This window comes from Echeneis naucrates, chromosome 5 (assembly GCF_900963305.1).
Source record: "Echeneis naucrates chromosome 5, fEcheNa1.1, whole genome shotgun sequence".
NCBI classification, from domain to species: domain Eukaryota; kingdom Metazoa; phylum Chordata; class Actinopteri; order Carangiformes; family Echeneidae; genus Echeneis; species Echeneis naucrates.
In genome coordinates, this window is record NC_042515.1 from 15,163,471 (window position 1) to 15,451,828 (window position 288,358).

The 288,358-nt window shown below is 41.0% G+C and overlaps 16 protein-coding genes and 1 pseudogene across 25 annotated transcripts; 8 read left to right on the forward strand and 9 right to left on the reverse strand.

Annotated features, from left to right (window-relative positions):
• Positions 1-1,100: 1,100 nt before the first annotated feature.
• Positions 1,101-2,543, reverse strand: LOC115044186 (ammonium transporter Rh type B pseudogene; annotated as a pseudogene).
• A 1,234-nt stretch (positions 2,544-3,777) lies between these two features.
• On the forward strand, positions 3,778-12,604 carry arfgap1 (ADP-ribosylation factor GTPase activating protein 1). Of its 2 annotated transcripts, XM_029501836.1 has the most exons (13): positions 3,778-3,957; positions 5,697-5,767; positions 6,293-6,402; positions 6,898-7,069; positions 7,392-7,492; positions 7,595-7,681; positions 7,773-7,887; positions 7,971-8,027; positions 8,154-8,186; positions 9,299-9,355; positions 10,809-10,868; positions 11,370-11,425; positions 11,547-12,604. In XM_029501836.1, exons 2-13 carry the CDS (start codon positions 5,708-5,710, stop codon positions 11,884-11,886), a joined length of 1,248 nt encoding a protein of 415 aa, XP_029357696.1. In that variant the 5' UTR covers positions 3,778-3,957; positions 5,697-5,707; the 3' UTR covers positions 11,887-12,604. The 2 variants fall into 2 exon arrangements, with proteins under 2 accessions (XP_029357696.1, XP_029357697.1); XM_029501837.1 differs by lacking the exon at positions 9,299-9,355.
• Positions 12,605-15,804: 3,200 nt separating this feature from the next.
• elmo2 (engulfment and cell motility 2) lies at positions 15,805-36,008 on the forward strand. Its single transcript, XM_029501813.1, has 23 exons — positions 15,805-15,857; positions 19,442-19,510; positions 19,811-19,907; positions 20,314-20,354; positions 21,163-21,235; positions 21,334-21,384; positions 21,759-21,928; positions 22,170-22,269; positions 22,654-22,805; positions 23,696-23,774; positions 25,571-25,606; positions 25,993-26,043; positions 26,778-26,900; positions 27,102-27,221; positions 27,864-27,968; positions 28,056-28,164; positions 28,341-28,477; positions 30,745-30,908; positions 31,182-31,294; positions 31,392-31,499; positions 31,628-31,710; positions 31,842-31,919; positions 32,567-36,008. Exons 3-23 carry the CDS (start codon positions 19,830-19,832, stop codon positions 32,765-32,767), a joined length of 2,172 nt encoding a protein of 723 aa, XP_029357673.1. The 5' UTR covers positions 15,805-15,857; positions 19,442-19,510; positions 19,811-19,829; the 3' UTR covers positions 32,768-36,008.
• Positions 36,009-37,270: 1,262 nt separating this feature from the next.
• LOC115043391 (leucine-rich repeat neuronal protein 2-like) lies at positions 37,271-39,766 on the reverse strand. The gene has a single exon (XM_029501808.1). The coding sequence runs from the start codon at positions 39,650-39,652 to the stop codon at positions 37,271-37,273; it is 2,382 nt and encodes a 793-aa protein (XP_029357668.1). The 5' UTR covers positions 39,653-39,766.
• An 8,345-nt stretch (positions 39,767-48,111) lies between these two features.
• Positions 48,112-52,329, forward strand: LOC115043404 (acidic mammalian chitinase-like). Its single transcript, XM_029501835.1, has 13 exons — positions 48,112-48,221; positions 48,331-48,391; positions 49,523-49,554; positions 49,675-49,704; positions 49,787-49,988; positions 50,095-50,151; positions 50,229-50,394; positions 50,918-51,042; positions 51,133-51,256; positions 51,340-51,522; positions 51,602-51,721; positions 51,808-51,946; positions 52,041-52,329. Exons 2-13 carry the CDS (start codon positions 48,387-48,389, stop codon positions 52,277-52,279), a joined length of 1,422 nt encoding a protein of 473 aa, XP_029357695.1. The 5' UTR covers positions 48,112-48,221; positions 48,331-48,386; the 3' UTR covers positions 52,280-52,329.
• Positions 52,330-55,267: 2,938 nt separating this feature from the next.
• On the reverse strand, positions 55,268-60,359 carry slc6a14 (solute carrier family 6 member 14). The gene is made up of 16 exons (XM_029501815.1): positions 60,283-60,359; positions 60,104-60,194; positions 59,668-59,812; positions 59,425-59,556; positions 58,655-58,807; positions 58,354-58,438; positions 58,118-58,250; positions 57,600-57,740; positions 57,372-57,507; positions 57,117-57,209; positions 56,908-57,033; positions 56,691-56,809; positions 56,471-56,570; positions 56,275-56,384; positions 55,905-56,072; positions 55,268-55,778 (listed from the first exon to the last, which is right to left on the reverse strand). Exons 1-16 carry the CDS (start codon positions 60,336-60,338, stop codon positions 55,623-55,625), a joined length of 1,944 nt encoding a protein of 647 aa, XP_029357675.1. The 5' UTR covers positions 60,339-60,359; the 3' UTR covers positions 55,268-55,622.
• A 3,049-nt stretch (positions 60,360-63,408) lies between these two features.
• On the reverse strand, positions 63,409-66,437 carry fmoda (fibromodulin a). Its single transcript, XM_029502698.1, has 5 exons — positions 66,075-66,437; positions 64,270-64,392; positions 64,020-64,160; positions 63,672-63,939; positions 63,409-63,560 (listed from the first exon to the last, which is right to left on the reverse strand). Exons 1-5 carry the CDS (start codon positions 66,435-66,437, stop codon positions 63,409-63,411), a joined length of 1,047 nt encoding a protein of 348 aa, XP_029358558.1.
• A 6,200-nt stretch (positions 66,438-72,637) lies between these two features.
• Positions 72,638-77,213, forward strand: LOC115043871 (lumican). Its single transcript, XM_029502631.1, has 5 exons — positions 72,638-73,028; positions 74,293-74,616; positions 74,799-75,123; positions 75,461-75,778; positions 76,961-77,213. Exons 2-5 carry the CDS (start codon positions 74,299-74,301, stop codon positions 77,110-77,112), a joined length of 1,113 nt encoding a protein of 370 aa, XP_029358491.1. The 5' UTR covers positions 72,638-73,028; positions 74,293-74,298; the 3' UTR covers positions 77,113-77,213.
• An 11,019-nt stretch (positions 77,214-88,232) lies between these two features.
• On the forward strand, positions 88,233-95,432 carry prelp (proline/arginine-rich end leucine-rich repeat protein). Its single transcript, XM_029502221.1, has 7 exons — positions 88,233-88,327; positions 92,340-92,814; positions 92,895-93,080; positions 93,227-93,384; positions 93,508-93,704; positions 94,499-94,574; positions 94,703-95,432. Exons 2-7 carry the CDS (start codon positions 92,344-92,346, stop codon positions 94,791-94,793), a joined length of 1,179 nt encoding a protein of 392 aa, XP_029358081.1. The 5' UTR covers positions 88,233-88,327; positions 92,340-92,343; the 3' UTR covers positions 94,794-95,432.
• A 2,304-nt stretch (positions 95,433-97,736) lies between these two features.
• Positions 97,737-99,155, forward strand: il19l (interleukin 19 like). The gene is made up of 5 exons (XM_029502994.1): positions 97,737-97,892; positions 98,063-98,125; positions 98,256-98,408; positions 98,490-98,552; positions 98,846-99,155. Exons 1-5 carry the CDS (start codon positions 97,737-97,739, stop codon positions 98,936-98,938), a joined length of 528 nt encoding a protein of 175 aa, XP_029358854.1. The 3' UTR covers positions 98,939-99,155.
• A 9,442-nt stretch (positions 99,156-108,597) lies between these two features.
• il10 (interleukin 10) lies at positions 108,598-110,708 on the forward strand. The gene is made up of 5 exons (XM_029502187.1): positions 108,598-108,759; positions 108,862-108,921; positions 109,601-109,765; positions 110,323-110,385; positions 110,484-110,708. The coding sequence occupies exons 1-5, from the start codon at positions 108,598-108,600 to the stop codon at positions 110,580-110,582; spliced, it is 549 nt and encodes a 182-aa protein (XP_029358047.1). The 3' UTR covers positions 110,583-110,708.
• A 3,315-nt stretch (positions 110,709-114,023) lies between these two features.
• On the reverse strand, positions 114,024-135,250 carry mapkapk2a (MAPK activated protein kinase 2a). Of its 2 annotated transcripts, none has more exons than XM_029502947.1 (10): positions 134,466-134,840; positions 123,066-123,205; positions 118,730-118,794; positions 118,420-118,499; positions 118,167-118,293; positions 117,974-118,049; positions 117,762-117,886; positions 116,303-116,388; positions 116,131-116,211; positions 114,024-115,988 (listed from the first exon to the last, which is right to left on the reverse strand). In XM_029502947.1, the coding sequence occupies exons 1-10, from the start codon at positions 134,667-134,669 to the stop codon at positions 115,839-115,841; spliced, it is 1,134 nt and encodes a 377-aa protein (XP_029358807.1). In that variant the 5' UTR covers positions 134,670-134,840; the 3' UTR covers positions 114,024-115,838. The 2 variants fall into 2 exon arrangements, with proteins under 2 accessions (XP_029358807.1, XP_029358805.1); XM_029502945.1 differs by having other exon boundaries at positions 114,026-115,988; positions 116,131-116,208; positions 134,466-135,250.
• Positions 135,251-149,528: 14,278 nt separating this feature from the next.
• On the reverse strand, positions 149,529-159,355 carry dyrk3 (dual specificity tyrosine phosphorylation regulated kinase 3). Its single transcript, XM_029501507.1, has 6 exons — positions 158,468-159,355; positions 156,378-156,487; positions 153,266-153,471; positions 152,880-153,186; positions 152,355-152,771; positions 149,529-152,261 (listed from the first exon to the last, which is right to left on the reverse strand). Exons 1-6 carry the CDS (start codon positions 158,508-158,510, stop codon positions 151,530-151,532), a joined length of 1,815 nt encoding a protein of 604 aa, XP_029357367.1. The 5' UTR covers positions 158,511-159,355; the 3' UTR covers positions 149,529-151,529.
• Positions 159,356-161,790: 2,435 nt separating this feature from the next.
• On the reverse strand, positions 161,791-186,139 carry rassf5 (Ras association domain family member 5). Of its 3 annotated transcripts, XM_029501508.1 has the most exons (6): positions 185,315-186,139; positions 173,545-173,669; positions 165,259-165,372; positions 164,392-164,725; positions 164,201-164,316; positions 161,791-164,078 (listed from the first exon to the last, which is right to left on the reverse strand). In XM_029501508.1, exons 1-6 carry the CDS (start codon positions 186,033-186,035, stop codon positions 163,935-163,937), a joined length of 1,554 nt encoding a protein of 517 aa, XP_029357368.1. In that variant the 5' UTR covers positions 186,036-186,139; the 3' UTR covers positions 161,791-163,934. The 3 variants fall into 3 exon arrangements, with proteins under 3 accessions (XP_029357368.1, XP_029357370.1, XP_029357369.1); XM_029501510.1 differs by lacking the exons at positions 173,545-173,669; positions 185,315-186,139 and adding an exon at positions 170,234-171,324 and having other exon boundaries at positions 165,259-165,369; XM_029501509.1 differs by lacking the exons at positions 173,545-173,669; positions 185,315-186,139 and adding an exon at positions 170,234-171,322.
• A 669-nt stretch (positions 186,140-186,808) lies between these two features.
• On the reverse strand, positions 186,809-197,441 carry ikbke (inhibitor of nuclear factor kappa B kinase subunit epsilon). Its single transcript, XM_029502839.1, has 20 exons — positions 196,564-197,441; positions 196,194-196,331; positions 195,616-195,745; positions 195,349-195,530; positions 193,852-194,012; positions 192,884-192,994; positions 192,592-192,771; positions 191,725-191,921; positions 191,524-191,582; positions 191,298-191,389; positions 191,077-191,178; positions 190,718-190,772; positions 189,969-190,081; positions 189,807-189,883; positions 189,682-189,721; positions 189,480-189,581; positions 188,536-188,632; positions 188,246-188,337; positions 188,090-188,161; positions 186,809-187,977 (listed from the first exon to the last, which is right to left on the reverse strand). Exons 1-20 carry the CDS (start codon positions 196,660-196,662, stop codon positions 187,914-187,916), a joined length of 2,163 nt encoding a protein of 720 aa, XP_029358699.1. The 5' UTR covers positions 196,663-197,441; the 3' UTR covers positions 186,809-187,913.
• Positions 197,442-198,227: 786 nt separating this feature from the next.
• On the reverse strand, positions 198,228-248,890 carry srgap2 (SLIT-ROBO Rho GTPase activating protein 2). 6 transcript variants are annotated; one of them, XM_029501268.1, is made up of 24 exons: positions 248,374-248,890; positions 220,744-220,936; positions 216,748-216,910; positions 213,130-213,192; positions 211,082-211,297; positions 210,587-210,715; positions 209,284-209,505; positions 209,098-209,199; positions 208,797-208,994; positions 208,565-208,649; positions 208,000-208,027; positions 207,722-207,752; positions 206,891-206,951; positions 206,640-206,717; positions 206,383-206,517; positions 206,172-206,277; positions 204,302-204,526; positions 203,396-203,475; positions 202,851-203,031; positions 202,016-202,153; positions 201,568-201,775; positions 201,377-201,469; positions 201,007-201,272; positions 198,228-200,928 (listed from the first exon to the last, which is right to left on the reverse strand). In XM_029501268.1, the coding sequence occupies exons 1-24, from the start codon at positions 248,438-248,440 to the stop codon at positions 200,727-200,729; spliced, it is 3,270 nt and encodes a 1,089-aa protein (XP_029357128.1). In that variant the 5' UTR covers positions 248,441-248,890; the 3' UTR covers positions 198,228-200,726. The 6 variants fall into 6 exon arrangements, with proteins under 6 accessions (XP_029357128.1, XP_029357126.1, XP_029357123.1 ...); XM_029501266.1 differs by having other exon boundaries at positions 198,228-201,272; positions 201,359-201,469; XM_029501263.1 differs by having other exon boundaries at positions 198,228-201,272; positions 201,359-201,469; positions 202,851-203,049.
• Positions 248,891-249,806: 916 nt separating this feature from the next.
• Positions 249,807-253,922, forward strand: LOC115043522 (protein FAM72A). The gene is made up of 4 exons (XM_029502071.1): positions 249,807-250,345; positions 250,577-250,654; positions 251,181-251,305; positions 251,397-253,922. Exons 1-4 carry the CDS (start codon positions 250,194-250,196, stop codon positions 251,489-251,491), a joined length of 450 nt encoding a protein of 149 aa, XP_029357931.1. The 5' UTR covers positions 249,807-250,193; the 3' UTR covers positions 251,492-253,922.
• The last annotated feature ends 34,436 nt before the right edge of the window (positions 253,923-288,358 follow it).

Below are 288,358 nucleotides of genomic sequence, written 5' to 3' on the forward strand. Positions count from 1 at the left end.
CAGGAATGTTACTCACAAGCTCATCACTCAAACAGAGTACTGCATGCGCAAGGGACAGCTACAGCAACACCACTTGAACACAAGAGCTTTTTCTCTAAAATCTAACAAGTATATCATAGAAATGTGGTGGAGTCAAAAGTACAATATATACCTTCAAATGTAATGGAGTAAAAGTACAAAAAACTACAGATCCTTAAAACTGTATTAAGTACAGTACTTGTGTTATAAACTTTTTCTCTTAAGGTTTATAAAGAAAAGAAATGAAGTATCCATGGGGAGATTAGATTAGAAGCCCTTTATCCTTTCATCTTTATAACAAATAACATGCACTGTAAAAACGAATTATTATTCTGGCTAGCTGAACCAATGCCCATTATCAGTTATTTGTTGTTTAGGGTTTTAACGATGGAATTTTGTTTTGTGGTGTTTTTAATTCACCAGGTGAATGCAGTTTATAGCCAGATCGGAACACGACCTTTGGTGTAATGTAATAAAATTGCCTATATTCTGATATAGATGGTTGTTATCCTTTACAATGTCTTGGAGGTTATCTGTGCACAATTAAACTAGTCCAACTGCAGTGATACTGAGATAAGACATGTCAATGCCACAAGATATGAAATTGAAAAGATACGACTGACTATGTGTAAACATGGTTTTGTAACAATGATCAGGTCACTGTATTCACTGTATTTGGTTTTTATGCTTTTCTTTGCTTCAGTTTAAGGGAAAAAAATTAATGAAACTGATGAATTTATTACATTTCCTTATGAGTGCATAGTTGGAATATATTTCATAGAAAATGTACCAACATAACAGAGGTGATAAATAATAATAACAATTATTATTATTAATTTATATTGATTGAAAATAATAATAAAGAAATATATAGCCGTATTTCACAATTTTATGTCACATTTTCATTTTGCATGCAAAATTCACATTACAACACAAAATGTATGAGAATGATTCTATTCAATATAACATTTTGCAATGCTCTAATGACAATAACATTGACAATGATTTACATAAATGTAAATTGTGTGTGGCCCTGCAAAGGACCCTGTCCAGGGTGTACCCTGCCTTCATCTGGAACTATGTCAAACGTTGCTGTCCATAGACTTGATTTGTCCCTTTTCGTCATTGCATGTGGTTTTGAGGACTTCTGCACCGACAAAGTCTGAGGGCATGTCAAAGAAAAGCTCATCATCAAAACAGTCACGGTCAGCTGGGGATGCCATGGAGGGTAACTTCATGATGAAACCAGTAACCAGCCCACCAATTGCAGATGCAGCAATGGTAGAGAAGACTGCTGCAACTTGATAGAGAGCTTGTTCTTGTGCAGTACGGCCTAAACCTGGCTTCAACCCAGGAATCATTCTTTGCAGCTCCAGCAGCTTTGGATCTCCCTCAGGTGGAGCACGATGGGAGAATATCTGGTACATGCTGGGCCCATAGGTTTCCTCAGTGGCTAAAAGTATAGCGCAGATTCCTGCCGTGGAAGATATCAGGCCAGTGAGTCCATGGAGATTGTGAATACCACACTGGTCTTGGATCCTCATGTGGTGTGCTAGAAAGGGAGTCAGGTATTTGTACCCAAAGAAACAGGCAGTACAGCCCATAATACCCAGGGCATATGCAGCTGCAGGAGAAATCATCATGTCCACAGATGCCCCAACTGTCACACCACCTGCCAGAGTTACATTTTGGATGTCTGCCATTGTGAGTTTACCTCTCTTGTTAAACATGGCAGAGAGTGCAAATGCAGTCATGGTGGATGCACTTAGGCCTATAAAAGTGTGAAGTATTGCTCTGTGTTGATCATCACCCTTGAAGGTCAGAGCAGAGTTAAATGAAGGCCAGAACACCCAGAGGAACAAGGTCCCTATTACTGACAGGATGTCAGAATGGTAGCTGGTTATCTCTTTTGCATGTCCATCATTCAGGCTTGGACGGTACAGAACAAATGTCACTCCTAGACCAAAGTAACAGGCAAACAGGTGAATAAGGATAGTGCCCCCTGCATCGTTAATTCTAATGTATTTCAATACAGCCCACTCAGTCACAGCAAAGACAGGGATCTCTAGCAAAACCATAACCAGGAGCTGAACAGGGCTGGTCTTCCCAAGCACAGCTCCAAAAGAGATGAGCACCACAGCACACGCAAACTCTGCGTTCAGCAGGTTGATCACACTCAGGTGAATTTTACCATCATAGTAAAACTGGAAGAAGCCTTGCACCAAGATTGCCCACTGGATTGCAAACGTGGCTGTAAGAAAATTGAAGACCATTCCACTGAAGCCGTAGAATCGAAAGAAGGCCAGCAGGCAACCAAAACCTACGAAGATCATCACCTGCACATCGGAAAAGTAGGGATAGTCACGATACAGGGAGTTCTCCATTGGGTTGGTCTGGTTGTTTTGCAGCTTAGCGTTGGCATTGTCATCGTAGGTGACAAAGACAGCATAAAGAGCCAGAATAACAATCTCCAGCAACACCACAAAGACTGGCAGGCGCACTTTCAAAGTCGTAGAATTACTCATGTTGATGCACAACTCACAGTCCAGCGAGTGGCTCCCCCAGCTGCACAAACACCCCTTTTATGCCTCTATTTTATCTGATAAGAAAAGCTGATGGCACTGGTTAAAGAGCCTAACCCCAGGACATCATTATTTAACACTGCAACACCTTGAGTGCAGAGTGTACTTGGATTCCTCAGATGCTTTGGAATTCCTTTTTTTTTTTTTTTTTTTTTTTGCTAACGTGGCATATTTTAACCCTAACCCTAACCCACCAAAATCTTATTTTCAATTCCAAAAAAGGGTGCTTGAAATACTAAAATAGTTATTTGTTGATATTAAAATAAAGATATAGATTTTTTGACTGTTTGATTCTTTTCTGAAAATCTGTTTTCATGTCCCTTTTATAGAATAAAATGCCAAATGTGTCGAATGTCATATTTAATAAATCACAGCTGAAAGCAATGTTATGAAACTTAAACATTAATAATGAATGGAGATAATGATGAGAGACTGTCCAAGTTGTTGTACACATGTATGTAACCATGATAAGAGGTAGTTTGGCCTGTTTACCGAAGGACCAGGAGAAAAAAGTCAAAGGAGTCAGTTGTAGAAAAGACATTGGTGGGATCCTGGAGTTCCCATAACTGGTCCTGCAAAAGTACACTGTTCTTATGCGCATTATAATAGTCTGACAGGAAGGAGAAAAGTGTTGCTGTTGTGTTTTGTTTTGTTTTTTACTACTTTGACATCATCTTGGGGGAAAATAGGGCATGAAGAAATGAAAAATTAGAACGTATGAGTGTATATAAAATATATGAGTGTTAACGGTGTGTTGCAATGGTATTTTGTGCACCACAAGACAATTTCAAGATTTTGCTTTTCTTGGGCATATCACAACGGGAACATGCTTGAACAATAAAACTAACAATGGTAAGAGTTTGGGTCTTCCTGTTTCACACACAGGCCGCCATGTCTCACTTGGAACTACTCTGTAACATAACCGGGGCTTTGAATGAGCTGTAGGTGAATTGGCCGTTGGATGTGCAAAGTTCAGCCTCGAATAGAAAATAAATATGGCACTGGGGGGAAATAACTACATTTAAATGTGGATATTGAGGTAAAATGTAGCCCATCCATGTTGACACTCCGTGCCAGCAGAGGCAACAGCGACGGGGAGACGGAGATTCAAACGAAGAGCCGGCAGAGGAAGAGCCGGCAAGACTCCCATGGTGCTCTGCACTGCCAACGTAGGCAAACAGGAACATGGCTCCCGGTGTTTAACATCAGCAGTCTGCTTTAAAAAGACACTCCACTGTGATTTATTGAGGTTGTCTGTGTGTCCACGGCCGGGTAAGAAGACGCCGTCGTAGAGTTCGTCGCCGGACCCGACAGACCGTCAGAAGGAAGCCTCTTCTTGTCCGTAAATCACCGACAGGTAACCGACCGGCTAGCCGGGGAGCTAGCGTTAGCATTGATGGCTAACCTGTCGAGTCGCTTCAGTCTCCAACATCTTGTTGATGAGTCGGCTGTGAAATCAGCTTTTAATCAGCACCCGAGGCGACAGATCACACAGCCGTCCTGCTGTTTCAGACGGTGTGTGTGTGTGTTAGCCTGATGGTAGATAGATACGAGCTCAGGAGCTTTGACACGACTGTAACTCTGTGGCATTTGGATGGTTTCGTTTATTTAAAAGAGGCTGTTTTCACAGCGGGAGCCCTCTTTCTTCCTCCTGGGGGTTTATGTTTTACCAAGTCTAACACGATGACTGCCGTCAACATGACGCTGCCCCGGTAGCCCCTTGGAGGAGAGCTGCTGCTGCTGCTTATCATTTAGTTAGTCGGTGGACTCTGGTTGTTGTTTATCGCCTGCTGGTACACTTGGACATTATATTTACTGAGTGTGAGCATCACTGAGGTAAATATATTGTATCTTTAGGGGTCCACACATGACTGACGACGTGGCAGGTGTCAGTAGGAAATCCCTCCGCGACTCCATTTTCCTTGTTTAAATCCAGGGCTGTGTGTCTGCAGGAGTATTGTTATTTTTGACAGAGTCCGTCCCGTGTTGCTTTCGAAACCTCACGGTTGAATTTGAAGGGCCAGAGATTTCAGCTTTTTAAAATGGCAGCAGCCAGACAGTATACGGCCTGTCAAAGGACTTGATCTGGCCCTGACTGCTTCTGAAACACCGTGAACCTAAAGTCTCTCCCCTGTTAGGTCATCTTATCAAAGGGCAGCTACGAATGACACAGGATTTAAGATAACTGCAGGTTTTTCTCAGTTGCATTTCTCTATGTGTGAAAGTTCAAGGTGTTTGCCTGTATTTACCTATCTACGTAACGTATCTTGCGTGAAGATGATTTTGGCCACATAAAATCAGAGATTTAGAACTTTGCCCTCAGAGAACAAGAAATTTGGCTCTACTTATAGACTATCAATTGGTTTTTCCCCATTAAAAACCATCGAATCACCAGTGCTTGGTCAAGATCAAGAAAGATCCTCAGTCAATGTTCATAAGGTCTTTCTGTTTGAATGACGTTGTCCAAATGAAGATTCATTGTGTAACATAGATAACCCAGAATATTTGGCAGTTCTGGAGACATCTGGACAATAATGTAAGTATATATAAACTATTGCTGGACTAGTTGGTTCATGTGGTTTCTAGAAAACAATGTCACCTCATCACTCACTCACTCATCATTGTTGACTGTCACAAGAAGCATGTCATTATTGAAGCCATTATTAAAATTTGACACAGAAAGGACTTTATTGCAGCTTTTCTGGACATATGCTGCTGCAGTATTCTACTTTCATCAATTTTCCAGGCAAGACACCATTCATCAAAGCCACTGTCCATGGAACAGGTCCATGTTTGTTTTAGATGAACCACCATTAAAGTACTTTTTCCTGTGAGCTGTTCATCTTTTGAGATTGTTTTCTCAATGTACAAATAAAAAAAGAAACATCTGCTACTGAAAAGGTGTAACTTTTTTGAAGCAATGTCTTTTCTCCTTAGAAGACAGGCTTGTTGGAATATGTGGTTTCAGCTGTTGTTGTTCTGATCCAATTCAATGGTGGGCTATTCACTCTAGAAACAACTTTGTAACATAAAAATGGGTCATGTTGAACAGCTTTATATGAAAGAAATGATAATTTATGGTTAAATTTCTTTCAGTGTGGTTCAAGATGGCAAGTCCAAGGACTAGAAGAGTTCTGAAGGAAGTGAGAACACAGGATGAGAATAATGTAAGTCCTCTTTGCAACTTTTCCTAGTCCAAATATTGTCAACTTAGGAGTCTTATCTCTGTGGCAGAAATCAGGTTTGCAAGGAGCCACATACACATTTCTCTGCTTTCATCAATTTACAAATTAAATGTGGGAGTAATTTTAGTTGGAACGAATGCAGATATGTTTTTGACCTGCATCTTTGGTAACAGCAGTTGGTAGATATACTGTAATGTCTTTTAACATATAAATAAAGGTACCAAAAAAATTCCTTTATTTTGAAGTACATTTATGGAGTATAGACAATACATACAATATTGTTTTTCTTATTCCTATACTTTTTTATCTTTTAATTGGTCATGATAAAAAAAAATCTCATCAATCTCAATCAGTATTTTTGTTTACATGCAGTGTTTAAATGTGAAGTCTTAATGATGACTTATAATATTGTTGAATCAAATTGTTATTTTCAAAAGAATATAGAGTCAGGTCACTGTTATTTATTTCCATAATTGTACACAGAAACTTGAATTCTTATCTTTTCAGTTGTGCTTTGAATGTGGTGCTTTCAACCCCCAGTGGGTTAGTGTGACCTATGGCATCTGGATTTGTCTTGAGTGTTCTGGCAAGCACAGAGGCCTGGGGGTCCATCTCAGGTAAGAACTTTCTAACACATTTTGCTAGAATTTTTCGCCGGTAATAATATGAAGTTTGTATCATCAATCAAATCTTGTGTGATGACACATGATGTTTCCAGCTTTATACAGATCAATTCACTAGGATACTAAATAAATATATGTGTGTGTGTGTGTGTATATGTGTGTATATATATATATATATATATATATATATACACACACACACACACACATATATATATATATATATATATATATATATATATATATATATATATATGGGCTTCCTGAGGTTTTAGATAAACTTACCTAGAGCCATCTCTGAGAATGGACATCAGAATGGACATCAGAATTAACCTTAAATTAACCTTAAATAACAGGGTGAATTGAAAGAGTTGCATTTTTTTGTCCCATTAGTGCAATGACCATTAGCAGTTCAGAGAAATCGAGATACTGGTCACTTATTCCCACTAAACTATTAACAGCCTGATAACGTTTATCTCTTCTATCCAGTTTTGTGCGCTCTGTCACCATGGACAAGTGGAAAGATATTGAGCTTGAGAAGATGAAAGCAGGAGGAAATGGAAAATTCCGTTTGTTTCTTGAACTTCAAGATGATTATGATCCCAGCTGGACTCTACAGGAGAAATACAACAGCAAAGCCGCTGCACTCTTCAGGGATAAGGTCAGCAGTGCAGAACCAAAGGCATCTATACTAAACTCTTGACTGACTTTATTAATATCTTAGATTTCAGATTTAGAATTAAATCATAATTCGTTCTGGTTTTCAAAAAACTAAATTTATGGACCCCTGTACATTGTGGTAGATGCATCAGAGAGAACAGTGACTTAGGGATTTTTTTGTGTCCAAGAATTCATGCTGCTGTTGTCATTCGAACTGAAAAGGGAACTTGAAGCATTGGTCCAATGTTTGTTGAGTTTTCTGTCTGACTTTTCTCATATACACACTGTGCATAATTCACATCCTCTGACACTGTATATGACAGGTTGCCACTTTAGCAGAAGGTAAGGAATGGTCCATTGAGACATCCTCTGCCAAAAACTGGACATCTCCTCAACCCAAGGCGAGCCTTTCATCCTCTCATCGGTAAATGAGAAGTTCTAAACAAAATAGAACTGTTTGTAATTTCAGAAACAGACCAGTGATTAATGTATTAATTATTAATGAATTAAAATTTCTATCATTTAGCTCAGGGGGATCTGGGCAAAACTCAGCAAAATCGAGTGACAAAGCTTTTGAGGACTGGTTGAGTGACGATGTTAATTCTTATCAGAGGTGAGAGAGTCACCCTCTTGAAATGTTTAATTAAATGATTATTATTAATCTGTAAACTATTTTTTTCTAATGATTGTTGATGCTTCTTCAGTGGAGGGGGTTACAGTGGCAATCAGGAGAATCGGTATGTTGGCTTTGGGAACACAGTGACCCCAGAGAAAAAAGAAGACGACTTCCTGAACAACGCCATGTCTTCTATTTATTCAGTAGGTCATGGTACATGTGATTTGGCTGAGCGCTGATTTTGTTTTTCTCACTAACATTTTTTTTTTCGTTGTGTTATCGGCAGGGTTGGAGCAGTTTCACTGTTGGAGCTAGCAAGTTTGCTTCTATTGCTAAAGATAATGTGAGTGTATTTACCTAGTAGGTGCATGTACAGTATCCTGTTTTTTATGGAATTGAAGCCAGAATTAACCACATAAGTTGCCACTATGAATAAATGACACTTATTATTATACCCCCCCTCAAACAGACAACTAAATTGGCAAACCAAGCAACCTTAAAGGTAAGATTAATTTAGTCATGGTTAACCCATTATTTGTCTGTAATTATTTATTAAGGTTTTTGTTTGTTTAACTTAGGTTTTCCTCTGTCTTACATCTCTGTGTATTGCACTAAGAAGCACCTCTGACTTAAAGGTGTTAGTCACAAACTGTACACTATTCTTGGTAAACCTCTTAACAAACAGCTCTAACAACTGTGATTACTTTAATATCTCTTTTGCCCTCTCGGGATCTGTGGATGTAGTTAAGGGGCTATAAGGCACCCCCAGAACCGGTAAAAGCAGATTATAGGTGCATGGAGCTTTTCCTGCATCTTGTTATGTTTTTAATTTCATATCGTCCATGTTTTTCTGTAGTACTGTCCGCTTTTCATTATTTCATCTATAAAACAAACATTTTGAATGTCCTCTTCATGCACTTCAGTTTGTGTATACTAACATAAGGCATTGCGTCATTTTAATTTACTTTACCTATACTTTGAGTTTATGGATAACCTTTGAAAAACAGCTGGTAACATTATTATGTGATAATATATTATGGGATGGGAATCTTTTAAATTCCCAACCCTAATATAGAAATGTTGCTCACTCATACCCATTGAAAATGAATTATACATCCATGCATGACAATTTTTGTGTTGACTTCAAATGGTGCTTTAGAGGTGGAATGGTAATGTAAACCAAATTTTCTACACTATTTGGCCCTTCATTTGAAATCAGTATTGAAATCAGTAACGGTTCTATTTAGTAGGGTTTTTTTGTTTTTTTTCCTGTAAATAGGAAAAGCAAAAAGCCTGGCTAAAGCAACACATTACTTTGCATAATTTAGGAGACAGAAAGGAGCAAAAATGTATTCTTGTGGTATATGGAATGATGTACATTCTGTAAACTAAGAAAAACATATGTAGGCAGCACAGTGCAGCCGAAATGATGTTCACATTGGTTATGTAGACGTTTTGAACCATTGCACCCTCTAGAGCTTGTTCAGTGTCATGGTGGATGGGAATGATGGGTAACAAATGAAACTGTGGAACAAGCATCTCAGTGTGTTGCACTACTGTGAATGATAAACTGTGTTTCATTCAAGTGACATCTCCCCTCTGACTCCCAACCAGGCCACAGAGTTAGGACAGACATTAAATGAGAATGTAATCAAACCTACCCAAGAAAAGGTAACATTGATGTTTGAAGTTGTTGATTTGGTGGGGTGCAGTTCTTTAGAAACAAACAGCTTCAGATGTGAATGTGCTATTTTCTACACTGCTTGTCTTTTCTAAATCATCTGCTTTATGCCAGTTTACACCAAAAGACAAAAGCTATGCTTTCACAGATACAAAATAAGAAAAAAAACAACCTTTATAACAATCTTTATCTTCTCAGCAGTTAGGAAATTACCAAAGTTAAAAATTTGTGATCTGTCTATATTGTACCAGGGGTGAGTCAGTGGGCTTTCAGCACTGTCACTGAAAATTTTAAAAGATTTTTTTTTTTTTTTCAAGGCATTCAGTTTCCACTGGATTCTGTTTTCTGAAAAAAGATTTTTTACTGTTCTTATCTAAATGTTATTAACATGCTCTTGTTGTCTAAAATAGCAATTAAAGCATCTTTGCATGTTACACAACATCAGCAGCTCTTAAGCAGATCATGGTACGTTGACATCAAATTGGGGGGGAAAAAAAAGCTACCAATTGAGGTTTCAAATTGGTTGTCTCACTCTGCCCCAAAACAGGAACTCTATATTTAATGCAAAGTTCTTATGCAACTTATTTTCATGGGAAAATCTGAGATGGTAACAGAATTTAAAAAGTTCTTAACTGACCACAAAAGTAAGCCATGCTCCTTTGGTCTGCGGCAAAAGATAATATGCCACAGTCTTGGTAAAGACAAGATGACACAACCTGGGGCTCTTCAGCTGACAAATAATTTACTGGCTATGCAGATTAAGTGTGCTTGAGCTGTTGCATTAAAAACAAAGCTTTGTTTTCTGGCAAAAAAATTATGAACTAAATAAAATCATTGTCCTTAAAATCATGGTGAATGGTTTCTATTTAAAAACTTCTCTACAGTAGCACTAATGCTTTCTGTCAAATGAGTAGCTCCAGGATGTGTTGGGATTGATATTGGGATCGGCTTAGGCCTTTCTGGCTGGAAGAATACATGCTGATGTTTTTAAACAAAGGGTTAGGGTGCATGATGATAGATTTTACTTTTTATTACAAATTACCAGAAGATTTTTTTTCTTTCCTACCCTTTAAGTGTGGTGACTGAGAGAGGTGATATTAAAGAAGTATTGGGGGGGAAAAAAGCTTTTGTCTTTTAATGTACTGCTGGCATTGGTGATTGAAGATATTTATAGAATATACTGTGGTAGCAGCTTCTTACTTTCTTGCAAAATGGTAGTCGCTGCTTTACTTTGGTGTTTTAATCTATTCAGATGAGCAACTTTTGAAAAAAAAAAAAAACCCAAACGTTATGCTCTTCTCCTGTTGATCACAAGTTCCCCTAATCAAATGGATGCACAAATTTTTCTCACAATCAAAATTATACTTTTGTTCAATACATGCTATGATTAACAAAAACTATTTGGATTTTATTCGTTTTTGATTATAATTTGCATCAATGCAGGTCAAAGATGGCAAATTGCTAGATGAAATGACAGTCAGCATCACTGGGCTAGCAAGCAAGGTAGGATGGGCAGATCTCTGCCACGATGCACTGGAGCAAAACCAGTCTCCTTAACACCAACAGTATGTCTGATCCTCCCATACTAAACCATGGACCTCTCAATTAAGATGTAGAAAACTCCAAACATTGTAACCGGCGAAGGAGACTGGCTTTGCTACAATGATGAATGTACATGGAAACATGCTAACTTATTGTAATCTCTTATTTTTCTTGCTCCCATTGTTTATTTTGGTGGTGAGTACCATTTGGAAATAAGCATTTGTGAGGAATTGTATTAGTACTGGCTACTGTTAATGAAATTGAAACAGCAGAGTTACAGCCTTTTAATTTATTTTGTGCTCAATTTAGATTTTTTTTTATACTAAAGGTGACACTGTTTTTGGTTTATTATAATAATTTTTATTTTGCCACCTTATATGTAAAGTAAAATACGATTAATAATAAACAAACAAACACGGTTATTAGCCAAAATTTAATCTAAAACTCCTCTCTTATCCTTAGGTTCAGGGAGCTGGTGCAAAATTGACTAATCTCTTCTCGGGAAAACCAGAAGATGGGTATGAAAACGTTATTTTTCAAATTCAATAACTCACACGTACAAATAGTTTGTAACATGTTGTTCAATTTGATGAAACATGAACCCTTAAGGTGCTTCATTGTGTTTTCACTTATGTTCAGGTCCGAGGGAGAAAGCTATCAGAACATGGATGCCACTGAGGGATATCAAGGCAGTTCGAGTCAGCCTGTCGCAAAGGACTTCTGGGAAACCTTTGGCAGCAATAGTTCCTTAAAGGCCAAGAAATCTCCCAGCAGTGACAGCTGGACCGTTGCGGATAATTCCACAAAGAAGAGCTCTGACAGTTGGGACAATTGGGGCTCTGAAGCAGCATCCAACAACAAACACAGTACAGAAGAGAGCTGGGAGGCCTGGGACAACAACTGGGAGAATGCAGATGGTAAGACGAAGAAAAGTCCAACAAAACCTGCTGAGGAAACCTGGGATAATGCAGACTGGTAGTGACCTCATAACCCTCAATCTCTCCCTTTTTCTGGCCTGTTCCTTTTGTCTGTCCGTACCTCTTTCTCTGTTCATTTCACCGGCACTTTCTGGGAAAGAGCTTTGTCCACGTAGTTTCTGTCAATCCAAATTCAAAAATATATTTATTATAAACCCAAAAAGCAATGAATGAAGCCTGAGGTCAGTGACAATAACAAATGAATTGAATAATCTTAAAAATACAATTATATTGACTTGCATTCTTGTATATTATTGTAAATTACCTTCATCACTGAGAATTACAATGAATCGGTGTAAATAAAGGAACCGCCTGGTCTCACATATGATAATCTTAATGGTGAAATGGCATTCTTCGTGTATAATCGTGGTAATGATTCTGGTTTTCAATTCCTGACATAACAATTGATGAAAGATTTGACATTGTAAATACCAGCCCTTGTAAATACTGTATGATTGATACACTAATTACATTCTTTTGTCAGTTATCGAATTGACCTACTTTGCCCCTTGACCTTTTGCACGTTTTGTTCTGGCGTTTGGATCAAATATATACATTTTCAAACAACATTAAATACGATGAAGAATTTTTTTTTTTTTTATATATTTGTTACAAATATTGTAACAAACCATTAATCCCAAAAGTTGTCAATTTTAAATATGTCATGTCTTACTACTTAATGGGCCTTTATATTGTCATTGTCTTCTTTTTTTTTTTTTTTTTTCCCCTCTTTTTTTTTATAATTATTATTATTATTTTTTTTTTTTTTTTTTTATATATAAATGTGCAAATCATGAAGGGTTTTTGGTAATTATCTTACCATGACCAGAAAATTTAACAACAGGAGGTTTGGATATCTCTTTTTTGATTTATATTTAAACCTTGTAAGCTCACTTTTTACATCTTCACTCTGTCATTAACAGTAACTCAAGTCTTGCTTGAGCGACTCAAGAGTTTGGACAGGGTGTAATGCCTGTCCAAAATCATTCGCTGTAACGTCTTCAGTGACAAATAAAAGTAATCTTAAAGCCCATCACCATCATCATATTACATTCTTTTCTTTTCTTTTTTTGGGGGGGGCTATTCATCCCTATAAGTAACCTTAATGCAACAATATTTTGGAATGAGTCGTCTAATTTCTTTTGTACTTCATAACAGATTTGCTGAATTATGTTTCAAGTTTTGTTTTCATTATAGCTGACTGCTACAGTTTCAGGAGTTCAAACTGTCACCACAGGCTATATTCAATTGTTCTTCCGCAAATGCTCAACATCGGCAGTCATTTTATTAATTTGATTTTGATTGGGTATTTTAAATAATTGCTACCTAAAGGTTATTTGTAGTTTATGGTAGATAATGTCACATAAAAGTCACTCGTGGGAATATATGCTGTAAGTACTGCATGCAAGTTGTGTTTTAATAACTGGACACAAATGGGAACGGTAGATTGTTATCTGCATGTTTTGTAACTACTGATCCTGTGAGCCTGTAACTTGTGACCACAGCTAAACAGACAGGTCATTGTAAATTTCATCGAATATGAAGCAACTCTGTGTGATGTGTTCTCCACATCTATTTCAGGTGTCATTGCACCATGATCATTATGTATTGTGAGGATTTGGTGTCACAGATATCTTCATGCTTGAATTATGGAGTAATATTAACAAACCTAAATGTTCATAGTTCTCAAAGCACTTGTTATGAATTAATTCAATCAACCTGATGCATCACTGACTCAGACAAAATGGCAGCTGTACTTACACTATTCATTGTAGATGGAAATGAATCACCATTGTTTTAACAAGAAGGAATGTAATAAGTGTGAAATTGAATATCAAGCCAATTTGTCTGGCAGTCTTAAAATTTAAATGAGCTGCTGAGGTTTGAAACAAATCAATATTGCACCATTTATCTTCTTTTTGTGGCCTCTAACTCATAACAGTTTTGAAAAAACATCCTGCATTTAATGACTTTAAAGTTTAATTTATATCTGCACATACCTATCTACAGATGTTTGGTTTTCATAAATGATGCATATTGCCAAAACTAAATTCATGTTACATTCAGCTAAGCAAATTTCAACAGGGTTCTGACTGATTTGTCAACATTTGTTTGGCTTGGTGTTTTTGTGGTGATTGGCCAGTTATCCATTGCTAACAGATTAGTGTGTGGACAGTCACTGCTGGATTGATGTTTATTATAACTTTTTGCTGTACTTATAAAGGAGGCCCTCATTGGGCCTCAGCATTGAATTTTAAAAATAGCATTTTCCTATTTCAGGATTTGACAACTGAAGGATAGGTTCTGGGAACATTGTTCCATGCTCATTTCCTACCTCTAAGAAGTCTTCAGTTTACTGGACATCATAGTTTCATGCATCATTGCATCATAGTTTTGATATAGACCTTACTATAGCAGACTCGTGTCATGGTTAAAAAGTGTATCTAAGTGTGTAACTGCAAACCAGCAAAGACTGGTCTACACTTTTCTTTTTTTACCATGAAGGGAGAGGAGGAGTAATATCATTCCTGGAGCCTTTGTGTTGCTTCACTGCGTTCATGTGTTCATATCTGGTTATGTCTTAAAAGCCTTAAAAAGTTTTGTCTGCTCTGTTGATACAGATGTCAGTTTGCGTGTGTCTCGGATACAGTGAGGTGTATATGTCAGTAAATGACCATCTGTGAGAACTTCAAATTCTCCATTGTTAGCCTGAACTTTACCTTTTATTACAAAAGCTCTATGTCTCTTGGTTTGTATTTATTTTTTTTTTATTTCATGATGGTATGGCATAAAACTTTTTGCAGGGAAATAACTGGAAGACAATGCTGTAGCTGAACTAAACAGCCACTTGTTCTAAATGTGGAGGTCTAAATTATTTAAGTTTTGGTGGATATCCTTTTATTATTACTGGTACACATCAATCTCAGTAAAATTACTAAATGTGCTAAATGAAATGGATCCAATAGATCTCGATATAGCGTGAGCATTGTTGTAACATAATTGAATTTCTCAGCAACAGTGTAGCTCAGTGTCTGTGCCTGTCCAACATGTGAAATTGAGTGTCTACATTTGTTGATAAAACTGTTATGCCAGAAATGCTTTTTTTTGTTTGTTTTTGTTTTTTTATATCATGCATGAGATGTAACGTGGAGCTGATTTTGATTATAAAAGGTGTTTCCTCAGTGAATTGAAGTGCAGTTGTTTGCTTGCCCCCTTCAAGTTTCACCAGCAGCCATCCCTTGAGGTGATCCAGTGTTACATGCTCAGTTGAAGCTGTGGATAATTTTCCTGTACACATGGTTTCTGTGTTAAATAAAAATGTATTGTGCTGTGAATGCATTTGCTGTTTTATTCTTAGTTTGAAGCTGAATCTGCTGTTATTGTAGGTGGCAATGGAACATGTGAAGCAGAGGTCAAAGCCTGTCAGGAAATAAAACTTAAAGATAAACTTTAAAAACATTTTTTTTACAACATTAATTTGTGTGTTAGGTTACTTTTTATATATACAGCCAAAAAACACTGCCCAGAATATTTAACAAATATGGATATGAAAGTACGGAGCAAAATGAACCATACCCAGATATAACACATAGATGTCCCAGGTTTAAGAACAGGCATCTTTAACTTGGAGCGGGCTTGAACACAAACATGAACTACTCAGGATGAATATTAGATGTGATGTCTGAAATATCTTCACCTCTATGTGTGTATGGGGTGTGTATTAAGGAGATCATTGACGGAACGTGTAGACCGCTAAATGCAAAGTGAAATACTTGCAGGAAGCGTGCAGAGGACGAAGATGACATCAGCCTGTGTCTGGACGGATGGCGGAGCTGAAGAGTCTGCCTCACCTGCAGATGGTGACATTTCCACGGTGTCCCGCCCACAAGGCGTGGAAATGTGTCTCCTCTCCGAAAGTGCTGGCCTGGAGAGAGGAGGATACTGAGAGCATCATCGATGACCGGCTCACCGGGTGAGTAACACCGAGCACCGACATTAGCGGCTAGTTAGCCTTCAGTGAAAACCTTCAGTCCGGAGCCCAGCCGGACAGGGTCAGGACTGAGGACATGAGGGGGACAGCCGCCCAGAGACAGGCTGCTTCGTGAAGGCAATGGAGGAGCAGACAGGGACTGGCTGTTTGACTGAACAACATTAGCCGCCTTGTGAGGAAGAACGCTGCTGCCCGCCGTAACAGTGAGTGAGTGTGATGTTTTGGGTCGCTTCGGCCCGGGGGACAGACAGGAGACAGACAGGGGACAGACAGGGAGACAGGCCGATGGTTGGCGGACAGACATTATCAGGAGTTGTGGTGGATTTCATTATAAGATCCCAGGGCGACAAATAGCCGTCAGCCCGATGCGGTGATCAGCTTCAGCCCAGCCTGATCGATCAGCCGTAATCAACCCCTTCACCTTCGGATAAGTTCGCTTTAAAGCTTGTTTTCCATAAAGAGGGCATCGACGGTGTTAATGTGAAATGGTAGCTAACATTACCGGATCATGGCTGCAAAACCGACACATGCGGGGATGAGTGTTGAAAACTGTGCAATATGCACATAAATAAATACAAAATAAAAAACGTACATGTATGTAATTGAAAACCTCCAGTGTGACGAAGGTAAAGGATCAGAGCCAAAGTAGCTTTTTTCTCCTGCACCATCGGAGCAGCCATCTCCCTGTGTGCCCGGTCTGACCGGAGGAGGCGCCGCTCCGCTTCTCTAACTAGCGACGAGCTGCCGTCCAAAAGTTGGTCGGCCCGCCGCCGTTCATGTGCGGAGCTTTTATTTCAACCGGCCCGGGCTCAGGCCCCTCAAACCGCATTATAGGAGAGGTAAAATGGCGTCAGAGACATCCGGGTGGCCGGAGGCCGGTAGGGGGGCGGCAGCAGCAGAAGTTGGAGGTCTTTGTGGAGAGGAGGCTTCAGCTCAGAGATCCTTAGCAGCTGTTGCTAAGCTACCAGCTCTGAGCTCGAGAGGCTGCTGCGCGAGGGACGGAAAGTGGCGGGGGCCATCAGCTGCCGTCTCTGTCTGCACGCAAGATCAGCTACACACCGACAAAAAGGACTGCAACACAATGCTGCACACAGCTACAGAGATGCCCTGTTATCATCACACTGAAGATACAGCGAAACTTATTTTAGCAGCCGTCTGCACGTATAAAATAAGGTCTACAATATCGATGTAACAGAAGGAGTGTACATATGAACTATAATAAATAGGCATATAAATATGCAGGCCAATAATAATAAATAGGATTAAGATGTTGTGACAGCTGCCATTGATACCAGTGATTACAGGTTAGTCGAGTTCAGTCAGTACAGCAGTTATTTTTATGCCCTGTCAGTTGTAAGTTGAGAAAAAGTATGCTCACTGAATAGAAATTGAAGGGCTACTTTATTGATATTATCAGTATTACAAGTGTTACCTGTCATTTTATTCCCAAAAAGTGGTATGGCACTACAGTGTGCATGGTGTTCTGGCTTCTGGCTAGCTGGGATATGGAAATCTGTGAATTCACTGTATATTGAACATTTTCTATACTGAGCTAGTACATATATATTTTGAAGGAAAGTGTTGCCTGTTAGTTCTGGTCTCTTGTTTTTATGTTTACTGTACAGCTTAGCTATATTTTCAAAGTACCCATGCTCTCAGCATCCTCCTAACATTTTGCATAAAGTGAGTTCTCCATGTCTTTTTAAGTTATGAAGCAGGCCTGAGTGCAATATTTTGAAAGTCTACAGGGAAATAACCTCAGCCTGTATTGAGAAACTGAAGATTCAGCTTTCAGGACTTTTGTAACCTTTTAAAGCCTTTTATAGCTCTCAAACATTGACCAGTGGACCAGTAATTGACCACATCAGAACCCATCTCTTTTTTCCCATTTTGTTGCTGCCTTATGCTTAAACCAAAAAATCTCATCAATCCGCACAAAATACTCTTTGATCATTTTGGGGGCCTAATAAATAGGATGTACACCTTTCACCATGCCCAGTGAATGAATGCATCTGATTTCAGTACCTGAGCTAAATATCAAGTGTCACAAATATCTAGAGGTGGGTGAATATTGTCAGTATGTCAGTTTTATAAATCAGCAAACAGTTGTAAAACATTTTTCACTGGAATATAATAAAATAATAAGACATTTTAAATTACTTCACTATATATGCATTTGTGGAAAATCTTAAATGTTTAAAATGGTAAATGGCAGTGCAAAAAATATTGCAGTATACTGTGTAGTTCACCAGACTGCATGATGAGAGGGAGTCGAAATAGAAGATGTGCAGCCTTTCCATCAGATGGCTGCCGTCTGAATTTAACTAGCAGGTTTCATTTTGATGCTGTCATCTGAAGAATACAGTTTAATTTACTGTAGTTGTAGTGTCTGTCCTTCTCTACCTTATGTTAATCTCTGCATCTTAAATTTTTATTGAAACTTTGAGATGTTTTCATGGTGAGGATCTGGATTCTGCAATACGATTATGCACTGACAACTAATCTCATTTTCTCTAAAGCACATAATTATAAACTGAGTAAGTCGCCAGAAAGACAGAAGCTGCCTTTGTTTCCTCTTTTATAGTTTGGTAATGATTAAAATTTGTTTTGCTCTGATGAGCAGCTGTGAGCTATATAACGTGCTATGCATTTTGAAAGCACCCTAAGTGTGAAGAGCCATATGGAAAAGAGATGTCTTCTTTACCAATATCATCCAATCACAAACACAGTCTGTCAAACTGCTTTTTTTACAGATCCATCATGTCAGAGCAGAGAGAGATCTGTCTGTTGCCACAGATTGGTCTCCACCGTGTTAGCTTGAAATATATTAGCTTCAGTGTGTGTTTCTGCAAATATAAGTCAATCGTTATTAAATTAAATTGTAATACAAATTTCCCAAATTTTGTAACAATTTCTGCAGTTTCACGCTATATATATATATATGTTTGTATTTAAGTGGCATGAGACTATAATAACCACAACTCTTTTTTTTTTTTTTTTTTTTTTTTATTATTATTAAAGACAGTGATTATAAATAGCAGGCATTATATCAAGGTGCTTTTACAGATTTTTAATTAAACTGAACTTTTAATTATCTCCATAATAAGAGTTTATTTTTTTGTATTAACTGTTTAATTGTTTGCCTTTTTACTCCTCCACTAGAGTTAAATTGCTTTAAGTTGTACATATGCTGCCTACACTATTTGGAGAAGCTTAGTTAAACTTCCATGTGAAATGTCAGAAAAGTTTGTAAATATGGATGTAACACAAACAGAGTGCAAAGATATTTGGTTTTGTTTTCCTAATGAATTGGAATCAAAATTGTCCAGGGCATCACAACAGGAAGGACCCAGAGTCCAGTAGGCCGAGGGCTTGACATAAGATATGGATGTGTTGGCGTGCGTGTCTGTGGGCAGTTTTGTAAAACAGTCATGCTTATTGATCCCTTCACTGACAGATTCAGTTCAGAGGAGAGAAATGTGGGGGCAGAGCAAAGTAAGCGTTTGGACTGAGGAAAGTTAGGATATGCACTGACATGACCAGTGTGTGGGTTTGTGTGTTCACAGGGGAGCTGACTTAGTGGTTTTTACAGCAGAGCTGTGAGAGAGACTGACCCTTCAACCATTCTCTATTAGGTAATGTGTAACTTCTACTTCATGTAATTCTGAAGTTAATGTTTAGATAACTCAAAACTCAGTATTTTGAGATACTGTAGGAGTCTAGAGCAAGTAAAGGACTGAATTCTAAAAACAATTTCATACTTACAAGGTGACTAATCAAACAAGTTTCCTTTTTGATTATTCATCATTTTATTTCCTGAGCCACATTTACATGTACATTAGTGGCTATTTAAGGTAGAAATGAATTTGGCTGGTGTTGAAGTGCTGATTAAGATATGTGTGAGGTGAGAAAAAATGTCATGCCATTTCTTCAAGGTTCTCCAATAACACAGCCATGCCACCCCCAGCTGACATCGTGAAGGTGGCTATTGAATGGCCGGGTGCTAATGCTCAGCTCATAGAGATGGACCAGGTCTGTATTATTAAAACATGGGACATTAGCTGTATTTTATTACTCCTAGCTGTGCGTGGCTTTAGAGAGTAATTTATTTTTTAAAGGTTGTAACGTGAATGCCAAAATTATGCATTCTTTTCATTTGCTTTGCATGCAAGACATGAGTTCAGACATTAGATATGATGTAGTTATACAGAATATAGGAGCGTATCTGCTGTGGTTGCCATGCCAAGTAACTCAAGATGAGTAATAGATTTCATTAATGTAATTTTGCTTTTCTTTTTTTTTTTTTTTTTAAGAATAGGTTAAGTATCAGCCTTTAGCAATTACAGGAGAATGTGGGAGTGCTTGTACATATGATTTAAGCTTAAATTGAATTTAATACCGTTATTTTGTATCTCTGAATTTTTTTTTCCTTTTGCAGAAAAGACCTTTGTCCTCAATAATACGAGAAGTATGTGATGGGTAAGTATTAGTCCTCCAGATTTTAATGATTTTTTTTTTATCATAACTTTCTGCTCAGTTAAGAAATTAGTTGATATTACCAGGAATGTGTGTAATAGATTTAATTAATGTAATCTTTTTTTTATTTTTTTATTTTTTAAGAATCGGTTAAGTATCAGCCTTTAGCAATTACAGGAGAATGTGGTTTTCTTTGGTTTGGAGAGAAGTTTGGTTTTCCCTGAGTTTTTAGGGTTATTCGTGTTTTAGATAGACAGAGGGTTGTGCTGATTTCTGTCCTTTGCATTACACTATGTGTGAAGCAATGAAATATGTGAATGTCTGTGATATAAGACTAAACAAAAATGAGAATTGCAACGGCTTAACTTGAGATGCACAGTTGCTGCATTTTTGAAGACACCAGTTTTATTACAGCATTTACACACACGAGCAGAGACAAGATGTGATTGTTGATCCTTCACAGTTTTTTCTTTTGTCATCATCTCTGGGTTTCACTGTGGTCTTTGCTTATTTTCCCTCTTGTATTTTACCAATGAATATTGCAAATTTCTATCTCACATATTCACCTCCTGTTTGTGCTGTATCTACCCACTGCGTCACGTCTCCATTATCCCATTTGGAATTGAAAATTCTTTACACTTTTCTGTTAACACCCACTGAGCAATCTCCTCCACAGTCTCTCAGTTTGCAGCTCATGGAAATCCAACTGCTGGAAGGAGAGAGTTGACTTTGTGCTACATTTTGTGTATGCATACTAGCATATACTGCAATATAACATTCCTGCATCGTGCTCCACTGCCCTTATCCTTAGGTGGTCTTTGTCAGGCTCAGAGCAGTTTGCACTACGTTATGCTGATGGCCCTCAGCTTTATATCACTGAGCAGGTGAGCTTTACTGTTTTCTCGCTGAAGTTTTGTTGAAGACTTTTATGATGTTGACCACTGTTGAACTTGTACTAATACTGAACTTAACTTTCTTTTAGAGTCGTGGTGAAATCAAAAATGGGACCATCCTTCGATTAGCCATTTCGCCTGTGAGTGATGCTTGTTTCTATCCCTGTTCAGTTCTACTCTGTAAAACACAGAAGTTGAAAGACACTGAATAACTGCAGTGTATGATTGCTCTCGCTCATTAGGACATATAAGCAAAGGATCTTTACCTCATGCTGTGAGAGCACTTCTTTAAAAATGTCAGAATGTTTCAAAAAGTAAAAATGTTGAAATAATTTTATTTCTTTCATGGCTGGAGGCACCAACCTCAAACACGCTTGTAACATTTCTTCCCCGAATCCTGTCTCTGTTATAATTATCAATGAAAGTAAACAAACCTTTCAATCTGAGGCACAACTTTAAAATCAAAATTTTGTGATACATTTATCACAAGGGTCATATTCTTTCTGGCTGACAGGGTCGTGCTGCTCGTCAGCTCCTGGAGAGGATCCAGTCTCATGGCATTGACGCTCGTCTTGAGGCCCTGAAAGAGCTTGCCAAGCTGTCCGCAGACCCAACCTTTGCAACAGAGTTCATCAATATGGAAGGCATTGGTACACTTGCACGTCTTGTGGAGAGTGGCACCCAGTGAGCACAATTTTTTTTCATGACAGTGATGACCTGATACAATCCAAATATTCACTTGAATGGGAAAGTGGGAAATTGGTGAATTTTGCTTGTAAAAGATTTTCGTTCAAAGCCTATGACCAAAATTTCTATTCGTTTAGAAACACTGAAGTCTATGCTACTGAACAGTGAGTTTACCTCTTGATATATTGTTTTTATATTCTTGGAACAGGTCAGACTGACTGCTCTTTATTTCATTCAGCTTCGGGGAAATGCTGGCCTTCACTCTCACTGCCTTCCTGGAGCTAATGGATCATGGCATTGTGTCCTGGGACCTTATCTCACTCTCCTTCATCAAACAGGTGCCCCATCAACAAAAGAACTGTTCATCTGACAAATTATAGTTTCATAGAAACCTACAGGACACATTTCCTCAGTTTAAAATACCAAGGTCTTCCTTTTTATTCATTTTTATTCACACATTCCTTTTGTCCTACATGCCGGTGCAGCAGCTTCAAGTATGTCTCCCACCCAGACTATAGCCAAGGTTAAAGGGGTGTATGCCAGTTTATACCCTGGGAATGTTCTGAATATATTTACAGAAACCTTTAATGTTTCTGTTAGACAAAGGACAAAGATTTAGTATTCTAACTGTTAACGGTTAACACAACCACTGACTGACTTCAGGCTGAGATATTGAAGATTCAAAGACATGTACACATTCTGTCTTGTGTGTCTCTTCTCAGATTGCAGGCTACGTAAACCAGCCAATGGTAGATGTGTCCATCCTGCAGCGTTCTCTAGCCATCCTGGAGAGCATGGTCCTTAACAGCCACAGCCTCTACCATAGAGTGGCCCAGGAAATCACCGTGGGACAGCTCATCGGGCACCTGCAAGTGTGAGCACACACTCATGCACAGGGGCTTTCTGCACTCTGATATGGGGGGCACAGGAGAGATAATAGGAGTGTGGGGTAGCTTAAGAAATGGAATATCGTGATATTTGATGTTATCTGAAATTTGATGCTAAACATGTGGCGCTAGTTGGAGAGTGTGTTCAGGATGTGTAAGTACTCTGTCAAAATTCTTTTCTTGTTGTCACCAGATCCCCTATCCCACGAAAAGACCAGAACCAACAATGTGTTAGTCACTTTGTCAACACTTTTCCTCATCTGTCTTGTGTTTTTTAATCCATTCGTTTTACTAAAAAGAAAAAAGAAAAGAAAAAAATATGCTTCAGGCAAACAGACCGAATTCTACATTTCCCCTACATTATTCCCCTATTTCTATGTCATTTCTGAACAGTTAGGTTTTGTAGTTTTAATAGATGTCACCCAAACTAAATAGAACACTTTTTGGAGACTACTTCAAGTAGTGATTATTTTCTGCTCTTATTCTCAGTATTTATAGCAGCAGCACAGTCTGTGTGGGTTTGACTCAAAACAAATAAGGCCCACTTTAATCAAAGTGATGGACCATGTCACTCTAACAGTGAATCTCACTCAGCCTTCATTAGTTGTTAGTTATTAATTCCTTGTTGGTTTTGGTCTTTTATCGGGGTAAAGAAAATGACATTCTCCTGGTGATATTTCTAAAAGACTTAATAGAAAATTTTTGGTGCCCAGGAAAGACTTTTAAAAATCCTGCTGTGATCTCGGGATTTAGTTGTGGCAATAATAAGATAAATTAAAAAGTAGCCCAGCTGTTGGCTTGTAGTTTAAGCCGTGTATGGAGAGTTACAGAGCAAGATGCTTCTAACTGGTTGGTATGATGCTGGATAATTCTTCAGGTCAAACCAGGAGATCCAGACTTATGCCATAGCCCTTATCAACGCTCTTTTCCTGAAGGCACCAGAGGACAGACGACAGGTCAGTGATCAGGAATAACAGCACAGTATGCTGGATTAGAGAAAAGGACTGACTACACATAATAGATAGACCAAAGGAATACTAATCATGTTCCATTGTCATATTAGCTGCTAATTTTTGCAGCAGTAGGTTAATCAATGCTAATCTCATAAATAGACGTCTGTCTGCCGGCTGACATGTTGTGGCTTCTGTCTGACAGTCATTGCTGTAATGACACACTCTCCCAAAATAGCATTCACATTCCTTTGAAGATGGCACATTTGGTATGCTGCAGTTATTTCAGAACAACATTGTGAGGTACACCTGCCATCTTGCTTTAAATGACAAAGAGTTTCGAAGCGATCACAGCAAAATACAATAACACGGACATATTTATTAATGTCTTATTTTTATCTAAACTCAATAATTTGACATTATATTACTCAGTAAAACACTATACTGTGCAGTATGTGTAATATAAATCAAAGAAATCAAATTGGCTGGCCGTGTGACAGAAAGAAAAGAAATAAGCATGATTTATCTGATTTATACAAAATTTTTGATATTATGTTGATGCTGTTCAGTGTTTTAATCATTAGTATCTTAGTTTTCTCTCAGCTTGATTTTGAGAGATGCATAGGAGAACAAATAGATGCATCTGGAATCAAAAATATCCTTGGCATACACATATGCAAAATCTAAAGGTGTGAGTGCTTTTTTGGAATGTCTGTCAATATGTTACTGATCACTTCTGTCTCATATTCCTCCGCACTGCTCGCCCTGCAATGCTAGCCTTCATTCTAGTTAACATTATGCACTCACAGACTGCAGTGCTTCACACTGTATCATGCACATTATTTCAGTTTTACCTTTTATCCTGCAGATAAACAATAGGGTGTGTAACAAAATATGATAGACAACAAACAAAACGTCGTTTAATGGGTAAAGTAGTAATGTCAGGAATATTGGCTTATAAAGTGTGTTTTCACATGCAAAACAATACCATCAAGAGAATAAAATGTAAAAAAGGTTGAGGTGATATTCTGAATCACTGTGAAAAGCTGTATTCAGTAATTGCAGATTGCAATAAAGAAATAATTGAGACAAAAATGTTATATATAAGTTTAGTAAAAATATTTCCGGTCACAATAATTCTACATTATGTCACAGAGACCATTGTCCTTGAAGATGTATTCATCGTCAGCTGCTGTTATTGAACACTGGAGGGCAAACTGAGTCAGCTATAGTCATGGACTGTAGATAATGTTTTTTTGAGATAAGCACAGCAGAGAAACAAACGGCACACAGTGTGTCAGGCTGGCACGGTTGAATAAACCGTGCATTGATTAGCAGCTCACCAAATACATGAGTATTATATTTCAAATTAAGATTTATGGATGTTTCCCTTGTCCCTCAGGTAGATTCTTACTCCATGTTTTTTTCTTATTATTGGACAAAAAAATCCTCTTCAGATCAGGTTTACAGGTTAATCTTTCCTAAAGCAGCTACCAGCACACCATGGTGATTGCAATTATTTAAAGATCATCCTTTCCCCTGTTTTTTGATACAATTTTGCAGGCAATAGGTTTCTGAAATCCTTCCAAAAGTGGGTGGATAGACCAATAAATGTTCGACCAGGTGTCTAAGGCATGAGATCATTTAAACAGCTATTCACTGTGACTACTTATTTGACATTATGCTGTTTCATGTTGCATGCTGTTCTGGTGATGTATCCTTGTATCTCATGGTCCGTGTGTGCACTCTTTGTTTCCATTACTGTTACACCCATGTCCCTCCTCCCTTCCCTCAACCCGTAGGAGGCGTATACTAACCCACTGGAGCAGCACCTGACTGTGAGTACACATTTCTCAGCATCTCATACATTCCTGTCTACCGCCCTCCTCCTCCTTCACTCTGCAGCTCTTTCTGTGTCATGAAAAGCCATTGCATAGTCCGTGCACACTGAGATAGAACCATAGCTTGCTGCAGCAGCAGACAGACTGGGATGAGATATCAAAGTTAGTCTGTGTTTTCATGTTTGACAGAACATACGAAGGGTAAATGGCTTCAAATGTTGATGGATATGTAGCTGCAGTGTGTTGCTGCATTTCTGTAGTTCAAAATTCAAAAATTTTCTGTAGCTGTCTCTGAATTATGTTATTATTGTAACATTATTGTACAGTTTTGTTCTTTAATAAACCATCCTCCCTGTTGGATTACTGTATCTCTTCCACTCCAGGAAATGGCAAGCACTTTAGCCCAGAAACACCTGCGATCCATCATCCTCAATGTGAGTATCCAGTCTGAAATGCAAAAGACAAAATCTTTCCTGGTTAATTTGGCCATACATCAGAGTAAATGCTGTGATGTGCTGCTAGTTGGCTATTAAGTTTCATCTCTGAAACCTTTGAAAAATACAGGTGCGAACACAGAATTGGAGCAGCTGGGGATTGCGCTTGAAACTGGTTGTTGTAAAACTTTTAAAAATACAAAATATTTCTCTCCAACCATATTTGAGAATGTCTTTTTTTTTTTTTTTGAAGTTTCATCACTGAAACAAGCAGTTCAAAAAATGAAAAGACGTAGTCATGCAGAGAGCTGTGACACAGAAAGTGTGATATGGCGTGAAGTCCATGACATGGAGCAGAATCTGCTTGGAAAATAACTTTTTGGCTCCAGCTCGAAGTGAATGACTGAACTGGCTCCAAATTGCAGTGAGGAAAATGGTGGAGCTGCTCAAACAAAGCATGCTCTGATAAACTGTTTCATGAAATGTGGTTACCTAGTGGATGCTCTAGTGTCTTTGTTATAACTGGTTTTAAGCACAAATTATTTTAAAATTTTTTTGTATTGTTATTTCATAAAATATTAGACCTTTCTGTCTTGAAACTTCAGCTGTTTTTTGTTTTGTTTTTCTTTTGAAGTTGATGAAAGCTAAAGCTTTATTAGAATTTGCCTTTTATGTTTCAGAGGCAGATTTGTTTTGTGCTGTGTCCTTTAATAAACTATTCTCTGTGTATATAGCACGTTATAAGAGGAAATCGGCCAATCAAAGCGGAAATGGCACACCAGCTATATGTGCTGCAGGTGTTGACCTTTAACCTATTGGAAGAACGAATGATGACCAAAATGGATCCCAATGATCAGGTTAAGAGCTCAAAAGTTATTTCTATTTCTTAATGGTGCATACACTCGTTACAATGCAGATTTTTTTTCCACCTAAAAACTAAGAACTACTGACAAAGTTAAACTTTGTCTGATTTGCTGATTTTTCCATATTTATGTGTGGTATTCTAAAAGTTTTACTCTTCGTGGTGATAACTTATTATCATGTGGTGTTATACTCAGGCCCAGAGGGATGTAATTTTTGAGCTGCGTAGGATCGCCTTCGATGGAGATAATGACCCCACTGGCACAGAGAAGAGAAAGGCAATGTACACCAAGGATTACAAGATGCTGGGTTTCACTGTGAGTCCATATTTTTGGTTCCTGTAGCTGAATAGGAGGGGTACTTCTGAAAATATAAATCAAAACAGTTCTAAATACGGCTGTTACGATCATGACAGCCCTTGTTAGAATTTTACTTTAAAATGAATTGCTATAAAAATTAGTACAATCAAGGATTTTATTTTCTTCATATTTCATTTTATGCCACCATTATCGTATAAGCCTAATGTTAAATAATACACCTACACCTACAACTAAATCCAAGATGCTAATGTCAGTAGATGTTCATTGAGTTGCGGTCGTCGTATATTAGAAATGAAGTGCATCGAGATAAACAGTTTGTGACGCCAATTCTCCACTCATGGGCCATTAAACCATAGGAGAAGAAGTGGGTGCAATGAGAAAATGTCATTGACAGAGCACCTGCCAAACCTCAAATGCTGGAAAATGACATGGAAACACTGATGGAATTTTCTGTTACTTTCATCCACCAGTTTTTTACAGATGAATGGAAATGATTTTAATGATAATGCAAAATGATTGCGGTCAGCTCAAATGATCGAGATCAAACAATTATGGACTAATTGTGACCAGTCTAGTAGTAACAGTAATATTGAGTAGAAACAGCTTAAAATCAAATGAACCACCCTGTTTCAATTGCAGAACCATGTGAACCCAGCCATGGATTTCACCCAGACTCCTCCAGGGATGCTTGCTCTTGACAACATGCTGTACCTGGCCAAAGTTCACCAGGACACGTATATTAGGGTTAGTTCTGCCTTTGGATGGGACTTTTGCTAAGCTCATAAAAGTGTAGAAACTAAACCCCACAGCATGTCTCCTTTCTTGTGATAGATTGTCTTGGAGAACAGCAGCCGCGAGGACAAGCATGAATGTCCCTTCGGTCGGTGTGCCATAGAACTCACTCGAATGTTGTGCGAGATACTCCAGGTTGGAGAGTTGCGTAAGTACATCTGTAATTAATTAAGTCGTGTAGCTGTTTTACTTTCATTAATCAGTTATGTCATAATGTGTGAAACACCTCTACGAGTGTGCTAAATTCTTTTGAAATAAACATATACAGGGGGCCAAACAGTATGGTGAGTACATTTTACCATTGAAATCTTTTCTTCTGTTTAGCCAATGAGGGATGCAATGATTACCACCCCATGTTCTTTACTCATGACCGGGCGTGGGAGGAATTCTTCTGTGTTTGCATCCAGCTCCTTAATAAAACATGGAAGGAGATGAGAGCCACAGCAGAGGACTTCAACAAGGTCTGGAATCCAAGCAGTTTTTAGCACATGCATATTCTTATACATGCTTGTATTTATGGACACATATATATGCCAATTTGCCTCCTAATGCAGACCCTACAGGTATCCATACCTTTGTTTTTTGCACACTTTGTTTATATTGCTTATTTAGTTTTATAAGTGGGCAGCACGGCGGCATAATGGTTAGCACTGTTGCCCCACAAAAAGAAAAGGTTGGGGGTTTGGTTCGTGGCCTGGGTCCTTTTTGTGCGGAGTTTGGATGTTCTCCCCGTGTCTGTGTGGGTTTTTTCCCGGTCCCTGGTCGAAGACATCATGTTTGGGTTAATTGGCGACTAAATTGTCCGTAGGTGTGAGTGTGAGTGGTTGTTGGTCTCTGTCTGTCTCTGTGTGTTGGCCCTGTGATGGACTGGTCACCTGTCCAGGGTGACCCCGGCCTCACCCAGAGTGAGCTGGGATTGGCTCCAGCACCCCTATTTCAAGTGAATAAAATTATATAGCCCATCAGTCTATCATCAATAACCCATGTGTTTTTTGAAAACTTGCACAAAGTAAAAACTCCAAGGAACACTCTACACTCCTTCAGGATAAAACAATGGTGAGGCTTGGATCATTAAGTCCCAGTCCAGCACATATAAGCAATATAGATAGTGGATGGCATAGATGGATGGCATAGATCAGGGAAAGAGAAAGGCAAAATCAGGCTTAGAGTGTTCCCAGAAGGACCACAGCCTCAGTAAATGTGAAGTAATTCCTGGATTTGACTGTGAAGTCAAATTGGGCACTGAGTAACTTGATAAGATCTCAGGGAGATAACCCAGAATGCAGTAGTCATTGGTTTCAGCTGGGAGGACGACCCCCTCAGTAGCATGCCATCAATCAGGCCTGGATGGCACTGCAGCTAATGTAGATGAAATCTAGGAGTTTGTCTTGTTAAAGGAGTCTGAGTATGAGGAAAAAGTATCTCTGGTCTTATGAAACCCTTTTGGTAAATCTTGAAACACCATATCCGATCAAACACCAGCCACTGCTCATAGATCAAATGAAAAATGGAGGGGACAGCATCTTGTATCAAAAAAAAGAAAAAAGACGCTAGAGAATTTTTTTTATATGTCTAAGACTCGCTGCTGGACTTTTACAAAGTACTGAAATAAGTGTCTTAAGTATATGTTAAGTCTAGACATACTTGCAATTTTATAATTTTTTTTCTTATCCATTTAATCCGCAACACAATTTACAAGAATCCAGAATCAAGAGTCTTTATTTGTCACATGTGAAATGTTATACCCTCAGTGAAATGTAATAGATTTGCAAAACATAAAGGGGCCTGGAATGTTTCTGAGACTACTTATATTTTGCAACAAATGATACAATAACCTTTTCAAAGACCTGAATTTACAGAATAAAAACTTCTATTCTGTGCTCTTGGTGGCACGGCATTGAACTATTTAAAGAGAGGGGCCAATGAAACAGGCAAAGTACACTGTAATTGTTTAGGCCAAGCCCCTTGAAGAAATCTGTAAAAGGGATATGTTAGATGTTAAGAAATCTAATTAAGAATCTTATTCAGAGCAATTAAGCAAGCAACAAAAAGCCAAATATGCCAACGCTTCTGCCTACGCTTCCTTGAAATCTTTAATGCAACTGGGAATTCACATAACTAATTCAAAAAGAGAACTGGAAAACTTAGCTGTAAGTATAGTCTCCTAATAGCACTAACTCTACTAGCGATGCATTTCATGAGTTATATGATGCTGGTCAGGAGATTTATGTGTGAAAAGCAAACACGAGACGCTTTCAGAAGCTTGTTTACAGTGGGTGACCCTAATTAACACCATCTGTCCAGATGAGGCTTGCTCAGTGGGAACTTATGCACAAATCTCTAACAACTGCTGCTGCTGTTCCCCTGCTGTGTGCGACTGAGTGCCCACTGAAGCAGACAGCTGAAAGGTCTGTAGTTTATTGAATAATTCTCTTTCAACTGAAGATAATTTGACCATGAACACGTTAATCAGATCACCACTTATCTCAACACTTTCTGAAATTGATAAGGATCAATTGTTGAAGAGCAGACAGACCATTTAGTGCACATTTTAAATTATTAATGCCTTTAGATGGGGAAAGATGTCTGCCCAGCAATGTGAGTTCCTAGAGGGAATGAAATGGCTCTGTGAATTACAAATCTAGCAGTGCTAGTTGAAAGACCAAAGCACTTAGAAATAAAAACATTACAATTAACCATTTTTCTCGCCTTGCTTGTGTGTGACCAGGTAATGCAGGTGGTTCGTGAGCAGATCAACAGAGCTCTGGCAATGAAGCCATCATCTTTAGACCAGCTAAAGAATAAACTGCGAGGTCTCAACTATTCAGAGATCCTGCGTCTACGGCAGTCAGAGAGAATGAGCCAGGATGACTTCCAGTCACCACCGATCATGTAAGCCTTGTTGTCTGGACCTACCTGTGTCTGTCATTTTCAGATTTTCACATGCTGTATGAGGACAGCTTTGACAGAATGAGCATTACCTCCCTTAGCCACAAAATATCAAAATTTGAGCCTTTTACTCTTCCCTTTGTAACTGACTATGTTGCTGTCTCAAATCTCCTGCCAGTGAAGTCAGTGCAATAGTAAAAAGCATAGAATTGTGGAGATTTCTGGGTTGTGTGTTGGTGTGTTGTTGTGCTGCTCACAATGTTTTTCATGTTGCAGTGAGCTACGAGAGAGAATTCAGCCTGAGATCCTGGAGCTTATCAAGCAACAGCGACTAAACCGGCTGTGTGAGGGCAGCTGTTTTCGTAAGCTGGGGAACCGCCGAAGGCAAGGTACTCCCACTCAATGCAGTCACTTCGTTTTTATTGCCCAAAGACAGCCACTGCTGTTGATTATTACAATGCATTGTGTCCCCTGTCTCTGTTGTAGAAAAGTTTTGGTTCTGCAGACTCTCACTGAATCACAAAGTGCTGCACTATGGGGACCTTGATGAGTCTCCTCAGGGTGAAGTGCCTTTTGAACTCCTCAGTGACAAAAGTAAGCGACTTTGAAACCTTTTATTTCTCCAAGTCTCTTCATCTTCAGAAAAAAAAGAGAAAAATTAGAACACACAGTACACAGTTCAGGAATAATGAATAAATCTTTTTTTTTTTTCTTTCTCCCAGTCCCTGTGTCAGATATCAAGTCTGTGGTAACCGGTAAGGACTGTCCTCATATGAAAGAAAAAAGTGCCCTGAAACAAAACAAGGTAGTATTATTTGTTATCTTGCTGGTATATTTTTTTTTCTAGTCATTCTAGTCATTCCGCTATTCCTTTCTTAGTTGCAGCCTCTAGTTGTGGGAATGGTGTGTTGTTTGACCTCTGTTTGATTCTCTCAGGAGGTGCTGGAACTAGCTTTCTCTGTCCTCTATGATCCAGATGAGACACTCAATTTTGTTGCACCCAACAAGTATGAGGTGAGCTCAGCAAGTCCGACATAAGGCTGCATGAATTGGTAATTTTTACAGGCAACAGGACAGATATTTGTAGATGTTGCTCCTTGTGATGAAGCTTTTGAGATTTGTCAGTAAGATGTCTCCTTCCAAAGATTAAGTTCTAAAAAATCCTGCTGCACACTACTTGTTCAGCACTAGATAAAAACATTTAGAACTGAGTTGAATATAGTAGTACATTTAGCAACTAAAAAGCCAGATATCTACTAAAAATTGGGATAAAAGAGAGTGAATACTGACCATAAATGGCACTTAAAATGATAATGTTCCTCCCTGTCTGCTGTATACATGAACATACGACTGTTCCTTAACTTATGAAATTCATAATATGTCTGTATTGTGTTGCGTGCTTGTTCTGCTACTCTGCAAAAGCCACACTATTCTTAATTCTTTCCATGAATAGCTTGTATTTATTATTTAAGAAAAAAGCTGCTCTCTCAGAACCCTTCAAATTAAATAAAAAATTTCACATTCTGATCACATTCAGATCTCAAACACACTCAACACGTTAGCACGTTACAGTTGCTTTGAGAGGCGCTACACTTAGTATGACTAACCATTTTGGGTGATTGTCTCAACCTTCACTGGTGTGTATGTTGTTTTTGGAACAGTACTGTATCTGGACTGATGGGCTGTGTGCGCTGCTGGGCAGAGAGATGGGCAGCGACCTAACGCGCAGTGACCTAGATACTCTCATCAGCATGGAGATGAAGCTCCGCCTCCTTGACCTTGAGAACATCACAATCCCAGAAGCCCCGCCCCCTGTGCCAAAGGAGCCTAGCTCATATAACTTCACCTACAACTACAGCTGAGATGTGTGTGTGTGTGTGTGTGTGTGTGTGTGTGTGTGTGTGTTTGCGCGCGCATGTGTGCACTCCAGTGTATGTGTGTGCATTTGCATTGCATGTGTGTATTTGTTAAGGAGGAATATATTTGTTCTTTTGATGAACTTAGCTGCATATGTGCACCAGAAAAGGCTACTTTGAGTATTTTTTCCTTCTTTCAGCTATCAGAACTCTGGAGACTCTCCATCACTGTGGTGGTGATGCTGTACAGTTCCTCAAACAGAAGAAAAGTGGTTATAGCTTCACAGGGAGGTCAGAGGTCAGTACAGAGCAGTTCTCCTGAAGCTGGTAGAAATGCAGTGATTGAGTCTCATTTATTAATGCAGTCAGCCTGCAAAGTAAAAAAAACTACTGTGGCTGATGATTATTATAGATAAAAAGCTGTACAGATCTGCAAAGTAGATGTCATTTGAAAGTGATACAGTCAAATTCCAGCTTAATTGATCAATTGAGTTGTGTGTGGTCTCCATGGTAACAAAAGATGACGTAGCTATCATTTCACTCAGTGCTGCGTTCACTTCGATTCTGTCTGTCCCTTGACATGAAGGACATGCACTGAAGTGTCATACAGGGAAGTGGGATCAGTGCTTAGAGTACTGAATCGAGATTCTGGTCACTCCAGGTGAAGGGAAGGCTGAACGTGATGTTTCTGCTTAAATAATAGTCTCCTGAATTGTCCCTTTATCCTGTCCCTCATGACACACTCATTAGGGCTAAATTATGGGATGATGTTGATTATTAAATGCATTTTTTTTTTTTTTTAGTGCAGCCCTGAAATTTTGGTGATGAACTAAAAATAAAGAACAAGAAATGAAAGACAGATAAGATGCAAAAATAACTTCCCACATTTTGTTTTTTACCACCATCATGTCTATCATACTGTGACAGAAAGGTGTTGGGCTGCAACTAATGATTATTTTCATGATTTGATTAATCTATAGACAAATGTATCTCTCAATTATCTGATTAATATTTTTGAGTCTTCTTTAAATAAAAATCTAAATGTAGATTATTAATCATTTTAGACCCTGAAATGATGACAAATTCCTGTAAAAAGTACCTAGAGCTCTATTTGACATATTTAAATTAGTTTGTTTCAAAACCCAAAGATATTCAGCACACTTTCATGAGAAAAAAAAAAAAACAAACAAAGCAAATCATCCTAAATTCATTTTTTAGAAGCTTGAACCAGTTTAGATCATACTTAAACAATGGGCTGATTTAAGACTTTCCAGTAAATATGCTAGCTCATTTCTGTCCCATATACTGTATATGATGCCTTCTGTTTGGCCACATTCATGCTGCTTCACATCGTTTGACTCGGTTATTTCCTCAGACTGATGCATCTTTTCACAGCCTGTTAAACAGTGCGAGTAAAAATAATCCTCTTGAATACAAACTGTTCACATGTGTGATATGTGCAAATTCTTGAAGATGCTCATGTGTACCATGTATGCCTGTCAGTGTCTAACGGTGTCTGTGTGAAGATTTAGAAATTTTGTGTGTGTGTGGGGGGGTTGTTTGTTCAGAAATGAAAGGAATTAAGTTAATATTCTACGATGGAAGTTATCATATCGAGGACTTGACAGATTGTCACCTTTTTTTTTTTTTTACAGTCACTGCTTTGCCTTATCAGTTATACACTCACTATATATTTTAGGTTTAATTAGCATTTATAATGAGTAAATGATGGTTGACAGTACATTATTACACAATATCAAATTTAAGGTAAGGACTTTGTTAACTATGTGTTCTCCTATGAAGCCACTGTGTCTCTAATGTATTGGCTTATAACAATTGGTGTTATAATGTACTGTTTTACATGCACTGCTATACATGTAAAGCAGGAAAAGTATTTATATATAAGTTTAAAACTACTGAAAATATAACATTATACAGGGTTATAGCTATAATATACATTATTACATTCATAGCAAACATTCATTTAAAGTTTGCTTCTATCTACTATGATTTTTTTGAATTGTAAGCCTTTTATAAATTGTTCATATACTGGCTATAAATGCTAAATTGAGTATGGTTTCAAATATGTATGGAAAGATTATAATGATCAGCTACGGTGTTATTTTTCATTGATACAGTGCTTTGTTTGAAACAAATACTTTCACATTCCACGACTATTTGATGTCCCTGGTGTGTGATGAATCAGCCATTTGGGGGCTTGACTTAAGACTTCTTATCACACTGTGTACAGGCAGTACGGCTTAACTCAAAGGGACAGAACAACAGCTCTGTTGGCCTCTGGAGCCAGAAGCACAGCCCTCAGATGGATTGGGTTAGGGATTTAATACTGCTCATGTATCATATGAGCATACAACATTGTGCGTTTTGTACACAAAGGTAGACAGTAAGATACTATTGCTTGATGTCATTTTATTTTATATCCCCCTAAGTGTTGTTAGTTCCAAATCATTTGTGTGTTTTATTCACGTCACTTACTATACTGTCACCCTGTCTTGAACTAAGCAGTACTTTCATTTAAATCAGAATAGAATTATATTTTTGTAAATGATTGTACAATCTGATCAGCTGTGAAGAGTATTTGTATCAAACTAATACAACACTTGGCATCACTCTATACACGTTACTTTGTAAGGATATTTCACATTGGAAAAAGCATCTCCATATTTTTTTGAACCATGAATCAAATTTCGCTCAAACCATGACACCCTCTCCAGCACTTATTGATGATGTCAGTGTTCATGTAAGGGTAAAAATTGTCGCTACTGTTAATGCTCTTTGTAAAAAGGAATATATTTGAGATTTTTTTTTCTTCTTCTTCTTTTTTTTTTTTTTTTCAAATATTGTCTTTCTGTTGGATTTTTAACATTGGAGCTTTTCCAAAGCAAACTTTATATTCCAGTAAGCCACTGAATTCTTGGTCTGCTCTCAATAAATCACAACTGCAGCTAAAATATATCTAAAACCACAAAACACAGCAGTGAGGAAAGGGTTGTTGCATTGGAGTTACTAACAGTATGACTTGAAGTTTTCGTATCTTGTACTCTTTTACATGACTTGCTAAACTATTTATTTACACTTGCTAGTGATAGTAAAGAATAACATGTTGTTACTTGGCAAACAACAACATAAAATATGGTATACATATAGATCATTGTATGTATATACACTTGTGTTGCCTTATTGAAGGAGATGTAATATGTTTTGTGTGAATAAATTCAAATTCTGACTACTGTCGGCTTTATATTTTACTACTTTTGCATTAGGGATTCAATTTCAAATGTATTTAACCACATTTTGCACATTTCTACACAAAACAAGGATGACATATTTAACTCCCCATCTCTTTTTCTTATGGGAAGGGATAGCCACACTTCTAGTACAAAGAGGAGGGATGATTACAGTGATGACTACATCACAATAAAGATCTCGCAGTTGGCATGTAAGTATGGCATTATAAGCAACGCCATCTGTCATGCAGTCATGCTTCTGCTCAGTTTCAGGTCTTATCCAGCAGGGGACACAATATCTTGTGTTTGCTAGAATAGGTGTCAGATATCCTGAGGTATTCCTCCTATTGCGGATCAGAATCAGCTGAATACAGAAAAGGATGGACTTCTATGATCTGATGGATGAACATGAGTGTCTCATCATCAATAATTCAATGTTTACAATTAATTCAATCCGCTGGCTAAGCCAACTGTAACTTTGCTGTGTAGAAGGAAAAGAGAAATGAATGGTAACATTGTGTAAATCAAAAAGGGGTTTATTTTACAATAGCTCAAAATAGAATTTAACACAATCACTTCTGACCCACTTTTATGCTGAAAGAGGACGTTGGACATTAGGTTGGAAATCTGGATGAGTATACTGTCTATGAACTGTAAGATGGACAACCCATTCTGAAGTACTGAAAGCTAAGCCAAAGGGTTGTTTACATCACTTTGATTTACAGAGCCCATACAAGCAGGAGCTTCATTCAGAGTCAGTCACTTGGCTGAGTGTCATCTGCACGGAGAGCGTATGGTTCAGTCTGTGGAACATGTCGACAGGACACATCAGAAACACCCTGGAGGTCTGAGCTGCCACCTCCTGTAAACACCTGTGCTTGGATTGTTTGCTTCAGTTTTGGCCCAGTGGACACCAGCAGCTCAGACTGTTTCTGCTGCGTTTGCTCTGTGCAGCAAGTGTGTGATTGTCCAGTTTCATTTCCCCAGTTCCACTTTAGGCATTCTTTACTATACATCCTGACACAGAAACATTATATATTTCATACTGTATATAAAATAAATACAAATCTCAATCTACACTATTCGTCTTGTCTATGACTTTTTCTTTAGCTGGAATTTGTGTAAGGTGGAAATGTGACGTCCTGTCTCTGTATGTACAGTACAGGCCAAAAGTTTGGACACGCTTTCATATTCATCTGAATGAGAAGGGGTGTCCAACCGTTTGGCTGGTGCTGTATGTTTATCTGCAGATCAAATTACCTCAGCAGTTCTCATTTAACGGCATTTTCTTGTTCTGCTTTGGTTGATGTTTGTTGCTCCCTTCTATCTTTTGCTTGATGATCAGAGCCTTTGGACTTGTGATTTCCTGGAGGAGGTTACTGGGGAGCTTTCCGGGTCCCTTACTGAGCTGATTGTCCCAGCCCTGCCCCGCAAGCAGCAGCAGTATGAATGCGAGGAGCAGAAGTGCGACTGCTGTGGAGGTCAGCTCAGGGCTTAGCTTCAGGCTGGGCTCAGCCGCTGGGACATCTTTTGTCCTGAACGAAACACACTGAGGCTTTGTGCTCTCTCTTGGTCTCCTGGTGGCGTGCTTGGCCTCTCTGCCGATCCCTAAATGTAGACACACACGATAAAATGTCTCTGCCTGCAGGTGGGTCAGGTTGAAACTCTGCGTGCCAGCCAGGATCCGTGTGGTGTATGTGGGAGTGTTTGAATATATGGCCTGCCAAGACAGGCGAGTTGAAGGGAGGTTGCGGCCGCTGTGCCAGGAGAGGATAACATAGTGTTGTCCAACCTCCCTCACCTCCAACCGTGCATCTACATTGAATAATGGAAATCCTTTCAGATTAGTTGGCATGCCCCATTTTCTTTTCTTCCCTCTGCTGTGAACACCCACAGTAACACTGCGTGTATCTGCTCCAAGTGCATTCTCAGCAACACAGGTGTACAATCCTGCTTCACTGGGCGTGACCTTGTTAATCTCCAGCGTTCCCTCAGGCAGCAGCTGGTAGTGTCTGGAGGGGACACAGGGAGTCTCATCTTTGGCCTTGCTGGGAAAGACACTGGGAGCCGATGTGTGGTTTTTCAGAGGTCTTTCAGAGGTTGCCAGGCTGTGGCAGGGAGTGGGAGCCGGGGAACTTTTGTTTGCATGGCTGGGTGCAGGACCAAGTCTCAGCCCAGAGGGGGTCACCCAGTACAGTTCTGGCGGTGGATCTGCAAGACCTCTACAGTGCAAAACCAGTTTGCCTCCTTCTCTTATCCCCACATAGGAGGGGAGTGAGCTTGTGGGGATTACAGGAAGGCAGGAGGTCGACATCTCCCTGGAGGACACCTCCCTCACCCTGCGAGCTCTCAGCTCAGGTGGTTCGGAGCACAGGGTGGCCTGGGGTTGGATGAAGCGCACCAAGCGGGCAGTGTGTAAATCGGTCAGCTTGTCTTTCTCAGTGTGAGGGTGAGAAGCCTCCTTGGCAGCCCAGTGAAACAGGCAGTCACATCGTAATGGATTGGAGTGTAAGCTGATCTCCTGGAGACTGGGCAGGGACAGCGTGATGTCTTGGTGCAGAGTGCTCAGGGAATTGGAGTTAAGCATTAGACTTTCCAACCTGGTCAGCTGAAGGAAAGCTTGGGGATGAATGTAGGACAGACGCGGATTGTTTGTGATTTCCAGCTTGGTGAGCTCCGGAAGATTCTCCAGGGCGGCTTTCTCAATAGAAACCAGCTCCTCCATGTTGTTCAGGCCGAGCTCCTTCAGGTGGATCATGTCCCGGAAATCTCCTGTCTCAATCAGTTTGATGCGGTTCTTGTTGAGATCGAGAAACTTCAGTCCTGGCACTCTTCTCAGGGCGAGCGTGGGGACCTTGGTCAGCAGGTTGTCATAGAAAGAGAGGCTCTCAAGGCCATCCAAGCCTTCCAGTGCTTTTTCAGCCAATCCCCTCAGACCCATACCCCCAAGGACGAGGCTTTGGAGGGACCTCAGGGCCACGAAGCCTTGCTCAGGAAGAGCCTCAACTGGGTTTCCTCCAAGCATGAGAACCTCCAAGTGAGGCAAACTCCTGAACCACTGTGGGTCAACAGTGGTGAGCCTATTGTTGTTGATATGAAGGCGGAGTAGGGAGTCTAGACCGGTGAAGGCTCCAGGTGCTATCGAATGTAGGATGTTGTGGCTGAGGAAGAGTTCCTGCAAAGCTGGCAGTGAAGAGAAAGAAGCTTCAGGGAGGTGGCTCAGATGATTTTCCTCCAGGTGCAGAGACAGCAGGGAGGGCAGGGAGGAGCTCTGAGGTATTGACTGCACACGGCTGAAGCGATTCTGGGAAAGGTCAAGGTCGGTGAGGTTGGGGAGTCTGTGAAGCACCCCGGTGTCGAGCTCAGACAGGAGGTTACTCTGCAGGCGCAGGGTGTGTGTGTCCAGGGGTATGGGCAAGGGGAGCTTGGTCAACAGCAGGTCATTGCAGTCCACAGTGGGAGCCTCGTGATAGACTGAATCTGGGGAGAACCACGGCTTGATCTGGCACATGCAGCGCACCGGGCAGGAGACACGCCATGGCAGCGAGTGAGGTAGTGAGCCCACCACTGCACTCGGCACACACACGCCAACGAATACACACAGGAGACACTGAGACTGCAGAAGCACTAAAGTCGGCCTCATAATCCTCAAAGGTCACAGGAGCTAATTCAGACAAGGTGGAGGAAGAGTTTGTTATGAGGAACTGAGATGAGTCATTAGAGTTACAAATAGATGTGGAATTGTGTTATTAACAGTTTTAAGGTGTTTTCAAACGCGTAGGCCAGATGGTGCAGTGTCAATATTCATTAAGTGACAACCATGAAGAAGTAAAAAGTGTATCTTCCCCTTGTAGCAAAGCTGGATTCCAACATATCAAGATTATTTTTAAGTGTGTCTTTAAGTCTGGTTGTGGTGACAGAGCAGGGGATGCGCAATAACTCAGTAATGGCCTTTGTTGTCACATCATCGCTCTCACATCGTGGCCACAGGTGGAGGACTCACAGCTCACAGCATGGCAGCTCACTGCTGTGTCAGACAAAGAAAGAGGAAAAAAGAAGACACTGTACATGTTAAATGCAGTCTATTACAACCAAATCTGACATTTAAATACGAACATTGTAAAAAACATTATCCCTCATCAATTCCCAAAACCAAGCATCTGTGAATGTACAATACATTTGTCTTCTGGATGTGATGTTTTATGGATAGGATAAATTATGCAAACTCATAAAAGCATGAATGCTCTGACGGTGTTGGAGAATAAGAAGGGAAAGGACTGGGCATGAAAAAAACGTATGCAGGGAAGACTCTCCTCTCCAAAGGTGATCTGAATGGCAAACAAAGACGGAGACAGAGATATGTGAGGAAGAAATAGAGAGAAAAACAACGCTCTGTTCTCTAGTGTCATCTACAGGAGGCCAGGTAAAAATGCAGGAAAAATGTAATATAGCAGCATGTGAATATTTCATGTCAGCACTTCACTCTCAGTACCTGTTCCAACATGGTACAGTAGTGGAAATGTTATTTACTATGTAAAAGTTAAAAATAACCAAAGGTGCTTTTTTTCAGTGGTTCGTATCAACCACTTTTATTTTAATGATTAAAATCAATCATTTGGGACCATACATACATTTTTCTTGTTGCTGACCAGCTATACTTGCTCCTGAAGAAAAGAGGTCCAACAGCAAGGTTTTAAATCTAATTTTGATTTTAAGATATTATTCCTAACTTTTTGCCAAACCTATTGGTACCGTCACAGGCCACAATGTCATCATCAGCCTAATGTACTTCTACATTAGGAAAGACTTTGCAAATGTAACTGCTGCAGGAACGATTGCAAACAGACAGACACACACAGACACACCACATTTACAGTACCAGTATTTATATTACAGTATATAGCACACTCTAATATCCAGAGAGTACTGCTCAGTACCAAGTACCAAGATGATTAAACTGGCTGTTGACATTAAGCAGCAATGGTACCAAAAAGAAACAAACAAACAAACAAAAAAACATTCAACGTATGTGCTGTATTCACTGTATTCAAGCGCAAACCTTTCATGACAACAGTCAAACTCTATAAAAATAGATACGTTTTTGATTGTGCTTCCACAAAACTTGCTACTTGGGGGCGGTGAAGCAGGTCTGACTGTTGAAAGTGTTCAAAATCAGAAACATAGAAGTGAGTCACTGAGAGGGTTCAAACAAGCAGCATCTGGCTTAATCATCACTCAGAAAACACCGTGTATCATTTGAAAGCAATGATACTTTTGTGCACTTTGGTTTTTCTTTTTGTGGTTTGTCTACCAAGAAGAGAATGTTTGCTGAAGGTTTACAAATGAGCAGGCCAAACACTTTTTCTTTCATGTTGATGAGATCTTCTTTCTGCAAATCATAATCTAAGAACTAAGTCTTGACAAATGTAGTGATCTTATGAATGTATTTCTTAGGCAACAAATTCTACGCTTACATCAGACTACTACTATACATGAGTTGTATATAATCTATGGGCTGGATTTATATCACTTAGACACCAGTTAACTTAAAAGGTTTAAAGATATGTTGTCCCGTCTTAAAGATATTATGGCACTATGAAAAATTAGGAGTTGAATTATGAATTATTATTTTCCTCTTTAATGAGATACAAGTCACAGTCTGTGTTGCCTGTCCCTTTGTGTTTGTGTTATTTTTTTACAACTAAAAATGTCAGTAACTTTAATAATATTCCCCAGTTATTAGTAGTGGTATCAAATATGTGAGAAAACACGCACACACATACACACACGTCAAGAAGCCATGCAAGGCTTACTGCATAGTTGCCATGGAAACAAACGTCCTATTCCCGCTCTGTCTCAGTGTTTTGAGATTTAGTTTGTAATTTGTCTGATCTCTGTATCAGTTGATTAAACAACAGTGACTGGACAGAGGAAACTACATTTTTCAGGCTTTATGTGAAGAAAAAATGTAGCCTTTCTAAGTATTTGTGTAGTTTGTCCACTCTGCAGGTATCTCAGACACTTGTTGTGTATTTTCCAATCAGAAAAAGGAGAATGAGAGAAAGACGGCTCAAACACCATGTAGTGTGATTGTATAAGGAACAAAAAGTGAGCAGTTTTGTTCTTGAATAAGTGCAACAGTAAAAAGACAGGAGCGTTGCTCACCTCCGGGGGCTCTTCTTACTCTCCTATCAGCCATTTGCTTTCATCTCCACTCTCTCATCTTTTCATATGCAACCTGCTCAATAATGGATTCATTATTTAGTTTTGATGCCCCCTAGTTTTTGTCATTTGCCCTGAAAAGCAGAACTGTGTGCTGATGTGTACAACAGATTCTTGTCGCCTTGCAATTTGGATAATTCAGAAAGGAGTGTGAAAGAAATTTACATGACTCAGAGGCTACTTCCATCTCCTCCCATCTCCCTCTAATCTATTTGCTGCACATAAATAGGAAATATTTTATTCACAACGACCATTGTTTCTTTCCTCCTACTCATCTGAATCCAATTTCTTTGAAAGTTTAGTTTCTAACTGCACTGTGGCTCATATGTTATCCACAGCAGTACCCAAACCAGTGAAGGATGAGTAATAGTTAAAAAAAGACAAAGCTGCATTGACCTCGCACAATCTGGTGGCCCTCCAGTGAACAGCTGAGGAAGAAGAAGGAATTTTCTTTAAACTTCATATGTAGTGCCAATAAAAAATGTGCAGATGACAGAATACATGTAAGTCAATCACAACCGAGTGTTGACAGAAAAGTCGAGTCACACACTGAAAAGATTGTGTGTCCTCTCCCAATAGCGAATTGTCTAATAGATACAGCAGATTATAGCATTGAAGAAAAAACAGGGGACAAGTTAATAACCCAATAAATCCATCTACAGCACTTCAATCAGAACTTTTAATAATCAAATCATTTCTATAAATAAATGAAGCGGCTAATTTGAGGTTCTCTGGAGTCAGGATTCGATCACTGTACAGTACGTGCCACTAAACGTCATGTACTGTATTGTTTAACACATCTGGGTTAGTTGCTGTCTCCAAATCCGTTCCAGCATGTGAACCAGCTCAAACAGAAAACTTGCTCAACCCTGATTGAATGCTCATATTTGTTTCTGAAGACCAAAAAGACATTTGCCATATCTCACAGGTTTTCATATTCAGATACCAAACTTAGTTTCCTTGTACTTTTATATTCATTCTCATTCCAAAGCAGGTAGCAGAACTGTAACTCAAACGTATACGTATTTCTGTCACACACATTTTTCTTGTTTCTTGTTTTTTGAAGTTTTGAAGGTTATTACCACATCCACATAGAATTATGTATTTCCCTCCCACACACTCACCTGCGCAACCAGTACCTGTGCATATTTCCTACTACCTACACACACCCTGGGCTGTAACTCATGAAGCAAAAAAAAAGAAAGAAAGACAAAAATTCTGATTAGTTTGATTTGGTGACCTGTGTTTGACTTTGTCGACAACTCACAATATGCAGCTATTTACATTCAGTCGTGTGTGGCACCTTGATAAAAAGACATAACAGACAGCTAACAGATTCAAAAGCCGGGCCATAAATGAAAAAGTTACATAAACTGCATGAACACAAACCTTTTCTTTCTAACTTTCCATTTTCTTTCTGACAGAAAATCTGACTTAAACTCGAGCAAAACCTTTTTTTTTATTCCTATGAAAGACTTTTTATTTAATTAGTATCCATGATAATATTGGATGTTTTATTGTGGGACTGTCACATACCTGCCTCTGCGGAAGTTAAAGCCACACGTGTGTGACAGACAGAGAGAGTCAGAGACAGCAACATGCATTTCTCAATGACAAGAGGAAGAAAACGTGAAAAGAGTAGAAGAACATGCTTTCATGAGATGTTCATCGGCATGAGCTTTGTGTTTGGCTGTGTTGCTACAACATGGAGAAACATTGCAACAGGGTGGAATACAGAGAGAGGGAGACAGAGGGAGGATTTGGAGAGCAGAAGAGATGTATGACAGCGATTGAGGTGCTGGATGCGGATCCCCAGGAACACAAAACAACCCCCCCCCCATAAAAAAAAAAAAAAAAACAGAGACGCATTGCCCTGCAGCTGAATCTCTTCCAGCACGCACACAAGCACACGTACATAACAAACTTAGGATTTATTTCCCAACAAAGAACCCCAAATGTTTCTACAATCCTCACACATGCTTGCTACCATCACCTTTAAATATGCATCCATGCATATATGAGTGAATGCGTGTCTGTGTGCATGCCACAGTGTTCAGCTTCAAAAATTCTGTCAACATATTTCATGTTTTTCTTACCGAAAACAAAAGCTCCAACTACATCTCTATCTGTCATAGCTTGCCTTCTTCTTTTGCTGTCAGTCTTTCCTTGCAAATGCCTCACGTGCCGAGATGCTTATTTCATCTTCTTCCTCACAGCCACGCGTTCATGGATCTCTTAGGTTTCCTGAAATATCACTTCCCTTGCTCTCCCTGTCCTGGAGCTGTGGAGAAAACTGGCAGACTGAATCTCTCGCTCTCTCTCGCTCTCTCTCTTTCCCTCCAGCTACAGAGGAGATGAGGTGTGTTCTGCAGCAGAGCTTCTGTCCCTCTCATCTCTCCTCCTCTCGCTCCACAGCCTGTCTCACTCTCTCGCGCTTTCTCTTTGCCTGTGTCGTAATCCAAAGGAAAACCACTTGCATTAGTTACAGTGGGTTATTTTTGCTGGATGAGAAGTTTTCTTTAGCTCCTGGTGGCAATTTTCAGTTTTCTGCCACCGTCTGCATATTGAAGTCCAGCTCTTATAGTCAGGTTGTATTTAACACGTTACAAAGCAGAGGAGACAGATCATAGTACTTCAGTATTTTAGATTCTCTGGTAAGGCGTAAACGCATTGCTGAGTTTCTAAAATGCAAAACGAACGAAACCTGTCAAATGTCAGCACTAAATTATTACTACATCATTAACTGCACAGCATGATTCCAGATATAAATTAAACATTTTTATATGTAAATACTTGCACTGTATGAGCTAACTTCAATCTTCAACATGCTTCTAATAGACCTTATTTATATGGTGTTTAAAACAGTAAGTAATAAGAAAAGAGGTGTTTACTGAGTACTATGGAGGGAAAATATTATTTTATGGAAATTTTTTAGATACTCTCATTTCTCTCTCACCAATGGTTTCACTGTATCTCTTGGTTCTGCATTTCTCATATTCAGTTTCAAAGCCAAAGCAGCTCTCCAATAGCTCCTGCATAATTTCTGTTTAGTGTCACATTGACAGGTGTCGGCAACTGGTGGTAATTTATGTAAGAAAGAAAAGTCATTAATCCCAGTATGTGTGCAAACAATGAAATGCTCTCAGACTTACTGCAGCAAGTGTATATTTTCAATAACCCCAGCATAGCTCTGTAAGGAACAACTCATGCCATTATTTTGGCTATGCCTTGAAAAATGGAGAAGGCGACACAGTTTGACTGGAATGGAGGTATAACGCTCTTAAGAGCTCCAGTCTGCAGCAATACAGCAGTAACATGATAAATAGCATGCTTGCAGTATTGTAAGTGATCCCATGTGGCTTTTTACTTGGAAAAACGCACTCCACACTTCATTCAAATGGTATAAACCAGGTGGGGACTGAAGTGGAGGATTGTGCAAGCAGCACCTGTGGTTACAGGAATGAAAAACATTTAAGTTTTCAGGATAAATGTGACCTGAAAAATTCTGTGAAAAGATAACTTTTCTTGCACAGCAGTTCTTCAGTTGAAAGGCCACAGGTTTGCCACTTGTCATGAATCTGGCATGTTCCAGCACAGAATTAAGGGTTTAATCAATATTTCTTATACTTCTAAACAATTCTAAAAGTATTTAAAAAATTATTTGAGGTATGAAAATGTTGTTCTTGGAGACAAACCCGTGGAGCTTTATAGATTGCCTTCCCAAGAACAACAACAGGTTCACCTGTTACTATTTTAGCCTATTTTAGCCTTATTTTAGCCCCAAAGGCATGGCAGTTTAATCATAGCTGCGAATGTGTTCAAAGTGCCGCAATGAAATACAAAATTCAACGAGAGTTTAATTTGATGTGTGCGTGATTAAACATTTAGACACAACATGATATCTGGGTCATTTTTTACTGGACCATTTAGAGAGATTGTTAGATTGTGCGATAATAAAGAGGGAAGTCAAATATACTATGTGGAAATAGAGCCTCTGGTCAGTGATGAAGAAGACATGAGTGCTGAACTGCAGCAGAGACCTTTGAGCAGCTTCTAGTATGAAAACCAGCAGTATGAGATATGTAGGGAACAGAGGCTCTTTGTGTTTGTGAACAGGTGTGTTTCAGCTCAGAGCAGTGTGAGGATCAGCTGAGACTGAACTACTGAAAAGTTGCTTTTCAGTAATTGTCTAATATCAAGAACTCTACTCATCTTTGTCCTTTTTGTCATCGTTGGAGTTCACAGTTTACAGAAAGCGGTGGTAGGGAAGATGTGTGTGCTGAGTGGGTGTGCGATAACTGAAATTCAGCCAGAATGGTTGTGAGAGGAAGCAAATGAGGAAAGAGAGGCACTGCAGAATATACTGTGAGACGAAAGGGAAGGAAAGAAGAGGGGGAGAGGGAGAAGTCAGCACTTATTTGTATGAAATGTTTTTTGCAGGACATATATAATGTATAATATGCGTTTGTGTGTGTGCATACATGTGGACTGGCTCTCTAATGGCTTTCCCTTCATTTGCTCAATTCATTCAGTAGCCAACACACAAAAGCACGCACACCCACATGCCCTGCTGACTGAAAGGCAGCAAGGATAAGTGGTAGCTAACTGAAAGGAGGGGAGCGAGATGAGGTCGCCATAGCAACACCGGGGGGTTGTTGCTTTTATTGGAGAAAGAAAATCAGCTCAGCTTATCCTCCTATCTCTCGCTCCTCACTCTTTTATGTCCCTCTCTCGCTCTCTCTTTCTGCCTCACCTTCCTTTCTCTCTTCATTCAACTCATCCTTCATGCGCTGACGTCAGCTGCCTGGGACATTTTCAGAAAATGTGAAAAATTCAAGTCATGTCCTCTGTTAAGTTCCTTGTCAGCGTGGTCCAATGTGGTTGAAGACTCAGTATGATGTTGTTTTAATGGTTTGAATCATGCTTCAGTTCGTGCACAGTGCAAAGTTCATCATCCGTGCAGCAGCTATAGACCTGACCTTGTTCTTACACCAATTGTATTTGAACTTCCTACATTCTGTCATATTATGATTAATTTGGGTCTTTCTTTCCAGTATGAACAGATCAAAGCATGCCATCACTACATCGAGTTGAGGACTGGGACTCACTTATCACACACATACAAACCAAAATACGTATGACGGCACACTATGACACATAACAGATTGGGCTGGAAACTGTCAATGTGCAGCGCAACATCCCTTCTCTGTTACAGCATTTGAATTCTGTTCACAGGTGGACTGTTCCCCAGCTGGACAACACGGACTCAAGGACACATTACAGTTAAATGTGTGTGCACATGGAAGTATGGCAGAGAGAAAATGATTGAGAATTTGCTGCCATGGTGACGAGCTCAGCAGTATCTAATGGCAACGGGTTGTTGAGAAGCCAGCATTTTGTAGGAGGGGTGTTGGTGAGGGAGTAGATAGAGGGGAAGGAACACACACTTGTGTGTTCATGTTTTCTATGTGAATGTGTGCACTGCATGTACAATCGTATTTATTGGATTCAAACGGAACAACACAAATTACGCATGTTGAGTTTGTTGCTACCTGCACTCCAGAATCATAATGATCTACGTGCGGCACTGTAGGAAGTCACTGCAAACTGTGCACTTTCCAGCTCCACTGGGGGGAAACACCTGAAAATGGAAACCACTGTGTTAGAAATACAGAGTTTCAGCAGTTTATACAGACGGGTTAGTTTCGGTGGCTCATCATGCCTCTCCACCAGAACGGACAACATAAAGACACAAGAATAAAAGGTGTGTACCCACAAATTCCCTCTGTCACATTTCAATTAACTCGTGTTTCTGTGTGTGTGTGTGCAGTATGCAGCGGCGTGCACTGCGTGGGCGATGGCAACAGGTCTGTCTATCTGCTGCTGCTGCTGCATGGTGGAGGAGGCAGAGACAGTTTGGTTTAAGGTTCACTTAGTTCTGAGAAATTTATCTCTCCAGCAGTAAACAACAAGATGATGTGTCTTGAAGGGTAAGACCTGTTTTTTGATCCCAGCATCCTTCAAGATTTTTGTCCTCCATGAAAAGAATATAACAAGAGTGAAGAGTGAATGAACTTATTCAAACTGATTCTTCAACAGCTTACACAACATGGAGCAGTTCTCTCTGCAGCCTATTACCGCCCCCTACTGCTCAGATGTGGTAATGCTTCTAACACTCGGCTTGTGTTCTCATAAAAACATCTATATTATTATACAATATATTCAATAAAGATGTCCCCAATTACTGCGTTCAAATATGTTCAGAGTAACATTGCAACAGCACTGAAACTAAATAAAGTGATGAAAATGCACAGTTTAAATTTCAGTACGCGCTTGAATTGGCTCGAGGCTGAAACTCTCATTCAAGCAGAAATGATACATAACCGTCAACCATTGAGTTTTAATTAAAAGAAGTGAAGTCACTTTGTCAGTTCACCAATTTGGTGTTGACATCATGTATATATATACATATACATATATATCTATCATAAGCATCCATTTAACAACTCCCCATACTTTTCATTTGGCACTATGGTAGTGCTTCATCTAACACAACCAAAACAGGGATATTCATTGACATCAGCTGGACTTTGTGCTTATTGCTGATTAGCATATATTTCAGTATAATGGAGCATAACTGATGTCTTTGAGTGTCCAACATTATCAGAAAGTGTCTGTTGTTGAAAAGTTTGAATAATGGTACAGTCACTGTGGTCAGATTACGTTTTTAATCCCCATTATATAACAATTAAAAATGGCTGATCCAATTCAAAGGATAGAAAAGGACATTGAGCGACTTCTCGTGTTACAAACAATCTGTAATCACCGATTTTAACCACGTTTAAGGACGATAAGGCACATAGCCAAGACCTTTAGGACAACTGATTAAACACCGTCAAACATCATGTGTAAACGGAAAATTATGTTAAGGCATTTATTTGCATCATAAGAAGCATTGATGTGAAACTATTCTGAGGCATTAACTAATTATTTTAGGTTATGGTCATAAATGTGAAAAGTGGAAGAACTGATTCAAGTTTACAAGTTGACATATACAGACACAATTATTCTGCCGGCAATAATAACCTTGAAAATATCTAATTTTGTTAGAACGTATCCTTATCAAAAGGCACATGAAGGTTATCGGTCTTAACTGATTTGAACAAACAAGTTTGACTTTTCACTTCTGCTGAATGTTCACAGTTAATCAAGCAGGGTTAACAGATATTACAGATATGGAGAGAAGCTAAACAGTATAAAAGAGCCCACCGGTCCTCTGTTTGTTTCACAGCGATAAAATGGGAAAGCTACTCATCTGCGTCGGTAAGATGAACTTGTTACTCAAAGAAAGTTTGCTCTTTTACTTTTAAACGTTATTTTGTCTTGGGCATGGTGGAGGATGATCCTCTGTGCTGTCTCTAAATCAGTTTCTTCTCTCTACAGGTCTGGCTCTCCTGCTGCATGTGCAGCTAGGTAACTATGTCTACTCAGTGATGCTATGAAATGTGTTTATGTTGCTAACACAGTCTAAGACGTATTGTTCCATGTGCTGCAGGATCATCCTACATCCTGTCCTGTTACTTCACCAACTGGGGACAGTACCGTCCAGGAGCAGGCAAGTACTTTCCCACCGACATTGACCCGTGTCTCTGTGACCACCTGGTCTATGCCTTCGCTGGAATGGACAACAACATGATCAAGACCTACGAGTGGAACGATGAGAAACTCTATGGACAGTTCCAGGCCCTGAAGAACCAGTGAGCTCACAAAAACAGCCAATCCAGCACACACGTGAACACACATTACAGCACAGTACATGTAGAGATGAAGAGATTTTACAGTGCATGTTGTCGGTGCTTTTAGGAACAGCAACCTGAGGACTCTGCTTGCCATTGGTGGGTGGAACTTTGGCACTCAGAAGTAAGTAGTGCTGAAATGAGGGGATACTCACCCCATGAGGACAGGAAGGACCTCTCTGACTGTCTTTGTGCCTCCAGGTTCACAGCCATGGTTTCCTCCGCTGCCAATCGTCAGACCTTTATCAGCAGTGTGATCACATTCCTGCGCCAGTATGAGTTTGATGGTCTGGATATCGACTGGGAGTACCCTGGCGCTCGTGGTTCCCCTCCTCAGGATAAGCAGCTCTTCACTGTCCTGGTCCAGGTCGGTCATATTGGTGTTGAGTTTGTGACTGTGATGAATCTGTGTTGTAAGACCGAAGTAGGAACACAAGAATAAAACCTCCAGTCCAGTTTTACCAGTTGAGGTGTGTTGTTCTCAACGGTGCCTGGAAATTTAGGAGAAAAAAGTTAAAAGTGCAGCATCCCATTAATATTAGATCCTACCATTATGGTCGCATTATGAACAATACAATTTCTCTAAAGTCTCTTTCCCAACAAATCTGAGATCCCTGCCTACATTAATGCAGATCTTTATCCGTCAAAAGGGGTGTCTGTTGACTGGAGCATGACTATACCCAACGGCTCTGCCTTCAGTGTCTTTGTAGATGTGTTCAGTTGTGATGCGCCCCACCAGAATTACCAGCAGCCATTGTAGCACAACATGTAAACCTTTTATCTTTTTGTGAAACTTTTTCAGATGAGCGCTTCTCAGTAAAATCAACCAACAAGTAAAAAAAGCAGCCATACAGCAACTGTAACATTTTTCTATCCTCGTCCATCTCTAGGAACTCATGAGTGCCTTTGAGGCCGAGGCCAAGAAGACCAGCCGTCCTCGTCTGATGCTGACTGCAGCTGTCGCTGCTGGAAAGGGAACAATTGACTCAGGATATCAGATTGCCCAGATTGGCGCGTAAGTACATGTGTAAAAATGACACACACTCACGATGGTTGCACAGTACAGGGCTCTCAGTGAACGTGAATCCTCTTGTTGCTTTTCCAGTGTCCTGGACTACTTCCACGTCATGACCTATGACTTCCATGGCTCTTGGGAGCGCAACGTTGGAGAGAACAGCCCACTGTACCAAGGCCCTGCTGACCAGGGATCCATGATCTACTTCAATGTGGTGAGTAAAGGGGTCCTTATGTTTTAGTTTTACATGTTGCTCTCTCTGTAAAGGAAAAAAGAAGACATTCATCTCATCTATAGGACTATGCAATGAAATACTGGAAAAGCAACGGTGCCCCAGCTGAGAAGCTGCTGGTTGGTTTCCCCACCTATGGCCACACCTTCCTCCTGGCTTCCTCCAACACAGCTGTTGGAGCTCCTGCCAGTGGACCTGGACCTGCTGGCCCTTACACTCGTCAAGCTGGCTTCTGGGCCTACTATGAGGTAGGTGCTACTTTTTAGGAAACAGCGTATGCACAAGTATGATGCAATTCCTTCACAGAAATTTTCTCCCTGCCTTCAGATCTGCACTTTCCTGAAGGATGGAGCCACCCAGGCCTGGGATGCTGCCCAGGATGTGCCATATGCCTACAAACAGGGAACTTGGCTTGGATATGACAATGTGAAGAGCTTCAAAATTAAGGTAAGATGTTTGATATCATCAGCACATCACATCCCCGACACCTGGCTGTAGGTGACGCTTGGTTTTGCCTCTCACCCCCTCTGCAGATCGAATGGTTGAAGAAGAATGTTTTTGGCGGAGCGATGGTGTGGAGCCTGGATCTGGATGATTTCACTGGCACTTTCTGCGGAGAGGGAAAATACCCTCTGATCAACACCATCAAGAATGGACTTGCAACTGGATCTTGTTAGCATGAGCTACTTATTCTTTGGCAATACATGTAATCCTAGCGTTTCTATTTCCTTACAACCTTCAATAAAATTACAATTTCCCTTCTCAGCTTGTACTGCTCGTCCTGAGCCCCTTCCTCCAGTCAAACCAGTTCAGCCCCAGCCTGGTGGCGGCGGCGGCAGCAGCAGCACAGGATCTGGCTTCTGTGCTGGAAAGGCTAACGGAGTCTACCCAGACCCAACCAACAAAAGCAACTTCTATGAATGCAACCAGGGTCAAACCTATGTCCAACACTGTGCTGTCGGCCTGGTGTTTGATGACAGTTGCAAGTGCTGCAACTGGGCTTAAATGATCCACATCAGAACGTTATAGAGGTTGTTGTTAATGATGTAACATAAAATAAAACCATCCAGACGAGGCCCATGCAAGAACAGTTCTGTAACAGGTCTTTGATCTTATCTGAATAAAGAAACGACTTTGTGCCTCTGACAGTTTTGTGTGCTTCTTACTTTTCTATTCATAAATTAATAAGGAAAAAAGTTAACATTATCATTGATGTAAATATCAAACATGCAACAATAAATGGTTATGTATCTGCTCACTTCCCTTATGAATTGCTTAATAAATATAGCTACAAAGTATTGAAGCGTAAGAGCGACCAAAAACAAAAGGAGTTGTGAAAAATTAGCCTTTAAAAGTTAATGAATTGCTACTCTGTATTTCATTGACTCATATTTAACCTAAATAAAAATAGAAATCTTCATATGCTTGGATGGCCAAGCAACCAACAAAAAACAGACGTAACAGACAGACGGAGGACTTGTATAGTACCCAAACTAAGAAAGTAAGACGTATGAAGTATGAATGTATGAAGCATTTGATCTGCTGTAGGACACGTATAAGCTTTTGGGCTTTTTCTCCCTACAGCAGCCTGAATATCACAATCATTTCAACTCAATAAATCTTTTCTCACAAATGCCATTATTTTGATTCCTCTATTATAAAATGGTGCGGGTAGCTATGTTTCAAGAAATATACTTAACCTGGCAAAAATGTCCCCTTTGTGAACTGGAAGTTGAAAGTAAAATGTGACCATATACAGTATTAGAGGTTGCAGTTGTTTAACAGTGTAAAATTGAGGCTGTAATAACAACAATGGTGCAAGGGCTGATGAAGAACCAACAAACTTTCCACCAGAGTCAGAGGTGCACTGCTCAGGGAATGGAGAGCTGCTCCCTTTTTTCAATCGCTTTACATTATAGTCTAAGTTCTGCATTTTGAGTTTTTGTTCCACTGCCATATTTGCTATTACACCAAAGCTAAAGCAGAAAATACTACCCAACAAATCCAACTTACTTTCACAGAGTAAAGACCACAATGAGAAAACGAGGTCAGACAGTATAGAGCAACAAATCAGTTTGGTTCTGATGTTTTCATGAGAATATTAGGAGACTCCTCTAATTACTAATAAGTCAATTTAAGCTAAATTTAAGCTCTCTGACGAAAACTGTTTACAAAGCAAACAAATAAGTAGCTATGCCATCTACCTCCAGGAGGACAGACAGACCAATGGCAGATAAGTAGTGCATGTACAGTCAGTAGGCAGTGATTATGCTGGTCCTTAACCCACTGAAGCTTTGGGATTTGCTGACACTGACTGTGGCGACCAGGTGTATACTGCAATGTGCTTTACTTCCCAACATGACAGACACACAGCTCGTTTTTGTAGAGATTAGATGATGAAAGGTCTACAAACACAAAATAGGCTCAGCAATGGGGAACTATATTGAAATGTATGTTGATACTTGTGGCACATTAGATTGACATAAGTGCAATCAGCAGTCTATAGCATGTAGTGTGGTTAACTGAACGAATAAAGAACCCGCCTGTACTGAATTCTCCTGCACAGCAACAGGAGTTCACACTTTTCCTGATGACCTGCTGCTTCTGAGCAGTCTGGCCGCTCAGCAGCAGACAAACTACTGGACCTGTTTCATTCAGATGTCTGCAGAGCCCCACAGCTGAGGAGGAACATCTACCTTTGCAGACGCTGCAGTGGGACAAGTGTGAGCATATTTTTGCTTGTTAATGTGTGGGTGTGTGATTCTTACTCCCAGAACCGTCCACTCAGTCTCTGCACTGAAACTGGGACCTTGTCAGAAGAAGGACAATTGGGGTTTCCATGAGTCACTACAACGCCACCGACATCACAAAACGCTAGGAAAAAAGAGAGATGTGGCTTGTTTACAGCGTCAGTCTGTTTAGATATAGATATGGATATATGCAAGCATTAAATCCAAAGAAACAGTAGTTACATTTCACGAGTCGATGCTTGAGACTGATAAAAGACAATGAACTGCATCTCTTAAATGGTGCTGAGCACAGAGAGCAGATTTTATCAAGACTTTCTCACAAGAACTAGAAATAAGAGAAATAAAAACAGCACCTGAGGGTGTGTTTCTGTCGGACCATGACAGAGGAAACTGGAAGGTGTAATACAGGCTGTAGGCAAAGATGACCTTACAATAAATTTGAAACAAATATGTTCACCAGGGCCATGAAAACACCAACACCTGAGGAAGAAAACAGATTTAGCATTACTAAATGTTTTTTAAGTTAATAATTGAAACGGTCCTTTTGTCACCTTCTCATATCTGTTCTGACCCTGAAAAAGCTCTACATAGTTAAAAAAACGTGTTCTTCAAACTCTAATTTAACAACCAATATGAATGATTTTGATCAATTTCTATAAATCTTAATTATATTAGTTAAATTTTTCGCCATCATTATTCCATACAAGGAAATATTAGAATAGAAGAATGACAGATCCTAAGTGCCTTTCTAAGTAAAATGAATTATTATCAATAAAACAGACATCTGTTACTTACATTATCATCTGTAGTCTCTTTGCTTTCTCTGGATTCCAACTCAGTCTTGACTCCTCTGCTTGACAACTAAACACACACCAAACATTATCTCCAGGAACATGTTCAAGTGACTCAAGACATTTGTGACATTTCACATAATAGGTTCAAACAATTTACTGCTGAAGAGCTTGCATTTGAAAATAAAGTTCAACTGGCCTGTCCTGGCCTTTGAATTATACCTTTTAGCCAATCTCTCAAACATTTTAATAGTTTGTCTTTACAGATACAGCATTAGTTTTGTTTTTTATATATATGCAAATTGTTTTGGTATATTTTCAAACTCAAATAATGATACAGTCTTAAAGTATCCAATTAAGAACTTCACAGGTGTTAGTAGTCTGGTATTCAGTGTTTTTGTCTCCTTAATGCACACCGAGTTTCTCATTATTATGAATAATTTCGACACAAATTAGAGAAGCAGTCATTTATTGTGGAATATCAGAGGACCAGAGAATTTACAAGCAAGCAGAAATCAAGGTAATGAAAAGAAAGTGAATGTAGGCACATGAACAGTATTAATGTGAAGAGTGTTTGACAGGGCAGGTGGATACAGTAATATGCCCATGGTGCCCTGGACGTGCTGGAGCTGTTAGATCACATGAGTGATTGGATATTTGCAATCTGTGATGCATTTCACAAAGTTTCTGCCTCCCAGAGGTCAAAAATCACTTACAGCAGCTTTAACTTTCAGTACAAGGTATTCACACAGTGGCTCTGCACCACTAAAGGGAATAAAGTTAGAGGTAATATAATAAATTTATGCATCAGAGCCATGAGCTAGTGATTACATTTACATTTGCTTCTGGTCTGCTCATTGGGTTTGTCATGTGGCAGCAGCGTTCTTCTGAGTAGCGCTCTCCCCGATGGACATCCAGGTAGGGATGCCATTCTTCGGATGCAGAGCACAACAACTTCAGGCGCTGTGAAAATTAAGCGGTCATAATTATGTATAAAAATGTTGGTATGGACCTCTCTAGGGAAACAATCCAAAGATGAGCATTGTTGCAATGAGTTTTACAGATATCATGACACACGCACACACACACCTTCAACAGGTTTCCCTTTGCTCTCATCACCTTACACACAGCAACAACAGGGATCCAGAGCAGGATGAATGCAACCATGCACCAGCCCAGAACCAAGCCCCAGAGTGGGAACTGGACCGAGCCATAGCTGGGTGGTTCAAACGTCATCAGAGACCAAATCAGGATCACCTAGACGACAGAATCAGCCAGTGTCGTTCATCAAACTCAGCGAACACTAATATGATGCAGTCTGATATCCACCCATGATTCTTTGTTTCCCTAAGTGTCTTCCTGATTAAAGTCCCATGATGCTGCTCATCTCCACATGCTACGGATACAAAAAGAAAGTCATATAAACAGAGTGAATCTTTTTCTGCAAGGTGGTACTCACCACTATGATGCAAGGGCTTATAAAGAACCAGCATATTCTCCACCATAGCCAAAAGATGAATCTCTTATTTCCAAGCATCATCTCAATGTCTTTGATGAAACGATTTCCTCCTGTAAATCATTTGAAAATGACAGGAGATAAAAACTGGCAGTCTTCGTCACATTTGCATACACATATTTGCAATTTTTGTATTTACCATATATGTAACAGAAACCAATGATCTCCAAGAGGACCAAAACGAGAAGCACCCAACTGGCAACAAACTGGTCGATTAGAGTTACCCAGTATATTCCTGCCTATTTCAAATACACACACAAACAAACACGCGGACGTATAAACACAGAAACAGACAGATCAGGTCAATAAATCCATGTCAGACAGGATTGTCTAATAAAGTTACACTGAGGCAAAGTCACCTGTGTAACGCATGGTAGGCCGAGCAGATAGAGAATGGCACATATTATTATAGACAGTAAGGCACGTTTGGATTGGAAGATGTTTGGGAAGGCGTCTACCAGGCAGGTGGTGATCACCTCTAATCAAAAAAAGAGTTGAGGACACAACAATAAACTTAGACAACAATATTCTGAATGATGTGTATATAAAACAGGAAATGACAGTGCAACATCTCACCTATTCCTGCAAACTGAGAGTCCAGACCAACAGTAAGAAGCATGAAGAAGAACAAGAAGGCCCACAGAGGGGAAATGGGAAGCTTAGATAAAGCATCTGGATATGCAATGAATGCCAGACCAAATCCTGCACAGTGACAAAGAAGCAAACCGTTAATGGCGAGTCTTTCCCATCTTTACTAATTGGTGCCAACACTGGGGCTGTCTGACCTTCTTTTACAACCTGTCCAACAGGCATTTGGTAGATATGAGCCATGTGGCCCAGAATTGAAAATATGGCAAAGCCTGCAAACACACTGGTGCCTAGAAAAATATAAAAACAAGGAAACAAGGAAAAATGGGTCAGTGATTTTTAGGATAACATATTTAAAGGAGAACAGAAGAAGACAACTCTTTTTGTGATGTGAAATGGGCTATGTATTAGAGACATTAATGTTAAAATGTTTAAAAAGGCTCGGCTCCCACCTGCATTAGTAAGTGTTACTATAATTGAGTCCTTGAACACGTTGTTGTGGAAGGTGTTATAGGAAGAAAGAGTCATGACTCCCCCCCAGCCAATAGAGAGTGAGTAGAAGGTCTGAGTCGCTGCATCTTTCCAGACCTAAAAAAAATAACGCACACTGTGATGTTTAGAGTAAAAAAATCAGAACAACAGAACATGTTGCATTTGAACAGACAGTTCTGGGTTCCTACCTGTGCCTCAGTCAATTTAGTCAGATTAGACTGGGAACCAATATAGAACTCAATCCCATCTCTTGCTCCCTCTAGTGTAACACCTTTGATCAGCAGGATTACAATCACCACGTAGGGAAATGTGGCTGTGAAATACACAACCTGAAGAGAAAAAAACAAAACTGGTGTTTACATTGGGAAGAATTTTTTCAATTCTTTGTTTCCGGTATAAATTTTAAAGCTTTGCTGCCTATTCAATATTCATATTACATTTCAGTACAAAGCTTGTTTTACCTAGATATGATGAGAAGAGAGCACATTGCCTGTAGCTCTGTGTGTGGAGTCAGAGGGGAGAAATGTTTGTGTTGCAGGTGTACAAATCAGGAATGAGTTGAGTCCCAGATTTTGCATGTACACATATTCAAGTACGAATCCAATTGCTTCATTGAAATTAGAAATGTTGATGGTCTGTTCTTTTTTCTTAGTTCTGTTTCTTTGAAAGTGAATAAGAACAAGAGAGGATGTGGATGATGACGTACTTTTCCTGATGACTTGATGCCTCTGATCAGCGCTGCAGCAACAAGTGTGGAGCTCAGCAGCAGACAGAGGGCCAAATGCCAAACTACCGGTCCTGTTTCATCCAGACCGCTGGATCTCTGCAGAGCCACATGACTGTGGAGGGGGAGACATCTCTCTTTACAGACACTGTGTGCGGTAGGACAAGCATGTGTAGATTAGTATGTTTTTTTTTTACAGGTGTGTGTCTGATCCTTACTCCCAGTAGAATTCACTCGGACTCTGCACTGAAACAGAGGCTACGTCTGATGAAGTGTGGCTGATGTTTAAGGTCCAGTTGGCCACTAAAACAACACGGAGAGAGGACCAGTGAATGAGCTGTTTAAAGTTTCAGTCTGTGTTGTACAGATTTGATCAGAAGTGGCTTTAAACTTTGAACTGCTCTTCTCCAGAGTGATGTACAGTAAGAGCGTTAGAGTGACAAAAGAGTAGCAGTGATGAGCAGGTGCTGCTTTTCACACTTCATTATTTCATGTCATCATGAGAATAACAAATGGCACCTGTAGGTGTTTTGTTGCAGTTACTACTGAGACATTTGGACCACGGCAGAGGAACCTGGAAGGAGGCGAACATGTAGTACAGACTGTAGGAAATGATGACGTTATAGTAAATCGATACTATAAGGGTCACCATAACCATGGCAACTCCAACACCTGCAGAGGCAGAGAGATGTTGTAAATAAATGTGGCTGGAAAGCAATCATGTCAATATTTAAAATATTGTTTTATTTTGGGTTATTCTAAGTTTTATCGTCATTAGTTTGGTATAAACTAAATTATTAAATCAGCTCCTTCTTTGTATCCCATATTCATTCATTCAAGAAGGTGCTAACAAACGGTTAAAATGTTAAAAGTGAATGAGAGCAACATGACCAGGTATCTTTGTCTTAGCCATCTTATCAACTCAGCGTGTTCAGCTAAATTCCTGAGTACAAATATGTATTGTTTTCCCCTTTACATCAGAAACTCTGCACAGTTTGCCTGACCATTTTTAAATCTCACTCCCTACGGTGCAGTAGCTCCATCTTATTGTTAGGATGTCCTTTTATTTTTGTGTAATCTTTACACTAACTTTGAACATCTCAACAGTAATCCCTGCAGCCCGGTCTATTTTTAGACACAGGAAGGAGTCTTGAATCCGAACATTCGAGAGCTCCCCTGCAGTCATGAAAGATCTGCCTTTTAGTTTGACCATTAACCAACTCGCTCATTAATGTTGTCTTCCACTTCCCCTTCAGACGTATCCAACTGCTCCTTCACAGTATTCCTACCTTGTAGTAAAGGCACTGCTCTCCATATGTTAATTGGGCCTTGGCTGCAGAATTGGCCGATGGCACTTTCCAGGAAGAAAAGTGGGATTCCAGTAACCACCAACATCACAAAATAAGGGATGAGAAAGGCACCTGTGCAAAAGGATGGCAATGAATAAAAGCGAAATAAGAAAAATTATTTGGATGTTAAAGTTATAAACTCTTATTCCAAGCAAATGAAAAATACACAAAATGCCAACGTACCCCCTCCATTCTTGTAGGCTAAATATGGGAATCTCCAGATATTTCCCAGGCCAACAGCATAGCCAATGGTAGAAAGGATGTATTCACTCTTGCTGGCCCAGTTCCCACGTCCAGTGTTTTCATCCTGATCATCCACGTCAAGATCCTGCTCATAGGAAAGTTTAAAAATGTATAAAAGTATAAAACACATTTTAGAAAAATATTTTTCATAAGGAAGCAATACATATATTAAATATTCAAAATAAACCAGTTTAAAGGAATATATTAAGTATGATTAATAATAATAATGATTGTTTCCCCTCCGATGTCACATTAAGTTTGGATTATTGTGGACTGGATGTTATTTCGGTTTTGTTCTTTCTTGGTCTTATTCAGTGGAAATACGAGGCCATAAATTATTAAATTAAAGTCTGATCAAACAGATTTTCAATCCTACCTGGTTGACAAGTGCAGGATTTCTGAAAATTAAATCCTTGAAGTTGTTCCATCCGTATTTCCTCATGTCTTTTTGTCTGTCTGCTAAAGGTCTGAAATAAAAATTCACATTCCTCCGGTAAGTTTGTTTTAAAGCACCACCTCTATCAGACAAGGGAGAGAGATTTTCTGACCAATCACCTGCCCAGAGACCTCCCCGACAAGTCCCACAACATGCTTCTTGGTGTACTATTCATATGTTATTAACTGGCTTCTTGATTTCATTCACATGTGGAGGAAGATTCCTCCTTGCTAATATTAGTGCTTTGACGTGATGAACTTCGCTTGTAAATGCTGCTTTGTTGTATGATTGCAGGATTTGGACTGTAGTATATCCTGTGGTTCTCATTTGTTCTGTACAGTTTCACGTTGCTAAAATAAGGACACGCTGTGTTTGATTCCTCCCCACAGCTTTCTACAAGAATGTGAACAACTTCACATCATCTGTTCTGATAAATGGACAAAACAGTGGAGCGGTTGTATCTATTAACACAACAGTGTGACTGCTGTGTGGTGTGTATGACTCAGGTGAGTGACTCTGTGCCGGTAACCACATATTATCAACCTCACACCACTGCTGTGGGTGATGGAGCATAGATCTCATTTTGGTCAATGACGTCTTCTCATAATGACTGTACTGCTGCTTGTGTACGTCTGTGTTCGGTGATAATAGTCTAGTCATGTGCCCACAACATCATGACCAGTGACACAATGAGATAAATAAATAAAAAAAAAAAACGTCCTGCTCTCCTCATGAAACAACAGATTACTACATTACAGATAAACAGGTAAAACATACTTCCCAATGCAACTTAAATTAATTTAATTCTTACAAATTATTTGCAGTATGAATATACTGTCCCCTCATGTTTCTTAATGTGGCATAAGGGTCTTCCTTTCTCCATCTTCCTCTCTGTGTAGATACATTTTCTCTATTTTGGGAAGAAAGGGTCATTATTATTAGCATGCAACCCTTTTTTCATATAAAACTTTTTTCCCTGCAAGTTTAACAGATCAAGGTTCAAACTTATCAAACTTAGTAGGATTGTTGTTGGCTAATTTATTTGTGCTTCGATATGGCTTTCTCCTTTCTTCCTTGTACAGTATTTTGATTTATGCTACCAAAATCCCATTTGCACACCTAGAGTTATGCATACAGTGCGAACAGCAGTTTGATAATTGAGTGTTGCCCTGGTGGGTTAGTGGTTAAGTTGCTGACTGTGAATCAGAGCATTCCTAGTTTGAATCTACCTTTTGTCACACATCTCTCCCTCTTTCCTTGTTTTCTGTCATTGCTTTCCTTTAAAAAATAAAACCTGTTTTTCATGGTCAAAATCACACATCAGACAAACAACTCCTCCCCTTTTGATTACTGATCTTGTAAGTTTTTATTTGTGAGGGAGAAGTAGTAGTATCATTTATTATTTATAATTCTGATTACCTTTGCATTAAACAGTGAGCTTTATTTCTGCCCAGTGTCTGTGTGGCTCCACCCTTGCTTGATGCTCTTTTAGCCTCAGAACCATTTTGGTCTATGACGTGCAGCCACAGTCAAGCCATTATAAACTGATAATATAAATTACCTGATGCTAGCTACTGGTGTGGCCACAGATTACAAAGCATGGTGACAGAGAAAAACACTAAATATGGTTATCATGAGTCTCGATGAGCTGACACATAGAGGGTTCAGCCCTGATGCAACGGCTCGTCATCACTCACATGGTCAGATTTGGACAAAAACACATTCATGAATCTATTTTAGAGTGAGATCTCAGAAGACAGTGCTGTTTTGTCCAGAATTTAAAATCAGGCAGATGTAATATTTGCATTCCCCATGTGAGGACAAGGAATGTAATTTTCCTCACTTCCAGTCTTCCTTTTGTTTTTCAGTCAGGTGACAATAACCCTTGCATTGTAAGACAAGAGTTCACAATTTAGCTTTTATTTCAATTGGTTGTGTTTATTTCAATTGTTTCTATTTACTAGTCTGTACAGTGTGAGTAACCAAGGTGTAAAAGATAAGGATGCAGGGAAATGCTCATTTAAGAGACAACTGCCCAAACACAGTCCTGGTCAGGGATTAGCCAAGTGAGGAAAAGTCTAACACTAAGTGTGCAACATTACAGATTTCAGTATCTAGCAGCAAGAAAAGCCTTTGTTGTTCCTCACAGATATAATGTAATGATTGTGGAAATCAGTCTCAAAGCTGGGGGATGAGTAAGGAATATTTCATAACACTGTTATTTGTTTCAGTTTTCTGATTGAAGGATTTGATTTCAAGTGCTAATATGTCTCCAAATGCCTTTCTGTCCTCCAAACCTTAATCACTGTGTTGGATGAACTTCAGTTAGTTGAAGGGTTTTATTTTTTTGTGCTTTCCTGTTTCCAGGTTCCTTCTTGTGGACCTTGGGTAAGACCCAAGCTGAGAGCACCACTTCATCCAATGCGTCCTATAAATCATTTCAGTTTCTACCCGTCCATACACATGCACTTTAATGCCCTGAGTAACGTGGAACCGTACAGTTGCTGTATTATCTACAGAGCGTAGGAAATATAGAATTTAATATTTAAAAACTTTCTACATGGATGAACCATTTATGAAAACAAGTATATGTTATATGGGTTAGGGTTATGCATGTTTCTATTAATCGGACACAATGCCCTAAGTCTGCCACAATTGCAGACTAGACGATCATTAATCAAAGAAAAAAGAAGAATTAAAAGTCGCAACTTTTATTTGCTCTGTTATAGGCTTGGAAACATAAACATGGTAATAATACCAAGCAATGTATACAGTAACTCAAGAATCATAACAGCCAAACCAAGTCTGCTGTATGCCTGATTCTCTACAGTCCCAGTTTTATGTCTCTATGGAAATTAGTTCATTTTGCAGAAAGAGTATCCTCGAAGAGAACAAAAGAAACTCAACATTTGGAATGATGCATGTAACTTTAAAAAGCCATATTCATACAGCAGACATTAAACTACAGTGTTATAGTATCCTATATTTTTGGAATATCAACGGACAAAACATTTATAAAAACACGATACAAAAACAAAATAAAAAAGGAAAAAGAGAAAGAATGTCAGCTATAGTTTCAAAATAAAATATCAATGATCCTCACAGAAACCTGTAAAGAGGATCAGGGTTAGATGATTTTCACAGCACAAAAACTTTGTGCTTTGGTTTTGGTACTTAAAATAATGTGTCACAGATCATGGTGCATGTGCAGTGTGCAGAGAGCCAAAAACCTGTCAGAAACACAGTTAAACCTTGATGGTGGAAGCCTGTCTGAGGCACAGGGATGACTCTGAGGGGATGTCCTGACGACTGATCTCGTTTCCATCCAGTCGCAGTGTCTGCAGTTTGGAAAAATTTGTCACATCCACAATGCTGCAGAAGCTGCCCAAAGTGAACTCTACAGCAGCAGGAGAGAATAAAATGAGAGGAGAGGTACTTACATTAGAAAGACAAATGAATGGATAAATAACATCATGAGTGTGAGTGTGTGTGTGTGTGTGCATTTTACCTTTGATCTGGTTGGCTTGCAAATAGAGATGGTGCAGAGTGGTGCTGACTGGAGGGATTCGCTCCAGTTTGTTGAAGCTCAGGTCCAGCTCTACCAGTCCAGTCACATTAAAGGTGTTGGGGGGGATTCCCTTGTCAGTCAGCTGGTTGTGGGCCATCCTGACATACTGCAGCTGTGTGAAACGGCCCAGGAAGCCCTCTGGGAGAGAGTCGATGGAGTTGAACTCTATGTAAAGTTGGTGCAGACCTTCGGGGAGAGCCTCTGGGACCTGGGCATCAATGAAAATGCTGTGGGAGGGTTGAACGTGGCCGGACCATTTGAGGGGACACATACAGGGACATGCATTACCTTTGTCAGCTTGTTGCCACTGAGGTCCAGCAGTGTGAGAGATTTCAGAGCCTTCAGTGATGTGCTCATGTCTGTGACAGCATTGTCATGGAGATACAGGATGGTGAGGTTATCCATTCCCTCTAGGTCTGCAGGTGTTACCTAGGCAACAGTGCAATAATTTTAAGTTATAATGTCTGTGATGTACGGACAATCCTAAATGAGAACAGGGAGGGGCTCTGCATTAATATTGAAGTATGCAGCGAAATACCTTTTCAATCTTGTTATGACTGATTCTCAGGTCCCGCAGGGAGCGAGGGAGGTTGGGCGGAACGCTGGTCAAATTGTTGTGTTGAAGATATAAACGTTCAAGTCCCTCCAACTTCAGAAATGCCTAATAAGAATATAAAGAAAGAAGAACTGTTTATCATGTGCAAAGGTATTGAGAGACAAAGTAAATAAGCTTGTGCTGTAGTTTACAGCACAAGCTGTTACTGCTGTTTGTTCTATTAAATAATGAAACACACCATCATCTAATTTATTTTTAGGTTATTTTCATTTAACCTTTGTTTAACCAGGCCAAATAGATTAAGAACATTTTCTCATTTGCAACTGCAGCCTGACAAAATGCAAAGCCTCTTGAGGGAAAGGGAGAAAAAGGGTGTAAAAAAGCAAAAGAAAATTGAAATATAAACAAATAAACTTCACAAGACAAGTTAGCAAACAATTACAATGGCAAAGCTAAAATAGACACACAACGGTGAGCACAAACCAAGGAGCCGAGAAGCTGAGAAAAAGTGAGCTAGCAGCCTGAGAAAGAGCTGCATTAATCTTTAAACGTCCATGACGGTGGTTTTAAAGGCCGATGTGGAGATGAAAGAGTCCAGCTTTTTTGAAGGTCATTCCAGTCCTTAGCCACACCGACTTGAAATGAGTCTATCTGAGACGAATCTAACAAAATCCCGCTGGCAGACCAAGTGTTGTAAGCAGGAGATGAGAAGTGTAAGAGCTGACATAGGGTGGGGACAGACCAAGGAGAGTTTTGTATATTAAAATGCACCGGTGAATTTTGTGGCGTGTGTGCCATAATGGCCAATTTAGAGATGCATATAGAGTTCAGTGGTGTGTTCTGTATGGGGCATAGCAGTGCAGTAAAGGACGTCAAGCCTTTGTAGTGGGCCCTTGCAGGTCAATCTATAAATTACATCCCCATAGTCAAAGATAAAGAAGGTAGAATGGTCATTCGAGCAGAGGTGATATATATATATTTCCTCTATATTCCTATAGAGGAAACCGCTCTTAGCTTTAACCTTTGATTGCAACTTGTCAATATGGTCAGTGAAGGACAGAGAGGTATCCAGCCAGATTCAATCTAAAATCTTGCCATGTCAGGCACTGTCAGGGCCGGCCCTGAGTTTAACCAGGTATAAAACCAGATTACACACTAGTTAAAATGATATGCAGAACCAAACAGTTGGGCAGCGTGCTGTCATAGTGGTCAGTGCTGTTGCCCTACAATAAGAAGGTGAGGGGTTCGGTTCCCAGTCTGGGGCCTTTCTGTGGGGAGTTTGTTCTTCCTGTGTCTGTGTGGGCTTCCTCCCACCGTCCAAAGACATGATGTTTGGGTTAACTGGTGACTCTAAACTGTCTGTAGGTCTGAGTGAGAGTGTGAGTGGTTGTTGGTCTCTGTCTGTGGCTGTGTGTTGGCCCTGTGATGGACTGGTGGCCCTGCCCTCCCCCAGCGTGAGGTGGGATTGGTTTAAGATGAAGCGATTTGATTGGCCACAAGGAAAGACGCTTTCCACCCATCTACGGAGACAAACTGAACGATAGAACGTTATTCTACCATGTGAAAAGAAAGGCTCAGCATTGTGAAACCAAAGTACATAACGTTGCTTTTGGCTTTTGATTTTTCCTCAGAGGACAATAGAAGAGGTGTGCAGGCTGTAGCAGAGGAAAAAAATGCAGTCAAAATTAACACATAGTTCATTCGCACATTCAATAAAACTTCTTTCACAATTACAAAACTTGTAAGCCACCTGCAGGCCATCTGACTCACACCAGATGCGGGTTTACCTTCTTGCCAATGGCTTCAGATGTCAGCTGGTTGTTGTGCAAAATGAGCCACACCAGATTGGTCGCATTGACCATGGCTGAGTCGGGCACGGCTGTGATGGCGTTGTTTTGGAGGTACAGGTACTTCACTCGGGAGGGGAAGGTTGGCATGGTTGTTAGGCCACGCCCATCACAGTACATTGCAGAAGGGAAGGTGGGGGGACAGTCACATACATCTGGACACTCTCCTCCTGTGGTGTCTGCCTGCAGAGCGGCAAAAATGTTTCCTTGGCTCTGCCGGCTATACAGCCAAGCAAAGGGGTCCCGTCCATGTGAGAGACATAGTGGAAGCAGGGCAGACAGCAGGACAATCACCAGACGCATGGTCACAGGCACACAAATCTCCAGGGTAATCTAACAGATAAAGTCAGAGAGACTGTCTGAGAAAAAGGTCATTTGTAAATATCAATTAAAATTACCAACCTAATTTTGCTGATGGGGCTATATTGACAGACTGACAAGTAAACTGATGGTCAAAAAAAAGGGGAGGGGGGGTTGTGCTGATCCTAACCCTAACCCTAACCCAAGTTTTTCTCTCGTATAGCAGAGATTAGATTTCTAAGATAGATAATTAAATGTTTTCTTAAAACCGCCATCAAGCTAGAAAGAACTTGTAAGAGCGTTCTTCCCAAGGTGCAACAATTCTTAATGATTTTTTTTTTTCCTCGCAGGAAGAGAAAATCAATCAAACCTTCATCATGTTAAGGGTAAACAATCGGCCAGAGGTGCAGTGCATTCACCGACCTTGTTTTGAAAATGTAACTGCCTGCAGAGAGGCACATTCTTTAGGGTCTTTATCCACTGGGGATCCAGAGAGGAAGCATTGAAAAAAGGAAAAACCTTGCCATGAATTCGTAAATGGTTCTCCCTCCTGCACCAGAATTGTGGGAAGATATCAAAAATAATTCTCAGCAGCAAGAGAGTCACCCCTCACCCAATATATGACATACCATCATCATCATCATGTTTATCTCCCGCATGGTTTCATACAAAGATACCACAGAGACAGACACATGTTCGCACACAGACACACACCTACCTGATCAGAGACTGACCCTCCTTGTCCCCTGTCCCAAACAGAGTGTTCTCAGGAGTAGAAGGGACTTTGACAAATGTTGGTTAAAAAAAAAATCCTCCCCACCCTTTCCATTTGCCATCCCCTTCTCCACCCCTTTCCCTTGATTTATTCCTAGTTTCATCCACCCCCTAATCCACCCTCCTGCACCCCATTTCCATCATGCAGACCCAGACGACCCCCACACGCCCACTCTGGAGCTTCTTTTTCCACCAATATCGGTGATATGAGATGTAATTGGTATGATCAGAACATTGATTCCCTCTGAGCTCAAACCAGCGCTCTCAATTTGGACCTTCACCAAATTATTCATCAGTTGGAAAAAGGTGAAAATTGCTGTCACAGCACCTGAGACAAAATCAAAGAGAAACACCAATCTTGGGTATGAATGTGTTTAGTTACGGTTTCTTTTAGCTGATGCGGATGTGGCGAAAATGTTTTGAAAGGAAATCAAATGTTTATCTTTCAAACATTAGCATCTATTGCCTTTAATGCAATAGATGCTAACAGATAACAATATCTGCTTTTCATATTCTCATCAGCCACCTTAGCAAAAACACACAGTGTTAAAGGGGTGGACCCAAATTTCCCCACTTCTTTCCAACACCCATCTTGTAAAGGGTTAAATGAAAACATGTGTGACAGTCCTCTCATGTTGTCTGCCTGGGCTTAATGTGGGCCTCTTCCTGCCTCTGCATCTTCTCTCTGACACCAGCCCCATCTGAATCAGAGTTTCTACCAACTTTTGTTTCACTCACATATTCAAACACAAGGAAAAGTGTGTGAAAACCAGCAAAATGGGCCCCGCTTCCTTTGCCACTTTATGCTGACCGCCACCCTGCTGACTTCAGTATTTCCTCCAGAGATCTGCACAATCTGTGTTTTGCATTTCCCTCATAAGCCATTTTCTTCTCTGCCAGTTGACTTTGACTTATTTGCTATTTCACCAAAAGTTTGATCCAAAAATTATTATGATTATTTTTTACATAGCAAAACAAGAGCCTTTCAATACTGTAAAAAGTGCTGCTTTTGTAAATACATCGATAGTGAATGGCACTGGCTATTTGGGGTACAGCGTTGACCCTGCGGCTTTGATTGACTCCAGCTCCCCCACAACATTGATAGATTAGTGACAAAGTTATTGATGAATATGTCATCTTTGCTTTTGTATTTTAACAGCAGGCAGAAATTTTATGTCCAAATGATGAAAAATGTATGTGTAATATGTTAAATGTCATGAAAAGCTTTGCTAACTTTGCCCTAACTGCTAATAACGTGTAGTGCATCCAGAGAAAGTATTTAGACCCCTTCAATTTTTCTCATGACACTTAAATGATAAAGACAAACAAAATAGATAGAATACTTTCTGCATGAACCATATGGCTTACTGATCTGTCAAATGCATATGCATGGACTGATTTCTCAACACAGCTTGCACACACATCCAAATAACTGATTAAGTGTGAACTGAACCGAGGTGACCTCTGACCCTTGACTTGTCAATGGCAAACAACCTAATGCACCTCATGAGGTTAATACCTCTGGAAAACCACCATCAAAGGGCTGTTTTAAGACAACGATAAACTCTGTATGCATGTGTGTGATAAGTAACGAAGCATAAAAAACACAGAAATTTGAAAGAGCAAAAGTGCAGCAGTTACTGTCAAGTAGGAAAAAAATATTCTCTGACCGGGACATCAAAGCAAGAGGCCCAGGAGGAGTCTGGGTAGCCCCGAACAAATCCAACCCCCAACAATCTCCTGTCTGGGTCAAGAGCAGCACTGAGCAAAGATCACAAGATCAGACGGTCAAGGCCCTTCCACTCAAGCTCTCAACTCTTCATAGGAATGTCAGAGGAATTTTCATTCTGGGCTTCCTTCTTTTTGTCACTCCTCCGCAGAAAAACACAACAAGCCACCAGAAAAATACCATCAACAGCAGAAAGTATCAGGGGCTCTTCAGGCTTTCAAAGACATGCATGTATGAAAAGCAGACAGCAAGCAGAAACCAGTGTATCATTTCAACTGAACCCAACTGTGCAACTACGCCCATACATCTGATTGCCATACATACATTGCATAATTCAGATCAGCTGGTGATGATAGATCTGCAATCACTAAAGTGCCGTGTTGAAGCTGTAGTTATCTTCCTGTTAGGGCTTCAATCATCAATCAAAAGCTCAATATTACAGTATATCTGTGAAGATACAGAACTACACATACAGTACATGCACACAACCTACAACGTAGGTATCACATGAGGCATCCAAACAAAAACATGCTTTAAGCTTACAAATAAATTAAATTACTGATTAAATAACACTTTCTCACTTAAAAAACACACACATTCGTGTAGAAAGTATGCTCTGTCCCAGGACAAAGTGGATCCTCAAGGTAACTTGAACCATGGCACCCCAGGGCAAAGGGGCAACCTAAACTATGCAATAGAAAGCAGATGTCCACACGCACACACACACGCACACACACATGCACAATTTTGAATCACACACAGATGTTTTTGATTACACCACAATAAAGCTTCTCATCTTTTACTCCCATTGATAACAGCAGCAGCCTCTCATGTTTGTATGTTCATTTTGATTTTGGTTGTGTTGAACATCCTGTGCTGCATTGGAAAAGGAGATGCATGCTGTGCTGATGATCTAATGCTGTGAGATGCACACAGCTGCAACTGCAACTGCATCTCCAGACCTTTACTGTGCTGGAGATGTCTACTGCATGAAACACACTCAGCCTTAAAGCCTTACTTTAGTCACAACACTTCAAGTTTCAGTGTTAAAGGGAAAAGTTGATTTTGAAAATAAAAATATATTAAAACAATTCAGTATATGTACAGTAGTAAAGCTAGTAACAAGGAGAGCTTACAATGACATTTCTTCATTCAGTCTGTGCAATTTTTACACTTTACATTAAAACACTCCTTTTCTCTGACTCAACCCATTAATAAAGTGCTTCTTTCCCCACAAAATCCTCAGAAGCTTATCTCTGATGTTGATTCACCAGTGACACAGAGCCCTCTGCTGTCTGTAACAGAAAATGTTGCAGACCAATGTAGAGAGCAGAAGGTGAGTGAAATGATGTCAAGACCAAGAGCAGGGTATGGAAAAGGAAGCAGATATTTAAGTTACTTTATTTTAATTTCAAAAAGGAAAGTTACAATCATGGCAAACCTTATATATGTCTAAGACACTGAAAGACAAAATTCAGGCAAATGGATCAGTCAAAAACTGACACTTACTGTAGTCGTGATTGTGGCTGCTCACCAACACATGCACAGAGAGGGAGAGACAGACAGAAAGACAGAAATAGGAGGGGAGCAAATATCTTAACTGAGAACAAAATTAAAACGAAAAAAATAAAAATAAAAATAAAATAGTAATAATAATAAAAATGCTTAAAAGCCTGAAAGTGAAAACATTGAACATTTGCAAATAAAGGACACCTGATATGACTGAAAACTTTCAAGTGGCAGTTAAATGACTAGTGAGGTGATAATGTTTTGTCCCTTTTTGTTGACAGTTTCAACTGTGGAACTTATCAGCAACAAATCTAGGACAAATGTCATAAAGTATGTGAAGTGATGCAATACAGACAAAGCCTTTCCACTGTGACACACTTGACATGAAGGTACCAACACCAACGGGCCCTGGCAAGGGCAAAAATAATTCACGTTCATTTTCTTCTAGGAAGATGTTGAGATGCAGAGCCAAACAGAGAGCAGGAGGAAACAAGTAACTGTGGTGCATCTGAAGAGTTCTCAGACAGGCAGCTGTACCTGCCAACTTCCAAACAGGAAACCACCTGAGGGCAACTTCTGCCCTCGGGTGGTTTCCTGTATGTCAGAGAACATGAATGTAATTTCTCTTGCGTAATTTCTAGAAGATGACTAATGAACAAACATATTGGCACCAAACATAATTATAGGTTACATAAACCCATTCATTTTTGAATTGGTTATAAATCTTTGTACTGACATCATACCAATGTAATGCTGCGCTAACATGTGTAGATGGGTCATGTTCTGGTTTCAGCGACAGCGATTAAATAATCAGGGGTAATAATCACACCTCCTCCCTGCAGCAAGTTTACAAAATAATAATGAAAGGGAAGATTCAAGGGTTGCATAAATACTGAGAAAGAATCCAACTAAGTGAATGAACATTTACGAGTACAGCATTCAACATTCAACGTTTCAGTGTAAAGTGCTCTTTTGGACTGAAGCCATCACTGAGTGGAAGGTGGCTTTTTCCTGTTTGCCCTCCTGTTTGTGAGGGAACTAGAGCACAGGGTGTGTAGGGTGCTGAGGAACTGCCAAACTGCAGCTGTTGACGCACCGGCTCAGCTCATGTTTCCGAAAACCCTGACTCAACCAGTTAGAAATAAACTGCCACAGCACAACGCTGTTGAACAAGAAGTTTAACAGCCAAGGAAAAGTGTGAATTGGGTTAGCAGAGATCAAAAAAGGTGCTATTACCTTTCCTTTCTAAAGCAAATCTGTTGGGATGATAATGTTAGTGATAACAAGAAGGACAACTGTGAAATTTTGTACAGATATCCGTGGTCACCTCCAGAATTTACTTCCAGTGCCATCATGAGGTATGTAGGTTAGATTTTAGTGATGGAACATTCATGGTGCCAAAGAAGGGTCAAAATGACAGGTGAGTCAAGTGTCACTGGTAGGTTAAATCTATGACAGTGACTGTGGTGATACGTTGACTTTGTCCTTAAGCACCACAACAAGGCTTGAGGTCATGGATGAAATACATCTATTATTGAAAGCATTCACACAAAATGAGGTAGATACATTTTCCACAGGTTTGCGTGCCACTGATATTTGTTGTTGTTGTTTGCATTAAAGTTTTTTATTCCTTGTGTGGCACATGAGCTGAAAGGGCATTACAAACCATATTCTGGAAACCTTTAAAAAACAACTTTGGTCTTGCACGCTTGATTGCTTTGATTTTCATTTAATGTGCATATTCCTCCAAAACAGCTGAAAACTACAGGAGGCCATCATGGTTTTCATAGGGGGCGCTCTTTTCCTGCTTCCAGAAGAAATACTGTCCCCTCTTTTCCCTCTTGGCTTCCACCTTGCCTCTCTTCTCCGAGCACTCCCCTCTGTCTGGCAGGAGAGGGATCTGGAATCATTTTCCTCTTCTCAGATGCTTGCAAGGAGTTCACACGCACGCATGCACGCACGCAAACACATTAAGACACACACAGAAAGAGACAGACACACACACTGAATGGTCTCTTTGGCTCCCCAGGTACTTTGTAGCTTGACTGTCTACAGGCAGGACACATACTGTGGACTCAATCCCAGACACACAGACACACATACAGACAGACAGACAGACACACACACAATTGTATACTTGAATGCTGATCAAAATTTTCTCACATCTGAAACACAGCTGAAACCATCTGAATCCAAACTCATCCGTTCGACATCTCTCCTCTACTTTCCCTTGTCCAGGAGTCATTGTAGATAGTTTTTGGTATATTCAGTGCATCTCCATGGTGCAAAACATATTTCCTCCAAATGTTGTGGCTCCAACATGTTACAGAAAGCTGAGAGCAGGGAAAAGGAAGAAGGGAGTGAGGGAAGCTTATGGAGGAGGTGTGGGCAGCGTTTGACGAAGGGGATGCATCCGACTGTGGATAAACATCGCTGCTAGCTTGACAACATACGCACACATAGACACACTCTCACTTTCACACTCACACACACATGCACACACAGACACATCAACACTGCACGCACCCACCGAGTGTTTCATTGGAAATTTAAGACAACCTGTCGGAACTCCTGATCTATAGGTAAGTGTCTGTCTGCCGTTTGTTTTTTTGTCTGCTTCCATTTCCTCTCACTGCAAGGCAAGCAAAACTGGAAACATTAATTACTGTGTGTGACTAGTTGACTATTGTTGGTTTGAGTCATGACTGCGTAATACAAGTAATCTTTTGGCAATCTGTTGAGCATGTGCTGTGAAGTAAGACTGGACATGTAGGTGAGAAAGGCAAAATGCAGCATCATAGACATGCTGATTAAGTCTGATTTCCTGATGATTCAAACCTTTCCTACTCACTGCTAAGACTCACAGTGTATGTCCTTTTGTGGGCATTACCATAACCATCTACAGAAAAAAATTTATTTCTCCTTCTCATAGTCAGTGGTTTCATTGCAGAGACATAAATGCAAATGCAACCACCTGAACTTCTGCTGCAATTCAAACAGTGGCACAAAATTTCCATTCATTTAATCATTTATGAGGTCATGGTAAAAAGAAATTGACTGGCATTAAAATGGTTACCTTGTTTTACCTCACAAAGGAACTATTTTTATCTTGCAATGTAAAAGAATTCCTGGAAAAGAATTAGCGTATGAAGTATAAAGGTGTTATTTTTGTTTTTAAAAGGATATAGCAGCTATTTACTGTAGTGATGCAGTTGCATTAAGATGAGCTATGTGAGACATGAGACTTATGGAAATACTATTGGGCTTGAAAGTGTTTGGTAATAAACCAAAGTACTGGGCAAATTAAAACTCTGACCTGGTTGGTGGTGGTGCTTATGAAAAAATGTAAGGGTCCACCGAAACCATTAAAATATAGCACTAGGTAGATGTGAATATCGGTACTAAAGTTTACGGCAAAGCAATAATCATTTCCAGAAATTTTACTGGATGAGTGAAAAACAATAAACCCCATTTTATTTATAGTTCATATTTAGTGCACTTTAATTTTAAAGCAATCTCAAAGTGCTAACTGGCCACCCGTTAGAGACACCAGCATTGTAATCACTAGACCCCTGACCCTTTATTGTTAAATGTCAAGGTCAAAGCTTATTCTCTCTTTTAGAGTCTTTTAGAGCAAGTTTCAAAAACCCATAATACAGCTTCTGCCTACGCTTTTAATTAAAATGTGTCATACCCATGCCTGAGCCAAGACACACACATGATATAGATAGACATTTTATTGGACTTGACATTATAAAAGCCTGCGCAGTTGTACATTAGTAAAACGAATTCAACATGTAAAATCTGTTCTAATTTCAATCTTTTAACTTCATGTCTAATTTTCAGAATCGCATGGCTGTTTCCATGGTTCTCCTGCACTGTGCCATCTTGGGGCTGCTATGCATTTTTCCCTCTGCATCACCCACTGTTGTTGCTTACATGGAGTATGGTGGCATTCCTCTGTGGATTAACCGCCTGCTGGGCGAGCCCAGCGTCCTGAGCCTGCAAAACCGTATAGACCCTGCCTGGTTCCGAGCCAACAACCCACAGCCATGCCCCCAACAGTGTGACTGCCCCATCCAGTGGACCACAGCACTTTACTGTGACCGCAGAGGTCTGGCTGACATCCCTGACAGCTTGCCTGACAAAACCCAATACCTGTTTCTTCAGGTGAGAAAACCACACACAAAAGTACTGAGCGAGTTTTATGCTAACAATGGTCTTCCACTTACCCATGTGGGTTTTTCATTTCCCATTCACAGTGGCTGACCTCTACTGCCCTACACTGTACAACTTTTATTTGAAGTCTAAAGAGACAAAATGCTTTAGATTATATTTTCTGTTATTCCCAGCACAACAATATCTCGTCCCTGTCCTCCTCTAACTTGGCCAATATTACTGGGCTGCGTTGGCTCATCCTGGACCACAACCAACTAGAAAGCGACAAACTGGACCAGACCGCCCTGCAAAACCAAAGCCAGCTGTGTTACTTTTTTGCTAACTACAACCACCTGAGTTCAGTGCCCCGTCCGCTCCCAGCAGGCCTCAGGCAGCTGCGATTGGCCTACAACCAAATCAGTAGCATCAGTCCCAAAGCTTTCCAGAACCTGCAGAACCTAACGGTGCTGCTGCTGCAGGGTAATAAACTGAAAACAATCACAGGGGGACACTTCAAAGGTACAACCCTCTCTTTTTACTGGCTTTGTTCAGTGTATATGGCATGCTTAGTGAGAAAGGGCAGTGCGTCGATGAGCAGCTGTCCTGTACCTGTTCACATTAAGCCAAAAGGAAAAAGTAGTATTCAATATCTGAGTAAATAAATAACGCAATATTAAATCTAGATACTTCTGAAATGTTCAGCAAATGAAAACAGTTAGAATTAATTCAGCCAATTTTTCCCAAGTTGATGTTGGCGCTTGTTACTGAGCATTTATTCCCACTCTCAAACACTTTTGTGCCAGTCATTTTTGAATTTGTTTCTTTATAATTGTATCCCCTCCTTTTGTCTTTGCAGGTCTTTTCAGTCTGAATTTGTTGGACCTCAGTGGGAATCTGTTCTCATCCGTCCCAAGGCATTTACCTCCGTCCATCCAGCAGCTCTATCTGTCCAATAACTCCTTCACTGTGATGGATAAGGACAGTTTTGTGGGGCTTTTTAACCTGAAGTACCTCCGTCTAAGTCACTGTGGTTTGCAGAGCAGAAGTGTGCAGCCACAGCTCTTTAACGTCTCCAGCTTAGTGGAGCTAGACCTTTCTTATAACAAATTCACTACAATTCCCACAGTCCCCAGCACCCTGCAGTACCTTTATCTGGAGGCCAATGAGATACAAGGTGAGGTGCAGGTGCAGTCGCCTTTCACCTTGCAAGTGTTTCTGACTTTATATGTTGAAACGTATTCCCATACATGTACCCAGATTGATAGAGTTTTCAAGCAGTGTTGATAAGTTATTCAGGTAAACATCTCTGAAGGTGATGCAGAGAGGAGAAATGAGAAAAATCTGACAATAACTGTGAAGAAACTGTAAAGAATCATAGAGAAGCCTCCTCAGTGCATGAGGATCAGCTAGCAGCTAGCAGCTGAGATGAGTCAGGGAGGGAAGTGGAGCGAGAACGAAGGGATGGGAGGGACTCAGAGGAAGACGTGGGAGTAAAAAGGGAAGGAAAAGAGGGTGGAGGAAAGAAGAGAGGAGGGACTGAAAGGAAAGTGGGCTGGCAAAGAAGTAAGGAGAGTGGTATGAAAACATCTGTGATGGATTCAGTGGTAAGAGTACCAAATGAGCCAGAAGCACATGCTGTTCCCCTTTTCATTCCCCCTCTCTCCTCTCTGTCTGCTCCCCATCTCTCTAGCATTTTTTTTTTTTTTTTTGACAGGATTTATTTCATGATGAAGTAGTCTTGTAGCCAGGAGCCACATTTTGTTTCACATGACTGTCCAGGAGAGATGACATGGAGCCTCTGGCTTACAGGCCTGGCAAAATCAAAATCAGCTCTCGTTTGTCAGTGCATGATGCAGCAGACTGCAGGGCTGTGCACCAAAAAGACAGACAGACGGCCAAACACTTCCACAATAACACACACCTCATCGTCTAGCTAGCAGCCTTACAGCTACCACAGTTCCTGTGTGCCAAAGCCCGCAGTCTGTGCAGAGACTCTCCACTACTGGAAATGAAGTGAGAAAACAGACGAAGGTGTTATGGCTTCTTCTGCCCTCATTTTCACCACAGCACCTGCAGAGATCTAACGTAAAACGCAGGCCCAGTGAGAGAACCAGAGGCACATCTGCAGACTGCAGAGATAGGACAAGCAACTGAGGGCCTTCATCATGAAGAATTAGGCATGGTGAACACATTGTACAAGATGTGCGATCAAAGTTCTCTGGACCGCTTTACAATCCGCATTGTTTTGACAACCCGTCAGTGAGCAGATGGTTGTAATTTGGATGAATAATGTGTAACTAATATAATCTGGTATGTATATGCTTTCAACAGCCTGCCTTTTGTCTGTTCACCACAGAGTTCAATATGACCAGTTTTTGCAGAGAAGTGGGACCTCTGTCCTATTCCAGGATGAAGATCTTACGCTTGGACGGAAACAAGCTTTCCTACCAACACCTGCCATCTGATTGGGTCTTCTGCCTCCGAGTGCTTGAAAGAATTTACATTTGACTCCACCTAAAATGAGCATTACTGTATATGACTGTCAAAAAAAAAAAAAACATGACTGTTTTGTGAACTTGAAAAAGTCAGCCATAGAACCAGAAACCAAAGACCTTGGAAAGACGCCTTAGCTTGAATTTCTATGATAAACAAGTGTTAATTTACTGAAACGCCAAAAGCTCTGATCAAAACATTTCCCACACCGCAAGAGCATACTCATCGCACCCCAACTTTTCCAAATGCAGCTTGAACAGAGTTGGACATCTGTGTATTATTAGTGAATAGGAACATTGACAAACCCTCTCATTTCTGAATGGTCAGAATGATCTGTTGTGGTTTAAGTGAGCTGTCTTAGGCAAAGGGAAATATATATAAATGGCAACATTCAGTTGCTTTCCCTTGTTAGAATCTGACTCAGTTTGCTGGACAATGTTTAACAGTTGAATAAGTCCACGACTGGAGCCAGTGGTGGAATATGAAAATGCACTGACACATTGAAAGTCTTTAAGTCTCACTCTAAAAAAAATGTTTTCATAGCAAAACTAGGTTTTAAATTGACCTCAGTTTATCAAGCTGTTTCCCAAGTTTCTAAATCTAATATTTTATACTTTATAATAAAGGAATGTTCACAGAGCATGCAAAATATGAATGTAAAGGTGGCACAATGTATCAGTGATCTAATGATGTCCAGTACTGAAGGTTTAAAATGCTTCAATAAGAACTATTCAAACAAAGAGACTAAATCACATAAAGTCCACTTTATATCCTTTTCTTTTTAAGGCAAGAATTTACAATATAAATGAAAAATGCCCTTTGATAAGATTTTAATTTTTTCTTTAACTGATTCTATAACGGAATGAAGTGTGATCCTTTATAACATGAAAAATAACCACCCAGTCACAGCTTTTACATTTCCTCTAGTCTACAAAATGGACAGAGCAAATAAATGGTGTGTTTAAGAGAAAGAGACTGGCTATGTTGTGTTATGTTATGTCTGTTTTTGATACTGTGACATTTAGCTTTTAATGGTGCCATCATGGATTGTACCCTGGTTTACTTTATGTATGCGTTTCTGGACACTTTTTTTAAAGTCTGTTGTGTCATTATGGGGTGTGCCAAAAATATCGATTCATATAAGAATCGCGATTCTCATTTACTACAATTCAGAATTGATTTAAAATGTCCCAAAATCTATTTTTAAAAATGAAACAAATCCACAGGCGGTCTGCCTCCATTTTGTATGCAGGGTGTCCTGATGTCACCACGCAGCTGTTTCGGGAACATACAAGGTTTGCAAAATGAGGAACCCATGTTTCACTACACATTTTTTTTTTCTCCTTATAAAGAGACACTTGTATTTTTGTTACTTAAGCAATATCAGAGTCATTGTGCTCCTGTTTGTTCAAGTGAAGAGGACTAATGTTTATTGATCCCAACACAACACAATTTTCAATCATTACATGCAGAAGCATAACATATGTTACTCTAAAAAACAATGTAGGAATCTTTGCAGTTAACATTGCGAAAAATAATATATATATATATATAATAAATGTGAGAATAGTAGAAGTCTGACTCACTTTGTAAAATGACTGTGATGTTTATGGTTAATTTAATATGGTTGCTCTTGTTACACTGGCAAATTAAAAAAAAAAAAAAATAGGCTCCTTCGTTGTTATAAATGGCACCAAAATAAACAAAACTAACTAATTGAAAATGTGATAACTGACCTTTACAGTTTTTTTTTTTTTACATTTTATCTATATATAAAGGAGGAAAAAAAGAAAGAGCCTGTGTTGTGTCCCCTGTGGGGGCCTAACCCACGGATTGGCGAGTAATCTGGGGTTACCAAAAACATTAAAGATTAAATGTAAGTGAGTGTTTGAAAAAAATTTACTTTTCCTGTGGAAAATTAATCTTGAATGCACAATACTTTAGTCCAAATATAACTACTTACCATTAATTACACCAAGCCTACTGCTTCTAGGCTTGTATGTTTGTGTGTGTATGTGTGTGTGTGTATTTGAGTTTGCGCCACCATTACTAAATCCACAGCCATATTTTCCAGGTGAGAGCATGTCTTATAAATGCTATGAGTGTGTTTGATGGTCTGATCAGAGTCTTGCTATGTCTGGACACACTTTTACCAGAGCAAGGAGTCTATCCCACAGAGTTCCTTTGAGGGACGAGCATCAACAATAAAAGTCTGTGTAAGCTTCTCAGTGACAACCAGACAGGGGTGTACAGCTTAAGTTATGACGGCTGGAGAGAGGCTGAGCAAAAAGTGTCATCTGCTAAGAGACTTTAAACGAGACACTTACAGCCCCACTGCTACATTTGGACATTTGGAGAAATAAGCTTATCAACTTTTTTACTGACTTGTGTTCGCATTTACAGCTGAATAGTGTAGCAAACTCCTAGTTTGGCTCTGTCATCACCAGTCATCCAACCCTCTATTTGTTTTAGTATGAATTAAACAAAATGTTATAGAATGTCACTCAATAAGGTTACACTGGATTTTCTAATATTTGTACAGAGCCAAGCAAACTATTTCCGTGCAGTCATTATGCCAAGCTATTCCCAACTGGAAGCTGGCTTCAGCTACATAATTGTTGAAGAATGTGTTTATGAATTTCCCAGTTTGGGAACAATAAAGTAAATCATTCAGTCTATCTATCAATCTGACTATATTTACCAGATAGAAAAGTGACACGTTTCTCAAAATGTCAAGCTATTTTTAAAATTGTGTCTTATTTGACTATGGCTTTTACAGAGGTAAATGCCACAGGCGATTTCATGATGTTAATGGTGTCGTCTCATCTGAATGCCTGCCTTTATGAATGTGGTATTACCTCTTGTTCGGACGTCAAACTAATTTTTTCTTCTTGATTTCACTGTAGTCAGTGTTAGTGCTGTAAATCACTCATTATACAGTAAAGCCAGACCTTAGCTGCATTCCTCAGTTTCAGAGCCATGAGGCACAATGATCAAATATCAAGCACAGTTTTATTGGGAGAAAAAATTGTGGTACTTTAAAGAAAAACATTTTGAAATATGATATGTAGTTTGTATTAGTGAAGATTATTGTTTCTCAAATGCGTGGGAGGATGCAGAATTTGAGGCATTGCCAGCTGGCTTGTGTTTACACTGCAGGATGAGGCACTGCAGAGCCAGATGACATATGAACACCTGAAAGGCTGCCTGGCATGTCACAATGGAATGAGCCACTGACTGAAAATACTTGACATTTAGTCCTTAATAGTGGACCGTTTATCCCTAATCATTATTTCCATCACAACGTCCAGACTCACTGACTCTGAGGAGGATAAAAAATGAAAAATTAAGATGTAAAATATAACTAGTTGTCACGGTTTCATTTCAAGGAAAACACCTCCAAGAACTACTGTTTATAACAGATCAGCTCTACTTCTCTGGTCTGAAACCTCAAATCATGAGTTTTTTTTTTTTTTTTTTGTATGAACAGAAGAAAACTTTTATTCATCTTAGTTTTAAAGCTATTCATACTTCGGGGATTATACTTGCACTCATAAAAAAACAAAACAACACAAAGAAAAACTCTGGTGGACTCATTAAAGCTCTGGTCATTCCTCTCCTCTGAACGAAGCTTTGCCTTGGAAACCACTAGCCAAAACAATATGCAGTGAAGCTCCCTGTGGTGTCATAATACGTAGAAACATAGAGCAGCAGAGCTCAGGTCTCATCACATATCACGACCCTCTTCCTGTAGAAATATACTTTGGGTACAAACTCTTTTGAGTGGACTATATCCACTGCTGCCATTTGTCTGTATTCCCACTATCAAAAGTTCTTATCCAAGAAGCAGGAGCAAAACAATGTTGTTGTAAACTTGTTATATAATGGAAGCATGTGTGGCCTACGTGTGAAACTGGTGATTCATAGAAATTGCTGTGGCACTGCTGTAAACAACAATATTCACTGTAAAGCCATGAAAGCTGATAAATGTATCTAGATGGTATAAAAGGATATGGTTATATTCATGACATGATTGCATCACATTTGTGCTTCAACTCTCTATGCTGACATTCTGCTCTGTCACTCCAAAGTCCCGATGTTATAGCTGCTGAATCATCTGTAACTCTGTTCAATCACCTAACCCCAACCCTCAGCACCACACAACCCTTAATATATTGTCTGTCCCAGTGCAGTGCCTCTGTCTGTTTCATAAACTGCTGCTCTGCCTCTCTGTTTCTGAAGTCAGCTCACGCAGAGAGAGCTGTGTGTCTACTACTGTCTACTTGTCACCTGATTCTCCAGTTCCTCTCAGACCTATAGTGTCTCAGTTCTTTGGAGCTGGGGTATGTTTGTGCAGAAGGAGTGATGGAGGTCAGAGTTGGTCTGAGTTTTTATGGCTTTGATCTCTGAAGCAGTCTGTGACCAGGGAGAGTGGGTGGGATCGGTGGCCATGCTGCTGGTCCTCATCTGCCGGTATACACAGAGTCCAGGTCTGGATGTGAATTTCCCACAATCCTCTGGGCTGTCTCACCACCCGGGCCAAGTCCTTCCTGTCTTATACTGTGCAGCTGGCATGCCATGAAGTCACACAGAGACAGAGGGTGCTTTCAGTGGTGCACTCACCAGGAGCTGAGAGGGGAGTCTGGCTTGGGTGAGCTTCCTAACAAACAACACCCTTTGCTGTGACTTCTTCACCAAGTGGAAAGTGTTGTGGACTCCCAAGAAATTGATGTTGTACAACTAGTCCCTTTGAATGAATTGTGACACAAATTCTGTCCTTTGGGTAGCCCTGTACTCCACACTGATCTTCTTAGGACCAGGTTTCCATCCAAACACCAGTGAACCAGGTAATGGAGCTCCTCGCTGTAGTGACTCTCATCATTGTCCTATATGAGACCGTGGTGTTGTCATTTAGTGAATTGCAAGTTCAAATAGCAGTTAAAGTTAAAGACACAATTATCTGACAACACCAATTATTTACTACACCTTCAGCAACTATGGAGAAAATAAACTGCAGTAACAAGACTCAAAGGCCATTATATCCTCCGTTTAACTATATGTTGGACTCTACCAACTCCAGAAGGAAATATTTTTAACTAACTAACTGAAAGTGTCCTGCTCATACCTGTAGGAAGGCCAGTAAGTAACTGGTGCTGTCAGATATTTGTGTCATCTGGGACTGTGATAAAGATGACAGGTGTTAAAAAACACACACACACACACACACACACACAAAGAAAACAACTAATGAGTTGTACCAGCAGAGGGATGTTGTATTTGTTATATTTTGTATTTAACTGCCTTATTACCTTTTCTTTCTTTGACATTTATTTAGCAGCTTTCTGGCAAAATTAGCAGCCTCATCTGCCAGTTTATCCTCAAGGTAGGCTGTTGGAATTATAAAGGAAGTAAGACTTGGAAGTATTGAGGGCTTTTGTTGCTGTATCATGTATGACCAGAGGTCCAGCTGGCAAAGTTAGCAATAAAAAGAGCTTCTATTTTCTTTGAGGAGTGAAATGCAAGATGTGTCAGAGCTCTGACGGTTCCACAAAATATAAAATCGAAAATTCATGTCTAACAAATAAGCATCAAGCAAAAATAGCTAAAATGCTGGTGGACCACTTGGGGAATTCATACGTTAGAGCGTTAGACCTCCCAGCTGTGCAAAGAGACTGTTGCTGGGTGGAGAAATCATCTCTAAATCCATAGCAGACTTGTATGGTACTTCTGGTTTTGGCTAAATGACCGTGGAAGCTGTTAGTTTCATTTACAGGCCTGTTTACAAGCAAGAATGGGACCTCCAGTCTTCTCATTAGACACACAGACACACAGATGCTGATTCTGCTGTCTTGTGTTTCCCCCCAGGTCTCAACACAGTTTCTCCTCTTTTATGGAGTCATGAACACTGACAGTGTGGTAAGTGTGGTTGAAACTATTTATCGCCAGAAAGAGGACACCCAAGCAGCGACTCAATTTAAACACAACTTCAGAAATAGGAATCGGCACAAGGGTTGAAAAGTGGAGGATGACTCGTAATCATCCTCCTCGAGACCAACAGACTGGACTCATCAATTTTTTTATTTATTTTTTTATTTTTTAACATTAGACATGACATGGAACATAAGCATAAGAGACATATAACGATTTAGTCTATAAACACCATAAGTCTGAGGAATCGTCATAATAGTGAAAGGACCATTTAGGATATAATTTGTCGAAGTTTTCCCACAGTCTCTGCATCGCCAGATGATTTTCACAGAACCATGTTTCTGCAGCTGACAATGCAATACAACTCTGGGCTGAATGGGCAGTTGTGGTCTTTTTTGTTCTTGATATCACGGGTTTGCTAACCTAACATGTGCAGAGGTAGGGGAGGCACAGGAATGTAGCTGGCTGCATGTGTCTGACTGGTTAAGGGTGAAAGAAGAAGAGTTCAGGGCCCAGCCTGCATGTTGTATGTGTGAGCAATGTGCATTGCGTGTGAAAAGAGAGCCTGACAACTTATGGGAGTCTGTATTACACATTCCATATTTCATTGAGTACCAGTTCAGTGACTCATATGTGAAACACATGCAGCTGACCCAACATAATATAGACGAGCGCATACACATTCACATCACTGTAACTTATACCATGAAGCATATGGGCAGCTCCCTTTTGATCAAAAAGAACCCATCTGTGTCAACATCAACATCTCTTCTTCCTATGCAAGATATTAGGTGCACCCATGCATCTCCAAAAGCGGAAGGAGAGTTTGAGTCGAGGTGAAGACCGTTATGCAATATTGATTTTTGCCCTGTAATCACAAATGTCTTTGACTGATTAAGCATACTTATACCACTGGTCAACTCAATTGTAGATAACTGAAAAGTCAAAATAGCCTGTAGTGTTGCCACTTCATCAAAATTTTTCCCTTCATTTCTGCACTTTTTTTCCCCCCAAAAAGAACTACAAATAAACATAGAGATTATGGGTTCTTGTTATTGGCAGGCACCTTGCTGCTCTACAAAAAATTCTTCCAAATTCACAGAGCCCCGACTCCATGATTGCAAATATATTGTCATGACATACTCGCTTATTGCTAAAAAAGGCTAAGGAATAACTAAACATAAAACTCACAGAACAACTGACAGGAGGAGAGTGGGAGCAAGGGAGCAGGAGAAAGAGGGAGAGAGAGACTATCAAGAACTCCTAAGCTAAGAAACTAGTAGATCTGCATAGAAATGTAATCTACAGAGACATCAGCAACTAGATGTTGGCTGCTGTGTGAAAGACAAAATTAAAAAGCAATTCTTTTGAGCCTGAGACTTTATTTGAGAGTGTCCATGTAACAACATAAGCATAAAGCAATAAAGTTTTATGGTAGTTTTTTTTCCCCAGATGACATGTTTAGAAAATTAGGATTTTAGCATTTCAGAGCAGCAGCTAAGAGATGTCTAAGAATAGACTGTTAGCTACCATGTTGTCTTACTGCACCATATCTCAGTCACTATTTCAATGTTGTTGGGGTCTTAACTGGCAGAACACAAATATGCTGCAATGATGTTGGTTGTTCAGAGCACTTCCACAACAATTTTAACCAGTTCATCATGACCACATGTCCTACAGCCATACACTTGGACCTGGAGTTAACCAAGTCTTTTTTTTTAATCCAATGTGTTGAATGTCTGCTAAGCCTGTCCCTGAACAGTGACTGTCCCTCACCACATACACAACAGTGTCTCACAGCTTTGTGGAGTTTTCACAACATGTTGAGGGATTGGGTCTGAGGCTGTGGTCAGATACTATATGTAATACTCAATAACTAATATGAGCTTCAAAGCTACAAACTTTTTTATCATTATTATTCTTTGCTACCTAATGGTTAAAAACACTGACCTATGTGAGAAGCTAGCATCATTATGCTTTCTGGCATGTTAGTGCGAACAATATATAGACAGATATCTTCCATCAATCATTCTCCATCATCTAAGTGCAGTGTGCTGTGAATTGAGCCTGGTTACACACCTTTCACATCTACACAAAATAACAAAGGTCGAGCATTTCACCTGTGAAGAAAAAAGGAATAATGACTAAAATGCATGTGTCATGAAGTCATGGCACCGATTGTAACTGAAGCTCCTGAGACTGTGCACAAAGAGTGCATGAAGCCTGTCTAAACAGTTTAGTTTAATGGTTGAGCTTTGATTTGGAAATGTCCACTGTCCAGGTGGTTTCCTTCTACTGGGACGCTTAACAATGAGCTGTCTTGAGAAAGCACTATTTAGTTAATAGCACATGTTGTATACTTTTACACATGATCTCATGCTTCTCGGCCTCAGCTGCCATAGGTATTGTGTAGGAGCTGCAATTTGTGTGGCTGTCAGACGGCACTTTTTAGGCAGTTTGCCTTAATGGAGGTGAGTGTTGTGTTCCAGCTATGTCGACATTAGCAAGCAGCAATGATGGGTTTGGAGACAATGTGGCCTGGTGAAAATTTTTTTTGCCAGTGTTATGACAGAATTGTTTTCTGTGTGGCTCCATAGATAAATAAAAGGCCTTCCAATTACCCATCAGGATAGCATGCAGCATCGTGTTTTTAGGCAGATTCTTGGTGAAGGAGCTAACAACAAAACACGAAAAGCGAGCATGTCTGCATACTTTATTTTTGGCTGATAAGATAAGCATTTTTTTGGCCTTAGCCAAAAAATACTTATCTTAAAAGCAATGTAGGGAAAAATACCCTACATTGCTTTTAAGTGGAAAAAAGTTATCCTGTCATGATTGATACAATAGGGATATGCTTATTTATAATTATGATGATGATGATTATTATTTTCCTGAGAAATATTTGGATGTGCATGAAGAGTGTCGCAGTGACTGGCAACTTTAAATACTCGGCTTTTATTATTGTTAACTATTTTCAACTTTGGTGTCTAAAGCTATGGATTTCTCAGTTGACTTTGGAAAAGAAAAAGTGGGCGTGGCCTGCAGACCCCTGGGGCAGTATAGACAGTGCGAACAAGCTATAATGCTATAAAACTGATTACAAAGAAGTCTGTAAATGTTGTAGAGTACCAATTTACATCTTGCTGTGTTTCCTCTGGGAACATTTCTGTGTGAAACTCTGTGTCTCCTTAAAACCAAACAGCTCAATCACCCAGATCACTCTGAGGATGACAGAACATGCTGTTCTTGGAAAGTTTTCAGCTTATTATACACAGAAAGTCATTTTGGGCTTTGGCCTGAGCCAGCCTCGCTCTGTGCATATGCCTGGAAAGCTTACAGCTGTAAAAATCTGCAAAATGTAATAGTAATGAAGAGGACTGCTACTTAAACATTTCCTGCACAGGTTGTCTGCCACCATAAATCCCTCTCTCCTTGAATCAACAGGTTGAATTCAGCCCTGAAAAACAAGAGCACTGACATCCGACCATCTCTCTCCAGAGTCTCCCTCCAGAGTCAGGCCAAGCAGTTACATTCCACGAGACATGTGACTCAGTGCTCACATGCAAAACTAAACCACTGCTTTAATCTCAAAGGTTAGTGACTGTCTCAGCTCAATACACAAAGAGAACATGATACAGTACTAATTCCTAAAATGACTGACATGACTGACCAGGTGACCACTTCTTAGTCCTCATAATACCATAAATGTTATCACAAATTATTTCAAAGAACTGGATTCACTTTCTTCAACTAATGTGGCATAGAAACACAATGTACTTTCTGACTGGTCTTCTTTGTTCAGACTTTCCAATTTTCTCTGTTAGCCATCTCTGTAGAGGCAGATCTACAGCCACAGTATGAGTCTGTCGCATTTAGCATCAGTTTAGTGCCAACAAGAAGCCGACCATTTGTGGCAGACCACCTCATTCAGAGAATCATCTTTGCTTTTTTAAAGGTTTTGAATATGCTGCTCTAAATAAATTCCAGATGACATAACAATATGGACATGTAGTCATGAAACACACTGTTAATGAGCAGCTCTTTCCAATGATGTCATCCCTGCAAAGTATAAAAACTCTCACAGAGAAATTAGGCTGCCACAGTGGATCAGAGGAGCTGATTCATTCTTGCAAGCTTCTCTTAAACACTAGCAGAGGAGCTGAAAGAGACAGCAACCAACCCAAAAAACTGACGCATTTATTAACGTTCACATTCAAACTTTTGCCATGTTTGTTGAAGTATCCTGAGTTGGGACCTGCCTGGTCCAGATGTTCGGTCCAGCTGAGCTTAGTATGGTATTGACTGAACAGGGAATAATTGTGAAAAGAGAAAGAACATGAAGCAAAGTGAAAGGAGGAGCCACACATACGTACATGTGTGTTTCAGACCTTTGCCCACATGTGTTTGCCTCATTATAGTTTGGCTGCAGCTCATTCTGGAGGAATGCAAGGCTGCAAACACATGTCCAGCTTCTATCCCCCAGTGCCATATAAGTGCACACAAACACATGTATATAGAGGTTCCACACTTCAGTATCAGTATGCCACAGAGCCCCACTTCCTGTTATGACCCCCAGCACACACATGCGCACACGGACCCACACCCACACACACACACACACACACAATGTCTCAGCTGGACCTCAGTAATCAGACCGTTTCAGTTTACTGATGCTGGACACTTAACTGACAGAGAAAAGATGCCATGGAGTCAGCAGAGAGATGCTGGTAATGAAAAACATATGGCTGGATCTCAGTACACTCATCTAAACAATAGCAGAGTGGGTGGGAGACAGAGAGTAGATGCAATTGCAGCTGGGCTTTCCCTAACAGAGGTCCAGTGTCTACAAGATCTCTCAAAGACTTCTGACACAGAAACACATCTGCCCATACATAAATATGCAAACAAACCCATGCACCTTTGTTTTTTTGTCTTTTTGACACAAATACCCCCATGCTCTGCTGTAACAGAACAAAACAATAACAATCTGTGTCACAGTTAGGACACATGAAAGAGTCTGTGGTCTTCCAGAAGGAACTAAGATTAAATCTCTGGCCCCAGGCCGAGCAGAGGGGGAGAAAGAACCACTGTGACCTTCAGAGGGAAAGAAGCCAGGGAACAAACCCAACAGGCAGGCTTGTCCACCCAAGGAGAGAGAGAGGAAGAGAAAGAGGGAGGGGAGAGTTAGGGATGGGGAGAAACAGACCGAGAGAGGGAGGGGTAGGACAAGAGTGAGAGAGGCAAAGAGGCGAAAAGGCACAAAACTTGTGATTTGACAAAAGAGGGCAGGTACCAGAGGCAGGTAAGAAATTTTGTTGTTTCCAGTGGGGCCGTTTTTCATGAGGGACGACGAATAATATACAAATCAACAGGAATGTGTTGCTATGTGAAACAGAGAGAGCCAAAAAGAGCAGTGTTAGTGTGTGTTTTTGGACCAAGGGGGGATCCTGGCACTGGCATAGCTGGACCATGCTGGTGTGTTTCTATAGAAACACTGTGCCATACAAAGTGGTACTCTCCTCCATTGAGTTGCTGCACACTTCCACTCTGTTTTTCTCCATTCCTGCACACTCACCTTAATTCCAGCCTGTTCAACTGGGGAGTGAGCAGAGCTACTGCTGCTGCTGCTGCTGCAGAAACGTTGAAATAGCTTCAGTTGTGATTATAAAAGCATGCCTGCGGCTCACTTTGGTTGGTGCAGAAGGATCCTAATTTTTCACAGTTTATCAGAAGAAGCCTCTGGATTCCTGCATTTTCTTTTCTTTTTCTTTTTTTTTGTTTTGGTTAAAGGAATTTTAACAATTTGGCAGTGAAGCAGCAATATAAAACATTTCATCTTTACAAATTCAGATGGACAATCTTCTCTGGGTAGCGCCCGCCCCCCCCCCCCCCAAAAAGAAAAATGAAAAAATTAATATGTACTAAAAAACATCTCAGGCATGCATTTCCCCCCCAAAAGTCCAGGCTTTGCTGCCTATATTATTATGTTTAAGTGGCTTGCACAGTAAAAATTCCCAGAAAACACTGGTCAATCTAGGCTGAGCTGGCTGATCAGGACAAAGACAAAGTGACGACAGTGTCCAGGCAGGGTGGAGTATATGCAAATAATTATTACATTTCTATTCGTTAAGTCTTTTTGTCAGTGCAAATTCCAACTTTTTCACTGCATATCCAGATGGACCTAAATCTGCTTTGTATTTTTTTTCCCCCTCATAGTTGCCACACCCACATGAGGAAACATTTTGGCACTAATTCATGCAAAGTATCAGCTGTTGATAATAATTTTAAAAAGAGGGAACATTTTTCTATAACTGGCACATTTCCAATGCAGAACTGAACCTGCATGTGTATCAACTCTTTTTTTTTTTTTTTTTGCATAAAATGCACTTCCTTAATATATGGAAATGAGTCATCATGTGTCAAAAAAATTGTGGGTTTTTATATTACATATTTAGGTTGACTCTCACACACTTTGAATGATATTTAGAGATATTTTGCAGCTGTGTTAATCAGCCACAGATGTTTTTAGATATCTTAAGTTCGTCTGTTGATCTTTGCTCTTCATGACTCTTACTAGTGTTTCTTCTAAGCAGTGTTAAAAACAAATAACAACAACCAAACAAAAAGCCAGAAAATGTGATGAACTTCAAAGAGCTCATCAAGGATATTGTTGCATCAAAGATTTTTTCTTTGTCTTCTCCTCAAGAATAAGAATTATGATGCATTCTAGGGCTGCACTTAAAGCAAAAAACAAACAAACAAACGAAAAAAACCTAATCCTAATTGTTATTATGTGAAATTGTTATCAGTGAAATGGTCATTTTTACATTTTATTTTCACTGACTATATATATATACACACACACACACAGACACTTGGATCTTGTACCAAGCAAACATGTTCCCTTATACCAGGAGAGTGAAATTTGGAGGCCAAAGCATCTCTGTAACACCACACTACTTTACAGCTTTTAGATATTGCAATTAGGACTATTACAGATCTAATAATATTTCAATTGATTGTGCAGCCAAAATACAGTCTGAATATTATATCATATATATTACATAAAATAATGTCTGCTATCCTAAATAAATAAGAGATTTGCCATTGTTTGTCAAATTTTAGAACTAGAAATCAGCATACTGGACAAACTCCAACAGCAAATGAAGATTTAGTACTATGACTGAAGGCAACATAGGGTAGTTAATGTATTTTTGTTGGTTCAGTTTATTATGTCAAAGATTATAAATGCCTGGCATGTGGAGATTTGCTGCAATAATCTCTGAAACTGCAATAAATGCAATTCTCACGCTGATATGTATCAGATTTACTTATAAGGTCACAAATAATAAACCCAATGAATTAAGCATCTGACTTTGAGTCTTTAGTTATTTGCCAGACTGCTTGTCATGACAACATCAGCTGTAGGGGGGAGAGGCACTGGCTGTGGTGGTGAACAAGGACCTGGGAGGCTCTGAATGGCTCAGAGGGAAAGGGAAGGGCAGTGCCAGGGAACACTGTCAGAGAAAAGTTCAGATATGTTTTTCCAGGCGGGACATATTCTGGCTCGAAGCCTCATTCCTGCCCTGTGATTCATGTGTGATGTTTATCAAATTGGCCGGATGCTTTCCTAACTGCAGAAAAGTGATTGGAAAGTAATAGTACATTAGTAGCAAAGTGTTATTTTGACAGCTGTGTGGGGACTGTTTACTGCAGGCTTATTCTGATGGGGTACAATGCACAGTACAAAGAAACAAATGCACACAGTCAGACATCTGTAATCTAAAACTAGAATTAAGACACACAGCCAGTATAGCCATTATTCCAATTTGAAAAAGTGAATTTGGTAAATTAACTAAATGGTAAATCCTTTGTGATCATAAGTCAAACATCTCAGAATCAGTGTGTGTGTGTGAGTGAGAGAGAGAGAGAGAGAGAGAGAGAGAGAGAGAGAAACTATCACTCTGCCAGAGAACATGAAGGTCATTTCATTTTACACAAATGAGCTAAACTGATATAAATTGTAAACACCTGTGGCACAGATTTTAAGCCTTAAATCAACTCCCATTTGCTCTCCTGATGAAAAATTTGGGTGTTTGTTGTATGTGATCATTTTGTGTTCCACCAGGATGGTAATGCCACAAAACCTGAAATCTAAACAACTCTGAGAGAAAAACTCACACTCAAAACATATTGCTAGTGAAAACAGTAAATGCCAAAATTGTTGCAACATGTAGCATACGTCAGACAGATCCTCCAGAGTGACCATGGGATTTGGTCTGGTTTCCTTTGGGCCTTTCTTGGGTCAAAGGGCTTTAATCTCCGAGTCTTAAAAGTTTCTCCTCTTGCTCCCACTCTGGAAAAGTGCAAATAATAGAGCCTTTATCCCCAAACTTTTCCTGTCCTCTTCCTCATAAGTACTAATTTCCTGTATAAATCTCTTCCCCACCTACACTGGACCTAGAGAAAATTAAACAGATCACTCTATCTTAGATTTTTTTGTAAGTCTAGGGCTTCCAGATCATAGAATTTTCCATTCTTGCTTATTCTTGGTACTCTTATTCAAGCGCAGCCACTAATATTGTACCAATAACAGACAGGGCCTACTCACTTGTACAAATATTAATAGTTCTCACTCCAACAGGCCACTAAATCATAAATAGAAATATTTCAGCTATTCTTGTGTAATAGCAGCAGCAGACAGTAAAATTTACTGTAAAAAAGTGTTGTTAAACTTCAGGGAGCAGAGTGTAGTAGGTTTTGGTTCACAATGTTACTGTACAATCAGTGTTTTCATGGTTGAGGTCAAACAGAAACCTGCTTGATGTTTATCTTGACACTAACATTTTAGCCATTTAGGCCCTATCACAGCACAGTTTGAGCAAAAACCAGCAGGGCTTGTGAATATTTTTGCTGCAAGTGTAACACATATTACCAATCCCCTGTCGGTTTATGAGCATTCAAAATATAAACAGTTGCATGCAGAAGTTTTCAGTGTATTAAGAAACAACTGTCTTGGTCTGCACAGAGCCTCTAAACGGATACTGATCAAGGTAGCTGGGTTGGTATCCTCTTGAGAGTCATCACTGACCCAGAGCTCACACACAGAGAAAAACACAGAAAAAGGACCAATGCATTCCAGCTGTTGAAACTTTCTCCAAGGGTGGAATTAGCTGACCATATTGGCTAGCCTCCAGCACCCTGTGACCCGGAAACGGATAAACGGATAAATGAGCAGAACCAAAATCACAGTTGTATGCCTTTCTCTATTTACTTAAGTTACACAAAAATTACTTATTTGCACTCCTTTGTAGGACAATGAAGGCCGGCGTGGGACTCTTCTCTGCATTGGCTCTGTTCCTCCTGATGGGGGCAGTGTTCACCCAGAGAGTTCGGCCAAAGAAGCCCACCAGGCGCCCAGCCACTACCAGGAAGCCTGCTGTCCCCAAGCCTGCTGTCCCCAGGCCTGCTGTCCCCAGGCCTGCTGTCCCCAAGCCTGCTGTACCCGCAGAGCCCCAGGAGCCCACAGACTTTCCCCCTGTCATCCTGGGTCCACCATCCATGTATCCTGACTGTCCCCGAGAGTGCTTATGCTCCCCAAGCTATCCAAACTCTCTGAACTGTGAAAACCGGAACATCCGTGCGATCCCTGTCGTCCCATCCAGAACTCACTACCTGTATCTGCAGAACAATTACATCTCAGAGGTGACGGCAGAGCCGTTCGTCAATGCCACTGAGGTCCGTTGGATCAATTTGGCAAACAATCGCATTCACAGAATAGATAAACAGGTAAGAGAGTTTCCTCCGTTTAGTATTCATGATTTTAAAATAACTTGAGTAGAGCTAAAACTTCTGTGTCTCCCATGCAGGTATTCGAAAAAATCCCATCACTGCTCTACCTATATGTGCACCGTAACCAGCTAAAAGAAGTCCCTTCAGGTCTCCCAGCAAGCCTAGAACAGCTCCGTCTCAGTAAGAATCGCATTTCTAAGATCCCTGCTGGTGCCTTCAATAAGATGGGGAATCTGACTCTGCTCGACCTGTACCATAACCAGGTATACCTCTCTCTTTAACTGTACCTTTATGTATATCTTACCACACTGTGTTGTTGTGGTATGAACAGTGGCAGGGTGCTATATTTTTCTCTGAAGCATATACAATTATCTGATCTGATTTTACTGTGTGTACTCTTTCTCTTCAGCTGAGTGACAGTGGCTTGGGAAAGAACTCATTCAAGGACCTGAAGAGCCTCATGCAGCTCAACCTGGCTCACAACACCCTAAAGAAGATGCCTGATGGTGTACCTGGTAGTCTCATTCAACTTTTCCTGGACAGAAACCGTATAGATGACATCCCAAAGCAAGTATACCACTAAAAAATGGTCACATTGCCAATGAGTGCAATCCTACACAGCATGTTTTGGCAGACACTAGTTAAATGTTGAGCCTTACATTTGTTTTGTTTTTTTCATCCCATGTTCAGAGACTACTTTAAAGACTTTGCTCATCTTGCATTTGTGAGACTGAACTATAACCAGCTGAGTGATAAAGGAGTTCCCAAAGCTGTCTTCAACATTTCCTCCCTTTTGGACCTGCAACTAGCCCACAACCAGCTTGCTTCCATTCCTCTCTTCAACGGTCACCTGGAGCACCTGCATCTTAATCACAACAGCATTGAGAGTAAGTCCAGCACCAGCTTCAGTATATGTGATAAAATTAGTCAAGACAGATCAACAACACTAATCTTTACAGGACATTAAGTGTGCTTAAAGCTGCACTGGTCAATAATCACATAAAATGGTACAAGGTGGTCACAATGAAAAACCTGACTCCTGTCCTCAGCTCTATGGAGCATTTTAGCATATTTAAGCTCATTTTTTCTGTTTTCTGGCCCACAACAGTTTGGATTCATAGTCATAGCTCCTATCAACTGTGTTTCCAAATGTAGTGGGAGGATGTTTTCGATAAAAAGGTTGTGACACAGTATGGTAAGTGCTTAGTAACAATATTACGTGATAGCATTTCTAATTTACTGACTGGGACCAAGTTAAATATGAAAGCGCAAATTTACTGGTAAGAAAGTCTCTGAGCTGTCTCTGTGTCAGTGTAGGCAGCTGCTCAACATAGCAAATGTTTACTTTTATGGCCTTCAATTGGGCAGAAAAATCAACTAATCTGGCTTTAACATTGGGTTTTTAAAAGCACCAGATGATGGCGTTTCACTTAATTTTAACCTCTACCTAATTCAGTGTTAATCTTAATAAAAGGTGTAATAGACAAAACAAAGCCTTCAGTAGAGATGTCAACTAGAGTTACCATAAAGGGCCTTCAAGCTCTTTTCAAACCTTATCTCCTGATATAAGTATCTGTTTCCTGTAACAGCATACTTAAATTAGATATTGTTTGGCATCACTTACTGTGTATTCAAGTTCTGCAGAAAACTCCACATTCATGGCTGTGTGTTTTCCCTCCAGGCATCAACGGCACCCTGATCTGTCCTTACAGCTTGCAGGCTGATCTGAGTGATTACACCCTGGCACCCAGACTAAGGTAGGTAGCATTATGTCACTAATCCTTTGATCAAGTAGTAGTAGAAAACAAGCGGTAGTAATACAAGGAACTGATGGGTTTTTAAAAATTGTGTCATAGAAATGATTGTAATGAATGTATTGCCTCAGATACCTGCGTTTGGATGGAAATCACCTGAGCCCCCCCATCCCTCTGGATGTCATCATGTGCTTCAGACACCTTCACTCAATTGTTATTTAGGAGAAACATGACTCGAGAATTGGGAGCATGCACACACACACGCACATATACACACAAACAAACACAGACAGAGTTACTGTGCACAGGATGAATTGAAGGCAAAATATGCTCAATGAAGTATCAGGTATATCCACCCATACATACTGCAGTGATGGAAAGAGGGATTCCAGATGAATGGGAAAAAAAATAATATTTTGACAGATGGATTGTTGCCAGATTCAGAACTGGTGTGTCCTTTGAATCTTGGAGAGGATATGCTAACATTTAGGAATAGTTTTTTTGTATGTTGTTTGTTAGTATATTTGCAGTTTTTTGTTTATAAAATAAAACTGTATAAATCCTGAAAATACAGGTTCATTGACAGAGGCCACAGATACAGAGGGTAGTTATGTTATTTACAGATGTGATCAGAGTAGAGCTGCCACCAATTAGAACAAACACACTTGCAGTTCATTTCAGAAGAACCCATTTAAAACATAACTACCATGTAGTTGAAGCTGTCCCAAATCTGCCTGTGATTTTCAAGGTACTGTAAAAATGCCCTTCTATTCTCTCCATCCTTCGTCTTCTGTATATTATTCTTCTGTATAAAGACGTTCTGTACAAATTATGGAAAATAAAACTTCTTCTTTGATCATTTCAGAATCTTTATTGTCATTGTGACACTGCAACATTGCACAACAAAATTACCAAGGACCAGGAATGAGTGGAGGAATGCAGGGCAGAGGCTAGAAAACATTCTGCGAACCCATAGAAGTTGGCTTCAGAGGATTTGCAGGAGATTCTTTCTGCAAGGTCCCCACTCAGTTGGGCGTCACAGGAGCAGCCAAGAATAGGGCAAATCAATCTGCCAGTTAGGCTGCAGAAAAGCCACTAGGTGGCTTTGGTTAAAGAGGGCTGGGTCGCCTAGGAGAGGGTGTATATTGTGTAACTTGGAGCACCTTATAACCCCAGGTCACAAAACTGATAATGCATCCCAGTTGAACACTCAGGAACTTTGATTTTTCATGGAGTTTTTGTGCACTAAGGCACAGTGTTTGTGAGGGCCAACATACAGGCAGCTCATGACCGCATACATTAGTATTATACTGGTTCATTATATATTAAGGAAAACCAACACTTTTACAGCTACAGAAAATTTACATGAAAATATTATTACGTATGAGTTAACAGACCAGCACGAAAACACACAATCCACTATTATTATTTTACTGAAATATAGCAGTTCTATTTAAGGACTGGTACAGAAAGACAGTTATGGCATGTGCTAAAGGGTAAAAAAGAATGGCAAATGTGAGAAATTGAAAAATAAACAACTAGGCCCTTTATGATAGCCAATTTACATCCGAACTTTATGGTGCCCAACCATCAAGGAAGTCCTCTGGGGTAACTTAATAGCTCTGAGAAGCTGATTAACATGTTGCACTAACACAACTCAGTCTCAGAAAAATATAATTCATACTAAAGCAATAAAATTTTAGAAAGATGTTAACCACAGACACATTAGATAAGTAGCTGCTGCTGACGCCTTCTTGAGTTAACAATTGCTGTCTGCTATTTTTGACAGCAGACACTCAAAATTACAGAGGCTCTGATTGGACAGCAGTCGTGGATTTGGACACTACCATGGCCCCTAGGAGGAAATTCTGCACTTCCCTTAAGTTATTTTTCTAGAGACGCTATGGATTGATTACACTTCAATATAATAACACAGGATATTCCAGTTTCCATTTGACTTCCCTGCTCATGATTCATCCAACTACAAGTAAATTTTCAGCAGTCATCAAAAGTTTACCTGGCCAGACATGTGGGTGAGCTGGTCTGGTAGGTGTTTCCGATCAGGACTTGTCTGACGGGAGTAGGATCTCTGACAAAAAGAGCACTCTCCACTAGGAGCAGGAGGAGGTTTTACTTGCTTTTTATATCTAAACATTAATGGGCAAACATGGCAACTGATAAATCTGACATAATTGGTGATGATGGAAAACATACCAATTTTAAACCTAGAACAATAGATCAACACATTTTAAAAACTCAGAAGAAAAATGGTGGAGTCAGCATTTTGTAATAACAAAGAGCAGAACACATTTACATCATCATCATAAATTATGATATGCTAATGAATGACTCAGCAAATAATTACACATCACTGACACTGAATACATATTTTCGATGACCACACTTCACTTCAAAGAGGAGGAAATCTTTGACAATTTCTTTTCCCTTTCCCTTCAATTTGGTATTCAGACATCACCTGGAAGTTCCTTTAGTGACAATGCACTTCCTTCTCCTGGAAACCAATTTTTTCAGGAGGTTGTGTGTAAATGCGCAGGTGCATGCATGAATATGTTTCTGTGCAATACCTGGTAAAATCCCCCTGACTCCAGTATAAAAGGACACAGCATTGACACAGAGAGACACAACTTTCTCAGGACTCATCCACTGAGTAACACACATACACACAGGTGAGTACACAGGTGAGCTACTGGTTGTGCTGATGGGTGATAGAAATTGAGCTTTGCACTTGTCACTTGCTTACCCTTGCTTACCCCACTTGCTTATTGTTCTACAATAATGTTGCTCTATATTTTCAAATAAATTCAAAATGTATTGCATTTGATCAATACTGAATTGGTACATGAATTTATTTATTGTATCATTATTATTATTTATTGTATCATTATATTATTATTATTGTATATATTGTATATATTGTATTGTGTAAGTATTTATTGATCAACTAATAATTTTTGGTATGTATCTAGCATTATGGTTCTTGGACAGCTGATCAAAGATAAAATAAACAAACCACTCATATCTAATAGTTAATAAATAAACCAATACTTAACAACATATAATAAATTTCTCTAATTATTTACATTAAAGAGGTGTCAATAATTCTTTTTTTTTTTTTGCCAGTTTTGCCACCAGATCACCATCGTGATGAAGATACTGCTCTGTTGCTCTCTCTGCCTGCTCTTCCTGCTCAGCTGTCTGAGTGAACCTGCTGACAGCCGAAGTCTGCATCTGGGCAGCTGTTCTGTCAGTGTTCACACACATGAACTGCGCAAATATTACTCCACCATACGATCAGATGTGGTGAGTTTAAGTCACACACACTCAACTCAAAATAAAATCTTCCAGCTAAGCACAAATACTAAAAAACAACCCAGAAACTTTGACCTACTTAAGAAGAAATTTGAGACAACAATTCTGAAAAGCTATTTACTGTTTTGTTTGTTTGTTTGTTTGTTATTTGTATATCACAGTTAGCAGGAGACAATGACATTGGACTCAAACTTCTGGAAAAATCATTGATAAAGGATGTTCAGGTGAGTCCTTGTGTTCTTTATGGTAGTTACTACACTGCCAAATGCTCTATATTCAGTCATGTTTGTAAGACATGGATTACTCAGAGCTACAAGAGTATGCTTTAATCCGAACTTTGCAATTCTTTCTCAGGAGGGGCAGACGTGCTGTTTTCTGCGCCTTGTGCTGCGTTTCTATGTGGAGAGAGTGTTTGGCAATTACGCCTCCTCAGAACCGCAGCAGCAACGCGGCTCCAGTGCTCTGGCAAATGCTTTTGTCAGCATCAGAAGAGATATACATAAATGCGTAAGTTCGCTGTTCAATAATAAAGTGGCAATTTAACGTGAGTAACAGCTTTTATTCATAACTGTGTCCTGCTCTTTGCAGCACTGCCACTGTGAAGAGGAAACCCAGAGGAAAATTGACTCCATCCATGCTGATTTTATCAAGGTATGTAGTGTATGAAGTAACTCCTAGTATTGTTCCTGGTAATTCCTGGTACTATACTTTGGGTTTCCCACCAGTCAGTCACAACCGATACAGCCTCATGGATGAGGTCAAGAATTTTCAAGACTCTAGAACTAAGTACTACTGATTATTCCTGGTTGTTAGAAATCAGTCTTATAGCTTCCATTAACTAAACTGCTAAATCTGATAAGATGGGACCAACAACAGATTGGTTCTATAACTCAGACTTTATTAATAAACCAGTTTTTTCCTTTTTTCTCTCTGTCTGTGAGCAGCTTGAAGTTGGCCAGGCAGCACAGAAGGCCATGGGAGAGTTAGACACTGTGCTGGAATGGCTAGAGGGACTCAACCAGAAAATACAATCATGATCACAAAGACTCTCAACAACACCAAAGTTATTGTCGAAGATCTCTCCTGGTATTACTTGTAAATGGAAAGAAGATTACAACTTTGACTTCACATTTGTGACAGTTAGTATTTCTATAGCTTTTTACTTGAATGATTTAATGTTTTTTATCTGCAAACATGCGGATAACGCAATATTTATGATTAACACTATATAAGCTCAATTTTAAGTATTTATTTTTTTTATTGAAACATGTTAAAGTGACCTATGTTTGCTTCTGTTTTAAAATTATTATACAGACTAAACAAATGGATGAGATTTGACTTTTTTTTTTACTGTTAATGTTTTGCTGTAAGAAAAAATAAAAGAAAAACAGTAACTTGACTGTTTTCTCTCACCACGAACAAGTGATGCATTTTCTCCACTACCATCTAGTGGTGATTAATGAAAATACAGACAGCTGTGAAGCAACTTTCACACCAGGACCAAGAGCACTCACACTATTATAATTTGTATGACTCTCAGACTAGTTGCTCCATGATCTACAAAATCACGTGAACAACACAAAGAGAAACCCCCATTTAATTCTTAATCCTTAGTGATACATCAAATATGCTTAGTGCTTGACATGATTTATCATCAGGACAAAAGTACAGGGTCCTGGTTTAGCACTGCAAATTCCTGGGTGGTGATAAATGTGTCCCTTTTATTTTGATGTGCTACTGTACATTGTGTTGTTTGAAGTCTTTTTTAACTGACAAATGCCACAGATAGAGAAGAGCAAATCAACTCTATGCTACAGTTGCCCTACACTGTAAACTACTGAATCAGTACAACGCACACAGAAGTGAAACAAAGGCTATTTCTGTAAGCCACTCTCTTTTTTACTATGCTGATATCTCTCTCTTCTCCGTCCTTTCTTTTATTGCTGCTACTGTCTATGCTATAGTAACGTGTTACAAAGAAACTGCAGATGAGGATAGAAGTGAAAGAACTTTACAAAAATGAATACACCTTTCAAAGGAGTAATTCGTTGCCACACAGGACACAGTGACGTGGGTTGTTATTGCACTCAGCAAGGACACATGTTTACAAAGAATGTGTTCAACAGTGAGCGTAGCCTAGTCTCTCAAAACACTCCAATTTCCTTAAATATATACATGGATGTTGGATAATAAAAGGCCCAAAAAGGTGGTAAAACCATACTTTGTAATAAGTAAGAGTGTTTCCCTAACTCCACCACAGACTCGCAAATTGTTGCACACATTTACTCATTATCCTCTCAACGCTATGACAGTCTCCAACCCACATCCCAAATACAGGCCAGCCCCACCAATTTCAAAAATGCATAAAATATTGACATTGCCTTAAAAGTATCTAGACAATCATATTTCACCAAATTAAGTTAATATCTAACTCCAATTTTAACAGGCCCAGATCAAACATGCAGAGGCCTTTGGACACAACATTTCAGAAGCTCCCCTTCCTCCCTGCTCACACTTGTACCTTATTATAGGTTACATTACTGAGACACCAGTAGCATGTCTGTAACACACACTTTACAGTTAGTTTGAATGGACACTTTCCAGAGCCAGAAGAAAACACTATCAACGTACTGGTCAACAACGTGAAGCCGAGAGAGACAGATGTTTCTAATATCCTGTCTCATACAGGATTTCCACCATATCCTACCATCAGAGCCTCAATGACAAAACCAGCTTCTATCAACTTCTCTCTGTACAACTACAACACCTTTGAGATGTATGCAGTCAATAACAAAAAGAGGAGGCCCACCTGTGTGATGGCGTCTGTCAGGCCTTTCAGCAGGTGAACTCATTGCGGTCCTGGTCTCTGTTGTCAAGTGTTGTCGTGTTGTCGCTTCGTTCGGTCGGTTTTTTGTTTTGTTTTGTTTGTTTGATTGATTTTTCATGCTGGCGATGGTTGAAAAGGGGCAGAGCTACGTTGTTAGCCCGCTCGGCAGAGATAGCCTGACTGTCCTCACTCTCTGCTAAAACTACCGTCACAGGCCGAGCATCCGCAGAGAAATCAGACGGTGTGTTTGTCTGGATTTCACTTTCTCTGGTGTTCTTTATCTGCTGTCTTTCCTCCTCCACCGACTCAGCATTTGTTCTCCGTGATTACTTGTAGCCCATCCGTCCCGTTCCCATGGTCACCACCTGACCTCTGACCGCCTTCGTCATCCTCATGAAACAGGCGCAGTGAGGCGGAAGTGAAACGTGTATTAACGTATGTTGTGTTTTAGATAGATACTTTATGGAAATTCATTAACAGCAGCTTGACAAGGGGAAAGAATGGTGTAATTAAGAGGCATGCAAGGTGCTAAACTATAGAATAAAGAGATATAAAAGTGCAGTCAATATAAAAGTAAATACAGTAAATAGAAAATAAAATAAAAACTGACACTAACATGAACATACTAAATTCATTTATATGATTATATTTTTTAAAAGGCTGAGATATAGCCACTTATTGTTGTTTTAGTGATCCATCCATCCATCTTTTACCACCACGGCTGCTGGAGCCAATCCCAACTCACTCTGGGCGAGAGCAGGGTACACCCTGCAAGGTCACCAGTCCATAACAGTAATCATCTTTTTTTTATAGAGTGCTTCCAACAATACGTAAAGGCACTCAACAGAATCTAAGTAAATTAAAAACAATATGGTTATACAGAATAGATAAAAATCGCATTCAATAAAAGCAATGCAGAGAAGAAGCAAAACAAATCACAATGTTGTCACTGGTTTGGGGCCTCCTACAGGTTGGTGTAAACTCTGCAGGGAGTGAGGAGGTTGTATCCTGGGTAATGTGTATTTGCTGTTGCAATAGAAATCCCAAACATGAGTTTCCTGACTAAGCAGTTTTGATTGTTCGGATTTGCCAACTATCTGAGTCACACAGCTGGAATATCAGCAGACAGAGTGGAAGTGGCCAAAGCCACGAGACTTAAAAAATATCTGAACAGCATGGTAAGAGTATGCTTCACTGTTTCATGTCCAGTTATACTCCTTCCCCCCAACCTTACTGCCAATTTTGACTATTAATGCATCGAATAACACGGTGATTAACTGCTTTTTATGTTATTTTAAAAATATTTTTGCTACCTATCCTGCATTAGTTCAAATAGAAACACCAGTGATATATATGAACTGCAACAAAGATTTACAGTACATTTAAACACATCTTCAGGTTAGTGCATTTATTCGGTAAAAGTTTTTTTAAACATACAACAATTTTCAACGAACACTTCTTATACATGAATTAAATGCTTTTACTTTGCATTTTAATAAAGCAAAATTTATTCCATTTTAACTACTATTTATACAGTTCAATTTATTTATTTTAACTGAGGTTTTAAGCAACCTAATTTGGCCACCATTTGTCTTACAATTTAAAGAAATCTTAACACATCTTAACAGTTTAAATCTAAATCAACATTTTAGACAATTGTAATGCTAAATTTAAAATGAACTCCTCCAGGGCCAGGAAAGCTTGCGGCGGATAAAGTCTCCATGCATCCTTGGGGGCGTGGGGGGTGCCCTTAAACAGCTGGTCGGTCTTGGTTTGTGTCGGCTGTTGTGCCCCTGTTGCTGTGCTGTGCTTGGGGGGCCTGGTCCCCCACGGTTGGGTGGTGGATGGGGGGTATTGGGAGGCATGGGGCCCTCCTGTCCTACTCCGACACACGCTTGCTTTGGCTTAGTGGTGCTCCCCGTTACCCACCTGGAAAACTGGGGGCTGCGGTGTGCCACATGGCTGCAGTGGCTCTCTGAGTTTGGTGCCTCACGTGCTCCCGCACACAGGGTGGCGGGCCTGGGGAGCCGGGGCCCCTGACCCGACTCTGGGCCCTAGTGATAGTCTCGCTCATATTTAGGGAATGCCCATATTCATGTGTGGTGTCACTTGCCAGCTCTGTTGGGTCATATCATGAAGAATTGATGAATCCTGCCTAAAATGGGCTGAGCTGCTCTTTCATTCCATCACTATGTACCCTATCTTTGACTCGGCTCCTCTGTTGGGACACCTTCACCTATCTGGACTCCCATCTCTTCAGAGAGCTACACAGAAACCCTCTGGACTCTCATAATCCTGAGTGAGGTGACAGGAAAAGCACAGCATCCGTCACTCCACCAGTTCCTACCAGCACCACCTTGTCTGTCCTTTGTCCCCCCCTGTATTCACTGAGGTGTAGCACTGCCCTCCCTGCCACACAAAGGTCATTCCACTCAATCAAAATCCACAAACTAGCTTCCAGGGAGGGCTGGTGATGGTCATACACACACACACACACTGAAATAATAAAATATTTAGCTGCACGACTATAACTGCATCAGTCTCATATAATGTTGACACTCTGTGGTGCTAAACTATGAGGACGAATGTAGACAATAATTATAATTATCATTATAGTTACATACAGTATGTGTGTGTGTGTGTGCGTGTGTGTGTGGCCACGTGCGTGGGTGGGTGTGGCTGTTACAGTAATTATGTAATGTAATGATGCCATATGAAAATTCCATTCATGCTTTGTCTCTGATCAAAATGATCAATATTACCAGCTGGTCTCGTAGGAGGGCAAACCCATGTGTAAAGATTGTGTAAAAAAATTTTCCCCAACATGCAGCTTCAGACTCCACCCACAACTTTATTGCCATTTTTGACTATAAATGCATACATTCATGATCCCATATGCACTTGTCTCCTCGGATATCTTGAGAAGTCATACCGAGTGTATTTCTCCAGAGGCTCCACTCTTCTTTTTTGTCTCAAGCCAGAAGACTTCAGCATCTTGACCTCCAGTATGAGTCCTCGGTCTCTCCTGTCCATCCTGGTGCTCTTGTCTCTCCTCAGCACTGTGGTCGATACTTCCATGTGCAGCAATCTGTGCTGTTGTTTCACAGAAGGCTTCCCCGTCAGACACAAGAAGCTCAGACTTGACTGCTCACAGATCAGATTAGGTGAGTAATGTTTATATGTAGCACTTACAGGTGACGCCTGCAGTATTTATTAAAGTGCATTTAATTTTATTTGCATGGTACCAAATCACTCACATCTCAACATGCTTTCAAGAGAAATCCAAAAGTCCCAATATCAACGAAGAATGTCAGTTATTGCACAGTGTTGACACAAAACTTCCCCTTAACAGGACGAAACTTTGGTTTTAAGCCTTTACCAAAGAAGCTGGGGAGGTGCTGGAAGAGAGACAGGAGATGAAGTTGGGAGAGACAGAGAAGACTTATGAACAACTGGTGCAATCCCTGAAGCTGCCATCCCTATTTAATTTGGTGATATTGATTTGTGAAAGCTATTAAAACTGACAAAAACAAATACAAGAGCTGGAAGAAAAACATTAAGTCCCAATGGACTAAAATATGAATTTACATGGAGACAAATTGTAATCATAACTGCTTCTGTCGCAATGAAATTTAATGAAAATGAAAAAAAAAAAAGTAATGCATGCATTATAAGGATATGAATTGCTAAATTCCATATGCGAACACCAACATGTTTTTCAAAAATGACTGCTAAATTTGAATTCTCTTTCTGTGCACCCAAACTGTGTCTTTCAGGAACAGAAGTGATTAATTCACTCTTGTCATTTCATACCAACCCTTAGTATCTGAAAAACCACCCTCCTGATTTTGACCTCATCAAGTGTCAAAATATTCCCTGCACATTTGGACATGAGTCAAATCTCTGACTGCAGAAGGAAGAAGCGGTCAGTGATGAATCACAGAGCTGATCATACTATTATCTATGCATCAGCCAGTTCAAAATCAGCCTGGCTGAAACTACTCCACAAGTGAGAAAATCTGGATAATTTTGTTTTCATTGTGATGCTGCACACAATTAAAATAATAGGTAGTAAGTGTTTGTGTTCACAATAACCTCTGAAATTTGGTTCGCATGACATCTTCTGACATGTTCTTTTTAAAATTATTTTCTGGGAGATTTTTCACCTTTACTTATACAGCCACAGTCTACCAACAAAGCACAAAATTAACACATGAATATAAATCAATGAAACTGGGATTCGTCTGTGAAACTGTATTGAAAAGCTGTGTTCGTTTTTTACTTTCACTAATGCAGCATTCAGATTTTTGAACACCATGGAAAAATAATTGTCACAGTGAGCTGTGCTTACATAGATGCGGTTAACACCATCACAGGCGCCTTTGCGACCGGCCAAATGCATACATGTGCTTACGCACTTGCACCGAAACACATAAAAACATGGAATAATTAAGTGTGATTAGAGCATCATACCTAAGTGACTCATTTACTAATGGTTTTGAAAAGACATGGCCAGATGAACTGTCAAAGATCAAAGTGAAAATTGTGTAACTTCAAAGTTTCACCTCTGCCCAGAGATATTTGGTCAGCAAAAGAACGGGGCTACTTTAGTTTTAGTTACGGTGTTACATTCCTGTAATGCCGCTGGCTCAGCCCTTCTCTGAAACATATGAAACCGTACAAGTTTCAGAGGAAGTCTTTGTTATTTTTTAGTGTGTATTTAAGGTCACATTTGCATGTCATGCTTTAAATTTGCCCCGTTTCCATCATAGTTGCACTGACACATACATAGTTGTTAAGCTCCACATGATGAAGTGGCCATTATGTCAATAACCTAAAATGTAATGGCCATGATGGCTGATGTCATGTTTAAGGGGTCATTGCCGGTCCTTCACAGGAATCAGACATGAAACTCCAACAATGTTGCCTTTCCTGTACTGCATAATCTTAAAAACGGACATCCGCCTGAATATGAGATTTCATACGTGTCACAGCAACCACTAATATATTAGTGAGTGATGAATGAGTGGTTGGACGGGACTGTTTCATTGTTTCGTAACCAGTACAACTCATAGATATTTTTCTTTCTTTCCTCTTCACTCTGAAACATTAGCACATGCACTCCGTTACCAATATGTATGTTTACATTACAATAACCATTCAAACATAAACAATAACAGAAACAGGACTGTGAAAAACTGAATGCTGTACCTCCAAAAACATACAGTCACATGCTGTCAAGCAGACGACTGGTGTGAAAGTGAAATACGAATGTGGTGAATCTGTTTGTAAGGACAGATCTGTTTCTTCTAAGGGAGGCTGTTGCAGCTCGCTACACTATGAAGACACAAAGCATGCATGCAAAAACAAAGAAAATGTGAGATGTGGTTTGGAGGAAATGTAAAGAAGTAACTGCAGTTTTTGTACAGTGTATCTGATTTTCATAGCATTTGGTATCCACTTTATTTTTAAAGTTTGTAAATGAATTCAGTGTAATCTGGTGTTAAATTTTGGGACAGGCCCCAACGGGGAGCTGACTCAACTGGATATGATATCAGCATTCAGGTTTAACGAACAGGGCAGTATCTATTGCTGACAGCACATCCTGAGCATGGCTGAGTATACTTCATCAAAACTGTCCCATCACCTTAACGCCTGATCATCTCCGGATTCGGATGATGGAAAGTGAAACATGTAAGATGAGATCTGAGTTAGTGAACAGGACATAGGAGGGGACACTGTTTCCTGGCAGAACTAATGATCATACAAATAGTAACCCATGCAGAAGGAAGACTGACAATCTAACACTTCTCTGATGATCCAAATTCTACATTTTATAAAGTTTTGGTGCTATTCACTGAAATTCAGCTTATCCTATTCCTAGCTCCTTTTTTCTTTTTGAGGGAGACAAATAGATCTTATGAAATTGAGCTGGACACATTGCAACACTTCTAGCAAAAGATGGCTAAATATTAATATTGTCAAGTTGTTTTATGAATTATCGGTCTACATTGATAGCGTGGGATTGTGGTTTTAAGACTCAGTTTTAAGACACACAGTTTTGCTGGTCACTCCTTGGACACTAAGATGATAAGTTGTGGACAAGAAAGGAAGACTAACATCCAAAAATGAGATTCAAAATCTCTCGCACACACAGAAATACTGCCACAGGAGCATTAAAAAAATAAACTATGTTAGCAAAATCAGGAAATCCAAACGCTAAATGTGCAGAACAGGCATACACATTCACACATTCTTTCTGTCTTACACACCACTGCACACATGCACACAGACTGAGTACCCAAGTAAGAGGGGTTTCCCATGAAATGGTTACTGCTGACTCATCTGAATTTCTCATACAAACTTACTTATATATGTACATTTTTATCACGATTGTAACATTTTCAGCAATCTATAGAAAAAGGTCTACTTTACTCAGACCCAGTGCTCTACAAACTAGGATTGTATTTGTCTTCTGTAATTTGCATGTACAATAACCTCATTTTCTGCACATTCTTGCAGTTCTTTTAATCCAGTTTTTACGTGGATTTCGCAATTGATAGAATTCTCTGAACTAATTCAGCAACTTTTTGTTAATCTGATGTGATCTGACATTGTATTTTCCTTTAGTTCTTTGTGTTCCTTATATGCTGTGATGTCTTTTGACCAATGCAGTAAAATTATGTAAAAATAATTCTTTTTAAAAAAATAATTACATAATACAATAACTACTTTGAGACTTTGTGGTAGGATATTTGTTCCAAATCTAGTTAGCCTACAAACAACTTACATGTTCAGCTTGTCTTTGAATCACATTGACCTAATAACATGAAAAAAGCCAAAAAAGGCATAAAGCGCAATACAGTACACAAAACTGCAGGCTTTTGGATCATAACTAACACAAGCTAATGACAACTGTGATGCACCTTTAAAATCTACAGATTTTAAAGAAAAAAGTAATGTTTTGTAAAATACTAATGTTTTCCCTTCTGTATCTTTTTTTTTTTCTTTTCGATGATCATTATGATTGTTCCATTATTTTTAGAAATACCAGTGTTGAGCAACACGTTCAATAAGCTGAACAGATCATGGAATCTCTAAAGAATGCTATCAAAACTGATTGCGCTCACTAATTGCAAAGTCAGCTATTATTTTGCAGCACAAGTTTGACATAATGAGAGAATCCACGGCGTCATCAACTCAAACCACAACTTCAATATCGTGTTTGAGAGGCACCATATCCTCTGTTATTTCCTCTGTTAGCGTATGGAATGATATAATAATGTGATTAAGCTTTTGTTGTTTTGTTTTGTTTTTTTTCAAAAAATATTTTTTGTTGCCATACTGTACTTGTATTAGTTTAACTGATGGAGACAATAGTACTGTACTGCTCTACTACTACTAATAATAATAATGGTAAAAGTTGTTGTTCTTCTTCTTATTATTATTATTATTGGTATTATTATCACACATATATATATATATATATATGTGTGTGTGTGTGTGTGTGCGTGTGTGTGAGTGTGCGTGGGTGGGTGTGGCTGTTACAGTAATTACATAATGTAATGATGCCATATGAAAATTCCATTCATGCTTTGTCTCTGATCAAAATGATCAATATTACCAGCTGGTCTCGTAGGAGGGCAAACCCATGTGTAAAGATTGTGTAAAAAAATTTTCCCCAACATGCAGCTTCAGACTCCACCCACAACTTTATTGCCATTTTTGACTATAAATGCATACATTCATGATCCCATATGCACTTGTCTCCTCGGATATCTTGAGAAGTCATACCGAGTGTATTTCTCCAGAGGCTCCACTCTTCTTTTTTGTCTCAAGCCAGAAGACTTCAGCATCTTGACCTCCAGTATGAGTCCTCGGTCTCTCCTGTCCATCCTGGTGCTCTTGTCTCTCCTCAGCACCGTCTTCTGCACTCCAATGTGCAACAACCAGTGCTGCCGCTTCGTGGAGGGCTTCCCTGTCAGACTCAAGAAGCTCAGACAGGACTATTCACAGATCAGAGACTTCTATGTGAGTACAAGCGCAGCATTTACTCGGCAAGTGTGATGTCTGTGATGCTGCAGCTCTGCAGCTGCTCTCAGTCACTGAGCTCCGGCTTCTTTCTGCTTGTAGGAAGCAAACAACGACTTGGATACGTCGCTGCTGGACCAGAGCGTGGAGGACTCTTTCAAAGTAAGTTGTTTGCCTGTTTCGTAGTAACCCTCCAAAAAGTTCATTCCTTCTGGTGCGCCTCAAATTTACCGTATTTTTCGCACTATAAGGCGCACTTAAAATCCTCACTTAAAAAAATAGTCAGTGCGCCTTATGTGTGAATTCTTGTTGTTACTGACCTCGAACCAGTTTTATGTGGCAGACTGCGCTCAAAAATCTGTCAAAACCCTAACCCTTGATGGACTGTCGGAGCATTCCCAGCTGACACAGGGAGTTGGACAACCTTTAGATAACTAATTATTTAGTGCTGGGAACCGACCGCCATCCAACATTTAATCAGTGTTACCTCACTATAATTAGACGTCAAGCCAATGTTAGCTTTTTAACGTGAACCCAATTTTCAAATCCACATCATAATCCAATTATAATCAAATGTCTCTAGACAACGTTGTTCCAGCGTCACACTAACTTCAGGTTAGTGACGTGCGGTCGCTGGCAGCGATGAACCAATCAGAGAACAGTAACCCCGCTACGTGCTGTGCTTCCCTTTATATGTTTTATCACGCGCCTTGTGTATGAAAATAGACCCGTTCGGTGATATTGCGCCTTATCGTCCACAAAATGAGGTAATCAGAAAATAGTCCAAATCCGAAGTTGTCTGTGGGAAAGAGTTAACCGGCTGATCTCCTCCCCCCACCAGAGCCCGTTCGCCTGCCACGCCATGAACAGCATCCTGGACTTCTACCTGAGCACCGTGCTGCCCACGGCCATGGCCGGGGTGACGGAGGAGACCCGGGACCTGAAGCCTCCCATGGAGTCCATCCAGCAGATATTCGACCAGCTCAAGAGTGACGTCACTAGATGCGTGAGTACCGACACACACGTGCTAAGTCCCGCTGCGGGATCAGACCGCACCGTCAGTCCTCCAGCAAAATAGATTTGATGTAGGTTAGTGGGGTTCAGTGAGGATCTTCCAGTTTAAGGCGTGACATCCGAGCACCGATAAAGTACCGTCCTGCTCCAGGACAAACCTCCGCCGATCCACGTCCTCCTGTAGTTCTCTGAAGCAACTCATCTGTTGTAGAACTGCAGAGCCTGATCCGGCATCAGCTCACCGCGATCCATTCAGCCATCAAATCTGGCTGCTTAACTCGTAGCCGTAGTTTGCTCTGACTGCTGAAGAAGAAAGCTTCAAAAGAACATTTCACAACACTGACGTTGCTCACAAAACCAAGCTGGTGACTGTCTTCAAGCTGTCTTTCAGGACATGTGACACACAATTGAAACCCCTTTTCTGATTCAGACTGCTTTAGAAAGTGTAAAAACACTCTGACTGCCGTAATGGATTATTTAGTATGGCTGGCCTGATCTTTCTGAGACAGGGGACGCTTCAATGACAGTCTCCCTTTCTTCTTTTCACAGAGGAACTATTTTTCATGCAAGAAACAGTTTGACATCAGAAACATAAACACCACATACATTCAGGTGAGTGAAGAGGTTTATCTTTAATATGTTTAGAAAAAAATGAATGTTCAGTGGCCATGTATGCATTTTTGGATTTTAACGCATGTGTCTGTCCACAGTTGGAGAGTAAAGGTCTGTACAAAGCCATGGGAGAGCTGGATTTGCTGTTTAACTACATTGAGTCTTACTTGGCCTCCAAACGCCACAGAAATGTCTGAGCTGACCTCAATGAAAATGTGATCCCTTTTTTGTTTGTTTGTTTGTTTGTTTTTTTCAATCTATGAGTCTGCTGACTTTATGTCTTTGCTGTTCTGAGACTACTGTTAACTGTCCCATGGACAGGTATCAATATAGGACCATATTGTGTCTTAACAAAATTGTCATTAACTCTATTTATTTTATGTAATTTATATTTATGTCGTTTTTTTTTTTTTTTTTAAGAGTAATAAAAGGCTTTCTAATAACACACATCTCCTTTGATTTCATTTCATAAGATGATACCGCTTGCATCTCGTGCCATTTGGAGGGTAATTGGTAGAGCACCGAATACATCACATCCTGCAGAGTTGCATTCTATATGTGGGGAACCACTAGGGTGAAAATTGAACAGGCTGATGCACTAACCTCAAACGTGACCCATATACATCACTTACCAGCAACTGCCTTGCTGTATCTTAACTTACCGTAAGTGTAAATAGCCAGCCTCATCCTCATGCATATTTGCACATGCACTCACACACATACAAAAGCAATCTCACTTAGTCACAGAGGCAATCGTACCCTAGGAAAAACAAGTGCCTTGCAATTATTTACGCTGCTGTATCACTGATGTTATTTTTCACACTGACTGAGCCAAAGGGAGTAACTCCTGTTGAGGCTTTGATTTCCTCAGCTATACCATGGTTCAATGATACCTGAGCAATGAAGGAATCTTTTAAGCAAAAATTACTAAGGGACGTGCTCCGCCTGCCATTTGAACATATACACATGCATTAATCTGACAGCAAAGTTGCACAAGTGTCTGTACGGATCCAGACTTGAGTGAAGCCTGATTTGACTCAGGTCTCTGCACTGAAACTACTCTAACACAATTCACCAATCACTTCTTAAGTCAGTGTGGGATGATGTAGGAATAACACCATTACAGCAATGACAGTACCATATGCAAAGATATCATTCATAACATTTGTCTGATGGAGCATATGCTTGTTATTTTGACCTGTGTCTTAACAGTGTCCTTAAAGTTTAATCCTGTTAGGTAGACTGAATTAGTCAATTTAATCTCTTTGTGTGTGTGTGGTTACAATGTAGCTGTTATTTAATTGCTGAATGCCTGACTGAGCAAAGGTTTTGAGGCTGACTGGGAAAAAAAAAAAAAAAAAAAGAGAAATCATGTCATTAGTATTATCATGAGCTAATGCAATATTCAAATCCAAAGCATAGTTACAAGATTTTCAACAACTCGAGAGAAAAAAAAATCTGCCTCTGAAGAATAAGAGGTATAGACGGAGGTTATTTCCAAATTATAGATCCACCATCATACCACTTTCCCTTAACAGCTAACGCCACAAATCCTGCCCTTCTCTGGACACACAGGACTGTTCAATTGGTTTGACTCTTGTCTTTTTTTGATAACAATCAAAAGTTAGGGAAATAATATCCTCTCTTCCCTTACGAATAAAGCTGCTGAACACTTGGACCAAAGACAGATCAAGGACAGGAGAGAAATTATAGCAGGAGAAAAAAAAAGTAAAGTTCTTTAAAAGCATAATGTTAACCCCAAGAACTCAAACAGCAGTAACCACTCCAAACACGTCATTCGGCAAATAAGTAGTGATTAAAATCTATTTTTTTTACTCAGCAGCCTCTCTTTCCCTGTTTCATCCTGTACTCCCAGAGTCCTTGTTTCAGTTGCTTCATCATCATGACGATCAAGTAAAAGCAATGAGTAGTGACTGGTTTCCCGCAGACACGATGAGGTCAAACACTTTGATATTGCTCCTTACAATCTGATAGTTACACAGATGTTTTTTTTCTTTTGCAAACGTTGAGGATAGCTTTCCATCTGGCCCCTCACCATGAAGCCCAGATTGGTGGAGTGCTGCTGGGATGGATCTCTGGGGTCCAGCCAGAGTAACCAGCAGCTTCTCTTCCAATTGTTCAGTTTTGACAGGGCTGTAGAAGCCAGGTTGTTCCAAACTGGGCCGGACTGTGCCCCGTGCCCGGCTTTTCTCTGATATGCAATTAATTTATAGACTTCATTCAGTCAAGTGTGTGTCTGTCCCATTATCAGGTGCAGATGTAGACCAATGAGGGGAGAAATATGCTGGACTTCAGTGTACAGTAAATGAACAAACCTTGAAAGGATCTGGTTGCTTGCAGAGTGCACTCAGTATGTCTGCATTCCCCCTAACAACTTTTCTTAGAAACCCCTTATGTTCCTTCAAATGAAGCTTGTAAAATAACACACACACACAAAGAAACAGCATAGTAACCACAACTTGTACCAAACCAAACTTGACAGTAAGAACCATCAGATTTCTTGCACATGAAAAACTCAACTCTGATGATCTTACTGAGGTTCACCCTGAGATGTGGGTTTCTTAGTGAGATGGTATGTGGTATCTCAGTATTGCTACCTTGTCTGGAAAGGGTCACCTATCTGAGAGGATGTGTTTGATTGTGAACCAGGATGGCATGCCACTTCAAAGAACTGAGCTCTGTGTCATCACCTCAACTGAGAAGCATTCGTCCTACATATTTCCCCACATTGTTAAAAAAAAAGTTGTACACAATAATGACATACTGATGACACTACATTGACACGTTTAACTTCACAATCCAGAAAAATTCACTGTTTTTTCTACGCTAACTAGAGTACTCCCACCACTGACACCAAATGCTGAACAGTTTCGGGGCATGCCTCCTTCTGTGAAAGGTCCAAAGTGTAGGAACCTGGAGGTTTGATTAAAACAGGGGCAAGGGGTAGGACCTCCACATCAGAGGGACTCCCCTGAAGCCCCATTTATGTCTTCTCTCAATTACCCCGTAGTTGTGAGAGATGACTGTAGGTTTCGTTGCACTCAAAGCTGGAAGCTGAGACGTCTGATCCGCACCTGAAGAACAAACGTGCATTTGTGGGAAATTGCTCTAAACAACCCAGTGTTGGCAAATGACCGCGTTGACTCAATGTCACCACGCTGTTTTGCTACGCAAATGCGTATATTCCAGGAGTCACTCAAGATTGTCACAAGTTGAGTCTGTCAAACCCACAAATCCTGAGCCAACCCAAGAACCTGACTCATTGTCGGAGACATGATTGAGCAGAAATGTTTGAAATGTGGAGACAGAGGTCAAACATCGAGAGAGTCAGGAAGACTCACACTCCGTAAGAAATATTAAGGTAGTAGTCATGATAGTCGTATAAGTAGTATCCTTGCATAACAGATCCATAACAGCCAGATAGCTTTAACTGCTAAATAATTGTAAAAATTAATCAATTTTTATTTGGATACAGAGGCAAAACTTAAAATGGAGGAATTTCAGCTGCTATGAATAAAAATTTCAATTAAGATTACAATATTACAACTAGTCTTAAACACCATACAAATAATTTCTAGTAAAAATATTTAGCTATTCAAATACTGCTTTGTAGAAGAAAACTGAAATTTCGGTTCACAGGCTAAATTGTTCTGTTAAAGTGCTGCTAAAGACTAAAGAAGATATTTCTTACCTTTTAAAATCTTATGCAACCTGTCAAAAAGCATTTCATATTCAGAAACTAAGAAAAGATGGTGAGTAGATTTGTGCTTTATGTATTTTTTTAATCCAAAGCCGAAGCAGACAAAAGTACAGCAGATGGAGCTGAACAGTCTCAATGACAAGGGGGGAAAAAAAAAAACCCACACAGATCTGTGCTTCCACTACAAAGTGTTGAGGGTTCTATAAAAAAAAAAAAAAAAAAAAAAAAGAACACAATAGAGGGGACATTGCCCCACACATTCAATGAACATTTTGATAGTGAGAAATTTACAGGTGCAACGCAACAAGTGATGTGGATGTGATTCTGCAAAGTGAGGTGGACCAAACTGAAAAAAGTAACAAAATTTCCCACGATCCAAAGTAAGCTGGGAAGTGTCGTGCTGCGTTAACAGAACACAGAAGAGGAACCAGCCATCACACCCATTTGAATGTGATGACAGCTTGCTGGTGGTGTGTCAGATTCTGCTCAGAGAAAAGCAACAGCTCATCAGTACTTTCTACTTTCTCTCAATCCACTAAACACCTGGAGAAGAGGTGCTGAACCTGAGTCTTCTGACAGCTGAGCTGGTGTAATCGACGGTAACTTAATGATCAGTCTGAACCATGTACTCCCTTGAGGGTTCTACTACTTACATAAAAACACAAAAGCTCCTATTGTTGCTCAACACCTCTGAAACAGAAATCAACACTAACAAAGAGACCCTAGCAGTAATTCAAGCTGACAAACATCTGCATAGCATTAACCTGAAATATAATCTGGCAATGTTATAAATTCTGAAGCGCAACATTGGTAAAAGCCTGAACCAAATGGTACGTAAGGGTTAAAACAATTTGCTGCTTTAGGAACACAACAATAAGGCCTACACTAAAATGTTCATAAAATCCATGAAAAAATACAGTATCAGTTGGCTCCTTCTCTCCTATGAGCTACGTGCAGGAGTAAGATGAGCCAGTTTCTGTTGTTAAACGTGCTGACCTTCCCTGCTCTAACACTATATACCTGAAAAACAAGCATAGATTGATAAAGGAGAGAGGGGCTACGAGTGAGGTGCTCTGTCTGAATGGCACATGACCCTTGTGTGAGTGCATAGGCCTCTGTTCAACATTCATAAAAACAAACTGAACGCGACAGACAGCCCCAGTCCAAATCCCAGAAATGAGCTACTATCTCCTGCTAACTACAACACTCAGGGTCCTTACATTCCACTTGTCAGTTCAAAATACACCTGCTCACTTTGCATGTAGGTAGAAAGAAACCTTCCCTTGCTTTTTATTTTTGGGATTTAGCCGTTTGATTTAACATTCACATGTTTGGGGCTAGAGCTAGAAAAGGGCTGTGGGGGGAAAGAAAAGAACTGCTAATGCTAAGGCTTCATGTCCTACTCCAACATCCAAGCCACTCTGAGTACACAACCTGATAATTGGGAAAGGGGAGGAGAGCGATCTCACCGCTTCCCTCTCCTCCCCTTTTCGAGAATATTCATAATCTCTTCACTGGTGTAAAAACACAGATCAACATCTTATCTGCCAGAGCAGAGTGACGGGTTCTGTTAAAATGGTAGAGTAATAAAAACAAACACTCCTACAAAATATTAGAATTTGCCATGAAAAATAAAACACTGAGAAAATCCATGCAATGCGACTCACATGTCGACAAATTATTGCTTCCTTTTTACAACCTGTGTTTATATGTGCATGCATGCGTGCATCTTTCAGTGCGCAGCAGACTTGGGGTCTGCCAGGGTATTGCTGGCTTTCTTCCTCCGTTTCGTTAGCAGTGGATTGGTTGAGTCCGCAATGGCCTTGATCTTGATTTGCTCATAGTCAACCCTCATTGTCGCCAAGGCACTGGTCATTTCCTCCTGAAATATAAAGAGAAGAATCAAGAGAAGAACATTAGGTCACCTGCTTTACTGAACCAGAGTGAACTTGTTAGATTACACTGCTCACTGAGCCAGTGAAGTTCGTAGCTGCTGTGTGTGTGTGTGTGTGATGCATTCTAACCTTGACATCCTGCCATGTGTCCTGTTCTTCTTTTAATACACGGCTGGTGTGAAGTGGAGTCTGAGGAACCTCCATCGACTGCTTTGGGAAGATGAACACAAACGTCAGTGTAGTGTTATCAGCCAGAAAACCGGTTTAAAACATGATCATGCAGGGGCGCTTCAGGACTCACATTGATCCATGGATGATTCATAAACTCTGTGATGGTCATCCTTTGGATCGGTTCAGTCTTCAGGAGGGTCCTTATCAATTCTTTAGCTACAAGATTAATTATCATTCATATTAAAAGCCTAGCTCAAAATCAAGTAAATATCAGCTGTGTATGGTCAATGTGCAAAATGAGAACAAAGTTGAAAACTGTTTTGGAATTAATGTAAACAACTGACAGCACTGAATTGTATTTGCATTAATCCAAGTGTCAGTTTCTCCCCTTCATGCATTTGCTTCCCTCCAACTTTGAAATGTTTAGTGATGTGTAAAAGTGTCATTCACTATATGCAAAGGTTTCAACGTTTGGGGGTAGAGGGCATCAGATGCAGTCAGTTATCATCAGTAGCATCATACCATTCAAACTGTTTTTGTTAAGTAAGTAAGTCAACTCAAGTTGAGCCATTATCCACTTCAAATACTCTCTGATGGGAATAAAGAAGTAAAAGTTGTCATCCCTTTCAGCTGATATAGACTAATGAGGTAAGCGTCCGGTGAGTTTTTATTTTATTTTTTTTATATTCCCATTTAGGCTGTTAGGGAAATAAGAACTGTTATACAGTTATAAATACAGTTTCTCTTTAAAAACTATTCAATTTCAAGGAGAGTTTTTCTCCAGCTACACTGAACACATGGTCCTGCATTCTCATCCGGTAAGAATGGAAGAAGAGATGGAATTAATAAAATAATAGTTTGACAAAAAGGTATGCATATAATGTAAACATCAACATGCTTTCGACATAAACATTTCCCTCTCAACCCCGGAGCAACGTCTTTGCAACAAATGAAGTCAGAAGGGTCATGACTGGCAGCACAACAACCAATCACAGCATCAGCCTGAGTATTGAGCCAAGTTGAGTCAAGTTGATGCCTTTCCTGTAATCTGCGAGAAATGCTATCTTTTAAAAAATGCCATGTTCTGTAAAATATTATACTGCTCCCGTGATGCTTTTTGTGAAACATTCCTGTGTTTGACTGTCAAGGACACCATAGATTAGAATCCTCAGCAAGAAAAAAAAAAAAAAAGGGATAAAGACAAAACTGATTTCAGAAACCTGCAGTGAGGAAAGCAACAGTAAGCACAAATAGCGAGGATTGTGTGGGTTCCTGAGCAACGTATTTGAAGAACAAGGACAATCCATCATACGTTTAGTTTTTTTTTTTGCCCACATATACTCTCCTCTGAAAGGAGATATTGAGGAAGATGACTTTACTCCTCCGTATCAAATCTCTATCATAATTGCAGGTGAATTTGTCTGACAGGAGTAAATCTAGTTTCAATTTCTTGGTCAGAGGGTAAAGAGCAGCTTGTTTCAATGACAATAAGAGTGTGATGAAAAGTGATTTCTGACAACTTAAAGTAAGCACAACACGTGGCAGACTCTGTTCACTATAGTTGCACCAATTTACATGTATAGCCCTACCTTCTTCTGATACTTCCGACCATTCAGGGTTGGGAAACTCATATTGGCCCATCCTGATCCTCTTCTTCATCCCGGGGGAGATGGCTAGCCCATGGTTCGAATAAAAAGGAGGATAACCGCACAACCTGGTGAAGTTTTAAGATGGTACAGTTAGTTACAGCATTCAAAAAAGAAAGAAATGGGAGGTATGAGAAAGATGCAGGTTGACTTACAGGATATACATGATAACACCCAGCGACCACATGTCACATGACTTGTCATATTTCTCTGGGCCCAGAACTTCGGGGGCTGCAAACAGAAACAGAACAATGTGATTTACGTGTTTGTTATGTGTCTTTTGATGCTGTCTCCCAAGGATCAAGGCGTAGAAGGAATATTTGAGAACATCCAAAAGTGAAAACTTACCAACATAATAGGGCGTGTAGCAGGGAGTAGCTAAAGAGTTGTATGAGGTGGTTTCCTTGGCAAAGCCAAAGTCTGTGAGTTTGAGCAGGGCATTGGGCCTTTTTGACGAATACAGTAAATTCTCTGGCTGCAGGACAGATTTAGGAAGATTAACATGATTTTAGTTAGAAAACACTTTAGAAGTCATCCTAGAAACCCCTGTTACATAAAATTAATTTCATTTAAAGTAATTTCTCATCAGTGTGATACAAACCTTGACATCTCTGTGTGCGATGTTGATTGCATGTAAAAACTGGATTGCCTCTCCTATATTTTTCATGATATCAGATGCCTCTGACATAAAAAGACAAAAGACTCTTAGTTTAGAGAAGCCGAAAACACCAGAAGAAAATCTGATTGGAGATCAGCCACCTATACTGCCTATACGGCATATACTGCCACCTATATTTTGTAGGTGGCAGTATATGGCAAGTGTGTGCATCTTTGAGGACTGATCCGAACCAGTGTGCAATGCAATTGTGCAACAAAATATTTTAAGTACTTTAAGACACGGCACATGTTACCCTTCTCTGTGAAAGCCTGGTCTCCTCTGTCCTGGATTCGACTGAAAAGTTCACCGCCATCCATGCTGTAAAATAAAAATAAAAAAAGGGAGCTATTTCATTCAAGTAGAAATACTTGAGAGATCACTTATTTAATTTCTCATTTTTGGCTCTAAATAGCATCAAGACTGAGAATATTAACACTGTGACAAATGTGCATGTGCACTGTAGTTCCTTTTTGATGAGTTTGAATTTTCAGTGCATGTGTAACCAAAAGCTCAGGTCTCAATGGGTCAGGCATTGATCAACTACAAACAACATCTGAGCAGTGAGATGTACTGAGTCATCTTTGTTAAACAAGGAGAGGGCATCACACACACTTGGTGGAAACTGCACTGACGGGAATGGAGACACAAAGGGGAAATTGACCTCAGTATAATTACTTCTAACTTGTAGTGAACTGAAATTAGCGGACAACGTGTCTGGGTATTTCAAAGCAAAGAGAATTATGAATTGTTGCCCTTTCCCCTAAGTGGTTGTCTGGTTATGGTGGTTTATGGTCTGTTAGTTAGGCCTGCTACTGTCAGTGTGCATTACAACAACAGGATAAGACAGAAGTTTAGAAAAATGCACAGAGGTAACATTTCAACAAAGCATTGTAAGGAAGGGAAGCCTTATATATATATATATATATATATATATGGTAGCAAGGCTAACTAGCAAGCTTCCTAAAAAAATAAGAAAAAAATCCATGTGATAACATGCAGCCTGCAGTTAAGATAACCGATGAGAAGATGAGATGAGATGAAACCTGAAGTGGAGGCGTTTGGTAAAGCAGGCTAGCTATAGCCATGTCTCAGAAAAGGTTTCAAGTATTGCAGCATTTCAAACTTTTGATGGCCTAACCCTAACCCTAACAAAGTGAAATGCAAACTGCATGCAAGAATTTGCTTATCATTCAACAGCATCAAACATGGCAAACCACTTGAAACTGACAAGTTGCATAAGTAGGCATCCAATCTGCAATTATGTGGGCAAATTTACTTGGCATTTCATGCAGGCAGTAAGTCTAGTTACAATTCCACTTTCAAATGTATGTTATGTATACTTCTGTAAGGCCAATCCCATGTACAGTGGTGAAGATGACCATGGCTCATCTAGGTCCTCCCCTTCAGTGAATAACCTCCCAAAAAAACTGATCTAAAGCCCCGGTTCACAGGGACATGACAACAAAACCTTAAATCATTCATTTGCCAATTTATTCTTGTTTAGATGTATTTAGTTTAGTTTTGTAGAGTTTATATAAAGAAGTGGGTCTATTCGGTTGAAGAATAGATGTTATTTATAGTTATGTTATAGCGGTGGAATTTATTTTGAATTGTTTCATTTGTTTTTAATGTTTAAAGTGAAATGAAAAATAGACTATGAGACCTTAATATAAACATAAATGAATGTGTGCTGCCTGTTTCGTTATTCCAGCAAATTCATCTCGTAACCCCAAGTTATATGTGGACAATTCAAATATCCTGCAATTGAAATCTTGCATCATATGCAACTCTCAAAAATATATTCCCATGATTCTGTTACTTAATCTTAACGTGGTCAAAAGTGTTATCGAAACTAATGCCAGCAGATTTTCTAATTTCCACATAGTCTACATACATAAAAAAAGAAGAAGGAACGAATAATTGAATCTTCATGTTGAACAGCCAAATGTGGTTTGACTGGCAAAATTATGGGCCTGATGGAGCCCTACTCTCCGGCCATTCTATAAAATCAACTCTGAATGGTTCACCAATGTAACTTTACAACAGACCAACCCAGACTGATACAACACCTTAACCTGAAAACCTCAACAATGCATGTTGCTTTAAAGGTGGATTAGCTATTTAAAATATATTATCTTACAGTTTGTTCAAAGTTGCTATCAACACAAAAGGAGTTATTACTGTCAAAATGTTTATGTGTGACAGAGAAAGAGAGAGACATCAGTGACTGTCACAGCCAAAACTGAAAAACTGCAGTGATATAACGCTGCACACAATTGGATTAGTATATATAAACACATGGATTTCAATTACCATAGTTGTAGGAGTTAATGGTTGTTCAGCTGACTATGAGAAAACATACTTCATGATAAGTTTCATTTAATCGTTTTGCTCAGTATGAGTGTAGGAGTTTCAGGTCCAATCATCAATGCCAATTTTTTGCGGATGACTAAAGATGCATGATAGTGCAGGCACGAATATGTGAACAGGAGAGCAGGTCCCGTAGAGCTGTGATGCCTGAGCAAACCACAGTGCGCCTGATGCTTCTCATAATCAATCATACACATTCACGTTTTGCAGACAAAGAAACAGACAGTGGTTTAATCCAATGTATTCTGATATCAAAGCAAAAAGGTGTGCAACCACCAGCACTTAGGCAATCCCTCAAGTTCTCTGTGAACAGAGGTCTGACAATGCTTCTCATGTGGTCAAAGGTAGAGCTGAACTCTCGACCCCACCCCTGCTGTTTCTGAGAGTGTCTAGAGCACATGTGAATTTTCAGCAGAATAGATACTTAGATGTGTGGTTAGTACTTCCATTCTCATCAAAACTACCAACACCAACAGAAACACTGTAACACCCTTACAAATTTTTAAGATACTGTCTTTAACAACTTGTGTGCGTTGTGGAAACAATACATCGAACAGGGAAGATGTACTCGTTGAAAATATCGGAAAATATCGGACCGTCTGGAAAAATCCCCTGTGCACATCAACAGGTTTTTATTTTCACAAAACATATTGAAGTTTTCGCTTGCTCATGATAAGGTTGAACATTAATTGTGTCTTCCAGCACTTGGGTGTGTGTGTGTGTGCGTGAGAGCTGGTAGGTTCTTCAACACATCAATGTGCTCATTATCACATTTACCTTTGTAATGTTAATTAAATGGATTTGAAATTATTCTCTCCCCTCTGACCAAAGCCTCAAAAACTAGATATGATGGATTGGGTTTTATAACTGGAACCTGGAATTTTCTCTATGGAAAGGGTGAACTTATTCTATTTAAAAAATTTATGCAGTTTGTGATGGTTCATCTCTCCGAACTCTGCTATAACCTGTGTCTTTAGCTAACATACTGCCAACAGGAGGAAAATTGATTACTTGTGCTTCCATTTGTTAGGGACTACTATTTGCTGCACATTTATCACACCAGGAAACTGTAAACAATATGTAGGTTGAATATGGTCAACAAGACGAATAAAAGAAAATGCCTGCAGACCAATAAGCTATGTTGACTATGCAGACAATGCAAATTACAAAGATCAGTTCATTGCTGGCTTTGATGGTTTTGATGGGCTAAAGCATATAGCATAGCTAAAAATTAAACTCATGGAGTTTATAGAGATTACACCCTACTTTAGGTTCTCCTGGGATGACTCCCCACAACATCAACACTCTGATCCCGTAGTATCCAGCTTATCGAATTATCAAGTAGTATAAGCACTGAGACAGAGTGCAGAAAAGTCAAGCAACACAATGCAGGTCACCAGACTGACAGATTTTCTGCAACATGAAAAAGAAAGCAGACTTAACAGATAGCGCCTACTGTACTGCTGCTTCTACTTAGTGTGATATTCTAGGAAACATCTTAGTTTCATCAGAAGAATAAATTGTCTTTTTGGCACTTTGTGCTGAACTCAATTTAAAAAAAAAAGGAAATTAGTCATCAGCTTCAGAATTTTGCATAAACGTGTCAGCAGATAGCCCACTACCTCTGTACCGCAGAGGTAATCAGAGAACTAATGAGCACACGTGTGAGAAGATGTGGGTTTAGTGGTTGCAAGTACTGCAAGATGGAAAGGCAAAGGTGTGGAAAATGAAATAAACCCATTTAGAGGAAATGGGTAACATTCTACAAAGGCTTTACAATAATTAACTATGCTGTAATGTGTCAAGGACAAAGCCCATCATAGCCTGAACTGAAGACTCAACTGCCATATTCACATCAATCTGTCAGAGGAAGCATTACTAACCAAAACCCAAACCCAAACCTACCTGCTTTCACTGACAGAAAAAGCACCACGAAACCGCCAAGTTTGCAGTTATTTGACAGTTTAGTTTCTTTTTAAAAAAATATTGTTTTTGTGGGCTTTTATGCTTCAACACTGAAGAAAGTAAATGACTTAGAAGCTGAAGGGAAGTAATGAGAGAGAGAGAGAGAGAGAGAGAGAGGCGAATGACATGCAGGGAACAGAGTCAAACCTGGGACGGTCCAATAGCGTGGCATGACCGGGCACTAACCCCTTGACCAATGCCACTACACATTGGCAGGTATTTTACTGTGTTTACTGTGTACTGTCTGAACTCACCACTCCATGACAATGAGCAAACACTTCCTGCTCTGATAGAGGTTCTCGTAGACATCAATGATGCGCACAATGTTGGCACATGGTGATGCCCTCCAGTGGAGGTCGACTTCCCTTCGGGCTTTGGAACAATCCTGCAGTATCTGGTCGGACAAAGAGAAGGAGGGTTGATTACAATCAAATATACACTGAGACACGGGTTAGTATATACTTTAAGTTAGTATCACTTTTTATGTTTCCTTCTTCTTGTCCTCATCGAAAATTGGACTCCAACTCTGTCCAGTGTGGATTTAGAGTCAAAGAAAACATTGCTCAGTTGACTATCAACATTAGTCTTTAACTATCAACAGTTAAAGGAAAGAGAAGTGCAGTACTGCCATCAGCTGGCAGAGTGTCTAAAAGAAGGTTTTTAATCCCATCTAGTGTGAAAGAGGCACCCTCTGTTTGTGACACTTAGTCAATGCACCATTAAACAGCACCTGTACATTAAACGATTTGATGTTTACAAAACACACTCTACACTAGGCTTTTAAAATTTACATTTGGTCGCACAAAAATGCTTCTGAAACATTTAAAAATTCTGCATGTAGTTTCAGGACAGGACAGAGGAACCCATGCCTCCAATGTCAAGTATGACTTAGGCTATCTGGACAGGTTCAATTTATAATCAGCAATGCATTACTGCAGCAGTTTTTTCTTTGAGCCATCTACATGGTGAACTAGCTGATAGTGAAAAGCTTGGTTAGGGTTAGACACTTTATTTTTAGTCATAACATTTTGTTTAGAATCTAAACTGAGGGTAGAAATTCTAACAGGATCTGCCTTTTACTTTAGCTGGACCCTTATTACTCACCCTTTACTATAGAGAGGGTAAATTTAACCCAAAGATCAAAAGGAGCAATATTTCAATCCATTGACACTTTAGCAAAGTATTTTGTATTGTGTATCAACAATTCACTGCAAAGGGCAAAAATAATACTAACATTTTTAACATCGTTTTTTTCATTTTTAGTTTAGGTTTAGATAGAGTTTTTAAAATTGGGAACCCTGATTTGAGAAGCAAAAGGACTCACTCTGAGGAGGATCATGTATTATGACCTTACCAGCTGTAAATAACACAGCAGATGCCATGCAGGAAACCTGCAGACTGGCCTGAACTTCTGAACTGCAGGCTCCAGCCTGTCTCATACAGTAAAGATAAGCTCAACCACCATTTATCCATTCATTTATCTTCTACTGCTTATACGTTTCTGACTTTGTTGTTGGCCCTCCGTGCTGCCCTCATCAACCACCACACAGGCATTACATTACAGGAAATGACATTCTTGCATCTAAATGCTTAAGAGACCAATATTTACGAGGGGTGTGCAAAAAAAATCTTATATGAATTGCAATTCTTATTCACTATGATTCAGAATCAATTTAAAATGTCCCAAAAATCGATTTAAAAAAAAAATAAATAAAAACAAAAATCTGCAGGCTTTCTGCCTCCATTTTATGTGTGGGATGTCCTAACGTCACCACAGAGCCGGTTTTGGAGCATTATGCACTGTAAGCACCAAATCAAGGAGGAAACTACATTAATAAAGGAAAGAGAGACTCAACCGAGAAAGATTCGGACTCATTTTGGTCTTTACCTAGAGCCCTATAAAATCTGTTTTATTTTTTCCTGAATTCTATTTGAATTTTTCCCCACAGTCTTTTTTTTTTTTTTTGGTTTTTGAGAATTACATTTTAGCATTTTATCCAAATTTATCCCAGAGACAGTGTTTTAAGTAATTATATATAGACAATTGCTTCAGTTATAACTGAAAACTTTAATGTTTCCACACATTTAAGTAAAAACATAACAATAAAATCTCGCAAGCTGGAGTAGGGTTCCGGTGTCTCGTCTAGTCTGGTCTGGTCTAGCCTACTCTCTGGTCTAGTCTCAACTCTCTACAGGGGTCCAGTCTCTGGTCTAGTCTAATCTGTGGGGAGGTCCCATCTCTGGTCTAGTCTCTAATCTCTGGGGGGTCCGGTCTCTGGTCTAGTCTCTGGGGAGGTACCATCTCTGGTCTAGTCTCTGGGGAGGTCCCATCTCTGGTCTAGTCTCTAATCTCTGGGGGGTCCGGTCTCTGGTCTAGTCTCTAATCTCTGGGGGGTCCGGTCTCTGGTCTAGTCTCTGGGGAGGTCCCATCTCTGGTCTAGTCTCTAATCTCTGGGGGGTCCGGTCTCTGGTCTAGTCTCTGGGGAGGTCCCATCTCTGGTCTAGTCTCTAATCCCTGGGGGGGTCTGGTCTCTGGTGTAGTCTGGTCTGGTCTAGTTTCTGCTCTAGTCTCTACTCTCAGCAGGGGTCGGTCTCTGGTCTTTATGGTTTAGGCGGGTCTCCGGAGGGGTGCCATTCTTTGCTGTAGCCCAGTACTCCCAATTAACCTAGACACGTTCAGATGCTCACACCGGGAATCGGACCACACCCACTAGGCTAAAATCACCACATTGATTGATCAATTGATTGATTGATTTATTCATGAGCAGGGGGGTGTGCATCATTAGTGATGCCCTCGGAGCATTTTCCCAACAGATACAAACCTTTTTATACCTGGGGGAAAAATGTTTATGTAAAATGTCGGCCAGTTCCGTGTTATTCCGTGTTTATAATGAAATCCGTTTTTTCATGATTATGGATTTTATAGGGCCCTATTTTCTGAATGTCCGGGAAGACCAAGCTTGACATGAGCTTCACAGTGTGCAACGTTTGGAAAATGAGGAACACATTTTTAACTGCATTATTTATTTATTTATTTTTTTTTTTTTAATGAAGAGACACTTATTTTTGTTAAGTAATATGTGATATTGTTTTTATGCAACAGTTCCATCTCAGCATGGATAAATGTTTAAAACTTAAATGTACAAAAAAGACACTTTAATGTCTCCATTTGTCATTCTGTCTTGCAAAGCAGACTGGAGTAGATCATGAGGATCCTTTGCACACCTATAGATTGAAGCAGAAATCATTATGAATCAAATCGAATCATAGCCCCAAAAAGCGGAATTGAATCGTGAGATAGTAAAAGATTCCCAACCCTAATATTTACCTACTGCATTTAGCCTCAGTGGTTCTTCCCATTGTTGGTATGCATTAAATAGGCACAATTTACTATAATATTAACTATGTTTCTCTTGCCAGCAGCTTCTTTACACTGAATGGGCTGACAGGGGATGCTATCCTCTTAGACATCCCATCTCTCTCATTTGACTCTGACTGGCTCACTTTTGCTGACTATGCTGCTGTGTTGGGGGTTATTTATTGATGGATGGTTATTGATTGGGAGTGAGTCAATTCATGAGTCTGCATACATCTTCCAAAACGAGCAGTAGTTTCAACCATGGATCATAGATGAATGAAATGAGATTTACATTTTATATATCAGGTATAATACAGTATATAACATTCGAAATATCAAAATACATAAATTATATTCTTGTTTGGATTGCAGAATTAATACTGATCACCACAACTCGGAATCAAGTATCACATCAGTGTGTGTGTGTGTGGGGCCAAGTGTACCAACAACAGATCAGGTGGTAATTATACAGTTGAATTATAATATAGGACGTCTCAGGCCACAAATGGAAACAGCTACATTAAGTAAGTTACATCACTGACTGCCATGAAAATGAGTAATACTTGCCAGCCAATAGCCTGGTGGTCTTTTAGCAACTGCGCTTGCTATCTAAATAATAACGTACGTAATAACGTAATAACTGTCACAGCTCTGATGTCCAAATGCCAAAGAAGTAGTAACATACATGCACATACTGGAAACAAGAATCATGTGCCAAAAATAGTCATATCTAAATATGGCAGACTTCCCTCCACAAACACAGAGTTCTTTTTGACACATGAATAATTACAAACACACATACACCCCTGTCACCTCTCTGCTGGTGTTTGTGTGACTGCATAGCCCCCCATCTGCTGTTGGCCTTTTGAGGCTTAACACTGAAGCTTAGGGAGAAGGAGGGGGAGATAAGGGGGCAGATGGACACACAATACACTTCCTCTAGCAAACACAAAGGCTCACAAGCCGAGGGCAGGACAGTGGGAGGTGGGATGGGGGTTAATCCTCCACCATCCTCCACCTGCTACTCCCAAGTCAAGGAAAAGCCCAGGTTAGATATGGTGAAAACGGGGGGGGGGGGGGGGGGGGGGGGGGGGGGGGGGGGGACGACTGTGAGGGTGATAAAGGAGGAATGAAATTCTGCGCAAGGCAGACATTACAGAAGGGTCATGGATTAAGCTTAACTCAACCAAAACAACCCTACATACAACAATCTACCAGAAGAGGTGTGTGTAGACTCATATGGCTGTTTTGTGGGGACCTGTTTTGAGCTTTAGACCAGTGGGAGTAAGTAAGTAGTAAGTAAGTAAGGCTAGTTCTCACTTTGTGACAAATCTTCAAAATAGGTGTTTAAGGGTTACGATTATAATTACATTTAAGTCAACATGTGATACAATAATCTTAAAAGGAAACCTTGTAATTAGTCATCCCAATGACATAAAGGTGTATTACATGAGAACCAAAAAAACTACAAGACTGGGAAGGAAGTTTCTTGCAAGTTTAAAGTTATTACATTAATAGTATGACAGGAACATAAGACTCCATTTGTTTGTGCTGTCAACATGCGGAGAAAATGTGTATTGAACATACCTTTGAAAAACAAAAGCTCCATATATTAAATATCCAAACCACAAAAAAAAATTAAATAAAATAAAATAAAAAAATCAATCATCCATTAGAATAAAGCATCTGTCATTGCTGGTGAAAGGCAACCTTTGTAGATTAATAGCTGACTTGCAAGTGAATCTCTTCAGCCAGCAGGTGTCCCAGTAGACAACACACATTCATAGTTTCTGACAAGGGGCGGAAGTGAAAAAGGAAGCTATCGGTACAACACCCAGAGGCATTCTGGGTCTCACTTCCTGATTAGGTCTGGAAGATGTGCATGGAAATAAAGGAGGAGGAGCAGCATTTATGTCAAGGACAAATACATGTAGGCAGTGAATAGATAATTGTTTTGACAGGAGGAAATGAGAGTGTAGCCATTTGAAATATTTCAGGCATCCTCTACAGCATAGCGCTGCTTTGCTTTTGAGCTGGCCTTACAAACTCCTCCCATGTGACACACCATGATGCATGATGTGAAACCCCCACTGCGCCTGATGCAACAAGTAAGACTTGTGCCTCGTGCTTAAATAAACAGAATGCTGTGTTATCAGCTGATTTTTTTTTTTTTTTAATACAGAGGAGGTTACTGGGGGGCACTTCATTAGCTCACCAGCTCCCTGTCTCCTTTCACCTTTACCGATAATGAAGGGAAACAGCCCCCACCCTGTGGACAAACAAACAAAACAACTACTGACGTTGAAGGCTACTGTGGAACAAATTATGCCATTAGGTTGTACTTTCTTTTCTAGTGTCAGTCATTTTCAGTTCTGTGTTTTTGCTTCTTTCCTACTCTCTGTGCTTACAAATCATGTTTTAAAGAAGCTGAATATCTCGTTTAAAATCTTTGGTTCGGTTGTCGGACAATTTAACGAGAATTACATTTTGATAGGTGTAAGACAACACGTTAAGTAGCATTCACTTCCCCATGCCCACCATGCAGCTCTGAACTAGTAAAATCCTGATTTTACAACCACAACATCGTCCGGGGGGGGGGGGGGGGGGGACGAAACAAACCCAAAGACCAAGATTTCAGTGATATGTACTAGTAAAATGATTACTAAAGAGAGAAACTTAGAATTACATTTGTCACACTTTGTCACACTCACAATGTCCATCTTGGATTCAAAACAGTTAGCTGTGTGGCTTGTGTTTGAGGCATGTCTCCATTTCCATTTCAAACCTTTGGATATGTATTATTGATCGCAGCCAAGTCACAGTTTTGTACATGACAAATGCTAAAATACATTGCATATTTTTTCACTTAGATTTAAGATAGTTAGAAGTGTCCCGCAAACTAATCTCTTAATGTTATTCCATTGTTCTCATGATAAAGACTAAACATGCCAATGATACAACATATTTCAGATTAAAACAATAAGGCAATCAACTTAAACTCATCTATGACAAGTTTATGGTTGATTTAATGTCATCTTCATGTTTACAAGTGAAACTAAATTTGTACTCAGGTCAGGAAGCGCACAATTTAATGTCTGAAATTATCTACAATTAGTCCTATACTAGGTGTCAAATGAAGTTCAGTCACTAGGTAGAATCTGTGTTTAAGCTTAGTAGTTCTGGTCTAAATGCTCTGCAGGCTCTTGACGAGGGGAGGGGGTCAAAGAGTCTATGGGATGGATGGGAAAGGTCCCCCATTATGGTGGCTGTACTGCTCCTGCACCTGCTGATACAGATGTCCTCAATTGGGGGAAAGCTGCTGCGGGTGATCATCTGGGAAGTTTTCACCATCCTCTGACACACTTTCCCGTTGGCAGAATACCAGTTGCCATTACTTTCCTCCACACACTTGTACGAAGCTGTCAGTACTGATGTATTGATACTGGCCTGTTTATTTGTTTATTAGAATTTTGTTAAAAGTAAATTGCACTTTAGTTTAGTGTAGTTGTACAGTGTTTTTGGCTAATATTAGCCAAAACCTTTAATGTTGAATGAAAACTGTGGAAGAGAGAAACTTTCACTTCCCTTTATCATCAACATCATTCAGCACTGTCCAACCCTGTTACTTCCTTGCTAAGGAAGTCATCACAAAACTGGCAGAAAAATATGTAGACACAAAAATAGCTGGGGTTGACCAGACAGAGCAAGTATATGACACTATACTTGAAAATAATGGCCGTTGCAGGCTGATTAAAGCAGCAATCTCAACCATTCATAAAGAAGCGATGACAGATTGCTGCATCAGCATCAAATTTACTCTGTGCCAGATATAGTTAGCTTACTAGTTCTGGATCCACCTACAAGCAACCACAATGCCACTTCCTTCCAAAACACCTCCCTCAACAGAAAGGGTGGGAACAAAGAAAGACAAGGTCAAGTGTGGGGGTTGTTGGCCATGTCAACCAATCGCAGATCATATAAATTATAATCCAGTAAATCTTATTATGTCAAAAGAAGCTTATAACACTGAGTTTTTACATCAGCTCATCTGTTTATGACAAACATCAACCAAATATGTTCCCATTAATCTGAAGAGAGAAGCAAAATCTGATTGTATTGTGTAATCTCTCTCATTTGCCTTGAAATTGATGATCGCTGACTGTAATGTAACTTACACTGCAACACTGCAACCACTGGACTATGACCATTTAAGAAAACAACATCTCTGGTGTTGTGCAACACCTGTCAACGTAATTCTTCTATTTGAGACATTGTATCTGACATATCAGAATTTAGAGTTATGATACATAATCTCCTTAAACTGTTTCAGAAGCTTCAATTTGCACATTTTTAAAACCAAGTGGAGGAGTTTAAAATATGACCCTCCTTCAACGAATGTGGTTATCCTACAAATAATGCCAAATACTCTGTAGGTACAACAAACAATTATTTTCATAATAACTTTGATGTTTATTCTCTTAATTCATGTTTTTATTTTTAAATAAAACAGCATACATGTCCACCACTTTCCCACAACAGCAACCAGTGCAAAATTAAAAAAATGAACAAAAATATATCTGTTGTCCATAGTAAAACTTATTTCTATGGCACTTTTCACAGTTAAGAATCACAAAGTGCTTAACAACAAAATAAAACATCTCACAAAAGTTCAAAACAGCAGAGGAAAATAAATTCCCCCTTAAAACGGTCTGCAGACTCTAGAAACTTTTAAATCAAACTATAATGAACCACACTGTCATTAATTCATATCCCTTAGCACAGTAAACGTCGCTCCAGATTCTACTTATAGATGTACAATAAATTAAGAAGATTTAATGGCATTATGAGATAAATTACTGACTCACCAAGGAAATTTCTTGTGAGAGCATGATTATGAATATAACACAGATGACATGTCCTGCCACCAGTCACAAAGACCACAATGATGAGGCTGACAAGAGGGAGATTTTCCTCTTGCTCAATCAAGTAACCAACGGCATAGTGGAATAATGAGTAAGTGCCAGCTATGATCAAAAGATAACTGAGTGATGCCCCTCTGAAGAGCACAGTTGAAAGAATGGAAGAAACAGCTTAAAATGGGCCAAAGCAAAACCTCCGCCTTCTTTCTCCTTCCTTTGGCTGACCATATCATGATGGCAACATGGACCTTCTTTTTGCTCTCTGTGTTAACCTTTATTAAGACTCATTCAGCGTAAATGTAAAATTCCAGGGGATTTATAGTACATCAATTAAAAAGACACTCTTTTTTAAGTACACCATTTAAGAGAACCTTGGATTGAAATCCTCAATGATAGCCACAGATGATATTTCCAAAATTCAAAAACCATAAATGGAAGAAAAAAATCTTCCATTTCAACTGGCCTTTCGCTCCAGTTCCTCTTTTCTCAGCCAGCCTTGACAGGTGTGTTTACTTCACCACAGACACTTCCACATCTTTTCCAAATTTCAGGAAGCGCAACTTCAACGACCCAAAATGTGGCCAAAATATTTAGTCAATGTCTGATTACATCATCTTAACGGCACACACTTTACTTAGTTCCTTTCCAGATGAAGAAAGCTTAAGGACTCAGTGGTCTGGACTGGTGATTGCATTCACATCAACAGCAGAAATAAAATATAAGTTGAACTGAAAGTTTATAAAACTGAATAGATTTCTGTTTGAAAAGCTGACACGTGACATGAAATGACACACACAGAGTCAAAGAAAAATAATTAATAGTATTTGTAGTATTTAGAAAAAGATTAGTAGTCTGATGATTGTTCACAGCTTCATCAAAACCACCGTTACTTTGTGTGACAGGTCACACTTAGCATAATGCACGACAATGTAGTAAAACTGAATTTTTGGGGGGGAATTTCAAAACTTGAGGGTTTTTAACATTTTTCTGCAACAATCTCTTCCCCACAAACATTGACACTCACTTATGCAGCTGCATAAATTGGTCAAAGACAGATAAAAGTTTCACAAGGTGATGTCACCTTGGGACAGGCTGGCAGATTCCTAGAGCTGGCACGTAATGTAATTCTCATGAATAAAAGACATGAGATAATGCTGACTCAGCTGACATGAGTGACGGGAACCCAAAGGGCATTAGTTCATTAGTTCATTTGCCAGGATGTTAAGGAAACAGCGAAGCAAGTATCTTACATGCCCGTTACAAAGTGCTATACAAAGATGAAAGTACATGGAGCGATTGGGAGGGTGTTAATGGAAGTATAGACAGTTTTTACAAATGAACAGTGCAAACATAAATTTTCAGACACTGTCATGGAATTTTCTCGCTGTTTCATTATCAGGGTGGTATTTGTAAATTTTTTAATGGACCAAAATCTCTTCTGTACACACACAGCAAATAATTTTGCCCTGTTGATTTTGCAGCAAAACTTTTTCTCAATTGGGGGTTTTTGAGGCAGAGGTAAGAATAGAGCTACATTGTTTGCTTTTGTGAAAAAGCTCCCTAAGCATCTTTTTCTCTATATCAGTGGCAACTGTTCCAACACAGGTAGGTGTGCATTTTTAATAAAGACAGAGGTGCAGTTAAGAAGCAATGGGATAGTGAGAAGTTCATGTTATGTAATTTAGCCAACATTTAAACTTCTGAATTCCAGTTACTTGTAGTTCTTTACTCTTCATTAAAATGTACAACATTTCATCAGCAACAATTTTCAGCCATTGCAATTTATTTCGGCTTTGTCATTTTAACTCTTTGTAATGGTTCAATTCAAAATCATTTTTGGTATTTCATTATAGCACAGTCATCAAGCAGGTCAAATATGCACATAACTGTCACAATCCTGAAAATATGGGTTGCCATACACAATATATTAAGATAATCTTCATATACCAATTTAGTCAAGCCTATAACCCAGTGAAGTCGGAGAGAGCAAAAGCTCACCAAAAATGCCACAGCTTAATCCTGATATAAAACACACACACACACACACAACTTGTTCGTTCATTCATTCATTAATTCATTCATTTTCTCTCTCTCTCTCTGTCTAGTACAGAGCTATAACCTGATTATTTAAGATGAATTTTGGTTTGAACCACTACACAGAGTGCTCCTGGGTTGTGATTTACTTGGGCAAGCTTTAAACAGTCATTTAAACAAACTTTATACTTTGATCCCATCTGTAATGATAAATTAAAATGAATTTTCTTACAGAGTGTGAGTGGCTCAGGGTCATATCTCAGGCATCTGTCTATGGTTAACTATTGCAACATTTCTCCTTTATCAATGATTAACCAATATGAAAGTAAGCCCTGTGAGAAGTAGTTATTACTACAACAGTGGCACATATGGCCCTGAGCTTTTCCTAATTTACAGGTGACTGACAACATACAAAATAATGACAGCACACAATGCAGAAATGCTTGAATAAATTAGGAAACTATTAAACATCACATAGCCTGCCCAGCAACATGCTCTGTCCTGCGTAGTTCAGAGCACATTACACCGCTTGCGACAACGGGCCGCACATCAGAGCTGAGATGGTTGTGTACCACTGTAAATTATTTTAAAAACACAGTTCATCTTAACTTAAAACCCGAGTTAAAACCACAGATTGGACAAACACGATGGATTGTTTTGTTCATGCGGAATTTGGACCATTAATGTGATATGGAGATACTTTATGTGCAGATTATTCTGTGGCTTGGTCAAGCAGTGTAGAAGTATGGGAAATATCAAACTGTCACAATTTTGAAAAGCTGGTTTAAGGTTCTTGTTTCGATTGTCCACAGACTAAAGAATTAAAACAGAGCACTACAGTGGAGTAATAGGAATCTGAAAAGAGTGACTGATTTATTTTATTTGTATTTATTTATTTATTTTTTGCTTCAACAGGAAAGGTTTAAAGTAATAAAGGATAAATCAAAAATGTGTTTGAACTTAGGCTGAGCATTACCACAGGTGACCTGCTCTACTTCATGGTGTTTTTCTATATATTTACAAACGTCATGACAGTTTAACTAAAGTAAATACTAACATAGTTTAAACGACTTCATCGGTGAAATTAATCAGCTGTCAACACAGAATTGCGGTTTGTGAGATCAGCTGTAGTTTTCTTAGCAGCCTTTATTTGTTTAGGCTTCAAAGGCTGAGCTGAGATCATCTGGACTGCACCACTGTCAGTGCCGGGGGTGACGGGTCCACAAACACAGACCTGGACCTGGACCTGGACCTGGACGTAAACGGTCCCCTTGGATTATAAACACAAACTATCTGCCTGGCTGAGCCTCAGTTCCGCAGTGACTCCGTCAAACATCACCCACCTTCAGAGCGTACTTGTCTCCGGTCTTCTTCTGAAAGATCTCAAGCACCTTGCCGTTGATTCCCAGACCCAGTACCTGGCTGGTCACCTTGTAGTCGTCTGTTATGGCGTTTTTCTTAATCTGTAAGGTCGGTCTGGGGTAGAAGGGGGAGAACTGCCCCGCCGAGCTGGCAAACAGCGACTGGTTCTGAGCGTTGGACAGCATGCTCTCGGTCCGGGCTGGGAGATCCACAACAGCCCGCCCTTTAGCGGCACTCCTCTGCCTTGTTCCTGGTCGCACACACCGGGTCTTCCTGTGAGGGGTTAGCCGGCCTCCGGTGAAGGTCTCACCGTGTAGCAGCCAGGCCTGAGGAGGAGCCGGCGGTAGCGTTGGTGGTTCGGGTTAACTAGTCTCTCGATTAGCCAATAAAATGCTAACACGGCTAGCTTAGCATGCTAACTCGATCCTGTTCTTGACCTGTGACTCTCGGCTAACAACTCAGCTATCGGTTAGCTTCTCCATCTCCGGTGGGGTCCGCCGGTTCCTCAAAGAGCACTTCGGGAACTTTCTTTAAAAAACATCCCATAAATCGCCGACGGGCTTGACTTTACATATATTACGACGTAAGAAGTGACGAGCTACGTTACAAAACGACAAAATAAAATAAAATAAAATAAAATAAAACACTTACAGAAAAGACTAGACAACAGAGGAGGAAAACTCCGACAGCAGTAGCACTAGCACGCCAAACTCAGTCCACTCCCGGCCCGGACAGACAGACAGACAGAGAGACACCCAGCCGGAGCAGGTTTTACTGCTGACGTCAGGCCGGCCGGGGCTTTCTGGGCGCTTAAAGGAGAAGTGAGACGGAGGAAACAGTCTGCAGGCTGACACATTGGGACAAATTCAAGAAAGGGAGCCTTCATCCTGATCCATCACGGTGCGCCGGCACTGTGGACGTGTTCAAGTAAAGCGAAAGTTGAAGCTCCACCGTCTTCATGTTGTGTTTAATTTACATGTTTCAGCTTCACGGAAACTCTCAGTTTACAGGAGACTGTAGAGGCAGAAGTATGAAGCCTGATGACTTTCTGAATAATGTGGCGATAAACATCTCCCGTGAGAGCGTCTGTGTTTTCCTAGTTTTACTAATTACAGTATTAAAATTATTGGTTGTCAAGACGTGAATTTTGAATTCTCCACTCCAGGTAATCAAGTTTAACCAAGAAAATAATTAGCTGATCGATCGATAATGGAAATTCTTTTTTAAATTATTAAAAGATCGGTCTTAATCAGCTCGAAAAGCGAATCTAATATTCCTAATAAAACACTAACAAAAATTAAATGTTTCATACTTTCAGTAGGCCCGCTTGCTTGTACTTTATCAAAGTGTTCATAGTAATAAAAAAATGTTTTTTGTTTGTTTTGCCTTTTTTGCTTTTTATTAAAACAGAGCCATTTTCCCCACATTTGTTTTTTTTTTTCTATTCTTTTTATCCTTTTTTTCCAACTACAAAAGTGACCTCAGTATCAGTGTGTCAGACCCTGACCTGGTCACTGAGTGTATTCATTAAATCATACACACATCATCATGCTACACTTGGATGTCAGTTTCTCGATTAGACATCAGATGACATGGATCTGTCATGTTTACCCTCAGCAGTTCATCATCATGGGTCAGTGGAGAACAACACTGACATTTGCTTTCATAAGATGGAGGCGATGTTTACCAATCACAAGAATCTCAGGTGGTTTTAGTCAATTCCAATCTCATCTCTCATACCTTTCACCGATGCAATCTGTTGTGTTGTTAACTGTGATTTCATGCACTCAGATTTTATTGCTCATTGGCTGAGTCAATGTGCAACTTAAATGCAATACCTCTTCCAACCAGCAGATGACAGGCCAGTCTAAAATTTTATGAGAAGCAGCTCCACACTTTCAGTAACACTGCAGTTTAAAGAACATTGTTTGTAAACCAGCATGGAACCGATCCGTATGGTTTGCCACACAGTACAACACATTGTCACATATTCACATATTTTGCCTTTTAAAAGCTTTTAACTGTTTCATCATCATTATCATCATCATCACACTGAACCTAAACCGAACTGTCCTGTTGAAACAAACTCAAAACAGCTCATTTTCAAATAAAATGGCAACACATTTGAAAGTACACTTGGGAGACTGTTGATAGAGCTTAACTGCTTTGGTGATGTCCAGCATACATTGTTGAAATGCCTTAATATGTAGGGTAATAACAGAGCTGTTTAGATGCTTTGTATTTGTTTTTGTTTTTCCTCATTTACTCAACAATGTCCCCAACCAGCCTCTGCGTGTTTGGCCAGTAGTCCTTTATCACATTGGCTCTATCAAAGGGCCTCAGATCAGGATGAAAACCACACCATTAAAAGAATAAATCATTGCTTCAAAACATGAATTCACCGTTTTCACAGGACAAATGGTGTCATGACAATGTCACAGGCCGCCATGTGCTCACACAGCGCACACTGGTCTTGTGTAATGTATTGTATAAATAGGATGGAGGGGCCAAGACCCAGCTTGTCAACTGGACTTCCACCTTTGAGAACACATTTTTATCCCAGCACATATTTTGGCCATTAGATCTTGTTCAATTTTATTTTGTGTGCAAACCAAAAGTAATATAAACGAAAAAAGATAAACTATGTGAATGTCAGATAAGTATTTAATCGGTGGGGTTAGAGCCATGTTAGCGATAACGTGTGCCTCTGTAAATTATGGGCTGCTATCTTCACAGCTAAGGTTTTTTAAGTGGAAAATATTATGTAATATTTACATGATAAGATAACAGAAAATAAACATAAAATACTAATACGCCCCATGAAGTAAATCATACATAAATCCCTGATAGTCATGTTAAAAACCTTTGAGGTGGTTAGTGAGACCAGGAACAGTCTGATTTATTTTAAAGGGACGCAACTTAGTTTTCCAATAAAATACAATTATGTAAATTAAGTTTAAGGATCCATAAGAGTCCATAAGAGATGATGTTCAAAACCAGTGCCGCAAAGACATGATAACTTTTCATTGCATGTAAATGTCAAGAGCCCAAAATTCTACACAATATATTACCTCCAATGCAATGTGACAGCGCCCAAACTGAACATGAGCTGGTAACACAACCCTGATGATGCCATCAGGGTTATTTCATCTGACTTTATAAAGCCCTGCCAGAGCAGGAGAAGACATTATATAATTGCGTTTGTATTTCAGATGACAAGTAAACTGATCTTCATGTGGAGCGCTGCTATAATAACTTATTTCTTAAAAAATGTCATGTATCCTTGCTGAGCAGACAGCCAAGAATAGTTTCCCATGTAGTGCAGCGAAGCAACAGCTTGCTGAACTGTCCCGTATATATACATACCAGACAGAGAAGAGGACGATGAGAAAGTATTCCTGAAATATTGTGCTGGTTGGCAGCCGTAAAAAAAAAAAAAAACAATCATCCAGTCTGTACATAGATAATGTTGATCCAGCTGCACAGATACCACTTCTTCTGTGTTTGGATCCATTGTGTAAACATGATTTGACATGATCTAATAATTACCTGTAACTTTGAGATGTTGCTGTTTTTGTCTGTCACAACATTATATCCAAACCTCTAATCCGCAAAGTCATGTTTTTCAATTACTGACCTGTCGGTGAATCCTGAGAAAACTGTACACATAAATAAATCGATACAAACATGGTATGGCAGGGCATGAGGGAGTGTCACGATCCTTTTTCCTCGTTTCCACTTGGATTCATTTCACTGTTATTATCCTCAGTTACATAAGATTCACATCACATGTCATTATAAACACCAAATGCACACACCTGTACATTGTGCACATCTAGACATGAACACACTGTGTTATGGAGCAGTCTGAAATTTGAAACTGTTGACTGAGCTTTGACAGCTCTGTACCTATGACTTAACACACACTACAGAGTTACAGTTACTTAGCATAGCTGCAGGCGTTACGTATAACTGCTCCTCAGAAACTCGGGACAATATGTTCTTTATAGTGTTCTCCCTGTGGGAAGAGCTATTTCTCTATCCTGTATGATCTGTATTCATTAGCAGGACGCTCATAGAGGATTTCTATTTGTCAGTGTCCCTGAGTTTGTCCTGGTCTACAAGGATCAGGCATGCATGGCCTGTGCGCAGAGCTGCAGAATCTGGCATGCTGACATTTCCCTTTTCTCCACTCCTTCCCAGAAGCCTCCCCTGACAGTCTCTCTTGTTTCACAGCACTTCTTTTAACTTCCTGACAGGAAGGAAATCTCTTGGGCAGGAGGCGCATCTCCCTTCGCCTTCACTTCTCTTCCCTCTGCTCTTCATTAGTGTGCAAAAGTCAGAGGGAGTTTGGATCAGTTATTTCAGGCTGGCCAGAACCCGTCTTTCTCAGAATAATCACTCATCAGCGCTCCAGGCTGAAACCTTAGCCAGCTCTTGATATAGACCCATGGTCAGCACTGGCTCTGATATAGGATTCTAGCACCTGGACACTCACAAGCCTCCCGCCCAACATGGGACCTGTTGAACCTGCTCACCCCTCTGATGCAGACAGACAGACACACACCCCGATGATCCCCTCATATGATCTCTTGCTCTTTTCTTTTTGTCTTTCCATCCCTATCTAATTGTCAGTTGGACTGCCAAGTTCCCATATTTACATATGATCTCATTTTACTGCACCTTATCTGCATCTTTCATCTAATGCAATTCATTTGTTCAGACATGGACGTTCTTAACTTAGTGACAGCAGAAACTAGAAACTTTGTCTATAAATCAGCCTGTCTATCTGTCAGCCTGTTTACTCGTTGGTCTATTTGTGTCATGATTTTCCTTTGGCCTGGTTGCCCTCAGTGAAGCATGATAAAAGTCTTTGAGGACAGTAGAGGCGGTTTCTATGTTCTCTGATTATATTTGAGATGGATGAGCGCTTCCTCGGAGAAAAGGCAATGGCTACAGTCCTTCTTTTTCTCCTTTATTTATTCTCCTCTAACATCAACTCTCTTTCCCATTTCCCAAACTTGCACAAGGTTGTAAAAACCCTGACAAAGAGTTACAGACAATATCAGTTCCAAAGCATAGACCAAGCTCATCTCTGCAAAAAAGGCCCGTGGAAGTAGTAAGGCATCAGGTTTGTGTGTACAAGTGTATGTTTGTGCATTGGTGTGTTGAAGGACTCTGTTGAATATCATTTATTAATGCATATATATTTAAGGACAACGGCAATAACGGTTGATTCACATTATTCTCACGGAACACTTTTGGCTGCAAGTATATTGTGCTTAAAAGACTTGAGCACTGAGAGTAAACAGGTTCACTCTACCTGTCTCTGTCCCTCTTTCTTTTATCTCTCTCTCACACACACATCAGATGTAAAACCAAACATGAAAAGGCACACATCCTGCACCCATTGCTTTTAAGAGAAGAACTGCACAATGCAATAGAAATTTGCATAGTCGTCCACACAAAAGAAAGATGTACAGCTCATCATCCCTGAAATGGCAGACCTCCTCTATAGCCGTGCTGGGAGCATGTGACCGCCACTGGAATCTCCCTTTCATCTATGAACAGAGACTGAACCACATCGGTCCCCGCAGAGACACGAGGGCACTTAGTGATCTCATGTGCAGGCCTTTCTCAAACTGACCCCAGGGCCTGCTCTGGTGCTGAGAACTGAGCGAAAGTTTTGACTGAAAGAGAAATAAAGATTAAAAACACGACAAAACTCTTTGGAAGTTAGACAGAAATGTGTTAAAATAGAGCAGAAATGAATGTGTGTCTCTCTTTCTTTCATTCTTGTCGGGTCAGTGGGACAGTGGGACAGTGGGTTGTGTGTTTCAGGGCTTCACGTTTTTGTCACATGGACATTCCTGTCTCACCAACTATAAACAACACACTCTTTAATGATACGGAACGATAATTTAGCCTACTTCTGTTGCCAGCTCGTCTTCTGCCCTACTCAGCTGTAAAGAATGGCCTAATTTCATGTCCACCCTGCTAACAAGCAACCACACACGCTCACGCCCACCTCTAATTTGCATTCACATGCTTGTGGTTCTCAGTCTCCTGTTTCTTTCTCACATACACACAAACACACAGGTCTGGTTCTGCTGACCCAGTGATACGGGGCAGCAGGATGCTCCATTTATCATGCACAGAGAGAGCCTCTGCACATATTGGTGCTTTGGCACAGCGCTGACTTCCTCACAGACACAACAACATCATGCTGCTTTTTCTCCCTGTGATTTACTCCAGGCTGCTGACCCAGTCTTGGTTGGAAGACACAAACTCAGAGACATTTTTACTGCGTCAGTTTAGGTACTTGGACACACAGGCTCCTATGATGTAGAAGTGTTATAGCCTTGGCTCACATGGTGAATTCCATTTATATTCATACTATACAGCATTAAAATATACAGTTACACAGTTAATATTTAGTGACTGACACATGCTGTTTGTCTATCCTTGATAGAGTGTCACAGAAGTACTACTGTTACGTTTCAATTCAACCTTTTATGTCACAGCACAAATTTTTGTTTATCTTTGTGTTTTTCCTGTTATTCCTTTATTTACATGCATTAAAAAAACCGAATTGAAGAGGGCTTGCAAAAGGCCAAGAGAATATCAACATTATGAATTTAATTACCTGTCGAAAGAGACATGCTACCTGTTACCCTCTCCTTCCATTCGCTGTGATGGAATAAGAGGTTGCTGGGGTAAACTTCATACTACAGAGATTTGACATGATCTTGATAAATATTTTGATCTCACCCTCAGCAAGAAGGAAGTTACCTTTATTCATCTTCTACCACTTGTCTGTTTCCGGGTCGTGGGAGTGCTGGAGCCGATCGCAGCTCACTCTGGGTGAGGGGGCGGGGTCACCCTGGACAGGTGACCAATCCATCGCGGGGCCAACACACAGAGACAGAGGAAATCCATGCAGGCACGGGGAGAACATATATACTCCACAAAGAAAGGCCCCAGGCCCAGGAACTAAACCCCTGACCTTTTTGTTGTGGGACAACAGGGCTAACCACGATGCTGCCAGCGGATGTCACAGTCACATTAAAAATCACACATCCACATGGTATTGGCGGATGCGGAAATATACAGATGCCTTCTAAATGCCTCACATGCAGACCATCAGATGGCTTTTAGGGCAACAGCAGTGCTCTGCAATAGTCTCTTTATTGGAGGTTGAAGTGGATTCATAGATGTGACTAAATACGTGCCAATACATTGACCATATAGGGGCCATATTCCCCTTGTGGGCTCCATGCATTAAGATGGTTTGCTTTTCCCCATGTTGCACATTTGGAAATATGTGACTGGTTAAAAAAGGTGCCATCAATAATGTAAGTATGTTATAATATGATAAATAAATGTAATAATACTTGTTCTCCCAGTATAAATTTGATCTATCCATCTTATTTTTCTCAGCCTGTTTCACTCTCTCCCTGGAGGAGACTCTAATAATCCAATAATCCATCTTAATCTAAACTGAGATTATGTGAGGTGAAAGAGCCACTTTGTGCTTGAGATAATCTTCAATTCAAACCAGTTTATGTGTGTGTTTTATGTGCATTTATTTCAGATATATGGATGTATGTATACATATTTGCATGAATGTGTAAATGGTGAGGAGGGGTTACAGGGTGATGAGCAGCTGTTTCAGCGCGCTCACACTGCTTCTTCATTTCTCTCCTCTGTTCTGTGCATTAGCAGAGGTCAGTCCACTGCTCTTTAATCCTGCCAGTCTGATCCCCATCACGTTTCACCTCCTACACTCAGCCCACTGCCCCACTGCCCCTACATATCGGCTTGGCTCACTTCGCCACAGTTTTATGATACCTGTAACACATACCTCCCTGATAAATCCACATCATCAGCATTCAACCGCAAACCACGCACTCGCTTCTCTTCTACTAGTGTCTTATTCTTTTTGGACAGGGAAACAGCTGAGACAGGGGCGTATTAGGCAACTCAGTTTAATCATCACCCTGTCTTGCCTTATCATCACAAAGCTTGGAGAAATCCACTATTGGCCTGGCGGTCATGTGTTCCTAGAGTCCCGTGCAACTGCAATCCTCCACCTCACACTATTTTTAAGCTGCCCAGCTGGCACTACCACCCCGTCACTCCCTCCTCTCCACGCACACACCCACAGAAGATGTGTGCATGTGCTGGGCCAGTACAACGGTCCTCTGCCTCAACTATGTCCTTGTACGGTCATCTGACCCACAGACCGGCATGCCTCACTGGTGTGGATTTCCATTCCTGGAGCTTACTCCTCAAACATATATTTCTCTCAGCCAATATCATCATGCGTTATGCCAACTAGGTGTCCTACTCTGACATACATATACAGTAAGTCCATTGGGACATACACTACATCCACACCTGCTTAGTTATGAGAGGTGAAGCCGTGCTATTTTCACATGAGCTACATAAATAGACATCATTTTGAGCCTTTAGTTTATATTGCCCATACTGCACGTACATAATGCTGCACCGTCTGCCTCACGTTTGCAGTGTACATTTCACCAGGACAGGATTAGTAACATTAAGCTCTGAACTCTTGAACTCTGGACTTAATGTGGCCAGAGAACATAGAGGATGGACTGCCACCATTCAATCCAGCAGACCTCCCACTGTTTTGTTTTTTATGTCTCTGTGTGTGTGTGTTTGTATCTATCTGTAGCCAAGATCTTGACTACGACCTTGACTGTGGAGCTACTGTCACACATGCACACAGGTGACCAGGCATATGTAGGACAATGATTGGGGTCAGCAAAACAAAAGTACTCTGTGAAACATGATTGCTTGTTTTGTTAGAATTAGGTGCATGCATCTGTCCATAAACTGGAAGGGTACATTCAACCTGGCTCTGTCAAAACCAAACAAAATCTGGGCTTTATGGACTGGACTGTTTCCTGGCTTCGTCCCATCAGTTAGTCTGAGACATAACCCCTGGAAAACAACAATTGCCAGTTTTACACTTGTAGTTTGAAATTGATTAAACCACATATCATGTGATACTTGTTGAGATATAGAGATACTTTTTTACACTTATTTTTCATTTTATTTACCAATACACACTGTTTTCCTCTTTCCTCTGTGACCACAGGTTGTAGACTTGTGCTGAAATAAATACCACTGTGCTCCCAAATGCACCTGCTATTCTTGTAGTGCTTCCAAAATGTGATCGTCTGTAACAGTCTCAGCAGTTTTGTGGTGTTTTACAAAGGACCCGGCTTGTCTCTTGACATTGCACTTCAAGTCTTAATATAGCACAGTGCTGTGTTCAGCCATTGGTGAACCATAAACATCAACGAATGACTGAATTATTGATGCCCAGCTGATGGGCCGTGTTCAAACATTTCATCAGTCTTAACTGTGTGTGCGTTGATGAATGTGTGGATCAGACAGAGAACCAGAGAGGGAGAAAAATCTGAGTCTACCAAGCAAAGTGCAATCCTCTCATCAGTAGGTCAGCATGTTTCCTGTCAGAAGCATACGGAAACTGGCTCTCCACACTGCCATGGAAAAAGCTCTCAGCAATTCTCCCAGCAGCTGCGACAGAGGGAGGGAGAGATGAATGAGAGGCCATTGGCAAGAATGGGGCCAACCTCCACACCCCAACCAGCTTACAAACATATGCATATACAGCGCCTACCATGCACCGTACTGGTGCCGTCCTGCCACAAAATGTACGGCTTAATAACTTCAGGGAACGTTTCAATGGAGCCCTTGTCCCTTGTGATAGTAAATTTGTGTGTTGTGTTTACCGAACTAGATTTAGTATATTTAGTGAACTGGCTGAAGCAGATTAAATTGTTGCTCTTGTTGACCAGCAGAAGCACAAAATGGCAATTTCACTTTCACAAGAACAATTGTTTGTTCTTGCTGCATAATACTTTGCATACATACTTGGAAAGCAGTCCAGAAGAACATGTGACAGAAACTACTGAGTGTGTTTACTTACTGTGTATCCCCAGATGCAAACACATCCACACCACATGAAGATGTGTCATGTACGTACACAATGGGAGGAAAATTTGCATGTTGCTTTTGCTTTTTCGCTTTACAAATGCAATTACCCTGATTTACAATTGCCAACAAACTGGGTCGATTAATGTGAAGTACATGTTGTGAGCCAAGACCAGGAAAGGGGGATATATTAAATGTAGCTTAGCAACAGAGGCCAAGGTCCACACCAGCTGAAGACGGTCTCCCAAACTCCAAATATTCCCTGGTAAAGGTTGTCCTGTCTTCTCTGTGAAACCTGAAACCAACCATAAATATCCCATTTACCCAGCAACAGAAAGGTTGTGACAACAGCGTCCAGATTGTAGGTGCCTGACCAGACAATGGGAGTGTACAGCTTCACCACAGATAACCTCCCTGTACCATTCTGTCAGTGACAGCTACACATCTAGCACAACAAAGCTCCTGTCGCATCGCACTGACATGGTTGAAGTGGACAGTCTTGGGTCTCCCTGCTTATCAGCACATGCTGTAATGTTGACAGTGCGGGAGTGGATGCACATACATCTTTGTGTGTGTGTGCATGTGTCAGGGAGAAAAACAAATGGAGAGAAAAAAGAAAGAGGAGCCACATTATCAGCTGTGTTTAATGACTACTTCTGAGAACAGCAGTTTGGCACTGCCGGGTGAAGGAGGGGGGTGAAGAACATATGAGGTCAAACACTCTCCAGTCCCCTCATCACAGAGGTCAGACCGAGAAGACGAGAACTTGCTTTGAAATACAGTACAGAGTAGATAGGTTCCCTAAATCCATTTCTGTCAGTTTATTCAATTAAATCCAAACTAACCATTCACACTCTACTGAATGTGTCTGGACTGTAATGTTTAACCTCCAGATTCACCTGCATGTCCTTAAAGGTCATTGAACTGCATTGTTGTTGAAAGACCCAATACAGAAGTTCCTTCTCTTATTCTCCAGTAGACTGGCAAAAATAAAATAGGTAATCTAAATTGTGAAGAGACAATGAGAAAGGAGAGAGGAAACAGATGTTATGAATGAATATTTGGTATTTATTTCTGGCTCAGAAAAAATAAAAACCTGTTGTTTTTGCGCAGTATAGTAGGATATGAATGTAGGTGGAAAAGGGCAGTGGCAGAAATACTGAGTCATTGTGACACAATGCTTTAACTGTCACAAAAATAAAACTCCAAATTACGTATTTTATGATGAATATGTTCACCTACTTCTGTATTTTTACACTTGAAGAAAACAAGAGTGTGGAAAATAATCATGGCACTTCAGTGTAGGTGGGTTCACTGATATTATGAAATGACTACCCCTTTCCGTTTGTGGGCATGTGTTGCCGTGCAGACCTGCTACGTTGAGGCTATAAGAGAACTGGAAAGACACAAAACATGCAAATTTACACACTTACACACACACACGTATAGAGAAGCAGACAGCCAGTTTCATCTCTGTAGACGGGATGAATCATCCTCTATTCCAGGCCCAAGTGTGACCCAGCCGGGTCATGTAAACAAGGCGAGGAAACTGAAAACCTAAATATGGGAGCTGCATGCAATCAACAAATACAGTAACTGTAGGCACAGATGGAGAGCAGCTAAAGTTTCAGCCAGTAGCAAGTTAAAGGTCTCAACAGAATGCCTTTTGGAGGGAAAAAAAAATAAAAAATCACATAGCATCTACACGTGCAGAGCTCCTCTACCCCACAGTCAGTGTGGAATTCAGATCGTGGGTTGGGTGGGCAAATGTTCCTGAAGCACAACCCCACCTCTCCCAACGATCTGCATCTGTTCAGCCTGTACGGACATGTGCACAGTGTGACTAGTGGTAGTTCAGCTGTGATCGTGTCATTGTGTGTATGAGCAAGGAGCAGTAGGCTGGAGTCAGCTTTTGTGCATGTGGGGGCATGTGTTGTCTGTTTGTGTGTGTTTGTGTGTGTGTGCACGCATACACAGGGGACTAATGTGGTATTCTCTTGCTGCTGCCATTGCCTGGTTCGTACCTCAGCTGTCCCAACGGGCCAAAGCCAGACGACACACATAGCTCTGGTGTGTGTCTGCACTCTGTGACCCAGGACTGTGTGTGTGTGTGTGTGTGTGTGTGTGTGTGTGTGTGTAGTTTTGTATGACTGTATTGGCCGTTCCAACGTCAAGCCAAAAAGGCTGGAGTAAATGGAGGAGTGGTGAGGAAAAGTACAGAGGAGTCTATGTTGGAGCATTAGAGACCTGTCACTGTTGTGGAGCTCCTGTAGGCGATCACAACTGTTACATGTGTTACAGAAAGTATACTTATGCTAATGTGTTGGCATATTAAAGATCTTATAGATCCTGCCAGCCCTCAGGGAAACCACTCGTGTTTGTCAAGACACACCAGTCACTGTCTGGTGCCTAAATACATTTCAGACAAGTTAATACACTAGCAAAAGAGAGAACACTAAATAGCATATTTTTAACACATTTAAGACCTTTATGGTAAAAGCAAAATGTGCCTGCACATCCATCTATTATGTATGAGGCTTATCCATCTGAGAAAAAGAGAAAAAGAGGCTGGACGCAGTCCTGACAGTGAGGGGAGGCGTGGTCCCCCCCGGACAGGGGGCCAGTCCATCACAGAGCCAACACAGCGAGACAAGCATTCACACAAACAGGCAGTTTAGTCACCAGTTAACATAACAAACAAACATGTATGTCGTTGGAATGCTGGAGGAAGCAGAAGGAACCCACACAGACACAGAGAAAACACCCAAACCCCTTCACCAGAAGACCCCTAGGTTTGAACCCAGGACGCTCTTTCTGTGACAAGGCCAACCACTGTGCCCTCCCAATAACAACATGTCTATAGCAATATAAGTAACCATCATGAAAATATGTCCTCAGCCTGTACACCTGAAGGTATTTTGAAGCAAAAATATCAAAATTAAAGTTTCTATGAAATTCACCCAAATGACCAAAAAACATTTCACTTGATTTAATTACTTGCCTAGTTTGGTACTACTGATTTGATAAGTAGCAGCTGCAGTGAGCGCACAGTCCTAAACAGTGTTTTTCAATGCAATAAAAACCATAACATGGCCCCCAACACATCATGTCATCTCTCAACATAGCTTGAGACAGCTGCATTTAGATCATTAACAGTGGGGCACATGGAGAAACGGCTAGATGTTTACACTTTGAACAAAACATGAAGCAACCAGCAGAGGAAGAACCTGCACAGCAACCAGAGACCTGATCCTGTCACCCGACCGCTTACTCCCCACCCCCCACACCCCCCACACCCCGGCAGCATGCAGACAGGAGGCTTATACGTGAGGTTTATTTGTATAGTGTAGAGTAGAGGAGGTTCAGAGAATAGAAGTCACTGTGCCAAAGTGAATGCAGGGACGAAGGAGCTTTAGACCATATGGTCAGGAGGTGACTAGGTTGGTGTCTAATGGGATTGATCTAATCTGCTTCTACATTAATAGAAAAGGAGAAAAGAAAGACAATCATTTACATTTACATAAGAATTCACTGTTAATTGAGAGAACATATTTTTGCGAAGAGACTACAAATTGATGGGAAACAAACAAATATTATTTTTTCCTCTCAAAGACAGAAACATGAAATGAGTGACACATTGGTTATATATTCTTTGGTGTAGCTACTAAATCCAAAATACTAATCCGCTCCAGACTAAGTGCTGCATGTATAGCACAACTATTGTGTAAAGCCAAATACAACAATATAAACACACACGAACCTTCTCTCCTCCACATTCAGCCTGATATCATGGTGATTTGATTTGAATATTACTCTCTGATTGACTGAGCCTCAGCCAGGCTAGTGAGAATACCCACATCACTTTGCACAAGGTTTTCTTTCATAATTTGAAAATCAGCTGGCATTAAACACCTGCATGAAATTCTTGTAAATTCTAAGAACTCATTCACCAAAACACTCCCTCATATCGCCTTCGTCAGTACGTGACATTGCTGAACCGGTTCCCATTTGTCTTCCTGTTTGTTTACCTGATTTTTTCCCCCCCTCATCACACCAGCCTGTGAGTGTAAACCTCCATGACTCATCAGTGTTACATGCTTAGTCAATCGTTGTGTAGTCATCTTCTTTTCCTGTGAGTGTTTCCGGTAGTGGTGTTGATCTGTTCTGTAAGAAAGCAGAGGCACATTAAAGGTAATCACTTTCATGGCTAGATAATAAAGTTATGTTGGTGTAAATATGATAAATACAACCAGTGGTGACACATTAGACTAATTTATCTATAAGGCTCCACCATTTAAAATTTATGTTGAAAGTTTCCTTGAGTGACAACACTGAGTACCTGAATGACAAAGTGGCATCACTGTTAACCCATTAGTCCCCTATCACATGTCACAGCAAGGAAGCCGCAACTGAAGCGGTAATTTATGATAATATGACGCTGCTCGGCCGCTATGTAAAAAGTATGAGAGTAAAGTATCGCCAGTGTAACATATTGAATATTTTACTATCTGTGAGAGCCATTTAAAGAGGAGTCAATAAGCCTTTGGGGTGACAGTGTTAAATAATATCTTATGACCAGGTTGGCTGAAGATATTCACAAATACGTGGACGCTTTGTTGAATCTGTTCTGGTCTTTTTGGTCATCATGGATGTGCTTATTAATGAGGCGATGTCACTGACACCTCTGTTTACCAATGTTCAACACATCTGGAACCTAACCAGTGACTGAAACTCAGTTCACTTCATCATGAGTCACTACAGAGACTGAGCCGACTGGAGATACACCCATTTTATAACATGGGGCCAAGTTATCAACGAGACAATGGTCACTGTCACAAGAGCTTCAGCCTGGGTGACAAATGTTTCTTTAATCCATTGTCCGATTATCTCTGCAGATCTTTTTAAAGTTTATAGACAGGGTTCTTTTCGGGCTCTTGGTAAACAGTACTTACTGGAAGTTGCAGGTCCTGGAATCAACCATTTGACCTGTTAAAGATAAAATTCAATCCTCTTTTAACAATGTAAACCAGAAATTATGCGACAGCAGCATCTTTCTGTTAACAATATTTTTTATTTTCTTTAGAAAAAGAAACTATCACAACTTCATTTGGTTACTGTACAGTTTCTCTTCTCATAGTCACTCAATCTGATAACAGGTTGTGATTTTTCATGCTGGAACACCAAACACCCTCCTACTATCGCAAACCACTAGAACAACATGACACTATACAGCTTTTTCTTTTTCCACTTTTGCATTTTATATCCTCTGATATTCTGGAGTGAATTGCAATAGAAACCACTTCTACAAAAAAAAAAAATGAGACAGAGTAGAAATCCCTGACAGTTTCACTGAGAAAAGGAGAGACAAGAGAACAAAGTCTTTGAGCCGTGTGGTCCATACCAACGTGCACCGGGCGTGTCTGCGTGTGGGTGCGTTTTGGAGAGCACCATAATTCACTATATATGCGTACATTTAAGAGGTTCTCCTGCCCCACAGGAAGAAAAAGGATAGAGAAAGAGGTGGTGGGGGAGGAGACAGAATATAGGTCAGATTGTGGAGCATGCAGACAACCTTCACAGCCTCACTTCTGTCTGCATTCACTTGCTTGCATTGGACAGAACTGCATGCATGATCATCTATAGTGAGGACAGAGGACTGTAAGTGGAACACAGTTGGTATAAGATTAAGGGATGTATCAAGTATATCTCCCTGAGAAACATATCTTTCTGCAGTACCATAAAACCCCTCCGTTATCGCTGGCCCAACGCGTCAACTCCTCTCCACCTTCCCCCAGAGAATAAAAAAAGATCTTGGCTCATATAAACTCTACTGCTCTTCATATTGCCCCATAATCCTTCTCCCCCTGCACCATTCTTCTATTAGTATCAACGTACCGCTGCCAACAACCACAGCAGCCAGTCAGGGGCACGGGCAGGGTGGCATTTATACAAACTTTAACTTTCCATTTCATCTTTCCTGTCAATCACCCCACAGGTATGTTTGTGCAATGACTTGCAGCTCTCCATCTCTTGCCTCACCGTCTCACGCAAACCAGTTTGTGAAGTACCAAGTGTGACAGTGACACCTCTGTGACAGAGTTTGAGTGTAGCTACTGTGCCCCCTTACCATTCCCTGTCCCTGTCCAATTAAACAAGGGAGTTGGGGAGAGGAGGAGGGGGCTGTAAAAAGTTTGTCATAGGCTCCTCAGTGTCTCTCACAGTAGCACCACGAAGCTAAAGCTCACACACATACTAATGTCACATATCGAGCTGACATGCAAGCACCAGGGATCAGGAAAGGTAGAAAAAGATCACAATTAGAAATGTGAAGATGTGAAGAATTATTGCTAAAACAATGCTTTCATAATAATTCACTACATAATGCCAATTCCCCATAATCTGTGCAAAGGCATTCATGTTAATCTATAAATAGATGAACTGTCAGTGTGTCAGGGCCTTAACACTAATACATGGTTCTTTCTTTCTATTAACTCATGTTGGCTGAATAAATCTCTGTTTACTAACTCTAACCTGATAAGAGTGATCATTGTAGCCCTTTAAAAGTGTTACTCACATAAACCACTCCCCAAAACTGGGGGGCGTCTAATGAGTGTTAAGAGTGTGAAGTGAGGCAAGTGACAGCGTGCTTGAGTGTGTTTTACTAAAACACAACACTCATGTGACAACACAAACTCAAAAAACATTTGCTCATTTGAGAAGCCGTCCACTCACACAAGAAAGATTTTAAAAAGCAATCTCTAAATCAAACCTTATCAGGAGGCTGTATACAGAAACTTCACAGCCGCTCAAGGAAATCCTCTGTATAAAAACTTTTTCAGAATTTCTTTTATTGTCTCTTTCCGCTTAGCTAATATTAAAAACCAAGAACTGGGGTGTCGACACCTCTCAGTAAAAAAACAAGTAAAAACAGCCAAACAAGTTTTAAAACCTACACCCCTTGTACTCCCACACTCTGACTCCTCCTGAGAAGTACAGAGGAGGAGGAAGTGGAAGGAGAGAGAGGAGGTAAGAGGACTCTCTCTCTTTGCCTTCCCCTAAGAGACAAGTTTAGGAAGGACCGTGCGAAGAGGGATAGCCTCCCCTGAATCCACCATCATGTTGCTCCTCAGTTTGTTGTTGGCAGCTGTGGTGCCTAAGCCAGGGCCCCCTTTGGCCAGGATAGAAGGGAAGGAGGTGCTGTGGTGCTCAGGGGCTCGTTTTACCGTGGCCCCTTGGCTCTTCTCGGTCCCGGGCAGGGGCTTGGGCAGCCTGCGATACAACCATGGGTGCCTGAGGGCCTGGCTAGGGGTGAGACGAGATGAGGGGTCCCAGTCCAAGCACTTCTTTATGAAGTCAGTGAAGGTGGGGTCCTCGCAGCCCTTCAGAGCAGCACTCCACTCCTTGCTACCAGGAGGACCTCTCATCTTGCCACGGCGGGAGCGAGAACCCGTCAGCACAGTGGCCCCCGTGGGCAGAGTGCTGGCTCCACAGTAGCGTGGGTGGCCTTTGGAGTTGATGAAGTTCTTTGCTCTTTTGGCCTGCTCTAGAACCTTCTGAGGAGGCATCCCCAGCAGTTCCATGACACAGGCCAGCTGGTCACCCTCATCCTCGCCAGGGAACAGGGGGTAGCCAGTCAGCAGCTCGGCCAGTATGCAGCCGAAGCTCCACATATCAATAGGAAGGCCATAACGTGAACCAAGAATCACCTCTGGAGCCCGATAGAAACGAGACTGGATGTAAGTGTAAACTCGCTGGTGTTCAAAACAGCTGGAGCCAAAGTCAATCACCTGGCAGGCAAGAGTGGAGAGAAGAGAGTGAGTCAATACGAATGATACCAGAAGGGCTCCAGAGGACATTCATGATTATGCTAGGCATCTTACCTTGATGCCGCTACGTCCCTGCTGTTTGAGCAAGATGTTCTCCGGCTTGAGGTCACAGTGGATGATTCTGTGCCTGCTCAGGGCCTCCAGGCACTGCAGGATGGAGTGTGCAAACTTCCTGACCAGGGGCAGACTGAAGCCCTGAAACTTGTTGCGCTTGATGAGCTCATACAGGTTCATGCTCAGCAACTCGAAGGTCATGCAAATGTGGTTGCGAAACGTGAAGTTTTCCAGCATGTGCACAACATTCATAGTGCCGTTACGATCCTGCTTGCGCAAGTGCTCCAGGATGCGGATTTCCTCTTGTGCTTGCCGGTGGAAACGCTTCTCATTACGCACCATTTTCAGCGCCAGGTGTTGCTGCAGTTTGTGATCGTATACCTTGGCCACCTGGCCAAAACTACCCTTACCAATAATCTGAAAACACCAAGAAGAGAGGGGAAAAAAGAAATTCTGGTGAGCTAAAAATCTGACAGGAAGCAGAATTTGTTACAGAGGCACAGGTAAAATATACATGAGTCTAACCTTAAGAAATTCATAGCGGTAAGCCAGGTGGTCATGGGGCACGTGAATGTAACCGCCCTGCTCGTCATCATAGCCACAGTTGTTGTTGCCTCCAGCAACAGCAGGTCTCTTCTTGGCATTGGGTCCCACAAAATAGATGTCTGGGTAGGACTGGATCTCTGTCTGCTCCAGGCTGGTGAGCTGAGATCGATACAGTCTGAGGGCTTGATCAGGTGTAAGTGGGCCACACAGCTTCCCACTGCTCCCTCCAGTCCCAACGCTGTGGGTACCAGAGGACTCGGTGGAGGAGCCCTTACTGGATTCAGTGCTGTGGAAATAAGGAAGTGCTGTTACTAGTGTATGTGAAATGGTTTAAAGGTTTGTCTTCATGTGTGCAGTGTTCTCACCTGTCTACACTGTGCTCCTTAGACAAACTGGAGGCTGGGGCCGGTTTACTGTGAGTCTGACCAGTGGTCCCACTGTTCTGAGTGGTTGCAGTAGTTACAGCACTGATCTTTCGGTTGTTGGTGGCATCTTCATAAAGGTACTTGACCTTCAGCTGGCTGCCTCTTACTGTTACCTGATCCCTCATCACAGTCTTGTTACTGACAACCTATGTGAGAGAGAAGAGGGACAAAGACAATATGTAAAGGATGTTAGAAGACCCAAGTGATAAACACTCACTGTATAATATTTAGTCTTTGAACATGGTTTAGGGTTAAATTGTGTTAAACACGAACTTCTTCAAGGCTGCAAGAGGAACTTGCAGTTCACTCAACACAATCACGCACAAAACATACAAAACATTCCTTTGTTGGAGTGAATCATCAATACTTCGGGCAAAGAAAACCCCAACAAAATACAGTAAATCCAATTTTCAAGCTCATTTTATAGCCAAGTGGGGGTGGGGTGGGGAAGGGACAAAAACAGTCAAGGAAGAGTGAAAACAGCGTTTCAAAATGAACTCATTAGTGCAAATTGGTCAAATGTGCAACTACCTAGGGGATCTAACAGGATTTTGTTTTGTTGCATACATGCTGAAATATAAACAGCAAGCTATGTCACTGGCAGCGAGCCCCTAACAGATGCAGCTAGTGGTGGATGAACCAGAACAACTGGAAATTCAAGAGAACAACATAACAAGAAAAACAACCCATGCCCCTGCTTACTGCTTTGTTTGCTAGTTGTTAACAATTTGGTGAAAGGAAAAGGCAATTTTTGGCTCAGTATTTCAGGTAATCCAGTGCAGAGCTTTGATGCACTTGAATAGTTTGATGGGTGTCCAATAGAAAAACTGTGTCTATCTAAACCATATCTAAGTTGTGATAACATTTATGTTGTAGTAGATTAATAAATGACAGCATACAAAACAAAAGCTGTAATTTTTGCTGAAACAATGTCAAGCGACAGCAGCCACATTCATACCTGGATTAAAACAACCCAATATTTTGAATCTCTTGTAAACACACTGCCATAAAGTTTTGACCGAAAGTGACTTGTCGGCCTTTGCTTTAAAGAATACGAAAGATTTGAAGGGTCAATGGAAAGCCCTACTACTACGCTCGCCTGCCAGTAAACAGCTACCCTAGGAATTCATTCCTCCTCAATCTGTCTCTCCCTCTTTTCTCTCACAGCAGCGGAAAGAACCTTCCACAAGATTATGGAACACAAGGGAATGACAGTCATTAAAGTTAAATTACACTCTTTAACTGTAGAGGCAATGTGGCTGTTAATAAGACACGCCGACCTAAACCCAGAGTGACTTTCCTATGCACAGACACAGTGGGTCTGTTGGCTCTTTTACTCTCACTTTTATTTTTTGTCACAGTTTGCCCATTAGATGGAGGAGAGAAATTTGCCCTTAATGTGTTTGTCTTAGGGAGCTTCTGATTTCAAACTTACACAGCTGAACCCACATCAGCTGATAAAAACAACACAACAAGGAAACAGACATTAAAGTAGGTGTTGACACATTTTACTGAAAGAGGACTCATCTTGGGCTGTGTTTGTGTGTAAATTGGAGTCCTAAAATAAAGATGGAATGTAGGCTGGGTTCCCATACATGTAACCATATAGTCTTAACTTATTACAGAGGCCCTGCTGCTGACCCAGGCTGCCACACAGCTGTTGTCCGCAGGCTGGGCTACAAACATAGTGAATGTGTTTGTAGCAGCCATTCAGCCACATACACCCGCACCCACACACACACTATTTATTAATTGACAGAGAAAGGAGAAAAAAAAAAAAGTGGCTGATGATGGTAATGAAACATTGTTTAACATGTATTACTTTGAGTGAAGGGCCTTCAATGTGCAAATTTGCAGTGCAACAGATGGAGAAGAGGTAATCTCTTTGCTATCACAATGAACCTAAGTATGCTTTTCCCTGTCTCTCAAGCCCACAAAGTCACACAGCTCAACACATGTAAGAGCAATACAGACTTTGGTCACACACATCAGCAAAATCAGGATATAATAAATGGATACTCCATTTACTTCATTAGTTTGTCCCTGCATCGCACAGACACTACTTTAATAGAGCATGGGACAACTCTGAGCTCTGTACATGCTGAACTGGGGCATGTTACTGTCAGTCACATTCAACAGAAGATATTATCTCCGTAAGCGTGACAGAAAATACAAAGGAAGAAGGACAGGACTGGAATAGAAAACTAGGCCTAACCTCTGTAAGCCCCCTGAAAAAGAATTACAGGAGACAGAAGAAGGGGAGAAGGGGGAGAATGTTGATTGGCAATTTTCTTTGTGGGTCACATTTTCAAGCCCAGTAAATATTTACAATAAATCAAAACAGCTTTTCTTTCCCCTGTGCTGGTGTGACAGGCCATTGGGTATCACTATCTCTGTGTGTATTTTTTGCCAAAAGGATTTATCAGAAAGAAATTTCTCAACTAGGGCTGTAACTAACAAATATTTTTTTTAACAACCATTGATTCATCAATTCATATAAACAAATATTAAAGGGATGACGACTGCGTTTTTTAATTTTCTGACCTGATGAGGATTGTCATGCCTCAAAGTGCTGATCATGGGAAGTTTGCCAATATACTGTACGCTGGTGAATTCAAAACTGTAAAATTGCACTGGAATTTAAGTACTTGGATGTTTCAAGGAAAAGGCACAATTGCTGTTTGATGTCAGTATTTTCTAAACCATAATGTAAGATGGACATTTCGGCTGATGTGATAGAGCCATGGGGAACTGCCTGAGTGGAAACACATCCTTGTATCCCCTCAGGCAGTCTGTTATTCCCATGATCAAAATATTCTCACTGAATAGTATAAGACTACTGGTGTAAACCCAATATCACAAAGTAGAAAAGAAAAGATAAAATATGTGATTTGATAGAAGCTACTGATATTGCAGAGCAAATGGAGGAGAAGTGGGAATGAACAGGAAGAGGGCTGATTGGGGTATATCTCTCTAAGGAACAGGATGTCTGGAGACAGCTTGTGCTTCAGTACAGGAAATAAGGCTTTGCTGGCTTTGTGTTTATACTTACTGTGTGTTTGGGCATTGGGGGCAGCCCAGACGGACTGTTTGTATCTGCTTCGTCCTTCAGGATGTGGTCCGTTCTCATGTACGAATCATAGAGGCCATCACCATGGCGTGCTGATGGGATAAATATGAAGAAAAAAGAATCAGCGTGAGAGTGTCAAATCTGCAACACACTCAGGGATAAAAGCTATCTAATCCTCTTCACAGAGGAAGGAAATGCCTTGTTTGCTCAAGCAAGGCAAAGTCTCATTGATTATTTCATCAATCGACCCAGCAATTGCAATAACCCATTTGAGACTTGAACAAATGACTTGTTCCAGACCAACAAAGCCTCGAGCTGGACAGCCCCACTACACTGCTCTTTCCAGGGCAGCGGGGATGCATATTGTCTGTAGTAGCATTCTAACAGACATTTACTATGAGATGGCCATTATTAGCAGATACACCACTGAATCTATTGTGTTCAGTACTTTGTATCCAAGGCCAGGGCTCCAACTTGACCAGCTTAGATGAGGCTTAGGGTCTCAGATCGCTAGCGCTGCAAGTGGTATTATTGGCCTAATGGGGGTAACAGATGCCTCTGTGACGACAGCATCTTTCCGTCTGCCCATCTGTCCATTCAGGCCAATTCATGTAGCACACACACCAGGTGTGCTCAGAAATGAAGCTCATATGAAAGGATGCTACTGCTTGTCGTTTAAGGGTGCCGTGTGTGTGTGTATGTATGTGTGTGTCTTCACCTCTGTAGCATCAAGCCAAACCCCTAATGTGATGTGATACTGACAGGAGTAGATGGATGAGAAGGGCATTTGGGACTGCAGGAGGAAGCCAGGTACTCAGATGACCAACTTCCATCGGCTTGTGATTTGTCTCACCAGCCAATTTAAAAAACAAGTAAAGGCTGCCAGAATAATCTCTGATGGCTTGAAATTAGGTTCTAAGCTATTTACATAGCTATTGTGTCGGATTAGCTCAATAGCAAACGCAACAAACAGCATAAGGGTTGGTGTTCTGTCTAACCAGCCCCTGAGAGTCCTGTAGCCATGTGCAGGTGCGTCAGAGCCCATGTCCCTTGCACTAGCTCGTCAACAGACCAGCTCCAGGACAGATTAGACCTGCTGCCTGGATACAGACGCATTAGACCTGCACAGCACAGCAAACAGAGGCATTAGGGTTCAACACACACACACACGATATTAGGCAAGCATAGACCCCATTAGCCCTCTGCAAACTCCTAATCACTCAGTGGGGGCTCAGCATTTTCTGTACAGCATCCGACATCCAAGCAAACCTTTCCATGAAAAAAAAAAAAAAAAAAAAAAAAAGACAAAAAAACCCAAAACAAAACAAAAACATTTTTTAGAAGTGTCCAAACTTCTATGTAAGCAGCCATCCAGCCTACTACATCCAGCTGGTGGTCAGCTCTCACCCCTCTTTACAGCTAAGGGTAGAGAACAAGGTTCAAGTAAACACACATCCAGCTACTCTGTCATAAAATGTTTCGGTGGAGCAAAAAAAATTGATTTTTGTGTCCTCCGCTTCTGGGTATCCTCCGGTCTCCTGACAAACATTATGCACACTTTACAGCATGGGGCACACTTAACTGAAACTCGAGAGCAATGCCACAGTGTTTTCACAAAATGACTAGTGTCCAAAAACACAGGACACAGAGACAAGCAAAAATGACGTCATTTCCAAGATACTAATAAAACAATAATTGTTATTGTTTTATTATTCACAGGGATGGAGCATATTTAAAGACAGCAACAGCAGAGGATGTAGTTGACAAACATGGAGTCTTATCATAACATTGCCAAACAGGAGTGTCGTGACTGATAAGGAATTGCAAACCAAATTGAAACATGTTTATACCCTCTTCCTGTGAAGGGCCTCAGATACATGTCTGTCTGACGGTCAGGTGAGCGGAGCTGAGAGAAAAATCCGTCAAGCAGACATTTTAGGCACAAGGCATTTGAGTGTGGCATTTTCTAAGCAGTCTCCATGTAGTTAAAACAGGTATGTGGCAAAAAAGGAGGACAGAAAACAAAGGACCGAAAGCATCGAACAAATAATGCGCCTCTTTGTTGTGGTTACCTGTTGCTATCGGGCCCTCCGGCTTTCTGCTTATTATCATCATGACTGCAGTTTATATGTGACGCCAGCATCCGAAGTGGGGACAAATACCCGAATAAAAAGAAAAGAAAGTGCAAAAACAAAAAGTTTAAGATGAGAGTCACGTAGCAAACTGAGCTGGGCGCATTCAAAACTTTGCTCAGTCGGAGTCCCGGCGGCTGAACTCTCTCCTGGGGGGTTACCTCGGCTTTTCCTGGCTTCGCCTGTAATCTAACATTGTTTTCTTGAAAGCACAGAGTGGTGTAGTCAGCGTGTTGCTCTCACACTCGCCCCGGTTGGCATGAGCCTGGGAAGCCGACGAAAAACCCGAGCAGGCAGGCGGTGGGGGGTCGTCTCCCTCGGCTAACTAGCCAGCCAGCTAGCTCTCACGGCCACAAAAACAGTCGTCCGGCCGACAGCCGCTCCCTGGGTTAAAAATAGCCAGAGTCCAGGTGGCACAGCTCGGTGGTGTGACCCGGGTAGCCCTCGCCTTTCTCTGTCGGTGCAGTGAGTCGATCCAGAGCACCATTCCCGTGCTTATTCCCGGCGAGGTGTTTTTTTTTTAGCAGCTAGCAAACAGCGATGCTACAGCTCGGTGAACCCCGAGGATCGCGTCCTCCCTGCGGGGCGGCTCGGAGCTGCTTCGCTCGTCTTCGGGTGAAAGGCTAGCCGAGACGGGCTAGCACGCTAGCTGCGATGCTGCCCCCATCACGGCCGGTGCAGAAACAACCGGAGCATCCCCCGCCAACAAAGCTTCACCAGTACAACCAGCACAGGAAGGCGGCGGCGGCGTTTAATCCCTCTTCGCTGCCGTCCGACTATCTTATTCAGCTCAGCTGTGTGTTGTTGCTAAGGGCGTCTTCACCCAGCCCGGAGTCAGCAGGCTGGGGGGGCGGTACTTAGCCTCCGCACCGCCCCCAGCGGCAGAGAGGGAGGCTGCAACCATTTACTGCAGCATGCAGTGCGAAATAAAGCTGTGCAAAACTGTATGAAACAATATAAAACAATATGAAGCTGTATAAAACTGTATGAAACAATATAAAACAATATGAAGCTGTATAAAACTGTATGAAACAATATAAAACAATATGAAGCTGTATAAAACTGTATGAAACAATATGAAGCTGTATAAAACTGTATGAAACTGTATAACACAATATAAAGCTGCATAAAACTGTATAAAACAGTATAAACTGTATAAAGCTGTATAAAACTACATGAAACAATATAAAACAACATTAAGCTGTACAAAACTGTATGAAACAATATAAAACAATATGAAGCTGTACAAAACTGTATGAAACAATATAAAACAATATGAAGCTGTACAAAACTGTATGAAACAATATAAAACAATATAAAGCTGCATAAAACTGTATAAAACAGTATAAACTGTATAAAGCTGTATAAAACTATGAAACAGTATAAAACTGTATAACGCTGTATAAAACTGTATGAAACAGTATAAAACTGTATAACGCTGTATAAAACAATATGAAGCTGTATAAAACTGTATAACGCTGTATAAAACAATATGAAGCTGTATAAAACAATATGAAGCTGTATAAAACATTACAGAGCAGCGTCAGCATGTATACTTGCTGACGCTGGCCCAGCTGAGCCGGGCCGGTGGTTGAGCAATACTAGGATGGAAATGTGTTGGAAAGTCATCAATTTTGTCTTCTAAAACACAAACATCTTTTTGCTGCTGTGTTGTAGTAAGGTCTGGTTAGACAAACAGACTACTATAAGATGTTGGATTGAACTTCTCTGGGGATATTGTGATGGAGAATTACACGATTTAGTGATATCTTATAAATGTGTACATTTTTAAAGGACTGATTAAGAAAATAATCTTCAGGTTAGCTGAGATAGACAGCAGCTCTGGGGCCAAGAGGCCCTCGCCTCAGACCCACAAAGTGCTGCTGGACATTCAGCTTGCATACCCTATTATCGCAAGCTGAAGCGCTTATTGAAACTGGAGAGGATTTGCCGATCTATACACGTCTAGATATAGTGAGGGGCAGGGCAGAGGACAAACAGAGTGAGATCCAGCAGGCATGAGCAGGGGGACAGGCTAAATTCAGACAGTGATACATGCTGGGCAGAGGGTGATGCGAATCTTAGCTCTTTCTCAGAGGTGAGAAAAGGGGCCTGTCTATATTTGCTGCCATAAATAAGCATACTGACACAGTTTTAGGTGATCCTCTGGGTAGCAGCCAGCCCTTAAGGCCAGCTCGACCATGCTGATTATTCTTAGACGGTGCTGTATGAAGAGAGTAGGGTGACAATGCCTATAAATTGATCTGCTTATTGCACTTTCCTTTCAAAGAGTTCAAGGCACGAGTGTGAACTCTTATACCTTGAGCTCAGTGAATTTCACAGCCAATGAATTTACAACCACGGCAAGACAGGGGGGGCCAGGTGCAAAGCTACCTATAGGTCCATGTGGAGGCTGGGCGTTCTGGCTGTATTTGGCCTCAGAGCCTGTCACAGACACCTGTGGGTTTATTGGTCTAATGCCTTACTTTGAATGCCCTTTGAAAGTAAGATCAGACAAAAACAGCCAAATCAGGATAAGAATTGTGAACCTGTGTGAACCTATCACAGCAAAATCGAAATGTTTGATCACGAGTAGGCACATCAGAGGAGATGAAAACAAAGTCACCAACACCTCTGTTTGGGTATGGTCTACTTGGCTGACATGCATGGTGCAGATGGTACTTTCAGTTTACATTCTGTATTGCCACCTGCTGGTGAACTATAAGCAAGGCGAGCAGGTGTCTGGCAAAGGAAATAAAAACACATCCGATTTTGGACATGATTTGACAGCACCCAAAAAAGGGGCCAGATCTATCTCTCTTAGCAAAAGCAAACAAATAAACAAATCTAACAGCAAAGATTCCACCTGAAGCATAAATTCTATATTGTTACTGTCAGCAGTATGATGCACATCATAGCCATAATGACAGCTAATGTTATCATTTAAGCACACCACACATTGATTGAAATTGGTGCAATGAAAAGTCAAAGTAACCAAGGCATCTCTCTGAGCTTTGTTCAGATACACCCTGTAGGAGTAGTTTATTGTTTCTATGTCGGGCGGTTTCAAAGTATAAGAATATTTTCTGTAGTGTCGACAAAGCCTATAGTCAGTAGTGATGATGAAGACCTACTCTATCCTCCACTCATGACAACTGAAAATGCCAAAACGTTATCACACTCTGACATAACCTGAAGCAATGTGTTGACCTTCAGTGAAACTATGTACACGTATGCGCAATGGAAAAGAAAAACATTTCAATAAAGGGACAACCTTTTTATTTCATTTTGAAGTTCTGTACATTTCTAAATTATACATTTATACACACCTCTTCAAACGAAACAAAATAAATTGCAAAAAAGCATTAAGTATCAACATCCTTCAAATAATATCATATGGATGATGTGAACCATGAAATAAATAACAGGCATGCAGATGTGCACACATGTGCACATGCATCCACACATTACCACACAGTCACACAAACTCACTCACACACACACACACACACACACACACAAACACGCACACACGCACAGAGGGTTTGTGGACAGGTAGACGAGTGTTAAGGATGGGAGATGGAGGATGAGATACAACACCACCCAAGAAGTGGATGCAAAACGCCCATACACACACTCAGGCACCTGTGTGACGAAACACACTTTACACTGATACACGGGGCCACGCGAAACGAAAGGCACTGCCAGCAGCAACAGCTTGGGCTCTGGGTGATGGTGTGACAACATGAACAGGTTTACTGTGAAGTATGTGCTTATGGACAACAGGCCTCATTCACCACATGTATACAGAATAAAGCAAGAAGTTAACTGATGTGTGAACATAAATTTTCAAATTATTGAATGCATTCATCTTATAATACATGCGTTGAGCCATTAGGGTTTCAAAACAACCTAATTAGCAAGTTACAGTATAATTTACATGTATTTTTAGCTTGATATGAGAGGCCCAATGAGGGAGCTCTGATGACAGTCATTATAAAACACCTTTCACATTTTTCTTACGCACGCACACACACACACAGACACACACACACACACACACACACACACACACACATTGACCAGTAGGAATTATACCAAAAGAATATTAATATTTGTTATAACAACAAAGTTAACCTTGTCACTCTTTTTCCAGTGTCTACATAATACATATGCATTGCAAACACGTCATTGGTACATCATAATGATTATCATGACTTTCTTGTTTTAGGGTGGAAGGTCGGGAGATGTGGAAGAACATATAATTAGAAATGCATGCCCAGCACTACAGTTGTGGGCCATTCACTGACCAGCATCAGTATGTGCAAAACAGAATCTAGTTTCAGTTTTACATACACCATCTTTAATCTGAACTTCCATACATCTCTATTCTCAGTAAAGCAATCTAAAAACCAATCAATTCCTCTTAAAGCTTTGGTGTAAAAAACCCCTTCACAATAAAATGCAACCCATATACCATATCAGTGTATGTAGATTTTAAAATGTGTAAAGCTGGATGACTTGCTTTCCTAAGCAGGCTTTAGGTGCAGTTTCAGAGTTCACACATGGCTGTTTAGATCAGAATTCAGAGTGGGAAAATGATAAAGAAGTCGCAGTTGTCATCTGGGAGGAGGTTGGGATTGTGTATTTGTTTAGAGGAGCAGGGTGATAAGTAGTAACTGGGTCTGACTGAAGCTTTATTTGTCAAGTGCAGCACCTGACAGCATTATCACACAACTCTCTCATATAGCGTTGAAGTGGGAAAATGCTCCAGCCTTGTCCAGAAACATCTACATCATCAATTCACACTCGTTATATTCCAGCAACAAAAATAAAATATCTGGGGATAACCCTATACATCAATTTCACGGAAAAAAAGAAGCACACAGTATGATTGTCCTTCCATCCCAAAGAGATGCATAAAAAGTACTCATGCCTTCTGTTTCTAGTCTAACTATGTGCAGGGGGATGAGCTGAAAGAGACTCATGCATAAGTAACACTTGCAGTAGCAGCAGCAGCGGTAGCAGAGGAGACGAAGTCTTTAAAAACATAATTGATTCACATCAGTCCCAAATTTCTGTGTGTGTCCTTGACAGTGAAAACATTACGAGTCCAATCAGCCAGAGGACCACACACCCTGGAGCCTTTCACACATCACTCTCAACCCCAGAGTCTCTCTGCAGGAAATGGACGTATGGGTGCTGGGGAGAGGTGGAGGGGTCTGGTATGCGTCCTGAGAAAGGGTATGCATCTGTGTATGGATGTACTGTGTGTCTGTATGTATATGTGGGGGGTGGAGACAAGTTCAGCTCCAGTCTCTGAATAGATGTTGGGGTCTGGACGGGGGTCAGTGTTCAGAAGGTCAGTCGCTCCCTGGGTTAAGGTCATAAGGTAACAGGTGAGGGGTCAGGGGTCATGCTGTTGTAGGGCTTGTTGCAGTTTCTTTCGGTATATGTCATATCTTTGTTTCACTGCCCGCACACGCTCTGCCTCCTCTTTCTCCAGGATTACCAGGAAGTTTTGTAGCTCAGGGACAGAGAACGCATGCCACTGGTAAAGGAAGAGGAATTATGAGAGGAACAGATTAATAACCATTGCAAAGATTACCTAGTGCATCTTCCTGCAAACCACACGTGTATTTGTGCATTTGGATATGTCTGCATAGTTCTTACCTCCACCTCTCCAGTCTCATTCTCCTTAAGGACAAAGCTGAGCTGCTGCGGGTCAGGGCCTGCAATCAACCTCAGGAGAAGAGGACGCTCATAGAGGGGAAGCTTCTGGAAGAGATCTGCATGCGAGAAAAACACATTATTAAATACTATCCATTTATATTCTGCAGATGAGCTGATAAGTGCTTCCTCACCCTGCCCATCACGGTGGGTCTGTCTGTACAATGCAAACTTGCGGGGATTGTCTAGCACCATGAACTTCGTCAGCAAGCCCTGGATGACCTCTCTGGTGGTGGTCAGAGAGCTGATGTGGAGCTGCTTCACAGAGTCGCATGGTAGATAGAACGATGTTCTCTGTTCACTCTGCCCGCTGTCCTTCCTGTCTTGAGCCTGGGATGGTGCACGATTTTGATTACCCATGTGCCTGGATGCTCCACCTGGGCCCGCCCCCTCCAGAGCGGGCACCGTGACTGGTCGACTGAGCCTCAGGTGGACCTTAATGAAACCTTTGTAAGAACCATCTGAAGCCTGGAACAAACCAAGAGACAGAGGGAGACAGTAAGAGAGGGGAAGGACAAAGTATATAGTGCACATGAATGTGGAGGGGAAATACTGCATGTGATTCTCTAGAGAAATAATTAGACTTTTTAAATAAACTTGTTCTCGGTTTTTCCTAAATTATCAACTTGTTCTTTTAAAGTCAAAGCATGGAAAATGTTTTTGTTTTTATCAGTGCTTTCTCTTTTGTGCATGTAGTGACAAATTTGTAGCTCACAATATAAAACAACAAAAACAAAAATGTCTTTTGTTAGAGTTTCCTATACAGTGAGGAAATCATGGGGTTTAAGGTTCTATCACTTGAATTCAAATCAATGTCACTCATATCTCCTATGTTCTATTAAATTCTACTTTTGTTTTCTTTTTACTGTTCTTGTTGTGTTTGCTGTTGTATTACTTTACATTATGTCCAACCTCAACTTCCTGTTCCTATTGTATTGTACAAAGTACAAGTCCATTTTTATTATTATATTTTACAGCTTCAACTATTTCTCAGAACTCACCCAACTCATGCCATTTTCAGAAACTTGAGCATTATATTCTTCTATCCTGGTCCGCACCTCTTCTTCAGACAAGTCCTTCACACCTCCCTCCTCTTCCTCCTTTACTTCATTCTGCTGTAACATGAACAAAGAAGAAAATGTCAGTGTTGTGTCATAGTTTAACCAGTACTGATGTTTAAATATTTACCAGCAGATGATGCTATTTCCCACAAATCCTGGGAAACATATCTAATGATCAGTTCAGCTTGTATTGCTCAAGTTTGTGAATAGATATCTGAACATACCCGAGTCAAGATAGCCAATTGTACTGAGTGACTATTTAGCAGACATGTAAAGTGTCATATTAGGTTGAAAAAGACTGGACATCTGAGCTGGTTCCTGCTGTGTGGCCTCTTTCATTGACCGCCACTGAAGATAACACTTCCCTTCCCCACCCTCCATCTTTGACATTTTGAGAAAATAAGAGCTGCTGACCCAACTGTAGCTAATGATAATTCTTATATCTCAGCAAATGTACATGGGGACAGGAAATGTGAATGGAGCAAATCACACATTCAGTATCACAGCCTCCCTCTCACTGGTACAGATTTCTCTCTAGAGCAAGAGAGAGGAGTAAGGTTAAAGGAAACATGCAATGACATGAAGAAGACAGCAAAGAAGTGAGAATAGGGGAGGCTGTGAAACATGTGAGTAAGGGGTAAGGACTCATGAAAGAGCGGCTGCTGAGCCAGCCTTAGCAACACAGACTTTGACTAGGTTATTTTTAGTACAGTGGGATGCATCCTCTCTATCTCACAACAGCCTTTTTTCATATTCTGCTGTTTGTGTTCATTTTCTGAGGCAGTGAGAGAGAGCGAAAGAGAGAGAGAGACCATATGTAAGGCAGGAATGGTTTCTGTAGGTGAGTCCTCAGGTTGTATGATGAAGTCACTGTTTCATTCAATACAGCTGCAGTGTGTGTAAGTGCATGTGAGTCTCTGTGCGCACGCACATACAGATTGAGGCACCTTATAGAAATACACAACGCATACACACAGAGCAGAAGTGTAGCTTAGCTTGCTTGGCAGATAGTCAACAAAAAAAGCCAATTTGTAGAGAGGAACAGTGCTTTTACAACATTTATCATCAGTCCCTCCGCCTGTGGTCTGTGGTCTGATCATAGTAAATACTCATGCAACAGCTGGGAAAGAAGCATACGCTGCTATGGTCACTGCATGTTACAAATGAATAAAATTTTCTCCCTAATCAGGACAAAAGATGCCTGGCTTTGAATCTGTGCACACCATTGTACTGATCTAGTGAAATAGAAAATGAACTTGTGTCGGACAAACAAGTGCAAATGCTGCAATCTACGATTGAGGCAAGAATCTGAGCGATATCAGTGAGTTGACTTGTATCTAAAATTCCTCCCAATCTAAATCAGCAGAGTGAAAAGAACCTTGAAGGAATTCCTGCATTTGTATGCAAGTTTCTAAATGTATCAGAGGCAGCGCCCTGTTCTGCCTTTCTTCTGCATTCCAGTGAGAGTGGTCAGAGGACAATAGAGGGGGACAATAGTTCAGTTTCCGCCTCTGAGAGTTCCACAAAGTCCAGGGACACTGCCCCAACTCGACCTAGTCCTGAGGAGGCCAATGACCAGCAAGGCACAGAAACAGAGAGCAAGGACTGAAAAAGACTGAGCTGCCTGCACTGTTCTAAGAAAATAACTTGAGGTGGTTAAAAAAAAAAAAATGTGACATGAAACATCCCCCACTTTCCACAGTAAATCATTGGTTCTTATTCTGTCCTTTCACTCATTATTATAAGATGAGTGATACTGTATCTCTGTAAATATGCAAAGTGATAAGTGAAAGACTGGCCGTCTGGTTTACATCACATTTAGAGATATATTTAACACTATATTACTGACTAAATATGAATGATGCAGCCAGGTTCATAGTCTTCCATTACCCCCTAAGCTAACAATGCAACTTCATTCTACTTTTCAAACATTTTCCAATCTCATACATGACACTGTCTTATGTTCAGTATTCATTTGTGGATTTCTAACAATTTATTTTTTGATGATTTATCAAATTCACAGTAGGCAGTAGGCTCCACACAAAAACTGTACCTGAAATACAAGCAGTTGATTTTGAAAGAATAAGACATTCTGCTTCTGGCAGTACCCACTTTTTCACATTCTGATAATAATAATATTACAGGTGCAAAGACAGAATGGGCCTTCTTTTCCTGTTTAATGTTGTTCGTAAGCCTACAAGAGTAAGTCATCTTGGACTGTTACTTAAGGGTCTCACACGCATGTACGCACATACACACGCACACACGCACGCACACACACACACACAAATATATATACAGCCCTTAGGGTGACATGGTTAGGTGTTGATGCTCTGATGATCTGATGAGATCAGACAAAAAAGGTCATATGACTGTTACATATACCGTAAAGATTGAGCCAAACCAGTGTGTGCTTGTGTGCATTTAACCTGACCACCTTTTCTTCACTTGAATTTGACCTTGTCAATCAAGGCTTTGGGAGTGTGTGTGTGTGTGCGTGCGTGCGTGCGTGAGGCCTACGGCACAATGAGCTCTGCTAGACACAGTCAAACAATGGTCACATCATATAGGCTATAAAGAGTGGAAAAAATTCCACATTTTTACATCAACATACGCACAATAAACACATACACACATAGGCAAGCAAAAGGCTAACAGCATGTGTTAATGTAATGCTGTTACTGGGTCAAGAGTCAAGGCAAAGAGGCTAAACTGAAAACACGTTGATTTTATTTTCTAGCTCAAAGGCTGCTGCGTGCAAGCACTGTCCACAGGACACACATACAAGTGTACAATCATATGCACACATACACTACCAGTCAAAGGTTTGGACACACTTTCTTATTCAATTGAATGAGAAAGTGTGTCCAAACCTTTGACTGGTAGTGTACATACATGCATAATAGCAAAACTATTCTAACCCTTGACTTGTTAAATTGAGAACATCAACCACATAAATAAGGAACAAAACAAACAAACAAAGAAACCCAATAACAATAACAAATAAATAAAGACGCACCAAAAATACTCAGTGATTAATCTTACTGAATTTGGATTATTGTCATAAATTGATATTGTAGCCATAAGTAACTATTGTTTAACATTATTCAGCAGACCAAAAATGTTACATTATTGCCTAACTCTAACCCATTCCCACATACAGTATGCAGGAATTACTACAATAAATCCTCCTCAGTAACAAACGTCAAACTATCTTTGCTTCCTGCCAGTGGCCCCTGAGTAATGTTTGTATAGTCGACATAAAAATTTGAAATTTGACAGAGAAATTTGCACCTAGCCCACATGCTATAATGATATACTCACATGCATGTGCACACACATACATACACACACACACACACACACACACACGCGCACGCACAAATACATTACAGCTAGTTGGCTTATCCGAAGCAAAAGGCTCAGCGCTGGAAATAATTCATAAAGAAAAGAGAATTTGACCTCCTCTTCTGCCGTTTCATGAATGTAACTATCTCCCTATTGAAAGAACTCAAAACACTGACACACATTTCTTGTTTGGACACTAAAAATGTGATAAGGTCTGTTTTCAAAGGGTACCCCGCGGATCTTTGCATGTCTCATTTTCATATTCAAACACAGGAAAGAACAGGACACTTTCTGGGAAAATGCAGCATGCCACAGGGCTACTTTTAGAGCCCACAATTTCTTTTGAGGAAAAAGAGCGAGTCCCTCCCACGTCCACTAGCTAATATTCCAGCTATATTATTTTTCACACCATGTTTCTTCAGCTACAAAGAATGCCAGAGAAAGAGAAAGAAAGAAATCAGTCTCCATCAGCTGGTAGCTTGGGTGCTGACAGCCCAGACAACATAACCCCAATATCTGAGTCTCAGCTCAGTGGAGTTAGCAACACTAACTCCACAGTCTGACAACACAGCTGGTCAATTATTCAGTGATTATACCTTCTCCAAGTCAGACACCAAAGGCACTGCCACGACAGGGACAGTAGGCATATAATAGGGCTGAAAATGTTTTGCACAAATTGAAATGTGTAGTTTAAAGAATTCCATCTCCAGGTTTCTCTAGCAACCTGAAACCCGTTCACCTTCTTTTACTTTAGAAAAATCAATAAATCACCTCATTCGCACAGAGACCGAACAACAAAGACACAACTGCCAGCAGAGCCAGTACATACTGTATATACTGTAGTTACAGGCTGTTATGTGTGAGGTAACTGACTGTACAGGAGGCCAAAACCAAACCTCAGGAAGTGCACAGAGGGAGCCAACAAAAGCATGAGTTGCTATGGTAACTAGGAAAATGGTTTTGCTACAGTAAGTATGCAAGTGTGCCCTGCACACACACACACTCCCTCTCACTTGTCCTGCGAAAGTATTAGCTTTGTTTCTACGGAAACCTCTCCCACACAGTGAAGAAGCTTCTATGGACTCTGGAGACCAACATCGTTGGCTCAGTGTCACTTCTGAAACACAGTCAACACATGATCTCCTTTGCACTGCTGTTGACAGTCTGCAGCAGGATGAAACCAACTTGAATTATATCTACATCCATCAGCTGTTCTCTGCGATGCTGATGTTAAAATCTATGCTAACATATTCACAAAATAAATGTGCTGCCAAAAGCCACCAAGGTTGATGAACAAGGCTGACAGGAGGAGACATCAATGTTACAAAGCGCATGACTGACTGTAACCCTTCCTCCATTCTCACACACATTCACACACACCTAGAGGCCTACTTAGGCATGCATCAACATAATCACTTCCTCTCCTTACTTCTGCTTTTTGGAACCATTTGTATGATATAAAGCGCAGTTTAATTTCCAGCCCAAAAGAAACACCAACATTTTATCCCATGTGAAGTGGAGTAACTCTTAAAATCTGATCTATCAGAGTCTTATATCACATCTGTACCTTCACTGCATGCCGGGGTTTGCGGAAAAACGAGGTCTTAGCTGTGAAGAAAGTGAAGTCCTCACAGTCATCTTCCAGGCTGCAGTACCCACTGCTCATGCTGTTACTGCTGGTCATGGAGGGGGTCAAGACGATGTTGACAGTCATGGAGTGGTCCAGAGATGGGCTCTGGCCCCAGAACAGCACCAGAGCAGCACGTTGACGGGCTTGAGGAAGTGCTGGTTTATCTTGAAAGGCAGGGCTGATGTGAAATTCAGCCACAATCAGAGTCTACAATCATCTAACTGTCCTTTACTCATCCAAAAAACACCAGTGCTCCTCTGCTGACACATCCAGAAAGCTTCAGTCCTACCTGTGAGGGCAAGACAGGTGAACACGGCTCAGATTCGGTGATTTGCGTGACACCAGAGAGGGGACCAGGAAATCCGAGAGTCAGCGCAGACGTGTTACTTCCTCCTGACGTGTGCGTGTGTGTGTGGGGGCTCTGATGCCGAGCATACACCCTATAGGATATGTGACCAGGTATTTGCAGCTGAACATACACTCATGTACACACTGTGACAGACACAGACAGCTCCCATAGAGTCAGTTTACACGTTGGTTTCAAATTAACGCTGCTCACCTGAGAGCACCTGTTATACTCACAAACTAACTCCTCTGCACATAAGCATACAATACCACATCCTTCTTTAATCCGGCTCTGTGTCTCTATGAAGCCACACTACAGTGCTGTAGCTTTACTCTGAGTCCAGGTTCCAGCAGTAGGTCAATTATCCTGTCTTTAATGTGTGTAAGCATCCATCCGTCACTTGGGTCCAGAGCCAACAGTAGCAGAAGAGCTTTTGGCTGCAGCAGCAAGTCGCTAACAGATCCAGCACAGTCTCCTCTATCTTCTTCTCTCTGTTCAGCAATACTACCAGGGAGAGTGATGCCTCCCACTCAGCCCCTCTCTATTTCTTACCCTCTCCTCCTTTTCACTGTTTTTCAGTCTTTGCAATTGCTTTGCTCCCACACTCTCCTTGCAGCCTTGCTCAACCATCTGTGGTTGAATGTGTTTTCAGCCTATAAGCACCCTCCCCCTGCTCCCTCCACTCTCTCTCTTCCTGCAAGCAACTGCACCCTGCAGAGCATTACCACTTCCTTTTACATAAAAAGGGAGGGAGAGAGAGAGAGAGAGAGAGAGGCATGGGTAAGTAGAGAGAGCAACGATGCTGATTGAGAGATATGAAGCCTTGCAGTGCCTGTTTTACATACGTAAGAGCAGCGGTGACAGGAAGCAGGTTGGGGAAGATGGCTGCTTTGCAACTGACATTTTGCTGCAGTGTGCAAAGGACTAGAAATCATTACAAGCACTTTGGTCATGCTTTTATGTTTTTTGTATATGAACACAACATAAGTGGGATGGGTTATCAACACTGAAGAAGAAGCAGCTGCACTGCTAGTGCTGAGTTGTTGGCAGAGGGCTCCCAGTATTTAGGGTGAAATTAAGAAAATAATGAATGATTACTATCAGTATAGCAAATATTGTGACCTCTAACCCTACACTGACCCTACAATCTGCCCTCTGACTCTGACAGTGACCCTCTTGTCAAATAGCAGCTAATGCCAGAGTCAATGTAAAGATTGATTCTTCTTGTGTGTGTCTGCCTGCATGTGCTGTTTCTTTGTGTGTAATATGATTTTAAAACCTACCCAGACGTGATTATAGGAACGCTTATATGCTGCTGGAAAGCTGCAACTTGCAGGGACAATGCGTTGCCTTTTCATGGGCTGTCTTCTCTCAGCTTTGATTTGGACAAAGACTGATTACCTGCAGCTTTGCCCCTGGCTTCCATCAGTGCAATCACTATGGGAGTGCCGTAGATAGGATACTACACACAAAGATGCATGCACACAGAACCCTCCTGCTGGTTTTTAGTCGATAAAGTCTGGTTGGTCTGCTGCATGTCTATTGTGACTGCGGCAGTGGCTGCACTGACTGGGGGGAAAAGGAATCAATTTCTGCTGATGCACAGACAATAAGGACCTATAAAGAGGAGGGGAAAAAAGAGCACAACTACATACACACATTCACTCAGAGCTGCAGCTATTAAATCAGAAGGGAGGATGTGCACTACTTGGAATGAACTGTCATATCTCCTCTAGTCTGCTGTACACATACACTATATGAAACAAATGGGAGGATACAGAGAGACAGATTTCATCAATGCTCACTTAACTAAGCTAAAATGCCTTTGTTCCAATAGATTTTGTATTATGAAAGTAGTAAGCTGCGAGTAGTGCCTGTTTGGCGCCAAAGAATCCAACACATATTTGGTCCAGCTTATTTATTTATCCTCCTTGTCCTCGATTCCAATTCTCACCATTAACATCATAGCAGCATGGTGGGTGTGGGTATTTGTTGAAGCACTCTAAAAGTGGAGTATTACCTGGCAAATTACCAGGGGTCTAATTTTGTGTTATCGGACCTCAGGGCCTCAGTAGCTGCCAACATTCTGCTGCAGGCCTGCAGGGTTAACCATATTTCTTTCATGTGTGACAAGAGACTATATACATATATATATGTATATATATGTATATGTGTATATATATATATATATATATATATATACACACACACACACACACGTATATGTGAGGACATTGCGTGGGTGAGTGGGTGACTGAGGCTAGAATGCCAAGAGCAGGCTTACACTCTCTGATTCCTGTTCACACACAAAGAGTGGGAGCATATAATTACTGTATCACTGTGGCTCATAAAGTATCTGAGTATGAAAGCTGAAATGATTGTTTTCGAGGGATTTTGAGTGGACTAAATAATAATATAAATATATTCTATCAGCATCCAAAAAATGGGTCATATTTAAAAAAATTTGAGACAAACAAGACTGAAATTTTACAATCTGGACATGACAGAAAGACTCCAAAGAGAAATATAGTATTATATTAGAAAGCAAAGAGGAGAGAGCAGGGGACCTAAGATGCTGATGTGACTGAGCAGATTCTGTCCTGAGAACACTGTGTGACCACAAAAAGCAAATGAGTGAATTAATAAATATATGAGTAGACAGCTGAGGAGTTGGGGCAGCTTGTTGTGAAAGAGAAGGAATGTTATGTAAAAGTGTAGGCTTGTAGAGATGCTGCTAAATGAATCCTGACATTACCCAAACCTGACTCATGTGTCCTTCTGCACATGTTTGCAAGCACTCACTTTTCCTGAGTGACTTCGATGTGCAACAAATGGACTCTACACGCTTTTCCCTACATCCCTTTTCTATTATTTCAGTACTATTTGTCTTGGAAATGCTCACCTTGTGCCAAGCCGCTGGGGGAGAGCATTTGCCTCTTGGGGATGTTTTTTCAGGCTTTTTATCCCTCTGGTTGCAGTCCAGCTGGACCTGGCTCTGACACTCCACGTGACAAGTGTAGTTACAATCTGATGAACACAATAAAACACTGATCAGACAAGGGAGAACATGTAATTTCATTAAAGATTTGGAAAGCAGGAAGACTTAACATTGGTAAATGCTCCTCTGTGATGCTACCTGTCTGATCGCAATGCTGAGTCATCTCCTGTTTATGTTTGAGAACAAGTGAAAAAAATTTGACTTTGTCAAACTTGAACAGCATACATAAGCAATTCTTTAACACAGAAAAGTAGCCCCATCTAGTGGCTATTGTCATACTAACACCCTAAAACAGGATTGCTTCATGAAAAATAAAAAAAAAAGGGTAAAAATTGCAAAACAATTCCAACAGATGTTGTACAACTTGTTGTACAACTAGAAATTAAAATTCTGAAATATCAATACATTTCTTTATCCATCAGATAACAGGAAACATCATAAAATAAATTGATAATGGGCATACTCTGCACAAGGCCAGCAAAGACCATAATGGATAACACTTAATGTATCATGATAATGGATGGGCCCGCTTAAACATTAAAGGCCAAACTGTAACAGTTTAGCAGCCCTGGAGAGGTCTTCTCCCATCCTACTGCCCTGTTTTAAAATAACAATTGGATTTAGGTACTTCCCCCAAAACTTCCCCAAATAGTGCACTGTCCTCCTTTTAATTATCAGTTTGTTCCACATATGAGAGACTCAGCTTGTTTATACCTTACAGACTTTATTGTGGCTTTTCCACATCCCCACATCTCACTTCTCCTCAGTCAGTGAGGTAATCCATGCTAAAGAAAAGAGATATTTAAAAAACTGGATGGGTAAAGAGAGGTTTGCGGTTTGGGGAAATTCTGACTCAGATCCCTTTTATGGTGAACAAGCGGGAAGCAAACACTGTATTCTACATGCAACTGGCAAGACTGCATAAAAAAAACAATAAACCATGTAGACAATATTCGACTGATTTATAAATAAACCTATACTTATAGATATTTGCTCTTAATAAGCGTAAGGTTTTCTGGTTTGACTCTTAGTTGCTGCAGTCAGAATAGACTGATCCAAGTCTGGTTGTTTTTCTGTCTACTGATATTAATGGCTCTGTTTTCATTCTGCAGAGAGAAGGGATCCCTGCATCTATCACACTCAACATCAGTACTGTAGCCATGGTGACAAACTCCCTGATGACCACTGCAGAAATTGTTGTATTTAGACGAGGTCACTGATGGATTTTTTATGTTACTAATCACATTAAAGCTCAGCCTAATCAATATTATATCAGCAATCAAAAGGCATATCTACAGGAGATTGAGACAAACTATTTTGCACAAGCAGAGCTGAGTCACAGGAGACAGGACAGGGGCTGACAGACAGGAGAGAAATGTCTAACACAGAGGCGTTCAGATAAAGGATATTCTACTTAAGTGTGTAAGAATGAGTATGTGACAGAGACAATTTGGCAGAGAGAGGGTGGAAAGGAAGGGATGGGATGCCTCGCTGACAGCAGGGATGTGTCAAGGAAAGAAGAGAGTTCAGATAAGGGATACTCTGCTTGTGATGGTTTAGATGTCACTGCAAAAAGAGTGGAAGAAAGGAAGCACAAAGGGGAAGGGAAGAGAGAAACTCCTTTCCTGTGCTGTTTGACTTCATTCTCTCCATCCAAGAGACTCCACTTCTACATCTAAAGCCTTCTTTCATACTTCAAAGAAATGCTCAACATTTTGGGAAATACAGTGAATGAGCCTCCAGCAGCCATCTAAATTAAGCTTAGCACAAGAACTAGAAATAATTTCCAAGAGTGCCAAGAGTCAAAAATCCATCCACAGGACCCAATGATACAACAAACAAATCAAAATGAAATGCTGGTAGGTGTATTCCATTGTGTTTGGACAGAGCTGTTTCCAGTCTTTGGACTAAGGTCCTTAGTTAGTATAGGAATATTGTCCTTCATGCCACATTTCTTTGCATTGTGATCCAAAGAAAGATCACACAAAGACAATGAAGCCCACTTAAAAATATCCCTCTAAAAAGTACTGTGACTGGCCAAAAATTCCAAAAAGCACCTTTAACTTCCACACATACTATGAACAGAAGTCAGTGTTTGTGCTGGGTGGTGACTACTTAGAGAAAGAGGGCTCTTTTGTCTTTCTGTGAATTCATTTTGAAGACAGGAATTAGAAAAACTGCAAAATAGATAAGAGCAACACTTGGGAATGGAAATATTTTCCTGTTCCACACCTACAGAAAGATACACCCCTGTCAGCAAATCATGCTTCACCCATTCCCACACTGATAAAACCAACTGCTTCTGTCTCTCTCTCTCTCTCTCTCTCTCACACACACACACACACACACACACACACGTGTAAATTTGGAACTGAAAGGATTTATGTGGGTATGCATGTGTGTGTCTTTTGCTGTATTTTAAATATGAGGGTTTTAAAATTGCAGATGGTGAAACTGCAGCAGTTATCCAGTGACCTAGCAGGCTCTGAAGGTTACTGCGTGCAGGCTTGCTGACACTGACACAGTCACGGTGAATGGAGAAGAGACTAATGGAAGCACAGCGTCAGCATAAAAGACAGTTTTTCTTTTGCCACCAGTAATTGTTATAATGCCACTGAAAGAAATCACCCCCCCTGCACTGGATGTTGGCATTTATGGGGCTTCCCTTTTGCTGTTCTGTGGAAAGTCCGTTTTTACACAGACTGTTCAATGGGGAAGTTGCTCGAATTAGAATTTTGCTTGACAGTAAGGCTTATTTATTCTTATTTAAATTATTTATTTTCTTATTTAAGATTTATTTCAGATGGGGCTTCAGGAGAAGCTCAGATCTATTTTTGGGGATGGAACAAAATGTTTAACCCTAACCCTCCATCAATAGATTCTGCACATCCACTGGCACATTTTTTTAACCATCCTTCTTCCTATTGATCACTTGAGATTTGGCTAGAAACTCCTGCAAACTCCCTTGATTAGCTTTCAGTTCTTCATGGAGTCAACTCCCTTTTACCGGAAAGTGCTTCATTTGCACACAATTCTTCAAGTGCTTCTGACATTAGAAAATAAAGTGTTAATGATTGTAAGGCAAACTGTCATTATAAAATTTCTAAAATTTTCAAATGTGCACAGATTCATGCATTTTGGGGTGGGACAACAACAGGCGATGAAGTTGAGCTATAAACACACATCAGGATCTGCTCCTCTGCTCCTCCAACGCCGCCATTTAACAGCAAAGGATGATAATCTGAAGAGATGGAGACAGAGGCAGCACCATGAAATTCCATCGGTGCAGTGGAAAGAGATGAAGGAGCTCAGAAGTACAGTGTGTAAAGATTTATATGTGGTGGTTGTCTTAGCTCCCACTTCTGTGCTTGGGTCAATAATCCCCTCCGAGAAAAAGCAGGTTACGATTATTACTATTTAATGATAGCAGGTCTATTCTTAGGAGAGGCCAGTTGGATTAACTTGGTGAAGGCAGCTAAATGAAATTTTTCGACAGTAAAGTTTTGCTTTTCAACCGCCACAAGTCTTTTGTTCTCTTTCCATTCCTCTCCTTCAGGGAATGTCAGAATATCACCCAATTTCAGCCTTGTATTCTCTAACCTAAAATGTTGATGTGTGTGATCAAAACCGGACTAAGTGCTTGGGCAACAAAGAAAAAGACAGGAATTGGAAGATAGGGGATGTGGGCGGTTGTTTTTTCTTTCTGCAAGACAGTGAGCGTGGGACAGACAGAGGGGGGTAAGGACAGATTAGCAGCGTTTCTTAGGACATGGAGGATGTCTGTAAAGCACCAGATAGAAAGATAGAAACAACTCAGGATGGGAAACATTGTGTTTTGTCCTTGTCTGGGTGAACAGGGACGGGTTAAGAGGGGTTAGGTAGCTATAATGTGGGGGCGGTGATATTAACACGGCCACTAATGAACCTAAAGAGAGTCCTGATGGTTAAGCGGAATTAAGAGCATCTTAAGGGTCTTTGGGGGGCTTTAAGTAGTCTGATCCTATCATAGCTCATTTGGAACAGTTATCCATGTTCTCCTGTTGTGTAGCTAAAACACACACACACACACACACACACACAGTGGGTAGCTGTTGGTAGCTTCCATGATGGCTCTCACTGATATAAAAACTTGATGACATCAAATCTTCCCTGATCCTGACCTTTTACTCTGTCATTTGTGTATATTTGTGTGAACAGTAGTTGAATATTCCTGACCGATGCTGTTAATCTCCATCAACACCACGTCTCTATTTGCTTCTTTCACATCCATCTGTAGAACCACAGCTGCTCCCTGAAAAACTGCACAAACAAGGGGAGAAGTGAGCTTTGATTATTTTTTAAAGGCTTAAATGGATGCTCCAACTGTGAGTTCATAGATTTGGGTTTATCGGTCTATTGATACAATAATAAATAACTACGATATAATAATAAATATACCTTTTCAATGTTTTCAATGGATTGCCATGTTTGTCCTAGAAAAAAAAGGATCCAGAGTTCAGTATTACACCAGAGCCTCCAGGAAAAGTAAATCTGAGTGTGTGCAACTATGCCTTTCTATTATAAAGATGTTTATTTGTTTGCCAATTGCTGCAGTTTCCCCACAAGTCTGGAGATATTTCCCAACTGCTTCACCATCTGTGTTCAGAAATGTCAGAAATCTGTTTCAAAACAGTGAAAAAATATTGTTGTGATACTGATATAATGATCCAAACAAACATTTTTAATTTTAGCTCCACTTACAATATTTATTCCAAACATTTCGGCCAAGTGTCTTAGCTTTTACGTAATGCATCAAACAAATACATCCTCTAATGTAAAAAAGGTCCAAAATTGTGGATCGCAATCACAGTCAAACCATTGCCATGACAACTGAGCAAACTCCATCAGCTGATGAAGCCATGAGATGTGGCTGAGAGCTCCAGATCTGTTTTGTAAAAATGCTGCTAAGGTCAAGGATTAGCTGTCAAGCTCACTGTCCTGTGATCGTGGCAGAGGTGTGGTGACTCTTAGCTCCTAATGCTGTGCTCCAGAAACAGCAGATCCTCTCTCCTGTGGCCCTCACACTGAGTTCACTGACTTTAATATGCAAAATGAGTGAATCGCATGCTTAATACAAAACAACACAATATAATGTCAATCTAATGCAGTTTCCCAACAATTCACAGGCAGTAATACTGAAACACTGTCCAGCCATACTGGTAATAGTTCTCAAAATCCTTTGAAAGAAATACATAGTTGTGTTAACATTGACAGTTTAGTCAGGGCTTACACCATCTTAACAGTTACCATACATATCAGCCCTTTCAACCATGAAAGTACAATCAACAAGTTAATATATTCTTAGAAGTGCAGAACATTTGAAGGAATTTCCAGGCAGCTGGCGTCAACCACAACTGTGACACACTTTGGCGGAGGATAATTATAGATCCAAGGTGCAACAGAAGAGGACCTGAGGAATCTGGCTGGGGCCAGTTTTTCTTACAAGCATTAACTAGGTTTCCTTTACAGTGAACACCATCTAAAAATATCCATTATCTGTCTGTGGGAGAAGGTGCTGCTGATGCTGTTCCTTCTGAAGCTGCAGCATGATGTCACTCAGGTGGAGGGGTGAGCTCCTGATGAGCTGCTACCCTGACTCATGTTTGGTCAGGGTCTCTTCTGAATCACACACACTCATACTCACACATACACAAAATAGCTGCAGTAAACATCTTTTTTTAAACAGCCATCAGTTTCTTGCTGTGAATGGATCAATAATTCTGCAGTACCCATTTGCCCCCTGCTTCTTTTCACCCCAGCCACACTTTGTGCTAATGTTACATTATGTGTAAAAAAAAAAAAAAAAAAAACTGCATTAGAGAGCCACTATTTAGAGAAAACATGAGAAAAATCAATGCCCCATAGCCTCCAGCAGGCTCTCTCTTATCTAATTTTCCTGCTACAAATATGAAAGTCAATAGGATAATCCACTTACATGCGAGCGATTTTATGAGCAGATTGATAATGTAGGATTTCTGCGTTTGTCTGTGTGTGTGGATGTGAAAGAGAGATTGAATAATGAGGATACTGCTGCTTTCATCTGACCTGCTTACTGGACCATTCGACTGTTTATATCCAATCTGCAGCCCCTGTTCTCAGTGTGCACACACAATCTTACACACATAAACAGTATGTGCTCTTCGACAAAAGCCACAGGGATAGATCAGCAGATGGGGGGGGGGGGTTGTAGACAAAAGGTAGCGGGTGTGTGAGGGCATTTCAGTTCACAGATCGACAGACTGATGAGCACAATACACAAATATTTTGGCCCACAGCATCCCTTTGTAGCCAACCCTGCTCAACCTGTCTACTCATCATCTTTCCCTTTTTCCCAAAGAACTGTCTCCTGTCAACACAAAATTGATTTAGATTCCTTGTACAACTTCCAAATCTCAGTTCCCACTTTCCCCTGCTTTTGCAGCCTCCAGTTCCCTCTCCTCTTCATACCTGAGGTGGTGAGCAGAGATCCATTAGAGGACGATCGCCGGAGGATCCGCAGGCTGTCACTCCAGGAGCGGGACTTGGGCAGCCTCTTCAGCAGCCGCCCCAGCCGCCGTGAGACCTGTCCAAAGCAGGCACTTCCAGCCTCCCCGTCTGAATCACCCCTGACCTCCTCCAGATGCAGTGACACCTGGCCAAGAAACGTGTTGCCCACTCTGACACTTTCAGCTCCACCAGACCCACCTCCCGCCCCTGCCTGCTCCTTTGCCTCCCCCCGCCCTGGGACGACAGGTGCTATCTGTGCCATGGATGGGGCATGGTGGCACCATCCAGCAGGCACCGTCCTGTGCACGTAGCCCTCGCTGCCTCTCCTGTCCTGTCCCCGGCTGGCCCTGTCCCTCTGAGGACTGCCCCAGCGCCAGCCCCCCCAGTTCCCCCCTCTGCCATCCCAGCGCAGCCACTCTGCCACCGGTGCCACGCTCCGAATAAACAGCCCCCTCTCCACTCGCTCTGCCACCCCTCCACCTGTACTCCTCACACACTCCCTAATGCTCTCACCTCTCTGCCCGCCTCACTCTCCTCTCCTCTGGTCTACACCTGACCGATGTTCATCACTCCTCAGTGTGCGAACATGAGCCCTGATCCCCTGCTGTGCTACTTGTTCCTCCCTAATATCTCTCTTCTGTCAGTGCTCCCTCATCCTCTCTCATTCTCTCTCCCTCTCTGCCTCCACTGCAGCACCCACACACTCTGCAGCACCAAACAGCCAGCTTAAAGAGACAGAGACCCCCACATACAATCCTGGCTCCTTTGCTCCCCTCTCTCCTCTTTTTCCAGCAGCAGGGGCCTTTTTTCCTTCCCGTTCAGGCAGTGACTGTATACTCCCCTTTCAGTAACTGGGGACATGGTGGGCTCTTCATAAGAACACGCAGAAACATCCCACACCACCTCAGAGCTGGTCATTGATGCTGCATCCTCTTTCTTCTCACCCTTTTCTGTCTCCTTGATGTGAGACCCCACAGCCTGTTTGGTGGGGAGGATGAGTCAATGCAGCCATTCTGTCTAACCCCGGAACAGTGACATATCTCATCAGTGTGAAGCACTTGCATCACCTGAAATCTGCATCTATGGATGCTTATGTGTGTAGGCTGAGATGATGCACAGTCCGGTTATTAATATGCACTGTTAAGGAGAAGAAAAAAGTGTTGCTGGGAGTTATCCTTCTGCCCTACTTCTAAAATTGAAGTTTGGAGGAACAGGATGTGCTTCATGACATAATCACAAGCAATGCTATGCTATGCTATGATGTCTCTTCTCACGCTGCAGTGCCTGCTGCATTTATGTAAGTTGAACATGATGCAGTTAAAGCGTTTTTCATACATCCAAAATGTCAAAATAGCTTTCAACTAACATGTGCTTAACAATGTCTTTGTCTTGTCCATTCTGCCCCAACCACCTCTTCCTCTGCAGTCCTCCTATCACTATCCACCAAGGGCGACCTAAATATAGCCTGCATGAAAATCCCCACTGTTCTGCCATATATACAGCAGAGCAGCAATGCACAGTGAAGAGAGAGCACAACACGCAGGTATTTTTCCAAGAACAAATCAAATTCATCCGTGTGTTCTTTCTTGTAATTTCCAATATTCATCAAGGTCAAATCATGTTAGAGTCGGAGTGGGTGATACCGTGTCTGAATAAACAGAACAAAAATGACTAAAGTAATAATGAAGAGAAAAAGAGAGGTTTGGTGTGGTAGTACGTCGAACATAAGTCATGAGCTCGCCTCAATACACTTCTGTATTCAGTTTTCAGTTTGAGACATATGAGCTCTGAAGGAATGTTTTGGCAAAAGTCTTGCAAAAAATGTATTCATTGGAGGTCAGGCACAGGAGCAGCAGCAGCACTATGCTGAGACAAGAAGGTTATGAGCCATTTAACACAATCCTCCTCCCATGGTTTTTTCCTCCACTGTGAATGGAGCGCTGACCGGACCAATGTGAAACGGATGAGAAAGTTCCTAAGAACAAGGCCTGTACTGTGTGGAGCAGGGAAGAAGTAAAGTAAAGAAGAAATTGAGCTAAAGGGAAAAAAAAACACATCCCCTAGGAGAGCTCAGGAATGCCATAGGGGATAAAGAATACATTGGGAAGGTAACTGTGAAAGTGCACACCTGTATGTGTGTGTTTATCCAAGTGGGGCTTCCTGGCGGCCATTTGTTCATGCATGTATACCCCCCTTTTCCTGCAGTGACCAGCACTAGACCCCGCATGTGCTGCTGTGCCACAACAAGGCTCTCTACCCAGCTTGTAAATGTTTAAGAAAATGTTAACACTGCTTTTTCATATTCTGAGGTTTATTGTTCATGGAAGCGATCTTTTGTTGTGAAAATAAAGTTTCACGAGTTTCTGAGCTCCAGAGCATTCACCTTGCTTATAGTTCTTTGACACAGAGAGCAGAGACATGCAGGTTCACTTGTAGGACTGATAAGGACCCAAAGTATACAGTGAGGGGAAGCAGGGTACCAACTTACAACATGGCCACTTTAAACAATCAGGGGTTTGAGCAGACTTTATAGGATTTTGTATTGCACCTTTTTAAAAATCAATGAATTAATGGAAAATATATAGAACAAATTATTAATAATTGCTCATTCAATAGATAAAACCATTCCTTCCTGAGACTGTAAGGTAGTTTTACTTTAGGGGACTGCAGTTAGCCTTTATAAGCAGTATATAGCAGTGATACAGGAGGAAATGTGTGACAGAGAAGTCCACACTGGTGCCACACCAGCATGGCTCCCTGAAAGCTTTAATTAAATATTAATCTGATGTCTGACTCTGTCTGCATGTCTGTAATCCCAACCTCTCCATCCCTAAAGTATAATCCCCTTCAGGGGGCTCCCAGAGCTAGGATTAGAGAGCCTGCAACCCCCCACCCTCCAAGCATCCACTAACCAACAGCATAATGCATAGTACTAACAAATCACACCAAGAGGAGTGATAAACGACAACCTACAGGTTTATAAACTGTTACACACCTTCCTCTGAAGTTGTTTATGTCTTTGTTATTATTCTTTTTAGTAACAGAATTGATTCTTCCTTGTTCTGCTCCTATACTATGTGTGTTATCCTGTGTAGAGAGAAGGATAGGAGAGTCAATTCTCTGAATAAATCTGATTAATGTAAGTGGCAGACATTAAAAAGCTCATATATGTCTAGACAGGTCACATTTATTAGACATGTTGGCCATATGCTTCATTATTCTGTGTCCCATTAGGGTCTGATGCCACATTTGGTTCTCGTCTGTTGTTTGTGTGTAGTGATTTTATGCACATCAGCAACACAAACATGTGAGCCAGCAGAATGAATTCAGTCAGTGGTCTATACGACAACAGAGCAGGAGACTATAAGACTGGGAGCTCTGGCTACATTGACAGATTCCACTGCACAGCAAGGCCACATCACAGCAGTCCCTCCAAGCTCTTGACTATCCCATGGGGAAAAAGCTGCTTCGCTCTGTCTATAAGCTTCAGATGCAACAAAGCCGACAGATAGAAAGAGGGTGATAAATTAAAGACAGACACAGGGAGCGGGACATGCAATAAAACAAAGACACAGAATGATGGTTGTTTATGGTTGCAAGGCCTCCGTCTCTCTCTCCCTGTCATTTGCTGGGTGTAGTTGAAAGAGGAGCATGTGTGCGTGCGTGTGCTGCTTCTATTTTGGCAGTTTTGGTTACATTTCTCCCCACAAAAATACCCTTAAAATGGTGTCAATTGTGTGGCCCGTCAGAAAAAGTCCTGGTTACCCCATGACTGTACCACAATTGACTCAGATGTTTTCTGGGAAAAAAACAGCATAAAAGGACGGTTTGCTCCAGCGGATTAACTACAACTAATTAGTTTGATCTACCAAGAACATAAAAAAGTTAGTGAAGTTCTTGGGTTATAAACTACCTCATGACTGTGTATGTGTGTGTTTTTGTGGGTTTGTGGCTAAATAGGCCTCCAGTAATCTCTGCTCTCGCTCCACTGATCCGTTGCTGATAGCACACTAAATCAGACAGCTCTGCAGTGCTGGAAGAACTCTTCTGTCCTTCCCCCTGGTCGCATTGGCTCTCCTGCTATTGTTCCATCTCACCTCATTTTTATCGTCCTGTCTCCCTCCACCTCTCCTCTGACTGTTGTCATTTTTGCTATTGCTGTTTCATTGTTTCCTTCTCTCCTTCCATCCGTTGTTGGTCTTGTAGGGTTAGCCCTTTACCTGTCTCCCTCCCTCACTACCAATTCCGTCCCCCCCCCCATCTCCCAGCGCTCAACAGCTGCAGTCCCCCCCATGACAGAGTGCTGCTGACACAATGCAAACTCAGCAGCCGCATGCTCTCATGGACACACAAATTCCCACACACAGAGAAATCGTATATGTGCGTGTGCAAGTGCACAAACACACACACACAAAAACTTCAGGCTAAACTCATCAGCAAAAGGTGTGTGTATGTGTATATCCAAGCCAGATTAAACACATAACAACAATGCCAGGCCAAATTGGCTTGGCCTGAACTCTCCATGTCCCAGAGCTGTGCAGGTGAGAGTGATGTCAGAGCCTGAGCAGCTCTCTGCAGTTCACTTCAGGCTATAAAGTCAGTCCAGCCAAGGACTGAATGTACAGGAGAATACAGAAGGGTCAGATTCAATGACTGTAACAAGTTTAAATGGCTTCAAAGAAGCATTTTGATACATAGTCAAGGAAAGTGATTCCTTCCTCAGGTCTCCCAATCACAACAAGTCAAACTAAAACTGTGTTTTTAGGTCATTGCTGGTTTAAAAACAGCAAAGCACACGCGTTTGCATTCACTCAAAATCTAGTGTGAATTTTTTTCTAATGTGTTTATGGTTTTGCTTCATTGTCAGGTCTATGATTTTTTCCCCTTGTTTTTTAAAGCTGAGGCTGCAAATCACAGCTTGCAGACTCTAAGAGGCAAAGCTGGAGGGACAAGATAATGAGCTTTCCATGGAAAACGTCTGGCTGTAGAGCAACACGATTGGAAATATTGTTCCCCATCATGCTGGCTCTTTCTCACTGACACAGGGACATGTCTTTTTTGTCCAGCACAGACACACGCTCGCCTGTCAGAGGAGAAACAGCCACACACACACAGGTGAGCAGACTGGAGGACTAACTGGGCTACTTACTCTGACATGTTAGCTTCTCCGCTCTGATCTCGCGGCTGCAGACGTCACACCAGTCCAGTTTGAACGGCTTGACCTCGAATCGGTGTCCTTCTCCCCTCTCGGTCCTCACCCGGGGGTCCAGCCCCGGGGGGAAGATGTTCCAGGCCTGCCTGCGGGAAGGCTCTTGGCGGGCCAGCCTCACCACGCCGGTCTTGCCCTGAGTGAGCCGGCCCAGACGCAGACCGCTGCCCGCTGCTGCGCTCTCCCCGTTCCGGGAGTCCCGTCTCCGGTGCCGGTGCGTCAGGATGTGTCCGTCGGTGGTCGCCTCTTTGGGCATGACATTGAGGCCCGTGTTGCTGAGCCCGGTCCCCCTCCGGTCAGCGCGGTGTTGGTCTGAGTCACAGTGGATGCTGCTGTTCCGGACGCCGTTGGTGTGTCCTGGTTGGCTGCCCCGGCTCCCGGTCACCGTCTGGCCGGGACAGTCCGTGCCGCCCTCCTGTCCGTCCCGCTCCGGGCTACGTGGCGCAGAAGTGGCGGCCGGAGCTCCGCATCCCTGGCTGTGCATCCTCCCCGCCGTGTCTGGTCCCCGGGGCAGGTGTGGCCCCCCCTCGGCGGAGACTGAGCCGCACAGCCCGCCGCTCCTGAACACCTTCTGGCGGGACGGCGGCGGGATTTTCTTCCCGACGGCGGGCAGTTTGAAGTGCTGACCCGGAGGCTGCCCCACCACACTGACAGACGCCATGGTCCTGTTGCTCCCGGTGTGCGTTAGTGTGTTTTCCTCTCCGTGATGTGAATGTAAACTCGACTCACGCACGCGAAAAGCGTGGAGTAGCGAGGTAAGGCAGCCGACAGCCTGACTCGACGTGAGCGCGCTCTTTAAAGCCACAGGAGCGCGCACGGATCCGGTCTTCACTGACAACACCAGACCAGGAACTACACACTAAACTACTGGATCACAACTGCAGTTATAACTGTGTGACAACACTGCTTTGAATGTCAGGGTGGACGGTGAGGGAATAAGACTGACGAAAACTCACGATCGTACTTGTTTGTGTGGGCAGAAATATCAAAAATTTCCCAGTTCCCATGAGGCCGTCATATGAGCAAAACCACAGTTCCGAGTCGAGAAAGCCCCGGAGGACAGCCACATCAGATCACTTTAGTTCTTTTTTGTTTGCTGCTAAGAGGCGTTCAGATCCCCCTTTCAGTCTAATTTTTAACACAACAAAGAAAAAGTCCTGTATGAACAATAATTCTGCAAAAACAGGTCATATAAGTGAGGAAGAACTGCAGTTGTGTTTAAGTTTTGAACACTGAGTATGTCGAAATCATGGGTCAGGGTTACACTTCTGAAGCAGTGGTATCAGCTTGTCGTGACACACATCTCCATTTTTTTTATTTCTCATTATTTTTGGCGAGACATTAGATCAATTGAAATTGAGAAAATGATAAGATATGGGGGGCAACTCGCTGGGTTGGAGCAGTGAGCAGTTCTTGGACATCTTTGGTATTTTGTTGTGTCATAAAAAAAAACAAAACAAAACTGTCAAATGAAAGGCAATGAGCGGAAAGTCCAATATTTTCCTCTGTATTTTAAATGGTAAAGAGTTTATTTTAGTAAGTCCAAATACCTAAACATTGCACTTAAGTACAGTACTTGAGTTAATCTACCTAATTACTTTCCCTGCTTTGGTTATAAAAAACACAACCACCCAAATTGGTGAGTAGAATAAATATGAGAACATGAAGTTATCACACTAATTTTAAGACACTGACTTGGTGACTCATCCTCACAGAGATATTGCCAAATACTAATTTATTATTTTACTTTCAGTTTTTAGCATGTATTACTTACATGAAATGAGCTCTAATTTCTCACAGCAGAAACAATGTAAAAATAGTGACAAAAAAGAGAAAACAGTAAATGGAATTTAAAAAATTTCTTTAAGCTCATGCACCCCTCGGCCCCTGTAAAAACCCATGGGAGTTCCCACCTTGTTAACCATACTAATGTCATCTTATACAGTAGGTGTTATGAGCAGTCACTGGACTGTGCTCAGATTGTTGTGTTAGAAATGCAACACTGTGGCTACTGCTGAGTTTCCCTGAGTTTGTCTTTTTCAACAAAACTTACAGTAACATTGATAAATAACATCACTATGTTTAAACATTAACAGGAAACTAGACATGTCAGTCTAAAAGACAGTAGACAACTCAATCGCTTCCTTCAACAAACATACTGACTTAAACACATATGTATACAGAGAGATAGGGTCACTCTGGTTAAATCTTTCATTTAGCATTGTCCTGATTCATAAGTGCTTCTTCTACAAAGAAAGTATAAACAAGCGTAGAAAAATTTTCTAGTAGTTCACCTGGCATTCATTTTTTATCCTGACACTCCATCACTGTGGCAGCCTATTAAGATACAATAACACTGGAGACTTTAACAAGGTTTGTATTGAACTGCTGTACTCAGTTGCATGCATACAACTGAGTACACACACACACACACACACACACACACACACTCAGATTTTATTGATAATTTTCAGTCACTTCCTATTTACATCAAACCAATAAAAGAAGATAAAATAAATGCTATTATGATGCACTTTTGTTACAGTGTAGAAGGTCTGGCCAAGCTCTGTTCCAGAGCTGCAGGAGGGTTCACTGCTCCCAAACTAAAACAACAAAATACATACAGTCATCCTTCAGAGCAACATAATGTGTCACCTACTGCTTTGAAATAGGATTTCAAAGAAGCTTAAAAAAGAAGCTGTTCACACAACTGACCGCTCTATGATGGTGTTGTTACACTGCAGTTCCCTCACTAAGATTTCCATTTCCTCCTTCAGATGGTGCATCCTAAACAAAGCCAGATTTGTTATCTGGGAAACTGTGTCTATCTTGCATATAGACAACATACAAAACAGAAACAAAGATACACACCTAAAGACCATCTGATCCTTGTCCCTGGATGTTATTTCAGGCTGCTGTCCTGCTCTTTTGGACTGCAGATTCAAGAGGGTTCTGTCCAAAGCCTGAGAACAGATGCAATGCTGCACCATCACACTACTGAGATGCTACATCTCTGTGGATGACTATATTTCAGATATTATTCATTACTCAAGCAAAACATAAATAAAAAAATAAAAAATAAAATTGAAACAATAATTTAGAAGAATATCCAGCTATTGGTGAATATGGTCTGCTGGCAGAGATTAAACAGAAATGCTGACCTTATTTTGGTGCTGCTCACTCATCTCAAGGTCAGCCAGTAAACCTGTTGAGAAAGAGCTGAAGTCCTGCAGTCGAGTCTGAATCTCCAGTAAAACACTGCAAATAAATGGGACACACTTGAGTAAGTCAAAGCTGGCATATACATTGTGCCAATTACTGATTTAATTACACCTTATGAAGAACCAACAGAAAAAATGTCGGGATGTATCCAAATTAGCACTTAAACACTGAAATCTGCCATTTTTAAATAGAAATGTTGAAAGATAGTCTATACTATTTGTGTACTATAACTATAATTTATTTATTTTATTAATTTAACAACTGTGCTTTCAGATATATTATAATAAATATATTATAAGGCCAACTTGTAATTAGCCTTAATCTCTAGACCAAACTGCCCTTGAACTCAAACCATAGTGTGAGACATATCATTTAGGTTAGACTTTTGGTTTACACCTTCTACAGTACATGAACAAAGTCAATGCTCTAGCATTTATATATTTAACGCAAATTGAGGATATTGTACATTCAACTAATACCCATATTTAAGTCCTATGTAAACTTTTCAAAAATAGCTGCACATATTATTAAGCAAAATCAATTTTTTTGTGTAATCTTTAATTTAAAAGTATTTCTCTTTTATAGTCAAAATCAAAAGGAATTAAAGAATAATAGGGTGAACTAAAATGTATAATTTTACTATCACTTGCTAAATACGACGTGTGCATTAAGAATGCAAAATACTAAATTAATCTGTTTTAGTGGTACTGCTGACAAGTAATAGCCCTCTCTCTTGGGTTAATCTTCCTATAAGCTTCCACAGCTGTGTGAATAGCTGTCATACCAAACGGTCTTTTTATGTAAATAGGTAGGTGTGATAACAAATCTGAAATGAGGTGCAATGGTTATATTGTATTGTAGTTTAACTAAGCAAGTTCACAACCTGCTCCATGTCCTTGTCGAGGCCAAAAGCTCTTTGTATCTCTGAGCGCACTCCTCTCTGAAGAGAGATTTCACTCGCTTAATGAGGGATGACAGGTGGATTCTGAGGAGAGTGAAAAGCAGCTTACAGGAAGAGCTCACAGTAATGCCTTCGTAGTCTGGGTGAGCATGTGTGAACACACAAATCAAAGACACATACTCACTTCTCAAACTTGTGGATTTGTTCATCATTATATGCCAACTCTATGATGAAAGAAAGAAAAACATTAGGAATTGTCAGCGCAAGCAGGAAAAATAAATATTCAATATACACCAACAAAACACAGACTGCCAGTAATTCGGTCTTTGCGGTAATGCTGGTGAATTGCTGTTATCTTCTGCAGCAGCATCTCCATCTTCTGACAGCTGTGGAACACAAGAGAGAACAGTTTCAATACCACAAACCAAAGGGCGTAACCTGAAGCTTTTCTCCTCTTGTTTCCCACATTACCTCTTGTCATTGGCCAGGGTCTCTGTTAGCTTGGCTTGTTCTATCTGCAGGTGGTCCAGCCGGTTCTGAAACTCTTGGATGCCTACAGTGTAGGTAGGCAGGTGCTCACGGACCTGTTGAGACAACAGTCACAAGTTTGCTGTAAAATATATGACTAACTTATACATTTTCGCTAATAATGAAGGACATTGGAAGAAATAAAACATTATCAGTTCCCAGTGCAAAAATCAGTCCCTTGTGACATTACTTGGGATAGTCCAATTATTGGATGGGCCGATGTATAAAGAGAACTGGATACACCGTCGGAGGTGTGGCCCATTCATTCCTTTGGATGTTGCTCAGTGGCGGATAATGCCAAAAGTTTGTTTTCCAGGTGTCATAGCAGGCATAAAAATACCTGGATCTTCCGCATCACTTTTGCATTGTCTGGTCCGTAGAGCAGGTGCTAAGCCTGGGAGGTCCCTGCACTTTGTTAGAATTTTAAAACGAATATGTCTATTGTCTAAGATAAAAAAAAGCCTGTTGCAAATCTCATAAACTGTTTAATAAACATATGCTTAAAGGCATTTAAACAAAGTTAAGTATTGGAGTTTGGATTATTCAAAATTTTGACGCCAATATTTTCCTTTTTTACTGCAAATGAAGCTCCAAATATCGGTTATTGGCCTCCTTGACTACTAATAATCGGTCTCAGCCCTGAAAAAACCATATCAGTCTATCTCTAGATGTTACTTCTTGATGGCACTCACCAGCTGAAGTTTTTGACTATCAGTTGAGCCTTGGTTTTCTAAAGTGTAAGAGCCACTGAAAAGCATGCCAGATATAGGAGGAGAAGAAGGAAAAAGGGAGGAAGAGGTTATGACAGTAGCAGAAATGTGTGTGATTTTTTTCAGCTGTAAATAACTTATGAGAATCTACTATATACATACAGCAAGATCATGTTCTGTTGAGCAAAAAAATCCCCCCTCAGGGAACAACACCACTTTGCTATTAAGCATTATTATGCTAACCACAAAAAACATGTAGGATTGAGAGCACTTTCCCACTTCATGAGTGGAATGATGGATTGACTGTATTTAGCTGAGACAAACTGTGTATATCAACTCACAGTTTCTGAATCCTGTGGTCTAAGGTGAGGCAAGACTGCAGTCTAATGGTGATCATGGCAATACTGTGAATGGCTTCTCCACACAGCCTGTGCAGTATCATCCTGAGGGTAGTCAGTTAGACAAGAAGGCATAACTGAAGGCGAAAGATGCTTAAAATTGTTACTACACAGAACTGTGCAACAAACGTCATTTCATGTACAGTTATACAAGTGTTTCTCACATGTAGCTGTAGTATCCTTGCAGGAGCAGCTCTTGGTGTGTGTGGAGTAACCGTACTATCCTCAAATACTGGTGCACCACTCCTACTATTACCTAGAGATGAAGGGAGATGGGGACAAGACAACAACCATGGGTTGGACAGTTTCACTATACTCTTGTCATTTAAAAGTGAACATAACATTAGCTATGAGGCACGTATTTCTAAAGAGTATAGTACAGTACAGTACCTTGGAGAAATTGTAGTCTGCTGTGACATCAAATCTGGGTGGGATGATTTGTGTCTCAGCTACAAAGAGAAAAAAAAAATTATACCCCAAAAATGAATATGTAACTAAAATAAAACTTTTCTTATTTCCTAAGGGGAAAAGCAAAGAATAAATAATTTAACTGAAACCTATTAGAGATGTACAGGTCTTTGCTGGTCTTACGTTCTCTGAAGGGCAAACTATTGTTGGCCTCAGGACTGTAGCTGACCAGAATCAGGGGCCGCTCAGGTGACGTGCGAGGGAGGTTGACTACCTTCATGTTGCCCTCCAGAGGGAGTTCATGGCCCAGGTAAAGCAGATGTCGCTGCTGAACCTCTATACCAGTCTGTGATGCCACCTCCTCAAAAAAGACTGACACCCTGTGTGACAAGGAGGAAATTAATTAATTCCTGATTTTCAGCTGTATAACTTGCAGCTAGTGTCTCTTTTCCTCTTCAATTTTTTCACCATATTGCTTATAGAAATGATTAAGTTCAAGTCTGCCGCCAGGATTCAATTAACTGAGAGGGATAGTTTTTCACACAACCAATTTGGGATTACAGATAAAATCTACTGCTCAATGAAGATTTTACTGGAATTAAACATTAAAAGGTATTACACATGACTCATGGTATTGCACACGCGTGGCATGGATTTCTGTGTAGCATTTCTCGGTCGAGTCATGAAAAAAATCGTGTTGTCAGTGAGATGTGTAAACTTTCATGAAAATGCCAATGTCCCACCTCGTACTACTGCTTTGCCATTAATCTGCTTTGATCTAAGTCTCCTCCCACTTGTGAAAAGCGACAAAAACACAAAGGCAACACTGTGCAAAACATGAATAAAAGAGACAGCACAACAACTTGCCACTGAACTGTACATGACAGCTGCTGCTGTAATAGGAAAACAAACCATGATTTCACTCCTCTTATGTTGCAGCATCAACATATTTTTGAATTTGAAATCAGTAAAAATCGTAATTTAAAAATTCACTTTGCAAACAATAACACACAGGAGTCTGCTACGTTTGTGCGTGATGTGCAGACTTACTTGTTGTAGTGGTGTATGTAGATGCAATGCGCCATGGCCTGCTGCAGAGAGAAGACGTGAACTGGCTGCCGCTGCAACATATCTGTGGTGGCTGTGAAGAACTGGTCAAAACCCCAACACCTCTCCTGGTCAGCCTCTAATATACCTGCTAACACAGGAACAAGCTGCACCCTGAGACCTCTGCAGACAGAGAAAGGGGGAAAAAAGAGAAATTGATACTGGCAATCAAGGCTGATTTGGCATCAGCATGTTCTCATCAGTGTCACTGACATGTCTCCGATTCAGTACATACTGTGACAGCTGGCAGCTGTGAGGTAGGTGGTAGCTCCAGTCAATAGGTCCACCCTCCACTCGCTGGACTCCAGCTATTGCACCCACAGGTTTCTCTGTAGTTATTTTGAACCTACACAACAAAACCAAAAGTTTGGCTTTTAAAGCATCATCAATAGATGTTCAAATTCAGCCTGAAATCCCAGAATTCCTAAAGAAGAATAATTCATTCATCCATCCATCTTCTGCAGCTTATCCATTTCTGGGTCACGGAGAGTGCTTGAGAGGTTGGACAGGTTGCCAGTCTATTGCAGGACCAACATACAGAGACATACAGAGAGAGACAGAGACAGACAGACACAGAGAGAGAGACAGACCAAGAGAGAGAGAGAGAGACAGACAGAGAGAGAGAGAGACAGAGACAGACAGACAGAGAGAGAGAGAGAGAGAGACAGAGACAGACGCAGACACAGACAGACAGAGACAGACGCAGACACAGACAGACAGAGACAGACGCAGACACAGACAGACAGAGACAGACACAGACACACACACACACTTTAGAGTCACAAATTAACCCAAACATGGTGTCTTTGGATGGTGGGAGGAAACCGGAGTACCCAGAGGAAAGCCACACAGGCACAGCGAGAACATGCAAACTCCACACAGAAAGGCCCCAGGCTGGGAACTGAAACCCTGGCCTTCTTATTTAGAAGAATGGTTTCAAAGGTTAATTCTAATCATTTGGTGTTGTTGAAATGAACACTAACAAAATATAACAGAATGACTTGCAAACTGGCATTTTTCTGAACACTGGTTAGTGGTGGGGATGGAAATCTAGACAAGTAGGTTTAATGAAGAAGAAAAACTGACCCAAATGGTGATTAATAGTTGATTACCTTTAGCCTATGATGTGAGCTTAATGTAAACCAATGATGTCATTACAAATGTTTGGTCTGTGGGCTCTTAACTGCTAATTATTTAACTTACATGGTGGGCTTGTTCTTACGGGGTCCTTCATACGGTGTGAATGGAAGACTTCCAGTAGCAGCATGGTAAAATGTCACACCAATACTCCACAAGTCAACACTCACTCCATAGGACTTCTGATGAGCTTTGCGTAGAACAGCACGTTCATACATGTCTGGATGCTGCAGACGCACAACACAAAAACAACACATCAAAAACAAGTTTCAGTCAAGATGTTGTTATACAACATGTTTATAGCAGTTAAGATCATCATCTAATCTTCAGTACAATTTCAGAGGAAGGTGAATGCCGAGTTTTGCCACAACATGTATTCTCTTTCCAGGAGTTTTTTCTTTTTCCATCAGGGAATGTTGTGTGAAGGAATTTAACAGTGAAATGTATGACAATGTTTTTTGAAAAGCCTATATTTCCCTCCTCACAGAATCGTTCTTTGAAAAACTAGAATTTTTGTAACACCAATTTGTTATGTATGTCACACTTCCTATATATGAATATGAAGATATGATTGCTGGTCTGTCAAATTCTTTAATAGATTCTCTATGCTGAGGCGTTGATTGCTTTAATACTAATTGTTACTTTTGTCCACTAGAGGGCTTTGCAGTCTTTTTATGCAACTCACTTTAAGGGATTTCAGGCAATTTCTCAATGTTAGTTAAAATTTTCCTTTTCACATTAGGTTGGAAAGAAATTAAACACAATGGTAACAAACCACCAAATACCACCAGTAGTGTACAGAGATGCAAATCAGAGAGTAGATTTAGTCAGAGGGGAAATATGATTTTTATATGGGGTTACAGAGTCTAAAAAACATAATATGTATAGTGTCGGTTACATGTGGTTTTTTTTTTTTTTTTGCTTGTTTGGTTTTCGTTTTGTTCACAGTATATTAAAAGTAGGGAGGACTGTGAACAGATGAAATACAGGACCATGGTAACATTTTCTATTTCTCCAATAAGACACAAGCCAAGGTGCTAATTCCCAATTAAATATTCCCCGTTGCTAACAAAAAAGGAGCCACATTTGTACATGTGCAAACTTTCCTGATCAAATGCCTAGGAATAAACAGAACTAGGATGTGTCAGCCTGGCAGTCAGGGTACTTCTCATTAGGGGAAAACATGACTGGTCATATAACCCCAAACCAACTAGTCAGTGACTTAATTCTAATTCATCTCTCATACTCTCTCTCTCATCATGATTTTATAAACATAGATCATCAACATCATTAGCATCAGTCATAATTTTTTCTCTTGCATTCCTTAATCACCAAATATTACACCATGGCTTTAAGAGCTCATCGTTTGCCCTTCAAACTGCTTAGCAATATCTTTATAGGACTTTTTTTCTTCTGACTGTTGCTGTACAACAAGTCTGTCAAACTAGAGAGAAAATAACTGAGAAAAATGTAAAATTTCTCTCATGTCAGTTCTTCTTCATTATTACACAAAAAAAAATAAAATTAAAGGGGATGATATATAAATTAAATTGGTTATCATACCAGATACTCTTCAGTTCCATAGATAGACAAAAACTTCTCATCATCCTCCAGCTCTCTTGCTGCTCCGAAGTCTGTCAGCTTATAAACAGACCTGCCATCCTCACCAACTTGGCGCATGATGTTGCCTGGTTTGATGTCCCGGTGTACCACTCCGTTTTCACGCAAGTGGTTCATTCCCTGCACTGAACAGAGTCGAGAGAGAAATACTCCAGAAGCAGGTACATTAGATTATTCTTCTATATGTAGTACAGTCACTTGCATACCTACCTACACACTGCAACACAGTAAGGAATTCAGTTTCAGGCAGGCCAAAGGCATTTTCTGCCTCTTCCAGCACACTGAGCAGGCTCCCTCCTGAACAATACTCCATCACCAGCACCTTCTGCTTAGAGGGCAGCTAGAGAGAAAGGGGTTAGGAGGTAAGTTGCACTTGTCTACATTGTAAACATTTTGAAAATGTGATAACATCCACCCACCAAATTCCCATACTGAATAAATAATGAAATCGTTCCCCTAACACTAGAAGAACTCTTAGAGAGAATTTTGGATTATTTTTGGCCATTGTTTAGATTGTTGGATTTCCTGGGACTAATGTTTAGATCATCTTTGATCTTAACAGTCATCTTCAATGTGATTGGAAAACAATGGTTAAAGTGCTCTCATCGCTGCTGCTCATACTTTAAATGGTGTGCAAATACAAAAGAATTTTCAGTAACAAACAAATCATCTAAAACCAAGTGCATTCAACAGCGAGATCATATGGGACAGTAAATGTGTGTAAAGCACGACATACATGCTCTCTTCTTATTCTTTTTTTCCCATTTTTCCTGCCAAGCAGTCTTTACCTCTTCTACAGTGTGAAGCTTGACAATATTGCTGTGGTTCAGCTTCCTCAGCATCTCAAACTCTCTCATCTGGACTTCACGTGGACGACTGTAGCTCATGAAGTTGAACACCTTGACTGCAACCAGCTCACCTGACCTCTGCACACAAATTCACATTCACATTTTCAGGCAACATGAAGCAAAACGTCAGAGAAAAGCCAACACTTCAGCCCCAACCACAACATCCTCTGACGACACATCCGCAAGTCAACTCCAGTGTGGGCTGAAAACATCCGAAAGCTGTATTGGTGTCAACTAGCTTCAAGGTGAAAGACAAATTCAGAGATCCTGTTCATGATAAATGTTGTGTTGTGTCCTTGGCAGGCCTTACCTTGTTACGTGCTTTGTATACGCTGGCAGTGGCCCCTTGGCCAAGGACATCCTGTAGAGACCACAAGTAGTTTGTTGTGCTGGCTGTCACTGCTGCCATGCTGGAAGGAAGAGACTGCCAGAAATTCCCCAGAAAGGTAGAAAACCATTAACAGGGACGAGGAAGAGAGACGAGCCTTATCTGTTTGAGGATATAACAAGCAGATTGTCCATGACAGAATTCAAAACAAAGGAGCCAAGTGCAAAAACAGCCACTCAAATAAATAGCTAACCATAGAGTCTGATACAAAGTTACTGTCATGGGCAATAAAATGACGCTATGGCGGTTTTTATGGAGCTACCTGATAAACTCACACAACAGCCAGCTGTGACGGACTCATCAGTGAGAGTTGGTGAAGGAAAGTCCAAATACTTTTTCCTGGCTGAAACATTAGCCGAAACATTAGCCGAAACATCAGCCGAAACATTAGCCGAAACATCAGCCGAAACATTAGCCGAAACATTAGCCGAAACATTAGCCGAAACATCAGCCGAAACATCAGCCGAAACATTAGCTTACCTGCTCCGACGCTAGCTGAACCGGCTATAACGAGTCCTGGCCCGGCACTTTATCCCGGGTCATCGTAAGCCGTCTAAATAAATGTTTTATGTCTGTGGGCCGGTCAGACTGCTCCGGTTTACAGTAAACAGACACGGCTGTGTTCACCTGGACCGGACCGGGCGGACAGGTGAGCTACACGGAGGACAGGTGGGGGAAAATGGCGCTGCCTCTGGAGGTCCGTGTCCAGAAGGCTCCGGGTTTTTCTTCAGAAGCGGCGGCGCGGTGTCTCGTTTAGGAAGTGAGGGCTTCAGCCGGGGCGGGCTCTGCCGGTCTGAGGAGCATGGCGGAAATACAGACAAGACTTCAGCACTGACGGAGCCGGGTGTTCCCCCGGGACTCCCCTGCTCCTGCCGGACACATTGGAACAGGATGTACAGCAAAACCGAAAATGTCCAACTTTAACTCCCATGAAAGCGAGAGGAAAGTCAGCACACGAACCACCTGACAGCTGTTTCTGCACCATCACCTCCTGCTGAAACACCATGAGGGGCCCGACAACTGCCTCAAAGCTGGTAGCTCAACAACTGAAGCCGACAGACTGGTGGACACGAATATCAAAGTAGGTCCAAGTGCAGCTTTTCCCAAACAGATTCAAGTATCTCAAGATATCTGAAGACAAATGAGCTCAAACCAGCCTCATTTATTTTCAAATAAAGATTTAAAAATCCGCATACCTCCCATTATGGCTCCTTTGCAGATTATATTGACTCGTGTAATTTATTGTTCATAAATGATGTTATCTGCCAAGTGTAAATCATTTTGTTTATATTTAATGGCACGCATAAATTAGTGTTTAGATAACCCTCTGTGATTCTGATCAGATACTGCAGATGCTGTACAGTTTGTGTTGGCCTGTTGGTCTGATGTCACTTTTTTGTTACCTGACCAAGGTGGGCATGAAGCACAGCTTAGTATACAATAGACTGGATAGATTTTGGTCTCTTATTGTAATGATTATATATATATCACTATAAATATTCTATCAATATTTTGATTGATGATTTTCTGAGATTTCTGTGAAACGTCAAACAGAGAAACTTTATAGCAAGCAATGTTTATTAAAAAAAAAAAACAAACAGATCTACTACAAGAACTACACATAATTATATAAGGCCTATTTGATTAAACTACTATTGCTATTACTGTACAATATTGTACCAAAAAAAGAGTGTACCTCTGTAATGTACAACATTGTATATACAAAGTACATCTGAACACAGGATTCTCCAGTAATACAGAGACAACTATAAATAGATTTGACATTACAGTCTTTTTTTTTTTTAGTTCTGTTGTTTTCAAATGGACACAATAAATGCATATTTAACAATATTCAGTTCTGACAAACCATCTCCACACAGTTTAGTCCACACGCAAGCCAAGTTGTTCAAGTGCATGATGATTGATTTGAGAGGGTCCCAGCACCTCTTGATAGCACAGCCAGGACAAAAACACACCAACCACTCACATGCATGTTAGTGTGTGTGAGTGTGTGTCTGTTAATAGGGCGAGTTAATCTCCCACCAACAAACACTCACACAATCACAGTCCCTCCAGTTGTCATAATGAGGTAAGAGCAACACAAATACACCAGGTAATACACAAACAGTATACAGAGATTAGAAAGAAAACCGTAACAGTTATAATTCATTACCTGGTAAAGAGCATACAGGAATGCAGTATGTGCTGTAATTTTAGGGAAATGACTGAGAAGAGGAAAGGTGATAGAGGGGAATATACGGAGATCAGGGTAAAATTAGTTCAATACTTTCTCAAGAAAGCGAAATATATATATATTTATTAAAAAAAAAAAGACTTTATTCAGTTTACCCTGAATGACATATCTCTACATTTGAAGTCAATATTCAAAAATGTATACACTTATTCCATTATTCATCATAAGTTCTAATTTTGCAAAAGTACATATTATCAAATGATATCAGAAAAAAAGGAAGGTTTAAGGTGTGGGACTTGGATTTCCTCATCCTCTATCTACTTAAAGCTGGTCTGCCACTGGTGTTACAGCAGTGGCTGAGGACAAAATGTCGTACATTTCTACTGGCTTTTTAATCTGATTACATTTACACAGTGCATATCTAGTCAGGCTGCTGGTACTCAGGAACGTGTTTTCGTGTGTGTCTGCACAGGGCTGTTACTGTTGTCCCGCATCCCTTCTACGATGACTGGGCAAATGTGAGGTGAGGCGCATACATACTCCTCATCCACAAATGCTCACACAGGCATACACACAAATACACAGTTCTACATTTTACCATAACAGATTCTGAGCATTAATAACACCTGGGAAAAAGGTAATAACAAAAGCAAACTTTGCTTTAGAGCGCATTGGATGAGGTGGTTGGTTGTGCTTCTATCTCAACACACGCAGGAGGATCCTCAGCTCCATGCTTCCAGTTATCATGATTATTAAACATACCTACATATCATTAGAATAATAAAACCCTTTTTACTGTTAAGTTTTCAGTTTATATTTAAAGGAGCAAGCTGTAACTTTGTTTGATGTTGTTCTATAGCTGGTTCTGTAGATATAATAACTGATGCAGTCAGGCAGCTCACCATTGTGGGTGCTGTCTGTAGTCCCAGCATGCAAGTAAAACCTGAAAGGTGTGTAGCTGCCACAAAACACCACCACACAATGTGTGTTTGTACAGTCCATCATTACAATAAAAAAATGCTGGGATTCAGTTGTCCCCCACACACATACCAGCTGCAGCAGAATGCTTCAAAATATAAGTTTTTTGTTTTTTATTGCTATATGGGGATTTAGCGTTACTGCTGGCCTGTTATGCTCCTATGATGGCACTAGTACTGAACAGTAGCATAAGAAATTATCACTAATATATCAACCACTGGAGGAAGAGATAAAATAAAGGTCTTGATCACATGACTTACACTGACATTAGGCCCAGTTTTCTTTCTATTCATCATCCAAGTGTCCTCCTTTATCTCCAGTCTTCCACTTCTGAAACAGCAAGTCAGTGTGTTCAATCTACATGGAGCTAGAACTTCGCTTTTCACAGTCTGTTCTTTGGAATCAAACACTCCCTTCCAGTCTGCAAGCCATGGGGGTCATTAAAAAGAAAAGAAAAGAAAAGAAAAACCCTAAAAACTTTCATTTCTACTATACAAAATCAAACAGTGCTTTTTGTTCCTCACATAGATCTGTGTGTAAAGGCAAGTAACAGTCCTGCACACCCACTCAAACACAATTTCAAACATCACAAACTAGTGTATCCAGGTGCTGTAGATCTGTAGGTGTCCATCCTGAGTCATGTTCCCTTGTGAAAGATTTTAAATCCAGTGTTCACTGGAATCCCAGAAAAAGAAGTCTCTTTGAGGGTTGTTCATGAACCTACACCTTGTGACAGTTCATAGCTGCCAGGACAGGGCATGAAAAACTCTAAAGGGAACATGGCCTCTAAGAGTTTGCCTGGTCACCTAGAAGTGAATGCTACACAAGTAGTGGGTCAGGGGTCCTATGTGAAACTAATCAAGTGCTTCTAGCACCTGGAAGTGTTCAGTATTGTGGCTGAGATTGAGGGTTATTAAGCCGGGCATGATTTGTCGTTGGACTGGGGTGGAGGTGGAGGAGGAGTGTGAGGGAGTGAGTGTGTGTGGCCTGCGGGTGGCAGCGGAGGGGTGGGGGGAACAGTGGAGGTTGGGGAGCCCATTGCTGGACTGCCACCCCCTCCTCCGCTCTTTGGGAACACCACTGGCTTGGGTCTTGTTGCTGGAGGGCGCACCTCTCTAAAGGAAGGTACAGAGGAGGAGAGGGAGGAGGAGGACAGGGAGGGGGATGTAGCGGAGGGCAGAGGGCTCCGTGACTGGCTCTTGGCAGGGCGGAATGACGAGGGTACGTCACTGGCAGAGGAGGCACTGCGTTGAAGTGGGTGAGCATGTGAAGAGACGCCCTCATTGTCCCGCAATAGACGGGAGTGGAGTGGACTAGAGGGCTCTGAGGTTCCCCCTCCTCCTCCGCCACTACCCACACCTTTTAGCTGCTCAAGTGTGTCCAGAACCACGTCGGGGGTGTGTGTATGTTTGGAGGTGTTCTGTCGCTCAGTCAGGGCAGCACTCATTGACTCGATGTCCTGCAACAGGCCACCAAAGAGTAAACAAACACATGAACATCCACAATTCCAGACATACAGGAAAGTCCCTGAACTGAGAGAAGTACCTGTGAAGTGTGCTCCACCTGGGCTATCACCTCTGGGTCCAATGGTCTGTGGTTACTGAAGCTCTTAGAGCGCCCAGCTGTAGTTGTCTTCCTTAGCTGTGGACTCTCCACCTAAATATTCATAATGGCCCCAATTAAATGCGTATCAGTCTCAATGAAACAGTCCATTTGTTGAACATTATTTTATTAGCGATGGAATGAGATGTTACCTTGGTCTTCAGAGAAGAGTGGCGAGTGACTGAGTTGAGGATGCTATGGGCACTAACTGGTCGCTTGTCTCCAGTTTCCTTCACTAGTGCGCCTCCGACAGGAAGGGAAGCTGTTCTCACTCCTCCACTGGCTCCTGGACTGGTACCTTCACTCTCTGAGCCCCGGAAAGTTCTTCTAATGTTTCCAGACTCTGGACGTTTCCTCAACCTGAATAAGATAATTATTTCAGTTTCATTATGTTGTTGTGATTTACTTCAAGTGCTCAGTATAAAGTCCTTTCAAGGTCTAGTCTGAAAACATCAAAAAAAAAAAAAGAAAGAAAGAAAGAGTCCAGAACCCATTTCAGTTTTCATATGTTACTAAAAAGTTTTTCTTGTGCATGTTTTGGCCCCAAATTGATCATTGTTAGTTTCATTGTTAGTCAATGCAGCTTTAAATACAACCCACTTGTTCAGGTTGGCTAGGTAGATGTCAGCAACGTGAGCTCCAGTGGGAGAGGCAGCGCTGCCTCGAGTAGAGACCCTCTCCTCCAGCAGATCCCTGGAGTCAACGTCAAGCTTTGGACTTCCCCTTCCCCCATCAGGCCTGAAACAATCATTCAAGAACTTAGATTCACTCTTTATAGTAGTGATTTCTTAAGTGTCACCATACTTATAAAAAACAATGTCTACATGGACTCTTTTTTACTCATATCCAAACTGGCAACAGCAGAATGATGTCAAGACCACAAGCTATATTGGAGAAGCTTTTTCCTTCACTGAAAACTTGAACACCAATCTTAATCAGCCTTTGCTTTTTCCAAAATTATGCAGTGTCAGTGTCATTTGAAAGTACCTGAAACTTAAAAACAAACTTCTCGGTTTGTATCAGCGGGATCTACAACTGTACGTCATAATTTCCTTACTTGTTAACTTTTATAAATCTCTGTGGTTATTGTAGTCCGTTACATCAACATGAGTATCCATGCTGGGTGTTATTTTTTCAGTTGGGAAACTCTGGTGAATCATCTTTTCATGGTTGCTGAAAATTAATACACTAACTATATTTAAACAAGAGAACTAGTCTGCTGTGATTTACAGTTCTTATCACAGCAGATCAACTTCCTTGACTATGGGGATTTCCAGTAAACTGTTCACTCAATTTTTGTTACATTTTGTTTGCATCTCCAAAAATAGTGACACAGAGGAGGTTAGAAACATACTGTGGAGATAAATATTCATCATAGACTAAAACATTACATAAATAGAGATATTTGAAGACAAATGAGTGGAACACGTCTTACATGTCTTGGACCACAATATACTGGTGTGGCACCAGTCCATCCATTCCATTGTGTCTTCCCTCCCACCAGTCATCAGAGGCTCGCTGGTACAGGAGCAGAGATGCACCCTTCTTGAATGACAGCTCCCGAGGAGTCCGCCCAGAGTAATCGAACCGAGCAATGGCTTCAATTGGGTCAGACTCTGAAACAGCCAAGGAGCCTGAGATTCAGAGAATGGTGGACAGAGACAGGAAGTGACAGAGAAGCAGATGGCAGCAACAAATGAGAGAGACAAGAGAGCCGAAAGAGGGGGAAGGCCAGATTAGTGCATGGCAGGTTAGTGCTGCTGTATTTTGTGACTGTGCCAAGGCTGAAAAATGCCAAGCAGTTACAAGGCAGCATAATAAACGGGTTACTGAGAGCATGTGTGCTGCTTCAAAGGGTTAAAGGCACAGGAACTGGTGAGGAAAGCAGTGTGACTCTCATAAACTGGTGACAAGAGGAAACTGCTTCCTTTAATAAACGCTTTTTGTGTGCGTGCATGTATGTAAAGGTGTGTTGGTTACCATCCTCGCTGTTGTGGCTGACAGAGACAGTGTCAGGTGCAGGCTCTTCCACTAGGGGGGGCTCACAATGTGGACTGTCACTGAGGTGGACAGAGGGCAGAAGAGGTTTAACTAGACAACCACAAATCCTTCTATCCAGTCACATAAAGTCATGTTGTTCGCAGAGACACAGCGTGGATTACAACACTGAAGCTCATTCCACTCCACATCAAATAACCCAAACTGTCACTTTTAAGATCCTACATATCTTTCTTGTAGACCATTTAGTGGGGATTTCTCACATCTATGATTAGTGACCAATGACTTTCTCCAAATACAAACAACATGCAAATACTTTGCTCAGCTAGATTTGAAAAAAATAAATAAATAAATAAATAAATAATAATAATAATAAATAAATAAAAATCTGAAACTATCTTTCAATTGTGGCCAGGCTCTGGTCATGACCTGCTCACTGCAACCATGTCAGTGTGATAATATTTTCTTTCAACACTTTCTACAGTCAAAGACGCTGAGAACTTATCCTCTTTTATGACTTACAGTCTAAACAACAGCCCTGACTGGCAGTAATCATAATAACTGGTGCCAAAGCTTGTTATTATAGTAAAACTGAAAGTTGGACCTGCTTTGCATTGTGGAGTGTGTGTGAATTCTTTTTTTCCCATGCTGATGTGGTCAGGAGGTACTTTAATCTCCTGTGTGATGGAGGGTAAGCTGATCCTCGTGGCCCCTTGGCCCTTAGCAGAGGCAACAAACTGAGCCCCCCATTGCTCCACAGCAGCCCCTCAATCAACGACCTGTACCCCCTCCCCCAGCTACTTGCTTCCTAGTTCATACCCTACATGACTTATCCCTCCTCAAACTCCCACCAATGTGCATATGCCTTTTCCTTTTCCCAGCTCTCACCAGATGTCATCTCCAGTTCCAGGTATGATGTAGATAGGGCCCTGCAAGTCCTGCAGTCCTGGGAAGATGGTGTCATGGTGGATGATGATGGTTTTAATGAGCTCGTTGACATGGGCCTGGCAAGAGACCTGGTCATGGCCCTCTGGGACAGACATCAGTGTAGGACCAAAACAGATGGCCAAGTTGTAGGGGTCCATCATGTTGTCCTCGCTGTACTGAGACAGGCTGAGAGGATAGAAAAGAACAGACAGTTCAAGTTCAGTTCAGTTAACATTAAACAAGTTAAATGACAGGAAATATATACACAACTGCATACAAGCAACCACTACATGCTTTTAGCAGCCAATATCCCCCATAACTTGTAAAGAAGCTGTCAGTATACATCTGTGGGTTGCATGAAGTGAGCAAACACAATCCTGCACTAAAACATCACTTCTTTAGTCCAACATAGTGATGTAGAGGGAACCTATTTAAGCGCAAGAGTTTCAGTGTGTGAGAAGCATGAGTTGTGGGGTGAGTGTAAATCACTTCACCAAAAGATGCTCCCTCTGTTTTGACATAAGTGAAGTGGGAACACCTGGTTTACTCAGGAGGTTCAGATTTCTCCCACATCCCTTCATGTTTTATCTTTCTCTCCCTTTTGCTACCCACTTTACTTCAGGGATTGGTTGGACAGCATGGACTGAATGTGTCCATGTGTGAGTATCTGATGCTCAGTGTCTCAGCGGCAAATTTTAGTTGAAGTGTACTTTATATTTTGAATATTTTCATAGTTTAGATACATTCAAGTGTCATTACCTTTGTCTGAAAATTACTATGACACGTCTCTATTTCAACCCTCTTCTCTCTGGTTGCCCCTGCAAATACCTCTAATTCTTTTCATTTGGTGGTCGTCATCTTGTTTTTAAAGAGCTTAGTTTGTAGGTGATGTGTGAAGCACGCCAAGACACTGTATGCGTTACTGAGCTAAAAAAATAAACTTCACTGTAAGTGGGAGATTCAACTGTTTCTCAAGGATGAGAGCTTCAAGCTCCTTGAGGAATATACGGGTAGAAATATTTTTTGCACTTTGGACTTTAATTAGGATCCATCCTTGACTTTCCACAAAGGTTAAAGGATGTTTAGATTTGGGTGTTTATGAAACTGATATGCAAGTATGAAAGTGGGGGGCGGTGTACACAATAGTGGATTTGTGGCTTTTGTAAAGCATTTCATTCTGGCTCATTTTTTTGACTAGTAATAAATATGTGTGCATGTGTGTGTGTGTGTGTGCACTCATCTGACCCTCAATGACTCAATAAGGCTGTGATAATATAATATAATGGAGCACATCAGTTGGTCTTTGTGTAAGATCATTGTTAAGTCTACCTTAAGTCTACCTGAAGCATTGTTTGCACTACAAAGACATGATGTTTGTGTTAACTGGTGACTCTAAAATGTCTGTAGGTCTGAGTGTGAGTGTGAGTGGTTATTGGCCTCTGTCTGTCTCTGTGTGTTGGCTCTGTGATGGACTGGCGACCTGTCCAGTGTGTATTCTGCCCTCACCCACAGTGAGATGGGATTGGGTCCAGCACCCCCCGCAACCCGGAAATGGAAAAAGCTAGAAAAAGAGTGGATGAACATTTGGGTGTGATAGTTGCGTTTGCCCTACCTTTAAAAAAGTAGAGGGACCTGAAGTTTAGTGTGCAGTTGTTTTTGTGAACCATCTCTGTGATATTTTTCCTATTGTCTGATTTAATAAGTAATATATAGTCTGTAACTCAGCTTTTACCCCAGCCAAATTATTGACAAAATACACATTGCTAGTTTCTCTCCATTAAGATACCATTACTCTGCTGTGTTGTGGGTATCTGTGTCTCCTTCTACTCACTGGTTCAAGAAGGCAAACAGGTATCTCATGACAATGATGGTTTTGCTGGGCAGAGATTGCAGAACTTTCTTAATGTGGACTGCTCGCTCCTGAAGGCTCTCAATTGCTGAAAAATAACACAGTGGTAACACCCAGGAGATTAGTCACACAATCAAGCATGCACGCACACATGCAAGGACACAAAAAAAGGACACAAGGTTGCAAAACTTACAGACACAGGATATGAGATCATGGAAGACTTCCTTAGGGAAGAGAGCATGGTCCAATCCTCTAAAATAGAGCTTCAGGACACCAGCAATAGAGTCCATGTCATGATCATTCTGGTCCCCTGCCAGCGGGTCCTCACCTACAACCGGATGAGAACAACAAATAAAATGAGAATGGGGCAGGGGGTCTAGGATTTATAAAACACTGGGGAAACACATTCTGTGTAGGGAGGTTGTGTTCTCTGTTGCATCATAGTTGTACCTCTCTCAAAGGCATTCTTGATGTCATTGACTTCCACTTGGGAGCCTGAGACTCTGAAGATCCCCTCATGCTGCAAACCTACACAGGCAAACACTGTTACCTCAGGACTCCTTTACTGCATACTTTAATTGCAATGTGTCCCAGTTTAATTTTAGCTTTGAACCAATCAGACTTGGCATGACCATGTAACCAATCAGTAAGCAGCAGAAGCTGATTTTAAGCCTATCACTTCATTGGAGAATTTCTCTCACCATGGCGACTGATGAAGCGTATGCAGCTCTCAACCATCAGAGGAATGGCCTCACCCGAGTCCTAAAATAGGGGGAGAGGAATTACACCCGGTACAGGAAGACACCAGAACGGAGAGTGGCGTGTAAATAAAACACAGCACATTTGTTGTCAGGAGCTTTTCCACATACACACACATCGGTGGACACATTTGAGAGGAATGGGTATCAGACATGGGGGAAATAGGGTGGGCGCACTCAGTTGTTGCTAGGAGACGGCCTTTTTCACTTTTCCTTTTGTTTGTTTGGGGTTTCCAGAGATCTCTGGGAGGTGAAGCTAGGGGATATATGCTGGATAATAAATATGCATAGCTGTTGGTATGTGATCATACTTGCAATGCTTTTATATGTTGAAACTTGACTATAAATTGAAATTAACAGTATTTCAGTGGATTTCTCTGTAAAGTTCAATCTTTTGAACTAGACACACAACCTCCACATGAGGGAGCCACAAACACGAGATAGTCCAGTTGATCAGCTTTTTTAGATCAATTGCATTATTTCAGATTCAAGTAGACCAGCAGACTGCCCAGATTCATGTGCGGCTATAGATGTATACTGTACATGACATATTGGGTTAAATCAATCAGAGCAAAGTGAGGGTTATAACCCAAAAGCTGTCACCATCTTATTACCCATGCATTCTGTGGGCAAAGGATACTGTGTGAAAACATGTGGCTGGAGTTAAAAACAAAGCTACAGCAGTGCTGCAGCGCTGACTGAAACTCTGTCAGTTAGAAACAACCTCTCTCTCTCTCTCACACACACACACACACACTTGTGACAGATAATTACCTGCTTCCGTACTGTTGAGTTTCTCCGTCCACTACACGGAGGGAGACAGAAGAGAGGAAGAAAGAGCACCCTGTCATTATCTCTACTGACAAAGTCTATTTATATTCACAACTTTGGTAACGCTCTATTTGTATACTCAAACTCATATACACGTGTTGAGAATATCTAAAAACAGTGAGAGGGAAAATAATAGCCCAGGTTGCCAAGAAATCAAACTTAAATGTTGCTATGGAATATGCAAGTGTGTGTGTGAGATTTCCTTCCTTAACCACACCTACCTGGCAAGGCAACAGTCCGTCTTCTGACCTAAAGGAGGGAGAAACAGGAAGAAAGGCAGGGGGGAGAGCAAGGGTATGGCAGGAAAGAGAGAGAGAGAGAGAGAGAGAGAGAGAGAGAGATAGGGAGTTATAGTAGAAGCAGGACACATGAGGAAACAGCTTCACATGCAACAGGAACAGGGAACAAACTTCTCACTTAAGCTGCACACACACAACTTAGACTTTTCCTGTAAGCTTATGGAAACAAATAGATTCAGCCCTCAGGAGCATATCCCCTCCCCATACAGCATACAGCTGCATCCACATACGGTCACTGTCATTGTGACCTTGCTCTCCACATGCACGCAGACATCTTGTGATTATTGGGTGTGTTAAAGCAATTCTTCGGCGCTGCATGAGTTCTGACACACTACTCATCTGTGTTCTGCTTTCTGCTCTGCCCTGAGGCACCGGACCTTTCCTCATCCATCTGCCCCTTGCTGCAGAGCTCCCAGTAGACATACACTTTCACAGACAGGACGCAAGGACAACGTGTAGAACATACAAAGGACACTCAAGCACTCACTCTCTCCCAGGGTCTTCTGGATGAGGTCATGTTTTGCTTCCAATTTGGTGATCAGGTTCCTGCCCTCCAGAAACTCTTTCAGCTTCTACAACACAAGCACACATGCTGGACTGACAATATGTGCAGCTTATGCTCATATATAACTGGAGTAAGCTTCATAACTTCGTTAATAAGAGGCTTGATCCCATTAATATTTCTGAAAAATCATCTACGGCCATAACTGGCAGCTGACCGTGAAGTAAAACTGCTCCGTCTCCTGTTGATTTGCACGTCGCTTGGCCAAACTGGGCTTGCTGAGATAGGATTCACTGAAAGTAGACTTGACAGACTCCATGCTGTTGCTATGGTGGAAGCACTCAGAGACATCATAGTCTTCCACTGTAACCATGTCCTGTATGGTGGACAGAGTAGCCTCCATGGTTTTCTTCACCTGAAGGGTGTTAATAAAGAAATACACAAAATAAACTGTCAGTAGGATTGAATGATGACACCAATCAATGCATAATATTAGAGGAAGCAGTCAGAAGTCTGACCTCTTCATTCTCAATCTTGAGTGTGGACAGACGGGACTGCAACTGTTGACACCTCTGGAGCAGCTCGCTTTCCAGTGGCTGCTGTGCACACATCACTCCCATCTACAAACGCAATACCATTATAACACTGATGTAAAAAAAAAGCACTTACTCTGACAACAGCAAACAAAAGCAGTTGCACTCTACCGTGTCTCCCATATGCGATTGGAAGTCGAACCGAGCTGGGGGGCAAAAGACATTGTTGTAGGTTTCCATCAGTTTCTGTTTGTCCCCATTAGGCTCCAGACTCTCTGTGGCTCCCTCCAGTGTCTCCAAGCCGGTATGTTTGGATGTCTCTACATTCTGTTCTGCAGATAAATAGGTCCTCAGGGCGCGATGGAGGCTGGCATGGTAGCCAAGGTCACAGCACTGACACAAACACACAAACAAAAGTAGTAACTGGCACAACACATTTGTTGGTGGAGTGTTTTATGAATTATATGCATGAATGATTTTGCGTTTTCTTAATTTTTCCATCATGATTCTGATAAGAGAGACAGACAGGAAACCTGGCGAGAGAACCAGAGAGAAATTACACACAACAAAGTCTGCTGCTGACACTGAATCAGGGATATTGCATGACACACCATCGACCTGATGATTTTAATGATTTTAATAATAAAAAATGTTTTCACTCTGGTTTCAGCAACATTTCAGCAATATTTATTCAATAGAATTTGTCACAAGTGTCACATGATACCTGCCTCCCTGGACAGCTGGCTGAATTAAAATGGTATGATTAAATGTTGTTAAAACTGATCATTTCTAAATTGTAAATTTAGAATTTTGCGTGCATTTTGCATGCAGCTGGATATTGGATAAACTGACAAAATAGTAAGGAGTAGTTTAACTGAGATGGGCGCACAATGAGCTGCCAAGTATAGCCACAGTCTAATCCATTATTTTCCACTGGATAAAGGTTAGATCAAGAAATTTACAAAAGGGATTTATCATTTCATTAAATATGGTTGGTCCCTCCTCATTGTCTATCACAGCCTATATGGCAACACTATCCCCATTCAGAAATTCAAAATCATCAACTAAAATTTCCGACTGAACTCCACAGACTGGTTATCAGACGACAGTTTGTCCAGTAAGTGTGTCAGAGCCGTCAAGCAGAGTGAGAGAACAAACACCTGCAGCTGACAGCTCGGCTAGTCCAACAGGCAGAGAAAACGTTTTCATCCAACAGAGAGGGCACTGTTCTCATGCTATTCAGAGTTTTTGGACTGATAGATAGATAGAGAGAGAGAAAGAAAAGAGAGAGAGAGAGAGTGAGACCAATTCTGCTTCATTAGGAGAACTGACATTAATGTGAAGAGACTGGCCAAGGGGGTACCACTGGCTGTAACTCAGGGACATTGGAACACACACACAAGCACATAGGCATGCTCACAAACACGCACACACACTAGCTGCTCTGTCAGGGTAGCAGTGTGTTTATACTCACATCAATGATGTCGGAAAGGTCATGGATGTAATATTTGAAGACACAGCTGTTGGTGGCCTCCAGAGCTAGCAGGTACTCGTTCCTGGCCTTAATGGCCTTCAACCTGTTCTCTGTGTACTTAGCTTGTCTCTGATAGGAGAGAGTGATAAAGGCAGAGATTGAAAATAAGAGTAAGAAAAACAAAACAAAAATAAAACAGGGAAGAAATAACAAATGCAAGGTAATGACAGGTCGAGGGAGGCAAAAGAAGGGAGAAAGAAGAGGTGTTAGTGAGATGTCTGAGTATTGATAGTGGATAATAAGAAGTGGAGAACCATGTCGCTGTGACAGGCCCCAGCTGTAGGAAACACGGTTAGCTATAAGTCAGCCAGACACTTATAAAACATTCATGAGATTCATACGCACGCACACACACAATGTGACAACAGGTGGAGTGCTGTGAAACAGTTATCCTCCCATTGCCCTCCATTTCCCCTCTTAGCCAGCCCCACTCACCTTCTCCTTCATCTTCTCAATTTTCTTGACACTGGACCGTCGGACTGGTTTCTCATCAGTCTTTATGCTTGCCAAAGTGTCAGGAGAGCGTGGTGTCTGACGATCATCCTGGCGACCAGAGCGTCCCATCTGCTTCTCCTCCTGCTTCTCTGCCTCCTTCAGCTTGGACTCGGCATTGATGCTGTCTGTATTGTACATGTGGTATGTCTTCATGACCTGAGAACAAAGGTTGAGATATGTAGACATGAGTGTGTGTTTTTCCAGTCGCTTCTCCTTCAGCTCTGGCTGTGGAAAGGGGGATTATGCCAGTCAGCATCACTGCGAGTGTGGCGCACTGAGGCCCAACACACAGACAGACTTTCTGAAATGAAGCAGCACTGCCATCCAGCACTGATACACCACAATACTGCAGTCAACGAGACACAAAAACAACCTCCACTCCTGTATTTGGACGTGGTGGTATGATTAAAAATAAGGAGTTAAATACATGAAACGAGTACATGTGTCTGCTGTGTCAGCCTTATTCCGGTGTTCACCATCAGAGCCATCATTATACTGCTCAAAGCCTTCTCAAAACGCTACAGTCAGACACACTGGTCTGTCTAGCTCTCCACACGCATGAGTACGTATCTGAGCATGTGCGCGTCACTCAAACCAGATCTATTTCTATCTCTTACTGGACACTATAATTACAGCTTTAGACGTGCTTTTATGGGCCTTGCCGAGCTGAAGCTTGGTTGCTTGCTGGTCAGACTATGATGTAGTAGGAAACTCTGCCCACTTACAAAGACACACGTGCACACACACAAAAAACACTCTGATTGCCTCAAGCCTTTTGGCAGTACCATGGACATGTGTAGGAAGACACTAGTCCCTGACAGCATGAGAGGACCAAAACAACGGACAGCCAGTGATGACGGAATATCTGAATGAGCTGAGCAATTCTGACGAAACAGTTAAAACAGACTGTCCGATTATCCGCATGCACAGCATCTTACAGGGGCATTAGTGTACAGTACGCATGCAGAATACTTCCTGAAAACAAAAATGATCCATGCTAGCAGCTCTGTGAAGCAATACTTGCACACAATTGTGTTTTGACTTAAATGCTAATAACGTAACATGTTCACAATGATGATGCTAACATGCTGATGTTTAGCAGATGGTAAGTTTACAATGATCATCATGATTTATTTAACATTAGCATGCACATTTGCTAATTAGGCATGAACACAAGGAATAGCTGAAGCTGTTTGATCATTAGCTGAATTAAATTAAAACAAATTCAAATTCTGAGCTGAGGATGGTGCAAAATGAAAACCTTAAGAGTCAACAAAGCTGTTGGGATTCATCTCAAAGGGGTCTGTGAATATGTTTCCCAGATCTTAGTTTAGATTTTCGCAAAGAAAACTTTCACTCAAAACCATATGTGAACTGAAATGTGAAAAAGGGTTGCCTGGAGTCAGTAGTATTCATACTCTGTGACAATAGTTCTCCAAGTGGGGACCCATAGGGGTCCTTTAGGGGGCTGCAAAAGGTTTTCACTATGTTTCCATCCATTAACAGAATGACAGAATATATAGAGAGACTTTTGCACATGGCTTGTTTTTGTGATCAAATATCTGAAAAAAATAAATCCCATCACATGCAATTAATGGTGTAATTTGTGTTTAATACGCATACATATTTCAGTCTATGACAAATGTAATGGACAAAAATGATTGCTGCTGAAACGCCTCCTTCCAAATACAACATCCATGTTTTCGTGTTGCCTGCAAACTTGTTTCTTGCTATTGTAATATCTAAGAAATTGTATTTGCAACTTCTCCTTTTTCTAAAGTACTTTGTACATTTGGGTATGAAAAATGCTGTTAAATAACTTCATAAGAACTTCAAAGCAGTTTCCAAACCTCCTGTGTGAGCCACTGCTAACTTTGGTAAAATGTTTACAATTCCTGACTTGCTTAGCTGTACAACAACCCAGGGATCACAATACACATTATGTTTTATGGTTCACATGTGAGTGTGCTGGCAGTGACTTCTCTTACCGTGTAAAGCTCATTAAGAACTTTCATCATGTCCTCCTGCAGCTGCACACCGACCTCTTTGCTCTGGGGATACAGAAAAAAAGACAATAATTTCTACGAAAAGCACCAACCATTCTATAACGTCATTTCTGTCAGCTTTTTTATATATAATAAAGGTGTCCATCTACCTGGTCATCTCTCTTACATCTAATGACACCCATACTAAATCAGGCATAGCTAGCAGTAAACCAACAGCCCCGTCATCAATCAAGATTAGAAAATATGGTTGAACAGAAGTGGATGAACAGCTGGGTCAAATGAATCAGCAAGGCGGCAGCAGATCTGATGGCTGTGGAGACAGAGGTTCCAACTACAGATTCCAACCTCTACATGATGGCGAGGAGGCAGAAAGATCAACACAGATGAGGGAAGAAAAAGACCCACAGACAGAGGGCACAATGGCAGAGTTGGAAAAGAATGGAAAAAAAAAAAAAGAGGCAGTGAGTACTACAGGCAATGCTCTCCTGAAGACATAACTGCTTAAATTAATTAACAGCTCCTCTTACACCCGAGTATGAATATGGTGGGACTACCAGACAACTATAAAGATGTTATTCAAACTGATGAAAAAAGGGCCATTTACCACAAACACACATACACAACATATATATTTGGGTGTATAATTTCAACTAACTTAAAGTGAAAGCAGACAGGTAAGATAAAGCAAAGAAGCATGTGGAGGAAATTAAAGGAGAGAGAGAAAAGCAGAGACTGTCAGCTAAAAAAAAAATGGATAAGGAATGCAGAAAATAAGCAAGAACAGATTTCGCATGTTGAGCAGCTGTCTTCTCCTGGATGAGGGCACAGCAGAGGCATAGGTTGGACTGGGGTGTGAGAAGAAAACTGTAGGGGGTGGTTATGGAAAAACAGGACTCAGAAGTCAATATGTTGAATTTATGTGGGAGAATCACAGACAACAGGAAGGTCGGGAGGAGGCAGAGAAAGTGACATGGGGACAGATTTAGGACAGAACAGTAGATGAAGTTGTAACAAGAGAAATGCGGTTGTCCCACCCGTTCACTTTCAAGCGCAGTAGGAGTCTCATATTAGGTAACAACAAGCCAGACAACAACTAGTTAAATCAACTCTGCCTGAGCCCTTGCAGCTACCAACCATGGATCTTTACAGTACCATCTCGTTTAGTCATACTGTGCAAGATGGGAACAAAATCTCATAGCTGACACACTTCATTAGCCCTGATGTCTATCCAGATTGATATTGTGTATTCATTATTGCAGTATGACTTAGAGCTCTGTCAGAGACAGTTTCTCTCACACACACTCACTGCACCATATTATACCTTGTATTTACTTCACACTGGCTGAAATGAATGTGTTGACCTCTATAATGTTGGCCCTGGTATTCATCCCAGTGATTTGTGCAAGCATGGGTTGTGTGTCATGGCCCCTGGAACTAATGATATTCATGCTGCTGACTGGAAACATACATAAAATAATTATCTACTCAATTGACTGAGAGAACATTTTCAGTATTGGTGCAACCTATGCATGACCCAGAGATGATGAAAGCGATTCTTGTGCCAAAGAGAAATCATAGCTGAGAAAAATGAAAATTGAAATCATTGTCAATGATTCAAGTGAAAGTGAGAGTGAGAAAGAAAGTTTTGGTGTATCGGGCAGTAAAATGAGGGTGGAGGCTTGTGTGTGTGTTCTCATCGCCTGCGATCAGACTGTAAATGCAGTTCAAAGAAAACCTATCTGGTTAGAAAATCAGCAGCCTCTGCCATGACATTCCTCTCACAGCCTGCTTCACTTTGCTTTCTCTTGATAAAACTCTTCAGTCCTCCCTACAAGCATTGAGTTTTACCTCAAACTTCATACAAAATAGCTGGATATAAACTCAAGACTAATCTTGAATTCTGAATCCAAAAATGTATGAACTCGGGCTTAAAATCTCACATCAAAAATATTCTTGTGTGGATGGGGAGTATGTAAAAATAACATGAAAAGTTGATATCTGTGCATATTTGCTAGATTCAAAGAATAAATGTACACTCACAAACACATGTCCCGTTTGTATACATATGATTACCTGTTCGCAAGGTTTGCGTATTTGGTCTAATATATCTGGCTAGTAATTGACTGGCTAACTACTGAGGGAGTTCATTCATGGTACATGGCTCGACAAGATCACTGTCAGCTCAGATCTCCAGAGAATCATTCCACTTTCTTCACATCTCCTGAGCATCTCTCTTTCTACTCAAACGCTCTCTATCTTTTTTTTTTTTTATGGTGATCCTTCACATTTCCTCTCACACCATTTTCTTCCCAAAGTCAAGCAAGGCAGACATCTGAGGAGACAAGGTTACTGTATGAACAGCTGTCCTAAACTGACCTGCCCTGAGGTTCGGCTAACTTTCTGTTGGCCAATAAAACAGCCAAGCAAGAATACAGATACACCACAGAAAAGTGGACAGGGAAAAAATGCGTATCAAGAATCCCTAAAAGCTCATCCATAAATTCCTTACCAGCTCCTCTGATCCTCTCCCGACTACTCTGGTTAAATCTTCCATTCATTCTCTGACCCCTCTAATAACTGCCATTGTTTATTCCTCTATCATCTACCTCCTGCCTCTTGGTCATATTTTCTGAAAACACAACATCCAATTTCACTGCTACACAGATGACACCTCGCTCTATCTGTCCCCCGAACCCACCTGCATCTCCGAGTGCCTTCAGGATATCAGATCCTGGTCCTCCAACAACGTCCTTAAACTGAACGGTGATAAAACCAAAGTTCTTCTCATAGGCACCAAATCCACCATTTCCAAGACAAACAACTTTACTATATTCATTGACAACTCCCCAGTTTCCCCCTCCCCCCATGGTAAGAGTCTGTGGGTCATCCACTTAAGTACTCAATAATTTCACTCTGTTAGCATATATCCCTCAGCTGTGTCTGTCTCTCTCCCCCAATAGTTCTGCCATTCTGGTCTACAACCTTGTCATATCCTGTCTAGACTACTGTAACTGCTTTCTCATTGGATTACCTGAAAAAGCTATCCATAAAATTCAACTGGTTCAAAATTCCTCCACCCCCATCATCACCAGAAACCTCTCTCCTAGCCACAATGCATCTGTCCTGCAGCACCTCCATATACTGTATTGTTTATAAGATTCTGCATCTCACCTTCAAGGCCATCAACAACCTCACCCCTCAGTACCTTATTGAGCTCCTTCAGTCAAAAATACCCTCCCATGCGCTCAGGTCCACTCGGCCCCCCACCTCTGGAACTCTGCCTCAGGACATGCATCACTCCACCTCTCTCACCACCTTCAAATCCCACCTCAAACCACACCTTTTCAGACAAGCCTACTCCCTTTCATCAGTTTATGCCTCTGCTTGTTTATTTTACAGCTTTTTGTATTTGTATTTGTAATTGCCAATTTATTGTATTTTATCTATAGTTTGATTTTATTGTCACGTTTTGTAAGATTTCCTTGAGGGTCCAGAAAGGTACAGAAATGAATTGCTGGGTCTTAGGAGGATATATAAAATGTATTATTGTTATTAATAATAATACAAGTGAAGTCCCTCTGTGTCTGTGTGTGTACTCACCTTCTTGAAGAGGCGTCCTGAGTCCTCGCTGATCTGTGCAAAGCGAGGGATGATGTTGTTGAGGTAGAGGTCGGACAGAGTGGCGTGGTCGCGGCTCTCCCTCTTCACCTGCAGCAGCAGCAGATTCCAGCAGTTCACTGGTGACAGAATGCTCTGCTCTTTCCTTTAAAACATACACAGAGACAGAGAGACACTTATGATGTATCCAAGGAGCTCCAAGCAAATGTTTAGACAAGGTCTCTTTTATCCTCTGAAGTTCCCAGCTCATGCTGCTGATAAATGCACACAAACAGACTACTTTCATCACAAGAACGCTACACAAAAAAACATTATTCAACACACTAAAGAATGCCCTGACAAATTTATGTTCAAAAGAGCCGCTCTCTTTCACTCACACTCACACACGCACGCACACGCACGCACACACACACACACACACACACACACACACACACACACACACACACACACACACACACACACACACACACACACACACACACACACACACACACACACACGCACAGACGCAAACAGGGAACAGGGGATTCAGCCAGGGTACAAAACCCAGCAGGAAGAGGTAAGACTCCCCCACAAGTACAGCTGTCGCACTGAGGAATAAGAGAAGAGGAGGCGGAAAAAAAAAGACACAAAGACAAAGAATTAAGGACTCTAATGATTTCACTTATAATTTTGAAATACAATATTTTTTCATTGTCTTTTGTCAGGTAGCCATAAAGTCACGATGCAAATGCAAGACTGTCAATGTGCAAGTTACGCAAAATGTGTGTGTGTGTATTATGTATGTGTTATGGATGATCCATGGATGATCTAGTGGGCAAAATGGATTATGAATGAGTGTAAGTGGATGAAAAAAGTCTTTGTGTCATTAACAGCAGCTTTAACTGGATCGAGAGAGCAAAGAGCCTCAAGGCATTTGAATCACACACACACACACACACACACAGATCAGAAAAAGTAGAGCACTGACCCAAGCATACACAAGGTCAGAGACACAGAAGTCTTTGACTGGGGGCCAATGTGTGGGGGTGGAGTCTAGGGGGAGTCATGTGTGTGTGTGTGTGTGTGTGTGTGTGTGTGTGCGTGCGCGTGTGTGTGTGTGTTTGAAGGGTGGGATCTGATGATATGAGTCATAGACAGTGATGTGATATACTGGTACTGGCTGAATGATGACAAACTCAGTGTAATGGTTTCAAAAAAGAGAAACTCCACTTTCACATGTTAGAAAGCCAAAATGCTTAAATTCCACAAACCGCATGTTATATGAATAATGGTCATGTGAGAACAAGTGCGTTTCAAACTGTTTCTGCTGCAACTTCTCTCTGCTGTCTGTTTCTTTTCCGTTGTGTCTCTCTTCACCATTTGCACAATGCTTTTTTTCCACCGAAACAGGACCACAGTACCTCTATTTGCCCAACTGTCCTGCCTCCATGTGACATGTCACCCTCAGCCCTCCACTGGGCATCACCATGGTAATCTCACTGGGTGAAAACTCTCTGTGACCTTAGCTATCACAAAGCAAACACTGAAATGTCACTGCCTCTTCTGAAGGTCTCACAGTGCACATCGGGAACATAGTGACTTCAGAGGTACTTATTGCGGCTGCCACTGACTTGTATTGGAGGGAAAATGCTAAATGGTCACTCACATTCAGGGTCGAACTGCATCTCGGACTGCACCTCTGCTGTCAGTTTACATACAACTGAATCAAACTGAAGAGGCAAATAGTTATTTCACTGGCCAAGTTCAACAGCTGTAGTACAGAAACACTTGTTGTCGAGCACAGCTTTAGTGACTAGACTAACAACAGGATGCTTGAAGAGAAAGGTCTGGCTATGCAAAACACTCACACAATGTGCACTAAGTCAGTACGATGTGGGATAGACTGTTCGCCACATAGAAATTTGAATCTGTCTTCAATTCAGCCTTTGGTAAGGAGGCACTGAGAAAAATATGCAACTTTTTATTGTGTTTGTGCATCTTTCAGCTTCACAAATATTATACAAAGCACAGGCAGAAGAAAAATACTGGACAGATTCTAATTAATGCAGCCACAAAAGATTTTTCAGCCACGTGTTCTCATACAATCTCAAAAACCACATTGAAATAATGTGTAGCTGCCAAGAGTTGTGAAAGGGGCTGCAACTTGTTAACAGTAAAACTGAGCTAATATTTAGCATAAGGGTGGGTTTTTGAATCAGCGTGCAACTTGTGAGGGCTTCTCCATGTGACTAATCTGCCTGTCAGCCTCAGGGCACACACACAATAATACGGTTCAACCATGTAACCCCCCCATCACCAACTACCACCACTGCTGTATGCAGTCCATCAAATAGTCGGAATACCAGGGGTCTCCGAGGGATCAGCACACACACACACACACACACAACCATCACACCCCACAATTCTTGGAGCCCCATCAACGCCTGGCTTTATGGAGAAACACACACACACACACACACACACACACCTACATTCACACAAAAATACACACACATAACCGGAAAATAGCTGAAATTCCAGCGTGGCACCCAGACTGAGCAGGAGCAGATGCAGGGAAACTGTTGAATACACAGATGTTAGAAGAAAAGAAAAGCAAGGGAGAGAGATAGACGAGCAAACTCAGGAAGTAAAAATGGCAGCAGAAACCTTGTCTGTGTGTGATTTGTATTTTTATTGCTGAATGACATTTTTGATAGATCATGATGTAAAGAGCTGAACTGCTCAAGTACATATTTAATTTTCTATCCTTTGCCCTACCTCCCCCTCTTTCCCTCCCTCCAATGTGTGGCTGAGGGAAACATACACTCTGCAACTGCCTCGGTATTGATCTGAGCTCGAGGGTGAGCGTCTCTGTGAGTGTATGTGTGCTGATATGTGTGGGCAATTCGGGGGTATGTCCTCTTGGCAAGTATTGGGTTTAGTTTAGAACATTTATTGATTCCTTTTAGTCTGTGGCTGCATCAGAAAGCAGTGTTTCCCCCAGGAGAGAAATTAATGTTTGTGGAAAAGTGAAAGATGCTTAAGTAAAGAAAAGAGGAAAATGGTGGCTGCAGGGGAGCTTTCGTTTAACAGGAAATCAAAGGGAAAGAACAGAGTCCTTCTCAAGAGTCTATGCTACTCATTCTTTAATTAAAATAAAGTCTCTTCATCAGTCAGGAAATGTTATCTCTGCAGTAATAAGCCATCTAAAAACAACAATAAATCAAGTTTATTCTCTGTTCCCTTCCCTTGTGTCTTCAGTTGCATTTAAGAGAGAGAGGAAAGAAAGGATGGAGGAATGGTTCAGATCTGAGGGATTTACTCCATTCACTCCCCTGTAGCTCTGCAGAAATGAAAACTTAATGCAACTATGATGCAGTCTCGCTTTTTCAGATAAATAGCACTGATGAGTCATTAATTACAGTTCCACATATAAGGTTGTTGCCAAGCAGTTGGACACTTCTGATCATGATACACTTTTTTTGTTTTATTTTGAGTTATTCTTTTTCAAGTTGTTTGTTTGTGCAACATAGACTGGTCAAATTTGAAACCACAGGCTGAAGAGCGAAGAAGAGAGAATACACAGAGTCATAGTGAACTACGTTTAAAATTTCCTCTGCTCCCAACCTGTAGTTGGGCCAATTAGTGAGTCTCTGAATGAAGGTGTCAGATACATTTTAAATTACATCCCAGTGCTAAACCTTAGAAGTGTGTATCTGTGACAGAGTGAGAGACAAAAAAACGAGGAACGGACAGACAGACAGCTTCCTTAGTGAGGGGCAAACCTACATACACAGCAAGACACTGCAACTCTATTCCATTTTCTTGACAACCTCTACTTCTCTTTTCTTGCAAAGGAAGTCACCAGTTGTTCTCCATAGTTTAAAAGGCTAAATGTGGAAATTGGGTGAGTTTTAATCTCAAATTGAACCAAACACAGTAATAATCTCCAATACTTTCCAACATGGTAGTATCCCTATAAGTGTGTAATACTTGAGGAGATGGTCCTTCGTGCTGCGTGTCTTTGTGAGGAACCTCTCAGCCAGCTTTTCCAGGTTGCGGCTGTAGTCCATTTCAATCTCCGCTTTCTTCCTGAAGAAGTCCTGCAGATCCTGAAGCAGCTGCACTCTCAGCTCACACTGTTGGTCCAAGCACTTGAGCTGTTCCACCAGCTGGGCGCGGATCTCTGCCAGGGAAAGAGAACAGGGTGGAGAGAGAACGATACAGTCAGAGTTTGACATATTTGTTTACTTTATTATGGTGCTTACAATCCAGGTGCTTTCAGCACACGAGAGGAACTACGAAAGGAAATCAAATAAAAATCAAAGGCAATGAAAGGGAATCTGAGTTGCATACACTAGTGTTGACAGTGTAGTGCAATCACTAAGAAAAATGCTACAATAACATGTTAGATGTTAACATCTAAATCAGTCTCCCCTTTCAAGCTGATGAGGATGGACCCAGCTCCAGTAAAAACACCTGGCAGAGCCCTGACGCATCAGCCTGGAGCCTTGGCTGAAATCCATCCACCTCCCACCAGCGCTGTGTATGTTCAACATATTTATTCACACGTGTGCGCTAGTCATTTATCCCATCTTATCACTTTTTATATTCCTCCTGCCTCCTTACTCTCTCCCTCTACCATGCTGCTCTCCAGTCTGGTCTCAAATTAATAGAGTGCACTCAGCGCGAATACACACCCAGTAACCATATTCAATCACTGGCCAGAGAAGCGTCCTCTGGAGAGTCCTGCCCATTACAGTTATAGACTGAGACACGAAGCATCAGCAGCAACACATGGACACATGTAAACATCTAAGGACACACACACTTGCACAAACTCACTCACACATTGGTGATAAGCGGGATTAGTGCTGACAGCTGACAGATTAATGCTATGTTCTCATAGCTGCCTGCCAATGCTGAGTAGGCTGCACATGCACCGCTTTGAAAAGTTAAGAAACAACATACACACACACACCACAACTGCTACCCCATGCAGCTCCATCGATCAGGTCAGTCTACTCAAAATCTCTTACCTTTACAACGCTGGGTGTAGAGAAAACGGACAGTTTTGGCCTCCATGCTTACTTCAGTGCGGTATAGGCCCCCCTCACATACACACACTCATTCAAGCAAACACGCATGTGCGCACACACACACACACACACACACACACACACACGTACACACATATATACATACACAAACACCGTCAGGGGCAGGGAGAAACTGAGCCTCTGGCTGGCAGCAACTGTTAACGCTGCCTTTGTGTTTAACAGCTGAGAGTGCAGTTTGTCATTACCACAAAGAGAAGTGGGATATCTAAATGTGTCTGACCACCGTGCTCCTCCCCCAATTTCCCACTTCTCTGTTGCTCTCTCATAAGCACAGACCTAAACACTGTGCCACTAACAAGCGTCTGTGTCCACTCAAAGACTGTCGTTGCTAATTTGAAAGGCTGGAGCAGAGCACTTTTGTGGCATTATGACACTGCAGTGCAAACACTCATGTTATTGCCAAATAAATGTATACACACAGTGACTGTGCTAATGACCTGGTGTGAATATTTGCTCTGACAACATGGGTTATTGTCTTGTAGTCTGTGTTTGTGGGTACATGCTTGTGTGTAATTTCCTCACTGCACAGCATCGTCAATGATGGCATACTGCCTCTCAAGGCTGCAGCAGAAAACCTCGACATGGCGGCATTGTAATTAGTCAACCAGATACAACAGAGAAACACGCACAAAAACCACAATGAAAACAAACACTTCAATCCTCAAGGGGTATGAAAAAGGTGACAGAAAGCAAGGGATAATCAGCAAACAGGAGTGAAATATATGTGGAGAAAAAAAGTGACAGCCATTCCATATGGGCTTAAATGTTTAGAAATTGGGTTTAATGGGAGTTAAATTCATTTAGCATGGAGGTCATGCCCTGACAAAACTACTGAATCCCCGAGAGTCACATAAGTAGAGTAATTCTGCTCCTTAAAAAAAATAAATAAATAAAAAACCGCCAAAAGCTAATCCTGAGGTTTGCACACTACATCATGCAAATGCATCATGATACTGGCTGCTAAACTGAATGAATTCCTGTCAAGAATATTAAAAAAAGACTTCATCCTTCTAGATGCTGTTATTGACAGGTGAAATGTGTTAGCTGGGAGACAGGGAGGTTGAACAATGACCAAAGAGGGGAGAAGCCATCAGGAAAGATGGATGCAGGTCTTCCCGTACGTCTCAACCCTCTGCAATGGTCATCATCCCCCGAGTCAGTAAGAAGTGGGATGTGAACAGAAATGTGACGCCTCCACCCCCTCCAGACAGCTCAGTCACATTTTCCAGGCAGATGAGAGCAGGTCTTGTAATCTGGTTCTGGGATTCTACTTTACCGATGCGCTCTCTTTTCCCTTCCTCCCTCCTCCTTCCCTCTCCGCCTCCTCAGTCTGCACAGCTGAGGGCTGTCTGGCTCAGTCTGCACGAGCTTTGTCCATCCACTTATCACATGTCCACCAGCCCCAACATCAATAATAGACAAAACAACTCATAAACAGTAGACAAGACATACTTTCTCTCATGTCTCTACATAAAAACCTGTATATGCACTTCAAGTTTCATTGGAAGTACAGTAACGTCCAGGACAAAAACATCTGCTATCATTTACAGAAAGAACCTGGTCAAGGTAACTAACCAAGACCAGGAAACTATGCGGGTTTAAAAAAGAGTTGAGTTATTCTATTTCATATTTACACATGTCTGTCATGAAAGCTCCTTTTCTTTTCCAAGACATTTGTTTGTTTATCTTACCCTGATTTTATCCAATCATATGAGCCATATGAGGGAATGAACAAGGATGAAGTGGGAGAAATCTGAAGACCGAGGACACAAAAAGGAAATCTTTTGTGTCTCAAAGCTGCCACTCCTGATCATCTATTATTGATTTATTTGCTTGTCCTGACCCTAAGAAAGGTAGGCAAGAATAGAGACAGAGGAACAACACCAGAATGACTCCGCATTCAGGGCCTGCTGTAAATTTTGCAGTGAGTTGAGGCTGAAGGCAGCTGGTCTGGGTTGCCTCAAAGCAAACTACACTCAGACAAGTTGCTGCATACAAATGTCTGGATGCAAGCTCACAAGGAAACTAAAAAAGGAAATCGGCACTGCCAGAATGCAATCCAACCAGTCACATAATATTTGAATTCCATTTTTGGCAAGCACAATGTAGAACCCATAAGTCATGTTTTCCCTGAAAGATTACATTTTATAGCAAAAGTTAGGTTGTTTTATTTTTTGAACAGACAGCAGCAGCTTTAGGCTGTTTTCATGGGCACTGGCAGGAGTGATGGTTGCCCTGGAAGCTGTTCTGAGGTGGCCTAGATTCAGGAGCCACACATACTGCTGCTGCAAGCACTCATTACACCTGAAAACAATAGGATAACACATACACAGGCGTGTGCACACACACGCAGCAATGAGTTACAGCAAATCCAAACTGTCACTTGGAGCTGTTTTGACGGCAACTATCCAACTAGGACAGATCTGTCCTCCTCTATTATTGGACTGAGCTTGTAGGGGCACCCAGACACTCATACACATAGACATGGAAAATGATTGCTATGAGATGTGATGAGCGTTGAAGACAGGGCTTGAACTGGCTGGTTATGGAGTGTGATGGAACTACAAACTGGCAAAGACCAAGAGCAAGATGACAAGGTACTGAATTTAAAGTGTAGTTTAAGTTTGTTGCAACACAAGTATTATTTTTACAGTGAGAAACATGTTTCCTGTGAGTAATAAAACTCTGCTGACAAATTTACCCAAGTTACAATGTGGCAGACGTCATTTTGAGTGCCTACATTCCTATTCCGTCTCAATTCTCCACAAACAACACTTCGACAGTTTGGATGGCCATGAAATTCCCCTGGTTAAATCATCAGTACAAAAAAGGAACAGCTGCATGGAAGAGAAGGCCATGCAAATGCTCCACCTCTTAACAAAGTGACTGAAACTGGAACGTGAATCTTTGACATAATTGCGGTCAGAATTCATCTGTAACGGTAAAAAGGTGTTTTGAGAGGTCACACTACCTTAACCTGTGGTTTCCAAAATGTAATCAGTTCATCATTGAGTCCAAGTAAGCATTTGGTCAAATTCATACAATACCCCTTCAGACTTTAAAATGGTATTGCATGCACAAGTCCAAAAATGTGTTTGATGAACCACTGTGATGTTGATCTGTCACCACCAAAATGTGATATAGTCACCAAAGTTTCATGAAGGCAAAACTGAGATGCATAGATACATCTATGAGATGCTCTGGCTGCCACTGTGGAGGTATACAAACTAAAATCTGTCTAGAACAGGAAGCTGAAGATAAGTTGCATTATCTGGGCGACTACGGTGTATCTGCGTGGAGGGTATGTAGAGTAATATGTGATGTCGTGAAGATATTATTTGGAGAAAAATCTGTAATCACATCTCAACTCTACAGTGAAAGTCTGGGAACATGGCAACATCACTACAAACTTGACAGAAGGGGAAACATACATGGTCAGATGAAAAAACGTATTTGAGAAAGGGGAAATTGAGTGGTTGGAATAAATATGGAAATTAACCTCTTTTTCAAATTTTCCCTGAATGTTTGACCACTTTTGTATGTTTTTGTGATGATGAGTGATCAAAGCAAATGACAAGTGATCAGGATGAATAGAAACGATCTACAGAGCAACAAAAGTAGGACTAAAGCCTCAGTCAACCAGGATAATCTCTCAAACACAAGCTTCTTTGAAGGCATGGGCTGCAAGAAGCCCCAACCTATATCAGGTATTCATTGAATGGAAAAAGCACACACAAGTAGTTTGAAGAAATCTAAGACACCTGACCAGGACGCCACCAGCAAGTAATAATATAGCCCCCTTTTAACCACTCTTCTTTTATTGTTTGTATTTTTGCGTGTGAGCAGAGATGTATGCTGTGTTTATGCAGTAAGGCCTGGTCTTTGTTGCTCCAGGGGCTGATACTGCAGTACAGAGCTCTGGAGGAGGTGGGGGGCGAGGGGGGGGGTAGAAGGGGGCTGTAACAGTTTGGAGTTGTACCACTGTGAGCTCATACTATTGTCCTCCGAAGAATGAAAGAAACAGAAAGAAAAGGATAAAGAACAGAAAGCAGTGTAAAGGGTGAGTAATTGGGTGGTGGGGGGTGGGCGCTGCATCACACTGAATAATATGTCCATTCATCCCCGTGCACACAGGAAGAGAAGACAGAGAGACAGGAAGTCATGTCAGACCAGTTCATCGCCAGTAGGGAGCACACAGGAGGGGAGGGTCATACTAAAACAACTACAGGAAGCCTGTGTGTGTGTGTGTGTGTGTGTGTGTGTGTGTGTGTGTGTGTACGGAGTGCAGCAAGATGGGGGGTTGGACTGAGGTAGGTGTGTGTGTGTGTGTGTGTGGGTCTGCACATTTCTCCAAATGAAAGGCCCTGAAGAAAAACAGGCAGCTGTGGAGTTCACCAATATAACCCTCAGAACCTGAAACTGGGCAGGAAAAGAGGAGAGAGACTTCAGGAGAGAAACTGGGCCAGGGGTTTGTAGTTTGAAGGGCAGAAAGCAGTGTGTGAGTGTGTTAGTGTGTAGGTGTGCATGTAAAAGGGATGGTGGGGCCAGGGGATGTGATTTTTAGGCAGCTGAAAGAGTCAGTAGTCTGAAGCCTCAGGTTGCAGGTAGTATTTCCCCACGAGATTCTTTAGCCGGGTTGAATCTATTAGTTCCAGACATGCTGGTCTAATACTGCTTCACTGAGCTCACACACACACACACACACACACAAGCAAGAAAGAGGAAGGGAGTAGAGGAAAAGATAGAATTACAGTACAGTAAGTGTCGGAGAAAAACTATTGCAGGAATGGGAAGATTCCAGCCCGTCTTTTCCTTGGGTCTGGGCCTTTCCTCTGAAAACAAACACGCACACATACACACACAAAAAACATATAGGCATTTCCTCTCTCATCCGGAGCCTAAAACATATTGGAAAAGCAGTGTCATCTTACGGAGGAAATTCAAAAAGCTTTGTGACTTTTAGACATGGAAAATACTGCAGTAACCTAACCGCAGCAGTGTGAAAGAGGAGGGGAGACAGGCAGAGAGCAGAGGATATGAGGGAAATAACGGCTAAAAGCTCTGTGTTATGACAGGGCATAAATAAGGAACAGGGGATTTTAGGGGGTAAAAAGTTATTGGCCTCTTTCTAGCACTTTTGAAATGTTTCTTTTTGACCCCAATCCTCAACAGAGAACAGAGTGTTGAGAGATATTATCAACCAGGCGGGAAAGCCAACTACTGATCTTTAGTCTTCTATCACACACAAAAAAACAGGCAGTGATAATTGATTGGAAAAATGGGCTATGACAACAGAGCTCATTTAGATGAAAGGCCAACATATGAGCCTCAGAAAATATTTTATATCAACACCCTATTAGAAATGGACAAAGGAAAGAGCAGCCCCCATGTAAAATGCACATAGATACCACTCATGTCAGTATTGTAATTTTACAGATACGTTTATCCCTAATTTCCAGATGTTTCCAAGCTTTTCTGGTTATATCTGAAATTAACACACACCTAGCAGCACCTTTAAGTCATCCCATAAATGAGAATTTGTGGTTTTATGGGGAATTACATGCTGGAAAGCTTCTTGATTGGTGCTTTGAGTTCATGGAGTCTCTTGGTTGCAAAGTTCAATACTCTTAAAATCAGTGAAAAAGCATCACAGTATTCCTCTCAGACCCTGAAATACATAATAAATAGACCACACATCTCAAGATCGTTAACTTTATGCCCAAAAACTGAATTACTACACATTTTGTAATGGGCCTGATAATTATGTGTTGGTACCCCCAGTCATAAATGATAACTGGGTCAGGCTGATATACCACTACACTCACACACTCACTACACTACATATAATTGTAGCTGTCTGTGTGCAAATCACAGCTCCTTGTCCATGTTGCACCTTCATTGTGTGGGAGTGAGCAGAGGAGGCTGAGTAAGAGGAGTTAAAAGGACTTGACAGGGAGGGAGGGAGGGTAGTAATCGTGGGGGTAGGGGTAAGTTGGAAGGGGGGAATTCCTCTGAACAGTGTGTTTGTGTTAAAGCATCTGTGGCCCACAGTCTGACCCATATGAGCGCTCATCAGGGTTCACTCTGTGAGCTCGGAGCAAAGGTCAGAGGTCACAAAGCTACTGGAGGTGGAGCTGGTTGTTGGATTCCACTCCTCCAACAAATAACCATCAAATTCTCCCATTCCCCTCATGTGATGGCAGCAGGTGGTGGGGTCTCAATGCATAATGTGATAGGCTGCTTATCAAAAGTTAACTAGCTCCTCACCAACACACCCTCACAGTCTGGAAAAGAAGCTGACAGAGCGTGCGTTGGGTGAGGACTTTGCCTCACACAGGTGCAGGAACTGGAAATAGATGGAGGGACTCCAGATTAGATGGTGGTTCAAAAATCATGATCATTCTTAGTATGAGTTCATCTCAAATATTACTCATTAACTGTTCAGTCAGTAGACCAAAGTACCAGTATCTTTTAGTTGCAAGAACCAAAAAAGGTTCTCGCGGCCCGGTGTTTGTCGCTTTCTGACCACAGCCTTAAATCCTGGGGAAATAATGCTAATCAGGTAGAGATGTGTGGAAAAAGCAATCAAAGTAACTGCAGTAAAACCCCAGGCCAGTAGGTCGCAGTAAGAAGAAAATGCAGGCCGTATGATGACAATTTCTATTTTCTTTATCATTAATGCTGACTACACAGCTGCAGACAAACAGGGTCACATTCAGGGAAAATGTTAACATTTTCTAGAATTAAGTCATTTGTGAGAGTAAGGTTGTTACATCAAAAGAAAAAAATATTTACAATATGAAGTCAGTAAGAAGTCAGAATTTTAAGGAATTATTTTAGAAGAGAGATATTAGATGAGCAGTTTGCTGAAGTGAACTTTCTGAACTTTATCTTTTGGCACAATAGCATCATATTATCCTCAGCATCAGGATAAATATGAGGACTTCGTTGTGTGGCAGCTCGACTACAGAGATGGAAGAGGCTGCCAGTACTCTGTGTTTACTTCTTTCGGAACTGAAGAAAAGTAGAAAAAAAACTTCTGCTGCAGATACTGAATATAATACCCTTTTCCCCATGAAATAGACTGCTTTCTCAAAAAAATTACAGCTTTATTTTTATTACATTACATTTTTTTTCCTCATTCAATTATAACTTTACTCTCGTAAAATAATGGCCTTACTATAAAAGTTTTAAAAATATTTTCTTTCCTCAAAGTGGCCGTAAAACACCATCATCCAGACTAAAGATGGCAGTTGAAATAAAAAGCTGCGGTAACTCGACCAATCAGAAAAGTTCAACACTGCACGACCCACACACAAAGTTCCTGGGCAATTGGAAAGTACCCCCCCCAGCAGGGACTGTGTGGGGAAAGTATCTGGAATGCAGTTACAGCAAAATGCAGAGAAGTGCACATAGCTACTGTAAAAGGAGGTATCTCCAAATTTCTAGTAAATTATTATATGAGACCAATTTAAAACAGAGAGAAAAGCAGAAAATCACATGGCAGACAGAGGAGCCCAGAAATATCTATATAATTTAACATAATGAGTTAGATAAATATCGTTTTATTAAATTAATTGGGTCAATTTCTTTGAATTGAAATTGAACTTATTAATATTAAATCAATTTCTCCACTGCATCAGCACTAAATAAGATCACACACTGTTTTACAACTCATCAAGACACCTCATTTGACACAGACGTTCCTAAAATCTTGGCTTGTAGGTGTGTGTGTCTGTCAGTGTGTATGTAGTTCATCCTCAAGGGTACCATCCACCTGGTGTCACCTCTATTTCCTGTCTCGGCTGGACACAGCCATCTGGGCCTCAGTCTGTTCCAGCAGCTTTAACTTCCCCCGCCTTTGACCCCCCCCCCCACACACACACACACACACACACACACACACACACACACACACACACACACACACATTAAGTTCATGACTATGTATTGGTCTAGGCCATCTGTCTGAGAAGGTATGGATAGGTATCAGACAAGAAATGCACACATAATTATTATACCATCCTGGTCCATCAGATGATACAATACAGAGCCAAACTGTTGTGTGATGGTGTGTGTGTGTGTGTGTGTGTGTGTGTGTGTGTTTCCAAATGGCCAGTGCATAACACCCTCCTGAATCAGCTTAGCAGCTCGTCGGGGGATTTGAATAATCCACAACACAAGTATGGGAAGGAGCCTGCTGAGTGTATGTCTGTCTGACAGTGTGTGTAGCCTGTTAAATCAACCTCAACACTGTTGGACAACATTCTCCTAGCATCAAGTGCTATAGGAATCATCCAGGACAACTTTCAAAGCAATTGATATGCATGGGCACGTTCATGTGCGGGTGGTTAAAAGTTCCTCCCATTCACTTTTAGCAGGTCAACACTTGTCATAATTCCAGTGAACAACTGCCAGCGTGTAATGACTCCCTACTTCGATACCGAAAACTACTGAATCACTCATCTCGTCTCCTTTTTTTACTCATCAGAATTATATCAGTCAGTGCCAATGATTCATGGTGGACCTTGAGGGTCTTAGTGCATTCACATAAAGGCCTCCCCCAGTGAAACACTAGTGCGTTGAAGCCTACCATAGTGTGTAATAGCCTCCCTCTGTCATCTAATAGTTGTGTATGACAACCTCCGTCATACACACAGATACAAAGTCTGGTGGGAACATGATACACGATACCAGATGTGTACGTGAGTAGAACAAATGTCCTTACACAGCAAACTCTTATCACTGCATTTCAAGAGACAGTGGCATCCCGAAAATGGCAGTAGGAAAATGATAGAGATGCAGATAGAGTTTACAGTGAGAGTTGAGAGAAGAGGGCGGGCAGCAGCATGGAGAGTTAACAGCTGTATCTGCTAATGTCTGCCGATCCTTATCTGAGTGCCAGTGGAAGACAGAAGCTGAGCGGGGGAAAAAGAGAAGAGGAATGTGTTGTGTCAGACAAAAGATGAGGCCCCGAACAGCAGCCGGTTACATGAGATACTATGATCACATCCACTATGAGGTCATAGTGTCATTGTCTTCACCTGTCATAAGCCAAATGACAACCTCATCAACGACTGGCAATAAAACTATTTCTGATTCCGATTGTGTCACCTCATCCCCAGACTCAGCACAGGACAGCAGGGGAGAGACGTCATGAGGCATGTGCACTAGATATTGCAGTGGTGAGGGGTGCCAGGCACATGCAGCTCTAGCCCACTTTAATAAAGCATTTGTGTGCGTGTGCGTTTGTTGTCTGATCCTGTGATGGAATATATTACACCTCCTTCCTTACAGAGAAAAGCAGCCACACGAACAAGAATATGCAACATTTCCTGTGTTGATCTGTTGCCTTTCCTTGTTTTCGTCTCACAACGAAGCTCTAAAAGCTAAAGTTGTGTTAAAAGGTAAAAGTGTAGATCATAATTATAAAACAATGCGTGAGCCTGAGGAGAACAATATCTGGCTCTAATGCCTTCATCAGTGAAAGCAGAAAAAGCTGAATCAGGATCATGCAGCAGCTACAATCACAAACCCCTCCTTCTCTCCCCTGTTCTGCCTCCATTTCACCCTTCCCTCCAACTCGTTGCTCCAGAAGTATAACTCATTCTAATGTCTGTCAATGTGCATGTATGTGTGTGTTTGCACAATATGGAGAAGGGGCCTTGCTGTGTAGGGACTCCTGCAGAGGCAGAGCTCAGAGATGTCGGGTTCCCAGCAGTGACAGTTGGGTCCATGAAATATGGCCACCATTTCAACCAGGCAGCAGTCAGTTACGACAGCCCTTGCAGATACCGCAGCCTGGCTACATGAGGAAGAATTACACTGTGAATGGGAGAAGATCAGAGCCCCACCCTTATTGCCACTGACTGCCTGAAGAGTGTAGCGCAGCGGTGAACATAGCATCACTGAGAAACAACAACAAGGTATATACAGCTAAGATCTCAGGGCTACTAGATATTTTATTCAATGACTTTCTTTCCACATTGAGGATTACATTTGGAAAGCAAGTCATTGGTTTGCAACCCCCTGCTGCTCATGTACCCACTAAGGCATTTGTCTGAGTGCTGCAGAGACATTAGGGTGGGTGGGGGTTGGGGGTAGTAACAAACTGGACCAAGCTGCATGAAGAGGCTCCCAGAGAGGAGGACAACTCAACACCTCTGCACAACAAACCCCCGGAACTAAATTTTGTTGTGCAACATGAGAATAACTCAGCGGAATCATCTAGGAAAAAGACTCTTTTAGCTCCTCTCACTCTGTGTTTCATCATCATTGTACTCTCTTTAGGTGGTTTTATATTCAGTTCCTGACAAATCACAACAGAACAACCCTTTTCTCCCGATGTAGACCAACTGCAGGAGGAAGCAGAAACGGTCAAAGTTTTTAATTTCAATGAATGCCAAGGCGAGTTAATATTGTCTAAATTTCTCAACAACAACAACAAAAAAAAACAAAAAACTGACCACATAAAACTTAACAGAGAAAGAGAAAGAAAACAGTAGCAACATCTTAGAAGATGAACTATTTAATGAATGTGAAGTCTTTAAGGATAGCGGAAAATGTATAGCCAAAGAAACTGCAATTAAAATGCTACACCTCCGAATATGTTATTGTTGTCATGTGAAAGCAAGATGAGATGCTTGCAACGTCAAGTGGGCTGCATTATCTAATAACCAATGAATGCTTGGTTACAGTAAATTAATATATTTGTTCAATTGCTTAGGTCTGTGGTAAAATAACACCCAGGGCTAAAGCTTCAGTCCCCCTCTCTGTTATTTTGACGTTTTTGAAGTTTCCAAATGTGGTTCCTTCATCTTGACAGCACGGCGTGTGTAGTGGTTAGCTGTCGCCCCACAATAAGAAGGTCGCGGGCTCAGTTCCCAGCCTGAGGCCTTTCTATGCAGAGTTTGCATGTTCTCTCTGCCTGCATGGGTCTCCTGCCACCATCCAAAGACATCATGTTTGGGTTACCTGGTGACTCTTAATTGTCTGTAGGTCTGAGTGTGTGTGTGTGTGATTGTACGTCTGTCTGTGTGTTGACCCTGCGATGGACAGCCGACCTGTCCAGGGCGTACCCCGCCCTCACCCAGAGTGAGCTGGGATTGACCCCAGCACCCGTGTGACCCAGAAATGTACAAAAGCGGTCAAACATTTGGGTGTGATAGTTAATGTGTGAACATTTGCACTACCTTTAAAAAGTGGAGGGACCTGAAGTTCAGTGTGCAGTTGTTTTTGTGAATCATCGCTGATGTTTTTCCTTTCATGTGATTTCATGAATATTATAGTCTGTAACCCAGCTTTTACTCCAGCCAAATGATTGACAAACTTCACCCTTCATCTTAACCCTGAGAAGAGCCCTAAACTGTAAAGATCCCATTTATCTGCTGAAAAATGAGAATAGTTGTCAAACAAAAGAAATTACTGGAGGATGTGTTTATTGATAGGTGTAGCTTTTTATTCTGGTCAGTCATCTATGGTAATTAATATACTTTTGACACAGAGACAATAGGTCAACAAGTTTAGTGTAATTGTGTCCATATGTGATAACAATTGATTCAAGTCATAGCTCCATTGATGTTCACTGAATCCCACATTCTATTTCAACTTAATTTGGGCTTTCAGACACAATAGGAAAATTAAATGAGTCAGACAGGTCTTTCATTTCAGAAAGTACAAGTGAAACGAATAACAGAAATAAGTATCTAATTTGACACCATGTTTCCGCACATTATACAAAACCTGGATGTAATCTATATATCAGTTGGTAATGCGATATTTTCTGATTTTTGGCACTGGATGAGAAGCACCATAGAGAATACAGTGTTCAACTTCATTGGACTAAATTAAGAGACTACCCCTCCGCTGAGTAGCGTGACTGATCACTGTAAGAAAAACAACAGATAGAAAAAGATAGAAAGATAGAAAAACAAGACTGTTTTACACTTCTTTACAGCTTGGTATTCTGTGACAGTCATTAAAATGTCAGGATTTGTACAAAACCAGAAAAGTTCCTGTATTTGGTTCAGGCTATTTGATAGTAATTCTGATAGTGAGAGCTGATTTGGTTTGCTCATTTGTGAGTAAGGCTAGTGAAGCATTCTTGCATACTGAGAGTAGTTCCTCCTCTAAGGCAGGTGCGTGTGATTCGGTGTACCCTCACTGAGTGGTCCGGATATATCAGAATGAATTCATGTCCCAGAGGCGGGCAAGTCAAAGGCTAAATAAAACTTTATGGCTTTACAAAGCTCAGTGTTACAGGTTAAATGATTGCACAGTGAAAGCAAGTGAAAGCAAAAAGTCAAGTAAGCCTTAAGAAATCCCTCCTTGCGCTTGGAAAGTAAAAACTAAAGTGCTTACTCTGTGGTCGAACTGTGGCGCGGCGGATCGAAACGCGCTCCCTGAGCGTGTGCTGAGAGAATATCTTTGTAGACATGTTTGTAGGGTGAGAAAAACTCACCTGAGGTCAACCTGAGGACAACCTGAGGACACCTTGATACACATTAAACAAAGCCATTGTGCTCCTCCCCAAACAATCACACACACACAAACACTTTTGTTTTGCATTTTCACACATAACTACTCAGCAATCATAACTACCCCCATCCGGCTCAAATATCACCATGTCGTCGACCACGACCAGCATCCCATATCCACCACTGTCAACCAAAGACTGATTACTGTGGCCTGACGTGCTCTGGAGCAGAACATGCCAACATGTCTCAGACCGAACCAGCTGATTACCAGGCCAACCAAAGACGTGATCATAGTTTGGATCAAATGATATCTTCAATTTCACAGTGGCAACACCACCGTGGTGCGCTCAAAGACATGCAACGTCATCAATTATACTGGCTCTTGGCTGATATTCTACTTCTAATGCACAATCCAATATAAGGCCCTAACACTCTGCAGGCCAAATATATAGTGATATGGTGCCAATTCTGCCATTCACCGCCTACAAGTGGAGACAAGAGAAAATTGTTGTTGCCTTGATAGATTTCTGGAGTTGTAAAATATTGACTCAGAAGAGTATAACCTGCTGAGCAGCTTTTTGTTTCTCTCACCAGTAAACCGTCAAACTCAGGGATGTATTATTCAAACTGGACTTCCTGGTTCATATTCAGTTTTCTTATGAGTACCTGAAACAACATTCTCTCACCCACGCAGCACCTTGGATTCATTTCAGATTCACATTAATTTCACAGTCAGTCAGTCAAGTACACAGAGGCTCATAATTCTGCAAGCCTGTGTTTAATCCTCAGCGACACCTAAAATGTCTCTTTTGGGAACAACATGAGCGAGATGCTGAACAAAGAGTGGCTGCTCTCTAGCTGACCCTGAGTTTTGACCTTTCTGTGGAGGGGGGTCAATGAACAGACAAAGCTCTGGACAAATTAGACTATCACATTATAATATAGTGTCCTCCACTTGACATCCCAATGGTACACACTCTAGTCAAGTCCTACTGTTCAAGCATTTTCCTCTTACTGCTTCTGCCATTAGAAACTATGGGAGTCTGGAGTCTAGTGAGCCACAGATACAAGATAGAAAACAAAGCTATCTGTACTCAGGAATGGACTTCCCTGATACCAAGAGACTCCCCGTCTCCAACAAGAAACGTCTGGGACATGACGACTCCACGCGGCGTTCATGCATGTACGAATTGGTGCATCAGAGAGGCAATCTGTCAGAATCAGTGCAACACAATAGTGCTGCAGTGTGGGCGGCCACACCCTTCCCTCCAAGCTCCCCTCAACGGCCTCCTCTCTGGCCCCTAAAAGCTGGCTTGGTGAGAATTTAAAGGAAAGGGACGGCGAAGTGAAAAGCGAGGAAAAGAACACAGGCAAGTAAGGAACAAATCCTTGATCAAAAAGTCAGGAATAAGAGTGTAGGAGAGAAAAGGAAAAATAGACACTAATAAATGCATGAAAAAGTGAAATGTTTGACAGTTTCACAGCTCTGGTAGCAGAAACATGACAGTATGGAGGGAGACAAAGTGGGCAGAGCTGAGCAGACTGGGGGAGGGGGTAAGAGAAACAAAATGGGGGGATAAAAACAGCCTAACGGCAGACAGATAAATGCGAAGGAATCTGAAGGGAAGGAAAGAAAGAAAAGGCAATGCTATGTGTAGTACTGTGCTCTGCAATGTGCGTTACTGAATTATTGATGCTTCCTCCGAGTTGAAGGGCGAGAAAAGGGAGCACTTTTCACACCGTGTGATTACTGCATCCTAGATACACAGAGCTGTAAGGAGGTGGCAAATATATGTACAATGATCTTCCCTCTTGACAGTAGACATGAGACTTGGAAGTGGGTCCCAGGAGGAAACCTGTGACCAGCAGGGAAAAGAAGAGGTCAAGGGTCATGGCAGAGAAGAGGGAGACATGTGGCCCACACATGTTCTTAACTTGCCTCAGTAGACTCACACAGAACGATCACCAGCCAGATGCAAGGTAAAGTGAGATGGCCATTAGTGTTGCTTACTGTTCAACAGTGCTCTCAGATGTAAATACTACTAGTGCTCTTCTTACTCTCCTACACTCATTCCCAGTCTGCCCTCTTCTCTCTCCCTTGCTGGCTTGTTTTCTTATCTGTAGAGGAAGCCTCCCGTTTGATCTAGCAGAGTCCTCCTGTTCTGGATCTCCTGCCGTCAGGCACACACCACTCCCCTACTCACTCACTCAACACACCGAAGAGGAGCGATCCCTCTTTCTTTCTATGCTCCCACACCTTCACAAAACAAGGGAAATTCATAGCCTCTCCAAACCCCCTCACTGCTAAAAATCTGACACATTCTGCCTGTTGTACCAAAGACAACAAAATAATTCATGAATTCAAAACAGCCTCGATGCTGTAGACTCTGTGGTGGGGCCAGCTGTGTTGTGTGTGTATGGACCATGTAGAATGTAAGCTATGACAGCGATGTATTTCACTGAGAGGACAGTGGCCATCATTGTCAACCCCAGGCAAGCGCAGGAAACAATGGAGAGGGATACAGCCAGGGACCTGACTCATACATACTGAAAGTGTTCCTGGCCATTACCGGTAACAAAGACACTGAAAACAACGACCATTAAGTGTCATTGTGTCATGTGTAGATACAATAGCTGCTTTAATACAGTCATGCAAAAACTTTGCGGCATGTTTGTTTTCTTTTGTTTTTACTGGAATTCAGTGCGGTTTATTGTACATTTTCCCAAACTACCTTTGCACATTAGTATATTATTTAATTATTTCATTTCATAGGGTAGCATCTGCTCAAAGATGCTGAGTGAGCTGCTGATAAGCAATAAAATGTCGGTGAATGCTCAAACAAAGATGAAAAAAAGAAACGTCTGCAGGTAGGGTGAGCTTGATCTTTATTTTATGCAACTGATAATCCTTATTCCTTCTTACCCCCACCAGATTCAATTGTGAATCAATGAGTCACAAACAACAGCAAACGTATCACGCACACAACACAGAGGACAACAGTCAATAAATGGTGCATGTATGCAGAAGAGAAGACATGAGTTCAGTATTACGATGTCAGATGACATTGGTGACTGTTTTCTTTAAAATGCCTCTTTAAATTGAAGTTGTGCAATGAATCCTCTTGGCCGACATTTGCTTTGGCTTCATAGACCAGCTGCTCAAGGTTTGATTGCTGGCCCCAGGGATTGAAGGCCGTATTCTGAATGCATCTTTTGAAAAATCTTTCTCACCACAGGTCCCAGGCTTGGGGAATGCAACCTTTTAAAGGCTGTATCTTAACCACACTGATTACTTTTCAATAAGACATTTTTACAGCTAAAGTACAATGAATGCACGTAAACAACACATGGGTTCCTGAAAGCTTACATTCATGCATAGATCATACAGTGGGGATCCATCACTCCAGACTGGGAAACTCTCCTCTGCATTCTTCTGAGGGAATACCACCAGCACATGACAAGCACTCCACTCACAATCAGCCACTTAGCCTGATGCCACCCACTGCAACCTTTGCACAGAGAATGTCTGTGTGTACGTGCATGTGTCATGGACAGCAACCTTTAACATGCAACGCTGCCCTCAGACAGAGCGATTTCACAGAGAGAGCGCAAGTGGGAGAGGCAAGATTCAGGGAAAAGAGGAAAAAAAAAAAAAAAAGGGGGTCATGGGGGAACTAGAACATACTTGTGTCAAACTGCTATGCCACAAACGTGTTGAGCTGATTGATGGGAAGGCTTTGTGCTAAAGGGCAACCCCCGTACCATCTTTCTCTTCAACACCATCCTCATCAACTCGATAGTCAGGACTTGTCTTTGTTTATTTGAAGGAAAAACTACTTGGTTTCACTTGACTTTCGGTTCAGTATAGTACAGGTCTGGACAGATGTCCACTTCCCTGCAAAGTGACTATACACTGTGTAAAATCTATATGGAGAGCACCCATCAGCTCCACACCATCCCCTGTACCACACGAGCCACTGCACAACAGGAATGAGTGTGTGTGTGTGCGCACGTATAAGGAGAGCCATATTCTCATTTTCACTCTGTTTGAGGCACATGGACTGAGTCGGAATGTAAAGGGGGAGGGGGCAGCAGAGGGAAGGCAAGGGGAGAGGCAAGAGCGGTAATCTGAGAGGGGTATCCCACAGGGCAGGCCAGCACATGGTCTACACTGAGAGACATCAGCAGGAAAGCTTTCCATTTCAACCACAGAACATGATGCAGCCGTACAACACAATTCAAATGATTGTTGATGATGACAACATGCCATTTGATCACCTTTTCCTAGATATTTGAGTCCATTCCTAGAGTATATATGCACGTTTAGCTTCAGCTGAACCTACTGCTAGCATTGCACATACAACATCTGAAAATTAGCATGGCTGGTGCCTCGGCTATTCAGCAAATGTCTTGGTGTTGAAAACAGCAACTTTGTGACGTTGAGAACAACGATGAACCTCAATTAAAATACTTTGACAATTACCATTTTGGCATGCAATACAGCAGTTTATCCACCAAACTCACAGCACAAAAAAGACCCAAAAAATTATTTTACTCATTCAAATCACAAGCCTTGGTTGTTGTTTTTGTTTTTTTTTATATCAATCTGCAGATAGGCTGCACATGGTTTATTGCCTATTATAAGAACTTGATATCACAAATATTTCTGCCAGAGGAAGGAAACCAAAACAGATCTGAAAAGCTGGTGAAATCAAATGCAATGAACCTAGGACCAAAGCCTAAATCTTTTTAATGAAATCATGCTTTCCTAAAACTTACATCCCACACATAATGGAATATTGGAAGTGCTGCAAACTTTTTCTATGACCACATCATAAGCAAAACTGCATAAAGGCCACCTTTGTACTGCATGAGCTACTGAACTCCCCATAATTACCTTTACATGTGCACCTCATAAACTGTTATCTTATGTGATTTGTATTATGGAATGACACAGTGTAGATGATGCCGACTTTCCACCCAGGCAGGTGGATTGAAAATGTATTGTGTGGTGGAACTGCAAAGATCTAAACACTTTTTTGTGTTGGACCATGACAGATTTAGAGAATTTGACAGTGCATATTTCACAGCCTCAGGACACGCTTCAACGTGCATGAGTGAGGAGCACATATCAACAGGTTTTTCACACACATCATTGCCCTGTGGCCACGCTCAGTGAGCGGCACAGAGTCTGCGGCGCCTGCGAACTAGTGCGATAAATATCAGGCCTCAGGTATGTGCTGCTGCCTGAAACAGCTCCACTACAACGTCTGCTGAAGGCAAACCACATTTCCAGGGTGGGTTCATCAACACGAGGTATGACACACACACGCATTAGTTTAGGAAGGTAAGCAATCTGTCATCCAACCACACCCCCCGACGTGTACTGATATGAGACTGAAGACTGGGCGTAATACACAGTACTCACAACATAGCTTTACCTCACATATGAGCACATTCATACCAAACCTTTACTGGTCACATCAACTCAATTATGTGGACGAGAGCTTCTAATACAAAAATGTTTCAGTTTCTGTTGTCTTGACAGGCCTACAGACACAATCTCCATCTTACAAATCACTGTTAAATGGTATGTCAGAAAAGCATCATATTAGCATCCCTTTTACAGTCATCTGTTTTTCAGGCCCCGAGCCATGGGTTTGGTGGATGGTTTTGACTCTTACACCTTTTCAGATGGACCATTACTCCAGGTTTTACTTGTGTCATCGTCTCAGGTAGTCTGTGCACCATTTACCCTGACTTGCCTTTGAACTGCATACAGTAAGTCCATACGCCCATTTCCTTGTTTGTGCACAGCAGGGCCTACCACAAGCAGTCCCATATAGATGAGTGAAAAGGAAGATGGCAGAAGGAAGGATATTTGAACTCTACATCCACTTCCTCTCCCTGCATCACCAGCTAATAGTGACCTTCGTGTAACCTCTAAATGAGGTCAACATGTTTATGGCACGTACACCGTAGCACCACCCACACAGCCATCCCACTGTAGAGGTGCTGTGTGTGGTTGTGTGCAGAGGTAGTCCATCTGGATTTGTGAATTGAGGCAATGTGCTGAGACTACAGCAGAGAATGAAGGGCCGGCATCTTTCAGGATTGGATGTCAAAGAATGCTCCTCTTCAGGACAGCCACGACGCCACACAGGAGAGTGTGTGATGACTGAGGGATATAAATCTACAGAATTCCCACAATGAAATAGGTTTACAGGACTCCAAACTTTAAATCAGCATCTCTAAAGCTGCATATACACAGTCACAAACACCGGGAGTTAAAATGGGAGAAATCTCCACCAGAGCAGCTTTGATGCTGGAAACAACTAAAATAGAAGTGGTGCATTGACAGAGCAACCCAGAGAAAGAACACCGTGTCCTCACAAGTGTTAGAAAATAAGGAAGAACAGCGAGAGAGAAAGCTGTGCGTGAGTGTTAAAGTGATGCAGATTCAGCAGAGAAGAGGTGATGAATGGCTTCATTAAAACAGCATTAGCAGAGGTGCGAACCCGAATGGTGAGTGTCAGCATGCAGTGATTGCTCACTTTCAACACACACACTTACACACTTGTCACAACACTGAAATTCTCTCCTTGATACCAGCACAATCCACCCACCCTCTCAGTGCTCAGCTGCTACTCATTTAGTGTTTGATGCTAAAGCAGTTTTTAAACAGCCTTTCATAAATATCAAGCTGAAAACATCAATGACTTGCAAAAAAATTTTCAAGCAAAAACAGCAACAATGCCGAATTTCCTTTTATTAAATTGTGCCTTGCTTGATGTCTCTCTCTCACTCACACACTCTCACACACAGAGAGAGCCACCAAACAGCCTGGGGGAGATGAGGAAACTGTAATGACACCAAGGAGAAAGAAAAGCCATAAAAAGAAGAAATAAAGGAGGCAGCAAATGGCAAATAAGGAGAACAGAGGTACAAAGCGAGAATGCAATTGAGTAAAAAAACCTGAAAAAAAAAAAAAAAAATCAAGGTCTGAGGGTTCAAAATGGAATCATGTGTATATCTGTACAGCTGTAACCTGATTAGCCAGAGCCTACAAGGGAGACAAATCTACATTATTCTTTCTCATTTTCCCTCCGCTCCTCACAAACCCAGAAAAATGGGGGCAATTCAGTAACCCTGGCAACCAACTCTGCCTACACGCAGAGGGAAGCTGCTGATGGAGGGGGTAGCAAAGAGGAAGGGAGACAGAGATGGGGAGTGAAAAGGCTAATATGAGTGCGTACTGCATACACAAATATTAAATTGAGCAGATGGATCATACCATCTCGAAGTAGCAGAGATTATTCCCACTTTTATCTCTCTCAATGAGTCTCTTTTCTCTATTCAGGTCTCTTGCATGTTCCCCAGATCCCTCCTCCTTGTGCTCCTTTTTCTCTCTTCCTTTCTGTCGCCCTTGCTCCCTTTCCCTGGGTCAGACTCTTTGCTTTTCCTCCTCCTGCTCAAAAACAACCTGTTTCCTCTGGCATCCCCTGGGGGCGTTTTCCAATGTTAATACTGTTGTGTTTTCTCTCCTTCCCTTCTTTCTGCCCCTGTCCTATTTATTTACAGCTGGATGTCTCTCCTATTGATTGTTTTACAGAGGATATGAGGGTGCTTTGTCTCTGCACTGCTCTGCCTTATATAGATTCCTCTGTTCTTAAAGATGTCCACACCAACGCGCACAGACACACAAACATCCTCTCTCTCAGCTGGTTGTGAGTCAGTGTCCGGTGGAGAGGCACATGCATGCAGACAATGTGTTTGTCACATATGCTTAAATCGTACAGTAGTGATTATTGGTTTAAGCTGCCATAGGACGTGTGATGAAAAAGCGTGTCATATTTCATCACAACTGACAAACATCATGAGAGAAGAAGGACAGAGAAACACAGTGAGACAAAAGGAGAGGTGGGGGGAAATGAGACTTTGAGTTGAAGACCAGCAGTTCTTTTTACAATGGTCTGATTGTTCATTGGATGTAGGCTGAGAGAAAGAAAAAGATTGAAAAAGAAGGCGAGGGAGTATGGGATTGACAGAGTGTCAGAGTGTGTGTGTGTGTGTGTGTGTGTGTGTGTGGGGGGGGGGGGGGGGTAGACCAAAGTAAGGCTCTGTTTTTTACATTTTTACACACTCACAGCGGTTGCTCTGCTGTTGCTGTGCGTGTGTGTGAACGTCAGATAAAGAGAGTGAAATTTGAATGAGGCACCCTAACAGGGGTCATGGCCTTTGAATTAACTATAGGCTTAAATCACACACATCACATCCACACAGAAGGCTGCGCCATGTGGTCATATATATATTCAGCTAAGACAATAATATAATTCACAATTTAGATGAACGACAACTTCATCTTTTAGTTCACTTGAGTTGGTATAATTAATATCTCAGATTTTATCTGTACTTCTTATCTTCATATCTGATTTCATATGAGAAATAATTTCACATTTCACCCCGGGCGAAATGCTCACGTCTTATAATGCAAAAAAAAAAAAAAAAAAAATAGGATTTAGTTGTCTGTGCACGTGTGCTTTTAAATAAATATGGCATCAACTTCCTCCTGTTGCAAATCTGAAGTACATGAGAAAACCCACTGACTCCACACGCACACACATTTCAACATCAAAGCAAGATCACCTGAGAGGGAGGGGATGTTTCAGTGAATCCCAGCATGCCTCAGTGCTGAAGGTCTAGTGCATTAATGGCAGCCAGAATGTTAGGATAAGCCAACCAGGGCAGACTGAACATCTGTTGCCCAATCAGAGCATCTGGAACATCTGGCACCAATGAATGGCAGACAGCAGTTGAACTCTGACCTTTCCACACTTTTCTGGCTTTCTTTTTCCTTCTACATTTTTTTTTTCCTTAGTCATTCTCCAAACTCTTCATTTCTCTAACTTTCACTAACTGCAACAAGCCATTAGTCGTGTTAGTTCATCTGTATCTGATAGCAGTATCTACAGCTCTCATAGCAGGCATTCCTCTTTTTAATCTCCCATCTTTCAACTGTATCCAGAATACGAAGGGGTTAGGCAGAGATGGATTACATATCTCATTCCAAATCACAATAACATACTCACTGAGTTGTAGCCAGCCCTGTGTGTGTGTGTGTGTGTGTGTGTGTGCGTGTGTGTGTGCGTGTGTGTGTGTGTGTGCGCGTGTGTGTGTGTGTGTGCGCGCGCGCGCGCGCATGTGCTGAAGGCGGCCAACTCAGCAATCTTACTTCCATACGATTGTATTTTCACTGTGGTGCAGCACCACCTCTATAGATAGATTTGCATATTGAATGTAAAAGAATGAGGAAGCAGGTAGGTAGAGAAGAACATAAAATCAATGAGCTGTGACGACTGCTTCCGTTGATACACACACCAAAAACATGGTGGCACGCCAGGTACACAAGACATTGTTCTATTTAGACTTACCAAAGGGAACAGAGGATTTACACTTTTGAATAAACTGCACAATTCCTTTCTTTTTTGTAAGGTGTGTGTTGGCTGTAGTCACAGTGTGTGTGTGCGCGCAATTGTGACAAAAACAGAAAGCCGTGGGCCCAAACAGGAAGCTTACACACTCACCGTATAATCTCTGTGTTCCACCCTGATTTTTGTACTCCAGTTTCACGTAAACATTCCTCCTAAATTGAAGCTGTCTCAGCAGTTTTAATTCTCACAGTACAAAACACACAAATGCAGAGGCCTTCCTCCACATTTCACCAACACACTGACAGATCCACACACTTGCACAGTGCATAATGTGCCAATACCAAGTAGTGTGATTGACTTGTGGTTGGTAATTGCACCATGGGACTCGGTCAGTACAGTCAAACCCCAATTGGAAAGGGATGGTTAAAGAGATCACTCACAAAGCAATCCAAATACTCCTAATTGATTGGTTTAAAGATATCCTACCCACATCTTTTCACACATGGCTGATGTAAGGGCATGAGCTGCAACGGGGCTAACGTAGGCTGGTGTTAAAAAATATACCACATACATCTTCCGTCTGTCTTGTCATCGATATATTCATTCTTCCTCCTGCTGCTGTCAAAGCTGTTAATAAATAAATCCCTGCCATTCATGCCAGAGGATCCCTCCTTCTCCTTGATCAAATATACATCAATAACCCACAACCTCACAAACATAAACAAGGACCCACAGCCTCAGAATAGAGACAAAGATCTCTTGCCATGTCACCACCTTTTCCACTGAGTGAGAGCCCAAGCAGCTGTCTATCCGCAGTCATGTTTCTCTGGCTGCCTTAAGAATAAGCTTGCTGGCAGGTGCAAAAAAACATACAGGAAAATTTAAAATGCAGCTAAGGGTACTTATCCATTTTCAGAGAGAAAGACAGAAATCAACATTGTACCTGTAGATGTGAATGAGTTGAGTTCCTTGGCCATTCTGGAAAATTATAATTACTCAGAACAGTTTGGTGATGCTCTCTGTTTCGCTGTGTTCAAGTCTGTCAGGTTTTAGCCTAAATGTTATTCTGACAAACCACCATCAACACATAATATAAATTGTAAGAACTGAAACTATTTGCTTAATAAACACTGACAGATGCTAAAGCACACAGCCGGAATGTAACCTAAACGTTGAACTGAAATTTTTTTCATGACCATTACATAAATTTCCACTCAAACGTTTCCAAATGCCTAAATTAAAGTTTTCCACTGAATCAAGCTTGCAGACTGGTAAAAGAGGGATGGTAATAGTTGGTAGATGTGCACTGAATGGACAAATGTAATGAAGCTTGTAATAGTGACAAAGCAAAGAGTCATTTGGAGTCTTTCTAAAACCAAAGTGATTTTCTAGATTAAATTCAAAGTAAGTGCTCTGTGAACTCCGAATGGTGTTTGATAAGCCTAATTCCTTAACTCCATCTCAGTGCTGTGCAAGAACATTCCTATCCCTCTTCAAATGTGTCTCCCTTTCTTTTTCCGATTCTTTCTTCATCTTTTTCTGACCTTCTGAGACTCTCTTCCAGCTTTCACTCACTGTCCGTGTTGATCTACGCGCACAAACCTATACACATACACTTTCTCTCTCACACGCGCGCACACACCCTCTTCCTGAGCAGTAGGAACATTCCTTGCATCAGCCAGAATCCCATATTAGAATATCAGCACTCTGCCTGTGAGAAAAATCGGACTGCAAAGGATGGTGGCATTCAAGCAAGCAATAGTTTTCAAATCCCACATCAACAATGAGAGCTGACAGTATCCAATGGCATTCCCACATTTACTTTAAACAATCAATTCAAGTAAATGTTGCAGTTTTTTTCCTTCACATATGAAGGGAAAAAATTTCACACACCTAAAATGAAAAACGGCTGAAGCAGCGTTTTCTCAGCTGTAAAGCAGTAAGCCTGATATGTTTGTTTTCAAACAAGACTATAAAGCATTTTCAGAAACTAAGTTATCTCGGAAATCTCTCCAGAATTCCTGAGAACATGCAGCATTACTGCCATGATATTATAACCAAATGTGGTATACGGTATAACAATACTGCATGAGAATATACTGATAAGAATTTTGAACTTACTATGATAGGGCTCTAGTTGACTGGATGAAACTAAAGGAGATTAAAATAATACTGCAAAAGGGTTCATTCACTTCCAAACAAAACATGATATTATACCAGTTAACAAACCAATGGAGATGCTTAAGCAATTAAGACAAATGTAGTCATCAGTTGCTTGAGTTGTGTACATGTTAGGGGTGGGAATCTTTTACTATCTCATGATTCGATTCAGATTTCAGATTAGATGGAACTATTGCATAAAAGCAATATCACATATTGCTTAAGTAAGAAAAATAAAAGTGTTTCTTTATAAAAAACTACAAAAAATAGTGCAGTTCAACACTGAAGCTCATGTCAAGCTTGGTCTTCCCGGGCATTCAGTAAATAGGGCCCTATAATATCTGTGATCACAGAATCACAGAATTAGACATTAAAAACGGAATGATTGATAGATGCGACATGTAGCTGCTTGATACCCTCTATTAGAGGATTTTTAACGGCAGTGCACGGGGTAATGACAGACTGTGTCCAAGAGAAGGCAGACTGTTGACAACGTTGCAGCATCTACTGACGACTTGACTCAGATGGAAAAACACATACCTCAAGCAGTTATGTGGATACATGGGTTTACCCTTTCATTTCTTCATTCCAAGCAGTGAAGATAATGTGTGGAAATGAATGTTGGGCAGCATAGGGTAGGGGGAGATAACCCAACTCAGCTGTTCACTAGGGAGCAGTGCAGTAACTGACAGGAGGAATCAATGGAGAAGGTCGATGGACAAAGATTAAGTCCACAGCCCGACAAACACAGCAGACAGCTCTCAGAATGTAGAGCAGACAGTAAGCCTTACACAGGCTGCCAAGCATAAACTGCAGTCTACCATGACACCAATGTCATCGTAGTGACAGCTAAACTGAGTTTGCAAATCAGTAGGTTAACAAGAAAAGGCAGTTAATAAGACATGGTACACAGGTTGCTGAGCCAAGATACCTCAGACTACCCTGTCCTTTGGGTCAACTGAACAAACCGTACAAACTGCTGACAATTAAAGCAATCTTCCATACAGTGGAGAAATATATCAGATGCTTCCATACTGAGAATAGGATCCCTTCAAATGTGAAACTAACCTCAATCATATGACATGGCTTTCATATAACCATATGTCAACTTAGTTGGACACCTCTGACAAGCTGCTCAGAAGACTCGTGTCCATACGTCTGGTAGAGAGCCAATAACTTGTTGACTCTACAACATGGAACATTAAAGCAGCTTTAGGTGGATACACACCTTAATAAAACACTGGACATTAGTTTTTCCTTTAACTTGTCACCAATCTTTATGGCAACACCAGAAATTCCAGTATGACAACATAGTGATTCATGATGACCTTCAGCAACCACTTTGATTCTCAGACCTCTTAAACAAAACCACAGGAGGCAGCTGCTGTTTGGGACATGGGGGATGTCAGGCGACACTATCAGGACGAGGCTGCAGAGAGGAAGGCTGTCCTCTTCCAAAAATGAAAACGAGTAGCTATAAATTCGAAGAAGGCAATGTCCCATCTAATCTAGCAATCTGGCATTGCAGGAGCAGTGGAGTGATCCTGCCCTCTCTTTCCACATAACCCCTCTGTGTTCACCGGCCTGCAGTGTACAACACTAAATCCATGATAAGCAATGGCTGTCAACCTGATGGTACCTAACCGGATACAGTGTCCCTGCCTGACAACAGAAAAAACACACACACACACACACACCCCAATCACCCAGTAAACAGTTCAAATCTGAACGCCCCTTCCTAACCACTAAATCTGCTCTCCCGTGTCCTCGATCACGGGCAGAGGCGACACCAATGAGCCGAGATCAATGGTTCAATGGTTCAATGGATCAGGCTTCGGCACAAATTGATCATTTCATTGCAATCTACGTTTAAGCCACGCACGCACGTTCACGCACACTTGCAGCACGAAGAATGGCAGCGCACACCAGCAGGAGACGGAGGGAGAGAAAACGCCCTGCCTTGTTCTGTGTCGAAAACGCAGTCCTGTGGATAGTCTACCCCACAGACACACACACCACCTTCAGCCATGTAGGCTTTTTCTCCACAGATCACACCGCCGCTGCTCTCTGAGCCCTTTTTTCCTCCTCCTGCCTTTGTTGGCCATCCGTGTGTTGAGTTAAAGCCGAGCGACTGCACTCCTTTTTTTTTTTTTTTTTTAATAAACACACCAATCGCGATGATCTGCTTAAGATCGCAAATACTGATACATTGCTGATCCCGCAAGAGCGACAGTGAACCTTGATAGATTTTGCTGGCGAAATGGAAAAGCCAGCGTACTCTTTACGCCTGATCAGAGAGGTGAGGGTCCACGAAAAGCATGCAGTCAGCCAAGTCAGGAGGAACACGGCTTACCGTGAGAAAGCACGGCTTTTTAAGGTTTCATTTCTCCACCCCGGTTGACAATGACCAACTGAGCAGCTTAAAGAAAGTTTTACCTTTAACTTGAGTCTCATATTCGGCCACTATCTCCTTGTCCTTTCGGAATTTCGCCGGAGACGTCATGGCTGAGTTTGGAGATCAAAACCACTTGCTCTCGTTGCGAAGTCAATTTTGTCTCTTGATGAGTCAATAAATCAGGAGTGGAGGAGGGAAATGCCTCTCTGGAAGAAGGGGTTTTTTTAAAGGAAAAAACAAGAAGGTAGCCCAGATGAGAGGTTGCAGCTCCTCAGTGTGCCCGCGGATCTGTATTGTCTCCCTGCGTCTGCTCACTCCGGGCGCATTGTGAGTTTGGCGCTGCTGCTGCTGCTGCTGCTGTATGTTCCCATCCGCTGCCGCGCCTCGCCTCCTCCTCCAAACCCGGCTGTGCTGCAAACTACCTCAACGGGAAGGACGTTCATTCCACATTAAAAGCAAACAGTAATAGTTTGTCAGCCAGCACTTTGAAAAGTTTTATGTACACATATACTGGATATTGGCCTCTCTCCCTGACTGAAGTGAGACCGGCCCGGTGGAGACGGCTGCTGGTCTGCCTCAGTGCGCAGGACAGGCACATGGACCGGATCCACATGGGAATAAACTACATCTGCTGCGCTTTCAATTTAAGTTAAACTAAAGCGCTATCATCACAGTCCAGACTGAAAATTTCAAAACCAGAGAAGAGGCACTTGATATATCTCACATCAGAAATACACCTACATTTCCAGTGGAGAATATGGTCCAGTTGCTTTGTAGGGTAAAATGACGGAAGTTGGTTTACTTTTACAGTTTTTAATTATTATTTAATTGTAACTTATGTTGGCATAACTCCCGACTTGTCTTGTATCTACACTGCTGACAGGAGACAAACTGTCCTTCGTTGGGTGACTGTTTCACTGAATAACCAACATAAACAACAAAATACCACCATGTGTAACCAGCAATCAAACATTAGCCCACAAAGTTTTGCATTGGCTTTAGTTTGTTACCAGAGATATAAATACTACAATATCTTTCGGCCTATTCGCTGGCAACACAATGTAGCACATTTTAAAACAAAACAAAAAAGAAGCATTAACCTTGTCTTGTGTTTGTGTGAGTTATCATTAAAACGGCTCATAAAGAAAGTGTCTCTGCTCTCTAAGGCAGGAATTCACTTTTCTCCTCTCACACCGAGCAGACCTCAGCCCCGCCTGATTTTATAGGACTACAGTGAAACTTCCCACACCGCGGTTGGTGGGACACCATTTGAATGACACAAATCTAACCAATCGGCTCTAAGGACGGTTGGATGTGGGCGTAACGTTTTTCATTTCTAACCAATTAGCTTTGGACTTTGCAAGGAAGGCGACCAATGGCGTCAGAGTTGACAGACTGTATCCAATCAAAGTGAAAGAATGGGTCTTTTAAAGATAGTTTCAGGAAGTGCCCTTAAATACCAGGAAGTTGTAAACAAAGCTGACAGCCATTCAGTTAGTTGTCAACTGCATCTGTATGGATGGCGAACCAGTCGTGTAAAACAACCTAGTTATTTGCGGGTGTCGTGTGTTTATTCATGAAACAGCTGGCCACATTCTTTCATATAGAAGTGGTCGCGCCGAAACAGACGGTTCTCGGTGTGTTTGCTCGACGAGCTAACGTCAGCCGCCTTCCGCTGTACCGTTAAGGGAAAAGCTAACGTTTGCACAAGGACGTTAAAGCTAGGGTTACCGGAATTAACGTCAAAGCAGGTCTTGTTGCGGATAGTGTAGGATATCATTGTGTTTTGTCCTCTTCTATTTTCTTTCCGCATTTGGGGACAGGCAGAGCGAGAGAGTTCGTCCATTTTAGCAGGACAACCATGTCTACATCCAACGCTAATTTCAAAAACAAATGTGTGACACAGGTGAACTGCATCTTCTGTGGCAGTCTCCTGTGCACAAGAGGCATGAAAGCGGTGCTTCTTGCCGACACTGAAGTTGAGCTTTTCTCCACTGACATCCCTCCCAATAGGTAAGTGCAGATCTTGCTGGCCTTTGTTTGTCTGCGGTGGCTGCCAGGGCGAGATGTACTCTACTCAACTGTAGCTAACTGATGTATGGACAGACGAAGTGATAGGAAGGACACAGCATTGGCATCCAAACTATGATTTTACTGGGTTTGTTGCCCGAAAGTATGAATTCAGTGTGGGTTGTAATCTTTCACGGTCATGTTTGTTTCTCATTACACGCACCCTCCCCCAAGAACTGTTGACTTTGTGGCCAGCTGCTACTCTACTGAAAGCTGCAAATGCAAACTGAGAGACATTGCATGCCTCAAATGGTACGTAAAGCTCTTCTATAAGCTGCAGGGTTTGCTTAAGGATGAGCAGGTGCTTGTGTGAGATGTTGATTAAAAAGCACAGAAAACAGGCACAGGCCCCACCTTTTTATAGAAGTATTTCATTGTGTATATCTGTTGAGCTGCAACAGTTATTTTGGTCAGTTGTTTCTACAAGATCTGTCGCCTTGTTTCATGGATTGGTCTATTTAACACCAAAAAGTCATGGAAACTGTGCATCATAAGGTGAATTTGCGATATGTCTTGTTTTGGCTAATTGCCGGTCCAAAGAAATGAAAGAAATTCAGATATTTTCCGTTTATTTTGAATGAAATCAAGTTCGGATTTACAGTGAGGCTTTATGGACCCTCTTTTGTGTTCACAAGCATTTGTTGTTGTTGTATACAGGGGGGCAAAAACAAATATGTTAGACAATAGATGCCCACCAGTGGCGTTAGCACTTTTCAGAAGTGACCCCAGTAAAGTGCTGACACATGTTCCTTTTTATTCTCTCACCCTCCCACCCCAGTGGTAATGTTGTGGGCTATCATGTTGTTGCCCCATGTAAACCCTGTCTGCTTTCCTGTAACAACGGCCATTTCTGGATGTTCAACAGCGATGCAGTTTCTACTCTCAACAGACTGGATGCCACAGGTCAGTGCGCGCTCCCCTTTTGTACAGCTGAAATTTCAGTCTGTTAATTTAGTGATTATAATCCTTTGTCACCTTTCGAATGTTTCCGCAGGTCTAAATCTACTTCTGTGGGGAGATCTTCCTGAGCTTGATGACAGTGAGAACGAAGAATCAGAAAGCCCATCAGAGGAGGAGTGCATTAGGTAGAAAGGAAAGTGGACGATGTGAGAGACCTGGAGGGCCACCATTTGAGATGGGGAGCGACATGAGTGTACAAACCATGCTGAGATGAGAGCAAAAAGAGAAGCTTTAAAGGGTAATTGAACTGAATCACAAAGGGTTGTTAAGTGCTGTTTTACTGCCCTGCACGAGTTAAAATATTAAACCACGGTACACTTCTCTATACCCCAAACAGTGATGTCACAGCTGGAGATTTGGCTTGGACAGGTGACACAGATCACCTGTCTTGACATCAGAGATTAAGGTGTGGACATAAACACTTAATTCTCCACAGTTTTCAGTTGGATGTGAAACGTGTTTGGCCCTATGTAATTCAGTATTGAATTACCCTTTACCCTGTGACCATGTCTCCTCTCATCACTTTTCACTGTTCAAAGCACAGATACAGACACAAGTCACAAACACTTTTTGCTCCTTTTTGTATATTTGCGTGGGCAATTATAAAAAATTTGGCTGAAGTAGACTGGAAGTAGCAGACAACTAGACTCCTTAATCTACTGCATCCTACTTTCCGTTAGAATCGCCACGGTTTTGACTGGCCTCATGAGAAGTTGGGAGTGTGCTGTGATAAGTCAATGAAACTTACCAATGAATGCTGTGCTTTTTTTTCCACGCCATTTACATTAAGTCCAGTTCTCTGACAAGATGACCACAATTTGCTTACCTCTTTTTTTAATGGCAGTTCTACGGTAATCTGTACATTGAATATGCTGTAAGAAGCAAAACCCCTACAGTTATGTCTTAAAGGCTTGTATTCTCTCTGTGTGGCTGAGTGCTGACTGAATATTTGAGTGCTTTTTAAAACCAATGTATTGGAGAAATAGCACAATTATTGAATGACATGTATCTATGAGTTCCCTGGTTTCTGAAGGGCATTTAATTCAGGTTAAATCACAATCTGACAAATTATAAATGATGTGTTTTGATAGGCTAATATAGTGTTTGTTATACACCTGACAGCAGCAGGATGTGTTTAACGTGCAAATGAATCTGACCATAGCAGCGTGTGATACTAACATGCTAATATATGCAGTGTGCTTACACCAAGGTCTTGAGCAGCTAGATTTAAATTCCTACTTTCCTAAGAGTTCAAATTAAGAAAAACTCAATTCATTCTATGACAAGGGAAACGTTAGTGTAAATTAACTTAATGGTACTTTTGCACCACTCTCCAGCTTTTTGTTGTGGATAATTAAGTAAAATTGTGAGAAAATGGTTATAAGTTGATTTCAGTGTCCATGCACTGTTTGTTTGACCACTCTTTAGTTTCGTGTAGCAGCATAATTGTAGCACCTGAAGAGAAGAAAAAGTAAACTCCAAAGAATCATGGAACATATCGATATTGCGCTGGCAACCTTTCTTAAAAAAAAAAAAAGAAAAGAAAAGGTAGTTATGACATTTTGCCCAGTTTATAAAATGGCATTGCACATTTTTAAGTCATTTGTGGTGAAGTCAGTGCAGCTGGCCACACAACTCAAGCCCTCAGTGTTCCATGGCCTTATTAATGCTGTGACAAAGATCCTTTGTTAAGCTGTCAACTCAAAGATGATGCTGTATGTTAGTTGGTCATGCCTAAATGACCAGGCCTTCTCATCAGCCTGTTGTTTCAGACACAAGCTTCTGCATCTTCCAGTCAGAAGGGACTTAACTCGAACCAGTCCTTTTTGGCAGTACCATCCTTGAGCTCTTGTTGTTTCACTGCTGTGCCCAGTGAATACTGTGATCCTGTCTTAAAGTAACAGTCTTTTTGTGAATGAGTGATTGAGTTCTTGGCAGGCATTTTTGAAAAAGCTACTATAGAATGTCACTTCTTACCTGAAGGAAAAGGATAAAGGAAGTTGGTCTTTTTTAATCAGTAATTGGCATCTGCATTTATCTGTGCTATAGCCTTCAGCTGTGGGGAAAAATTGGATAGAGAAAGAAAACTTTTTTTTTTTTTTTCAGTATTTTTCATCATTAACTTTTAAAGTTATAACTGACAGTCTGCTGCACGTGCACACCAAATACTGTCTTATGTGGTAATAGGATACAATGCATCAGCTATTTATTAAAACCACAAACCAAATATCTGTAACCACATACTTCCTTTTCGTTTACAGATTTTGTTTACAAATTCATTAGTTTGTATTGTGCTATAGTACTTAACATTTTTGTTCATGTATTTAATATTTCATTTGTGGCATAGTGTTTTGTTCTTTATGTTAAAAAGTTTGATGTGAATAGTTTTACCTCATGAAGGTATCTCTTGAGAGCTTCTTCTGGCTAGGACAATGGTCAAATGATAATCAAAGCATTATTTAAATGGCTGTTTCTGATGTGAATAACTTTGATTAACATGCCCTGCTGAAAATGTATGTTTTGGAATTGCACTGAAACTGCGTTGGTAGTTTGAAAAAAAGAAAAGAAAAAAAAAAGACATTTGTTGTTTTGTATGCTTGTTAAATTAATAAACTTTTTTTTTTTCCAAAATACCTCAAACACTTGATGGTTTTATTTTATTTTTTCTCCTGTTTATCGTAGGACCCCAGAAAAATTATTAATGAAATTGATCATACATGACATATAAACTCTAGTCATGGTACAGAAGATCAAATGTCATTAATGTGTGATTTTAATTATACCTCCGCACACTGTTGTACCCAATTTCTTGTATCATTTGTAAATGTACCAGATGTGTAGCACATTATTTTTGACTGAAATGATGAAAAATATCTCATCAGGGGGTATTTTTATTCATCAGCACACATTTCGGTGCTGGAAATGGATTTGTAGGGTTACCAAAGTGAGTAAGCTGCTAAGGGTCATTCAGTGGTGTCTGATCTACAGTTTGTGATCGTATTAATTCTTTTTGAGTGTTTACTTTGCATTGTAATGAGATCATTTCATCAATGTGCTATACAGATTTATGTTATTCATCCACAAGTGTCCCCATTGAGGAGACTGATGCTATTTCTGAATAAATCACAGATTATGGAAAGCAATTATTTTGAAAATGTGCATCAGAGTGAAAGGAACACATTTTCCTGAATATAGTGAAAACAATCCACATATGTGTGTGATTTAAATAAAAGACAAATAGAAAACATATATTTTAATCATAATACATGCATCCTGTGTTTAAAAAATTGTAACATGATTTGTGGTTCCGTGCATTGTGTTATTTTCTGGTTTGAGTGTGTGTCTGTGAACATACAGAAAAAAGAAAGTCCTTTTTTGGAATGATCCTACTGAATGTTAGTTATGTGTTTTACACACCTCCCTCTGAGGAATTCTCATCCACTGTTGGGACATGTACAGGGCAATTTGTATAGCAATAGCAAAAAAAAAAAAAAATCACAAACAAATACTTGTGGCTTCTTCTGTGTTTTTATTAACATAGCAAATCGCAAATCATGCCAAAATAACATCGTTTCCATGTGTGCTTTATCTTGAATCAACTTTTATAAGCCTGTCCTTTCCTGTGCGATACAATAACCTCTCCATGGACTTCCCCACAAAGAGCTAAAGGTCATTCCCAGGAAAAACCATGGTCTGGATGTTCCCACTCTTCTTTAACATGGCTTACCGCTTTAATGCAAAACTAAACTCTTGATACATTAAAGTCATTAAATGAATGAATGTGAAGCAGTCTCTGTGCATAGCTGCCATCACGACTGACAAATGTAGGATAAAGCAAATTAAAAAAATGTTCCTCTCTGCCAGGCTGGGAAAAAAGTTAGACACTCAGTTTGAAGTGGATTACTTTAAATGTTTTTATTGAAATCACTGCATATAATCAAATTAGCTAAAACAATAGTGATTAAGGCTATGACTCACAAAGCAAATGAAATATAAGTCATTATATTTTTCACATGAATGAATGTGTGTCTTGGTGGAGGGACATGCAAGTGTGAAAAAACTAACCCTGCAATGACTGTATATCGCCATAGATGTCACCAAATGTAGAGTCACTATTGCCACTTAAAGAAACACAATAAATCAGTCAGATCTTGTCAGTGAGTAACCCTAACCCTAACCCACATTCAACAAATTCAAATTCAGACACAACATGTTAGTGTTGACACACAAAACCTATATACAAGTGTGTTTGTGATTTCCATACAAAAAGCAACAACTTACAAATGCTGCTAATAGAGCCAAACTGATTGCAAAGCCAACTAATACCAGAGTTTAATTACTCATGACTTACAGAAATCAGCTTTGAACTGAAACAAACCAGACAGACAGGTATGGAGCTGATACGGCAGCTGTGCGAGTGACTGTGTGGAAATGGTGGACAGGTGTGTGGAGCGTGTAACAGCAAGGAGAGCTTGTACACAACAGTTTGACAAAAACACCTGCCAGGTGTATACACACAGGGAAGAGTTGTCGGCCTGTAGCTGGGAACAGATCATTCAAATGGCCTCAACACTTTAGGAACGTGTCGATTGAAACCTAAACGCACCGATTCACACACGGCCCAGGCTTCTTTTGTTTTGTTTTTTAACAAAAATACATTCACTGAGACTTCATCTAGTTAAGCAAACACAGCACGCTATTTTTCAGGACAGCACTGTCCTGAAACTGTCAAGATACTGTGCACAGGTGTGACTATGACAATTTGTTTTGTTTAAAAGTCTTTATGTCAATATTACCCTGAGACATCATGCTGCTTAGTTGTTATCTAATGTAATACATCACCATTTTCCATCAGGTGGGAGAAAAACTGTCACTATTCAAATATTTAGGGATTATGACAGAGTATGTATTTCTGTGTAAAATATAAATACTTAAAAAAAGGTAAAAACAATTCTTAAATTCAAATAAACTAATTCTACATTTTTTCACATAAAAAAAGAACAACTTGCATTTCATTTTTCTGTTGCTGGGTTACAGTTACATGTTAAATGGATGTGTTTACACTAAATTAACACAATATTGGAAGAACTTTCAAAGACTTCTGAGATAAAAGTAAAAGTATTATTGAATCAGCACACGGTTTTAATCCTGGCTGATTAGACCTCTGGTCAGACAGAGGTCTGGGGAAGCTATGCTGGAGTTGTTCACAAGACTTTCTTTATAACAAAGATAAAGCTGTAATTTGTTCTGCTCTAGCAGGCAGAATAAAACTAACCAGAGAGAAGGTCCATAACAATCAAATGTAGTGTGTACGATTGCAACATACTCTGTCAAAAATATGACAACCATACTGTAACATTATTATTAATGAATACTTGAATAGTTCTGTATAGACTAACCTAAATATCTGATACCTTCTGATGCTCAGAGGGTAGTTCTCAGCGTGGCCCTTCTGCTGCCCTCTTTTGGTTAAGAGGAACAATGACACATGGAATTGGGCCACAGAAACAGCCCATAACCAAAGTTCTTCTTTTAAAGATCAGTTAAATAAAAATAAAGTGTGTGTGCCATTAAAGATGTTAAATGTCACCAGATATAAAATGAAAGGTGAATTTAAGTCATAAGTTAATTCATATGTCAATGAATTTATATTTTTCCAAAAACATCTCCTGGAAATAGACTGGGCTTCCATCTAATTGCAACTATTATTAATTTATTTTAACTTACTTTTTAGTTATACATATATATATATATATATATATATATTTTTATGACTATGGGATTCTCCTTCTAGATTAATTAAAGGACCATTTAAAACAAGTTTTTGCAGTAATCCATAAGACGGGTTGGAGACTGCTCTGAGAAAACTGGGTTTTTCAATCATGCCAGCCAGTTATCTGCATGTGAAGACACAGTGATCATTGTTGTGATGTTTTGGGATGGCTACATAGGTCTAAACTTCCCAGACAAAGTGGAATTTACAAATTAAAAACTATAAATACACATAAACAGAGAGAAATACACATTTCCCCAGGGCAAGAATTAATAACAATTAAAATAATAACAAAACAAACTAAATTCATTGGATTCATGTTTCAATAAATGAGGATGGGAGCAATTAAATGAAGTGTTTAACCAAAACATGATTAAATACCATATATAATATGCAGTGGCTCATTCTGTAAGAAATCACAGTGGAACTACAGATTTCACAAGAAAAGAAAATATGGCATTTCTTAACAGAAATTATTATTAACCTGGAGGTAGTTTATTTGTTGGCTCCTGGCTGTTCTTGCCCAGATACTGTCTGATCTCAAGACAACTGTAGAAGCAATTGCTTCAGCATTGCATAATGGAAAAGCTTGGTTTACCTTGCAGAAAGCCATTCGGTGTTTTTTCTTCAGGCGCCACACAGTCAGCTATGTCATCATCTTGACAGTAGATGGTGTAGTTGTACCACTTATGTAAGCTCTCAGCAGACAATCAGGGTACAGTGACATCTACATTCAACACCTCAGTGTTACAGGAACATGTTAAAAAAAAAAAAGTCAATGAATTACCTCTGAAAGAAATGTATATCTATATTTGCTGTGTAACTATTAGTAGAACATTATTTCTGGAATGACAGAAATCCCTCAAGGACACATTTCTGTCTTACTAGTGACTAAAATTTAAAGTTGACAGGCTGTTTGATTTATAAATGTTTAATTTAAACAGATTTCACTCAGATCACAAAACAAAATTCTATTCCAGCTTTTTCAATGGGCTGAGTGACTTTCCCTGTGAAAAATAAACAATTCTGCATTGAAATACTGCACGTCATTATTATACTCGCCAGGCAAGAAGGAGCGGATTGCCATCAAATTAGCGGTCACCTTGATCATCAGAGGGAAGAGAATATTTTATAAGAAATATAAGGAGGTTCATAAAAGCTCTGCAGTCTGTCATGGTCATCTCCTGATAATAGACCTAAAAGGCAAGGCTAATGTCCAGCTTTGCCTGATTATGCATATTAATAACACCTTCAGAATTCATCACAAAAGTCTTTTTTTTTTGTTGGGTGAGGAGGGCAAACTGTAATAAATGGTTGATTTTTTTCAGTTAAGTAATAATCTTTTTAATCAGGAGAGGAAACTTTCATGAGACTGGTAGGCTAGACTGCTTGAATTCTTAAATAATTTAACCAAATCAATTTTATATGTAATGTGATCACTTAACCAAGAAAAACAACAAATCTTTTTAGATCTAATGAGCCCATAAGCTTTAGAACATTAGCTTTATAATTAAGGGGTAATAAAAACAATTGCTTTGCCATGCTTGGTCTGGGGGGAATCAGAGCTCCAGATTTCATATACAACAGTGCAGATTTTCAACAACTGGGCTGCCTACTGGGCCAGCACTACGCTCAGAGACAAGCTGCAAAGGGCTTTTGTTGAAGTGCTCAAGATAACACAAAGAAAACTTCAAACAGGCATCTTATTGTGTTCTATTCTTCTGGGCAAGCTGATTACAGTTAAGGATAAAAGTTGTTCCTATATGGTAAACTAATGTGGAAAATCAGAGAGCACTAATTAAGTCATGGGGGATCCGAGGCGGTTGGCAGGGATGTGATCCCCAACGCCCAAACCATGGGGGTTTATGGAGAACTTTACAGCCCAACAGCAGTCGGCATCAAACGTGTTTATTGTCAGCTGAATGTCCGGTAAAGGCGAGAACCACTGGATTGGCGAGAGCCACCTGGGAAAAAGAAACTGAAGCTCGGCTTCGAAGCTTAAGCACTGATAGGCTTGTCTATTCCCTCCTTTTTCTTGCCCCTATTTCACTGCCCCTAGCAGAGCTTAGAAAGTTCCTCCAAATACCATTTTCTTTTGAACGAAAACACAGCCAAGGACTGTGTCAAAGCAGAAAGTCTTTTAGTTTTGATATCGCGCCATGTACAGTTTGTGAAGCATCTCTATTAAGAAATGACGTCAGGTCTATGCAAGATTTTTTATGGATATTAACACAATGAAACAGTAAGAGAAATACAAAGATTGTGTGATATCTCCTTAAATTTTCTAGTTGCGTTGAAACTTTAATTTGTTCCAATTGCTTTTCATTGCCCTTTGTGCGAAGTAAATGAGAAAAAATACAAGCAGCCTTTAGATTCTAAATAACTCCTGTAAATCAGACCAGTTTTGAAGCTATGACCCTTTAGGTCAGTGTCAGTGAGATTTCACAGAGGGGTTGTCACTGACTATGTGGCATACTTCATGATTGCAGCTCTGAATAACCCACACTGAACCGTTGTCATCATTGTTTGTTCTATGACCTCGGTAGGCATGGAAGAGACAGAACTTGTGAAATTGGGTGTGTATGTGTACGGGTCTGCATGCCTGTGTGTCCATGTGTATTTGTGTGTGTCTGTACTGTGAGATTTAAGTAAATAGGGAGAGTAGGTATGTTCGGAGTATGTGATTTACCGATCGTGCCTTTGCATTAGTATGTTGCTCATGAATATGCATCAGCTGGTGCAATGTCACATCACTGACAACTGTGACGGAGCGCACATGCATATGCACGTGTGCACGCATGCACACACGCGCGCACACACACACACACACACAGTTTAAAGGGTTTGACGCTGGCCTTTCTTCATGCCATGATCTTTGTAAATTGTTCTTGTGTTACTCCGGCTTTTATGTACTCTTACCTTTCATGGATGTAACATTCATAAATATTACTTTTATATTTCTCCCCTGGCTTCCAACTTAAATTCCCCCCTTTCAATATTTTATGAACTGTTTTTAAGAATCTTTTCAGCCTCACCTGTTGCCAAAACTATTAACAAAAACGTTCAGACGTACGTACATGCATCCAGTTGCTTGATTCTCTTCCTTGACCTGATTATCCAATTTAATTCCCCAATTGTTTTTTTTTTTTTTTTTTTTTTTTGTATTAACAAGAGTTATTGAACTAGGCTGGTTATCTTTGCATCATAAAGGAAATTATATATGTAGCCTCAGAAACTGCAGGGAGTCAGCTGGGAGATTATGAACAACAGTTTAGACAAAATGTTGCTGTGCTTTTAGTGTAGCAATGTCTTTAGTTTTACCCATTTATTGTGATGCACATGCATATGTTCATATGCATATACAAGTGTGTACATGCACATACACATACAGACGCAGATGCACACTTTTTGTAACCCCTTTTCTCATTAATTATGGGGAGGGCCTGTCCCACTGCTTGTAGCCACCTGCAAATTACAATTTAGTACTCCAAGAGTTAAGACCGTGTTCTTTCAACCCATTGTGTGTGTATTTGTGTGCTGGCGAATCTGTGTGTGTGCATGTGTGTCTGCATGTGTGTGTCAGGGGAGGGGTAGAGAGAGTCTGGTAGAAAACCTTTAATCCGGGTGCTGTCAGGCCCAAACCCAGCTTGACGTCCCATTGATGTGGAACAGAACAAAACACAGGGCCCCTTGCTAAGCTCCCACTGGCTCACACACACACACACACACACACACACACACACACACACACACACACACACACACACACACACACATACACATATACACATACACTCGCCCCCTGCTCTAAAACCCCCAGCCTGGGCCCCTGCTCCCTAACTGGGAAGGGCATTCCTCAGTCTATACACACGCGTGTGCATACACAAACTCACTCATTCTCACACGCGCATATTCAGACATATACACACACACACACACACACACACACACACATACACATACAAACTGATCTTAAAAAACACAACCTTACCTATTTGAGTGCTGTGTTGTAATTAGCAGGTGTTAATGTTTTCAAGGTTTCTCTCTCTTTCACAGTGTGGATATCAATTCATCTCTATATATAAACCTGACATCTATATATAAACTTGAGTGTTTGTATTAGTGTTTGGCAACGAGGGACCCAGGAAGACCCTCGCACACACACACACACACACACACACACACACACGCATATCATAGGTTTGTGAGATGCTTGGATACAGTTAACAGAAGCCAGATGCTCCAGTGTGTGCTGCCAGTAATGAAAGTGTGTATCTGTGGTGACAACAAACAGTTATTATTGTCCTGCTGTTTGGACAGCTCCCAGTCCACAGCATCTCTGTTTACTATTAGCTTAAAGAGAGAGAAACAGAGAGGGAGATAGAGAGCAGAGGCAGAGAAAGTGAGAGACAGCTGCATGTTGCAGAGGACACATAAAAAGACTTATATCAGAATAAACATGTGTTTTAGGTAATGGTCTGGAACTGTCTGGGATGTTTATGCTTAAATTGGCTGTTGTTCACTATGTGGCCAGAAGGTGGAGTAGTGGGCAGCAGGCAGTCGTGGAACTGAAGTACTTAATCCAATTTCGACCCAAAATTGGCCCTGAGGTTAAAACATTTTGGTTCATCAGTTCAGTTTCAGTCTGTCATGCTGGACCTGAGGTGGTCCTGAGTGCTTCAGTGTTAGGCCTGAGGTGACTGCCACAGGTTATCACTGTACACTTGGCTCATAGCCCAACACTTAAAACGCCTACTGTATGGAAAACTTTCCCACCTGTAGCCAAACACACCCACTTACACCTACTTGGTCAGCTTGTTTCCATCTTTACCTTCTGCAGGACGGGACTCACTGCTCTGTTTCCGCTGTTAAATTACAGACATCTTTACTCTCCTATGAAGGAATTCTCCTGCTTCCGTTTTGGAATGTCAGAACACTGAGTGAGCCGGTTTGTTTGGGCTGGGCTGCGGTCCAGAAAGAGGCCTCTAAAGTCCCAACCAAAATGTTTTTATTGACAGGCGAAAGCAGTCGGGCCGACAGAACCGATTGGTTGTAATTGGTCGGCAAGTCAGTGGTGTGTTTGAAATACCCTATGTAAAGTGGCAGCCTTTAAAAAGCACACACATGCACACACACACACACACACACACACACTAATGCGCCCACCCCTGTTTCTCCCCTCCCGTTGCCTTAAGAGAAGCCAGATGGGCCACGGGGAAGCAATCACCCCTCTATTTGTCTTGGTGCTGATCAGGTTAGTGAAGTGTTCTCAGGCCTGGCCAGGAGTCATTGACACACTGCTGCCTGTTGTCCCTGTAGCTCAGTCAGCTGCATGACTTGAGCCAACTGGCCCGGTCAGACCACTCTGGGACTATCTAAACTGCTGAACAGTGAGTAGGGAGGACTGGTCTATCACCAGTGAAGGGGCAATAAATGGCAGGTAATGTTTTTTGCCTGTTAGTTTTTCATACAGGACTGGGTCCAGGTGAACACCCACTTTCTACTTACTGCAGTGTAAATGGATAACTAGAGGAATTGAGTTAATCTATAAATATGAGGTTCAGCAGGAAAGCTGGTAGCTAACATCTTTCATCTGCTGATATGGACACCACCGTTTAGGGCTGGGTCAGTGGATGGGAGGTGAGGAGGCGGCGGCGTGTTGGGAGAAAATTCCAGCCGCTGAATACACCACAGATGGTTTGGTTTAGAGCAATGAAATGAGCACCAGGCACAGAGCAGTGACAGTGAATGAAAGCCTTGAAGATGCACACGCATACGCACACATACATGCAGTCGTGACTGCACAAATTAATGGAGTGACGGAGTCCAGAAGGAATTTACTCAAGGACTCAGGGAGTGAACTGTTAGGTAGCCTCTAAACTACCCTGCAGAAACTCCAAGAGCACTGCTCAGCTTTTTGGGTATGTTACGCATCTATAACTTTTTAAGGAGGACACAAAGTACATGTGGATGAAAGTTCAGAATGCAAAGAAATCTTAGGAGAGAATGAGAGATGATGATATTAGAGACACAAAAAGATGGTCAATGAGGTAAAGTCTGAAGGAGAAAGAAGGTAGGGGAAGTTGCATGGGGCCAGAGCAGCCCTGTCAGAAAGACTCCTTGCAAGTGAAACCTGATCCCATTCAGACGGGCCCACCTCCTCATTGGCTGGCCCTCCCCTGAACCCTGACCTTTGACTTTGTCTGGGGCTTGTGACCTTGAGTGAAGTACAGGCAGTCAGAGCGTTGTCTCTCCTCCAATACTCACATCTGTGCTCTTTCTCCCCTCGCTCTCTCTCTCCCCGTCTCTTCCTCTCTGCCCATTCGTCTCCAGTGAGAGAGGGCCGGTGGGGAGGAGATGGAGAGCAGAAATGTCAGTGAGACATTAAACAGAGTCTGTCTGTGTGTGCTCTCATAGTCCAACCTGTCTGATTTCCCTCGTCCCTCCCCCTCTTCCTCCTCCTCACATCTCCTCTATATATGCTTCTACACAGAGCAATAAATTCATCCTCTTCTCACCAAATTTTTTGCTCCATCAACATCCTTATCACTTTTTTCCTCATAGCCTGTCTGCTTCCTTTTGCCCTCATATGGTGTATTACATCTGGTGTCACAGCCAGTAAAAGCCTCGTTCAAATAGTAATCTGTATTGTGTATACTTGTATTGGTTTGCAACATGCTATGGATTCAAAGGGAAATACCGGCCATTCCAGATAAAGTTCAGTGCTATTTATGCCTCAAATGGATTGGTTGGTCAAGCCTCCATTCAAATATAATGATGGAAACAGTTCAGATATTTTGGGAAATGTGCCAATACCACTATTTCTGCCTCTGCCAGGCAAAGGGTTACTTGAATTAAACTGGTGAAACAGCTATAGCCCAGCTCTAACCAAAGCTGAAAAAGCCTTCTTCCTGGCACCTTAACTTCACTAATTTTAGATGTAAGGTTATGAGCCGCAGTATTTCTTGGCTAGGATAAGTTTCTTCTGGAGATTTGTCATCACCTGCCTCATTCCCTCTTTAACTCTCTGTAAAACAGAGAATTCAGATCCATCCCCCTGATTTTCTAGCAGATAGGAGTAATCCAAGAATCCCAGAAATGTACCTTCAGAGGGATGACATTGAATCTTCCCCTTTTAGGCCAAATATTTAAATATCTAAATCAGTATTATGATTGTCAATGGGCCATTATATTGTTACCACAGATCCAGTGGTAACACACCTCTCTGTCATTTCTATTAAATCAATACTTCGCAGCATGTGTCTGTTACTGAACGTTTATCAGTGTCAGAATTCCTCCTTTCCTCTCCTCTCCTCTCCTCTCACACCTGTTGACACACACGTATACACACCTACACTACATGCAGTGTTGGCAGACACACACAGAAGACTCTCTTTGCTGTCCCGATACAGAACATGGCAGCAGAGCACAGCTGAGTGGTGTTTATTTTATTGGATGTTTATTTCACTCTGTAAAACATGCCACTCAGGGACCTTGTGGAGCAATAGACTCACCCCCCCCAACCACCCCCACATCCCCGTCTCTCACAACGTAAACAGTGTGTATATTGGGAGTGTGCCCTTCACTAGCTTGTGTAGATGTGTAATCCATCCAGTCAGACATTGTAAACAACATCTCTACATGTTTATAAATACTGCCCAACCACTCTAATGAATTTATGGTAATGCCTTGTTCTACTGCTTTTGCTGTGTGTGCGTGTGCATATGCGTGTGCGTGTGTGTTGGACAAGTTGCTACCCTGCTATACTGTACTGTACATATTCCACAGGTTTCTTCTATTTACAGAAGATGGTTCTTTCCCGGAGTGCACAGCCTGGTAAAAGTTTCAGACCTGTGACAGCATCAAACAGTGACTGTTATGAACCAATGTACCAATTATGAAGTTGATTAGCAAAACAAGTCAGATTTATTCCATTTACCTCACTTCAGCTCACCGCAGCAAGATCCGTTCTCCTAATAATGTATAGGCGCTATGTTTGTTGCATGTCGGCTTTGTTGCCTTGATTTTGACTTCAATTTTTTAAATGCATGGTAGAAACTGATACAGCCACTGGAAATGCTTGATCATTATTAAGCTTTCCATTAAGCCATTGGAGTTTTATTTTACAACATTTCCTTGTTTGTAAGAAGAGAAAAACCTACTTCAACTTAAATTCAACTGTTGGAAATACATTAAGGGCAAACCAAAGTATTACATGGTTGTGTCTGGTTTGTGACTGCTTTTCATTTGCCTTCTACAATGTAACTCATTCTGCTATGTTACATTTTGAATACCGCTGATCTGCATGCTCACATGCGGTCTAACTGATGTTTTTCCTTACTGAACTAAATGACACAGTTGGGGATGAGGTTCGCCAGCAGTGAGTCATCCAGTTTTAATATTAATCTCCTCCCAATATCAATGAACCAAAAATCACAATACAACATCAGAAAACTCTAATAAAAATCAAAAAGCGAATAGATGAGTCTTGCTGTAATAGTCAAGTCAAACTGGCAGAGGCATGAACTCCACAGGCTGTTATTAGTGTTTGTAATGTAGTTTGTATTGCACTGCATTGATGGTGCTATTGGATGCTGTCCCACCAACCTTATTTTTTGTGGCTACTTTCATAGATTTCATTGAAGATGTATATTACCAGAACCATTTCAGCAACACTTTCCTCTACATCCACATCAAGTGGAACCATCCTCATACTTGAAATTAATGTGACCCTGTTCTCCAAATTTTTTGCAAAGCTGGAGAATTGAAGAAAGGCAAGGCATTCTCACTAATATGACCTCCGACAATCTTTACCTTCTCTCTGTAGGTTAGAGTATCCTTGGGCAAGATGTTGAACACTGAATTACCCAGAAGACATGCCTTTGGCATGTGAGCGAGTTACACAGACATTATGTATGGAGGAAGTATTGTATGAATGTTTGAATGTGACCTGCAGTGTGAAGCACTTTAAGTGGTTGTTAAGACCAGAAATATGGCACATAAGTGCAGTCCATTTATTTATACAACCACATTTTTATCACATGATCAAGGCTTACCAGGGCCTCCAACTACACAATATAACTACCCCTTCGATTTGAAAGTGGTTATAATAGATATTTTGTACGTATAAAATGGGAATGTGAAAACAAAGTGATTGTGAAAGAGGTCACTTGTAGTTAATCTGCTGAAAATTATAGCTTGAATAATCACCTGCAGCTCCCTTTAGTTTATGGAGCTTTATAGAGAGTTTCAACTCATTGTTTGGCTGTCCGACCAGATGGTTCACTCTCAGCATCATCATGCTTACAAGGGAAAAAGATGGACACTAGCTGCTGAATATAGTGGAACATTTAGCAGCTAAAAAGCTGTCCTGTCCCTCAGGTCATGGCAGAAACAACTCAGCTACAAAAAAAAAAAAAAAAACTGCAAAAGTCAATAATGTGTTGTCTGACAAGTTTGACATTTCGGCTGAAGGGATGATGTTTGTTTGTTTTCCATCAAATAGTAATTTTGGTTTTATGACTTGAATGAATGAAACAGCGCCCCCCGTGACGAAAAATGATTTTGCAACTTGATCGGAGGAAGAAGAAAAAGAGAGAGAAAACGTAGAAGAAGAAGAAGACGACAGGTGTTGCAGAGTGCGTCATGTGGTCGCGCTGACTGGGGCGGTCGTTTGTGGGTCACTGGAGGACAAGCTGAAGTGGCTGTGAACTCTGTTGCCCTCACACAATAAATAAGTAAATGAGAAAAACAAACCATCATTGAAATGAAACGAGCCGGCTGAAGTTTTCCAGTTTTTGCTTCCTGCAGTGAGACTTTATGGATAAATCCTGCCCCTGAAATAAAGGACTTAAAGGTGAAGTAAGTGAAAAACACTCCCTGTCCGTTTGTCTCTTCGTCTCTTTTCTTGCTGGCTTTTGATCGCCTGTCGTTGTTTGACCCGTTTGCCAAACTGAGGTCATATTTTGTAGCCTGTTGAGTCGTTTGTCAGGAGAAGAATTAGTTTAGAATGAATATTTATTGATTGTTTGGTCGCCCGCTGAAAGGGAGTGATTTGTCCTCACTGTAAACCGAGGCCAAGTCAGATATTTGTGTTTCCGTACAGATGTGTTTGTACGTTATGGAAGTCATTGAAAGGCACATTCAAGTGTCAAAATTAAACTTAGGCTGAGTCTTAATATGGTCTACAGTAATGTTCTTACATATCTTTTTAAACTCATGACACATCTGTGCTATGTAGTGCAGCCTTTCCTTTTCATGTGAACATAGGTCTATTGTCAAAGTTCATTTATTATTATCATCATCAAGTGTTCGGCCTATGTGTTTCTCTGTGTTACGCCACAGATGGATGGTTGTATTGATTTAAAGAACCACTCCATGACTGAACTGTGCCTGCAGTTTCAGAGTTAGCGTCAGTTGTTTCCAGTCAAAGTTGCCCAACCAGTGAGCTTGTCCTCATCCTGACCACATCAGAAAATCAGAATGGGTGGGAAAGTTATCACAAACGATGTATTTTATAGCAATATGAAAGAATTTGTCTAAATGTAGCCATGGGGTAAGGACTCAAGTTCTTTTTATATGTCTTGTGGTTTCCAGAGGTAAAGTAGGGCCTAAAACAGAGGATGACTTTCCTACAGATTTAGGAAGAAGCTTTGTCTGGATAGTCTGACCGGATCCATTGTGTGTTTACAGTGTGACTGCCATAATAGATGCAGTGATGTTTTGCTATTCAGAGGCTCAGATTCTGTGTTACGTGTGTTTTGTCGATTTGATCATTTTGTGTTTCTATAAACACCTCTGCAGGTGAGTGTGTCTGTGGCTCTCAGAGCAAGCCTTCACGGCTCCCCCTCATCAGGGCCGACAGGTGTTACATTGAAATGAGAGCAGTCTGTAATGTGGACCTGTCCTCTTCTGCTCGGTGGAACCTGACACCTCTCATTATTGTAACATGTCCGAGAAAAGAACAAAGTAGCAACACTTTGCCTGAAGTGCTGCTCATAAGGCATTATGAGGCGTCCGGAGCACATTTCGTGAAGACACTGACACATAGTGACACATCACAATTCTTTCAAAGTGCTAACAAATTTGATGTCAGTTCTGTTTAGTGCAGATAAATGAAGTTACTGTTGTAGTTTTTGGTGTTGGACATTAAAATACTCAAGTATTTCAGTTAGATTTGACTTGTCACAACCAGCCCTCACTCACTGTGAGCTGTGATTGGCTCCAGCACCCACCCCCTGGGTGAATGAATGAATGAATGAATGAATTGGCTTGCCACCAGGTACCTATATCAACAATGGCATTAATAAACAACAGCGACCCGTCAAACTATACATACTTAACTGCTTTTTTTCTTCCTAGAGAAATATCTCGGCCGCTTTAGGAACAGCTGCTGTTGCGTCCTACAAAATCTGTCTCACTGATAAAATGCCATATTAATGTCATATTGGGCACAAGCATATCATACTGTTTCAGCAATTTTGACTTGGGGGGCCTCATTGCTCAACACGATGAACCACATTTGAGACAACATTTCATTCAGCTCACATCATTACTGATTTGTAAAAGTCACTATACTCCCTCACATTATTTGTATTTAATTAAGCTTCCACTTGCTGTTTTCCCATCCGGTGCAGTGTTTGTTGTGCCACAGAGACTCAAGAATGAACCCTTTTTTGTTCTTAACAAACTGCATCAGCATACTTGATTTCAGTGCTACTATGATCACACACAATGAGCGGAGATATAACAAAAGACAAAAGATGAAGGCGTCCCTTTGACACATATGAAGAAGAAAGAGAAATGCAGCATTTATACAAAGCAGCATTCATTTGTATCCAAAGACTGTTTGGCCCTGGGGAGATGGTCAAAGTCTCTCTACTATTATGTCAGGTAGTAGGAGGGTTTTATGTGTCCGGACTCATTTATTTATCTATGCTTACACTGAAATTCTGTTAGTACTGAACAGGTCTGACAAATCAATCAATGTCAAATCAATGGCAAAGTGCTACTACATGCAGCAAAAAGCATCATGCAATTGTGTAGCACAAACAGTGAATTATGCAGTGTGCATAAGCTCGACCTTACACTGTATTTCCACTTATATTTGAACATCTGAACACTCTTGTTCGCTATTCATATTCAGCTGTGAGTGAACATCTCTCTCATCTAAATTCCGTCCAAAGCATTTAGCAAGTAAGCTACAAATAAAAATTTCCATGTTAAGAAAAAAGAAAAAACAAAATAAAATAATTTATCTGGTCATTTTAACACATGCTCCTGTTTCCAAATTGTAAACCAGAATGTGTTCAGCTTTTATGCAGAATTTTGTGGTCTCCCATATGATAACATTAACCTGTATTAAAATAGGATGACAGGGCAAGGCTTTAATCACGTTACTCATTAAAAAACATAAGCTCTACTAAAATGTTCAATAATTCTAAAGTCTGGGCTGAGCGTTAGTGGTCTGAGACAAAATGATGTTCTCACTGGAAATACATTTGTCATTTGCATCTTGCCATCAGAAATGAATGAAATTCCAAAAAGGGGAACGTTTGATCAAGTTGGTGTGACTTTACCCGCTCTGTGGTCTGCACAGGCGTGACCTTTCCTCTCTTTGCAAGTACACTGCGGAGACATAAGCTCGCCTCCCCCTTCTCCCCTGATACCTATTCTTCAAATTGCTTTCATTTTTGAGCCATGGCACCTGAATGACATAGCAGAGAGTTGGTTAGCATGCTTGTTTTTCCGACAGGAAATAAGATTTGACCTGGCTCGGACTTGATCACAGCCACTCCTAGGTGCTCCTTCTTGTAGTTACGGAGGTAGTTCAGCATATTGAACCCACTTCTGATTTACAGTCACATAAAAACAGATACCTCCCTACCAGTTAATGGTCAGTTTGGTTAGTTTTGCTTTATTGAGGACTCTCACGGCTGGAGTTTCTGATCTGTTGTGGAAAAAAGTTTCTGTTGTGTCTTTGCTCCTGGCAGCTCTGTCTCTGTGTCACCTATGTCAATCACATGGCTGTTAAACAATTTTCAGAACTTACTTAATACTATGGGAGCACCACACTTGTTGATAGTAACTTTTGCTTATTCACTGGTTAGATAGCAAAGTGACATTCATTTGAAAAGTGCACACAATATTTCTTACAACAAACTTAAGCACTAAGACATCATAGATTGTTGGTGTCTGTAAACAATTGCTTGTTTACAGACACAGATTGAGGAAGTGTCTTATGATTACATAATGGTGGCACTGTAAGTAAACACTTCAATTATTTAATAATACTTTGATAATGCATTGTGAGTTTGAGCATGCTGCTGTTTCCCTCAAGGACCATTTGGGTGAATACCATGAAAGGACAGCTAAAAAATGTATTAGTGAAAAAAGTATGCACATTTTGTTGCCCTTCATCCCTTTATATGTGGATGTGAAAGGCTCTAGTCACTCGACTCGGCTTATGCAGCGCACGAGCAAGCAGCCAGTCCCGTGTGTGCAGGCTGAGTTTGTCCATGTTCACTCCGACAATTGAGAGGGACAAAGGTGAACCAACTGATTTGTTGCAGTCGCTAAAATAATAGAGCAATTTCTTTCCTTAATGCTCATGGCCTGCTGTTGTCTCTCTCTCTCTCACAGACACACACACGCTCCAGCGTGCACATGTCTGCGCATACACGCAGGCAGCCAGGCCTGCTGAGAACAGGCTGTTCGCTCAAATCGTCCTCAAACAATGAAGTGCTGAACAGATCACATCAATCTCTCTCAAGAGAAATATTAGTTTCCCCCACCTTCCTTCCCCCACCCACACATACTGGAGGAGGCCGGGATGGTGTATATGTGTTTTTTATGCCTGCTCTTCAGTGTGTGTGTGTATTGGTGCGTGGTGAGTTAGACAGTGGAAAAAAGATACATTTTCAGCTTGTCTCAAATTTACGTCGAGTACCCCGTGAGGCTTACACAACTGGCAAAAATAGTCCGTGAGATTCCGCTGCCATGACTGTCCCGCAGAGACATAAAACAACCTCTAACTGGCAACCCGCTGCACATCAATCACACCTTTATTTGTTGGCTGGAGGTCAGGTGAAAGAGGCCTTATTTTCACAGCAGCTTAAAAATGGGTTTTAGTGTGATACTAGTGTGATGATTTATACTTTTGCTTATTCCAATAGCAGCTCTATCATCCTTGAATGTGCTTTACAGTAAGTAAATCATGCACGCTCCATGCTGAATGCCACTTTAATACATGGGATGTTACATGAGACATTATTAATTAGAAATTTGCTTTGAAAATTTGAATAGGCGAAGAAGAAATATTGGCTGAGAAAGGAAGATTTGGGGTTTAAAGAAGTTTCTTTTTTTGTGCCATTTGAAGTCCCCCCCCCCCCCACAGTTTTTAGGAAAGGCCTTCTCTATCCCCCATCTCTCTCCCACCCCCCACTAATCTCTGTATATTAGCTCTCAGGAAGGGAAGGCTCTCTCGGTGTGTTCTGGCTGTTTTAATATCTGTCAGCTTCATCCTGTGCTCCATCCCTCTGCTTCCTCCTCTCTTATTTTGGCTCTCTGTTTCCTCTTGTCTTCATATTTCACTCCTTTGTTTGACTCCTCTGTCTCCGTCTCCGTTCACTCTATCAGTCCTCGTCAGTGGCTGGCGGCGGACGATGTGTGCGTAGTTTTGAGACGGATGATGAGGTCTACGCTATTTAGTGCATTGTCTTGGCATTTCTCATTTCACCCGATGCTTTGTGTCAGAGCAACACAGGTTTCTTGACACCTCGTATAAACACACTGATTACGGCTAGAGCTATGGGACCTGTGCGTGTGTGTACAGTATGTGTGTCTTCTGTGTGTGTGTGTGTGTGTGTGTTTGTGAGTGCCTGATGCCTTTTGTGCACCTGTGTTTAAGTGTTAACTCCACTGCTGCATCCTTCAGCAGGACATCTATTCAACAGCTTTTGTGCAGAGATACGTCTTTTTAAAATTACATCTCAAGAATGTCTAATTAACTGAGAGACTATATGAAATTCATGCAGCACTGAAGCAGCCTTTGATTTGCATTATGGCCAAGGCTGAATTGACAACATGCCCTTGGGACATGGTTTGGATAAATACTTAATGAAACATACTTTTGACTGAATTACAACTATGGAATCAAATATTTCTCTTCAGAAAGACTCTTCTCTGCCATATTGAAGATTTCAACTCCAAAGACTCAGGATTAAGTAAGTGATTCGTGCTAGTTGTGTTTTGTAATGGCAGGAAGTTTGACCATACCTGTCAAACCTGGGGTTTAACATAAATTTTACCTTTAAAATGACTTTGTATGTCTGTAAATATTATTTTGTCTAAATCACGAGTTTCTCACATAATAAAGGCCAACAACTGGAATGTTTGCCTGCCAGGGTCCTTGACTTTTATCAAATCTTGCTTTTCGTCTTATTATTGCAAATGAAGGACATGTGAGTTATTGAGGTTCTGTGTGTGTTGAGTAGGCTGGTCAACTCATCTCATTTTATTTTAAGTTGTAGAAGCATCTCCCCTCTGTTGTGTTTTTCTGATATTTAATAGGCATAACAAGTGGAGTGTCATCTTTACACATTAAAGAGTGTGTAGGCTCTTTAATTTTATAAGAAAAATCAGAAATGCTATGAAAAAGAGCTAGATGGCAGTAGATAGTGATGCAGTCAAGCGTTTAATGACACAGTCACCTTTTCTCCTTAATGTAGCTATAGACAATTTCATGTTTCATGAAACTGCACATTGGCTGTTCGGTCAGGGCCAGGCGTGAACTGCCATGATGCATGCATTTTTTCTACTCTAGAGCCCTTCTCCAGTGGATAATTACGCTGACCAAACACTGAGGTTGTTTGAATATGTTGTCTTTGTCACTTTCACCATCTATTTTTCACAAAAGTAAAATGGAGCAGCTGCAAGGACCTCGAGGAGTTGAGGTTGCAGGGACTTTGCAGCTGCAAGGTCCCTGCAACAATTCCAGCAGAGTGTTTTCAAAAGTTTGAGAAGCTGGTTTTTGTATTTCCAAAAATGACAAGAAAAATAGAGGAATTCTTGATTGAGAACTTGTAATTTGCACAAAGACGTGTGTGTAAGCAAGTAAGACGCAATTGTTTGTGGACATTATGGAGGAATATTCTAATGTTTCTTTGCATTACTTTTTCCGTTGAAGCATCTCCACCTCCAACTTTTGCCTTCTCATTTCCCAAGGCCACAAAAATACCCTTGTATTCTATTTTTTACTCACAAACTACTGGTGGAAAAGTAAAATACACTGTCTTCTGTGTGATAGAAGACTGCTGTCCAATTTCTGAATGTGTAGAACAGGTTGTAGTTTGAATCAGTTTTATGGAAATAGTTCAAATGATTACTACAAGTCGAAGTCCTGCAATAGTGAAACAGTGTTAAAGTGCTTCCATCTGAATTGCACTCTACAGGAGCAATAGCTTGCTAACTTCTTTTAGCATCTGTGACCTCATTATCTTTACCTTGCTCCATAAATAAGTAGATTTTTTATATATATATATATATATATATATATATATATATATATATATATATATATATATATATATATATATATATATATATATATATATATATGCTGAGAGCAGATGTGCTGACAATGGATAGTCCGACTCAGCTAACAGTGTAATATGCATTTGAATGTATTACAATGTTTACATTTAGTGTGGACATTCAATTTTTTTTTTTTTTTTTGTTTTTGTTCTGGTTTATTCCGTTCAGCTGCTTCTCATCCATTTCATTGTGTTCTGTTCACTCCCGCTCCTTTCTGTTGACTTCTCTTCCCCTCTGGTATGTTCTGCTGACCTGTTAGCTGTATACTGTTCACACCCCATCATTGTTACATTAAGCCAGATTTTTTGCGGTCTTGATGGATGACAGATCACATAAATAGACATTAACAACCTGAATGATCGAACTACAATAACTGTCCAGCACTTGGACCTATACTGTGCTATATACACATGCTATCTAAACAATAGCCAGTGCTCACTGAGTGTTTAGAAGGGTACATTAGTAATCAGAGACTGATTATGTTTAACTTTCAGTAGCTGATTATGTTTTATAAGCAATTACTGGTCAGCTCAGACACATTTTTGAATGGATCTGCCCAGCCCTTTAAATCACCTTGCATGAGTTTATTCCACACACCTTTCCTGTTTGCTGATGTTGGCTGAGCTTTAGCTTTACATGGCCAGACAAACACACAGCGCTCCTACTGTATGAATTGGTTATATTCATAGACCACCCTCTATTCTGCATTGCTGCGGTGACTGTTGTACTCCTATTGAAATTCAGAGTGTTTTTCTGCTTCTGATTGTGAAACCTGAAAGGCCAAGGTAGAAGTAATTCTTGCAGCCTTGTTAGTGAAGGCAGTTGTACTTTGTTTTTGTGCAGCAGAGATGTCTCTACTTCCCAAAGCTTGCCTATTCTGACTCCTCTATTTGCTTTTATGTCTCAAGTACATTATTCTGTTATTATAATAAACAAAAAAGCAGGACTCTCTCTCTCTCTTGCTTCCATGAGTGCAGAAATTTAATATTTCATTTAAAACTCAATTTCCACGATGGGATTACGCAAATCAGCTGCTCCCTGTTTCACCCTTATGCTTCCATTCATCTCTCATTCATCCTCCACAACCTTGATGCATCTCTTCATTTGCTGTGGTTTAATCTATTCATTTGAAGACATCTTTTTTCACACTCAACAGGCCGACTCATGTTTTTCCACTTTGCATTGTTATTTTGCCCCTGTCCAACCTGTGTGTGTGTGTGTGTGTGTGTGTGTGTGTGTGTGTGTGCATTTACAAATTTCCCTGTCCAGTTTTTTTTAACTGCAAAAGACTAAGAAAAAAACCCCAAACCCTAAAAGCAATTATTCCTTTAAAATTTAATGCTTCTGTCCAATGCAATTTCACATTTAGAAGTGTGAGTTATTTATTTATCTTTCTATCTATTCATTTGTGTATATTGCCATGAAAGAGGGGATATATTTGAATTGTACCCGTGAAGTGAATTAGAAGTCTTGTGGGAACAATGGCACTTTAAAATCTTCCAACCCCTCCTCACCCTGCGTCCACCGGTCTGCCTGTCTGACTCACAAACGCTCACGCTCACAAAGGCAAAAAGGCTGCCCAGGCCTGAACAGATGTATTAACATGATATTCTTAACGCCTGATGTTATGCTGTTTTCAGTTTGAAAAGTTTGTTGAAGTTTATATTCCAATTCAGCTGTTGCCTCCGAGTCTAACTCAACTGTTGAGGCTTTGTTTACCCCACCTCATACTATACTTTTAAAACAACAATTTGTGTGTGTGTGTGTGTGTGTGTGTGTGTGTGTGTGTGTGTGTGTGTGTGTGTGTGTGTGTGTGTGTGTGTGTGTGTGTGTGTGTGTGTGTGTGTGTGTGTGTGTGTGTGTGTGTGTGTGTGTGTGTGTGTGTGTGTGCGTGCGTTTGACAGAGAGAGAGACAGAGATGAAGATAGAGTATTTGACTAAGACAGAAATCAAAAGTTGGATACCTCTTAAACTTTTGTTTAAATGCAAGTGATGCAGTTTCTGCTTCAGCTGATGGGCAATGGGGATCTCTAAATATTACTTAAGTACAATTTTTCTTGTTTCCTATTCGAGTGTAGTATTTTTGGTTGCACATTGAAGACGTGGTAATTTTATTTGTTGGGCCTTGTAATGGGCATTTTACCTGACATCTGGAAAATATGATTTGCACACAGGGTGTATCAGAGGAACCACATTTCAACTCCACAGATTTTTTTTGTTCTTGCGGTTGCTGTAGTATGGACATTGGACCAGGCCATGTTTCATTTTTAATTAGTAGTGCAGCTGTAATTTAATACCTGAAAACCCCTGAAATATTCCTGAAACTGTTGTTAAATGGCATTTTAGTTTGCTAGTTTTATCTCAGAAGATGGACTGCTTAATTACACAGCTCGTATTGTAATTAGCTATGAAGGACAAAAACGACAAGTATAAATATAAATAGATGAAGAAAACATAATCAAAGGCATAAATCGATGCAAAATATTTGCATTTAGTCAATGAAAAACATTTCCTCTGCATTTTAACTAAACATACATGAGAACTTAAGAAAAAAAAATATGTTAACACTTTCGGATTGCTCTGTATTATGGTATACCTCGGAAATGATGGAAATAGTATGTTTTTGGTTTGTTAGTTTTTGCTTTCTTTTGTTTCTCTGGATGGTGAAATTAAAGTGCTCCACATTTTTTTTTTTTTTTTGATGAATTAAGTTTCTCTTTTGTATGTAACAGGAGAAAATTATAGAAATTTTATGGAATGTGTTTTCCAATGTTTCCAGGCTGATTGTGGTATGGTTCTGTGTGCATGGAAAAATAGCACAGTCTTTGTGTATTGAAAGTGTGCCCTTATTAAGTACTTCAACAAGGTCTTTACCTGCAGAGTGCAAACAAAGCATGAAAGTATGGCCAACCCAGACCTCTGCCACTCCTCTACCCCCCTCTCCTCCTCTCTCCACTTCTTTTTTTCATTTTCTACACCTCTCCAGACGGCATCTCTCACCCGCTCTGCTTTCCTTTCTGCTTGTTTACAGTAAGCAGGTCTGAGAAGGATGGTTTTACCATTTATGGCCATTCTTCATTCGTGGTAAAAGTGCACTAATACCACGGCATGTTACCCACACCCCCTCCTTATTCTGACCTCCTGGTTGGGGCACCAGGGGTGGGTGGACCATGTGTTTGTGTTTTTGTGTGTGTGTGGCTTGATCAGCTAGTCTGCGAGGCTTTCAGTTGATGATGTGTGGTAAAAGTGCGTTAAAATTTCTCACTCATCTACATAGGCAGATAGTGGCTGATGCAGAAGTTTGTTTTGAATTTCTGGCTGTATAAAGAGCTCCTCTTATATGTGTTAGACTGGAGATACCTATGTCTGGCATGCACACACACACACAAATGTGTCCACACATGCACAAAGCAGACAGGTGTTACTGAGATAGACCTGCTGTGAACACATCCAGGCATACAATGAAGAAATGAGTTTGAGCAGGAATGGAATAGATGACATACAGTGTGGCAGTGTGTTGCCATAGTGGGTATGGATGGGAAATGTCACATTTCAAAGCAGTGTTAATTAATATATGAAGACAACATTAACTCATTTTCTTACTTAAGCTCTGTAATTCAACTCTACAGAGTATAGCATCAATTTAAAACCTTTCACGTCTCCTCTACCGATGCTTTTTGCTGCGTGTCAAGGCTGGCACGTTGGCAGCAGCCATCTCAGAGATTTCTCACTGTTACTACAAGCTACAAACAGTCCCGGTAGAAGTCATTCAAGAAGCAAGAGTGTGTGTGTGTATGTGTTTGTTGCCACTTTGAATGTGAATGTGTTATTGATATATTTGTGTGTCTGTTTGGGGCCTGTGTGCAGCAGCAGGGACTTAACTCAGCCACAGGGTGTGTACTGAGATCTGACCTCCACTGGTTATGAAATGTCTTGTGTGTGTGTGGTGGGGGGGGGCTCTGGAATGCCAGTGTCAAGGGCCTGAGAAACAGCCATGTACAAACAAACATAGGCTCGTCTTTCCCTGTTGCCCTCTGGTCCCTATCACTCACATGAAGAAACACACACACACACACACACACACGCACACATACATGAACTGACACAGTGCGGTTGTATGGGAGTGGTGTTTATTGTCTCAGTGTTAACTAACGGTGGTGCCATATCTGGCCCCTGTAATTAGATTTACCTTTCCCTGTTTTTCTTTCCTTTCATTCAGCCCTTTCCTGCCTTTTGCTTTCTCTTTGTCCATTAAAGTTGTTTTTCTTCCATAAGCAGCCTGTGGATAGGGAGGGAGTGAAGAACAGGAGAAGAAAGGAGGACCTATACCTTCTTTTCTTGCTTACATCTTATTTAAATTTTTCCTTCTGTTTTCCCCCCTTCCCTCCCTGTCACCTGTCCTCTCTCCTTGACTTGTGTGGCACCACCCTGAAGTTCCTCCCAGAGCACTGCTGGTGGGATCTGGTGTCTCTGCATGTCCCTCAGCACCCTCACTCCATCTGAGGGGTGTGTTACCCTTACCTGGAGGGATGGTTTACCTTGCTGTGAGGCAGGCACACACGCACGCACACACACACACACACACACACACACCCCAGTCTCTGTGGCGCAGTTAAGAGTGTGTTAGTGTGTGTTTTCCCCACAGAGCTGAGATTGCAACCGACTATCAGGGGAGATGTTGTGATCTCTCTATTGTTGTTATGCCTTTTATCCATTCACTCATTCAATTATGTTTCTTGTCTCCTCACCAACTGGTCCTGGAATCACACACACACAGTTTCTCTGATAAGCATGCACATTACAGTGATAAACCCAAAAGTTGTTTTTTTTTTAATCCTCATCATGGTGTGACATAAACCAAGGAGAGAACACTTGCACAAAGTTTTGTCTCTGTGTGTTTCTGTTTGTATGTGACTTTTAGCAATCCTTGTGTTTAGTGATGCAGTTTCTGCCTCAGTTTTTGGAAAGAAAAAATTCCTCAGTGCTGGTTGAGGTGACCCTTTGGTACCAGCTGTAAATTCCTCTTATGGTAGTGTTAAGGCCGTGTGTACAGTGCTGTGTGTGTACATCTAAGTGGTCTTTGCCACTTTGTTTTCCCTCCAGATTTAAAGCCTTACATGGAGACAAACAGACACCAGAAGCTACATGGAAGTTCCCCAGACAGGTTTTTGTTGTGTGTGCATACTGTGTGTGTGTGTATGTCTGTGTGTACACAACCTTAGAGGCCCATGGGTGAAGGCTATCATATCAAAGGTTCAGTGAGCAGGGATTAAATATCACTCCCCCACAAAAGGAGGTTTGGTTGTGTTTAGAAGTGACAACAATAGGTGGCAGGACATTAGACTGTCCCTAGAGGGACAGAACCCTGTCTGCTATGCCCTGAAGAACATGGATTTTAGTTTAAATTTGATGGGCCCACTGCTACCCAAAATGTATCATCCACCTTCCTCTGTTGCTTTTCCCTTTTTTCCCCAACTTTCACCTGATCTGCTCTTGTTTTTAATCCCTCTTTGAATACCAAGACACATGTCTGGAAATGAAAGACAGGAGTTGAGTGCAAGATGGAATAAAAAAAAAAAAAAGAAAACTTCTCCACTGCCCCCCCTCTCTCACTCTTTTACCTCCTCCTCCTCTTCAGCCCTCCCCTCCAGGGAATGTTTTGGGGCCCAGCTCAAATTTTGTTTGCACAATGCATTCCTGCAGGCTCTTTATTTATGTCAATCTTCCTTTTGATCAGAGTCCAGTTACCACCGGTTACCCACTCGCTGCTCTTGTGAGTGAAGGAACCCACCTGTGATGCAGGACTGCGTGTTTGTGTGTGTGTGTGTGTGCGCGCGTGTGCATGTGTGTGTGCGCGCGTGTGTGTTTGTGTGTGTCTGCAGGAGTCTGGGGCCTGCGTTTCAGGGCAAGTTTACCGTCAATTAATATGGCTAAATGATTCCCTCACATGGTAAAGTATTTATGTAAGGCGATCTGGCTGGTGGCGGAGGCTGGGACATCTGGCTGTGATCTACACCACAGATGGTTCTACCTGCTCACACACTAGCTCAACACATAGACACACACACAAAGGCACGCAGAGTCTGGAGGTGGAGAGGTGAGGTAGATGTTTTTGTGTGTGACTGTATGCGTGGTGAACTGTGTGTATGTAGATTTTAGGCTTTAGTGCTTGACCGCCACTGCTAAAAAGGAAAAAGTGAAGTCAAGCCTCTCAATGGGATGCACGTACACACTGCTGAGGGAGGAGGTCACACATGCTTGACTTCTGGACTTGGTTATGAGAACTAGAGCTAAAACTAGTAAGCATGCACCCCCACCCCCCAAAAAAGAAACTTAATTAGTAGGAAAATAGTCAAAATGAATCTTAATGGAGCGTTCTTTCCCTCAACAAACAGACCTAAACATAATCTCAAGCATTCACACTTGTGTATGGGTGGTTTGCTTCATATATTCATGATTTCTCTTGATTTTCCCTGTAAGGAAAGAAATATCCATTAAATTATTTGTGCATCATTGCAATATGAACAAATACCTTTGATCTGCAATAACACTGTACAGTGATACAACAATGAACAGACTTTAGACAGTCTACCTCTACCATAGTCTTTGATAAAACTGACATTAACTAAACTGGCCTGTCAGCGACTCATCTGTCACATGATGAAAATAAACAAAAATATTGTTCCAAAATCTGTGTCTGTATGTATGTATGTGTGTGTGTGTGTGTGTGTGTGTGTGTGTGTGTATATATATATATATATATATATATATATATATATATATAGTAATAACTCAATAAATGTAATATATCAAGCAAAAATTCCTGACAGAAAAGCACTAAATAAAGACCACAGACATTACTGCTTGTCAGACAGCTCTTCCCTCCTCCCACCGCTGGTGATGCAGGCAGAAACTGCCCTTTTCGTAGCACAACTCATTATTAGCTTTGAGAAAGTACACTGGGGTTGTGTGGAATAAACTGTAAAGGATGCATGCAGTTAAAAATATGTCTAAAGTAGAAAAGATTCCTCGAATAATTCAAGTACCTCCATTACAAAAAATTATCAAGGAATGTCCTCTGCCTCAAGGAATTGTTTAATTTTTTACAGAGCATGGCATTTCGTCCAGACTACAGGTGTCTCTTGTCACTCTCCGTGTGCCAGCAAACCCAAACAAATGCCCCAAAGCTGCTGTGTGGTAGGGTGATCTACTAACAGTGTAAAGAACCCTGATCTAAGTTTTTAGAAGCTGCCCAACAGAAAAAAATGAGCCTTTAAGATGACAGAAGTGGATACATGCAGTAAGACAAGAGGCGCCGTCATCGGCTGCACATCAGTCTTGATGACCAGGCAGTCAGAGTCTGTTTATGGTGGACAAGAGACACCCTCACACGATGCAGAGTCACTGGAGAGCTCTTGAATGTTTTCCCCTCCGGTGTGGGCGGGGCTTAAATGCGCTCTGTCTCTATGGAGGAAAGACGTGACGATGACCAAAGCGATGATAAAGATAAATGTTGATTATCTAAATGAGGAGACCAATTGTTCATTATTAAGTGAAATGTCTTATTTTCTCATGTATATTTATAATTGTTATTTAACTAAACAAAAATGTGTTTTATCTGATTAATTGATGGAATTTTTCAGTAGAATACTCGAATACTAAAATATTTGATAGCAACAGTGCTAGTCTAAAGCTTGTTCAGCAGGTTATTGTTGTTCAGGCACTTATTGACTTTTTGCTCGCAAAGCTTTTGATTACAGGAGGCTACAGAACAGATGACGAAGATCATGGTTGCCAGCTTCAGTAAGATGTTTGCTCTTTTCTGTCCACTGTGTTCTTGTTTAATCAAGCAGATCTGTGTATTTTTTTTTCCTTACAATTGTAGCAATAAAACTCTACCACAACTCTGTTCATGGCAATATTAGCCAGCTTTTTCTCTGGTTTAGAATTACAGGTTTAGCTGTTGGAGGGATGCAAACAGATTTTGAATAATTGTAAGAAGGACAAGTCAGAGTTGCAATATTGTTACAGCGACGGTAAAAGTCTAGAGTTCCATCGTACAGTTTTTGGAGTCCACTCTTTGTTAGATGGAAGATATTTATCCAGGTGTTATTTGTTGGGTGTCTGTCTGTTTGGACTATGATTTTCAGCATGGGGTTGCAACTACAGAGATTAGTCTATAGCCTGAGCAATGTTTTGTTGCTGATTTATAATTAGGCACATTGATTATATATAGTTAAAAATATGAGAGCAGTGACCATGATGTTTGCATATTTGTGTGATATGAGGCAAACCAGAAGAGTTCTCAGATGACTCAAAATGTCACTACAAGAAATAATCAGACTCGTGAGCAGCAACAGGCTGTCGACAACAGAGAGGGACAATATGGTAGGACTACACCCCTACAAATGAGGGAATATGTTTTTTAAAAATGGAGTCCAAGCCTCCAGTTGAATAAATTCTAAGGCTCATTGAAGCTGTTCTGGCAGCACACGGTGGTTCCACACCTCACTGAGGTTTCTTGACATAGAAATACTGACTGTATCTGTTTCTGTGTTTAATTGTTTCTTATGGGAGGTTTAGAAAAACCTCATTTTCATCTTGTGAGCAGTGTTTTCCTATTCGTCACCAGTATAATATGTATTTGTTCTGGAAGTTGCATCCAGGTGGTTTTCAGTGTTTGCCTAACTGTGAATATGGCCTGTTGAACTTCTCACAGTTAATCACTTTATATGATGTTATTAATAATCATCATCTGTGATTATTAATAAAGAAATTAAGATATTGGTATAATGGTATATGAATGTATGCTGCATCCAAATTAATACCAGACAACAGACATATTTGAGTATTAAAAGAAATGTTGTGAAAATAAATAGCATAGTTAAGATTTTCAAATACCCAGTGAGTATGCATTCATTGTGTTTGTGATATATTTACTGAAAAACGAATGATGTGCTCGGAGAATGACAGAGACTGATTTTACAGCTTGTATTAAATACTGTTATGCAGTTATTTAGGGTTATATCCACACACTATTATCCAGAATCTTTCCTGGGAATTTTCTGTGTCGACATTAATTGCAGCAATTTAGATCAGTGGTTCAACCTGGACAGCGAAAGAGAGACTGGACTGTCAAGTTTTACAAAGCCTGAGAAAACATGAGCGGGACAAGCGAAAGAATAATACCTTTCCTCCATCACATCTGACTGCTGCTCACTAGACACCAGCTGAAGCATGTGGTTGGACTGGGCAACTCCCAGGTGTGAAAGCACGTGCCTGTGTAAATGTGAAACAGGGCGTTGCTTCCCTACATGAAATAAGATGAAAAAAAACCAAAAAACCAAAGTAAATATTTCACTTTAATTCTGATCAGCTCCCCTGTCTCTCACTCATGAAGGATGGAAAAAAGTGAATCTTTTCTTGAAACCAGCCCTCTCCTCTATACTCTTCCTCATCTCCCCCTCCTCTCCATCTTTCCATCCTGAAAGGGCCCTCAAGAGATGTGTGTACCCTCTCGCTGCCCGTATCCAAATAATTAATCCAAAGCAATTACTCTGCTCCTTCATCTGTCCGTCGGCCCGCTAACAAAACATTTCGACACGTGTCCTCATCACTCCCCTTTAATTAAGGCAGCACTATTTATCACTCCCCTTTAATTATCCTAGCCTGTTTATCAGTCTGCCTTTAATGGAATAGGCACCAGAGAGATACTCGTACAAAACATATCCCGCCATGCTCTCCCCGCTTCTGCTAGTTTTGAACTCAAGAACAAAAAAAAAAAAAAAAAAACACACACACACACAAAAAAAAACAAAAAACAATTAGTCAAGGAAGGAAAGAAAGAAAGCAAAACAGAATTAAAAAGAGGGGGAAGAGAGAAACTTGGAGAGCCGAAGGAGATATAAGTCGTGTTACTTCCTCTCTCAGCAATCAGGGTGATGGCCACACTCACACAGTCCGCTGTGCTTTTGTTCTCCTCGCAGAAAGCTTCCGCAGACTTCATGCAGTTCACACTGAGTTCAGACACACACACACACACAAATACGCATGCATACGCACACACGCACGCACCAAAGCGCACACACACACACACACACACACAAAGTGAGATCAAACACACCTCCACAATACTTCTTTTGTGTTCAGTAACCATGGTTTCTGTCAGATTTAATGCCTAGCAACATGTGTCACGGGGCAACCACTCACTGTGAGGCCGAGGGCCTCTGATACACTTCATAACAGCACAAGTATTTGACCATGAAACAAATTTTACTATCGTGACACTTGCTCAGAGGAGCTGAGTTTGAACATAGCAGTAGGAGTTTCTTTCCCACTATCTACCTACATGTAGTGGATGAGTGTGAGTATAGTACGCCTCTATGTGTGCATGCATGTGCGTGTGTTTGTGTGTGCATGCAGCTGATGTGAATCATGGACCACAGGAAAGACCTTGTTTTGCCTTTGCATGTTAACAGAGTTGTCCATCAGCCTTTAACCACCTCAGACAGAGGAGAACCCCACAGGAGAAGGGAGGCTGATCCAGAATCTCACTCAGATCGAGTGCTCCTCCCCAGCATCCAGAGCTCACAGGCTTGGCTGGGGCTGTCTCAGCCTGGGAGCAATTTGGTGGATGCAAATTGTAACCACGCATGGGTTGGACAACTAGTTGTAGTCTCACACATGCATGCAGACACAAGCTGCTGGTAGGGTCAGAAGTCTGGGTGTCACACCCTGTCATTGCAGATTAAGTTATGCAAAATGAGGTGCTTGGGCAGCCAACCCCTAGGGCTTAACAAGCAGGAAACACTAATTGGGTCGGCTTGCTGATTGCCATAATTGCTACTGTGTGTGTGTGTGTGTGTGTGTGTGTGTGTGTGTGTGTGTGTGTTTGTACAGATGTCTGACTGTGAGGTAGGGAGAACAACCTGCTAGGTAACAGGGCAGCTTTTAGCATGGACCAGTGCCCTCTGAGGAGAAGAAGAAGATAAAGGAGATGAGAAAGAGCAAAGAGAGTGATAAAGCAGAGGTTTAAACTGATCAAGGTCGAAAATTGCATATATATAATTTACTTTTTTCGACACCTGATTTAATCATATTCACATGGAAATTTGTCGTTTATTTAAATAATCAAGATAATTTCGCAAACATCAAAGCACAGTATATGCAAATCTTTAGAATTTGCATCAAACTAATATACAATTTAGCGGTTAGTGAATTTCCGAGTGAAACATATTGAGACAGTGATATTTGTGATATTGCTTATCCTTGATGTATTCTCGAATTTTGGCAATAAGGCCTGTGAGTCACCAAAAATATGCCAGATAGCTTTCTTTCAATCTAAGAGTCCTCAAGTATTGTATGAACAGAATTATTGTCATTATGTTTTTTCGCTGTAAAACTAAGCCATCAAAAAATTCCTCGTAAAATTCCACAAAGTCATTAGGTGCTTGAAGTATATCCCATAACATTAAACAGTGATACCGCACACAAACATGCATATTAGTTGCATTCCTTTCTGCTGCTCCTTTTTTTTTCTATATGTGTTAAAAGAGCGTCTTGCTTCGTCCAGACTGGAAATAGCAATTCAGATTAAAAGTAATCATGACAAAAACAACATTGTCAGTTGCTGGTAACATTTGCTAGTAAATGCTAATAAACCCTCAGGCCAGCGTGCTTATTAAATTGAAATGGATTGTATCAAGTTGTGGTCTAAAGCAAAAATAACTTCTCTCTCTGAAAAGGTATAATTGGTTGTTGACGGAGGCAGATGCTGTGTGTGCACAGGTGTGACCTCTCAGCAGAGTGAGCCCTGTTTCATGTCCTTCAAGGAGAGAGCTTGAAGAATTTGTGCAGTACTCTTGATTTACTTTGATGTCCTTCCCCTTCTTCAACATTTACATGTTTGGACACACAGTAACAAACACAGTCTAGATGGATCTAAAATAAACTCTTGTTCTTAGATAATACCTTATTTAGCTGTGTTCTCTTAAATGTTTTTGACTACCCCTCATGCCGGCCTAATCAGGAACCTGTATGATTGATCTTAATAATTAATTTTACTTTGGCCTGACTCAGCCTCTGTATGTATCTTTTTCTTGGCTCTATCCCCCTACTCTCTTTCCTCTTTTGTAACTTCTCTCTCTATGTCATGTGCTGACACACCCCCCAGACACACACTCACCATGAAGTGTTCTAACCTGCACTGTCTCTCTGCCCAACTTCCTAATTTAATGTGCTGTGGATGGTTCCACTTGTGGAGCTGAATGAACCAGCACACTCCCCTCTACTCCTAATTGCCTGCTTTCGTCAGCCCTTCCGTGACACATACACACACACAAACACACACAAACGCACACACACACACACACAGACACACCCCCTATGAGGTGCTAGCGCCCTGCGTAGCTAACGATGCACAGCTACAAAGGCAGTATTGGGCCCTGGTACTGTGTTAGCCAGTCTCCGTGCAAGTGCTCCCAGCAAGTGTGCTGGATTTTAGGGTTTAGTGTCCCACTGGGACAGAATAATGAGTGTATGTTTCTAATCTGTGTGCATGGCTGTGTGTGTGCATGTGTGTTTGTGCAGAGCAGCATTGCAGCAGAATAATGAGTGTGTGTTGTTAATCTGGGCCCTAGGAGACTACCTCTCCGTGCTCTTCTCGCACTGTCTCAAATCAGCGGCCCCTCTCTCTCTTGCTCCATCTCTTCTCTCCTCCTCTCACTCTCTGTATGTAGGCTAATTTAGCACTGGCTTTGATGCGTTCTCCTGCGGGCCTGCATTTCTCATATCCAAATGCAGGGATTAGCCGGCTTTTATTCTCCAAAGCCCATCTCATCCTGTTCTCCCTCTTTCTGTCTGCTTGCTGTCTCCCCGACCCTTGGAAACAGTGGCAGGGACTTAACAACCTGACAACAACTGCTTTGTTGTTGTGTTTTTGTGTATCGGTTGTTAGCTTAGGCGCTTAGCTCTTTGTGGGCCCGGCGTTCGCTTGTGCGTTGTGGGGATATGTGTCAATAGGGAGTGGGATGCAGGGAAGATTTGCCAGGGATGACAGGAAATAAAAATGAGCAGAGGTGAGAAGACGAGACAAGGAGAACAATTTAGCAGTCACTATCTTGTTTTAAGATTCATTAGAAGGAATAATGGAAAATTATGTGGAACTAAGTTAAGTCTCTGGGTGACATCATGGATCCCTTTGTAGGAAGCTTTGTGCTGGTATTTCTGCATATTTGTGTGTGTGTGTGTGCTTGAGAGAGAGAGAGAGATGGCAGGTCTCTTGGTAATATTATAAATCCCTTTTGTAGAGACAGGGACTGTCACTTCTGAGCATGTGTGTGATGAAAGTGAGAGTTAAGCAGCAGACACAGCCATCATGCTCCCAGAGAGACAACACTCTGTCACACACACACAATTTAGGCAGCAAGGGTACAATACACACAACACACACTGATACACAGCAACACACAACTTCCAAACTTATACAGCACTCCGTCAGTGAGTAAGTTCTTAATTTATTAAGGACAATCACACAAAGGATGCTGACTGAAAGGGCCAGAGGGGAGTACAAAACTCAATCACTCAACGCAATGCACAACATTTACTCTGTCATAAACAATCTCACAACAAAGCACAAACACCATACAGGTCCTCAGTAATAATGTTCAGAGCAACAAAAAAAGAAATACTTCAAAAGTCATATGTTTTATCTCAGGCTTTTAGGACCCCCAAAATTGTTGAAGAGAATCTTTGACTGTCAGGAAATGCTATAACAACAACAACAACAACAACTTTATTATTAATAATAATAGTAATAACAAAAGGTTAATAGGCTTTAAATATTGGTAGGACCTTTTAGTGCATGATAAACACAGGATAATTGGTTTATAACAGGTTAGTTTTGTAGTGGTATTATACTTTGGTGGTGGTGGTGGGTCAACCATGTCCAGAGTATGTATAGATTTACATTGTGAATCAAATTGTGCACCTAAATCAGGACATTCCCTGGGCTGATAACACACACTCATTGTCATCATATACGCAATCACAAAACTCAAATTCTAACTATTCAACAAACTTGACTTGACTTCAATTTCTATTTGTAATAGAGAAATATGCTTTTACCTTCCTTTGTCCAAATCAAATGGCCTTCTTCTCTGAATTCAATTAATGTGTTTTTTTTTTTTTTTTTTTTTTAACTGAACAAACGTGCCTGCTGAGAGCAATTCGTCAGATATATCAACTGATTTCTTGACTTTAATATGTTCAGGATTTATAGTTTGCATCAATCTGGGCTATAAACTGTAAGACCAGTCCCCTCCCCCCGTCCTCACCTGTTCAGCAGGGTTACAGTTTAATTGATTGTCTGACAGACAGCTTTTTTTATTTTACTGATTTATGAACATGATCATAAAAAGAAAAACAACTCATATTGAATATCCTGAAATGTGCCAACCCTCGCTATACTGTTGGTCCTACTCTGGGAAATTCCAGATATGCCAGTCAGGTCAAAGCATTCAGCAACAAATAACTGCATTATCATCTCCAAAGTCATCCTCTCTTTTAATAGTTGACCTCTTTCTTCCCTTATCGTGTTTTTTGTTCTCCTCTGTGTCCTTTTCCGCCTGCCG

Excerpts from the sequence above, each read along its gene's own strand:
- arfgap1 (XM_029501836.1), top strand. The coding sequence starts at position 5,708 with ATGGCAAGTCCAAGGACTAGAAGAGTTCTGAAGGAAGTGAGAACACAG. Across the intron at positions 7,888-7,970 it reads CCATGTCTTCTATTTATTCA|GGTTGGAGCAGTTTCACTGT; the intron begins GTAGGTCATGGT and ends TGTTATCGGCAG. Across the intron at positions 8,187-9,298 it reads CAAACCAAGCAACCTTAAAG|GCCACAGAGTTAGGACAGAC; the intron begins GTAAGATTAATT and ends ACTCCCAACCAG.
- elmo2 (XM_029501813.1), top strand. The coding sequence starts at position 19,830 with ATGCCACCCCCAGCTGACATCGTGAAGGTGGCTATTGAATGGCCGGGT. Across the intron at positions 22,806-23,695 it reads CTCATCGGGCACCTGCAAGT|GTCAAACCAGGAGATCCAGA; the intron begins GTGAGCACACAC and ends ATAATTCTTCAG. Across the intron at positions 31,295-31,391 it reads GGGGAACCGCCGAAGGCAAG|AAAAGTTTTGGTTCTGCAGA; the intron begins GTACTCCCACTC and ends TCTCTGTTGTAG.
- LOC115043391 (XM_029501808.1), bottom strand. The coding sequence starts at position 39,652 with ATGAGGCCGACTTTAGTGCTTCTGCAGTCTCAGTGTCTCCTGTGTGTA.
- LOC115043404 (XM_029501835.1), top strand. Across the intron at positions 50,395-50,917 it reads TCTTCACTGTCCTGGTCCAG|GAACTCATGAGTGCCTTTGA; the intron begins GTCGGTCATATT and ends GTCCATCTCTAG. Across the intron at positions 51,947-52,040 it reads TGGACTTGCAACTGGATCTT|CTTGTACTGCTCGTCCTGAG; the intron begins GTTAGCATGAGC and ends TTCCCTTCTCAG.
- slc6a14 (XM_029501815.1), bottom strand. The coding sequence starts at position 60,338 with ATGAATAGTACACCAAGAAGCATGTTGTGGGACTTGTCGGGGAGGTCT. Across the intron at positions 59,813-60,103 it reads ATCCTGCACTTGTCAACCAG|GATCTTGACGTGGATGATCA; the intron begins GTAGGATTGAAA and ends TCCTATGAGCAG. Across the intron at positions 57,210-57,371 it reads AGTAACACTTACTAATGCAG|GCACCAGTGTGTTTGCAGGC; the intron begins GTGGGAGCCGAG and ends ATATTTTTCTAG.
- fmoda (XM_029502698.1), bottom strand. The coding sequence starts at position 66,437 with ATGCGTCTGGTGATTGTCCTGCTGTCTGCCCTGCTTCCACTATGTCTC. Across the intron at positions 64,161-64,269 it reads GTCATAACAAGATTGAAAAG|GTAACACCTGCAGACCTAGA; the intron begins GTATTTCGCTGC and ends ACTGTTGCCTAG. Across the intron at positions 63,940-64,019 it reads GTGGCAACAAGCTGACAAAG|GTCCCAGAGGCTCTCCCCGA; the intron begins GTAATGCATGTC and ends ATTGATGCCCAG.
- LOC115043871 (XM_029502631.1), top strand. The coding sequence starts at position 74,299 with ATGGCTGTTTCCATGGTTCTCCTGCACTGTGCCATCTTGGGGCTGCTA. Across the intron at positions 75,124-75,460 it reads CACAGGGGGACACTTCAAAG|GTCTTTTCAGTCTGAATTTG; the intron begins GTACAACCCTCT and ends TTGTCTTTGCAG. Across the intron at positions 75,779-76,960 it reads GGAGGCCAATGAGATACAAG|AGTTCAATATGACCAGTTTT; the intron begins GTGAGGTGCAGG and ends TGTTCACCACAG.
- prelp (XM_029502221.1), top strand. The coding sequence starts at position 92,344 with ATGAAGGCCGGCGTGGGACTCTTCTCTGCATTGGCTCTGTTCCTCCTG. Across the intron at positions 93,081-93,226 it reads TCGACCTGTACCATAACCAG|CTGAGTGACAGTGGCTTGGG; the intron begins GTATACCTCTCT and ends CTTTCTCTTCAG. Across the intron at positions 93,705-94,498 it reads TAATCACAACAGCATTGAGA|GCATCAACGGCACCCTGATC; the intron begins GTAAGTCCAGCA and ends TTTTCCCTCCAG.
- il19l (XM_029502994.1), top strand. The coding sequence starts at position 97,737 with ATGAAGATACTGCTCTGTTGCTCTCTCTGCCTGCTCTTCCTGCTCAGC. Across the intron at positions 97,893-98,062 it reads CCACCATACGATCAGATGTG|TTAGCAGGAGACAATGACAT; the intron begins GTGAGTTTAAGT and ends TGTATATCACAG. Across the intron at positions 98,553-98,845 it reads TCCATGCTGATTTTATCAAG|CTTGAAGTTGGCCAGGCAGC; the intron begins GTATGTAGTGTA and ends GTCTGTGAGCAG.
- il10 (XM_029502187.1), top strand. The coding sequence starts at position 108,598 with ATGAGTCCTCGGTCTCTCCTGTCCATCCTGGTGCTCTTGTCTCTCCTC. Across the intron at positions 109,766-110,322 it reads AGAGTGACGTCACTAGATGC|AGGAACTATTTTTCATGCAA; the intron begins GTGAGTACCGAC and ends TTCTTTTCACAG. Across the intron at positions 110,386-110,483 it reads TAAACACCACATACATTCAG|TTGGAGAGTAAAGGTCTGTA; the intron begins GTGAGTGAAGAG and ends GTCTGTCCACAG.
- mapkapk2a (XM_029502947.1), bottom strand. The coding sequence starts at position 134,669 with ATGCTGTCCAACGCTCAGAACCAGTCGCTGTTTGCCAGCTCGGCGGGG. Across the intron at positions 118,795-123,065 it reads TTGCTCATTGTCATGGAGTG|CATGGATGGCGGTGAACTTT; the intron begins GTGAGTTCAGAC and ends TTTATTTTACAG. Across the intron at positions 118,500-118,729 it reads CCAGGCTTTCACAGAGAAGG|AGGCATCTGATATCATGAAA; the intron begins GTAACATGTGCC and ends TTTTTATGTCAG.
- dyrk3 (XM_029501507.1), bottom strand. The coding sequence starts at position 158,510 with ATGATGATAATAAGCAGAAAGCCGGAGGGCCCGATAGCAACAG. Across the intron at positions 152,772-152,879 it reads ACCGCTATGAATTTCTTAAG|ATTATTGGTAAGGGTAGTTT; the intron begins GTTAGACTCATG and ends TGGTGTTTTCAG. Across the intron at positions 152,262-152,354 it reads AGGGACGTAGCGGCATCAAG|GTGATTGACTTTGGCTCCAG; the intron begins GTAAGATGCCTA and ends CTTGCCTGCCAG.
- rassf5 (XM_029501508.1), bottom strand. The coding sequence starts at position 186,035 with ATGGCGTCTGTCAGTGTGGTGGGGCAGCCTCCGGGTCAGCACTTCAAA. Across the intron at positions 173,670-185,314 it reads GGAGAAGCTAACATGTCAGA|ATTGTAACTACACTTGTCAC; the intron begins GTAAGTAGCCCA and ends TGTGTTCATCAG. Across the intron at positions 164,079-164,200 it reads ATGAGACTGGAGAGGTGGAG|TGGCATGCGTTCTCTGTCCC; the intron begins GTAAGAACTATG and ends TTCCTTTACCAG.
- ikbke (XM_029502839.1), bottom strand. The coding sequence starts at position 196,662 with ATGGCAGCAGTGACAGCCAGCACAACAAACTACTTGTGGTCTCTACAG. Across the intron at positions 194,013-195,348 it reads ATGGAACTGAAGAGTATCTG|CATCCAGACATGTATGAACG; the intron begins GTATGATAACCA and ends GTGCGTCTGCAG. Across the intron at positions 191,390-191,523 it reads CAGACTACAATTTCTCCAAG|GTAATAGTAGGAGTGGTGCA; the intron begins GTACTGTACTGT and ends CTTCATCTCTAG.
- srgap2 (XM_029501262.1), bottom strand. The coding sequence starts at position 234,306 with ATGTCTACAAAGATATTCTCTCAGCACACGCTCAGGGAGCGCGTTTCG. Across the intron at positions 203,476-204,301 it reads GGAACTGGAGATGACATCTG|TGACAGTCCACATTGTGAGC; the intron begins GTGAGAGCTGGG and ends TGTCCACCTCAG. Across the intron at positions 201,776-202,015 it reads TACCTAGCCAACCTGAACAA|GTTGAGGAAACGTCCAGAGT; the intron begins GTGGGTTGTATT and ends TATCTTATTCAG.
- LOC115043522 (XM_029502071.1), top strand. The coding sequence starts at position 250,194 with ATGTCTACATCCAACGCTAATTTCAAAAACAAATGTGTGACACAGGTG. Across the intron at positions 250,346-250,576 it reads ACTGACATCCCTCCCAATAG|AACTGTTGACTTTGTGGCCA; the intron begins GTAAGTGCAGAT and ends CCCTCCCCCAAG. Across the intron at positions 250,655-251,180 it reads GACATTGCATGCCTCAAATG|TGGTAATGTTGTGGGCTATC; the intron begins GTACGTAAAGCT and ends CTCCCACCCCAG.